This window comes from Lepidochelys kempii, chromosome 12, assembly GCF_965140285.1.
Source record: "Lepidochelys kempii isolate rLepKem1 chromosome 12, rLepKem1.hap1, whole genome shotgun sequence".
NCBI classification, from domain to species: domain Eukaryota; kingdom Metazoa; phylum Chordata; order Testudines; family Cheloniidae; genus Lepidochelys; species Lepidochelys kempii.
In genome coordinates this window covers 39,461,409-39,739,591 of record NC_136391.1, presented here as the reverse complement: position 1 = coordinate 39,739,591, position 278,183 = coordinate 39,461,409, and the positions used below count along the sequence as shown (strand labels likewise).

Here is a 278,183-nt window from a genome sequence, read left to right as displayed (position 1 = left end):
ATTCTGTCACATACACCTGTTCAGATTTAGCGTAAGCAAGGTCACGATAGGTGCGATTGTGCATATTCTGTACAAGGGTTCGGGTCTGTGTGATTTCATGAGTACGCTCCAATGAGGAACAAAGTAATTAAATGGGACATTGCATAAGATCCATCATATTCCAGGCCAGATAATGGCTTAATGCACTCACTTGTCTCAATCCATAGCCCACTACCCTCAGGAGGGGAGATGAGCTTTTCTGACAGCCTCTCCAGCTAGTTCTTCATACATACTCCAGCACTATCTGCAGAATAACTGTTAGCCACCTACATGTAAACACCCCCCTCTACATTAACACGGAGGTGTATATTTTTATTTCTATAACTAACTTGGCTGCTGCTTCTCTCCTCTTGCATAGCAGAGTCATGAGCCTGCTGTCTCCCTGTGTTCTAGAGAGTCCAGATTTATTCTGAACGTGCTGGCAACGTGCTCGGTGCTATGGGACACCCATAAAGTTGGTCTCTGCCCTGGATAACCTGCAAGTGAAGGCCCTAGTCCTGCACCGGAAACGTGTGGGTGGAATTCACTGCTTATGCAGATCCCCACTGACTTCAGTGAGGCTCTGTGCAGGCCCAGCAGTCCAGCCAAGTGCCATCAATTGCAGTATCAGAGCCTAAGACTGCCAGGGATTCAGAGCTATAGCATGATTTCCTTGGTCACTGAAGCTGGAGAATTTTCCTTGATTCAAAATCCCCTGGGAAGCTTAGCTCCAGGTGCTTTTCCTAGCTCTAACCATGTTATAAACTTCTGCTGCAGGCCCAGTCCCCGTCGCAATCTGGACTCAATAGCATCTGTTTAGTGAGAGCTGCACTTAAATGCTAGGTGTGAGCTCGGTTTCAGATTGGTGCAGGGGGCTGTATGCTGCCTAGGCGGGTTGTCTAGAGCATGGCTCACCAGGTGGTGAGAGAGATCCCAGCCCAGGGAAAGCGCGCTGGCAACCGTCGTGCTGTAAACATTGTTTAATGGTTGATTGCACCTCCTGAATAATTTGAACCGATGGCGATAGGTATGGCTACTGTGCCAGCCGTGATGCAGCAGGGTCTCGTGTGGTCTGCTACCCTCCATTCTCTCAGTGCTGTCTGGAGAGGTGCCTAGTCAGTTATCTGAAGGAAAAGCCTTTAGAGTGGCAGGACAGACTCCCCATGTTGAGCAGCAGACTGTGACGTTACCTGGCCACCTGCGGGGGCTACTGTGTTGTGACTTCCCCAAGCAGATGCTGCAGTGCAAAGGAGACACTGTCTTCCTTTCCCTTTCCAGGTATGCTTACATTGAGTTTGAAGACAAGAGCTCTGTGAAGACAGCGGTGGAGCTGGACGAGAGCATGTTCAGAGGCCGGGTCATCAAGGTAAAGACACCGGGTCCAACAGGTGCGAGGCAGGAGTGACTAGTGCCAGGAACCTAGGGAGGGATTCGCCTTCCTGCCAAATGCACTTTGCTTCCCGGGGGTCTGCACCCGGACCACAGACTGGGCAAGAGATGTATCATTGGGCTACAGCTGTTTGTACTTTGTTCAGGTGACTCTGGGCGCTGAAAAGGAGGCCTTCCAGTGCTGAGTCATGACTCCAGGTCTCCCAGGATGCAGGCCTGAGTCAGGGTCTGAGCTGCTCCTGCCTGGCTCCAGCTTCTTTGCTATTTGTTTCATTGGTTTTGCCTCTTGCCTCCCTCCTTGGAGACGTTGCCCCATCTGGTGATAGGTCTTGCCCTCTGGGGACCAGGGGCCAGCTCCACTCGGGGAGGGCCATTCAGTGCAGGGAGGGCCTGGGAAATGTAGCACTCATGGCCACCTTCAAACCCTGCTCCCTGCCATACCAGACTGGGAAGCTGTTGCTATTGGCTCACCGAGACCCCAGGATACGCTGTCTCTGATTCGAGTGGGAGACGCGCAGTTTGCGAGGGAAGTGACAGGGAGTTTGCGAGGGAAGACAAAGCCCTGCCTGGGATGATTTAGTTGGGGATTGGCCCTGCTTTGAGCAGGGGGTTGGACTAGATGACCTCCTGAGGTCCTTTCCAACCCTGATATTCTATGATTCTAAGTGTTGGGGCAGGGAGGGTCCTAGCCACTCCTTGATCTTTGACTTGTCTCAGGTCCTGCCCAAGAGGACCAACATGCCAGGTATCAGCACAACTGACCGTGGGGGCTCCAGGGGCCGTTTTCCAAGCAGGGGGGGCCTGTCTCAAAGGGCAAACGTCTATGGAGTGCTGAGATCAAGACCCCGAGGGAGAGTGTACAGGTGAGCGGTGACGTTCTCTGCTGACAGGAGGTCGGCAGTAGAATGGAGAATCCCATGTGCTCTCCTGCCCGGCAGGGGTTTGGTGTGGGATGTCTCCAGGCCTGTCGCTGTGGTAGCAAAATCAGCTCTGCAATTGGCATGAGGAGGGCATTTTCCCTGGTCACTAGGTGTCTCAAGCATAGGCTGTCCCTATCAGACCAGCTGCTGGGTGGTCAGCACTCCAGAAGCTCTGGGAGGCTGGGAATATCACAAAGCACTCACCTAGCCCTTTCCATGGCTAAGGCCTGGGACAAACACCAGCAGAGTCCCTACACCTGCCAGGGAGTGGGGGATAGAAGGTGGGAGTATTTATCCCTGTTTTCCAAAAGGAGGAAACCCACGTGGCGACACCTGCCCCAAAGCTGCACACTCCCTGTATCTGCACTAGACTCTTCTCTGAGCTTTCCTCCATGGCTACCTGCAGTGCCATGAACAGTGTGAGTGCTACCGTAGACTGGCTGCGGGCACTTCAGTCTCCAGGTGGCCTGCCTGGCCCTGCTTGGAACAGATCTAGGTGATGTAGGAGTGAAAACGAGGCCCAGGTAACTGCCAGCTATGCAAGTGCTCCCCTCGCTCTGTGGGAAAACTTGGGAGAGAAAGGTCTAGCAGAACCAAGGCCATTGAATCAGCCTGCAGGCCATGCTTACTCCCTTAGCCCACATTGCCTCTCTATTGTAATGCGCTCTTTGTTTTAATGGCTGGCTGCTGCCGTGTTTGTTCTGCAGTAATCCCTTTCCTTGGTTCAGGGTGGGTTTCCACTCTGATTTCGAAGTCGCTCCAATTGTCAGTCCATGTAAGCTGTCCCATTTAGAAGAGGAGGCAGGGGTATGCAAGGGATAGAGTGCAAGAATACAGACAGGACTTGCTAAGGGCAAGCGGAGCAGGGGGTTAATCAACACAAGCCTTGATACTTCTGGCTCCCCCCAGTAAAACCAGAGTAGTGTTCCCCATGGGGTGAGAGATGGGGTCAGGGGTGGGAGGGGGAGGGGGCGTGTTCCTGCCGGAATCTTCTCCTAAGGGCTTGAGGATGTTACTTCAGAGAGAAGCCTGCACTAGAAGCATATTCCTCTCCTGGTCCCACGGGCAGTCACATGCTGTTAACATCACCCATGTGTCCACATAGCAAGCGGGAGGCCTGGAGCCGCACACAGATGTGAACATGGGCACCCTGGCAGGGCCTGCGGGCTGCAGCTCTCCTGCAATTGAAAGGGACAGAAATGAGCAGTGACTCTTGTGGGAGACGGCTGCCCAGGGCGTGCAGTACCTGTGGATGTCCTTCCACCTCGGTGACCCAAGAATGGCTGGCTTCAAGGCACACTGAGATGAGCGCTGGGACCGATTCTCCAGCATGAAAGTGCTCCCATTGCTAGATACGGCTTGCTCGGCTTTATAGCCTCACTGTGGATAGTCGGGTTTATTCCCGTGGCATAGGGAATTCCTCTTGGCCCTGCCATGCTGTCAGTGAAAGCAGGCAGCGTGATCTAGTTGAGCGCAGCCCTAGGAATTGGCTACTCCTGGGTTCTGCTCCCAGCTCTGCCACTGACCTGGCAGGTCACCTCCCCGTCTGTGCCTCAGTCTCCTGGTGGGGTTGTGCTAACGAAATGCTTGCACAGCACTTTGAAGACCCAGGGTGCTAGATAATGGTTCTGTGGGCAGGCCTGCGCCCTGCGGCTTGAACTTTTAGTACATTCCGCTCACTCCAGCATCCTTCCAGCCCAGGAATGCACAGGGGCTCCCTTCAGAGCCACTCGCCGCTGCCTCGAAAATGGATGGTGAGCCTATCAAGGCCCATGTGCCCCGCTGATGAGAAACCAGCAATCGACCGAGCCAGTCTCATGCGGTGCCATCACCGGGCGGACCAGGCTATAACACTGTGAGTTGACGCAGCTTGGGAGCAAGGAGACAAGAGCTCTCTCTGGGCTATATTGAGGACCAGGAATGCTGCTCGTTCGTCTGTGTGAGGCCTAGGGCAGCCGGGCCATCTCGAACGGCAGGTCTCTCCCACGCTGAAGAGCAGACACAGTTTTGATTCGGTAACTGACTAAATCGCTGACCTAAGACCGTTGCCTGAGCCGCCCTGTGCTTTCTGATACTGCTTTTGTTCTTGTCTAGGGGTCGTGGCAGGTTATCGCCGTGGTACTCTCCCTACTAGGCCGAAGGATGGGATGACGCTGGAGACTCCAACAGGGCTGGATTTAAAAGCGGGGGATGGGAGAGGGGTTTAAAGAGAACCTACCCGAGCAAAGAGAAGTGTGGACGATTTTACTATTTTTGCCTGGATGGAACGGTGCACTTCCATGTTGTGCAGTTAAAGGGGTGAGTTGTTAGGAGGGAGAATGGAGCCAGGCTCCCCCTAGCACAGCTGGGTGCCCGCCCCACTCAATGCCAGAGCCACACTGGTACTTTCCAGGAGCCAGAGGCTTGCCCCGAGTTTGGTTACAATGTCAAATCCTTCTTGTTGTACCCAATATTCTCCAAGCTAGAAAGAACTGCTCTCCGGGCATACATTGATCGCTCTTCACAGTGAATAGGAACAGAGTTCACCAGATCAGCTTTGTCCTCATCCTATAGAAACTGGAGGACAGGGCTGCATTTTAGGACTCATATAAGCCAGATTTGGCGCTCTGGCACTTTTGCTGTAGACGCTGCTCTAGCAGGGATGTGGGTGGGAGCTTCTGGAGGACTGTGCAGAGCATTCAGACAGGGCTATGTTGGAGCAATGGGGATAGAGGGGAGCATGGGAAAACAATCCCTCTAGGAGAAGTGAGCTGCAGGATGTTCTGTTTCCAAAACAGTCAGCTGTGGACCAGCTTGAAGTACAGCTGTCAGGAGCATGTCTCTGCTCCACCCACTGCTGCCACCGTGTGAGAAGGTCTAAACCCCTCCTGCTGCCAGACTAGAGAAACAGATGCCTCCACTTTGTTCTCTGTGACTCACTTCTTCAGCCTGTCCTATGGATCATGCATGCTGACATCTCTTTAGTATAGGCAGGTCCTCAAGACGCTCCAAGGAAAGTGGGATCTCTTCTACCCTCTAGAAGAGCGGGGTTAAGATTCTGGGACACCACTTAGATTCAGATCCGGCCTTATTTTTTTTTAACTTAACTGTAAAAACCTCATTAGGGTCTTAGATAAATTTTGCAGGGGAAATACAAACCTTTTCCGTTGAATTAAAATAACTCATTAGGACTTTGTCCCCCTAAGTGTGGTCCCGATTCTGCTCCTGGGTAGAGGAGTGAGCATAACTCTGTGTTTTGGCTCTCTCAATGTGCTCCTACTCTTCTGTATCTAAGAGCAGGATTCAGCCCTGTAAATCTCCTGGAAGAAAAGGGATCCCTAACTTGGGTTCTCTTTAAACATTAGTGTGTTTTCTTTAATGTCTGGGGTTACACAAGACCTGCAAACTCTTTCTCTCCCCCGATCTTGTTCTGTAGCTGTGATGCAAGTCCAGGCACTCACTGTTTCACTTCTGATGGGCAGAGTTTGAATCCAGTCTCTAGTGACAAGTGTGAGTTTTGTGGGCCTAAGCTTAGGCTCTATTTCTTCCTCTCCCAGTGACCACAGTTTGGAGGTCAGTGCTTGAAGGCCTAGGCTGAAATAGCAGGGGTTGTTGCCAGTCAGGGTGGAAGTGCATGGAGGGGGTTTTGTGTGGGAATTCCTACACAGCACCTGTCTGCATTGTACAGTCCAAGCCACTGCAATTCGTCTCACTTTCATGAGCGCTAAACTTGCTCCTATTTTTAAAGGAAAATGTTTTTGGTTAAAAAAGAAAGCATGGTTAAAAAACTCTGTGAACACTGTTACTGTATAAAGTTATACATTTAAATACATTTTATTAGAATTCCAGCACTAACTGGTCAGGACCTTTAGTCAGGATTCCCTTTTTTCCAGCTACAACTGATGCAATTACTAACCCTTAAAGCAGCTTTCTGAACAGTTGAAGAGACGCTGTCAGGATAAGAAACCTATTTTAGAAACAGATTTTCCTCCCTGTTAACACCTTGGATCATTGAATTTCAAAAATCTAACTCCTCTCACGTGTTTACTATTTGCACTTTATCTAGAATGGAGCATAGAGAGACTGGGCTGGTTCAGGAGAACCAGAAAGTGAAGCAACAAAGTTTGGGTTGCAAATTTTAAAAGGGCAATCCAAACCTTTCCCATTGGGTTAAAAAAGAAGTCATTTCTGTTGGTAGATCTTGTAAACCCTAAACTCTTTTACAAAACCTATTTTTTGGATCTAAAGTACCTGGCAGTGACCTTTTAATGACCGTTGTTGAAAAGGAAACACTGAGTGCTGGTCTTGGCAAGTGGAAAGATTGAACTCACCTTTTTATGTGTAAAAGTTTATCAAAATAGTCACATACAGGTGTGACTTGTTTGGGTGGGAGGGGAGCTGGAGAATGGGAGAGTGAAGTGTTTGACACTTAAGTTATTACTGATGAAATGCATTGATTGAGCTGAGCAGACTTCTCTGATCAAGTTCTGTTTGTGAGAAGGTACTCTTTAATTGTCATATCTTTTTTTTTAAAAAATAAATGATCCTGCTGTCTAAAACAGTTTCTTCCAAAATGAAAGTGCAGAAAAAGCAGCAGACCTGTCTTTGCATTCAGCTGGTTGCCTTTAGAAGGCTCTTAGACCACAGAAAAAAATCACACCTACTGCAACAAGAAGATGTTTATTAGAGAACACCATAATATAGGTCCATATTCACTGACATGGTGAATTTGGCCCAGAGTCAGGAGCCAAGTGAATTTCCAGTGGTTGGAGTAAGCGAGGTCTTCCAGGTTAGCATGTGTTAGGAGAAGGTGAAAGGGCTCACTCTTTATTTGCTGCAGCTCTGTCCTGGAAAGCTAATTGTTACTTGTAGTTAAACCATTGTTGGACCTTTCTCAAACAAGGGACCTGCAGGTTTTCTTGGCTTTCCAAGCAGAGCTGTTCTCTCTGATTGGCAGAGACATAGTCATGATGCCTCAGATTCAGTAAGACCACAAGAATGGCATGCAAGCCAGCACTTGAAACCCTTCCGAATGTCATTTATCATTCTCTGCTATTTTGCAGTGATTTAACTAGAGTGTTTGTTTTTGAACAGTTTGTCCCTTCTCAGATATGCAGGCCCACATGCACCCTGGTGTTCAGTAGACTTATACCGGGGACAAGTGTGGCACATAACATCATACATCTGTGCTTCCTGTCTCCCTTCTACCTCTCTTCAGTGAGGATTGGCTCCTCTGAAGTCAGAGAAGGAAAACCTCTATTAGCTCACATCTTCCCCATCCCCTGAGGATCAATGCAGGATTGTCCCTGCAGCATGTGTAATGATTTTATGGCAGATACAGAGCTGGATGCCTTAGGAAGTGCTTGGAGTATGGAAAAGATAGAGAAACCCAGAAATTTCTCCACTTTCCAAGGAACGAGAGTTAGAAGATTTGGAAAACCAGCCAGGTGTTGATGCAGAGTTTTCAGGAGAAGTTTAGACTATACACCCAGTGCAGCTCTGGTGTTCACTCTGTGTTTCCTTGGGTCACTGCCTTCTGGACTCTCGAGATTTGAATTTCTCTTGCTGTGACCAAAGAAGCACTCTGTGTTGCCAGACAGCTTGGAGAGCAGTCAGCAAATGGCTAGGAGCAGCCAGAGCCTCTTTCCTTCCAAGAAGCCAAGAGAAGAAATACTGGAGTAGAACGGAAGAGGCTCCTGCCTTCTCCCAGCATTCAGAAAGGGGAAGGGAGAGGAGGATCCAGCAGCCCTAGCGAGGACGGGGTTAGAAAGGAGGACTTGTTCTTGAAGGAGTTGCAGCACCATGTCCTGACATCTTGGCAGCATTTGCCGTGAGGGATGATCAGTACGTGATGCTGCTGTAATGTCGCTACACAACACATCAGAAAAATGGATGTTGATAGGTTGGAGGGGGTTTGTAGAAGAGCCACAAAAATGATTAAAGGATTAGAAAACATGCCTTATAGTGACAGACTAGAGGAGCTCCATCTATTTAGCTTAACAAAGAGATGGTGAAGGGGTGACTTGATTACAGTCTATAGTTACCTACAGAGGGAACAAATATTTGTTATTTAATAATGGGTTCTTTAATCTATCAGAGAAAGGTGTAATGCCATCCCATGGCTGGAAGTTGAAGCTAGACAACTTCAGACTGGAAATAAGGTGTAAATTTTTAACAGTGAGTAATTAACCATTGGAACAACATACCAAGGGTCGTGATGGATTCTCCATAACTGACTGTTCTTAAATCAAGATGGGGTTTTTCTAAAAGATTTGCTCTAGGCATTATTTTGAGGGAAGTCCTATGGCCTGGGGTGTACAGGAGGTCAGATTGGATGATCACAATGGTCCCTTCTGGCCTTGGAATCTTTGACTCTAGAATCCTTTATAACAAGGGCAACCTATCCATGTTGTATTCTAAGGGTTGTTACATTGGCATGGTATGAGCACTTGTGCTAGATCCCCTGAGTTTACTACTATCATCCAGCCTCAGGAGTGGTCTCCTATCTAGTGTACCTGTACCGGTAAGCCTGTTCTATTAATGGCTTGCAAAACCTTGCATCCTATAGGTAGGATATGCCTCATTGAGATGGGTACAGTCCTTTGTTTTGGTGCATATACCTGCTTCTGATATGATTTCCATTTAAGAATTCACCTTAATTTGTTCAAATGCCTACTGCCTTTGGCAGGTCTGTATTTTTACTTCAACCTTTCACCTATTCTGAGGGAAGAAAACAGGAGACTAATGGATGTTAGACAGGTATTAGTGGGGTTAGTGTGCAATCCTCAATGTAGTCCAGAAAATGAACAGAGAATTCACTATTTCTCTTCTGGCCAAAACAGGATAGTCATGTTAGGGTCCCCTCTGCCAGCCACTTAAGTATCTGTATGTTCATGCACAGTGCAATGAGATTCTTACATGGGATCAATACAATGGGCTTAGACTGATACAATGACAAGTTGGAACTGGAAATACAATGCACACTATTATCTCTGCCCTCGGGGTGGCTATTTTTCTGCTACCACAGGACTGCAACCCCACCTTCTTGGGCTTTGATCTTAAAGTGGAATTAGTTATATCTAGATTAAATTGATTAAGGCAGCATGCATGTCTCTGGGGCTGTTGAAATGCAGATGGGTGAGCAAAGAACACAGACTAGGTATCTGCATAGGCTGTTCGAATGCCCCAGTCTAGCATGAAGGAATGCCAAGCTGCTGGAGATAAGTGACTGAGACAGAACAAGAAAAAGTGGAGGGTCAGTAACCCCCTTTGTAACATCAAACACGAAACACTTCAGTTTAATGTGGCTAAAAAACCTCATCCTCCATAGCTGCTGTAGAACCACAAACTGGTTGTTTGTAACTACAGGTCAAATTTCAGGCAGGTTTGCAAGCGCTAAAGAAAATCCCAACGTACGGTTTGAGTAGACTCTTGTGCACTACCCATAATTCATGCCCTGTGGCTTGCCTAGCACTCTCCCCCATGAAGGAGGGGATTAGCTGAAGGCACTGGATGGGGTTGCTGGAGATTGGGGTCCAATTACTGGCTCTGCCCCAGCCATCTCATGTGACCATGGCAATCTGCCTTGGGTAAAATGAAGCCAGGTGTGCTGCAAAGGGTGCAGCTACTTATGGTGCTTGGGGTTTGAGCATCCAGTGATGGGCCCTGTTGCACTAAGCTGCTGTTGTCTCTTTCCAAGTAATAGTTTTTTTGCTTTGATAGTTATGGGCTTCAGTATGTGCCCACCTCACTGATCTGGACGCTCCTACCACACTGAGGAAACACGGCTAGGGGGCCAGATTTGGTTTAGTTTAAAACATTGTCAGGAAAGAACAGCATGCTCTGGCTGCAGCACTGGGAACCCAGTGTTGTGAGTGGCAATGAGCAGAAAAGGCTCGTCCAGATTCTGCCTGGACTGGATCTATTAAAGCCAGGGAGTCCTCTTATGACAACTGCGTCCAGCAGCAGTACTGCACACTGCTCTAGGAAGAAGAGGTGGTCCCGCTCAGAGCAGTAAACCAGTTCATTTTAACTCTCCCAAGAGTGAGGTCAACCTAAATTTGCCATTCACAGTCTGCATTCGAGGTCTGTTTTGCTCAACAGTGGAGCAGGCTGCTGTTCTCTCATCATACTGCACTAGGCACAGCTATTTCAAGCATAAGGTAGGGGTAGCCTAGCACACAGCTGCATCCACGTACACTCTCAACTCTGCATGCAATTTGGGCAATCGTGTGTGCAATTTAACATGCAGCCCTGGGCTTTACTAAGATCAGACATGGACAGCGATCAATAGCTCACTACCTTTGTCTCTATTTAGGAGCAAGAGACCCTTCCATACTAGCTAAAAGCAAAGCCCTATATTCTGCTAAGCAAGTTGTGCCACTCTCCACAGCGTGACTGGCCACAAGAACACAAGCAGACATAGATCCAAACAGTAATAGGTTTATTTTACACAGAATAAGTTCGAAGACTATATATACACACAGCTTCACAGACATACTTCTGTACAATAGAGAATGTCCTCAGATATGAAGAGAATGGCTGGAGCTTCAGCACACCTGCATCATCATGGAGGTCACCATATTCTCAAAGGCCCTAGAGAAGGAAGAGTATGAAATATTAAAGAAAGAGAAGACAGTCCACCACACTGAGATCTCTCATACAAAGAAGCTCTTCAGTTAGTAGGTAAGATATACCATTAAAAATGCTTAAATAGAAGTTAACTTCCCACAGGCTTGACTATAAATATTTCATTCCTTACCACTGGTGCACTGCATTTCACAAACCATTACTTTTCTTCTAATAAAGCTGAAGTAACCATGGTTCTTGCCCTGTCAGTAGACCACAGTCATTTTAATGGCAGGAATATAGAATCTGCTTTTGCATATGCATCCATGGGGGGAAAGGGGAGAAACACTGGTCCCACAAAAAGCTTTGAATATAAAAAGATGGACAGTACCCTGTCAACTGTTTTGAGAATTATGCATTTCGGAAACAGTCTCCTCATCCTTACTCCTCTACAGAGGCTGAATTGTGGAAAGCTACAGCCTGCCTATTTAGAGGTGTCCAGTGGACAAGGCTGTTGACAAAGTATTATCCACCATGTTTCAATAAAAAGAATATTTAAGTGAGATCCATTGGTAACTTTTTTAAAGTAACCTCAGGTTCCTGAGTCAGCATTTCTAATATCTGTTCATAGAGCTACTAATGAGTGTGAAGTGTGTGGGAGACAGTTAAATGTAGCCTCTAAGGAGGACGGTACAATGGTAAATTTTCTATTCTGTAGAAGTAGTCCAAAGAGAGTACAGCTGCATGTTTTTGGAAAGGAGTTTGCAGCTCCCAGCTTTAAACTGATCACCCACAGAAATTACAATCTTAAAAGCTAAATCCTAATAGCTCTGCATGTCCCAGAAAGGCAACAAAATCAAAAGGATTAGTGGAAGCAGCTCACTCACCTGGAATGAATGCAGTCCCCAGGGTTATAAAAGGGGTTGCACATTACATCTGTGTATGAATTATGCAGCTTTCGGAACATCTGAAAAAAGATCATGGTTTGTTTTTAATTAAAACCTAGAAAATAACTGGGGGGGGAGGGTTGTTTGTTTCTTGGCTTCTCAGCATTTTATGAATAAGTGGAAGGAGCAAAAATACTGATCTGGCAAGTTGCATTCTGATTTCCTGCACTTACGCTGCGGATCTCATTGTCTCGAAGTGCTGTGTTTGAAGAATCTACCACCATAACAAACTTCACCTTGGAATTTGTCACGTAGCCATATCTGTGCAGCTGATTAAGGAACATATTTTTGACACACAAGTGCCTGGAAAAGCAACTAAAATAAGACTTAAGTACAGTCAAAAGTTTACAAGTGGCTGTCACTCTCAAGATGGTCACAATATAATCCATGTCTAGATGAGATAAGCAAGGGATTGGGTTCTAGAAATTGGACTTATTTTCTACCTTAGTGTTACCATTTCTGAAAGGATGATAATAGTGACCTAGCCTCACGAGCATAGAGAGGGTTGTTTGTATAAAGATTTGTAACTAGAAAGAGTTATGACAGGCTGTGTTTTTAGACAGCAGCTACCTTGCCTGCCTCCCAAGGCATGTATTACTGTTCAGTAATTGCATAAATGGCCTTCAATCATCAGCCACTTTGATGATAATTTCTTTGGCTCTCAAGAAACCCACTTCATCAAAGAATTCTGATTATTCTTTGCAGCCATGCCCATTTGGGTAGCTAATATCACAGACTTAGTGATCACTCAACATCAATGTTATAATACAGAATCTTTGAAGTTAGCAGCAGGATTATGAAGACATGGATATCCTCTGTCAGTTACATTAGTCAGAAAGTGAGGACATTTCAATCCATGTGATTAAAAGGGAAGCAGAAGGCCAGCCACAGAAATGTTAAAAGATCAACTAGTCTCATAACTATGAGGTATAGCTGCAGTCCTGAAATATCAACTTTGTATCTGAGAAAGCTTCTACAGTCTTACCACCTTCAGCTGCATTACCAGAGGGGGTCCAATGCCTCTGCCTCAGTCACAGACAAGTTGTCACAATTTTAGCTAAGTGAAGAACTAGATACTGTATGAAGTGAGCTGTAGCTCACGAAAGCTCATGCTCAAATAAATTGGTTAGTCTCTAAGGTGCCACAAGTACTCCTTTTCTTTTTGCGAATACAGACTAACACGGCTGTTCCTCTGAAACCTGTATTTATAAATTGTGAAATCTGACCAAACCATAGCTAGCTTCAGATGCACCAAACTTCCTCATTGCAGACAGGAAGGGCAGGTCACTACTGCTTAAGTCAATCTAACGTGTGCTGTTCAGGTGTGTGAAAAAAGACACCCTCCCTGAGTGATGCAAGTTAGATTGACCTACGTACTGTCTACGCTGGCGCTATGCTCTCCCGCCAACACAGCTTCCGCCTCTTGCGGAGGTGGAGTAATTATGCCGACGGGGGAGAGCTCTCCCATTGGCATACAGCGTCTTCACCAAACGTACTACAGCAGGTACACTGATGTAGCGCTTCTAGTGTAGACCTGCCCTAAGAGACAGGGCCAAGAATAAACAGAACCGATATTATTCAGACAACACCACATCTAAACAACCCTTAGGACTAGGACTTCTATTTGACACTGCAGCAGCAAATCTTGTGTTGTGAAATAACTGCTCTGTGTGAATAGACCAATGCATGTTGCCACAATGCCTCCAATAAGCCACAGTGGTTGCCTGTGCAGAGCGGCTTGCAGGACTGGGGCCAAGCTAAGAATATATAAACCCATGCTGTTTGGATGCTGAATATCAGATGCCAATACCCACTTAATGATCACAGATACTGCGGCACAAAATCAATATTTGAAGTGAAGGGTTTCTAAAAAATAAATTTAAAAATACAGGACCAGATGCTCAACTGCTGTATATCAGCATAGTTCCACTGACATCAGTAGAATTACTGATTCACACCAGCCAAGGCTCTGACCTCTTTTAATCTTCACCTTTTGCAACAGTCATTGCTATTTACATTCCTTGTATCAACCTAGTTTTACAACAGCCAGCAAAAGGGATGGTTGTCCATTTAAAGGTTTCATTTCTAGGTTTTTTCTTGCTGCAGTGTTTGTGTTTCAAACAGTTTAAAAAGCAACCATTTTCTTTTTTTTTTTTTTTTAAATAGAGGAAACATTTCTACTGGTCTTAAGTTTCCAAAACACTGGTTTTCACAAAATGTCAATTGACAGTGTCCCTTTAAGCACTCTCTCAGACATTGTTTTGGTCAAATGAAAGTACCAAAATCTATGAGACATATGCATACTAATCCACAGCACACTTGCCCATCAAAAATCAAGCTGCACAGTGGTTATTTCACAATACAGGATTTACAGCTGCAATGTCAAATGAAAACAATGGTAAATTCTAGAACTGGAAGACAGATACTTTTAAAACCTAACCCTGCATTCCTTGCTTTTAGAGAACTCAGTGGGAGTTCTGGCTGAATAAGGACAGATTGTAGAAACAGGCCTTATAGAGCACACCTGTCAGGCATTAAAGATACACTTTGTAGTCTTCAGTTGGGTACAGAAGTCCCAGATAGAGCTCTCTCTGATCCACAAGGGCCTTCCCCATGGCAGAGATCTTTTCATCCACAACATCCAGGGAAGTGTGCACTGTATAATGGAACTTCAGTTCATTTTCTGTTGGGATGCTTCGGATGTACAGGGGATAATTCTAGAAAGGATGATAACAAATTGTGCTAACCGGGGCTACCTATTCTGTGCTCAAATAGATTAGCAAATGTAAGTGTAGTGCTCTGAGGATGCAAACTGCTATTATTTAAAAACTAGCTATTTTTAACCACAAATTCTATTTAAAGATATCATAGAATGCCACTGGTCTACACCTGTATATCGCAACATGTATTTATACAGCAGATCTAGCTTTATCCTCACCTATTAACAGTCTTTAGAGGAGGACTACTGCCAGGTTTACATTTTCTCATAACACAAAGGTAGCGAGTGATCCATCCATCCCCCTAGGTGAGACTGCCCCCAGCCCATCTAGTCATCTCATTGGAATCATCCTTCCTGGAAGAAAGTCCATAAAGGGCTCCCACAGAGTGAAGAAAACCTGGGGCTTCCCAGCCACTGCTCCAGCAACCTCTAGGCCAGCCTCTAAACAAGCCCCCCCCATCTCCCAACCCAGCCCCCTCCCCCCTAGGGCTCCCGCTCCCCCCCCCATCTCCCAACCCAGCCCCCTCCCCCCTAGGGCTCCCGCCCCCCCCATCTCCCAACCCAGCCCCCTCCCCCCCATCTCCCGCCCCCCCCATCTCCCAACCCAGCCCCCTCCCCCCTAGGGCTCCCGCCCCCCCCATCTCCCAACCCAGCCCCCTCCCCCCTAGGGCTCCCGTCCCCCCCATCTCCCAACCCAGCCCCCTCCCCCCTAAGGCTCCCTACGGCTCCTGCCCCCAAGACCCACCCCCTATTACTCCTGAGTCCTGCCCCCATGACCCACCCCCTACTGCTCCTGCCCCCTCTCCCAGCCAAACCCCTCCTGCTCCCCCCCCCCAGCCCAGCGCCCGCTTCCTGCCCTGGCCGCAGCGCGCCCCGCCCCCACCTCCTTGGCGATCACGGCGATGCACACCGCCATCTTGGACGCCGGCGCCCCGCCCCGCCCCGCCCCTATCACGTGATCAGGCGGACGCTTCCTCCTCCTGCTCCCCTCGGCGCGCGGGCCTTAGGTCATGTGACTGTCTGGTGAAACGGGCTCACGTGACCCGGTCCCGCTCCCAGCGGGCAGGAGGGGGGCGCCGGTTGCCATGGAGAAGCGCCTGCTGCTGCCCCTGTGCCTGTGCTGGGCCCTGAGCGCGGGGGGCGCCGAGCGCAGCGGGCTCCCCAACCTCCTCATCCTGCTCATGGACGATGTGAGTGAGCAGGGGAGGGGCACTTTGTCATGGGGGGGAAGCTGAGGGGTTGTCGCTGGGCGGGGGGGTTCACTGGGAGTTGTAGGTGGGGGGCTGGTCAGCAGGGGGGGTTCACTGGAGGTGTAGGTGGGGGGCTGGTCACTGGGGGAGTGGAGACTGGGGGGGTTCACTGGGGGTGTAGGTGGGGGGCTGGTCACTGGGCGGGGGTGGAGGCAGGGGGGTTCACTGGGGGTGTAGGTGGGGGGTTGGTCACCAGGGGGGTGGAGCCTGGGGGGGTTCACTGGGGTATAGGTGGGGGGTGGAGGCTGGGGGGGTTCACTGGAGGTGTAGGTGGGGGGTTGGTCAGCGGGGGGGTAGAGGCTGGGGGTGTAGGTGGGAGGTTGGTGACCGGGGGGGTGGAGGCTGGGGGGGTTCACTGGGGGTGGAGGTGGGGGGTTGGTCAGCGGGGAGGGGGGTAGAGGCTGGGGGTGTAGGTGGGAGGTTGGTGACCAGGGCTGTGGAGGCTGGGGGGGGTTCACTGGAGGTGTAGGTGGGGGGTTGGTCAGCGGGGGGGTAGAGGCTGGGGGTGTAGGTGGGAGGTTGGTGACCGGGGGGGTGGAGGCTGGGGGGGTTCACTGGGGGTGGAGGTGGGGGGTTGGTCAGCGGGGAGGGGGGTAGAGGCTGGGGGTGTAGGTGGGAGGTTGGTGACCAGGGCTGTGGAGGCTGGGGGGGGTTCACTGGGGGTGTAGGTGGGGGGTTGGTCAGCGGGGGGGTAGAGGCTGGGGGTGTAGGTGGGAGGTTGGTGACCGGGGGGGTGGAGGCTGGGGGGGTTCACTGGGGGTGGAGGTGGGGGGTTGGTCAGCGGGGAGGGGGGTAGAGGCTGGGGGTGTAGGTGGGAGGTTGGTGACCAGGGCTGTGGAGGCTGGTGGGGGTTCACTGGGGGTGTAGGTGGGGGGTTGGTCAGCAGGGGGGTAGAGGCTGGGGGTGTAGGTGGGGAGCTGGTCACCGGGGGGGGTGGAGGATGGGGGCGTTTCACTGGGGGTGGTGGAGGCTGGGGAGGGGGTTGTCACCTGGCTGCTTGGATGTGCGATGATTGTAGGAAGGAGCGGTTTAGATTTATTAGGAACTGGGGAAACTTTTGGGAAAGGGGGAGCCTAAACAGGGAGAATGGGCTCCACCTTAACCAAAATGGAACCAGAATCCTGGTATGTAAAATTAAAAAGGTTGTAGAACAGCTTTTAAACTAAGAGCTGGGGGAAAGCCGACAGGTGCTGAGGAGCATGTGGTTCGGATAGAGACATCCCTCAGGGGAGGATCTACTAATGGAGATTCTCTATGTCCTAATAAGGAGGAGAGTATGGAAGATAAAATACAGGTAGGATCTGATGAGAAACAGTCAAATGAAAAAAAGTCTCGTGCAATTGCTAGCAATGCCCTTCTACTATTTACATTGGCCAAACTAGACAGTCTCTTCACAAAAGATTAAATAGACACAAATCAGACATCAAGAACTGTAACATTCAAAAACCAGTAGGAGAGCACTTTAATCTCCCTGGACACTCAATAACAGACTTAAAAGTGGCCATTCTTCGACAAAAAAAACTTCAAAAACAGACTTCAACAAGAAACTGCAGAACTGGAATTAATTTGCAAACTTGACACTGTCAAATTAGGCCTGAATAAAGACTGGGAATGTCTGGGTCACTACAAAAAATAATCTTCCCTCTGTTGATACTCATCCCTTCTTGTCTACTGTTGGGAATGGGCCACTTCCACCCTGATTGAATTGGCCTCGTTAGCACTGACCCCCCACTTGGGCAACTCCCATCTTTTCATGTGCTGTATTTTTATACCTGCCTATTGTATTTTCCACGTGGTGCATCTGATGAAGTGGGTTATAGCCCACAAAAACTTATGCCCAAATAAATTTGTTATTCTCTAAGGGTGCCACAAAGATTTCTTGTTGTTTTTGCTGATACAGACAGGCTACGTAGCCCTCTGAAACCTGTCATCATGTAATGGGTGACAGCTAAAAAGTGACAAGTTTTTAAAATGCTTATATACCAATGCTAGAAGTCTAAATAATAAGAGGAGTGAACTAGAGTGCCTTGTATTAAATTAGGATATTGATATAATAGGCGTCACAGAAACTTGGTGGAATGAGGATAATCAGTGGGACATAGTAATATGTACGAAGGCCAGAATTGGGGGGGGAAGGGCGCTTAAGGATTGGGTTTGCAAGGCCTCAGTCTTGCAAACTACTCCATGTGGCTGCACCGCTGAACCAACACCAATGAAGTCAACAGGGCTCCGTGCGAGCACAGGGGTCTGCCCACATGGAATAACATTTATAATCGGGTCATTATTCACTCTTAGAACAACTTACGCATGATAAATATTAAAAATCGTTTACAATTATATTTGTTGAGTGGCAGCGTTTTGGGAGTGTTCTTGGAATTTGGGTTAACTATTTGAATAAAATTATCTGATACCAGTCATTGTTTCTTTATCAGATTAAAAATCTTCATTTGTATTCTGAAAATTGGAATGCTCTGATGTGCCCCTTCAAGCCCTGTCCAGATTTTATGTAAAAGTTGTAAAGAGGTGGAGAGGCGTACCTGGACCCTGAATACTTTAACAGCTGCGTTTGGATTAGCGCGTTATTGCCCCAGTCTGTGCTGGGTACGTCTACACTGCAGTTCGACACCTGTGGGGTCGGTACGTGCCAGCTGTCTCCGGCACGCAGGGTTTGGGTCACAGGGCTGTTTAACTGTGATGTAGAGGTTCAAGTGCTTGCACTCTGGGACCCTCCCATCTCGCACGATCCTAGAACCCAGGCTTCAGCCTGAGCCCAAACATCTACATCACAGTTAAACAGCCCCTTGGCTCAAGCCCCACAAGTTTGAGTCAGCTGGCATGGGCCAGCCGGAGGTTTCTAATTGCAGGGTAAACATACTCACTAAGGCGCCTATCTTGCAAAAAAACATATGCATGCCTTTAACTTCACACCCATTGGTAGTCTTACTGAAGACAAATGGGACTACTCAGATGCATAGAGTTAAGCATGCATGTAAGTCTTTGTGGGATCAGGAGCTAAGCACCTATGTGTTTTTTCTAGTAGTCTAGTCATAGACAGCCCTAGTTATTGTGATTCAGCTACTGCCTTTGGAAAATTATTCCATTGACTAACTGATCACACTGTTGGAAAATGTTTCTGAATTTTTAACTTGAATTTTTCAGGGTATTACTACTTCTTGTTCCACCCTTAATCTCCTAAAATAGTTGGCTTCCCCTTTTGAAGTCATTGTTACCAAAGCCATGTCTATGCTACAAAAATATCCATTTGTGTCAGCAGTGGGTGTGGTTGAACCAGTGCAGAACAGAGTACAGCTCAAGTGTGGACAAGGACAAACCATGTTCAGCACATTTTCAGAAACTGGTTAAAATTAGGGCTGTCAAGTGATTAAAAAAATTAATCGTGATTAATCGAGTGATTTAAAAAATTTATTGCGCGATTAATCACACTGTTGAACAATAATAGAATACTATTTATTTAAATATTTTTGGATGTTTTCTACATTTTCAAATATATTTATTTCAGTTACAACAGAATACAAAGTGTACGGTGCTCATTTTATATTTATTTTTATTACAAGTATTTGCAATGAAAAAAAACAAAAGAAATAGTATTTTTCAAAGCACCTAATACAAGGACTGTAGTGCAATCTCTTTATCATGAAAGTTGAATTTAAAAATGTAGAATTATGTATTTTTTAAAAATGCATTCAAAAATAAAACAATGTAAAATTTTGGAGCCTGCAAGTCCACTCAGTCCTACTTCTTGTTCAGACAATCACTCAGACAAACAAGTTTGTTTACATTTGTAGGAGATAATGCTGCCTGCTTGTTGTTTACAATATCATCTGAAAGTGAGAACAGGTGTTCTCATGGCACTGTTGCAGCCAGTGTTGCAAGATGTTTACGTGCAAGATGCGCTAAAGATTCATATGTCCCTTCATGCTTCAACCACTATTCCAGGGTACATGTGTCCATGTTGATGATGGGTTCTGCTCGATAACAATCCAAAGCAGTGTGGACCCATGCATGTTCATGTTCATTATCTGAGTCAGATGCCACCAGCAGAAGATGGATTTTCTTTTTTGGAGGTTCAGGTTTTGTAGGTTCCGCATCAGAGTGTTGCTCTTTTACGACTTCTGAAAGCATGCTCCGTGCCTCGTCTCTCTCAGATTTTGTAAGGCATTTTAAATTCTTAAACCTTGAGTTGAGTGCTGTAGCTATCTTTAGAAAGTTCACATTGGTATCTTCTTTGCATTTTGTCAAACTTGCAGTGAAAGTGTTCTTAAAATGAACAACATGTGCTGGGTCATCATCCAAGACTGCTATAACATGAAATATATGGCAGAATGCAGGTAAAACAGAGCAGGGGACATACAATTTCCCCCAAGGAGTTCAGTCACAAATTTAATTAATGCATTATTTTTTTAACAAGCGTCATCAGCATGGAAGCACATCCTCTGGAATGGTGGTCGAAGCAGGAAGGGGCATATGAACGTTTGGCATATCTGGCATATAAATGCCTTGCAATGCCGGCTACAAAAGTGCCATGCAAATTCCTGTTCTCACTTTCTGGTGATATTGTAAGTAAGAAGAGGGCTGAACAGAGCCTAGAAGTCCACTCAGTTCTACTTCTTGAAGTTTTACATTTTGTTTTTGAGTGCAGTTATGTAACAAAAAAAAATATCTACGTTTGTAAGTTGCACTTTCACAACAAAGAGATTGCACTACAGTACTTGTGTGAGGTAAATTGAAAAATACTATTTTTTTATCCATTTTACAGTGTAAATATTTGTAATAAAAAAGAATATACACTTTGATTTCAATTACAACACAGAATACAATATGTATGAAAATGTAGAAAAACACCCAAAATACAGTATTTAATAAATTTCAAAACTGATTAATCATGATTAACTCAAAAAAGTTAATCGGGTGAGTTAACTGCGATTAATCAACAGCCCTAGTTAAATCCAAACGTTGCACCACTAAGAGCTTCAGAATGAAACAAACGATAAGAAGGAAGCTGACTTCATTAATTTTCAGTGTCCATACTGAGAAAAATGCAAAGAAAAACAAATTAAATAAAGAGCAAAAATCTCAGATGAATTAGTTTTAAAATTCTTTGCCTTTAACCGTCTATGATGGTGTTAGTAACATAGTTAAATAAATGTATTTGTTTACAAGATAGGATTTTTAAGTTGGCAGTGTCCCCTCAAGTTGCTTCTCTTTGAAGATCTGCATTTATTTCTTTGGATCCTTTCTTGGCAGGAATGTGTTGCATGTAGTTTTGAGCTTCTCAGAAAGCTAGTGAAGGGTGCGTATGGGACAGAGGTGGTGTGCCAACTTACAGCTGTCACCTACCTGGCCACCTTGTGATGACTTGATGTAGCTGCCCGCCTACATTTCCCATTTCGTATTTAGGATTATTTTCTCCCAAGTGAACTTTAATTTTTGGGACAGGGATAATCTCTCCATATATCTTTGTATAGCACCAAGCATAATGTGGCGCAGGCCCTGACTGGAGCTTCTGGCTGCTACAGTAATAAAAATAAACCTTCCTTTGGGCTTTTGCCTGTTTCTCTGATCTTTTGGAAGTATCTGTGCCTCCTCCATTGTGTCAATGAATTTGATCACTATACTTTTCTTTTCTCCTTCCTTATTGCTGGTAAAGATATCGAACAATACAGAGCTCAACACTGACCCCTTTGGAACTCTTCTTAATTCCATGTCTTGGATTTATGTTGTACCATTTCATTGCTCTCTGCTCACGATCCATCAGACAGCTTTGTGTCTTTTCTGCAGTATTCTTTGTTCTGATGTCTCTGTTAGACTCTCAAATGGGGCTTCATTGAAAGCTTTCCCAAGATCTAGATGTATTACGTTCTCTGCATTTCTTTTGCCCACCTGATACGTGACTGTAGTAAAGAAAGCTTTTGAATATTTAAGGCAGAGTATAATCTTTATGCAGGCATAGTGCCTAATTGCTCATTAAATTGCTCCCTTTTTGCTTCAGTATTGTTTTTCAGGATTGAAATTAGCCAAATGGGTTGGTAATTTTCTAGAGCTCCGTTTTTTTGCCCAAAAGAGGCTCCTGAGCAGGAGCTGTATGGTCACATTGGCTTAGGGCAAAGATGTGTGGCTACACTATGGTAAGACCATCATCTGGCAAACTGGCATAGAGAAATGATGTGATAATGGCACACTTCTCTCCTGAGCTTCGCTTTTAAAGGATACTCCTCAATGCCCTCAGTTATTATGTAACCCTACTTTTTTACTTAGATCTTCACTGTGCATTTCTGATTACATATATCCAGTATTTGGAAATGTAGGCCTGCAGTGTATAATTTTATAATTAAGATGCTGGACTGAGACTGAAGAGATCTGGGTTCTGTTCCCAGTTTTGCAATAGATTTCTTTTGTCACCTTGGGCAAGTCACTTAATTTCTCTCTGTCCGTCAGTTCTGATCTATAAATGGTGGCAGTAATACTTCACAGAAGGGTTGTGAGGATAAATTCACATAGTGTATGTGATATTATAGTGATGAGCACTATAGAAGAGCTTATAAAAATAAAAATTCTACTCTGGTCCAGAAGGTAGTACAGTAGTTTACAGAAAGCTAAAATTACTTCTGTGTCTTTTTGGTATGGTCTTTCTGCAGATGGGTTGGGGTGATCTGGGAGTGTTTGGAGAGCCCTCTAAAGAAACCCCTAACTTGGACCAGATGGCTTCAGAAGGGATGCTCTTCCCAAATTTCTACACTGCTAACCCTCTGTGCTCTCCGTGTAAGTAAACTTCAGTTTATACTACCATGTAAAATTGCCACCTTCTGAGAAGATTGGGATGTTTGCCAGCATCTTACATAAACTAGCAACCAAACCAGTGATTACCCTTAAGGCAGTGTTAGGATTTGGAGCTTTCATCTTGCATTTTGCTTCCTTTTAATTTTTTTCTTGAGGAAAAACTACAATCTTCTGTTAATACAAAACAGTATTTTAGTCATCAAAACATTTCATTTAAAGGATTTTTTTTTATTCTGTTTTAGCCTTCAGGCCTCTGCTGCTGAATTATTTCATCTCTTCCCTCTTCGGGGCAATCAGACAAAACAGTATCTAAATCTTTGTTGGACAAATCCAACAGGAAGGAAGCACACAATGGGCTTGATTCTTTTCTGTAGGCAGAACTTCCATTGACTTTGGGACTTTCATGCATGGAGCAACTATACGTTCCTGCCCATTGCCGTCATTGTTAGCCACTAAGAGATTTAGAGAGGGGGAAAAGGGACAAACCCATTTGAGTCCCATGTAGATTTTACATCTTTGTCACTGTGTCTGGTTCTTCAAGTCTGATTGCCAGCTGACAGCTAAAATATAAAGGAGAAAAGAGGACTTTCTGGGGCCTCCATTCAGGAAAATGTTTAACCATATGTTTAAGTCCAAACCCATTCAGGAAAGCACTAAAACACCTGCTTAAGTCCCATTTACTTCAGTAGGATTTAAGCAGATGCTTAAAGTTAAACATCTGCTTAACTACTTTCCTGAATCAGAGCCTTGACCTTTATCATGCTACAGATGGATACCTTGCCTTTGTTCATTGTAGAAGTAGATAAAATGGCTTTGCCAAGGCAAGATAATGAATGTAAATTTAGCAAATAACTGATTTATCTTAGCTAGATTAAGATGTCTCCCATATACTCACCCCAGAAATACTGTTTAAAGTTACTTGGACAGAATGGCAGCTGCATTTCCTATCTGGAGGTGGTCACGTTTCAGTAGTGGGTAAACTGCTTTCTGCACACAAGGGCCAGATTCCAATCTCAGTGGAACTGGAGTAACTCCATTAACATCAGTGGTGTCACTTTGGATTTATGCTAGTGTGGCTGTTATCAGAATCTGGCCAAGTACGTACATCACTTTAGGATCCTTTGGGTTGATGATTACTCTTATCAGCTAAACAGTAATATATAGCAGAAATTCCCTACAATCTCCAGTCGTTATGCGGTCATCAGCCAAAACATGACCTCTAAAGCAGATAATTTGTATAAAGAAAATAGGACACCCTATTCATGCTTTCTTTGTTTTGATTGTTTTATCTGCAGCACGGGCAGCGCTGTTGACGGGACGTCTCCCCATCAGGAATGGGTTCTACACCACGAATGCACATGCCAGAAATGGTGCGAACATCCGTGCTGCTTCTCCTGGAAATGCTTTTTCTTCCTTTATTCTTTGCCTTTTCGCTTAGCAGCAGGCATGGCTGAATATTGGCATTTGGCTCTGTGTTCTCCCTTCATGGGTTTTCCAGGAGGTACATTTTCAGAGTGACAACAAGGGATTGGCATGTAGCTCCACTGCACTTAATAAGAACAGGTGTGAAGTCTATTGCTTCTTACACATGATGCTGGAAAGGACGGACATCGCCAAATGTTCGCATTAAGCAAAAAGACCTAAGTTAAAATGTTAATCTGTTTGCTTCTGCTGGCTGAGATGTTGTTTCCTTGGGTGGGCTAATAAACATTGAGTGAAAGAAGAAAAGTGACATGGGATATGGTGTTAACGTCCTAGGTTAAGAACAAGCTGTTTAAAATCCAGTCTGTCATGGGGTTTACTAATCACTACTGGGACACCTCCTTGTAGTTCATCTGGGGATTAGCTCTTGACCAGTGTAATGCCCCCTCCTTCAGTTGCTCATCCCACAGTCTCTCTCTCTCTGGACTCGGGTTGCTCCCTCTTTTGATCCGCTAGCCAGTCAGTGCCACTTTTCCAGTGGCCAGTAGGGGAATCCAGGCCTGCCCACTACTCGGGGTTCCAGTCCAGGGACACTATGCCCAGCAACCACAGTCTGCTCCAGCTCTAACCTTGTTGCCAATTCCATGGGCTTTTTCCTGCCTTTCTTCCCTATCTTCTGGCCCCCCTCTTCTCCCTGTGGCTATGTCACCCTCCCCTTGGGTTCTTGCCAGAGTCTGTATTCTAAGGCAGGATCCCAGGTCTTACCCCCTCTCAGGCCACCTCCTCATCTCTGATCAATTGCCTTCCTCACTAGGGAGTGACTGCAGAGCTCCTCCCTGCAGCCCTTCTCCTCCCACCAACTTCCTCTCTTTAGAAGCCTATCCCAACTCCTCCTCCAGCAGGGCTTCATCAGCTGTTAGGCCTTAGTAGTCCCTGCCTTGCTTCCTGATGCAGCCTGTCCTGTAAGGTTAATTGGCCATTTTTAACAGGTTCAAGTCTTGTGTGGGGCGAACACCGTATCATACAGTCTTACAGAAGTAAACCTTTCCCAGCCAGTTAAACAAGGACAGTTACATAACACGATGCTGCCTGCCAGGAGAGCTCTCCTCCAGAACTCATGAAGGAATGTACCTGCTCAGAATGTCTTTGGGTTGATCTAGTTGGTGTCTAGTTCTAAAATTAGAGGTGCTTTATGAGACCATGCATTCTGGGCACACACAGCTACCTATTGGTTCACACTGTCCATCAGTAGGAGAACTTGGGTATCTCCTAACTCACTGACGGTTGTGCCCTGTGTTCTCAACTACAAAATATTGGAGGCATGCTATTTTGGATCAGCCAGTGCATTTTGAGCAAGTCCATTTGTCCTTTATTTAATTAATCCTTTGACTTATAAAAATGCACTAATTGTAGATAACTTCAAGCAGTTTGTCAAAAGTATAAACCAAACGGCCCCAATTTGCTCTCCTTACGGCCACCCCTACCTGCATCTACACTGTCCCTCCAGCCATCAAAGGCTGCATGTGTGAAGGGCTCTCTTACCTGGGTCAGTGAGTTTGCTGAGTCAGCTTGTTTCCAGACCTGGTGGGCTGGAGAATTTGAATCCTATACTATAGTATTGTTGGACCCTTGAACTAGCCCAATTTTTGGTCCAAATAAGCTTATAGGGATGTGTCCATAAGTTTTCATGACCTGCTCGCTAGCCTTAGTGATGAGTTAAAAAACATGTTCTTGTTTTATACAGCCTATACGCCACAAGAGATAGTAGGGGGAATCCCAGATTCTGAGCTGCTGCTTCCAGAATTGCTGAAGAAGGCGGGATATGTCAGTAAGATCATTGGCAAATGGTAAACTTGTCTTGAGATTCCTTGTTTGTATGTGTGTGTGATTTAGTAATGCGGAGAGATTGGGAGAACCAGAGTCTGAAAAAAACTTTTCAAGCTCAAACAGCTGTCTTTTCAAATCTGGGCAGGATCTTCCCACCTGCTGTGATTAATTTCTGAATAGAGTGCTACTGATTTATAGATAGATATAGCAAAAAAAGGCCCTCAACCCTTTGTGCTTTCATTCAGCACCACATTGTGTTCATTTTCATCAGAAATCACAGCGATGATCTGTTGGAGCATGTCCCTTGCCCTCTACAATTTTTTGTCTTTGGCCCCTGCTGTATATCATTGATCCTCTGCAGATAAGTCTGACTTGTAAACTGTCGGCTTTTTCTTTTTTTAAGCAGCGGAATGTTAGGATAGAAATGAAGATACAGTCACATGAAGGAAACATGCTTGATATTAGACAGAGCTACAGAGAAGAGTGATGGCCTAATCTAGCAGAGAAAAGGGTAAATAAATAGACAGCGAAAGAGTATTGACCAAAGATCTGAGTGAACTACATCCCAAGAATTTTAAAAGAACTAAGGGCTTGATCCTGTTCTCATTGAAGTCACTGACAAAACTCCATTGACTCTTATGGGTGCAGGCCCATATCTTAGCAAAGGAAACATAAGAACTTGTGAACCTAATCTTCAATAAATCATGGCAGTCAGGAGAGATACCTGGCAACTAAATGCAACTGTGGTTCCTGTGCAGGGTAGGAGGGAAAAGCTGGAGAGCTGCCAAACAAATACAATAGGCTTCTTTGATGGGATTACTATTGTAAAAGTTGAAGAGAAGCCAGCGGGCATAGAACATATGAATTTCAATAAAGAACTTCTGTGATGTGATTGAGTCCCATTGGGTTTCTAGGTCTCCATGCTGGTAATTCACAATTCATAGTAGTACTATGTAATAAATAAATGCATAAATAATAAACTTCAAAACTGCATAGATACCAACTTGATATAACATGTTTAACAAACAGAGTGATTGTTAATAATTCAACCTTCAAGTGGGGACCAGTATTAAGGTAGTCAGTTATGGAATCCATATTATTTAACAATATTAACAATATAAAGAAAGGTATAGATTCAACTGTGATCAAATTTTCCAGCAGCACAGAAATTGGAAGGGAAGTAAATGAATCTAAGACGGTGAATTATTTATTAGCCCAAATCCAAACAACAAAGTGGCCAGGAAAAATCGGATCAGTGGGCTGAGTGCATTGAGATGCATTCAGTGCTAATAAATGTAAATTCATACAGCTAGGGAAAGGAAATAAGCAGCACAAATACATATTGGTTCCAGACAGTTATCTGGAAAGCAGCGAGTCTGGAAAACCTTCTAGTGATAATAAAAAGCAAAGTAAACATGAACTCACAATGCAGTGCCGTTGTGAACCTAAGAATTGCAGTACATCAGCTGCTTCAGAGAAGGGTGCTGGCAGATGTGAGATAATCTGACCCCATTAAAGTTTCATCATAACCCCTATTGGTTAGCAACTGGTTTAAGCCTTAAGCATGAGGTTTTATGTCTCTCTTAACCTTCTCTTTTAAGTATTTGCTATTACAACTCTGAATATTATTTGCAGCTTTGTTATAGCCATGTTGGTCCCAGGATATTAGAGAGACAGATGGGTGAGTGGTGGGACCTTCTACCACCTGTGGAGGGTGAGGAACCCCAGTGGGCTAGCCTGTACACCACCCTGGACCCATGGCCTGCCGGGGATATCAGTTGGTGGCTCCTTCATAGAGCCGTGAACATGAGTGTGTACCTAGCACAGTTCACCCCCATCCCCGACGCCCGTCCCTTTTGCTGCTTGAGGTGCATGCCTATCTAGAATGTGCCAGGTTGCAGCCTCTAATCCAACTCCTCCAGAACCTGTTGAGGTTCTGGCTGCACTTTTCCCCACATCTATTCATATATGCCCACCCAGTCCGTGGCCCCACAAGGTAGTGAGACCTCCTCGTCAATCTCCTTCTGGCACTGGTCAAAATAGCCATCTTCAGCACCAGGAGGAGGATGCTGGATGGGGAGGTGCTTTGCGACTGTGGGGCCTATTTCTGTTCCTCCCTTGGCTCACTCATCCAGGCAGAGTTCCTCTGGGTGGCGTCCACTGGCTCCTTGGACAGCTTTGAGTAGCAGGTGGGTGCTGTCTGGGGTTCTCTGCTTGGTGTCCCCTTCTGGATCCCTAGTTTTGAATCTGTGACCTCTACTGCCTGCCCTGTTGTTTCTTCGTTGTCCCCCATATTCAGTTGAGTCCCAGGTCCAGTGACTCCTCCCCAAAGGTTGGGAGGCGCCTTTAGATGCGGACGGGCTTGCTCCCCTCTGCCTCCCAGAATTTCAATAGGGCCTTTTATTGGGCCAACTTCTGTTGGTGAGAGACACAAGCTTTTGAATTTACGCAGAACTCTTCAATTCTGGGAAAGATGCTCAGAGTGTCTCAGTTAAATAAAAGGTGAAAAAGATAAGGAGTTAACACATGTCGCAAGAGGCCACTCAAAGTGAAGTTAACAATTGAAGGAGAAAAGAGGGTTTATGGGTTCCAGATTGTTGTAAATGAGACATAAATCCAGTGTCTTTATGAAGCCCATGATTTTTGCTGTCTAGCAGAGTTATGAATTTAAAAGCTTCCAGGCTCATCTTTTGAAGGTGTTTGTGCAGAGGACTGAGAGGTCAGACATGGAGTGATTGTTCTGTAAATAGTGTTTGCCCATAGATGATAGGGTGTTTTTGTCTTTTATCATTTTTCTGTGTGAGTTCATTTGACAGCATAGTGACAGTCTGGTTTCAACCACACCGTTGCTATTGGGACATTTAGTGCACTGGATGAGGAAACCATATGTTGTGATCGGCATGTGTAGGAACCATAGATCTTGAAAGGTGTGTTGTGGGGGTGTTGATCATCGCAACAGGTGGACATATGCCTGCAGGTTTTGCATCTGTTGTTCTGGAAGGGTCTAGCGGTGTGTCCTGGTCTGTAGGGAGCTTGCCTCTGATGATGAGTTTGGCAGGGTTGGGGGCATTGTTTGAAGGCCAGAAGAGGGAGTTCAGGAAAGATTTCTTTCAACATGTGGTCCACATCAAGTATGGGTTGTAGTTGTTTGATGATACCCTGTATGGGTTCCAGTGTGGGGTGGTAAATGACAACTAGGAGTGTACAGTTGTGGGGGCGGAGGGGGAGTGTTTGCTGTATTGAAGAAGGTTCTTTTGGCGTATTTGGGTGGCCCATTCCATGATGTGATCTACTTCTCCTGCGGAGTGTCCTTGTGCGGTAAAGGTAGTTTTAAGTGTGCTGAGGTATGTATCCTGGACTTTCTCGATGGGGCATACTCTGTGGTATCTGAATTCCTGACTATGGGTAACAGATGTCTTGGTGTGTTTGGGTTGGTTACTGGATTGGTGAAGGTAGGTGTGGTGATCTGGGGATTTCTTATATATGTAGTTGTCTGTAGGGCTCCATTGTTGAAGTTGATCATGGTGTCCAGGAAGCTGGTGCTGGTGTGGGAATGTTTTAGGGAAAGTTTGATGGATGGGTGCTGGTTGTTGAAGTTGTAGTGGTAATCTTTGAGGGAGTTTAAGTCCTCTGTCCAGAGGATGAAAATATCATCATTGTATCTCAGATATATCATTGGTTTTGTGGTGCATTTGTCCAGAAATTCTTCCTCAAACTGACCCATGAAGAGGCTGGGCAAACACAAAGAAAACCTGCACAACACCTTCAAAAGACGAGCCTGGGAGCTTAAATTCATAACTCTGATAGACCCCAAAAATCATGGACTTAATAAAAAGAAAAGGAGTACTTTTGGCACCTTAGAGACTAACAAATTTATTTGAGCATAAGCTTTCGTGAGCTACAGCTCACTTCATCGGATGCATGCAGTGGAAAATACAGTGGGGAGATTTATATACATAGAGAACATGAAACAATGGGTGTTACCATACACACTGTAACAAGAGTGATCACTTAAGGTGAGCTATTACCAGCAGGAGAGCAGGGGGGAAAAAATCCTTTTCTAGTGATAATCAAGGTGGGCCATTTCCAGCAGTTGACAAGAACGTCTGAGGAACAGTGAGGGGTTGGGGGAGGGGATAAACATGGGGAAATAGTTTTACTTTGTGTAATGACCCATCCACTCCCAGTCTCTATTCAAGCCTAAGTTAATTGTATCCAGTTTTCAAATTAATTCCAATTCAGCAGTCTCTCCTTGGAGTCTGTTTTTGAAGTTTTTTTGTTGAAATATTGCCACTTTTAGGTCTGTAATCGAGTGACCAAAGAGATTGAAGTGTTCTTCGACTGGTTTTTGAATGTTATAATTTTTGACATCTGATTTGTGTCCGTTTATTCTTTTACGTAGAGACTGTCCAGTTTGACCAATGTACATGACAGAGGGGCATTGCTGGCACGTGATGGCATAGATCACATTGGTAGATGTGCAGGTGAACGAGCCTCTGATAGTGTGGCTGATGTGATTAGGCCCTATGATGGTGTCCCTTGAATAGATCTGTGGACACAGTTGGCAACGGGCTTTGTTGCAAGGATAGGTTCCTGGGTTAGTGGTTCTGTTGTGTGATGTGTGGTTGCTGGTGAGTATTTGCTTCAGGTTGGGGGGCTGTCTGTAAGCAACGACTGGCCTGTCTCCTAAGATCTGTGAGAGTGATGGGTCGTCCTTCAGAATAGGTTGTAGATCCTTGATGATGCGTTGGAGAGGTTTTAGTTGGGGACTGAAGGTGATGGCTAGTGGCATTCTGTTATTTTCTTTGTTGGGCCTGTCCTGTAGTAGGTGACTTCTGGGTATTCTTCTGGCTCTGTCAATCTGTTTCTTCACTTCAGCAGGTGGGTATTGTAGTTGTAAGAATGCTTGATAGATAAAGATACTGGATTTATGGCTCACTATAAAAATCTGGAACGCACAAACCCTCGTTTTGTCCTTCAGTTGTGGAGGTGTTTACCACCCACTTCACCTTGAATGATCTCTTGCAACATATGTTAACTCCTTATCTGTTCTACGCTGTAGTTACACTCTGAGCACTTTTCTCAGAGCTTCTCTCTCTCACCAACAGAAGTTGGTCCTATAAAAGATATTATCTCACTCCCCTTGTCTCTTTGAATTTTATGTTATCCTTGTAAATCTTCAGTCCCTCTGAATCTTGCCAAGTTCTTGGCCTCAGTGACATCCCAGGGCAGTGAGTTCTACAGTCATATTATGCTCAGTGTTGTTAAATGCAAAGTAATGCACATTGGAAAACATAATCCTAATTATACATATAAAATGATGGGGTCTAATTTAGCTGTTACCACTCAAGAAAGAGATTTTGGAGTCATTGTGGCTATTTCTCTGAAAACATCCAATTAATGTGCAGCAGCCATCAAAAAAGCTAACAGAATGTTGGAAATCATTAATAAAGGGATTGATAATAAGACAGAAAATATCATATTGCCTCTATATAAATCCATGGTACACCCACATCTTGAATACTGCATACAGATGTGGTCACCCCATCTCAAAAAAAAGATAGGTTTGAAATGAAAAAGGTTCAGAAAAGGGCAACAAAAATGATTAGGGACAGCTGGAACAGCTTCCATATGAGGAGAAATTAATAAGACTTGGACTTTTCATCTTGGAAAAGAGACAAATAATGGGGGAATATGATCGAGGTCTATAAAATCATGACTGGTGTTGAGAAAGTAAATAAGGAAATGTTATTTACTCCTTCTCATAACACAAGAACGAGGGGTCACCCAATGAAATTAATAGGCATTTGTTTAAAACAAACAAAAGGAAATATTTCTTCACACAACGCAGAGTCAACCTGTGGAACTCCTTGCCAGCGGATGTTGTTAAGGCAAAAATCATAACAGGGTTCAAAAAAGAACAAGATAAATTCATGGAGGATATATCCATTGATGGACCTTAGCTAAAATGAGCAGGAAAGCTGGGAATGAGCGACGGGATGAATCACTTGATGATGACCTGTTCTGTTCATTCCCTCTGGGGCACCTGGCATTGACCACTGTTGGAAGACAGGGTATTGGGCTAAATGGACCTTTGGTCTGACCCAGTATGGCCATTCTTATTATGTGTTGGGTGGTAAAAGTATTCCCCTTGCTCAGTTTTGAATTTACTGACTTTGAGTTTCATTGACTTCCCTCATTCTTGTGTTATGAGAGAGGGAGAACAGGAGCATCTAATCTACCTTCTCTAACTCATTTATTTATTTTATTTTGTATGCTTTCCTCATATTCCTTCTTATTTGCCTCCTTTGTAAACTATCCCACTTTTTAAAATCTCTCTGCATATCAGATTTTCCGTTCCCCTAGTCACTGTGAAGATAGCGAGGGGTATTTTTGTTGTGGTGTGTGTGCGTATGTATGTGGGGATTCCACATGTAAAACGAGGGATATTTGTGGTTCTAATTTACACAGCCAGCATGTGACTGGATCAGGAATCGTGAGGCTAAATTAGTGTCTGGTGTAATACCATTGATCTCATTGGGTTTACGCCAGGGACTAATTTAATCCAATGAGTGCACTTCCGGTCCCCAAATTTTAGAGACGATACAAAAGAGGGCAACAGAACCGATCCATGAGTTAAAGACAAAGACGTATGAGGAAAGACTGAAGTGACACATGCATGTTCAGCTAGAAATTTCTCCAGTTGAGACAGTGAGAGAATGACCATCTATAAATACTTTCACAAATGAAGGAAGTGAGTTATTCACAGTCCCAGAAGATGTGGAAGGAAAGGAGCAGTAGCCTGAAGCTAAAGAAAGAAAGTTTAAATTGCATATCCAGGACAATGCTGTTAACAGAAGCTTGCTTGTGTGTGGTGGGGGGGGGGCTGGCTTTCATATGTACATTCTAAGGGTCTCATTGCCATTTACACTAAAGCCCCATTACACCACTCTGGCAGCATAAAGGGCCTTAAAGTAAATGTAATTGTAAATTACACACACTTTGTGGCCCCTTTACACAATTTACTGGTGTAGAAGAGCTTTGGTGTAAATGAGACTTAAGCCCTAAATTAATTATTATATGTATTTTTGCTCTGTTCTGGGCAGCTCTACCTAAGGCACCATCATCACAAATAATCAACATGTTTAGAGAGAAGAGAAGTTGGACATTGACTTAATGAAGCTACTGGAACAGTGGCAGGGATTTCTGTAATCTCCTTGAATGCACGTTTTTGTCTAGTCATTATTTATTTGGCTACCTAGAGTACTGTAACTAATCACCTGAAGTTTTCCTTTAGCATCATTGAAAGATATTTCTTTCTACACAGTTCTGATAAGATTACTATTTACTCCTTTGCAATGGACTCCTGAACTCTTTGTGGCTTTTGTTCCTAGGCATCTGGGTCACAGACCCCAATTCCACCCCTTGAAGCATGGATTTGATGAATGGTTTGGATCTCCTAATTGCCATTTTGGACCTTACGATAACAAAGCCACCCCAAACATCCCTGTTTACAGGGACAGGGAAATGATTGGCAGGTAATTCAGCTGTTTGTTCCAGGGCTCATTTAAAAAAAATATTTTGGAAGTTGTCAACGGCTTGTTTTCTTTGCTTTCCCTGTGGTCTTACTCAGCTGTCCTGTGGTCTACTGAAAGATGAGCATTCAATCAGTAAGCTATCTTCAGTTAGGAGAGGCTGGATCAGACACAGCAGTAACACCATGGCTTGGTTGGATGGGCAGCAATCTCCAGAAACCTCACACCATGACAAGAGTTATTGGACATGAGCGAAGGAAATGTCAGTCATCAGGGATGAACTGGTTCAAATCCAGTAACTCCCCACTTAACGTCCTCTCTCTTAACGTTGTTTCAATCTTATGTCCCTGCTCCATTACAGAACATGCTTGTTTAAAGTTGTTCAATGCTCCCCTATAATGTCGTTTGGCCACCTGCTTTGTCCACAGCTGGCAGCCCCCCTATGCACCCTCCCCCCAGCACTTCCCGCTCGCCGGTGGACCCTGCAGATCAGCGCCTTCCCCCTGCTCCCCCCACCTCCTGCTCGCGGCAACCAGCTGTCTTGCGGCTTTCAGAAGGCTGGGGGGAGAAGCGGAGATGCGGTGGGCAGCCTTCCCACTCCTTCCCCTGCCTCCTGAATGCTGGGTTAGGGTTAGAGCATTTGTCACTTGGAGTAGGAGATTTTTGCAGCTGAGAGGGCAAGTCAAGATGGGACACTTGGAGGAGTACGGTGTTGAATGAAGAAGGATCTTGGCAGCCAGAGGGACTCAGAGCGTTTGTGTCTGGGCAACACCTGCTAGATCTTCCAGCTTCCTTTCTCACTCCCAGATTTACCTTCTTATTGAGAGAGATCCACGATCCAGTGGTTAAAGCACAGGGATAAGAAACAAATTCCTGAGTTCTAAGCCTGTCTCTCATATTGTGTCTCAGTTTTCCCATCTGTAAAATGGGAACGTTAATAGTGCCCTACTTTTATGGGGTTGTTCATGGTTTTTAAAGCACCTTGAAGATTATAAGCACTAGATCTGTGCTAAATTTTAGTCTGAACTCCTCAGCTGTTCCCTGCTGGGATCCTGGCATCCTCATCCCAACCTCAAAAGACGAACTTAAAGCCCAGCTGCTTTAGTGCTGGGCTTTTATCTGACATCTTGCTTTTTAATGATGGAATGCTCTGGTGCTCAAGTGTGAAAGGCTTCAAAGGCCAGTGCACTTAAGGAAGGGAAAGGGAGTGCCCAAAATTCCCTTACATGCCAGAGTGTTCATATATTCAAACCAGGTATTGCACCAGGCATTTCTCACAAGCGATGCAGCTAACTTCAAGGGTGAATGTTGGCTGCCAGGGGTTGTGGCAGGCTAGAGAGCCAAGAACAAAGTGCATGTTGCTAAAATGTGCTCATGGACCACAAATAGGCCATTGCCGCTCTAACCCATCTCCCACAGGTGCTCATCCAACTATGCCTCTTTTGGAACATGATTCCATTCCCTTACTGAAGGCGTTTTTATATCTCCCCTCCCTGTTTGTGGTAATCCTTTCTATGTTTTCATCGTGACATCCCACCATTGCCTCTGACCTTGCAATTTCACTATTCTCTCCTAACCTTAAAAAAAACATAATGAACTTCTTTTCAGTTTCTGAAGAGAAATGGCTGGTTACATACCTTGTGAGTCTCTGCCCTTTTGTTGAGTAACAACAATGACCTGCCCATACAAGTAATAGGGAAGAACAGCCCTTTTGTTCTGTGTTACATGGGTATTAATTTTTTTCCCTGGTTCTGCTTTATTTTAAGATATTATGAAGATTTCAAAATTGATCTGAAGACAGGGGAAGCAAACTTAACTCAGATCTACTTACAGGTATTATACATTTTCTTTCAACTTTATAACCCACAGCGCTTTTTTGTTACTTTTGGTTGAGAGTTTTAGGTGGCAGAGGATGATCCTGTTAACATTAATTTCTGTTGTCATTTACAGGAAGCTCTTGACTTTATTAGCAGGCAGCAATCCAGTCAACAGCCGTTCTTTCTCTATTGGGCTATTGATGCCACTCATGCTCCTGTTTATGCGTCCAAACATTTCTTGGGCACTAGCCAGAGAGGGTTGTAAGTCTCCTTTTATTTGATTTATGCTGCCTAATGTGATAGTGGAAAACCACAGCAATATTTATTGGACTGAAGTAACATAGATCACTTGTTAAAAGTGTGTGTGCGTGCATGCATGTGTAAATACACATACTAGGTAGCATGGAATTTCCTTTAGTATTTTTTTTTCCCAAAAAGACCGTGTCTAGTTTGATCTTTAATATATTTGTTGTAAGCCAAAGTAAAGATCATGTGACCCAAATGTAGGCGAAATCTAAGCTCCCTGGCCCACTGTGTGAGTGATGAAATGCTGTTCCGTGGAATGGGTGCTTTTGTTAGTCTCTTGACATAGTTTGATTAGAGCCTGGTTTAAAAGCCTATAAATCAGAACAGCAAACAGGCTCCACATCATGGAAAATGCAATTTACAGTGGGGGAAGGATAGCTCTGTGGATATAATGGACCTTGCTTTTAAGATCACAATTTCAAACTAGCGTCTATAAACAAAATTATTAGCCTCAGCTCATGGCAAAAGTGGCCTCTCGTTATACCTGGCTTCATTTATCTCAAATATCTCAAATATCTGGTCTTTGTCCAAAAATGCTCAGATCTGAGCAAATTGGAGAGTCTGAATATCCAAGAGAGGCTGGTTTCTGCAGATTAAAAAGACATAAGTTACGAAGTGACACTGGTAAACTTCTATTATGGTACCTGATGTGTAGGTGAATTATTTCCCTCTTCAGCACAATTAATTCAGTATTCTTGTGGGCTGTAATGGAGTGCTTTATGTTCTGTAAGACTACCTGGTTTAAACTGTTTCTCCTCCTTTACTGGCTTGCATATTTGTAATCTCTACTGTCTCAGATATGGTGATGCAGTGCGAGAAATTGATGACAGCATTGGGAAAATCCTAAAGTCCCTTCAAAACCTGAGCATCAGTGAGAACACTTTTGTGTTTTTCACATCTGATAATGGAGCTGCTCTTATTTCAGCACCTAAACAAGGTAAGTGTCTAATGAACAGAGCTGGACCTCAAGCTCGGAAGTCCAGATCCAAACAGTCTCAGAGTTTGAAGACAAAGATATCTGAGGTTTTGGTTTGGTCCCTTGTATATAAGAGAAGCTTTGAAGTTCAGGAGTGTTCAGCATTAGAATTCTGCCTCCAGTCCGTGCTTGTGTTAGTTGCTCACCTGGGCACACTCCTATTTAGACAAGCACATGTGCCTTCTGTACTGTGCCCCGGTGCTGATGGGTATTTTTTTTTTTTTTTTACTCTTAAAAGCAGTACATTAGCTGCCTACCAACTGTATTTTTGCTCCCACCTTCTCTCTTAATCTGTTATTGGTAGTGTGTGTGCGGAAAGTGACATATACAGGGAAGTGCTAAGTCTCCTGTACTAGTTAATTAGAAAGACAAGTTAGAGGGCCATTATCAAATGCATATCTGAGTTTTCTGGATCATTATAAAAGATCCAGGAGTCCCAGTGTGTTTAGCTCTATGAAACGATATCAAGGAGAGTAAACGTTCCCTGCCATGGACAGCTTTGCTGCACTTCTCAGTTTTTCTCTTGTTTTCAAGCTAGTATCCTTGAGCAAACTGATTTTATTTCCCCCCCCCCCCTTTTTTTTTTTCCCATTTGGAGGTCAGGTAGTCTAGTGATGATCAGGCCACGAGATGGGAGGCTCCTAAGTTCTAACCTTAGCTGGGCCACTGAATCTGTGTGGCCTTGGGCAAAACACGTGACTCTCCGGGCTGTTCCTTGGTCAGTGCAGTTGTAAGGCTGCATAAAATGTGGGGACCTTCCCTGCCAACCAGCTGCTGTCTCTGAGCAGAGCTTTCCTGGGGAAATAAAATGTAATCTCGCTTTTGTCGTCATCATGTCTATCTCTAGTGAAACTCCTCTCTTAAAAGGGCACTAGAAAATCACTCGTCAGTCTGAAAATGTTCATCAAATCATAGAAATGTAGGACCGGAAGGGACCTCGAGAGCTCATTTAGCCCACCCACCTGTGCAGAGGCAGCACCAAGTTTCCCTAGATCAATGGTCACCAACCAATCGATTTCAATCGACTGGTCAATCCTGGAGACTCTCCCAGTCGATTGCGATCTCCAGTGGTGCAGCGGGGCTGCTGCTAAGGCAGGCTTCTGGCCAGCCCCAGCTCCAGGCCACTCTCAGAAGCAATAGCACGCCCCTGCAGCTCCGGGGGGAGGAGAGAGGGCAGGCATCTCCGTGCGCTGCTTCTGACTGCAAGCACCACCCCTACAGCTCCCATTGGAACTGTAGTCAATGGGAGCTGCCGGGACAGTGCCTGCAGAGTTGGGCAGTGCGCGGAGCCACATGCCCCCCACCAGGGGCCACAGGGGCGTGTTTGCCCCTTCCGGGAGTGGCATGGGCCTGGGGCAGGTAAGGATCCTGCCTTAGCCCCGCTGCACCACCAACCAGGAGCTGCCCAAGGTAAGTGCCGCCCAACTGGAGCTCACACCCTGAACCCCCTCCAGGAGACAGCACCCCATACCCCCTCTTGCACCCTTGACCCATCCCTAACCCCCTGCCGAGAGCCAGCACCCTGCACCCAACACTCTGCCCCAGCCTGGAGTCCCCTCCTGAACCCGGAGTCCCTCCCAGACCCTGCACCCCTCTTGCACCCCAACACTCTGCCCCAGCCTGGAGCCCCCTCCTGCATCCAAACTCCCTCCCAGAGCTTGCACCCCCTCACTGCCTCCTGCACCCCAACCCCTGGCCCCAGGCTCAGCCCGGAGCCCCCTCCAGCCCTGCAAAGCCCTCGGCCCCAACCCCCTGCCCCAGCCCTGTGAAAGTGAGTGAGGGTGGGGGAGAGTGAGTGATGGAGGAGGGCGGGGAATGAAGGGAGCAGGGCAGGGCTTCGGGGAAGGGGCGGGGCCTTGGGGAAGGGATGGGGTGGATCCTGGTTTGCCTTTAAATTCAAAAAGTGATCTTGGATGTAAGAAGGTTGGAGACCATCCCTGACAGGTGGTTGTCTAACCTGTTCTTAAAACCCTCCAGTGATGCGGTTTCCACAGTCTGCCTTGGTCACCTGTTCCAGTGCTTAACTATTCTTACAGTTAGAAAGTTTTTCCTAATATCTAACCTAAATCTCCCTTGCTGCAGATAAAGTTCATTCTTGTCCTGCCTCCAGTGGACATGGAGAACAGTTGATCATTGTCCTCTTTGTAAGAGCCCATAACGTATCTGAAGACTTATCAGGTCTCCGCTCAGTCTTTTCCCAAGACTAAACATACCCAGTTTTTTTAACCTTTCCTCACAGGTCAGGTTTTCTAAATCTTTTATCATTTTTGTAGCTCTCATTTGGACTCTCTCGTTTGTCCAGGTCTTTCTAAAAGTGTGTCATCCAGAACTAGAGACAGTACTCCAAGTGAGGCCTCACCAGTGCCAAGTAGAACAAGACAGTTACTGCCCATATCTTAGATCCGACACTCCTGTTAATACACGCCAGAATGATACTGGCCTTTTTTGCACCTCTATCCCATTGTTGACTCATATTAAATGTGTGATCAATTTTTACCTCTTTCACTCACAAGAAACATTTAAGATTCCTATAAATGAAAGAAGTTAGCAAAAAAATCTTTTTGGTTTGTTTCCTTTGTGCATTTGATAGCATTCCCTATCTAGTCTACTAATCTGTCAGTTTCTCCCCTGCTGAAAAGACCTTCACAAGCATCCACAGGAAAAACATGATCATGTTTATCAATTTTCTTTCCTGTAGGAGGTAGCAATGGTCGCTTTCTGTGTGGTAAACAAACCACTTTTGAAGGTGGGATGAGGGAGCCAGCTATTGCTTGGTGGCCAGGCCAGATACCTGCAGGACACGTAAGTAAGACACGTAAGGACACTTAACAATTTTAGGCCCAATCCAATGACAGCTGAAGTCAATGGAAGGAGTCCCATTGGCTTCAATGGTCTTTGGTTCAGGGCTCTTAGCACATTCTCAATGGAATCACTGTGTCAAAACCTGGGATCTAATTAAGTAAAGAATTGGTTGATGTATATCATAAGATCAGTTAATTACATTATTGCAATCTTATACCATGAATGTACATGACTGGATTTTTTATGAACACCAAAGGCTTTGACTTTAGCTAGCAGGTACCTTTTTGTTTTCCTGGTCTGTTTAACCCCTTCACTTTTGTTGGATCAGACCTCTGAATGTTTAGTGGCGTATTGATGCGATCAAATGGAATGCAAGGACATTCCGGTTAATGTGTGTCCTGCTGCAGTGGAGGAACATGCTTTCTGGACATATTCTGTGTCTCCTGCAGCATCAAGTGATTTTAAACCTGACACTTCTGTTTTCTGTGGCTAGATAGCAGTTTCACTCCGGGAGGTAGAACACCACTTCTTTAGATGCATCTGAAGAAGTGGTGGTTTACCCATGAAAGCTTATGCCCAAATAAATCTGTTAGTCTTTAAAGTGCCACCAGACTCCTTGTGTTTTTGTGGATACAGACTAACATGGCTACCCCCTGATATCAGGGAGGTAGGTCTGTGTACCAGAATGTTTCTATTTCCTGCCTGCACAAAGATTAAAATGATACTCATTCTAAAATAATCCTCAGGTGGTAATACCAGCATGTGCAGGAAATTGTCCCAGTACTCATTAAAGAAAGATCTAATCAACTCTCCATGCAGCAGGATTCCTGTTAAATAATATGCATTCCCTCCCCTTTGTAGATGTCTTTTATTCAGAAAGAAGTGATACTTCCTCAACTCGACACTGTGCCCAAGATCGCAAAATATTTATAATATTTATTTTTCTAATTTACATTCCTTTTCAATGTTGTAAATCCGTTACATCGGATAAAGATCATTTATAGAGCATATTTAGAGGCCACTGTCAATTTGGCTTAAAATTTGGAGCACAAGAGTGATTTGAGTTTGTCATTTTTAAAGGTTTTACAAAACCTAATAGGAATGTTTTTATGATTCTTTAAAATTTGAAATGAAAACAGTTTGTTTGAATTTAAACATTCCCATGAAGTCCTTGCAAGCCAAGCATAAGTAACCTTGGACTAGTGCATGAGTACACGAAATTGAAACTGACTATTTTGTTTTGTATGTACAAACTGAGTAAAGTGCCAAAAGTAAACAACCATCATAAATGGGGACAGGTACATTAGATATGAAAAAATAACTCTAAGATATAATTAGGAACAAAGGCAAGGAAATTTTTTTTTTGCAATAACTTAACAACAGTAATCTTGTACATGCAGTATAGCTAGCTATTTTATGTGATGGTAAGAAGTGTTTGCCACAGATTGGAGCTCAGTGTGGTAGTTTGTGGTGAATTGCTTGTTGTTTTAGAAACAGCTGAAAGTTTAACCTAAATTTGTATGATCAACCATTTATGTATGGTTAACACATTGGCACCGAATGAGGTGCCATACTACCATGGGTGCACACACAAAGGCCCCGGTTTGGGAAGCTACCTCTATTTAGAAAAGCTCTTATGTATATGATTAACTTTAAGCGCATGCTTAAGTTGTCTTATAAGACAGATTCTCAGCTGGTGTAAATCGTCGAGCTCCATTGATGTATCTGCCTTACTTGATTTTAATAACACTTGAGTAAATGCTTAACTTTAGGCATACACTTAATTCCTTGCTTGATTTGGCCCCATTTCAGGAAACTGGCCACCAAATGGTTACATGTATAGCGGTCTGATCCTGAGAGAGGTTATGATCCCACAATTCCCACTGGGCTCAGACTGCTTTTCAAACCCATGGTCCATAATGTGCTGCTTCATTCTGTGTTGTGGATGTGCTAGCATGAGTGATATCTTTAAATAAATACATAATAACAGATATTGATAGGTCTTCTATGCTTGTATTCTTGCAATCAAGGCTCCTGCAGTCTGATGCCCACAGCAGAACTGTCCTCAGGTGAGAAGTACAGCATTGCTTCAGGTTTTTGGGTAGTGCAACTCTGCCGTTGCCTTCTAGTATTACAGTCGCATGTATAGTTTTTATCATGCTATTTCTCAACAATTGCCTTTTCTAGACATAGTAGGTGGAGAGCTCCCTTCTACAGTTTTGTGCCTATTTTACCTATCGTATGTTGAAGTTACAGACTTTATATGGTTTATTGTAAATCCAAACTAATTAGCCCATGTTCCACTTATTCTGAGTGGCTGCAAGAAATGTCACGTTACTCGTAAGCCTCAAAGGTGATAGAGAAAGAAGCTGAGGTCTTCTCTGCACCTACAGAGCAACGACTGCTGGACAATGTCAGTGGAAGCTTTTACCTTCCCAACCTGACCAGGAGGGAGGAGTCAGAGGTTAATTCAGAGTTAGTGCCCATGTAATCATCGAATTCTCTGGTAAATCAGTCCGGAGCTTTGCCTTCCAGGATTAGTGCTGGTGGTTTTTATATGGACACAAGTCCACCAGGAATTGGAGTGAACCACAAACTGTTTCATAGAAATGACCAAACATCTATCAGATGATGACAACTTTTGGTTACTGTTGGCTGAGGCCACGTTCAAAGCCTTAACCTGCTGTTGAAAGTTTCCCTATCCTGTTGCCTGTGCCATTCAGTTGCTCAGTCCCGCCAAACTACTGGAGTTAGTCCTTCTCTGGAAGGGTCATGTCTCCTTGTTGGTAGTCAATTTGATAAATGCAGACTAATGCACATTGGAAAACATAATCCTGACTATACATACAAAATGATGGTATATAAATTAGCTGTTACCACTCAAGAAAAGATCTTGGAGTCATTGCTGATAGTTCTCTGAAAACATGCGCTAAAAGTGTAGCAGTAGTCAAAAAAGTGAACAATATTAGGATCCGTTAAGAAAGGGATAGATAATAAGACAGAAAACATCATAATGCCACTATATAAATCCATGGTACGCCCACACCTTCAGTACTGCATGCAGTTTTGGTCACCCCATATCAAAAATACTATATTAGAATTTGAAAAAGTACCGAGAAGGGCAACAAAAATGATGAGGGGTATGGAACAGCTTCTGTATGAGGAGAGATTAAAAGACTTGGACTTTTCAGCTTGGAAAAGAGACGACTAAGGGGGGATGTGACAGAGGTCTATAAAATCATGACTGCTGTGGAGAAAGTTAATAGGGAAGTATTATTTACTCCTTTACATAATATAAGAGGGGACCACCCAATGAAATTAATGGGCAGCAGGTTTAAGAGAAACATAGGGAAGTATTTCTTCACGCAGCGCACAGTCAACCTGTGGAACTCTTTGCCATGGGATATTGTGAAGGCCAGAACTATAACAGAGTTCAAAAAAGAATTTGGTAAGTTAATGGAGGATACATCCATTGATAGCTATTAGCCAACATGGTCAGGGATGCAAACTCATTTTCTGAGTGTCCCTAGCCTCTGATTGACAGAAGCTGGGAGTGGACAATATTGGATGGATCAGTGATTGCCTGTTCTGTTCATTCCCTCTGGGGCACCTGGCATTGGCTACTGTCAGAAGACAGGATACTGGGCTAGATGAGCCATTGGTCTGACCCAGTGTGGCCATTATGTTCTTATGCTGACAATCTTACTGACTTGTAGTTTGTTTTTTTTTAGTGGGTGTATTTCTTTATTTCAAATAAAAGGAATATTGAGTAGAAATTATAAAGTGGACGGTTCTAATAAGAACATCAGTAGTGCTATAGGTAACCAGTTTGGGGCGGGGTGGGGGTCATGCCACAGGAGGCTGCTGCTGGTGTTGGCATCAAAATTCAGTTCCTTTTGGCTCCACGTTTTGGCATGTTTATTCATACACAAATCCCCTTTCTGTAGCTTCCTCCCCCGCTCCATTTTCCAGGTGAATTCATAACAAATCAACATTTTAAACATTCCCTGCATCACATCTGCCTTCTGGAAGGATCCAGCTGAAAGAAATTCATATTCTGCTGGTATTTGAATCCTTCTCCTTCTCTCTTTCTGCATGCCTCCTCCCCTTCTCTCCCCAGTTCCTGCTCCCTGAAGGAGAAAAGAACATATCAACCCAAAGACAGCATTGCAACCTTTTCTTCACTATCTCCCATGGGGCGCAAATTGAAATTGAATTAGACAGGGATATCAGGTCTGCTCGCTGTGATAACTGTAAAAGGATTTTATTTAAAAACACCCTGACATTTGTTCACCCAGTTTCAAATATTTAGCTTTTCTCCTTTCCTTTCCTGGCGGGGGCGACTTTATTAATTGTCGCCTTTGATTCACAGTTAAAGCTTGAAAGTGCTGATAACAGCAGTGGTGACTATTTCTTCCCGCAACGTGGCCCACAGCAAAAGGATTTCATTTTCTTAAAGACGTTATGTGTTCACCGAGAGTTTATTTTTTTTAAAAAAAGGGGGGGGAGAGCCCTTCTTACGTGCGTAATGCCAGCTGTTCCTCACTGATAGGAGGAATATCTGATCTCTCTCTTCTTTTATATGTTATTTATTTTCTCTGGGCTGTTACTCTCTCTGGATTTTTATTTTTCTTTTCATAAGAAAAAATGGAAGAGGCAACTAGAACGAGAGTGCTGTTGAGAGGAGAAAATGGTAATTTTAAAAAAAATTCTCTGAAAATGCTTCACAGTTTTTATAAATATTAACCTTTTTTATTTTTTTCCCTCTCTTTGTGGTGCTGCAGAGCACAGATAAATCCAACTGGCTGTGGCACTGGTGTTTAATTTCCTTAAGAAGTTTTCTCTGCTTCACGGAAGAACGTTGTCTGAGACCAGAAACGTAACTGGATGATTAAAGGGAGTCATCTACATCAGGTTATGTTTAATAAAGGCCGGTACAAGAAGTCAGTGGTGGCCTAATAGGACTGTCACAGTGTATAAATTTAGGTAGTACTAGAGGCCTACGTCTCAGCTTGGCTATTGCTTCTTGCTGTCTGTTAGCCAAAAGATTTAGGTGACAGGATTGAGTGGCAACATGAAAAGTGATTTTTTTTTTATTTGCCTTATAAACTGTGAAAGGCCTAATTACAAAGTCTTACATGCTAGCTGTCCTGTTCATTCCTGCTGCAGCAGGAGTACATGGAGAGCAGGCACGTTAATAACTATATCATGTGCCAAATATCCCCTTTATTCATCTCTCAAATCCTTCACGTGGCATTTCTCCAACCTCACAATGCCTGCCACGTGCAAAGGGTAAATAGCAGGGGGCGAACATACGAGACACTCAGCACCTCCTGGTGTGTGAAGTTGTCCACCTTTGTCAGGAACGGCTGTGATAGCTTCTTTGAAGGAGGATAACCTTGTTGTTGTTTAGTGTCAGGACCGGCTCGAGGCACCAGCAAAGCAAGGACGTGCTGGGGTGGCACAATTCCAGGGGCGGCGTTCCGGCTCTCCCCCCCACCCCCTTTTTTTGTTGTTGCTTGGGCAGTTGCTCTCTCGGAGCTTGGGGTGGCAAATTTTTTTGCTAGGGCCAGCAAAAAACCGAGAGCCGGCCCTGTTTAATGTCTGCACTCTTAACATGTGCACAGCCCTTTACAAAACACCCACACACACGGCAAGATCCTTGCTCTAAGGAGCTGACAATCTAGAGGGTATGTCTACACTGCAGCTCGGGGTGAGCCTCCTAGCCCTAGTTGACAGACTCATGCTAGCTCGGTGAAGGGGATGGGTCTTAGAGCCCGGACTCCAACCCAAGCAGGAATGTCTGCACTGCTATTTTTAGCCCTGTAGCATGAGCCTAAGTCAGTTGCTTTGAGACACACTGCTGTGGGTCTTTTTTTTATTGTCTGTTTGGTTTTTGCAGAGTAGATGTACCCAAAGGGAGCAGTGTGGAGACAGTAGAGCGTAAGGAGCAACAGCAGCAGCATACTAGCACCCATCAGAATGGGGTCAGTGGGGCCTGACCTCTCCCCAGATCTCTGTATCTGAGAGCTACACAAGAGCATTTTTGTTGATGTTTGAATCAGCAATAAAAACGCATGCCTGTCATTCGGGGGAGGGATAGCTTGGTGGTTTGAGCATTGGCCTGCTAAACCCAGGGTTGTGAGTTCAATCCTTGAGGGGCCCATTTAAGGATCTGGGGCAAAAATTGGGGATTGGTCCTGCTTTGAGCAGGGGGTTGGACTAGATGACTTCCTGAGGTCCCTTCCAACCCTGATATTCTATGATTCTATGATTCTTGCAAAGGATCAGGGAGTATGTGTGTAACCATTATGTATGTGCAATGAGCCGCAGTCCCATTGGAGTCTGACTTGGGGTGGAAGGCAATGGGAGGTTTGCCTGAGTAAGGACTGCAGGATTTGGTGCAGTGTATGTAGGTTTTCTTTGCTTTGGTCTGAAGGGAGAAAATATGGAACTCCCAGTACCAGTGCACATTATAAAACTAAAACAGTACGTCCAGATTCACTGTAAAATGGAACTGTTCCAGTTCCTTCTCCGAGGTTGTGTAGCAGAGAAAGTTGCAAGCAGCTTCCCTCCATCCTCTCTTCCAAATGAGGACATGAACCTTTAGAAGAGTTTGTGTACATACCTGCCTCTTGTGCTCCTCATGTGGAGGACCGTTTAATATCTCAGGTCCTGTGATTTAACCCCTTCCCATCCCTTACTGCCCACAAAAACAGGCTGACCCTAGCCTCTTCCAGAGTACCTCAGTGCACCAAAAGCTCTGAATCAAACTACGGGCCTGATCCTACACAATCTTTCCCATGCCAGTAATCCCACGAATTTCAGTCAGATTACCCTACTGATTATAGGCTACTTTCATAAATAAGGGTTTCCAGGATCAAGCCGTCTCTATGCTTGCTGCTTTGCGTTCTGTTTCTCCTGCATGGGAACAGGGGAAGCATTGCCCATATCCTACCTCAGTATTAAATGCTCCTGTCAGTGTTCTGTGATGAATTCAAACGGTTAAGAATTGAAATTACTGTAATCCAGCAGAGTGATATTGCAATGTTAAACGCTTAATCCGTCCCACTAGTGCAAGCACAGCATGCAGCCTGTTGTTTTTGGAAAGAGGAAAATACTGTAATTTTCAGAAATATCTTTTAATTCCCTGCTTAAATCCTTAGATGTTCACTTTTTCAACCTATTGGCCATCTAGCGACTTAGAGCAAGAGGTTTAGTATTTCAGAAAAAGGTTTGTTTCCCTTAATAGGGCTGAAGAACAACTGAGCTGATATGTTGCAGAGTTCCTCTTTTATCATAATTTGCTCCAGTATTTAAATCAGGGGTCTCAAACAGGTGGGCCGCATGCGGCCCGCAGAGTTATTTGCTGCAGCCTGCCAAGCTCCCCCCCACCCCGGAGTTATTTCCTGTGGCCGCCAAGCTCCCCCCACCCCCCAGTGCGGCGCATCCCTGCTCCTCTTCCTATTTCCAGGTGTTTCCCACCGCCAAACAGCTGTTTGGTGGTGCTTAGCACTTTCCAGGAGGGTGGTGGGAGGAATAGGGAGCGCACGCTTAGGGAAGGAGGCAGAGAAGAGGTGGGGCAGGGGGGGATTTGGGGAAGGGGTGGAATAGGGGCAGGGAGGGGGCAGAGTTGGGGTGGGGGCTTTGGAGAAGGGGTTGGAATGGGGAGGGGGAAGGGGTGGGGCCTCATGGAAGGGGTGGAGTGGGGGCAGGGTCGGGGGCAGAGGAGGGGGGTTTTGTATCTTTGTATGAAAAGGTGTCAGCGATGCGGCCCTCAGGCCAATGTACTCGTCCTCATGTGGCCCTCATAGTGATTTGAGTTTGAGATCGCTGCTTTAAATACACTTTTAGTGTCAGCTTAGTAAATGGAGATCATTACTTATTAGCAGGAAGATTCATGGATAAGGCAGGCTTTGATGGTCATCATGTTATGACAGATATTGGTATCCTTGGTATATTGGTAGAACATGCGAATCTGCCTTGGATGGAAAAGAAATAAAATGTTTTTTTTCCACTGTACAAGTATATTGAATTGTGTCACATGGCTCCTTGTTTCCGAGTTTGCAGTATGCCTGGGAAGGTTCTGTTGTGTCACATCTGGTACTGATGCATCTTAGCGCAGAGCGCTCATACTCTCTCACTTGACTGAAGATATCTCCCTCAACTTTGTGTAATGTCGGTTAATTCCCCATCCCAAGGCAGATGATAGTCTCCTAACATAGTAGCATAGCACAGAAAGATAGAAGGGGTGTGCGTGTGTGTGTGAGAAAATCAGTCAGAAGGTAATTGGTGGAAACAAATACTGTGTGTGATGCTTGTTTTTAAAACTGGGATAATTAAGACAGAAGGAATTATAAATATGGCTACCAGTTAAAATTAAAAATCTCTTTTAAAAAAAAAAAAAAACCCACTAAAGCGAAAAAATGGTGGTTTTTCCTTCCTGATAAAAAATACTTTAAAATATTCCAGATTCACCATTCTAGAATTGTTGAAAACTATTTGCAGATGAGGTCATTGGGCCCTGAAGATCACTCCACATCCACCCACTTCTGTACTTGCTGGGAGCTCACTCCTGGCAGTGCAGGGCTCCGGAGGGGGCCAATGGATGGAATAAATCAAGGGGGACTTCATACGGAATACTGATTTTTCAATCTCAAAATGAGTAATAATTTGCCTGTGCACACCAGGGGGGCTCTAAGCGCCACAAAGTATGAATGAATGAATGGAAAGTGGGTGAAATAAAGGGAAAGGTTTTAAAAAAAAATTCCATAAAAAACAACATGAAAGGAGGAAGGGCCTGATTCAGCCCTCTAGAAACTAATGGGGACTTTGCATATGACTCTTACGTGAGCAGGATCAAGCCCCAAGTGGGAAATTTTGAGAGATGCAAAAAAGGAATGGGACTGAGAAAGCAGCTCTTTTGTAGCGGAGAGGCAGGCAGCCTCGTCTGCTTGAATTTGTATGGAAGGTCTGTGCAAACGCTCTTCGTTGTCTTGTCGATTTCAGGTGAGTCATCAGATGGGTAACGTGATGGATCTCTTCACCACCAGCCTCTCCCTAGCTGGATTGCAGCCTCCCAGTGACCGACACATTGACGGTATTGACCTTTCTCCTGCCATCCTGCAGGGCAAGCTAATTGACAGGTTAGTTTTGAGCATGGAGCTCACAGCTCCTCCCTTGTGGTTATTGGAGGGGGGCAGAATTCATTTGTTTATTTTAAAAATCCCTTCTTTAAAATTATTATTACTTTAGAAACAGGCCTGGTGTACTTTATGTTCCTGATGGCTGAATTGGGGTGAGAACCAGTGATTTACTTTCTGTGCTAATTATGTGCTGGAGCTAGCGAGGTGGGATTTCTTGAAACTCAGCATACTGCCATGAAATGGATTCCAATGGATTCAGTTGTCCAGGGATTAGCACATATCCCTGGAACAGCATAAGGTCACAGTGAGGTTAAATTCCGTGAACTCTAACCTGGTTAGGGAAAGGAGGTTTAATTATTTATTACTGTGGAGCAACCAAGAGTGTCTGGGTCCTTCACAAAACACAGCCACTGCCTGAAAGAGCATATGGTCAAAGGCCTTGATCCTGGAAAGGGACTTCACTGAAACCCCATTTGTTCCTCTGGCTCTGCTTGTGTGGATCCTTTTTCACGGTTGGGCCCAAATTTTAGACTTGACTTGAAGAGCTGGGATAATGAGCAGCAGGGAGTAAGGGTGGGCTGGGTGTTAAAACGAGACAAGATTAGACAGGGAACATGCTTGACTTCCTGTCCTGGGCAATGTAGAACTGGTGAGTATTTCCAGGAATGGTTTAATTGAGCAGAGGGAAGCAGCCTGACAAATCAAATTAGTGAGGATGTTCCATAAATAGGGGAGAGCATGAAAAAAGGCACAGGGATGCTTGCAGGATTCATCTGTGTTCTCTTCTGTGTTGACCTTGAACCTTAGGTCGGTAAAGCTATTTTTGTGCCCATTAGGGCAGAAAGCACCTGCGTAGCTCTGCAGGTGATTCACCTAGTGTCTAATTTAGGGCGTTACTGGATCTGCGAGTGCTGTGAAATGTTTGCAGTTAGCATTACTTTGTTTCTTTAAGGTTGAAGAGGTTCTTTACTGACATAAATGAGTTTTTTCATTGGAGAGGCGAACATTTTATTACTCTGCCACTTGCACTACAATAATTGTCACTTCAGTGCACAAGGTGAACCAGGTCAGGTCTTCCAAAGCCAAAAACTCCATTAATGTTTCTTTTCCAGTGGGTTAGATTTTAACATTCTTTTTGGCTAAGAAAGCAGGAACAGTAAAGATGATTTGGGGATGGAAAAGATTGTTTTTTAAAACAGAAGACCTTATACAAACACGCTCAACTAAAGAAAGTTCCTCGAGGAATGAGTATTATGGGTGAGCGAGAACCGGATGAGTGAGTCCTTTTCTTTCACTAGTGTGAACATTTTGGACCCCGTTCTGCATTCTTGCAACCCCCCTCACTCCCATTTTCCGTTAGGAGTTTTTGGTGCATACAGAGTGGACCAAAAGGAATGGGGCCTGTGTGATAAGCTGGGTTTTTCCCCTTTGTTCACAAGCTCCTCATAAATACAAAGAGTAGAAGACACTCATTGTGCAGGGAGTGATGGAGACTGTAGTTCATACTCAAAACAGAAGGGATCTAAGACCATTCCTGTGCTTCAGTCAGGGAGATTTTTAACCTTCTCTTACCGTAAACATATGGTCTTCAAGGTGGCACCATAGAACCGGACAGTTCTTCCAAAATAGGAATTCTGAGTCCAAACCAAAGCTGCAGATTCAGAACTGATGATGACCAACTTTCTGGCTTCATGTAGCAGCCTATAACTACCGGAAAAAGCTGACCAAGCTGGATGTCCTTGTATGAGGAACTCTACCAACAGAGTCTGCCCTTGAAAGATGCTTCAGTTCTGCAGAAATTGAGTGGTCCAGTTTCACCTTCCATTCCAAGAGCAACAGTGTGCTTTGTCAGTGAAACCAAAGGGAAGAGGGGGGACAGTGCTGAGCTCACCACAACATTTTTTGAAAGGGGGAGCAGGTCATTAACTGTTCTGAATGGAATATGTTTTCCAATATATCCCCAGTGTGCTCCCTAAATTGAGACCCCTTGGCATTTGAGAAAAGGCAGCATCCAGAATTACATTAGGCCAAGTTAAAGGGAAGGCTTTTTGAGAAATTGATGGGGGTGGAATATAAAGCGTGTTGGAGTGCTATGATCTGTGATTTGGGTGCATTCTGAGATGGCAGTGGAAAGCAGAATGCGTCTTTAATGCCGTTTTCCCCCTTTTCTGGCTAATCAGCCTGTATGACAGTAACAGCTGGTAGTCTGGTGCTCTCTAGCTGTCCCCAGCCATAAACAGGAGACCAAGCATCACATGTTCTGTGAATTCCCATCACACACCCCACTCTTCTGAGACATTTGGTGTTTAAATCGTCACGCTCGATAGAAAATTACAGGGGCTGATAGTTCAAGGATTAACAATCACTGGCAGCCCGGTTGTATAATGCTTCATTCTTGCGCAATGTGAGCTCTCAACTTGATGAACACTTTAAAAAATGTTAATTGAAACCCTTGCAGTGGAGACTATTAGAAGGCAGCCTGTTCCTGACTGATAGCTGAATCGGAAGTCAGACTCCATTAAAGTGTTTGTCTCCCTTATCAGTGTGCCTGCCCAAGCACTTGTTTAGGCACATTGCATTTCTCATGCAGCTGCACTTCCCCTCCCCCTTCTGCTTCCCTGTCAGGCCGATATTCTATTACCGTGGCAACGAGATGATGGCAGTAAGACTTGGGCTTTACAAGGCTCACTACTGGACCTGGAGCAACTCCTGGGAGCAGTTCAGTCAGGTAACAGAAAACAAACCCCCCTCGTTTAGTTTATTTTCCCCATTCCCAACTTGCATCAAGTGACATTTTCGTCATGGGGGCAAAAAACCCATTAAAGGGGAATTTGAAATTATTGGCATGTCCCTGCGCTCCATTTTAAACCAGCCATTTATTGGAGACATTGATGTGTAATTACTGCTGGATCTGTACTAAAAAGTGAAAGGAGGAAGGAGACTAGTATTTCAGCACCTTCATATTGAAGTCAATGTCATTCCAGGGCAATAACAGAAAATTGTCCTCTTGGGTTGTTTTGGATGTTGGGGTGGTTGGTTTTTTTTAGCATCTAATATACTGTGATGTTCAGCATCTTTTCATGACCAGTTCTTACCAAGCTTATATGTCACACCATTTGGAGTGTTACATTAAGTTGTTGGTATGGATCCAGTGTCTGATATGAGGAATTCAATGCCCCTCACTATTTAAACGAATATAAGGCTGTTTTGCTAAGCAATGCATGGAGAGGGAAGGAAGCCCAGCTGTCAGCAGCTGTACTGTGCAGAGAACAACAGTTGCTGAAAACAGAGCACATGTGTTTCATCTCTTACAAAAGTATGCTCAGACCTAAATCATTCTAAGACTTAGCACATTTTTGAGCTCTCTCAGTTGATCGTCCCTTTGTTATAAGTTATAAGCTCTTGCTGTTTTTCTGATTTTGTATCTTTCTTGTTCCAAACTTGGGTAATAAACTCTGGGGCATTTCACAAATGGCAGCTTGCAATTGTGCCATGCTGATTATGCCCTTAAAGTGAAGTAAATATGCTATGGCACAGCTCTCAGCAATTTCAACAGCAGGCTGGTGGTACAGGGGGTTGTTTGTAAAATTATTACTATTTGTTATGTATGGTAGGCCCTCAGGGCTTCACAGGTGCAGAACAAAGTGCTACTGGCATTTGTGGATGTGAAAACAAGCATGTAGTTTGTATACTCAGGGCGACGGGGATGGGGTAGAGGCAGCATCAAGGAAGTAATTTACATTCATGGCTGTAAACTTTGTATCTAGAAAGACTGTAAGGCTCAAAGAGTCAAAGTTGCAATTTTACATGGCACCAAAGAGACTTACCAACTGGGAGGGAAAGTTGGCCCCCAAAATGCATCGCATACTTTATGCCATTGTTAACCCTTTGTGAAGGGGATGATGCAATCTATTGTTGACACTTGTATGTGAATAAAGCTTGGATCTTTCAAGTGACATGGAAAGAGTGTGGAAGATTTTCGCTGTGAGTGGGAACACTGGGAAAGAAGACTATGTCAGATGTGAATAACTGCTGTCCATTGTAATATAAGCACATACACACACTTACACACCTAGTTCAGAAAAAAATAAATACCTACACTGATCTAAGCCTGTTTGTACATGTCTGAATATGTGTGTAGCTGTGATAATGGAGACCAGTTACTCATTTCAAAGACTCTCCTACTGTGAGCAGTGGCAGTTGTGTAATTAAGGAATATTTCTTTCTTTCTAAGTCTTTGTTTAACTATGGCTGATTAAAGTCAGTAATTATGCTGTACATCAGAGAGATGATTAAAAATTCGCTTGTATCACATGTGGTTGATGTGGGTAAAATTGGAGCACATTAGTGGACAGAATAGCCATTAACAACATGCAGAGGAAGCTGGGGCTGAAATTTGTTCCGATTCCTCTCATGTCCTCCAGACGTTAATTACAACCCTCACGAGTTTTAAATAAATAAATTAATAAATCCGAATGCAGAATGTTTTTACTGTTCTGATTTTTGTTTTCTTTTTTGCAAGCTTGTCATACATGACCGCTACACAGTTCCTCCTTGCTGTTACTGCTTTGTTATCAGTAATATTTATATTGTGGTTGGAGTTATCTTGGCAGAGTAGGAGGGGCCAGTTTTGCTTGCTGGCTTCATTGCAAATGGACTTTTTAATGTACACTTTTGTGACATTAGAAATCCTGATAGTCGACAGAACAGATGAGTTTGCCTTGCCAAGCCACTGGGGCTTTTGGCTAATAAGGCAAGTTTTTACCTTGTCTAATGGTGGGGTCTCCTGACTGGCTCATTACCTGATTATCTGAGTCCGATGTGGAGATGTATTAGACTCCCTTTGAACTTGGAAGCCTTTCACTCATAAAGATGATGGGGCCAAAGTCAGATCTGGTGAAAGCTGGTACAGTTTCATCATCTTTATTGGAGTTGCAACCATTTAAACAGGCCTGGGGTTGTCCAGATATATCAAAACAACTCTGTTTATTTTCAAGAGGTTTACTTTACAGATAATTTAGTATTTTGTTATTTTTGTAGAGTTGCTTCATTGTTTCATGTTTCAGCCAAACCTTCATTTGCTCTTGAAAGCCCCTTGTTAATTGGCAGAGTGGAAAATTACTAAATATAGATAGTCTTGTCAGAATTCAATTTTTTTCTTTAATTTTAATTATTAATATCAATTTTTATTTTTAAATTTTCACTGTTGCTTGATATTAAGTGGTGGGTAGGGTTGGGGCAGGGCTGTAGAGGGCTCCCTGTGCCACTGAGGGGCCCAAAACATGGGTGCAAGGTGCGAGGGAGGTTGCAGTCCTGACCTGGAGCAGAGAGCACCTGGCCAGGACTACACAGAGGAGGATGAGTCCCTGGCTGCAGGGGAGGCTACCCCACTGCTGAACAGTTCCTGCCTGCGAACAGCTCCCACACACCTGGCTGGTGGGTGAGTGAGTGGGGCCATGAGAATGGAGCTGCAGAGGACTCCCCGCGTGGTCACAGTCCGGTGACACCCGATCCCTGCACGTGCAAGATGTGGAGTAGGCTGCAATCGTGGGAGGGCAGAGCAGAAACCCTTGGCCAGGATGGCACGGGACGCTTTGGTCAGAACGGCCCGGAGGAAGGAAAGCCCCCAGCCACAGCGGAGGCCACCCCGCTACTGAATGGTTTTGTCCCTGGGCAGGAGCCTTTCAGCAGCAGGGTGACCTCCCCCACAGATGGGGACACACTCCGCACAAGCCTGGCTGGGAGTCTCCGCTCTGCCATGCGGTGGTGCTGGAACAATTTGTACAGGGGGGGTGCTGAGAGCCATTGAACCAAACTATAAACCCTGCGTATAATGGAAAACCACTTCAAGCCAGAGAGTGCAGCAAGCCCTCCCAGCACCTCTAATTCCAGCACCTATGCTCTCCTGCTAGGACTGTAGCCTCCCCCTGACCTTGCTCCTGCAGGGATCCAATGTCACTGTGCAGGAAGCAATCTGCTGTCATGGCCCTGCTCGTTCACTCCCATGACTGCGCTGCCAAAAGGCCAGTGACATTGGATCCCTGTAGGTACAACGTGTGGGGGGAGGAGCAGGCTGTACTCATGCCGTTACTGATGGATGCTTTTTTGTGTTGATTTCCGTGTCAGCTGAAATTGACATTTACCAGCATCTATCAATTTAAAACGAATCCTGCCAAACCGAAATACAGACAACTTACACTATTTTTAATTCATGCTTGGTATGCCTTTGTTTTAAGATTTTTAAACCTGGAAATGCCACTGAGCAAACCAGAATCCAATTGATGTTAGGATTGGAAAACATCACATTGTTATCCTTCTGGCCCCAAGTGTGTCTTCTGAACACCTCCATGCTTTTCACCGTCAGGCTTGGTTAAGAAGAATTTGTGCAAGTTTAGGAATTTTAGCCTCTAACCTGGAAAGCTACTTGCTTGATTGCAGCATTAGGCAGCTAAGTAATAAAGTATGTGTAAAATGGAGCACAGAGGAGACGCTTACAGACAGCTAACCCCGGGAGATAACTCGGTTGTGCATGCTTCTCCCCATATGGCACTTGGAATATTTACACTGCAAAGATCCCAGCAGTCCACTGGTTTATAGTGTCTTTGCCTTATTAAACTCTCATGCCATTAACATGCTTTAACTGGTACCCATCATCTGCATTCTAGTTTGGGATTCAAATTTATGTCATCCGTCACAAAGATGAAATGTGTTGGTTTTTTGTTTTCTGGGTTTTTTTATCCTCCAGAGGCAGTATTTTCTAATCCAATTCCTCCCATAAATCGTTGTAATCTATTTATTAGCACTGTAGGACTATTTGGTGTTATCTTCCCTGCTATTTCTACTTGATTATTTAGATAACTTATATTCATGAACGGCTACTCCCTTGAATAGCATAAGGGAAAGAAATATAAACCCACTCAGTAGAAATAAGTGAGACTAAGGACTTGATGGCACACACCACTCCTGCCTGTAAATTACATGGGACACTCACATGAGGAATATTTACCTAGCTGCCATCTTCGTACAATAAAAAGCCTTTGTGATTTACAAGTGGTTCATGTTTATGCAGTTTGAATTGTCTAACATCCAGGAGCTGATGAATAGGACAGAGAAAAGTGAATTTACTGAGAGAATATATTTATATTTGTAAATAATTTGAGAAGTAATATGTATTCTATTCCAGAATTAGATTTGGTTTTGGACTGAAAAAAGGAGACAAGGAGAAGTTTAAGAATTCTGTAGTCTCAGACTTCATTGGCGAGTCAGTAAATAAATGATTTCACAGGAAAAATACTTTCTTATCGACCCCTGGAGTTTAAAAAGAAGCTGTGAGAGCACCGGAAGTACAGTCTGCAGTGGTGTGGCAGAACCTGTACTGGATTCACCTGGAAGGCATCGGGCCAGATTTTCAGCTGCGGTAAGTCGAAATAGCTCCATTGAAATCAGTGCAGCTATGCTGCTTTAGACCTGCTGAGGATCTGGCCCGTACTGTCCTTTGCTTTGGTGCTTATGGTTATCCGAGCGTAGGCTCTTCCATGGCCCTATCATCGTTGGCAACCTTGCTCTTCCAGCCAAATCTCATAGTGATGAACACAGCAGTGTACATTACACATCCGGTCCAAATTGGTCAGAGGATCTATGTTACCAGTCAGGTAGGGTAGTTGGCTGGAAATTGAAGCTAGACAAATTTAGACTAGAAGTAAGGCACAAATATTTACCAGTGAGGGTAATTAACCATTGGAACAACTTACCAAGGACTGTGGTGGACTCTCCACCATCAAGATTTGGATGTTTTTCTAAAATACATGCTGTAGTTCAAACAAGAATGAATTCAGGGAAGTCTTATGGCCTGTGTTATGCAGGAGATCTGCCTAGATGATCACAGTGGCCCCTTCTGGCTTTGGAATCCAGGAATCGCACCCAACTGGCATTCAAATGTAATTTATAGGGAAAGGGAGATGTAGCCAGGAAACCAATTCAAGTGTAAGTTAGCCCCCTCACGCACCCCACCACTTTGCCTTACAGCCTTCTTTTAGTTGCTTTTCCTGCTGCATTCCCTTGCCATCCCTGTGGCATTTAATTTGCATATGTTTGGCACAACCATGGAATGCCAAACGGATACAAGATATGCACACAAGTGGTAGTGTATCACATACCACTGTTAGTCACCACTGAATTTAGCCTAGAAGAGGTCAGTGAAAAGAGGCAGATCCTGGAGCACAGGCAGATTTACTCTACCCACTCTGAAATACATATGCCTCATGCTCTTCACTGCTCTCCTGCTGCCCTGCCCACCTGATCAGGAGTAATGCTGAAGGGCTTAGAGGGAGGGAGGAAGCTGCATTTAGCCCTCCTTCCTTGGGAGGACAGGTCAGCTTTATGCAGGGCTGGGGGGAGGGGAATAAAGGGGGAAATTGTGGATTCTTGAAGGAATCTACTTGCCTCTTTTTTTTTGAGGGGTAATTAGATTCCTTCCAAAATCCCAATTTTAGTGCTTCATTAGAGGTGGCAAGAACGTGAGCCACCAGGAGGTTAAAGTTCTCGTCTCTGCTTAGTCCTGAGATCACTCCAACAGAGCGTAGCTCTTCAGTAGCACTGGTGAGTTGACCTTAACTGGATCTTTGCAAAAATATTTTTTTAAAAGCCCTTTGGTTTAGTGGATTGTGGCTGATAAACTTCAGCCTCTCTGCTGTCAGCTTAGTATCTTTAGTAGTTTTCAGTGGTTTTTCGTAAAGGGTGTGTGTGTGTGTGTGTGTACATACACACACCTATTGTTTCACTGTAAAATGCCAAAGGGGTTATTTGTGCTGCGATCTGTTCTGATTGCCCTTCTCATCAACATGAAGGAATCGATAAAGCCTTTTCTGTGAGGGAGGATGTGAAGTCAAGTAGAACCTCACAAATAATGACATTTGATTGTGGTCCTCTGAGCATCTGAGCTAGCTATTGATCGCTTCTGCTTGAGAGCCGATGGAGACTTTTCGATTTGCCCCTTTTCTCCGCTCCCTTCCAGACAGTTAACACATTAGAAGCGATTTTTGTTCAACAGGGCTGAAGCAGCTGCCATGAGAAACCAACACCCGCATTTTCAGGTGTTCGGTCACTCTGAGTTCCAGTGCTGGAGGCTTTTGCTGAGAACTGCCACGAGTGAGAATCACTGCTTTCCAGTGCTGTGGCAAGGACAAGAAGAAACAGCAGATTGCTGCAGTTTTGGGGATACCTGCCTCAAACAAGCTGGGTTTTTCCTAATACTAATATTCATTTTGTTGTTCTGTGTTTTGAGCATTGGAATGAGGAAACATTGACAAGGAGACAGTCTAGTGTTTGCTGTGCCACTATCATAATCCACAGTTGCTTGTAAATTCAGAACACTCTGGGATAGTGCCAGGCAGATGAATCGCCAGAGGGCTTACATTAACACAAGTGCTGATTCCATCGCTTGGCTAGGAGCCCAAAATGGCGAACTGTTGTATTTGTCTCATGTCATTATTGACATAGCATCTGTGGGCCATTTGCTCTGGAAATTGAGTCACAAGCCGTATAATCAACAGTCAGTAATTCTTGCTGAGGGGCTTGCAGTGGGGCTGGAGCGGCAGACACTCCTGTCCCCTTAAAAGTCCACTTGTCCCGTCTGGAGGAAAGGTTTATTTTTATTTTTTATATGAGGAACTCTGTGTAATTTCTCTTCATTGTGCAATGGTACAAAACATCATCCCTGTCCAGGAGATCTGGTCCACTAGCAGACATGCTTCTGGTTGCTATTTGCAAGTAATCTGATGCTGTTTTAGTTGGCTGTTTCTAACAAGGCACAGAACTGTGACTAGCTATAGACATGTCCCTCGTGTTTTTATAAGTGTGCGGAAAAAGATCAGAGAATTTGTCTAAATACACCAGACTCTCGCTAGAACATGGGATTCGGTGACTGCATTATAGCGGGGACCGCGTTAAAATGAATTGCAATTAAAGTAATTAAATTTGGGATACGTGGCCGCAACTGCATAATATGCGAACTCGCGCTATATAGACGTGCGTTCTAGCAAGGGTCCAGTGTACAAGCAATTACCTTCCTTCTTTGTGAGGTCACTGTTTATTGTAAATGAACATCTTACCTCAGGTAAGGTGCAGAGTAAACTGTATTAGAATTGTGCAGGGAATCAATGGCCAGTTAAAAACGCATTGTTAGTAACAGGCTCTCATAACGAAAATTATTTAAGGAAACAATATAATAAGTCTAATGATGGTTTTGGTTTTGTTGTGGGGAGGGCAGGAATTAGATCAACCCACTTCCCTAAAAGGGATTCTTCATTCTTTTCCTATATGAATTTCATTTTTAAGTGAAGCTGGCCATCTGGAACTTGGCAAAAACACTGATATGCATATGGTGTAGATCAAAGCTCCTCTGATTTCAGTGGATGGATGTTGATTTACACCAGCTGAGGATCAGGTATCTAACATTAAAACTGTATCTAACATTAAAACCTGCAAAGCTCTTAGTTTCTAAGGCCTGTGCGGTTAGCTTTTCCTTTTAAAAAGAAATATCTAATTTGCCGAAGAGTGGGAAATCATTTTGAAACAGTGACATGATTTCAAATTCCCTACCAGTCTTCACCAGTACAAATATCTAGAAAGAACAGTCATGTCTGCTTCATCAGCTCTCACTCCAGCTTGTGCAGAGAAGGCAGAAGGACCTTCTGTGAGGCAGGAATGAAAAGTAGTAATTCCTTTCATCCTGATATAGGAAGATCTAGACACAGTCGGCATCTCACTTCCCCCTCCCAAGCATCATACACAACCCTAATCTGCATGTTTCCCAAGACACCAGAGGCACTGTCCAGATGTGCAAATGTGTGGATTGTCTGTTCCTGAAAATTCTTCCCAAGTCTCAAGCAGAATTGATTAAAAATTCTTTGCTCTGGAAAAGGGAAGCAATGCAGACGGAGCATCCTAGACTTTCAGTTTATTCATAGAGGATATTGTGTAGTTTCCTTCTCAAGAACTGGAAACAGCATTGAATTTACAAAGTGTTGGGAGAGGCAGAATTACTGTTATGATATTTAAATAGTAAAGTGATTTTCCAGAATATAAGCCGTTTTACTGCCTCTTCAACTGGGTATTGATACTGTTGGTGTCTCAGATAATGCCATTTTCAGCAATAGTATTCCATCAAGAGGAGGCTCAGAAATGTCCATTTTAATGGGAAATTGGGGTTTGATGCACTGTATGTAACCAACATTTTTTTCCCCATCAGCACATCTTAATTGCTCTGGCAAAATCTTTATGATGCCATCAGACCTCCTCACTTGCCTTGTACAATGGCAATGGATGTGTCCTCAGTCATCCTGCTGTGTATTGTACTCTGACACATGGTATAGTGTATATATAGTATTCAGATTATCAACAGGTTATTTATAATGTTTTTTATAGCCTCAGTCCTGCAGTCAGGTTAATGTGAGTGAACCCTTGAAGTGGATGGGCCACACAAGCATTCAGGATCTGCCTGTGCAGTTTCTATTGCAATACTGGTTTTTTGAGTTGCAAACAGGGCTCTGGTTAACTTGACTCATGAACCAGGTGGAAGTGTGCACGCTACGCATGCCTGCGTTCTTTATATTGGCCACCAGTAAAGTAGAGGCTTGAATTTTTAAATTGACAGTCATTGGTTTTGAAAGCTCTTCATGGCATAGGATCTTGGAGCATTGAGACCAGGAACCTTGTCCTGATGGATAGCAGCCTTTGTTCATCACCTGCCATTAGGGATCCCAGCACCCTAACGTCCTGTCTGGCACTCAGATGTATGCCAATGGACCTTTGGGACCAAACAGCTCTGACTGCAGAATCAGGGCTTTCCTCAGTAACCACCCTGATGTTCCGGGTCAGTCTGACCTGGAACCTGCTTCCCCCTGCTGTCCAGCTCAGTCCATCCCTCCCTATCTTTAGAAGGCAGCTGACTACTGTTTTTCCCCAAAAAGGTGGTGGTGGTTTGTTTTCTTTTTTTAGAGTGATCACTGTTGGTTCCTGTTTATCATCATCCCTCTGGTTTGTACTGGATCCTCTCATTTGCTGTTACCTCTTCCTCTCTCTTTCACTTACCTAGATATTTATTATGCCAGGCTTATTCCCATTGGATCTCAGGGTCTTGACTTCTAAGAGGATCATTTTTAACTGTTGATGTTGTATTTTGATTTAGTGGTTGTTATGCTGGACAGTGTCTTCAGTGGAGATGGAGGGGGAATATTATTTTATTTAGCAGTTGATCTGCAAGTAGGAAAGTTTTGAGGCCCTCTCTGGGCCACAGCTGGATTTTGATGTCACACAGAACATCATAAAAATGATTCGTATTTCACTTCTTATTTGTGGAGATAAAGTTGAAAGGCCTTAGAATGTAAATGGTAGTTTCAGCCACATTTTCGGGGTATTATTTATCAATGTCACAGAGTGTTATGTTTGAGGGATTTTCTTTTTCCCTCTAGTAAATTAGATTTGAAGAGGGAATTGGCTTTTGAAGCTAGAGAGACAGGTAGCTTTTTGTTAGTTCTGAGACACCTTTGTGGAAGCCTTATTTCTCAGGAATCTGGGGGATATAATCGGGAACGTGTTCTGGAGCACCTCATTATGAGAATTACATTTCACCATTTGCTTCTCATATAAGCAGAGCAATGTAGAAGCAAATGCCCAAGAGAATAAATTCTTCCCTCAAACTAAAACATTTGCAGTGGAGGAGCAGTGCATCAATTAGCAGGCTGTTAATTAAATACCTTGTTTGATTTGCATCCAAATTATAATTTGTATGTTATATCTGGGCTTTGATACCTTTCCACTAACTGTTCCATGTATCTTTTTTAAGTTAAATTCTATTTTCCACTATTAAAACCTCATTCAGTCTCCAAAGTCTATGGTACGAGAAGATTAAAAGGTCAATCATTTTTGTATCCATTTAAAGTCCATTATTAGTTGCCCGCTACAACCTATCAAGCAACTCTCTTATTTTTTCCAGCCACTGATTCAGGAATCTATAGCTCTGTGCAGATAAATGGGATTTCATGGGCTTCTAACCTTCTTGCTTTATTGAAAAGCAGAATATTAACTGCTCCGCTGACCAGCTGTCCGTTAAAAACATACAGGCTATTTTTAGAAAATTGTTTGCCAATCAAATCCTAACATCTGTGGAGAGCCTTTCAGTTTGTTTGTTGTTTTATAAGCAAATGGTACAACTGCTTTCCCCCCTCCATTTAAATATTACCACTTACCTTCTCTCTGGGTCTCTGTGCATGTCTCAGGGCGTTATGAAGTACTGTAAATAGCGCAGCATGTTAGCTGGAATTGTAAACCTGTGAGGTTTAACAAGTCCATTAGGTGCTAGTTCTTGCTAGTCTATGGGGCCCCCTGCTTTATTTTCTCTTTAGTGAAATTAGCACTTAAAATTTTTTGCTAGACCCAGAGCTAAAAGTGTTCTGTTAGCCGGTAGGACTGTAGGCCAAGCTCTAAGTTATTAGGGAGTTGACATCTGGCTAATAATTGGCTGGAGTTCAGGAGAGACACAACCTGGCAAAGCATACAAATGCACAGATGCAGAGAGCTAACTGCTCTGGATTTCTGAAGAGACAGCTCTGGGTGTCTCTGGGCTGGCTATTGAGGACTTAACCCATTGATGTTAGCAACTGAAATGTCCAGATACTTATCGTCATCATACCAACCGCTACTGCTGGGGAAATCCTGATTTTTCCTTCCACAGAGTTTGATGGGCACTGGAGTTTTTTTCAGACCTAGTGCAAATCTTCCAGCCCACCTAGCATTACCAGGTTAATAACCTAATACCAGGACTTCGAGAAGCTGTAAATCAGAAAGACAAACATCTTTTTTTTTTTTTTTTTTTTAATTAAAATGTACCGCTTTCTTCAGTGAAATATGGCTTTGGGTCAGATTCAGAGAGACTCTGAGCATTCGCATCTCCTATAGAAGTTAGCAGGAGTTGTGGGTGCTCATTGTCTCTTGGGATTATGCCCTTTAATTTTATTAGATTTTTTCCCCTTTATATCATTGTCACCAGCCAATCAGAACCCATCTATGCAGCTCTGTACTGCATTAATCAAAGAGAGGAGATGCTTTTTATGTGCAGAGTTGTTATGATTAAATTACCTCCCCTTTTGTCTTTCATTTGCCATTTCATTTTAATGAATATTTTATAGAGATGATTTCTGCTTTTTAATAGTACAGAAATGTGAGTCCTGCTTCAGCTCTCACTCCTGCTTTATACCAGTAGAGTTACCTTTTCCACCCCAGCATAAATAACAGCAGAATCCAGTTTGCAGACACAGAATCAACTTTCGGTTAAAACTTCTTTTAAAAAAAAAAACCTGTCACAGTTAATAACGGGAGAGTGGGAAAGTGGTCTCAGCCAAAGTCTTGAGAGCTGAGGAGTTCATATTTACATCTGTTATTAAATAATAAACTCAAACCCATTATTTCATCCCACATTCCCAGTGACCCACTTCGTTCTCTCCAATGCAGGGTATTGATTTCTGTCCTGGGCAGAACATTTCTGGAGTAACAACCCATACTCAGGAGGAACACACCAAACTGCCTCTGCTCTTCCACTTGGGAAAGGACCCTGGGGAAAAATATCCAATAAGGTGAGCAAGAAAGACACTAATGGAAATGTTCATTGTTGGAAATGTTCTGGTCCAGAAGGATCTGGGAAGTGAGGTGACAGGAAAGTCTTCAGAGAGCACAGTGTGACTTTAACACAAGGCTTAGTTCATCTGGCATTTACTCTCCTGTTACAGATGCATTTGGTCCCATTATTTCACTGACCTGACTCTTTTGATTACTGGAAAAGGTGGGTGAGGTAATGTTTTTTATTGTACCAACTTCTGTTGGTGAGAGAGACAAGCTTTGAAGCTTACACAAAGCTCCTCTTCCAGCTATTCAGGTTCTGTTTCCTATGGGTAAAATCAGCTGTATTAAATGGTCAGCATGTCACTGTGAGCATTATATTGTTTTCATGTCTTGCTGTCCATCTTATTAATTCATTATTAATGGTATGTATTTTGTTAATTGATTATTATTTTGTCCCAAGAGGGATGTGAACAGGCAAATGCATCGAATGAAACTGATATGGCGATTGTGCCAATCTAGCAGTTAAAGCAGAATCCACAATCATATAGCTGTGTGTGGAAGGGAGACACATTTCTTAGGGAACAAGTGGTGGTGTAGTACATTAGCATAAATATCACCTTGGGTATATGGCAGTACCTAAGGGGTGTCTGTTTTATATATTTCTCAATAGACTTGCTAGCTGTATCTTAAAATCTGTATGAAGATCAGGCGTTACTCCCCAGAAAGCTTAGACAGGTGACCACAATTCCAAACTAACAAATAGAGAACAGAACAAAATATAGTTTTTCAAATGGTTTGGCCAGACACTGGGTTGGCACCTGTCCCAGCTTGGCTTAGACTGTCTAAAGAAAAGGAGGACTTGTGGCACCTTAGAGACTAACACATTTATTAGAGCATCAGCTTTCATGAGCTACAGCTCACTTCATTGGTTGCATGCAGTGGACAATACAGTGGGGAGATTTATATACATAGAGAACATGAAACAATGGGTGTTACCATACACACTGTAAGGAGAGTGATCAGGTAAGGTGATGTATCCGATGAAGTGAGCTGTAGCTCATGAAAGCTTATGCTCTAATAAATTTGTTAGTCTCTAAGGTGCCACAAGTACTCCTTTTCTTTTTGCGGATACAGACTAACACGGCTGCTACTCTGAAACCTGTCATTAGACTGTCTAGTAGCTCTTGTCCCATGTCCAACACCCCTTACCTTTTGTGTCCCATGGACAGGACTGACTCTAGGGCAGCTGCAGAATAGCAAATCAGTGAACATGCACACCCAAGCTAGTCTGCTGTCTGCGCTTGTTCTCCAGGGCCACGCCTCCCCTTTCCCATCTCAGCACATTCTGAGAGGTTTTGTCACCAGTACCTTCCCCCTGCATTCTGTCATGGCAAGTGGGAAGCTTTCAAGCCTGTGGGAGCTTCCTCAGAGAGTAATTGAGTTGGTGGATTCCCTGCCTACTCTTTGGAGTGGGCTGGCCTCTTAATCTCCCATAACTGTGTCACTGCAACCTGCACCTCTAGCAGACTTCCTGCCTCAAATGATTTGTGCAAAGGTTTAAGCAGGCATCAGCTAACCCAGCCAGAAAGTGAATCAGGCCCTGTAAGTTTAATTACAACCACCCTACGAAAAGTCTGGCTGGGCTCCGCCCTTCTCCATTGATTAGGAAGAATGATATGGGAGTTTTAGCACAGTCAGATGGCGGACTGGGATATGCTATCATTTCCATTCCCGTTGGCTCTGATTTATAGAATGTATAAGTAAATAAGGAGGAAACTGGAGCCACCAGGACCACCTGCACAGAAATGGTTTTGCGCAGTGGCTTCGACAGAGATGTTTTCTGAACTGACAGGACTGCAATTACTCAACCATTTTAAATAATTGAGTGGATGCACTCATTCCATTATTTTCAACAGCACTGAGCCTGTACTGTCCACTAAGTGTTCTCACTAGACAGAGAGAAGGGGAGAAAAAATATTTTCACTTCTCTCTCTCATAACAGATGAGCACCCTAGAGGTACATTACAGAGTGTATAAAACTCTCCAGAATCCCATTGCATTTGCTCTCTTTCTATTGCATTTCAGCACTAATGAACAAACCAAATCATATCACATCTTATTCTTTGCAGTTGCTGCTGTGTTTTAAATTCAGCTCAGTAAAATTACATTACTGGATTGGGATTCCAGATGAGACTATATCCGGCTTGGGTTAATGGCTGTGTTTTTTGCGGAAGGTGGAAATCACCCCATTCCAAAAATTAGATAATCAGAAATCTTATCTTGGCTATGTTGGTCTGTGTTTTGGAGAGGCTTATCTGGGAGGTGTCTGTCTGCAGGGCACCTGCTGCCTGATAGTTTAAGCATTCCTTTCAACATCCATGTTTTGAGGATTGAACTAAATTCCAGTGATACGTCTGTAGTCATTTCTCATATGGTTCCATTGCTTTCTGGATACACACAAGCTGTTGCCTTGATTGAATTTTATGGTAAGATTATGACATGATTATGGAAAGCAGTGATGTTATTTAGTCTGCGGAAGAGAAGAATGAGAGGGGATTTGATAGCTGCTTTCAACTACCTGAAAGGCGGTTCCAAAGAGGATGGATCTAGACTGTTCTCAGTGGTAGCAGATGACCGAACGAGGAGAAATGGTCTCAAGTTGCAGTGGGGGAGGTTTAGGTTGGATATTAGGAAAAACTGTTTCACTAGGAGGGTGGTGAAACACTGGAATTTGTTACCTAGGGAGGTGGTAGAATCTCCTTCCTTCAAAGTTTTTAAGGTCAGGCTTGACCAAGCCCTAGCTGGGATGATTTAGTTGGGGATTGGTCCTGCTTTGAGCAGGGGGTTGGACTAGATGACCTCCTGAGGTCCCTTCCAACCCTGATATTCTGTGATTCTGTGATATGCAAACCATAATGGACAGGCTGTTTTTAGTAAATGAATATTTCTTTCTGCAACATGTAATGTTACTCTTCTCTTGTCTCTGGTCACATTGGAAACATCATGGAAAGTAGGTCTTCTATGTAATACTTAAATTATCCTCATTTATGGGGATGTTACTGGTGTGTATTTTTATTTAGTTTAATTATCCCCTTTGGCAGCTTGCCCATTGGGAGTCCCTACATTAATGTTCCTCAGAGGGAAAACCAGCATTCTGTTGCCAAAAGGGTAATTTAAGTCCGTACTGGTCCCAGTAAGAACCTTGATTACCTGCATCTTCTTCACTTTTGTGTGGTAAGGATTGAACCAGTTTTGTGTCTTTGTCATCTGAGATGTTAATGATCATGTCTAAGAAGGCTGAGGGACAGACACTAATTTATGTCTTACGTTGTTTTTTGTAGCTCTGAGGGGTTATTTTTTGAAACATAAGATCATACATTAACACTGACATCGTCGGGGAGAAGCATTTCTCTAAGTCCAAGCAATATTCATTCTCCTCTCAGGACACAATTCCTCGTCCTTCAGATTAATTTAAATCCACTGGAACTGTAGAAGGCCTTTGTTACAGAATATATTAGAGACTGGACTAGGTGATTTAATAAGTCTTTTCCTTTTATTAAATTCTTTGATTCTCTGAGTATTGCACATCCCACAAGTACCATACAGGGAACAGTTCTTCCAAGAATATCATGCATCCAAGCAACATTTTAGAGAGATTAAAATAATCTGTTGCTAGCACCTTCAGAACCAATTGTGGGGAAAAATACTTCAGCTTTATTCACACGTGTCTATATTAAGATGCTTTACAATACTCACTAAGAACACAAGCAAACAGTATATAAAACTAAATTTAGCACAGCATAAAATACAATAAACCCAATACAAACTGCAATAAAGAAGGTGTTTGGAGTCAAACTCTGAAGGTGCAGAAGGAATTGTCAGAATAAATCTCCAGAGGTGCAACATCTTAACAAACCAGCACAGAAAGCTAAAGCCATTGCTTGTCATTAATGGCAGTCAGTACTGCCATCCGACCTGAGTGATTAATCCTCATCCAAACTAGGAGTCCACTAAAACTCTGGGCCTAGAGAAGTAGTGACCTCTGATTTAAGACAATATAGTTGGCTAAAATGGAGGAAACAGTTGGAATCCACAAAATTGGCTATTTACTAATGATTTCCGAATCCAACAGGAATGTTTTTAAAACAGGGTTTACAAGAGCATGATGAAAAATCCTAGAAACCATCAAAGAATTAACAATGCTAGTTATAGCGCCAGAAAAGAGAGGAAGAAGCGCCTGACAGAACTGATAGGAGAAAGGATCTGACAGAAGAGCAGCCAATCTGACCTCACAGGTCAGGGCAGAAACGTCAGAATGAGCAAAACCGGTGTATAATTTCACCCAGGGGACAATCAGAGGGAAAGTTATGCTAGGTCCTCACCATCTAACCAGAGGGAAACAGCAGCGGCCGCATTGAGGGAGAGCACCTGCAAATTACCTGCAGCCCAAGGAGAAGTGCCGAGGAAAGCATTAAAACTATGAAAAAGTTGCTGAGAAGTATGGTTAGATGCCTCGGTCAAGACAACAGAAGCCTAGTGTCAACCAAGCAGGTGTTAGACAATGAAAGATTGCTAGGAAGCACTCACGTCAGGCACATGCCTGGAGTTCTTCCAGCAACACCTCTTGCAACAAACAAGTCATCCCACAGCCTGGAGGGGTCTGAAGAGAAATATGACTGTGGAGGACAGCTTGTCTAAGTACATCTGTGGGCTTTTGCCCTCTGTAATCCAGACATTGGTACCTCTGTGTTGCAGTGAACCATTAAATCAACCTCTGCTTATATAAACACCTGCAAATATTTTGATGATTAACCCTCTTAGCTGAGAGTGACGCTTCACAAAAAGGAATATTAAAAGAAACTCATGAATTCAAGTGAAAAATTATCTGAAAAGGGCAAAGTCAGCTAATAAAAAGGTCCAGACAATGTCTAGACAAGTGAGTGGCCACAAGAAATGGCTGCCTCAAATCAAGACTCACAAATCAGCATTGAAACAAATACAGAAATATCAGGTGAATAATCGCCATCATTTTTGTTTAAGTGGCCCATAATTAAGCAGTGGACAGTACAAGGCTGAAAAGTCAGCAAACCGCTCACAAATTCTATTGGTGAACTAGGTTGTACAGCGCCTCGCACAACGGGGTCCAGGTCCATGATGAGGGGTACCTCCTATGTAGTATGTTAATATTGCTACTACTGCTCATAATAATAGGTAGGAAATAAACTACTTCTGCCCTGGAAACTGCCACATGGCACCTAGATGAGGTTACAGGGCAGGTACTAACTTATAATAAGGCTCTACCACTAGAAACCCCATTAGTGCAACACCTCCAGCCTAAGCAGCCGTTGCAGAAGAGTGTGGAGAACAGTGCCACCCTAATCTGTGACGCTACGGGAGTGATAAGAGTCTCAGAGACGAGTAGATCTCTGTCACTGCCAGAAGGTCAATCTTCCTGATGATGGACCATATCAGATCTGTTAACCACAGACTGCATTCTGGAGTAAAACCATCCATGCTCAGATGACTGAGGAAGGGAAATACAGTCAACAGGAGTTATGGAAATGAAATTAGCCAAACAGAGAGCAGAGGAAGAAAAGTCCAACTGGCAGATGACACAGGAGGACCCCCCCAGCAGTGACCTGCTACCCCCAATGATGAGTCCTGGGAGCAAAAACAAAACTTAGCACCACCAAGTAATTAATAAGACACAAACATAACTGTAAAAGCAGCAGCACAACCTATCCTCCCAGTTAAACAACGTACTTAGCTAAATAGCAGCAATAAGGGCTCCGATGGAAAAAAGAGACAATGCAGCATGGAATACAGGAACGCTCCACTCCGAGGCAACGTCTGGTTTTCAGTGAGGGTCTAGCTCTACCCTGTTTCACAGCTGTTTTGACCGAGGTGCAAGCGGCCGTGCCTTGTCTGAGGTCATGCAGTGATCCTGGGGACTCTGCAACCAAGGAATCTCTTGTTTTCCAGGCCTCGGATAAAACTGCTAAACCACACTCCCACATCCCCCCCCATGCCTCTTCCCCCCACATTTTCTTTCTAGGATTGTGGTGTTCCCTGTTTAACATGTGCTTGTTGAGCTCTTCTGAAGACAGAAAATTGATGTAGGAGGTGTGGGGGAGGGGACTACCCTTCTCATCTTCTGAAAGATCTAGAGCTCATCTGGTGTTTCCATGCTTGGTAACACCTAATCAGTACAAAAGTTACTTCCCTTTCCCACGTGGGAAGGAAGGTGATGGTATGTCTGGGCTATCTCTGCTTTCCACTGGGAGGAAGGGCTAACTCCAGACTCTCACCCTGAATCAGCCGGGACTGTAGCTCAGTTATACATGCCTACACTTGCCACAGTCCAGCCCTCCCTATGGTTTCCTTTTGTCCAGTGTTATTGCAACAGCATTTCTTACTGCACTCTATTCCGACTTTAGGAGTAGTAGCCCTGTCTAAATGGACACGGGCTGCTGTCACCCACGTTGTAGATCGATAAAAGATGTCCATCTCCAGAGCTGCCACTGACGCTTTGTACAAGGCCTTCTCTCTCTCCCTCCCTCCCCCACTCTCCACCACCACCATGGCAAAGATTTGAATAACAATAGTGCTTTAAAATCTGCATTTGATCATTGTGTGCAGCTTTCATGGCGCCAGCACACACTTCAGGGACACCTTAAATTCTAAAGTTAGCATTTAAACAAAAGTGGTGTAAATGGGTCCAGTACTGAGAGCTGAGACCCAAGAAAACACAATTGTTGGAATTAATGCTAATACGGGAGACCATCAAACACTCATTTAACCACACATTCCTTTATTAAGTCCAAAGGCCAAATGGTAGTTTATACAATTGCTCTAAACATGTCCAACAGCCTAAAGAATAAGCAATTACAACACCCAATACAGTAACAAAAAGTATTTCACAAGCATGTGATCAGCATACTTATAAACAGGCCAGACCTAGGGAAAACTGTCTATTCCTGGCATGCTCCAGCATGACAAAGAACCCTCACAGTTCATAACTTTTTAAATCCCCTTCAACAAACAAACAATGTCCTAGGTAATTAATACTCTCACTAACAACCAGTTTGAGACAGTTTGCCCTTATTTCCAGTCTTAATCCAGATAAGATTTACAATCTCCCTTTTCCCCAAGGTGTCTCCTGTTTCTCTCTTCCCACCCTTCCCGCTGACCAATAGATTTTTTTGTTGCAGCGGGGTTCCCATCGGTCTTCCTTTCTAAGGTAACACTGGTATCCATGTTGGCTCCTTCTAAGACAGACTTTTTTGCTTTATTTAAAACCATCAGCAGCACCCCTATTGGTCAGAGGCCCTCTTTTTGGAAACTTCCCCTTATCTCATTAGTTATTTTTTTTGAACCAGACATCCTCCCTATTTCATTTCTTTTACCTTATAACTTGTTTCTTTCAAGGCCTTCCTTTTACTTGCCAGCCAGGGCCTTTCTTTACAACGCACCTATTTCCTTAAGCAAACTTAAGCTAACTCTGATTCCCTAATTTTGTATTTACTCTACAACAATGGTCAAAAAAAACAAACAAACTCAACACCAGAAAAAGAAGAGCAGTTAAAAATAGGCTGAGATTAAATGGACCAGAGGGACAATCCTTTTGCTGATTGCTAGAGACAGACAGCCACCAAGAGGAACCTGATTGACATACTCAGGAAGGGTGCTCCCTAGATGAGCCTCTGAATTCAGAAGGCCTTGCTTCTACATAGAGCCAGCTAGAATCTCAGACAAAAATCAAGGACAACGTGGTTGATTTGTAAATGCCTTGGAGAGAAAAGGTGTGAGGCAGTCACTCAGGCCTAGCTCATTGTAGGCTTTCTATGTTGTCAGCAGGAGAATTGTAGGAGGAGTGTGATAATTTTGCACAGCAAGAGCCAAAAGGATTTAAGAGCAATTGTATTAAAATTCCCCCAAAAGCTACCAGAATAAAAGATGATTAAAATATGGGTCTCAGGACTGTTTTTTTTATTCTAACCCTCTTCCCATTTCCCTTTATGTCATGCCTCCTTCCAGTCAGTGCAACTTGCTGCATCTGAAAAGCAGAGCCCAGACCAGTTGTCTCCATCTCATCTAATACAGATTTTACATTGAGAATAAACTTGACAATGGAAAACAGCAACAAAGGAAGACTGAATAATAGCAGAAGATTAAGTCTTAGATACTACAGTGGTGGACGCTGTAGGAAACCCAGAAGGTACCTGAAGTAGATAAGATTAGCTCATCAGGGTCTGGATGTGATTATTTAATAATTAGAAACAAAAAGGGATTTTTGTTAGACCAATTCCTATAGAGAAAGAAGTAAAATACAGAAGCCACTTTATTAACCAGATATTATGTTCTTCCACTACCTTCACATACGTCTGGTAAAATACACTGTAAATCTGAGCACTAGTATTAAATAGCTTGGTGTCAGACTTCTGTGAAGCTTGTTATATTATCACGAGGAGTCCGGTGGCACCTGAAAGACCAACAGATTTATTGGGCATAAGCTTTCGTGGGTAAAAAACCTACTTCTTCAGATGTATCTGAAGAAGTGGGTTTTTGACCCATGAAATCTTTAAGGTGCCGCCAGACTCCTCGTTGTTTTTGTGGATACAGACTTAACACAGCTACCCCACTGATACTTGTTATAGTATGACCATTTGGGACCATTTCTCTCAATAATAAGGTAATCCTATGGTCCCCAGGATAGAGGTATTGGAGTCTGCTTGTATATTAATCACATGGAAAAGGTATAATTTAAAAACCAAGATCTAGCTCAAAAACTAAGCTAGCTAGAAATGTTTCAGAGTAACAGCCGTGTTAGTCTGTATTCGCAAAAAGAAAAGGAGTACTTGTGGCACCTTAGAGACTAACCAATTTATTTGAGCATAAGCTTTCGTGAGCTACAGCTGTACTCCTTTTCTTCTAGCTAGAAATGTTCTCCCTGATTTGGGTATACTGTGTATTACGGGTTTATGTGTGATGAGAAAGATAAAGAAATTGTCTCATAACTTCTAATAGAATTCAAAATTAGTAGCAAACCTGAAGGTGAAGGACTGTGAGGATTCTAAGATTAAAATGATACTCTGTTAATCAAAGTACTACATTAAAGACCTCTCCATCCCTTCCTACAAATGTTAATTTCACAGTAGGGCATGGAAGAGGGGGGTTAACAGCAGAGCAGTTTATGTGTGGATTTGTTTGGAGAGGGAGGAGACCAGAACAGATTGCCAAAGCACAATTACTCTAAATGAACTAAGCACAGACCACACCTGTGTCTGGGACCTAGTGCTTGCAATCCAGCCCTGATTGGCTCTCCAGAGACTTCCCAGAGGTAAAGTGTCAATTAGTGTAATGACCCTGGACTTTGTCCACTCTGTTCTTTCATTCTGAGCATGGAATAACTTCATGTACACAGGGGGATCTCTTTTAGCAAACTCCTCTCAACAACACCTGCTCAACCCTTGCTCACGTTCTCTCTTCTTTCACTGCTATTCCTAGCTCTTTCCTTCAGCAGGATTGTTGAGCTAGAATACAAATCCAGTGTGCCCTGGAGGCAGAGAGGTCTGAACCTTCACTCAGATGGTAACATTCAAACACCTGGCTTGAAAATATCATTTTTATAGAAAATGCTGCAGACTCTGCACTTGGGGCCTGATCCTGCATTCCCATTGAAGACAGTGGGGTGACTCGTAAGAGTAAGAGGTACATAGCTAGGAACCTCTCTTACAATTACGAGTCACCCATTGTCTTCAGTGGGAATGCAGGATCAAGCCCCTAATCAAACTCGCACTAATCAAACTCACACTCCTATTACAAACGCCTTCTCCAAACATGCTTCTGCCATGAGGCTGTGGGCAATGAAAACCCACTAAATACAGTCACCAAATACTGCTCTGTGAAAGCACGGCACGTGAGCGTGGGATCCTCAGCCAGCATATTGTAGATATGAGCAGATCAGCCTGCGGGTCTGAGTAAGTTGTGAACTCCGTGGGGCAGAGACTCCATCTTCCTCTGTTTTTTGGGCCAGCCACACTGGCACTCAAATAACAACCACAAAGGAGCGAATGATGATTTCACGGCATGACTCCAATTTAAAGTGAACAGTAGTCACATGGCCAGTGCACTGCCCCGGTATACCCCCACACACTTGGAACGGGACTAGATGAGAAACAGGGGTTGTGTTTTAAAAACATGTTATAGCTAACACATTTTAGGGCCAGACTGAGAGAACCTTACATTGACTAGTACTCTGGCCTGTACACCCTGAGGAGTCCCACTGAAGTCAGACTTAGAGTACTTCAGGTGAGTAAGGCTGTCACAATTCAGCATGTTTTAAAACACTTGTGTAGGCTCAGTGTAACTTTTAAGAATATGTCTATACAGTACTTAGCTTGTATTCACTAATTTAATTAACTAATTCACTTTTAGGTCATATGTTTTCAAACACAGCCTAGACATGGCCCTGAAGTTTTAGACTGCACTTGCTTTACAGATGTGAAACTATTTTCTGAGCTAGGCTGCTTCAAACAGACCATGCTTCTGGAAATTGTTCAGTCTGTGCCAAATACTGAAAGGATCTAACTGTTGAGGTACTACAGTGATGGATGGTTTGAATACCCCAAGATAGGTAGATAAAAGGATCGGGGTGTTTCTGTTCAGATCAGTCGAGGAAACTGGAATGGGTTCACAGGAACTGATGTTGGGCCTAGATTTCCTCTGGTAACTGAACTAGTGAGGAACACACAAACAATGTCCTGCATGTGCAGATTAGAGCAAGGAGATGCTGTAAATGACACTAGCCTTCTCGATTCTATTCGGCACCATGCACACGGATAACAGATGGCTGGTGAGACGTAGAGCTGTGGGCAAACCCAGTGGCTGTGATTATGATGAAAAGGAGGGTTTCACCATCTACCGCCTTGACATGTATGGAGCAAAAAGCAGCAAAATCACAGCAACACATTGTTACCTGTCAGCCAGGCCACATCTCGGTTTTCCAGCTAATTTTGAACCCTGTGTACCAAAAGCACTTTTGGTGGGTGAAGCATATAACCCTTAGGTATTTTACAAAGAAGATGTGAAGCTTAAAGTTCCATTTATAAATTGTTTATAAAAGGTTAATAAATGCTGAATAGGGGTTAAATGTGTTACAGACATAAGTAGTATGTGTGTTTAGATCATTATAACCACATCAGTAAAAAGTCTGGTGGTTTTGAGCAACCTATTGATCCATTGGACTCTAACAATTAATTAACCATTTATTAACCCTTTTATAAATGGCACCTTACTACAAAGTGTGATCAAATAAGGTTTTCAAAGCGCTTTGAGGTCAATAGATGAAAGGTGCAATAGAAGGACAAAGCACTATTGCTATTCGAATGTATTTTCATGTGAAGTACACAAGCTATCTTGGTTTCTGATCTGCCAATCACAGTAGCATTTAGGCTTGAGATGCGTTCTCTCTTTTCAATTTTGCAGCATAGTTTCATTTCCTCCTTTAAAGAACTATCCAATTTCAATAGGCTCCAGTGCCCAATTTATTGGGTAAGTCATTGTACATCTCCTCTCTTACTACATCCACAGCCTTTGTGAGCTTCCCTTTGTGTTGTCTCCTGCCAGCGCACCGGCTCTTCTTTGTGGTCTCTTCCTGTATGTCAACATAGATTAGCTTTTAAGGCCTAACAACCTCCGCTGAATAACTTTTTTTAACAAATGGTCATCCTGGAAGTCCTGTGTGTTGAATGTGACCAGAGAACCTCCAGATACAATGTGGCCATTGTGCCATTCGGGTGCAATGCTGTCTCAACTCACTGGCCATGTGGCTGCTGCTTTGAATGCTCCTATCAAGAGTGGTAGCCAGAGATGGTCTTTGGGACTGGCAAAACGTTTGGTCGACCCCCAGTTTTCAGAATAGCCTCAGGTGTAAGACAGAACTGTAGAATCTTCTGCAATTGGAGAAAAAAGGAGATAGAGTGTGATGGAATGGGAACTTCACAAGAATAATCTCTCCTGGTGGTCCAACCAAATCATACAGCTGGACCTGGTGATAGTCTCTACATTTGTTCTCTAATCCAGGATACAGCTAGCTAGGTGTGAGAGAGACAGATTAGCTTGCTTGAGCTTGTCATTCCCAATTCCCTTTCGTTCCCTATCAGCATAGCTCAGACCCATCCCCACACTCAGCTTCTCTCTGGAAGGCTGCCGAGGAGATGTGATATTTATAGGGTTTACTGGAAACAGTTGGCACATTGCTGGGCTTCAAAATACGATTGTTTTTCAGAGAAGGAAATTAGCTGGAGTGTGGGGCTGGTGGCCAGCTCCGGCTGTTAGCAAAGAGAGCCGGGGGTCAGGGCCACGTTGCATTGTTTCCCTTTTATCTCCAGAAGCAATTTGCCGTTCTCTGTTTCTTAAGTGACTCTTAATATGGGCAAAATAAGATCATTGGGTATTATCCTCCATTTTAGAAGTATTTGAAGTATTACCACAGTGAAATAGAGTGTAAACCACTTAAACAATACCTACTGAAGTAATCATTCTGATTAACAGGAGATAGGTTCACAGTTCTTTGCATGGGGGCTTTAGGCGGCCAACTCCCCATTAAGGTCAATGGGAGAAGCTCGACTAGTGTCCTGTGTATGAATGTGACTGGTTGGTGCCAGCCAGCAACAATAACGTTGCTGAGAACATTCTTGTGGTTTAAACATGGGCTGGGGAGTTGGGAACTCTGGGTTCTGTCTCTGGCTCTGTTCCGTGAGTTCTCTCTTGGGTTTCCCCATTTGTGGAGTGGGGTTCATGATATTTGCCCACCTCACTGGGGATTGTGAGACTGAATTAGTCAATGTTGGTAAATAAAATACAAAATCCTTGGGTCGGAGCGCAACAAAGTCGCAAAGTACTGCAAAGGAAAAGTGGGTGGGGTGTTCCAAACCACCAAGGCCCCCAATTCCGATTTGAAATTCAATGAAATTCAATCCTGCGCCCTCCAATGCTTCTGGAAATCCTACCCAACTTACTCATTTACTTATTTCAATGTGTTACCAGTGTTCGTATAGTGCTCTAGGCACCGTCCCAGAGCATCCGTACCAGGCATCAGTTTCCCAATGGATTTTAGCAATTGCCCTAAGTCCCATGCGCTGTACAAACTCATGTCCCCTAAACATACCATACATCAAACCAGACACCAGGGTAGTGTCTAACTAATAACTCCTGTTGCTTTTCATATTGTTCTAGTTTTTCCAGCTCTGAGTATCAGGAAGTTATGGAACAAATATTCCCCCAAGTTCAGCTGCACAAGAAGACCATGGTGCCAGGGGAGCCACAGCTAAACATGTGTGACAAGGCCGTCATGGTAAGGGATTAAAACATAAATCAATTTGAGCATCCTTGTCTTATAATGTATTTTGTAAAGCTTAAAAGTCTCAGCTAACACTGAGGCGGGCTAGAGAAGAAAAGTCATTCAGGCCTTTCGAAGGGCTATCTGGCTACTGCATTGAAGATACAGCCATTGGTTATCTGTGGAATGCCGTAGTACAAAGTGAGCGGCCTTAGGCCTGGATAGTCAACCAGCACACTGTGATAAACTCTGTGACTTCCTTCCTTATAGATAGCACAGTATCCACTGCTCTGGCGCCTTCGCCTCCGTCCTAATCCCCTGTACACATCGCAGAAATCCAGCTGCATTGTGAGCAATGGTATCGGCACCTGGGCTCTCGTAGTTCTCCGTGGGTTTGGGTATCTTGGGTCCACCTCCCCAAGCCCTCCCACAACTGTTTTTCCAAAGTCTTCATGATCTTAAACACAGCAAATGGAGAGGAGTGCTGATTTTCTGTTCAGGTGGTATTTGAAACTGCATGTTTGATAGCTGTGCTTTGGCATTTCAGTCGAAAAGTCCCTGATGTCTACTGAGCTCCTTCTGAACTTGGTGATTTGGGACATTGAGAAGGGCACAGAGCAGTGTGCAAGATCTGAAGCCTGTAAACCCCAAAGAGGGAGAAGTATTTAGTGTAGTCCAAGATGTGTGTCTAGGATACTGGGATGAAACTGAAAAAACGGAAAACGTTGTAGGTTGAATAGCAGGAAAAATCCTCCTGACCATGAAATAATCTTTCAGGGCAAATTCCAACGGCTACAGTATATAACATAGGGAACAGTCTTGCATTAGTAGAGAGATGGATAGTGTCCCCTTGTAAGTTTTTACCATCTCTAATTTCTAGGGTTTTTATTTCTTGGATGTTGTGCAGGGGGAAGCAATTGAATCAGTCCTCCTGTGCTGCGTTTGTTCACGTTTGCTTTAATAACTGTCATCACTCAACAATGGTATTATATTGCCTGCTTTGATAAATGGATTGAAAGGTTCTCTTAATTTCTGCATGTATCTACTGGTGGGTCCCCATATCTGTTCTTAGTGCCAAGCCCATTTACTTGGGTTGTGCACTGAAGAGCCCTTGGGGGACTGGGAAGAGGAATCTTTCCTGTTTGGCTATGGAATAAAGCTGGTCAACCACTTCGTAGCTGTTACTCCAGTCTCAGGACAGGAATAGGCACTGCAACTTCAGCACCTCTGCACCACTGATGTGGCAAATCCTCCACTCTCTTGTGCTCCCCGTCACTAGTGCTCAGGGAACCCCTGTCGCGCTGCTCTCTCAATGTGCTGGTTTGGAGAAACTGCCCCTATGCCTGGACTCACTCCAGGTTTGTTGGAGGTGGGACTTGGCACATGAAGGGATCTCAGGACGTGGTGTTTAAAGAATGGATCTATGAAAGCTGAATGGATTTAAATCTTTGAGTCTAAAGCAGATGTAATCCAGGTTTTCAAAAGGATGAAAATTCCCTTTGTTTGTTTGGATCTTTATTGCTTCAGCAGAATGTTTAGCCTGTGACATTTCCAGTGGGTTTCCCGTGTTCTTATGTATTTTGAAAGTGAGAAACATATTTAGAAAACAGAATTAATTGTTCTTAAATTGTCTGGAGCCCTTCGTTTCAGGAGACGGGCTGGTATGAAATCTCTCTGCCTTCCCGTTCGCAGCCTGCAGAGGTTGCTGGCACGTCACTGCCATCTGCTGTTAGTTACATGGAATGTAAACCTGCTCCAGCGTTTTTTGTAGCATTAATCTTTTCCCTGAAGGAATCTGATACTAAACAAATGCAAATGACTAGATTAAATAAATTATATATATATATCTATCTATATGACAGTAGGTCAGAGCAGACTTGACCTTTAATAACTGACAAGAAGAGTTTCCCATGGATGTATGGGTACTGAGAGAGAGGAAAGAGAGATCAGCATTTACAAGGCTACTGTTTCATAAGAGGGAAAGCAGAGGATTTCTGGAGACAGAACAGGAATTGTAACTTTTCATTCATTTTACTGCAATCCCACATTTCATTTTGTTTTTCATCATTTAAATACTCACACACACTCCCACTCGCCCATGGGTCTGCTGGGTTTCCTCACTGACCATGTTTATCCTCTGCCGCCTGCACACTGGGACAAGATCATTCAAGAAGCAAGAAAACAAGGGAGGCAAATAGCCTTGGTTCACATGCTTTGGCGTGGTCATTATCTAAGCGTCTCCTAATCCATCAATTCATAGGCTAATCCCCCAAAATGCTCATTAAAATGCAAATATTCTTCTCTCTTTCACCCTCAGCCTTCAGAGGCTGCTGTCTTGTACTTGGTTCCTTAAGAAATTTTACAAAATACCTTACTGCTAATAATTACAGCCTCTTTCGGGATCAGGGGCAATTTGAGGGGTTTCACCAAACATGTAGATTTGCTCCCTCATCATGTTACTGGAGAGAGGGGTCACCACAACAGACTGCAGATCTCAGAGGGGAGGCTAATGCAGGTGTCTGTTACTGAAAATGTGGAAGGCAGTTTCATAACCATCTGCTCAAAAGGGATTTGTGGGCTTGCCTGAGGACTGTAGGGATGAAATTCCAAAGGTGTAGATAGACAGACCCTGCTAGCTTCAGTCACGTGTGAAGGTTCCTTTTTCAATGAGAATATCAGAGTGGTCTGTATACTAAAAATGTAAATGGGTCTGTTGTGGCTCAGGGCTCATTGTCCAGCTCCTCTTCCAGATCTTGACAGTTTAATTCCACAAGGCTGATTTTATATGTTTGTTTGTTTCTTTCTTTTTTAACAGAATTGGGCTCCTCCAGGCTGTGAGAAGCTAGGAAAGTGTTTGGAACCTCCCAAGTCCAATCCAAAGAAATGCTTTTGGCCGCACTAATATTCCAACACGCAGGGTCTGCTCGAAAGCCGTAAACAGCTGAGGTCATGGTTCACAATGCACATGGACACTTGTGTTTACGTCATGGAAGGGAGTGATGTAAGATAACATCACATACTCTTCAGAAAGGACCATGGTTACAGCATTACTCCTCAGGGTTATAGCAATTAGCTTTTGTTTAATTCAGTGTTTCTCTTAATGGGTCAAATGAGATGTTGCTGCAATACAGGGTAAATTTTCAGTAATGAATATAATTTTTAAAAGATATAACTAGAGAAGATTTTCAGCCAATCACAACTCTCTCATTCCCTCAGGAATGACATGGCTGTCCAGTCAACTTGCTCCTTTCCCACTCAGGCTGTTCTCGTGGATAACTCTTCATTTAAGTGGCCAAAAGTGGCCTCAAGGGAAGGTCCAAGAAGAAGGTTGCCAAGAACTTTCATACCCTCCAGATAGAATATGCCAGATTTGCTTTGTTTTACTTTCTAGTCACATAGGAATAATGTTTGTAGCTAGCTGCAGTAATTTTCAGTAACTGTTTTTTAAAATTATACTTATATTGTAAGCTCTTTGAGGCATGGCTTTATTTCCCTTTTATCTTTTTAGTGTGTGTACGCAGCACCTAGCACATTGGTCCCTGATCCTTGGTTGGGCAACTTACGTGCTATCACACGACAAACAACACCAACGGGCTCTGTGTCTCCCTGCTGTAAACATTCCCTTCAATAGCCCAATATTAACCAGCAGCTTCCAGGCGGGAGAATGCCCTGTATTTCTCAAGCATGAATCTGCAAACACAGCTGTGGTGAGCATGAGCTAGGTAATGTTTGTAATGCACTTCAAAGATGAAAAGTGTGATGTAAGTGCTAAATTTTCCTACAGTATTACAGGGAGTTCCTTTGGGACCCAGGGATGGCCCTCCGGGGCTTAGTTCATGATCCATTCACTTCAGAAAATCTGGGTTCAGATATGGATTTGGTCATACTTCCAGCCTGCCAAAGGAAGTCACTTTTCAGTCATATGGGCACAGCCAGCTGGAGGCTCAGAAAGGCCCATTTGCATCAGGATCTTTAGTTTTGGCACTGTTCCCAGTTTATGCTCTATGGGGAATTCTTCTCCCGGTGCAAACTGTCCAAGCACTGCACTCAGCATCCTGGGGCCAGCATTCCTGTAAGTGTAGTTCTCAGGAAATGTGAATCCCCAGCAGAATTGCACATGGAAGGCTCTTCCCCTGGCTCTGTATCTGGTACTCATGCGCCTCGCTAGTGCTAGCGGCTTTCTGCTGCACAAAGAAAAGTCCTGTGCAGCTTGTCTGGGCCACTGAAGACCCCACCTCTGTCGCTCCAGAGCACCCATTTGTCTTGATGCAGCGGTGAGTTGCTTCAGGAAGGAAACAATCAAGATACCCCACGCTGCTGCACAGCTCTTCCACTCCTCCCCCCACCAAACCCCACAACTCCAGATAAACGGAGACAACCAGCTTCAGTGCCAACCATTATGCCACCCTTTGCGACCCTGGCTCTACACCTTTTGCCCACACAAGCTCTTCCCCTGCCTCCAAGCCTAAATAACCCAATCCGTCTGTTCCCCAAAGTACTTACCTCCTCTAAACCCCTTCACAGAGGCTGGACAGACCCACAGATATAGGATTGTCAAGAAGGGACACTGGAGTTGGCCTTGGCGCCCTTGGTGTCAGGAATTATAACCAGGAATTATCACCCTCTAGCAGAGCCCTCTTAGTATCTCTCAGATCTGCTCGTCTGTCGGCGTGATTTTTCTGCTGTTCTTCGTCGTATTTACCTTGTGGGTTAGAGTGTTCCTTGCTATCCATCAAAGATCTCAAGGCATCTCTGGTTGAGTCCTAACATATTTTATGTATGTCATCACAGTATGGCTGGTCCAAATGGCCCATTTTGAGTGATACGCTGGATGACCAGAGATGATGGATTGGATCCTGAGTGTAGCCAAAGGAATCATTACAAAACCGGCACCCCCGTTTCAGATCTCTCTCCTCTCTGAGCTTGACTGCCGCTGGGGCCTGTCACCCAGAAATGCTCAGAGCTTTACTATCCACGTTTAATACTCTACACTATCAACAGGCATGGAGATCAGAAGATGTTGGATTCCTTCATTATGATGCTCTGAAAATCACTGTCAACCTAAAATGTAATCATTATGAATGTAACGCTATGAGATCTGTGGACGAAAGGCACCATATAAACAGGGGTCAATGCTTGTTCTTTGAGCTCCAGCCCAAACACACTAAGTTATTGCTCATTCTAAGCATTTATACCATGCTTGTCACAGTAGGATCTGGGTGCCTCTTATCCCATGTATTCCTTACCTTCCTCCCCCTTTTTCTTTCTTTCCCAGCTTATCATCTGTCTCGAAGAACTGCTTTTTCACTCTCTATACTCTCTTTTTCCCTGCTGATACAGGCCCATCAACTTCCTCAGTATTTGATCAGTTACATGTAGCCCTGATTTTCATCACTCTGACAAGTCAGTTGCTTGAGATAACACTCCCACACTCCTGATCTCTGTGATCAGAAACAAAGGAACAGTCAGACACCACAAGCCATCATCCTTAGTATATCTGACTGTTCCTTTACTAACTTTAGACTTTGCTAACTCCAGGTGGGTTGCATCAACTGAAACATTCCAGAGGAGCAGATAATATTGACATTTTCCCTCCTGTCTTTCTGGTTCTCTAAGCATCATAGTGTTGTATTATTGTCTGGAAAAAAAAGGGCGGGGGGGAGGGGAGAGAAACCAACTTAGAGAATGTGCAAAAATAAATAAAACTGATGCACAAGCTTGTAAAGCAAAATGGCAGTGCACCCAGCCAGGGCCCCTTAATGGGGGCACAGTAAGAGAAATGTAACAACCTGGGGATCCCATGATGCCTTGTTATGATTACACAGATATCAAGAGTACTGAACTGATTAGGTTTTACAAACAGCCTTAAGTGTTCATTATAATATTTCTAAGATATTGAATTTATAACATATCTCTGGGGTCTGTGATGTGATTTGGAAACAATCATGCCAAAGTGATAAATGCTGAGAAGTGCAGCATTTCGAGCCAGTTTTTTCAAAAGGGTGTGTGGAAAATGTCTGCATGTGCACATTTATTTGCAGTAGTTGTGCACAAAAATAGCCGTTTAGATGTCTAATTGATCTAATTAATCACTTGCATGTGCTGTTATGACGAGTGAATACACAGATTTTGCACACATCTGCATGCAGAATTCTGGATGCTGTAAGTGAATTGACAGTGATATTTGTTTAATTCTCTGCTCTGCCCTTGTTTCTTTATAAGAGACAGAAATTTCATATGAAGGAGCTATTGCTTTAAATTAAAATGAGAATAATTGTAGCAAATGGAAATAGCTGTATTGTTAAGAAGTATTTTTAATCAATGCCTCTTCCAAAAGTGGACAGTTTTTAAACTTGTGGGCCCAGGGGAATTGAAGAACAAAATAAAAGGGTATTTGATCAGCATGTGCAGCGTGTATTTTCTGAGGCTGACAAACTGAGAACACAGCAACCGAGATGCCAGCACTAGGATTAGAAACAACTAGAAACCGGCCTCTCTTCACCCTAGCAGAGTGAGAGCAAGTTGGGGTGAATGGCAGGATTCTAGCCAGGTGCTGATACAGCTCTAAGAGATGGAGCACAGTCTAGGATGGGACTGGGAATCAGGAGAGTTCTTATCCCAGCTCAGCCAGTGATCTGCTGCATGACCCTGGGTAAGTCACTTCCCCTTTCTGTGCCTTTCTTCTTCTCCCACCCTTAATCTTGCCTATTTAGACTGCGAGCTCTTTGGGGCAGTGCCTGTCTCTTACTGTGTTTGGGGAGTGGAGTTGGCGGGGAGAAGGGTTCCAGTATAATGGGGCCCTTTACACACTACTGTCATACAAATAAATACCTCACATTGGGACAAATTCACTAATGAGCTCCAACTTTTGCACCACTCTGGTCACACAGAGCAGCTGTAAATTTGGCTTACCTGGATGGGTAAGGTGAGTTTATGGTTGGCTTCTGTCACTGTAGCAGCACAAAGCAGCCAGAACATATTGGTATATCCTGCCCTTAATATTTATATAGGACCTTTGATGCAACTTTGATCCAGTCTCCAGCTGCCCAGTGACCTCACAGTGACCTCTCTGGTTTGGGAACTGCCCACGCTGAGGCAGGAGTTGGTTTTCTTGTGGCTGTTGGCAGCTCAATCTTCTTTCAAAGGCAGGCAGGCTAGCAGGTGGGTCTGGCTGGTCTGTTATTGGCAGTGATGGTTTCTTGGTGTTTTGCTCTTTTAAGAGGTGTAGTTTGGAGCAGCACATAACATGAACTGAGAGAGGACTTTTGTCTTGAGATTATTCATGGTTATGTGATGTTCCCTTCTTTATATTTAAATATGCCTCCTAAATGGCATAAGCTTAAAAGCTGCCTAGGCTGAGAGACCAGGGAATTCCTTCCTTGACTTTAATTTCCAATTAGCTGATCCAGGAGACTCCAGAGATGGCCCGTTCCTCACCCCTTGAGGCTATGTTATCATCAGCCCCTCAATGCAAAGAAGCTTCTGAAATTGATGTAACTAATAATCATGGGAAAAGTCCTACGATATTCACAGTCTATGGCTCCAAAATTGGAGGCTTGATTTGAAAACCTGCAGCAACAAATGGATTATCTCGGTAGCAAATTAGTCTCTGTGGACCAACAATTTGGGAATCTGCACACTGGAATTGGAAACCAGCAGATCAATTCCAAACACTTACAACCAAGGTTGATGCCCTGCACACTGTGGTGAATATGGTGATGAAAGATAACATGCCTCTGCATTTTAAATGTGACTCCTTGGAAAGCAGTATTAAAAGTGAAAATGCAAAGGTTCTGAACTGACCTGCCAGAATGGAAGGGAATGAGACCTGTACATTTGCTAATCAAATGTTGAGCCAGGCCTTGGAACGGAGTCCTCAGGTGGGTATTGAGTTGACAGAGGCTAGTGGGTTTTTACTAATGGACCTAGAACTAATACTAATGCGGAGGAGATGACTGTTGGACTTTATGGGGATATTCATTTTAGCACCTGATCCTGCAAGGTTCTGAGCTTTTTCAGATCCTGTTAACATCAACAGGAGCTAGCAGTTCTCAGCACCCTGCACATTTAAGCCTTTTACTGAGGTATCAGATATGCTCCCAGGGTCACTATCTTTAGTAACGACTTCCCAAAGCCATGTCACTCTTTGTAAAGTGAAGCTGATAAGGTGAGTAACTTTTGGAAGGCTGAGTACCTTGTTTTCTAGGGATGACAACCTCTCCTCAGAACACTAATGATTCTGAACAAAGAAACACTAATGAAGAACTCATGAGGATAGGGAGCTACTGTTTTCACCTCTTTTTTTTCAAGAATATTCTGATTCAAATCGGGGAGATAAAAATTGAGTGGGATAAGGCAAACTGTTCTGCAGCATGGATGGTGGCTGTTTCACCAGGCCTGGAAGAGGAATCTCACACCAGTGATCTTGCCGCTTTACTGTGCACTGGAAACTTTACAAACTGCCACGCAGAATAATTTTCCTTTTTTACCAGGTTTTATACCAGCTACTCCCAGAACTTCAAAACCCTGTGAACTCTATTGGATTTCGATTGGTGTCAGGATGGTGGTCTTCTTAATGAGTGGCTTGATTTCTCTTTCTTGAGACTTATTTGGAAATGTATGGTTTTGCTTGAATGTTTTTGGCAGTATCAATGTTTGGTCCAAATTTCCCATGCATTACTGGAAGAGGTAGTACAGAGTAAGGTAATGTTACGGTTTATGTTTCGTCTAGACTAAACTGTTGTGTTTTGTTGTTTTTTTTTTTTAAAGCATGTGAAGAATAACAAAAAAATATTTACTTCTCATTTGGGTGGCTTCCTCTTCTCTTAGGGTTATTTTTGACCCTTGAGCATTGTTTGCTGGATTTCATGGCATATCCTCTGCTGTGGTTTATATTTATTCCTTCTTCAAGATCTAGTTAAAATCCTATAAATATTTTTTTTAAATAATTCCATAAGAAGGTAGATTTCCAGGCAGGAATCTGTCACCTTTTAGGAGAGAAGAAATGTGAAATCAGTCACACTCCCTGAGAGAGAGCCAAGTCAGCAGGTGGCTTTTGGCTTTCAGTGCATTTTATCTCCCTGGAATCAGTTAATACCCTTCTGGGTGATATCTAGGTTGGATGGGAATGAGAGTCCTCCATTGAAAGGGATACAGGCTATAAGCACAGGGAGATGTGATTTGAGGCATTTGTGCCAAATCCGCCAGTTCTGGATCACTCTCAAAAACCCATTTTCAATGACTAGGCCAGCTAGGGAGCATAAGGAAGCCAGTAGGAGGCTCTGGATTGGACCCTATGTCATGAAAAGTCTAAGCAGTCATGGATTTATGGCTAACAGTAAACTTTCAGCATTAGACTATGGTGCATTTGACTTTATTACAGAAACCTTCCTAATTATCCAATACCAAAGCAGATTCCAGCAGAATATGTGTTTCCATCAAAATCTAAACCTTTGGCGAAGTCTGGTGGATTTCACTGGAATTTCTTTTCAGAAGAAAACCAGGGAAAAGTTTTGACAATGTTGAATCAGTTTCCAACATATTTGGAAGGAAACATTTCAGTTTTTTGTTCTGAAAGGACATTTTCAAAACTTTATTTTGTGTTATAATTCTAAATTTCAAAAAATTGAAATGAAATATTTTGATTATGAAGGAGGGGTTTGTGGAATGAAGCCAGATTTCCAAAGCTTGAAATCCTTAGTGAAATGAAACGTTTTCCTTCTACCAATGAGTAGTTAATCAGATTAAAGTTAGATATCAATGTCTTATAGACATGTGTGTATATAATACTTCTCACATCAGGATCTCAAAGCACTTTTTACAGGCTTAACTAATTCAACTTCCCAGAACCCCTGTGAGTGAGGTGTAGCCTGGTTAATTTGGTATGTTTGGGTTGGTAGTACTAATGGGGATCTTAAACCACAGTGACTTGTGCTAAGGGTTCGGCCTCCAGAACACCTACAGTATCTGGATCAGTAGAGTGAGAATCACCTTTAGGAATTCCATTACGTGTAGAGACTCTAGGAGTCCATGAGGAACTGTGAGTGTATGACATGTGGTCACAGGTTATCAAACATCCTCTTATTGACCATTTAATTAAGCAGATGAACAATGCCCCAACTACTGAAACATATACAGAGATAGAGAGAAACAAGGAGATGTCCAGCATCAATGATTTCATACTCTCATCCCCTAGGGAAACATCGAGATGGGTAAAAAGATCGTCAGATGGCCTTCCTTTTGGGTGTCCCCGATGTGCTTCCCTCCACACTCGGGCTGGACTACACGTTTTATCTTGTTACTCTTACGCCCGCTATGCTTGTGAATCAGAGTATCACCCCTTTTTCTTCCACACTTTATTAACTTAGGCATGGACTGTTTCTCATAGGTTATCCCCTTCACTTAAAATCATAGGGATGGAAGGGACCTCGAGAGGTCATCTAGTCCAGACCCCTGCACTCATGGCAGGACTAAGTATTATCTAGACCGTTCCTGGCAGGTGTTTGTCCAACCTCTTAAAAATCTCCATTGATGGAGATTCCACAACCTTCCTAGGCAATTTGTTCCAGTGTTTAACCACCCTGACAGGAAGTTTTTCCTAATGTCCAATCTAAACCACCCTTGTTGCAATTTAAGCCCATTGCTTCTTTTCCTATCCTCAGAGGTTAAGGAGAATCATTTGTCTCCCTTCTCCTTGTAACAACCTTTTATGTACTTGAAAACTGTTATGTCCCCTCTCAGTCTTCTCTTCCCTCTTCAGCTTTCCTTATTCTCATTAACATACACGAGTTACTATGGTAAATTGAGGTTATTACAGAATTCTTTGAAAAGTTACTACAGGGCATCTTGCGGTATTAACTGGTACATTGAGGCCTGTTTCCCAGGACATCAGAAACTCATACATCTATTACTGTATTTCAGAATCTTACTGGCCCAGGGTTATCCCTCAGCCAACTTGTCATGTCAACCTCTTCCAGGCCTGAGACCTTCAATGGCCAAGCTAAATCTCTTACTGACCTAAAGCATGTAGGCCTTAGGTTGATGCTTTACCTTACTTATCCTACGACTTAAACTTATTAACCACACATTGATTGTATTATGTATTCATATATTCATCTATCCTTGCAGTTAATTTAGATATAATCAATCACACAACTATATAATTATATCAAATGATTAACTACAGAGGTTAGTAGTGATTGCAGTCACATGGAACATAGTCTTTCCAGGGTTAGCCATATAACATCCCAAGTATTTCTTGACTTAAGGAGGAGACACAGTCCATCTCAGTCTCCCTAGCTTGTCTAGTCAGACTAGGTGGTCCAGATCTCACTAGTGATAGTCCAGAACTAGAAGCAGTTTGGCATGAATGCCTCACCCGTGGAGAGGTCTCTGCCTGGCTCACACTGGCAGGAGAAAATTTGTCTTAGGCAAATTCTTTTCAGATGAGACTCTCACTGCCCATCCCCCCTCATTCTTCCTTAAAAGTTATTAACTAGTTGCAAGGGTGGGGGGAAGCATTAGATACCAAAACCCAATCTATTGGCTGCTAGAGCAGTGTTCATCTTGTCTCCTTTGAAATGGAGGAATAGAGGGGGGAAGAGCTTGTAGGGGTTGGGGCACTTTGATTTTTAAGGTATCTGACATGGTGCGATCTGGGGCATGGCAAAGGGCAGAAACATTGTTTTTCAAAAGTATGTTTATCAGCTCTCTGGCAGGGCTGATCTAGCATTATCCGGGGAGGGACCTGAGTCTCTCTGAGGCATGAAAATCCTCCTCCCTTCGGATTGCGGGTAGAATCCTAACAAAGGGCTCCTAAGAGGCCCCTGCAGCACAGGGCGTGTGAGACTTCTGCTTCTCTAGGAGAAAATGGCAGAGCGTCATGGGGATGCCCACTTGGCAAAGTGGCATGGTGCCTCGTGTTATCAATGCTAGCAGAGCTTTTGCAGATAACATGAGAGGGTTTCAAAGAAAAAAGGAGAGGTAGCCTAAATAGGAGAGGATGGTGAAAAGTAAAACTTGTGCTCTGGGGTCACAGATCCATCAATGATGAATGGAGGACGACGGAGATGATTTAACCTTGGATTGATGGTACATTGCAATGTGGAGCTCCCACTTCCTAGCCAGTTGGCTATCCCTGGTGGGCAGGAAAATTACCTGAATAATTTCTTTCTGCTGAGAAAGCAGCCAAGATGCTGGAATAGCTGACTGCACTGTACTTCAGTTGATAAAGCAGCAAAACAAACTCTTCTGATCCACCTAGAGGAATTAACAAGAGAGCCGAAAAGACTCTGTTCCAATGTAAAGTTATGTGCTTGATCTGTGTTTGTTTCTTCAGTTGTTGAAGGGCTCGTTGACTTGGGCCAGCTGTTGCATAAAGGATTTGCTGGTGGCAGATAAGCTAATTTGACTTGGGGAAAGTCCTATTCCTAATGGGAACTGCTATGAAAATAACCCACACTGACCTTCTCCTGCTGTTGTCTGTCTCTCTCTCTCTCCATAGAGTGCTTTCTACGAAACATAAATCCCTGAGAAGTGACAACCTTTGCACTGACCTTCAACTTCCTCCAGGCTTACACTTAATGCCAGGCGCTCATTAAAACAGGTGTCTTTTTGTCACTTTGCCAAAGCGGGTCCATATCCCTCCGTGTATGGAATAGGTAGGAAATACAGCCATGTAGCCTGCAGTATGTGGTACACATCTCCTGGGGGATTGCACCAAGAACATCTGACTTCTCTTTGAGCAGTCATCTACCCATATTGAGGGTGAAGTCGTATAGGAGCAGGATGAAGACAAACCAAAGCCAGGTGCAGGCTATGCGCTGTGTGTCTGAATTCATCGTGGCCCTAGTCATGAATCACCATGCCATTCTTTCCTGTAGGCTGCACTTCCTGAGTAGGCACACCCTGATTTCCACTTCCCTGCAAAATGGGACTACTGCCCATGGGATATGAAAGCAGCAAGGGCTGTGAAAAACAAACACCCTTTTCTTTAGAGATACATACCAGAAGGCAATTGGGCCATAGCAAACTGCAGAGTCTAGATAGCAAGTCACATGACTCTTGGGTTAATTGACAACCACTGATATTGCTACAGCTGTGAATGAAGTCCATGCAACCCCCGCATTTCTACAGCAGGTCTACTCCAGCCTGCTTTCATTTGATTGGTCATAAATAGCCAGCTTGGGCCAGGGCTGACTCGCTCCTAACCTACTGGCTAGCCCACAAACGGCATGGAGACCTTCCAGTAAAACCCCTTGTGCGATTTATTTATACCCTCCGCCCCCTTTGCAGACTAAGCATCCCAACAGTAACGTGGAATCAAGCCCTCCGTTCCTGACCAAGGAGCGGTCTCTTACTCATGGCACACCCCCCAGCTGCTTCTCAGTCCTTTTACACTTCCTTCTTGTGCCAGCTGGGCTAATGAGATAATTAGCCTTCTCCAGCCCATCTCTGTCTATCAGTCGAGCACAGGTCCCATAGTCAGGTGCACTCTGGGAAACTAACTGGAGTTGCAGTGATCAGCGCTCTGGTCCAATTGCCGTTACCCAGTGTCATAACCCCGCCCGGACAGGATCCTCTTCCTGCCTCACTGGCTGCTGCCTGGGAGCCCTGCTGCTGTTGCTGACATCGCGGAGGAGGAAGATAGAGCTGCTGCTGCTGGACTGAGTGACTATACCATCTTGGTTACCTCCTGGGCCTGTGGTGGTCGTTGCTTTCGTTGTGGGAAGAAGGGGGAGCAGTGCAGAGCTGGGTTCTCTGCTCAGTGTCTCCCTCTGGCTCCCTGCTTTTGACCCTGTGACCCTCACATCCTGGCAGAGTCCCTGCTATACAACCCCCAACTTGGTGTGTAGGTGGTGGAGTCCTCCTTGGTGTGCCAGAGGTTGGTCCTGGCAGGTACCACCCAGATTGGAGACCTCTTGGTCTATGACTGAGGGGGGTCCCCTGGGGCTTGGCCGACACATGAGGCTTTCCACCCTTCATGTTCCCTGGCACATATTCCAGGAGGAGAGGGCAGCCTTACCACCCACCCCTCGGGCTTTCCTTGGGTGGGTCTTGTGGGAGGAAGTTCCCTGCCTGTCCTTCACGCCTGGCCCTCTGGATCTTGTCATCGGGCCTCTGCCCCATGAGTCCTCCTTCCCCTGGCCGCTCCCCCTGCATGACCTGCAGCCAGTTTGTTTCTGAACCACACGTAGAACACAGCTGTACGTTCTCATGCTCCATGCCTTTCACTTTCTCACCCTCATGACCCACCCCGACACCAAGGGGCGGGACCTCCCGCCATCTGTGCAGGGTGAGCAGCCCCAGTAGGCCAGTCTGTATTCTGCCCTGGTCCTGCAGCCTGCCGGGGATACCGGTTGGCGGCTCCTTCACGGAGCTGCGAGCACGGGCGTGTACATGGGGCGGTTCAGCCTCCTCCCCGACACCTGCCCCTTTTGTGGCATGGGGGAGACCCTGGCACACGTCGACCTCGAGTGCGCCAGGCTGCAGCCCCTTTTCTGGCTCCTACAGAACTTTCTCCTGAGGTTCTGGCTGCACTTCTCCCCACACCACCTACTCTATGCGCACCCCATCCATGGCCCCACAGAGTCACGGGACCTCCTCCTCATCCCCTTCCTGGCACTGGCCAAGATGGCCCTGTCCTGGGTGCTCTGTTTGGTGTCCCCCTCTGGCTCCCTGCTTTTGACCCTGTGACCTTCATTCCTGTCCCTGTTTAATTATTTGTTGTTCCCCACCTTTACTTGAACCCTGGGTTTAGGGGCTCCTCCCTTTAGGCTGAGTGAGGGGCCTTCTAATGTTGCAGGCGGCTTGCACCCACCTGCTCCTGGGAATTCAATAGGATTGCTGTTGCTCAGCTCTCTGTTGTACAGCTGCACACTTGTAGTATTTTCTGTTACATGGACAACATACGCCATAGATATTGTGTGTTTTTTAAAGTGTGGGACTTGCCTAAGGCTGCAAAGATGATGGCAAGTTAGGATCAGCAAGGGAGCCATGCCTACTAGGACCCGTCATTGCTCTAGGCTGCCCAGGGACCATCTTTTGGCCATTCAATAGGTTTGTTGTCCGTACAATAGGAAATCTCTAAACACTTCAGCTGTAAGTCTCTTGCCTAATATGTTCTTTGTATTAGTTAACTGATGTTTGAAGGTGCTGCAGAAGAAACAGGAGTTAAAAGTCTGTCAAGATGCTCTGCCCTGTGATGGGCTGATAACAGTTGCTGTGCTGAATCATGTCAAGCTATTTGGAGTGGCTCACTACAGTGAGTACCAATCTCAGGGCAGACTGCCAAGAGGCAGGGCAAAAATTCCAAACTGTTGGTGACAAATGTGAACTTCTGGATCCCTGTAACAGTCTTACCATGGAGTCACAGACGGTCCCCTTAGATTCTCCAGTCTAGCTTGCCAGCCAGGCAAGCTAGACTTAGTGATAAATGATAAATGGTCACTTACACCAAAAATCACAAAATATTCAGGTTGCTCCCAGGCCCAAGAGGCCAGTCACTTACCCCAGATCATTTTGTATCTTAGATCTCACACCAAAGACCACACCTCTAGCCAATCCTGTAATAAACTAACATAAAAGATTTATTAACTAGGAAAAAGAAATGAGAATTATTTACAGGTTAAAGCATGCAAACGTGTACACAGAGGAGTTGCAATCTAAATCTGAAGAGTGCCAGAGTTGTAGTGATCTGTCTTTCAGGGCAGACCAGGGGTAACCCACGGAGATCTCTCGCTGCAGTTTAGTGTCTCTAGCCCTGTTCAACAACAAAGATATGGAAAATTTTCCTGTGTGTCTGTTTTATTTCCTTCATTCAGCCTCCAAGTCCATAGGATGAACTTCCTTGCGTGTAGCATTTCCAAGGTGTGATAGGGCCATTCACCAATCCTTTGTATTGCGATGCTCCTTGATGGCCCCTCTGATTTTGGTAGTTCTTCTGGCAGGGGGAAACACTCTTCCCATCTGAGTTCACACATTTAGAACAAACATTTTCAAAGTTATCAAGCAAAACTTATATATTTCCTTATAGCCTGGTAAAATACAGACATTACAAATAAGATTAATGCATGCTGCAACTTACAAACATTCTATACAGTCTAAACACTAAATATGTTCTTATAAAACTAATACCTATTTCGAGCAACACTAATGCATGAAGAACAGGACTTGTGGCACCTAGAGACTAACCAATTTATTTGAGCATAAGCTTTCGTGAGCTACAGCTCACTTCAGCGGATGCATTCAGTGACCTGATCTGGGCACCAGCTATGAGTTTGTCAGTTCTTAGCTAATGCCTGCAACCTTTACAAGAGCTGGCATCTGGCCTGCCAGCATCACAAGCCATTAGTCCAGAATAGAATCATAGAATATCAGTGTTGGAAGGGACCTCAGGAGGTCATCTAGTCCAACCCCCTGCTCAAAGCAGGACCAATCCCCAATTAAATCATCCCAGCCAGGGCTTCGTCAAGCCTGATCTTAAAAACTTCGAAGGAAGGAGATTCCACCACCTCCCTAGGTAACGCATTCCACTGTTTCACCACCCTCCTAATGAAAAAGTTTTTCCTAATATCCAACTTAAATCTCCCTCACTGCAACTTGAGACCATTACTCCTTGTTCTGTCATCTGCTGCCACTGAGAACAGTCTAAAGCCATCCTCTTTGGAACCCCCTTTCAGGTAGTTGAAAGCAGCTATCAAATCCCCCCTCATCCTTCTCTTCCATAGACTAAACATCCCCAGTTCCCTCAGCCTCTCCTCATAAGTCATGTGTTCCAATCCCCTAATCATTTTTGTTGCCGTCCGCTGGACTCTTTCCAATTTTTCCACATCCTTCTTGTAGTGTGGGGCCTAAAACTGGACACAGTACTCCAGATGAGGCTTCACCAATGTCGAATAGAGGGGAACGATCACGTCCCTCGATCTGCTGGCAATGCCCCTACTTATACATCCCAAAATGCCTTTGGCAACAAGGGCACACTGTTGACTCATATCTAGCTTCTCATCCACTGTAACCCCTAGGTCCTTTTCTGCAGAACTGCTGCCTAGACAGTTGGTCCCTAGTCTGTAGCGGTGCATTGGATTCTTCCATCCTAAGTGCAGAACTCTGCACTTGTCCTTGTTGAACCTCATCAGATTTCTTTTGGCCCAATCCTCCAATTTGTCTAGGTCCCTCTGTATCCTATCCCTGCCCTCCAGCGTATCTACCACTCCTCCTAGTTTAGTGTCATCTGCAAATTTGCTGAGAGCGCAATCCACACCATCCTCCAGACCATTTATGAAAATATTGAACAAAAACCGGCCCCATGACCGACCCTTGGGTCACTCCACTTGATACCGGCTGCCAACTAGACATGGAGCCATTGATCACTACCCTTTGAGCCCAACAATCTAGCCAGCTTTCTATCCACCTTATAGTCCATTCATCCAGCCCATACTTCTTTAACTTGCTGGCAAGAATGCTGTGGGAGACCGTGTCAAAAGCTTTGCTAAAGTCAAGGAACAACACGTCCACCGCTTTCCCTTCATCCACAGAGCCAGTTATCTCGTCATAGAAGGCAATTAGATTAGTCAAGCATGACTTGCCCTTGGTGAATCCATGCTGGCTGTTCCTGATCACTTTCCTCTCCTCTAAGTGCTTCAGAATTGATTCCTTGAGGACCTGCTCCATGATTTTTCCAGGGACTGAGGTGAGCCTGACTGGCCTGTAGTTCCCAGGATCCTCCTCCTTCCCTTTTTTAAAGAACTGAGCATCCTCACACTTTCTACTTGATTTTTTCCCCCCAGTTTACGCAAATGAAGCACCAGGTTTTAACTGATACAAAATACATACTCCAGGATGTACTAGTCTGTGCTTAATGTTCAGGTCGTGCTGTGACAGTCACCTATTTTATCAAGCATTGGAGAGGGTGAGCGATGTAGCGGGGGTGAGCCTCTGGCAGAACAGGGAATGGGTTTGCTTGGTACTGAATAACTACAGCTGGCTTTTGCCAGAGGGCGAAAGTGACGTGTCATCCTGAGCTTGATAACTGGTAACTTTTTTTCTTTTTTCTGATTTTTTTTTTTTTTTCAGGCAGACCTATAAACCAAATTCCGACTCCTCTCGGAGACTCTGCGTCTCGGCAGGGGCGGGCAGCAGCGTGGCCTCACGGGGGACAGCGCCTCGTGGCAGGCCGGTGACGTGGCACGGGATCAGTGTCATGAGGTCACTGCGTGTGACATCACCAGAATGCTAGCCTAGTGCTGGTATCATGGCGGTGCAGGGAGGGGCTGGGCGTGACGTCCTAGTGCGGCCGCGATGACCTCACAGCTGCTGTGACCGCATGATGACGTCAGGTGTCAGCCCGGCTGCTGTGGGTGGCCATGGTGGAAGGTGACACCCCGGGGACGTTGTCATGGGGCACCCGCGGATGTGAACCCATGATGCCACGGGGAGGGCAGGTGCTGATGGCATGGGGCATACCACCAGTAACAGCCCCCTAGCTTCCTCTCGACCCCTTTCCAGCTGCCCTGGCTCCCCCCCTCCCCACACATACACGCTTCCCCCCTTTCCAGCTGCCATGGTTTCCCCCGCATTCCCCCCCCCTCCGCCTCCAGCCATGGTTTCCCCCGCACCCTTCCGCCTCCTCCCCCAGAGCAGCGCGAGGCGCTAGGCCGGCCGAGGGGCGCCTGCGCAGTGCTGGCGGTGCGCGCGGCGGCATGAGCGGGGAGCTGGGCGCGCGGCGGCGCCTGCTGGAGGAGCGGGTCCGGCCCTTCCCGGACTTCCCCTGCCCCGGGGTGCTCTTCCGGTGAGGGGGCTTGGGGGGCGGGTCAGGGAGCGAAGGGGGGCGGGGGGGGCTGAGGAGGGAGGGGGCGGGTCAGGGAGCGAAGGGGGGCTGGGGGGTGAGGAGGGAGGGGGCGGGTCAGGGAGCGAAGGGGGGCTGGGGGGGTGAGGAGGGGGGGCGGGGGGTGAGGAGGGAGGGGGGGTCAGGGAGCGAAGGGGGGCGGAGGGTGAGGAGGGAGGGGGGGTCAGAGAGCGAAGGGGGGCGGGGGGTGAGGAGGGAGGGGGCGGGTCAGGGAGCGAAGGAGGGCTGGGGGGGTGAGGAGGGAGGGGGCGGGTCAGGGAGCGAAGGAGGGCTGGGGGGGCTGAGGAGAGAGGGAGGGGGGGTCAGGAGGGAAGGGGGGCTGGGGCGGTGAGGAGGGAGGGGGCGGGTCAGGGAGCGAAGGGGGGCTGGGGCGGTGAGGAGGGAGGGGGCGGGTCAGGGAGCGAAGGGGGGCTGGGGCGGTGAGGAGGGAGGGGGCGGGTCAGGGAGCGAAGGAGGGCTGGGGGGGCTGAGGAGGGAGGGGGCGGGTCAGGGAGCGAAGGGGGGCTGGGGGGGTGAGGAGGGAGGGGGCGGGTCAGGGAGCGAAGGGGGGCTGGGGGGGTGAGGAGGGAGGGGGCGGGTCAGGGAGCGAAGGGGGGCTGGGGGGTGAGGAGGGAGGGGGGATCGGGGAGCGAAGGGGGGCTGGGGGGGCTGAGGAGGGAGGGGGCGGGTCAGGGAGCCAAGCAGGGCTGGGGGGGAGGGAGGAGGGGGCGGGTCAGGGAGCGAAGCGGGGCTGGGAGGGGAGGGAGGAGGGGGCGGGTCAGGAGGAAAGGGGGGCTGGGGGGTGAGGAGGGAGGGAGGGGGGGTCAGGGAGCGAAGGGGGGCTGGGGGGTGAGGAGGGAGGGGGCGGGTCAGGGAGCGAAGGGGGGCTGGGGGGTGAGGAGGGAGGGAGGGAGGGAGGGAGGGAGGGGGGGTCAGGGAGCGAAGGGGGGCGGGGGGGTGAGGAGAGAGGGAGGGGGGGTCAGGAGGGAAGGGGGGCTGGGGCGGTGAGGAGGGAGGGGGCGGGTCAGGGAGCGAAGGGGGGCTGGGGCGGTGAGGAGGGAGGGGGCGGGTCAGGGAGCGAAGGAGGGCTGGGGGGGCTGAGGAGGGAGGGGGCGGGTCAGGGAGCGAAGGGGGGCTGGGGGGGTGAGGAGGGAGGGGGCAGGTCAGGGAGCGAAGGGGGGCTGGGGGGGTGAGGAGGGAGGGGGCGGGTCAGGGAGCGAAGGGGGGCTGGGGGGTGAGGAGGGAGGGGGGATCGGGGAGCGAAGGGGGGCTGGGGGGGCTGAGGAGGGAGGGGGCGGGTCAGGGAGCCAAGCGGGGCTGGGGGGGAGGGAGGAGGGGGCGGGTCAGGGAGCGAAGCGGGGCTGGGAGGGGAGGGAGGAGGGGGCGGGTCAGGAGGGAAGGGGGGCTGGGGGGTGAGAAGGGAGGGGGGGTCAGGGAGCGAAGGGGGGCTGGGGCGGTGAGGAGGGAGGGGGCGGGTCAGGGAGCGAAGGGGGGCTGGGGGGTGAGGAGGGAGGGAGGGGGGGTCAGGGAGCGAAGGGGGGTGGGGGGTGAGGAGGGAGGGAGGGGGGGTCAGGGAGCGAAGGGGGGCTGGGGGGTGAGAAGGTAGGGAGGGAGGGGGGGTCGGGGGGCTGGGGGGCTAGGGAGGGAGGGGGGGTCAGGGAGCGAAGGGGGGCTGGGGGGTGAGGAGGGAGGGGGCGGGTCAGGGAGCGAAGGGGGGCTGGGGGGTGAGAAGGGAGGGAGGGGGGGGTCAGGGAGCGAAGGGGGGTTGGGGGGGCTGAGGAGGGAGGGAGGGGGGGGTCAGGGAGCGAAGGGGGGTTGGGGGGGCTGAGGAGGGAGGGAGGGGGGTCAGGGAGCGAAGGGGGGCTGGGGGGGCTGAGGAGGGAGGGGCGGGTCAGGGAGCGAAGGGGGCCTGGGGGGGTGAGGAGGGAGGGGGCGGGTCAGGGAGCGAAGGGGGCCTGGGGGGGTGAGGAGGGAGGGGGGATTAGGGAGCGAAGGGGGGCTGGGGGGGCTGAGGAGGGAGGGGGCGGGTCAGGGAGTGAAGGGGGGCTGGGGCGGTGAGGAGGGAGGGGGCGGGTCAGGGAGAGAAGGGGGCTGGGGGGGCTGAGGAGGGAGGGGGCGGGTCAGGGAGCGAAGGGGGGCTGGGGGGGTGAGGAGGGAGGGAGGGGGGGTCAGGGAGCGAAGGGGGGCTGGGGGGGTGAGGAGGGAGGGAGGGGGGGTCAGGGAGCGATGGGGGGCTGAGGGGTGAGGAGGGAGGGAGGGGGGGTCAGGGAGCGAAGGGGGGCTGGGGGGGCTGAGGAGGGAGGGGGCGGGTCAGGGAGCGAAGGGGGGCTGGGGGGGTGATAGAGAGACATGGGGGCAGGACAGGTTGCGGGGGGGGGGGAGCGCTGTGCAATTACACTCATGCAGCATGCGCACTAGGGCACAGCGTGAAGTTTGGCCCTGGCACACGGATGGCGCAGCTGCAGAGTCCTACTGCCCTGGCGCTGGGGATAGACCTGCTTGGCCTGCCTAGGTTTGTCCTTCGTCTGCGCTGGCCTTTGCCCTGCACGCTCTGAAGCAGGCAGCCTCTGCCCGGTACGCTGAAGCTGAGCTCAGGGGTACGGCCCATGACCCGCAGGCTGCTGCAGTCACTTGGTCAGTGAGCAGCCAAGTTAAGCCTTAGTCCTGCCAGCAGTTACATATGGGAGTAAAGTCACATTCTATGAAACTGAACTGGTGTGTAGCTTTGTAGTCGGGCCAAACTCTCTCCCAGCATGTTCTTACCTGAGCACCTTATCAGCTGTAGCTGAGATAGGTCAGGTTTATATCTGGGTTATATCAGTGGGTTATATCTCGGCAAGTAAAAAACACTTTGCAGATGCCCAAACAAAGGCATTTCTTAAGGAGGGCTGTTTCAGCTTTTTTTCTGTAGCGGTGTCATGCTTATTAAAAAAGTATGAATTTCATTATAAGAAGTTATTTTTCCATCACACGTATTTTCAAAAAATCTGAATTGTTTTGCCTCAGAAATAGTCACCATCTGGAAATTCTCAGCCTGGAGTGTGAACACTTTGGAAAGGTCTGAGCATCTGAAAAAAGGGTTAGAATACAAATGCTTAGGGAATCGTAGCAGCAGTTGCTAGTTGTCTAGCTATAGGACATGTTTCTTCACTCAGTGCTGAGTCCAACCACTGTTTCAAGAGATCTTGTAGGTAGCCTCTTTTGCAGCTATTATGAACCCCTGGAAATGGAGTGATGACTCAAATCCACTTGTAGAAACCAAGCTTCTTAAACATGGAGCGGGTAAACTGTGGGCTCTGATCTGTGTAATGTAGCTTTCAGGTTCCAGGGATAACTCATTTTGTTCTTCTGTTTTTAGTGATATCACCCCTTTGCTAAAGGATCCTATAGCCTTCAGAACTGTGGTTGATCTTTTGGAAGCTCATTTGAAGGCACGCTACCCACAGATCGACTTCATTGCGGGTGGGTATCATGATAAATGCTAGGGAAACTTCTATAAAATACAGTACAGAACATTACTGTCCATCCATACAGAGATTGCATGGTAAGCAAAGGTCAGAAACAACCACTTTAACGAGGCAGGAAAGATGGTAGAACATCATGGCATTGCAACATTATGACTGTTTATCATAACGTTTTATTCTGTACCAAACTACGTAACACTTGTGTGATGGTGGTTTTATTTTTGTGCTGTAGTTTTCTGACATGCTGTTTTGAGTGTTGAAAACACCGTCTCGATGAACATTTGGCAATGATTTCCTTTATTTAAAAAGATTTAATAACAGTAAGCAGTGAATTAGCCAATATAAGTTAATTACTACTCTCAGGTTTCAGAGTAACAGCCGTGTTAGTCTGTATTCGCAAAAAGAAAAGGAGTACTTGTGGCACCTTAGAGACTAACCAATTTATTTGAGCATGCATCCGATGAAGTGAGCTGTAGCTCACGAAAGCTCATGCTCAAATAAATTGGTTAGTCTCTAAGGTGCCACAAGTACTCCTTTTTCTAATTACTACTCTGTCTTCCTTAGTCTATAACTTGCCTTTAAGCCAGGTCTAGTGTTATATAAATAGCAAAAAGACAAGCTGTGTTTCCATTTTTCCACTTGTCTCAGAGTGACTGGTTACAGACCAATTGTAGCTGTGCCTTATGGAGATAACTGTTCCATTCCAACGAACACGTTGTTTAAGGATATTGAGAATAATAAGTACTGAATGGAAGAGGGGTGATTTGACAATAATCCAATGTCAGTGAGTCTAGTGGACTCTATTCAGTTCTTAGTGGCTGTGATATAAACCCATCCTGATGTGATACTGAGTTTCTGGCCCTACAGTTGAATTGATATTGAGACTTAATTTCTTATCAGTACAGACAAGAACCAGTTCACAAACTAATAGAGGGAGCTCCTAACATAGATACTGTGGTGATATATGTGGAACTCCCGGTTCCGGGCTGCATTTCATAGTAATTCTGTGTGAATACAAACATACAATGCAAAGTAGGTGTGATTGCAAATCAGTACAAATAGCTGCTAGGCTCCCTGAGTACAGGAAGATAACAGAAACATTGAAGATTTGCTGAGAGAGTGAAAACTGAACCGTTTCCCTTTAACAGTATTTTTGCTGCTCTGCTTCCCATAGGCCTGGATTCTCGTGGTTTCCTCTTTGGCCCAGTTCTGGCACAGAGACTAGGGATTGGCTGTGTGTTAATACGAAAAAAGGGAAAGCTTCCGGGTCCCACAGAATCTGTCTCATACGCGCTTGAATATGGCCAGGTAATAGCGAGAAGAGAACCTGGTGGACACTGCTGTAATTGCTAATGTCTTGTTTGTTGAAATCACTGAGCTACTTTGGGGATGAGGATGGTGGTGAGGTGAAGCCCATCTAATAATATTTGGTGCTAGAGATTTTCCCAACCACTGTAGCCCTTCTGGGGCTGGTGATGAGAACACAGCAGTGGGAGTCAGGCATTCCAAGTTCCATTCTGGTTGTGCCCAGTGACTAATACCTACCTCATAGGGGTGGTGTGAGGCTTAACAGAGAGTTAATTTTGCAAACTATTCTGAGATCTTTGGAGAAAAGGTACTTTGTTCAGACAGCTATTAGATGGGGCTTGAATCTGAGTGTACGTATTATTAATAGTACTGAACATAAAAACTAATGGCTGCTGATTTTTAGAGGAACCTAGTTAAAGGACTGACAGCAAGTCCTGTGCTTCTGGAGAAAGGCCAGCGGAACAGGGAAGAGGAAAGAAGGGGGCGTTGCACAAAGATATCCATTACTTTTTCCCACTCTTGCTTGTTTGAGTAAATGTTCTAGTAAAATGCTCTTTTTTTAATGGTTTTAAATTAGGAAACACTTATTGCACAGCAGCTGGTTCATGCCTGGCCCTAATTGTAAGAGAGAGAGAGCATAGGCTTAATAATTCTGCCTTAGCTAGCTAGCTAATGCTGCTGGAGTATCTGGCAGGTGAATACTGTTGAGGCAAGCCTTCCCTTGCATAGTACAAAGTTCTGTGGTAGTCATAAGCATTGCATGGGTCAGTCCTTATGTAGAATGGGTTCATCTCTCTTGGAGGACAGAGAAAAGATGCTTCCATGGCTGGCTGCCTATCTGTAGACACCATAGGGCTGAAACCTGGGACTGTTTGCACCAAAACCATAGGAGTCTTGATCATGCACGCTTAGGCCAGTGTATTACATACAGGAGTTCCAGTCCCATCTGGGGTGCTGTTCTGGGAGAGCTTATCTAACAAAAGGAATAGAATACACTGTGTTAGCATGCATGATTGGGACTCTAAAGATCTCCTTTAGCTCAAGGCCTGTATATGTAGATGCTGAAAGTCAGGATTTTATTCTTGCTGATGAATGTAATGTCTGCATTTTGCTACACACTAACATTTTTGAAAGCAGTGCTCCATAAAGTGAGACTAGAACAAAGTTGCCTTTTCAATCCTGCAGGCTGAACTTGAAATCCAGAGTGATGCCGTGGAACCGGGAGAGAAAGTGGTCCTCATTGATGACCTGCTTGCAACTGGAGGTAAGAGCAGTCGCTTAGTTAAGTCTGCTCCATGTGCAGCTGTGCTGTAACTGGTATTGCTCATTCTATCTCAGGGTGCTCTCTGCTGAAGCTGCTTTGAAGAGGACAGAACCTCTTTGTTAAAGTGTCCTTGTGACTTTATGGGGAGAGGGATGCAGCAGTTAACCAACTGGGGTTTATACTGTGTCTGAATTACTGTACTATAGTACCTGAAATCCCTGCCCTAAGGCCCACTAGAGTTCAGCTTGGCTTAAAAAAATAAAAGCCATGTTGGAATCATAGAATCATGGAATACCAGGGTTGGAAGGGACCTCAGGAGGTCATCTAGTCCAACCCCCTGCTCAAAGCAGGACCAATCCCCAATTTTTGCCCCAGATCCCAAATGGCCCCCTCAAGGATTGAACTCACAACCCTGGGTTTAGCAGGCCAATGCTCAAACCACTGAGCTATCCCTCCCCCCATTGTCTTGTTCTTGGCTTTGCAATGCGCTGTGTGATGCTTTCTGAAAATCGGACGTTACCTGTTTGCATGCTTCTAACCATGTAGTTAACGATAGCTTAAAGTTGGAACTAAGACTGTGTGCCTTATCTGCTTGTAATACTTGGAGTGATTGTCTGTCTCTCTGCTTAACATCCCTGTTGTGCAGGTACCATGTGTGCAGCCTGTGAGCTGATGAAGAAACTGAAGGCTGAAGTCCTAGAGTGTGCGGTGGTCATAGAGTTAAAATCTCTGAAAGGGGCAGAAAAACTGAAACCGTTCCCTGTCTACTCTCTGCTGCAATATGACTAATGAGCTTCAGATCAGAGAAGATTGCTATGGTCTGATTGCAGTTGCCTTCTTGGTGAAGATCTTCTGCTGTTTCTTATCTTGATCAATTGTTTGAAGACAACAAGCAGTCCCCTCCTCTGTCTTCTAAAAAAGGAGGAAGCTGCTCCCCATTACAGCAAGGGCAGTTAGGCCTCTCTTGTTCCAGCTCAATTCTGCTAAACTTGCTGCACTGTTTATGCCTCCTTATTCTGGGGAAACTGACAGAGCCAAAGGTAGTGTGTTTTTTTGGGGGGTGGGGTGGGGGGGAGTTGTCCTTCGATCTAAAATATCATTTAGAAGCCTTTATATCATTCCAATTTCATGTTAGATTTTGCTGAGGGTTTGGTGAGAAATGAGGAAGGGCTTTGAGATTTACTTGTGATCAGGGGAGGAATCAGTTTCTCTAGATCCTGAAAACTAACATGGTATTGGACATCTGTATGATGGCCCCTTTTACTGTATCCACATGCTTGGGTTACAGCTGTTCTGTCAACCCTGGGAGCTGTACACATTGGAATTCTTCAATTTGCAATGCTAATGGAGCGGTGGTGACTTGTTCAATATAAGAAATGGGTGCAAGTCCCCAGCATGTCTCACTCATCCTATCTCATGTAAAACATACAACTTTTTACATGCCCCCTTCTTATATATACAGTAAAGTTCCCTGAATTCTGCCTTTATCCTCAGGTTCCAGCATACTGAAAGGTTACTGAGCTTGGGTTGATATTGTTGTCTCCCCTCCCCCCAGCCCCTTCCAATCAACTTCCTTGTTCCAAAATACCCTCCAATATTGGCACAACCTAAAAAGGAAAGGGAAAGGGGAACTTTGCTCACTTTGCGTGCTTTAGCATGAGGTCTAATATTAAAAGCATTCTAGTTACTAGGGTGGAGAAAGTTTGATAGGCAGATTTTTAGAAAAAAGACTCCTAATTGCAGTGTGTGATCTAGCTGTAACATCCAACTCTGTCACAAACACTTAAAAATCAGAGCCAGGGTACCCAAATCTCCCTATGGATGAGAGAGGATGCTTTGGATTGTAACTAATATTTGTAATGGCTGTCTTCAATGGAATCTGTAGCTGATTAGTAAATAAATATTGACCTTTTAATTCTCAAAACTATTGTGGTAGCAGGATGAAGGGGGTGTGTATTTCTATGACCATTTCTCTTCAAGAAACCAACGTTCAGTGAAATACAAAAGGGTTGGAAGTTAGGCCAGCCCAATTGCTTTACATGCTGAGCTGAACCATTAAGATATGTTCCTCATATCTGGTCTTACTGAATTCCTCCCCAACCCTTGCTCTTTGAGCTCTCACTGGAAGATGCTAGAGAAGCCAACTTTGGGACTTGCTCCTCCTAGAACTGTAATACTTAATATCTGATTCTGCAAGGTAAAGAAAGGTAGTTAGTTATTCAGTGCCTTGAGCGCACGGAAACCTTTGCTTCCCCGCAGGTGTGTGAAAGTGCACCATATACATGGAGAACAGCCCAGGTACAACATTAAATCAAATAGGCATGCAGTTAAAGAGTAGGAACCGTAGAGAGGGTTTGGGCATTTGTTTCATTGTAGGCTGCTTTTGTTACTGTATACTCCCCCTCCACTGGATAGAACCACCCGTGGGGCGACACTGCTGAAACTATACAACTTGTCTACAGCCTGAGTTGTGTTTAGCTCTGAAGGGTGAGTGTTGAGTGGTATGGGCCTCCCTCTAGTTACAGACCAAGTGTCCTTTACAGTGCCCCCGGCCTGCTTGCTTACCAGATGTGTAGCCAAGCACTTGTAGTTAACCTTAAACATCAGATGTTCAGTTTCTTAGGTCTATAGGAGTACTGGGGTTAATTTGCTCCTAGCTTCAGAACCAGGTAGTATTAAGAGTCCCCAGATAGGACATTACAATTCTTTGGGAAGCCTCCAGAAGATGTTTAACTTTTACACCCAGCCTGTGTAAGAATCAGTACCCCTCCTGCACACTTGGCAGTGAAGGCAGGAGAGTTGTTGTGAAGTGAAGAAATAAAGCTCCACCCAAAAAACCCACGGAAAGCAGCTGCAGCACTGTCACATTTATGTTCTTCGACTGCCAAAGCACAGCGCTGGGCCCCATGCAGTGCCAGAAACTGTGATGTCAGGCAAGGCTCGGACTGTACCCTCTCTCTGGCTTCAGGGCCTGAGATAGCTAACTTGATTGTAAAATCCTAATGGTACATAGCCCTGTAGCTTTTGCCTTAGTGGAGCTACTTATGGCCAGCCCTGTCTCTTCCCCCTTGACCCACTACATCAAGGTAAAAACTAGTGCCTTCTCTTCATTAGGATTTTACAGAAATAGGTACCTAAGAGGAGTTGTCTCACTATAAAGAAAACTTTTTGCAGTGAAACCAATCCAGTCTTTCATTAGGAGTGGTGAAAGTAGCTCCTGGTTTCAGGTTCTTAGCATAGAGCACTGGACATCAGTCTTATCCTGGAGGAGAGTTTGAGTATCTCCATTTTGATAGAAGTAACATTGCTAATAGCCAGGTAGTCCAAAAGCATGATCTTTATTTGCCTTTGAAAGTCGTCAGCTTTTTTTTTTTTTCCCCTGCACCTGGGAGCGATCGACTTGTAAAAACTGAGATTTTCATCTGATCCTGTGACTTAAAGAGTTAGGATGTTGGTTTTCCTTAAAACTCCAACAGGGGGCAGTGGTGAACAAGGGATATGCTCAAGACCCCCAGAGAGGTGTGCACTAACGTTCAGACTAGATGTGATCAGGTTTACCTGCCACACTTCACTGCTGTTTCCTACTCAAAAAGCAACAGGGAGGTGGCTTTGTTCTGTTGCGTCATCATCTAGTGCTAGCTCTGCACATGTGCAACCGCTTTGTCTACTGCCGTCCTTCTGGGGGAAACGGGCACCTTCTGAACCTGCTCCCTAAATGAGACAGGCCAGCCTGGCTGCACTTTACCCAGGGGAAAGTGGTAAAGAACAGAGCTGCTCCCTGTTTGGACTTCTGATATAACCAAGCAGTAACTCACATTCATGTCCTAGTACTTGAGACAAGGAAGACTTGTTCCTTAACTCCCCCACGCAGCATTTGTATATCCTGAAGCCTCTTTAGCTGAGAAAGCCCTTGCTAGCACAGACCTGGATGGCACCTCTGATTTGTAAGCTCAGGGGTTTAGGGTCCACCCTCAGACTTACAGCATGGACCATCTAGAGCAGGGTTCCATCAACAGGGGCTTGATGTCCTACCAATTCACAATACATTTTTAAAGTGGTACATGAACCAATAGTTAAGAATGCTCTGTACCCCTCCATTTGTGCTAATTAGATTATGCTGCAGTTGCCAAAAGCTGTCAGCAGTTCCCAAAAGCTGTCAGCAGTTCCCTTTCCTTGAAGGCCTAACCTTTGATTAGGTACCAACCCTCAGATGCTAAACTCTGCTCTCAGCCATGCCTGTACGTACAAAAGTTGCAGTCATTTCTCTACAAATCCCTGCTCATTTTTCTCAAGAAGTCTCTGCATAAATTGGCCGACAACTCAACCCTTCCCCTACTGGTAATTCACAATGTTCTGCCGCCGCTGAGAAGCCTCAGCACCTACAGCTGGAGTTAAGGGTGCCTCAAGCAGCCCACTGTTTAAGGCAAGAACTCTTTCTTTAAAGCAGGGAGCATTGCTACTGCCAATCATTTAAAAGTTTAATACCAACACATTTCAACAATGTCAGAGCTGGAGTGGTCTGAGATGCACTCTCTCTCTCTCTGTAAAACAGAACAGATTAAAAGAGCCCCTGGGATTTTTCCTTTCCAAAGGAAATTCCATTTTTCTTATTTCTCACTTTCTAGAAATGGCGTATGATCCCATCCACCCCCACAACACCTTCAGCTAATGGAAGAAATGGATGCAAGTTGTCATACTGGAAACTTGTTCAAGGGAATTAAACATTACAACATTGCTCAGAGAGGGGGGTCTGGCTTATGTAACTAAGGCCATGCCAGCCAGAGATGCTCAAACACCCCTGGCTCCCACTGTGGCCCGAGGAGTTTTATTTGTTGTATGAAGTTGCCCATAGTAACTAAGCAGTCAGAGCTAAAAAAAGGGAGCAATTTAGGTAGGAAAGCCAAATGCAACCTCCTACTGAAGGAAGGCATGCAGTAGTGAACATAACCTATTAGCCCTCATATTTGAGGGCCAGGGGAGTTGCCCAGAACTGTGCCAAAGGAACAACTTCAGATCCAAGAGGCTTGTCTACCTTCTTGGTTTCTTGTGCATAGGTAGGAACGAGAGAGGTCACAAGCAGCCCAAAGGGGAGTTCTCTGCAAGACCTTAAGAGGGACACATCTCTGCTACATTCAGAGGCACATCTAATTAAGATCAGGATCTCACCCCCAGCCACTCCCTCCCCCCGGAATCAGAGCTTCTCCTCCTCCTTAATTATCCTCCTCAGTCTCTCCATAATGACATTGAGGTCCATGCTCTTGTCCAGCTTGATGTAGGTGTCTTTCCTGATCCGATGGATGATGACCCAGTCAGGCAACAACTCCGAGAACAGGTGTAGGTGTTTCTCCATTTCACCTGCAGAGAACCAGAAGTGATCAGCAAGTTAGTTTCAAACAGCTTCTCCCAGCTGTCAGCCAGTGTGTTACACAATGGGCAGCAGTTCTGGCTTCTGCTCCCTACCCAAATCACAGAACCACGCAGGTGAAATTCCTCCCAGCCATTGCTTCCAGGCTTTGAGCTTAGCCATCAATTACACAGCTGTGCTTGGCACTGCTGGTACACAGGAACGGAAGCAATACAGGGCAGGGAAGCCCTATAAAAATATTCCCACTCCTCTCTCCATCAGATTACAGCCGTTATTTGAGGAGTTCAGACTACCCCAGGGTTTCCCATGTCTGGGGGAGAGGCTACAGAACTCACAATACCAAGCCGATGAAGCAGTGTCAGCTTCTACATTGGCAGGCAAACTAGTCTCTGGGGGAGGGGTGCAGCAGCTAGGCATTCTGGGGGAGCATAGAGATGCCGGATAAAGACTAGACCCTTAGCTTCCACCAAGGTAGGGTCTTAGGGAGACCACTGAGGGAAAATGAATTATTTACTATTGTTCCATTGACAGGATAAGCACTGTTCCAGGATTCCATCAAGACCAGCACGAGGAGCATGAGTTAGAAGTGAGGCTAGAAAGTAAAGGTTCTGTCCATAGGGATCCTCCAACTACAGCTAACTCCAGGATAGCGTTGCAGCTCCCAAAAATGTATTGTTTAACATGGTAGCCATAGCAACCTCTAGAGGTAAGTAGGTATTACGGTACCCATTCAGTGCTTCCTAGCATTCAGCTCTACCTTCGCTCCGCGGTGGCAGGAGATGTTGGATTTTGTGACTCAGAACCTCACATGCCAGAGGCAAAAACCCCTTTCCAATCCCCCTCTATTACCAGCAGTCATTGTGGTACAGTAGCTGTCGAGCATCCGCGCACATGCCACCTCTGCAGTCAGCGCCTGCTTCTTTTCAGCCACGAACACATTGCGCAGGAAGCGTGCCATCTCTGGCAGCCGTGAGATCATGACGAGCCGCTCCTCCTGTTGTGGGTTCCGGGTCATCAGAGCCTGCAGTTTCTGAGCCTCCTTTGCTCTGATCTAAGGGAACAGAAGTTAGTGGGGGTTGGGTCAGACACTCTCCAGACCCCCCTTGTCGGGGACACTCCCTCTGCAGTCACAACCAGGTTACTCACCCTTTCTAGCAGGGCCTGGGACACTCCTTTCAGGGCACTGGAGGTGTTGGCCGTGCATGTTGCTTTGGGGGCCTCATGCTCTCCTGGGCTGGTTTCAGCTGTTCTTAGAGCCAGGTTGGCAAGAGCCTTTTCCATCTGTTCACACAAAGGAGAGTCAGAAGTCTCATGCGGGAGCTGCAAGGTGTACCCAGGGAGCCTATGCTTGAAGCTAGGGGCACGGTTCCCAACTGCAGGTTAACAGTTCAGGGTCTTTGATCAATAGCAGGGAAGAGTCTAAGATGGAGTTTCCTCCCCAGGGAGGAGTGGGTGCTTGAGTATTACTGCAATTGGGTCACAGGAGTACCAGTGATCCCACAGATGTGAGAGGGGGTAACAAGTTCTTCACAACCATCCAGTATTGGTGCTGTGTACTCCATCCTAAGCATCTCTGTCCCTTACCTTTGGGGTCATCATGCTCTGGGCCTTGGTCAACACCTCCTGTGCCGTGGTCAGCTTGTCCACCTGAGGGGGCCGGGGCAGCTCAGCTGGTATGATGTCTGGCACCTCGTCTACATTGAAGCGAGGGTGCCATCTAGTCAGCTTGTCATCTGGTATGACCATTGTGGGGTTGAGGGAAGCCATGAACATCTGGAGTGAAAAGAGTTGTGTGTCAGCCACTGCAAGTCAGATACCCAATAAGAGTTTGGTTTTGTTACCCTTGAGCTAGATCCATTACCTCACCGCAGTGTTGTGCTTTTAGCAGAGTTTAGTGTCATGTATCTATGAGAAACCAGAGCCAGGAGAGTCCAGGACAAGTCTCTCTCCCTAGGAGAATCCTGATCCTTGTCTCAATGTTTCAGATTTTCTCCCCTCCCTGCCTAGGATTCCACAGACATGAATGGTTTGGTGGTCCAACTATGTACTTTTATTTTGGATCCCAGGCCCCTCAGTTAAGTGGATTCTTATCTCTGCCTCTAGATATCAAAAAAGTGTCTTGGGGAATCCCAGATCCCTGAAGGTGAAAGACAGCAAGTGACCTAAGAAAGAGCAGGTCTCATCATTGCATGATGGGGAGTTTCTGAATTGGAGAGATTGTTAAGGAGGCGATGGCTTAGCTTCACGAAGTACAGGAGAACGCAGCACCCCCGAACGGTAGTAAGGTTCCAGCTGGCTGCATGCACAGATGGCAGATTCACTCAGTCGGCATGGCCCCTGGTCTATACCAGTCTCCCCAGGATACCAAAAACACCGAGCCATTCACCTTGTGGTGCTGTTTGACAACGTTCAACAAGTTCCTGCCGAATACCCTCCTGCGTTCCAGCAAGCGCGACGCTGACAGGTGCGGGCAGCCATCTACCTTCTCCTCTGGAGACAAGAGAGGTTCCCTCATTATCCCCAGGTCCTGAAACTGGGGAAGCTACAGGGGGAAGAACTGGCTGCAGTACCCCAGGGCTGACACATGCCATCACACTGCGGCAGCTGTAAGTACAGGAGCGTGAAGCAACACAGCCTCAAGGACACCAGACTTGATTGTCAGCTTCAGAGCCAGCCCTCCGCCCCCGCCTGCTGCATCACAGGGAAACAAACAGAACAGCACCTGGATGAGTGCAGAGCACCAGCGTAGCCAGAACTGGGAATGCCATCAACAGGTTATGTTCTGAGCCGAGTTTCAAAGGAACCCCTGGGAAAGACGACAGGCTTCGAGATCCATTGCCAGGCCAATAGTTTTACATGTCTGGCCCACTGCTGGAAGAGGTCAGAGCTGCTCCCCACTCTGCCCACGTTCAGGGAACCAGCTAGTCAGATGGTCTCAGTTCCGTCAGACACAGTGAACTCGTTTGGGGGGAAAAGGTTTCCAGAGACCCAAACATCCTTTCCCAGCAAGCACCATTAGGGATCAGGTCAGAGAGAGAGCTTAGAGCCCAGCCTGCCAGCAAGGTCTCCTCCACAAGGGCTCGGTCAGACAGTATGCTGCAGCACGTACCTTCCCCCAGCACTGGCTCTATGGTGAGCTGGTAGCTGGATTTCTTCCAGAAATTGCTGAAGGTTGGGATGTTCCTCTCCTGGCGGAACTTGTACGAAGTGGGGTACACGGCTTTGATCTGACCCACATTCCTCTCTTCAAACTGCCTGTGGCATTGCAGGAAGAGTCGGAAATTAGGTAGCAGCACGGACACAAATGAGCATCAGCAACAAGTGCTTAAACCCAGCAGCCCCGATGGAACCCAGAGCAAAGGGGGGCCCCGGGAATCAGACTCCCACGCGACACGCAGGGTACTAGCAGTCAGAGTCCCTGCCTGCAATACGTATGGGAGTGAACAGCAAAGGACAGAGGAGCTGCAAGTTAAAGAGCAAATCCTGTCCTGGGAAGTGGTCTGAGTACAGGTCCAGGAGCCAAGGGCTCTCCTGGTCCAATCCCAGTCTTGACATAAGCTTCTTCTGTGGCTTTAGGCAAGTCATTTAATGCCTGTGCCTCTGGTCTGCTCTCTGTGACGTGGAGACAGTCAGGGTTTTCCCCTGTGACGGGAAATAGATTTGTAAGAGGTGCTGCAGGTACCGCAGCAAGGAGTGAGTCACTCCACACGCTCCAGCCAAGTCTCCCTTGTGCCAGCATCAAAGACTCCTCCCCCACCCACATGGGCACATCCAGCAATGCCAGTCCTCAGCTATGCTGAGCCCTTCCTCATTTAGAGGAAAACGTTACAACCAGAATTTATCACAGGCAGCCAGAACAGGTGGAAGCCCCCTCCCCCTCAACCCTTCCATGTATGCTTCTATAGGTCCCTCTTTGCAGGTTTGGGAAGTCTGCATGAGAAAGCCCTTCCAGTGCACTTGAATCCTGACCTTCTTAGATGCTGCTCATTGTGCATCTGCTTTGTACTAGGCACAAAACTGGGAAAGTTCACAGCTGTTATGCTGCTGGCACAATTACAGGGAATGCCGAATGCGGAGTCCTACAGCGCTATAGCAATTCCTCGTACATAGAGCTACCCACCATCAGGAGGAGGAACTTACTTGTGCATTATATCTTGGACACCCTGTTTGACTTTGGCAAAGGTTACCGTCTCGGAGCGATTGAAGAGCATCCCCACAATGGTGTCCATGCTGCGGAACATCTCTGCCAGTACTTTGTATTTATAGGGCAGCGCGAGACCGGGGGGAATATCCTGAGCAAGGGTGTGGAATCGCTGATAGGCAGGTGCCCTCTCACTGATAGAAGGGAAAAGTGACCAGGAATTAGACCCACAACAAGTAGCTTCAACATGAGATTAACACCAGGTGTCTGTGAGCACGTGTGTGAACAGACTGGCTCTTGGTTTGCTACTCAGAAAGGAGGTCAGTAGGAAAGCCTGCTAGTTTCAGGTGTGGTAGAAATCTCTGTTGAGTCCATGCTGACATGGCGATTTGATGTTCATACAATCCCCAACCTCTGCAATCTTTTGCCTCTATGTTCTCCAAGGGCCAATCCTGTGCTGGCAGGATGGGGATGGATTAGAGGAGCTGAAAAGGTCCAGCTCAGATTCTGAGGCTGTGCTACACATTCCAGAGGCAGAGAGTTTCTTTTCCTAGCCGTCAGAATAGAAAGAAGATACGTGCGAGTTGCATCCCAAGTTCACGACAGCATCTGTGTAGTGCTTTCTTCAAGTGACCCTGCTGAAGTCTTCCCCCACCCTGACTCTGCTTCAATGGAGAAGCCCGCTCACTTTTGCTGTCCAGAGCATAGGCAGCCGCAGGTCACCCCTCAGGGATCACTCGCGCAATGCCATGTCAGTGCCCAAGAGTGGACATGCTCAGAAGTAGCCTCTCGGTTTAAACCATTTAGTGCTGGCGCACATATTTGTGTGAACGAGGCAAGCAGGCTCTCACTTCTGGAGCGGAGATGTTTGGTCTCCGAGTAGAAAGATCCCATCTATGCTGAACCCCAACTACTGGGTATTAAACATCAGAAACAGATGTTTGAGAGACCACTGGAGAGCTGCAGCATTTTGCTACCCAAGTGCCTTGGGCTACATTCTACCTCTGCCTCGTAGGTGGTAATTAGCCCTTCAGGAAACCCAGAGCAGCCTTAGTTTTACCATCGCTGACTACGCCAATTAACTGGAACCCCAGGTCTATTGTCCCAGACTTTGTTTCAGCACCAGGTTAAACACACACTGAAGGTGAAGTTCCTATTCCAGCTATCCCCAAAGTTGGCTTCTCACCTGGCTTCCACGGTTGGCTCACAGGTCTCTTTGGATGGTTGCAGTCCAGATCCCTTCCCCTCCTCTGCCTTCCTGTTGCGGATTTTGGATTCTAGCTCCTGCACTTGTTTCAAGCGGCTCTTCAAGTCACTGCAGGTCTCAGAGGGGCAAGCTGGCAGTTTGGCTTTCCGAGTCAGCTCCTGGAGTCTCTGCAGGCGGTGTTTCAGCTCCTTGGATGAGACCTGAGATGGGGAGTGGGAAGGGAACAGATACAGGACTCTCAGAATGGGAAGATTGTTTACAAGTAATGCTCAGTTGTTATTCTGGACGGGGCTGGAGGGTTAGCATAGCTCCAATGGTCACTTATACTCCTACAGAATCATGTATTTAGCATGCAGGGGGCCAATCTAGGTACAGCACACTTGCTGAACATACCAGGCACGTGCTGGTATCTCAAGGACGCCAGAGGTGGGTTAGTGAGAAGAGAATTCATAAGGGATTCGGCAGGAATTCTACCCCGACCCAGCTTGTGAGCAGAGGGAGCTGTTACATCCCCCCTTGGTGTTAACATGCATTTAGATGCCGCTGCAGAGCTAAGAGTGATGGGGTTTGTATCCCCATCAAGCCACTTTGAGGGAGAGCGTGCAGAAGAGCGCGGAGTTATTAGCAGAGCTCACTCAGTGGAGCCCCTTCCCAGTCTCAGGGAGAGAAAACTCACAAACTTTCCATACCTGCTTAAAGCTTATGTTTCCCCCTAGCGTAGCCAGGCCAGACTGCAGCCCACTTTCTGGACCTGGTGAGAGGGTCCCATTCACCAGGTTCTTCACATTCTTGTCAAGGGATGACGGGGTTGGGGGTCTGAGGGCAGCACTGGAGCAGGGGCTGGAAACCTGCAACCGGAATTTGTTGTTAGAATGTTTTGCCTTCACTGCCTGGCTGTTACTCACCAAGGAGTCTCCCTGCATCAGTGGAAGATAAACCTTCCTATGGCTCCGAGTCAGCATGTCCGCTAGAGCTCGAGTCAAAGTCAGATTTTCTAATACCCAGTGAATCCAGGTCCGAGCAGTGCGGTGCAACTAACAGACAGCATTCGTTCTTTGACTCCCCCACTCCCCAAACACACACACGCTGTCTCAGCAGCCCTGCACCAGCGATTACAGACTGGGATTAGGAATTCCATCCCTGGCCCAAAACGTTTTCTACACTAGTTCTACTCCACCAAGTTTTGCAACATCCGAAACCCTAGCAGAGATGGGCCACCAGCTGCTGCAGGCTGTTAATACTGAGTCACTGCCCTTATCAAAGCAGATCTAATCTCCAGAGTGCACAAAATACCAGCAGCCTGTCTACACTAGAGCTCCCAGCGTGCTTAACACCAGGATGAGCAACAAGGGACGAGTCCTTCCTTCCTTCCCTCCTGTAAGCAGGACCCCGGAGAGCCCAGCAATTTGAGTTTATTACAAACGCTATTGCTCAGGTTTGTTGCCCGCAGGGATGTGCCCTGTCTGCTTCAATGGGGTGTGAAGTAGGAAGCACAACGGCAAGGTGAAAAGACACGCTGTTAATGGTTTCCCTGCTGATATTTTGGGCACTGGATCTTCAGCGCAGGCCGGAGGGGGCCAGGGGAGCAGCTAGGGGCCTGTCCTACTTCTTGCCAGCACAAGCGGTACGGAAGGTCCCAACAGGCCTCAGACCCCGCGCTGCCCAGAGGCCCCCAGGACAAAGGGAACCCACCCAGATCTGCGGGGCCAAAACTGCCCCCGTCCAGGGGTCTCGCGTGGGTCTGGGCTGGCCAAGGGCCTTCAGGGGGTACCTACCGTGACTGCCGCCTCCTGCTCTGTACCCTGGTGATCTGCATCTGCGGGCAGTACGAGCTTCTTCCTGGCCCCTCTCTTGCGGGTCTCCCGGGGCTGGAGGCCGGCTGGCGGGTCGGCGTTTCGCTCCGCTTCCGCTCCAGGATCCAGTTCCTGTCTACACCGCTTTCTGCCCGTGGGTGTCCGTGCCGGGGGTTGTGGGCAGCCGGGATCGGGGCGCCCCGGGGTGCGGGGCGAGGCCAGCAGCTGCTGCTGCTGGGGGCTCAGCGGAGGCAGCCCGGCTGCGGCGCTCACCGCCGCCCGATCGTCATTTCCCAACCCGCCCAGCGTGGCTCCGGGGCTGGCTTCCCGGAGGCTCCCTGCCGGGATCGCTAGCGGGGCCGCGTTGGGCCGGCTTCTGGAGCCGGCGGCCCGGCGCTTCTCGCCGGCCGCGCCGCCCACGGGCTGGGTTTTCCGCCGCTTGCTGCCCAGCGGCCCGTCCCGGGCGGGGTTTTTGCTGTGCGGGAAGAAATCGGTCACCCTGCGCTGAGCCATCCCGGCGGGGCCGGTTCCGGGGGGAGGCCGGCGCGGGTGGGCGCTCGGACGGACCTGGCCCGGCTCGGCTCGGCTCGGCCCGGCTCGCTGGGAGGTCCGCGCGGTCGGACGGTGCTGGCCGGGCCCGGCTCGCTGGAACGTTGGCGCGGCCCCGCGTTCCACCGCGCGCCGAATGTAGCCACTTTCCGCGGGAGCCCCGCCCCCCCCTGGCGGCGGGCAGCTGCGCACAGGGTGCCGCGCGGGAAATTTGGCGCCAGTTTTCTCGGGAAGGCGCCGCCCGCCGCCCCTCTGCGCCCGCGGGGGCCCTTGCGGGCGGCCCGGGCAGAGGCGGGGCGCGCGGGGGTCCTCCGCCCGCGCGGACACCGCCGCCCTTTGGGGCGGAAGGATGGTGCCGTGGTCCGGCGCCCGGCTGGGGCGAGGGGAGGTCTGGAGTGGAGTCTTTGCTCTGGCACCGAGTTCCCCTGGCACCTTGGGCAGGTCACTTAGCCCCGCTGGGGGTAATGACATGAGGAGCGTTAGAGATTGTGAAGAGATCAGGCATTCCTGCCACAGAGGCCACCCAGCCTCCAGCCCCTTCCCCAGCTCCCCACACCCTGTGGAGGGGCAGGCCGCCGTGGGTTCTAGAGGAGATGGTGCTGGGCTTCGGTGTCTGAGACCTCTTCCCTCTGGGCATGGTACGCTGGGGGAACAGACCAGGGACCGTGTATCCAGTCCCTGTCCTACTTAAAAAGCCGGGTGTCTTCTGCTGCCAGGTGCCAGGGAGATTCAGGCTCTTTCAAAGGCTAATATCTTCAGTGGCCTCCAGGGCGTGGGTTTGTACCTTGCACCAGTGGGATGCTGGCACATGGCCAGGGTTTCTGGGGCTACTAGAATACAAGTAAAAATAATCATAATTAGTAATAGAGATCAATTAATGAATTGTATAATTAAGCATAAAAGGCTGTTTGTCGATGGGCCCGTTAGGAGTTCATCATAAGGTTGGGGGTGACCCTGAGGCTGCGAGACCTTCAGGCACTGGGGAAAGAATGCCCAGAGAGGCTGCTGACACACGCCGCTTCGGCTTCTTCCCCCTCCACCAGCATATATCCCTCCAGCCCAGTGCTTCCCTCCAAGCTTATCAGAGTTTCCAGCATGTCTGTTAGCAAACAGATGTGGGTTTCCAGTCAACACACGGATACACTTTAGACTTGGCTTTTTAATGGCTTGTCAGCATTACTAGTTCTTTTTGCTTCATACTCCAACCCTGAGTTAAAGTTGTTGACTTAAAACTTGATTCCCCTCCATGATTTGACATGTCATAACAGCTCTGACCTACTCACATTTTGCTGTTTTGCCCAAACATCCCATAGCAATTTAACAATATCCATTAATAAACCTCACAATATCCTTGTGATATTTTGTTTTCTTTTTTACAGATTGGGAAACAGGCACAGAGGCATTAAAGGCCAACATTTTCTGTCTAAAGTTAGGTTTCAGAGTAGCAGCCGTGTTAATCTGTATCCGCAAAAAGAAAAGGAGGACTTGTGGCACCTTAGAGACTAACCAATTTATTTGAGCATAAGCTTTCGTGAGCTACAGCTCACTTCATTGGATGCATTCAGTGGAAAATGCAGTGGGGAGATTTATATACACAGAGAACATGAAACAATGGGTGTTACCATACACACTGTAAGGAGAGTGATCAGGTAAGGTGAGCTATTACCAGCAGGAGAGTGGGGAGGGTGGGGACAGATGGCGGGGCGGGGGGCCTGGGGGAACACGACCTTTTGTAGTGATAATCAAGGAGGGCCATTTTCAGCAGTTGATAAGGAACAGTGGTGGGGGGAGGAAGGGGGGGAATAAACATGGGGAAATAGTTTTACTTTGTGTAATGACCCATCCACTCCCAGTCTCTATTCAAGCCTAATTTAAGTTTGCAAATTAATTCCAATTCAGCAGTCTCTCACTGGAGTCTGGTTTTGAAGTTTTTTTGTTGAAGAACCTAAATTCATATTTATGCACCTAAATAATTTATGCAACCTGGTTTTCAAAAGCAATGAGCTCTCACAACTCCATTAACTTCAATTAACAAGAAGGCCACGTTTATGTCATGGAAGTCACAGGATGTGTGTGACTTCCAGAGACCTCTGTGACATTCTCTCCATCAGCCCCAAGAGCTGCAGGACTCTGGAGCTGGCAGCCAGCAGGGCCCTGGCAGGGTTCCAACGACAGGCGACAGCAGAGACAGGAGGCCCCCTGCAAGGTTCCAGCAACGGGCGACAGCCTCACTTGGGGGGGGCACCTCGGGTGAGCACCTGGGGGTGTCCCATTTTCTCCTGCAGATCCCAGCCACGGGGGGCAGAGGGGGAACCCCGCAGCTCAGAAACCATGGAGCCACAATGGCAAAAGTCACACACAGGTCACGGCTTCTGTGAATTTTTGTTTATTGCCTGTGACCTGTGTGTGACTTTTACTAAAAATAACCGTGACAAAATCTTAGCCTTAATTAACAATCCTCCAAGGGGTCCTCGAGTAAATAACAGAAGTCAAGTCCTGTGATTTCTAATGCAAAACAACAAAATCCAAGAACAAATCCCTATATTAACAACAAAACTCTTTTGTTTTGATTTATAATCATGCAGAACACAAAAAAGATACTGGCACGTTTTCCTTTGTCAATCATCTTTAAGGTTAATTAATCCATTCAAATTCCCTAGCTAGAGCAATGTCCATCAAATCTCTGGTGAAGGTCTGACTACCTGTTGGACCTAACTATGAGTCCAAAGATGCAAGGGCCAAGATGGCTAAAGACCTTACTATGGTTTCAGAATCTAATAAATTTATTTGAGCATAAGCTTTCGTGAGCTACAGCTCACTAGTCTCTAAGGTGCCACAAGTCCTCCTTTTCTTTTTGCGGATACAGACTAACACGGCTGCTACTCTGAAACCTGTCAGAATTTAATGTAACTATTAACGCCCCTCGGAGAGCTCATGGGCAGTTACCTTACAGTTCAGCCCAGAATTCTGCACGGACAACTGGCAACCAGCGCAAGGGGCTGAGAGCCCTGTGTGTGGGTAACACCTTGCAGACTTCAGAGACAGAAGATGGACACATCTGGGGCACAGTTGTTTCCACATCCACATAGCTTTGATCTGCTTCCAGGTTTGTGTCAAGGTGAAGCCAAATCTGGGACGCAGCTGCTTCCACGTCCAGCTGAGCTTGAGCCTTTAGGAAAGTCCTGCTGTGAGCAGGGGGTTGGACTAGATGACCTCCTGAGGTCCCTTCCAACCCTGATATTCTATGATTCTATGAAAGAAGCCCCTGATGCAGCTGGCAGTTTAGTGTTCTGCAAACACATACAAGTCACGGCAACCCTTTGGAGAACACCCTTCCTCCCAAGGGATCCCAAAGCACTTCACAAACATGGAAATATAAACGCCTCTGGGATATAAGATGGCAACCAGCCAGCTCACTGCACAGCCGCAGGGGAAGGGAAAGTTTGAGGTTGACGACACTGAGGCAGAGTTTATGGGTTCTTAGTCCAGGACTAGGAGCCAGCAGCTCCTGGGGCACCTGGTCCTAATCCTGGCTCTGAAATCATCTCTTACTGCAGCCATGGGCAGTCACTGCTCATCTGGCAAATGGGAATAATGTTACTGACCCACCACCCAGGGGATTAGTTTGATTGCGCTAGTGCCCTAATTTAGCTAGGTGGTGTACAATCCCTGTCCTGAAGAGCTTATGTTCTAAAGGTTATTGTCAATCAAAATACTATAGCCCCAGCTAATAATGGATATGCTGTGTATCTGTGTGGAGGATATGCCCCTTAAACGAATGCAAGCCAGGAAAGGCTGAGTTAAGGTTGTATGGATCTGATCTCACTTTCAATTACTTCAGTTGGCTTTGGATCAGGCCCCAAATGAACTTGGCATGCGGGTATATTCTCTAGGGGTCAGGACTCCTGGGTTCTATTCCTGATCCTTCCACTTACTCCTTGTATTATTCTCTGATTCCCTCGCTGTAAAATGGAGACGATGCTTTCCGAGTTCTCCAGGAGGATGGGAAGTTGAAATGTGTGAAAAGCACATTTGGATGGAAGGTGCTAAAAACAAAGGGAGTACCACCTTTTCCTGGAACACCTGCATCGGCTCAATACACAGTGTGTCAGGCTGGACTCATTTGCTGCTGAAGTCCTGCCGTGTCTGGTTTTTGTGGGTTTGTTTCAGGCTCTGGACATTTAGTTAATGCAGAGCTCTGTGGCTGAATGCTGAAGAATGCTTTACCTTCAGTGAATACGTCTGGAGACCAGCCTTACCAGAATCAATAGCAAACCTGCAGTGCCCAGGCTGTAAGTGAAATGAGCTTTGATGTGTGACTAGAATTGGAATCTTTGTTCCGCTCTAATGACATCTGACAGCATTTAGGCCAACTGAAGCCATCTCCGGATTCTCTAGGAACACTCTGACGGGGGGCTGGGTTTGTTTGATTAGATCCGTGCACAGCACAGGTATTTCAAGCCTGTGTGGCTAGTAAGTTAGGCTCCCTTACCTTCCCTTAGGGCACAATCCTGCTGCTATTGCATTCACTGGCAAAACTCCAGTTCACTCTCATGGGTGTATGATTGGGCCCTAGTAGAGCAGCATTTGCTCCTCCCTCCCCCATCATAAGTTATGCATGTTCTAATTTGCAGTGGAGCTGGGATGTTCCAAACCACATTATTTCAATAGCAGCTAGAGCCTCACTGCAGGTTAGAGTTTACCACAATTGAATTGGAGGATCTGGCTGAGACAGCCAAGGTCAAGGCAAGGTTGCCCCCAGAATTGAGTAAGTGGCAGCTTTGGATTTTTGTTGGGAGGTTTTTGTGTTCTTTTTTTCTCTCTTATCTACTCCTGTCCATGCCCTCAACTGAAACATCAGACACTGGGGCTCAGTAGAGTTTGGTTAATTAATTGCTTGGTGCAGAGTTGGAAGTTAGCTAGAGAAACCATGCAAAAAGCTAGTTACAACCCAGGTACCTTTAAAAATAAAATTTAAAAGAGTGTAATCAACTTGCAGGAAACCGTGGGAAACAAGCTATCTGGGATGACAATTGGATGCCATTTTATTTAACATGGACAAATGTACTGCGAACCAAGTAATGTAAAGAATTTCATGCCTGTTATTTCCTGTTACAGTGTCTGGAACACCATTTATCATTACTGTAATTTGAAATTAATAAAACAAATCCGTTCTGTCCCATCTGGAAGGGGGACAGGAAAGTGTATTCTACTTTAAACTGGAGCATTTATTTGCATGTATACATCAATGTGGACTTGTCTCAGCACGCAAATGTTAAGCATCATATACTGGCCGCAGTCTGCATGCTCAAGTCCCAGGGAGGTTAGTGGGAGCTCTGCATGTCAGCTGAGGACAGTATATTATAATTGGTTTCAGAGTAGCAGCCGTGTTAGTCTGTATTCGCAAAAAGAAAAGGAGTACTTGTGGCACCTTAGAGACTAACCAATGCATCCGATGAAGTGAGCTGTAGCTCACGAAAGCTCATGCTCAAATAAATTGGTTAGTCTCTAAGGTGCCACTAGTACTCCTTTTCTTTTTATATTATAATAATACTTAACATTTATACACAGCTTTTCGTCATCAAAGCTGTTTACAGACATGGCTAACTACATGGCACTAAATGAAGCACTCAACCTCAATTGGATTTACTATCTTAGTTATGATAGGCAAACAGAAACCACATTATCATTTTGACCACAAATGTCCTTACCCTCTACCTGCCTGCTGTAAAATGAGAAGTTGGCATCTGAGCACTTCAGTTCAGCCCTGATCCTGCAATGGGATGCATGCAGGTGGACCCAGGCAGAGATGCATCAAAGCCAGGGCAGCTGGGCCTCCTTCAACAGTTAGATGCTCAAGAAAGGGCAGGGCTGTGTCCTCAGGGTGGGGTAGGGAAGTCATTTCAGGGGGAAGGTCTGCAAAGGCTAGTATTATACTCGGCCTAAACATCCTATACACCAGGGTGAAATCCTGGCCGACTGGGGAGTTTTGCTATTGATTCCAATAGGGCCAAAATTTCACTGCAGGCTTTGTGTACTGGCTGGGTTATTTGATGGCTGTCCCAAACAGCTGAGGATGGCCTGAGAGCTCAGGCCCACCGCCCACTAAATACATGGTCTCCATGCTGAGACTGACAACCAGGGTCTGGTGTGACAGAGTGGGAATTTTCTGTAATATTATGAGTCTTGTTTGTGCCTCAGTTCCACCGCCCCCAATGTGCTGCATTGTTGCCCAGCGGTGGAAGGGGAATTGTTTGCTCTCAGGGAAGGCTGAGACACATAGGTGTGGGTGTCACCTACCTAGTTGTCTGGGCCTCAGTTCCCATATGAATGGAGGATCTCAGAAAACAATGGCAAATCCAATCATCAGGACATTGACACCTGGCAACCAATGACCCAGAGGGATCTGGACTTCCCTGCCTCTCCTGGGGGAAGCTGAACAGTCTCTAGCTCCAGATCAAAGGACTGGAGAGGTGTGAGAGTTGGCTGCTGGAAGGAAAAGAAGGAGGCGGTGAGAGGGAGAGACAAAGCTTGAACCAAGGGGTTCACTACAGGTTGGCTGGGCTCTGGGCTAACCAGAATGGACTATGCTTTAACCTTCATTTGTGTATGCTACCCTAAGGACTTCCTATGCTGTCTACCAGTTAATGAGTAACCCTACTGTTTTGACCGCTATCACCAGTTGTCACGGGGACTCTGGAGCTGCTCCCTACGAAACCAGGCAGGACTCTGGGGAAGTCTCCTCTCTGGGAGCAGACTGTCTGCAGGGCAAGAAGCTCACATGGCTTTCACCTTCCTGGGTCTGACCTCGGAGCAGTCAGCATCCTCTCTGCCCCTCCGTGCGCTTCCCACAGCGAGTCTGCCCAGGCGGGGTCCTGGGGAAGCCAGAGGGTCCTGCCCTCCAACTTTGCAGTCAGACATGACTGTCAGCCAGCCAGTAAAACTGAAGGTTTATTAGACAACAGGAACATGGTCTAAAACAGAGCTTGTAGGTGCAGAAAACAGGACCCCTCAGCTGGGTCCACTTTGGGGGGCAATGAGCCAGACAACAACGTCTGCACTTCACTCCATGTCCCCAGCCAGTCCCAAACTGAAACTCTCTCCAGCCCCTCCTCCTCTGGGCTTTGTCCCTTTCCTAGCCAGGAGGTCACCTGATTTATTTGTTCTCCAACCCTTTAGCTCTCACCTTGCAGGGGGGAAGGGCCCAGGCCATCAGTTGCCAGGAAACAGGGTGTCGGCCATTCTCTGTGTCCAGACCCCTGCACACACCTGCCCTCTAGGGCTCTGCAACGATCATACACCCTTATCCCACCCCCTAGATACTTAAGAACTGCACTGGGGAAACTGAGGCACCCCCACACTATTCAGAGGAAACATTAAGAACAGTCCCACTTCGAGACCGAACTGAGCGGGGTCACTTTAGCTGGTGACCTGGGGAAGTTTGAACCCACCAACATTCGCTGTGTGAGTGTCACTGCAAATGTGCACGGAGCTCACAATGTGAAGCAGGCATGCTGAAGGCTCAGAGGTCCAGTCTAAGGAGCTGGTGAAGATGTTCGTCTTTCCTCAGAGGAAGAGTGAGACACCCAGGGGGTCTGGCACACTGAAGAGTTTCCTCCTAGAGGGTGTTCCAAAGCTGGAGCCGTAGCACCGATACTGTGAACATAAGAACGACCATACTGGGTCAGAGCAAAGGTCCATCCAGCCCAGTATCCTGTCTACCCACAGTGGCCAATGCCAGAGGGAGTGAACCTAACAGGCAATGATCTAGTGATCTCTCCCCTGCCATCCATCTCCACTCTCCGACAAACAGAGGCGAGGGACACCATACCTTACCCATCCTGGCTAATGGACTTAACCTCCATGAACTTATCCAGTTCTCTTTAAAACCCTTTTATAGTCCTAGCTTTCACAACCTCCTCAGGCAAGGAGTTCCACAGGTTGACTGTGCGCTGAGTGAAGAAGAACTTCCTTTTTGTGGATCCAGGACGGTTGGTGCCACGATATTAGAGAGACAAGGTGGGTGAGGTAATATTTTTTATTGGACCAACTTCTGTTGGTGAGAGAGACAAGCTTTCAAGCTTACCCAGAACTCTTCTTCAGCTCTGCCAAAGGTTCTCAGAGCATCACAGCTAAATACAAGGTGGAACAGATTGGTTAACGACATATTTAAAGGGACCATTCAAGGTGAAATGGCTCATTAATACCCCTGCAGTCACAGGAGAAATTAAAAAAAGGGGGGGGGGGTTAGTGGGTTACAGATTGTTGTAATAAGCCATAAATCCAGTGTCTTTATTAAGACCATGGCTTTTGCTATCTAGCAGAGTTATTAATTTAAAAGCTTCCAGGCTCATCTTTTGAAGGTGTTTGCGCAGGTTTCCTTTGAGGATGAGAACTGAGAGGTCAGATATGGAGTGATCATTCTGTAAAAAGGGTTTGCCCATAGGGTGTTTTTGTCTTTTATCATTTTCCCATGTGAGTTCATGACAGTGTAGTGACTGTCTGGTTTCACCCACCTAGTTGCTATTGGGGCACTTAGTGCACTGGATGAGGTACAGCACATTTTGTGATCGGCATGGGTAGGACCCATGCATTTTGAAAGGTGTGTTGTGGGGGGTTTGATCACTGCAGCGGAGGAGATATGTCTGCAGGTTTTGCATCTGTTGTAAGTTGGATACAATACTGGGATTGGTCCCCTAGCCTTATCCCTGCTTCTTACCAGGTCCTGAAAACCCTGTCCACAGAAAAGTTTTCAACTAGCAATAATCACACCTTAGTCTGAACTTCATCTACGATACTGCCCTGTTCGTCTGGCAGTGCACTGAGTTGGTGTGTCCTGGTCTGTATGGCTCTTGCTTTTGAGGATGAGCTTAGTGTGGTTAGGGGTTGTTCAAAGGCCAGAAGAGGGGGTATGGGAAAGATTTCTTTCAGGATGTGGTCTCCATTGAGTTATGGGTTATAATTGTTTAATAATACCCCAGATGGGTTCCAGTGTGGTGTGGTAGGTGACAGCTAGGGATATGCAGCCAAAGGTGGTTGTTCCCCCTGTCCCCCCCATTGAAGGTTCTTTTGGAGTATTTGGGTGGCCCATTCCATGCTGCAATCTACATCTCTGGGGAAGTGTCTCTGTTTGGTGAAGGTGGTTTTTAAGCATTGTAAGTTGTGTATCTCGGACTTTCTCCTGGGAGCATATTCTGTGGTATCTGAGGGTTGGCTGGAGATAACCGATTTCTTGGTGTGTTTGGGGTGGCTACTGGATCTGCAAAGGTTTGTGTGGTGACCGGTTGTCTCTAGGGTTCCAACACTGGAGCTGACCAGGGTGCCCTGGAAGTTGGTGGGGGTGCGGGAGGGGGAGTTTGATGGATGGGTGCTGATTGTTGAAGTTGTGGTGGAAAGGGTGGAAGGCAGGTGAGCTCTGGCTAAGGCTTCTGGCTCCTGGCATATGGCTCTGGTTCCTCTGGCAGGGGGAGAGGTGATTTGCTGTTAATTTGCACAAGGCACCTCTCAGGTTGGTTTCTCCTTTTCTAAAGGGCAGCAGAGACCGAGGCTGTGATCCGCTCGCACTTCAACAATAAGAGGAGTCTCCCAGAGCTTCCCCTCCACTAACTGCACAGCCCCAACCCCCCTGAGCCCCCCAGCCCGCAGTCTCCTCCTTGCGCAAGGCAGCCCCAAATACAGCAGCGGGCGCGCACTCTCCTGGCAGAGCCCCGCCAGCCCTGTCTCTTTTCCGACCGGGCAGGGGCCACCCCAGGCAGGAAGGACGCCACAGGGTGGGTGCTGGGTGCCCCCCAGCGCTGCGGAGTGTCGCGGGCTGCCCGGCGCTAAGAGGAGCAAGCGTGGTACCGGCGCTAGGTGGTGCTGGCTCCCCGGCTGAGCGCGGCGGCTGCCCGGGGACGGGCAGGGAGTGGGACCCGCTGGCGCAGGCCGGGGAGGCCACAGCAAAGCGCAAGTTGGACGCAAAGCGCCTTGTGGCCGCAGCTTGCACACGTGCTGCGGGGATGGGGTCGGGATCCGAGGCCAGCCAGGACCCCCGGAGCCAGGCCCGCGGCAAGGAGGGCTGCGCCTCGGGAGGGCGAGAGCGAGCAGCCTGCCCCTGCCCCGCCCCGGGCGGCAGAGCTGCCAGCGGGCCGGACCCACACGTGGGGGGAGCCCCTTGCTCCGGGCTCGTGGGCACTACGAGCAGAAGCCGGGCCCGGGGGGCAGCTGTCGCTTCCCCATGAGCCCTCCGCGCCAGGACAGCGGGGCCTCCCGCCCGCGCAGCGCCTCCCCCGGGCAGGCTGTGAGCCCGGCCGGCCCGGCCCAGCCCAGCCCAGCCCATGGGGGCTGAAGGGAAGCGGCCCGGGGCTGGGCAGGGAGGAGACCGCGCCTATAAAGACCCGTGGGAGAGCAGCCGGGCCCAGCCCGCCGAGCTCGGCCCCCGGATAAATCCACCTTCTTCCTTCCCCCGCATCAGACTTTCCACTGGAGCGCCGGGGCCAGGCTGCTCGGGTTACACACGAGCCTGCGCGGGGCAGCGCGGGAAGGGGGCTCCGCGATGCCGCGCTGTTCCGCCCCCCGCAGCTGGGAGCGGGCTCGGAGCGGGCCCCGCTGATCTGCCCGGAGCGGAGTTCCCGCAGGAGCGGGGCCAGCCCGCCGCGCCCGGGCCCGAGACTTTCCCCGCGGGAGCTGCCCGGCACCAAGGGACGATTGCGCGCGGAGCCCGCCGGGGCTTGCCCAGCGCCATGCGCTGCGGGCGGCCCCTGGGCTCAGCCTGACCGCGGGGCTGGCTGCGGGCACCCACGGGGAGTCTGGGCTCTTTCTGCCCCCCACCCCCGCCGAAGTCGCGGGGCGGGATGGAGCCGCGGGCGCTGTGTGGGGCGCTGTACTGGCTGCTGCTGCCTCTCTCGCTCCTGGCCGGTGAGTAAGGAACTGCCCCCCTCCCTCCCGGTTTGTCAGAGCCCGCTGGGGGGGCCCGCTGGGGGTCCAGGCGAGGCCGGGTGGGTCGGGAGTTCCCTCGGGAGGCTCGCGTAGTGGAGAGCCTAGGGAAAGTCCGAGCCCCCTGCTGCCAGGAGAGGGCTGCTTGCCGCGCGCGGAGGCTGGATTTGGGGGGGTTGGATGTGTGATGGTGCGGTGCGGTTGTTTGTTTTTTAAGACGTGGCTGGCGACCCTTCCAGCCCCCGTGTATGTCGCGCTGGGACGGGAGGAATCGCCAGCGTAGCGTGGAGAAACTTTGTGTCCGCTCCGGGCTCTTGGGCTTCCCCCGTCCCTTTGCAGAGCGGAGAGCTACGCGTTCCGCGCGGCCGGCGGGCGATCCCGCGTGGGAAGCGCGCTGCGACTCACCAGCACGCGTGGGGGAGCGAGCTCGAGAAGGAGACCGGACTGGGGCAGAGCCCCCTGGGCACTCGACCTGTAGGATGAACTGGCCAGTCACTGCACGCAGCACGTGTTCTGCCAGGGCTGGGTCCGCTCTCTGAGCAGCGCGGGCATGTCCATGGGGGGAACGGAGGAGCAGGAGAGAAACAGGGGGCAAGGCCGACCCATGGGGGGAAGGAGGGGGGGTGTCACTCTATATAAAAACCACAGATCAGTCTCAGCTTTTCTTTTCCCCACCCACCAGTCCCTGAATTGCTTAATTTTGACGCTAAGTACATCCCCAGCAGCAAGAAGAAAAGGAGGACTCGTGGCACCTTAGAGACTAACCAATTTATTTGAGCATGAGCTTTCCTGAGCTACAGCTCACTTCATGGGATGCATAAAGTGGAAAGTACAGTGGGGAGATTTTATATATACATACAGACCATGAAAAAATATCATTTGGCAAGGAAGATGATGTCTGTCTGTATCTGTACAAGTTCTTTCATGAAGTGGATCGATTTCCACTCCATACAGCTAAATGCAGTGCCTTGCATAAGGACAGGTTTAATGTCCCTGCCCATAGGGGCACCACCTACCCATATGGGGCACCACCTCTCCAGCTTTCCTCTTCATTTCAACCATCTTTCTTCCTGCCAGATGAGACCTTAAGAAAAGATCCCCCCCGCCCCATCCCCACCCTTCTGGCTGCACCCCCACCCTTCTAGTTGGAAGGCACTGGGCAGGAACCCAGTCATGTTCCTGTCTTAGCCTGAAGGGCCCTTGTTTAGTGACCCGAGGTGCTCCCAGGGGTGAGAGGTTAGCATAGATCAGTGGTTCTCAGCCAAGGGTCCGTGTACCCACCCGGGGGTATGCAGAGAGTCTTCCAGCAGATTCATTGACTCATCGAGATATTTGCCTGGTTTTACAACAGTCTACATAAAATGCACTAGTGGAGTCAGTACTAACTAAAATTTCATGCAGTGACTTGTATACACTGCTCTAGATGCTATACGCTGAAATGTGAGTACGTTTATATTCCAATTGATTTAGCTTCTAATTATGTGGTAAAAGTCAGCAATTTTTCAGTAACCGTGTTCTATGACCTTTTTGTATTTTTGTGTCTGATTCTGCAAGCAAGCAGTTTTTAAGTGAGGTGAAAGTTGGGGTGCACAAGACAACTCTGATTCCTGAAAGGGGTACAGTAGTCTGGAAAAGTTGAGAGCCACTGGCATAGAGGATGGAACATGGGTGTCCACATGGCAGTGCTGGCTAGGTTGTGTGTATTTATATTCCTATGTATGGTCTCTCTAAAGCTGCCTACCGGGCACCTATGTACTATGGCAATCAGTGGCATGCAAACACTCACAATAGTATATCATCTTTTGAAGAGTAACTGGCTTGTCTATCACCACTGGTGTGCATGGCACATTCAAGACATGTAAGAAACCATGGTCCCTACCCTGAACAGCATGTCTGAAGAACAAATTTGTATCAAAGCCCTGAATGCTTAGTGTGGGATGAAATCAGGTGTCATACTTTCCAAGATGCTTTGTGTTCATGGCCCGGGTGAACCTGGCTTTCTGCTCTTAGGCACCTGTGGAACTCATTGCCAGGGGATGTTGTGGAGGCCAAAAATGTAACTGGGTTCAGAAAAGAATCCGATAAGTTCATGGAGGACAGGTCCAGCAGTGGCCATTAACCAAGATGATCAGGGACACAACCTCATGCTCTGGGTGTCCCCAAAGCTCTGACTGCCAGATGCTGGGACTGGATGACAGGGGATGGATCACTTGATAATTGACCTGTTCACTCCCTCTGATGCATCTGGTTCTGGCCAGTGCTGGAAGACAGGATACTGGGCTAGATGAACCATTGGTCTGATCCACTGTGGCCGTTCTTATGTTCTGTTGTCCCAAGACACAGGGTTAGGGGGTAGAAAAACAAGCAACTTCTGCCTAGTGCTGCTGGGGGAGTAGCTCTTTTAAATTTTCCCCAGGCAGTAGGGAAATGCATCAAATCAGTGCAGGCCAGCTATTACTAAACATTCGCTTTGCTTGGTTTGCCTTTAGCTAGGTGAATGGGACCACACGTGTTAACAGGACCTTGTCAAGAGGGTTAGGTTTGTAAAAGGAGTCTGCTGTGGTCCCATGGATGGAGTACAGGACTGGGAGTCAGACCTGGCTCCTGAGTCCGTCCTGGAACCACTGTGAGAACTCAGCCTCTGGGCCTCCGATTCCTTAACTATTGAGTGGGGACAGTGATGCTTGTCTGTGAAGTGTTCTGAGAGCGGCGGGGGTAAAGACTAGTGTTTTATTGGAGTTTTATTAGACTAGTGTTTTATTCGTTACCCATCAGATAGCACTGTGCAAGAGGAGTGGAAATGTCTCAGAACAAACAAGCAGCGTATGTGGTAGAATGTCCGCTTCACAAAGCAGTAGTGGTGCAAGAGCCAGGGCCACGCTGTCCTCAGATGAGGGCAACCCAGCTGGGGAAGGAACTTCCGGAGATTAGAATCAAGCAACTGAGCACTCTTGAAAATGCTGCAAATCCTTCCTCTTTGATAAAGCTTTTCTTTAGTAGAATGATCTATTCCACATCAGCCACCCCTCAGCGTAACCTCCCTCTTCTCCTCCCAGCATAACTCGGAAACAGAGAATATCCAGAGATAATAAAGTCCCTAATGTTCTTCATGTGTCATCAATCTATCGTAAGGGGAAGGCACTCGGCTACTATGCTGGTGAGTGGCAGTACAAAACCCTAAGACAGGTGGTTTTAATCATATCAGGTGGTAGTAACAGGTGTTTGTTGGTTTTTTTGAAGTGAGTGTCATTTTTGCAGGAGTTGTTATTCAGAATGATAAAACAGTGAGTGCTACCAAGGCGTGAGTATGTGAAGTAGGAAAAAGTTGTGATGTTGGAGTCTAACTTCTTACTCTTCCTCCCCGGCCTCTGTCTGAAGTCTCTGCATGCATCAAGTCAGCGAGTATTTCAGAAATATTTAAAAAGCAAACTTCTGGTCATCCCTGAGCTGTTTCTGTTAATCCAGAGTTTACTTTTGCAATCTAATTTCCAGAAACTTGTGAGAGAGGGACTGACTGGCGTATAGTGACGCAGGTGGCTGTTAGAAAATCTCGGCAGCGTTTCCAGGAGCTGTGCTAATAGCCTTCAGGGTGCAGTTTTGACTAATTTTGGCTTTTCCCCCTAATCCATTCACTCAGCCCAGAGAAAGTCTCAATCTGTTAATAAGACATTCTGGGTAATTTGTATGCTTGGGGAAAACCCACCTAGGCTGTAGCAACTGGTTTTCAGAGAGGTCAAATCAATGATAAAAGGCTGCTCTCAGACTGTTTTAAGCAATGCACCACCAGCCTGAGCAGTCATTTGGCTAGTAGTCTGGAAAATATCAGTGTCCTGAGACTTAAAAAACAGAATAAACCTTTTCGATCTGTACTACTCTGTGAAGTACGTTAGTTGACAGTGGACTGTCCGTTTCCCTTTAAACAGACACTAATGAAAAGCCCTGTTGGGTCATCCAGCCCATTGCTCTGCAAATGAAGGATTGCACTCAACAGCTTCCTTGTGTTTTGTCTGGCCAAGTTTAGAGAGAGGCCCAAGCTATGGTGCTTCCACCATTTCCCCAGGGAGATGAGCCACAGCCAAAGACCTCCTCAGATTCTAGTTAGAAACTGGGGGGAGAGGGAAGGGGAGGGAAGGCGGCGTGTGGCTTTCCAACCCAAATTCTGTGGCAAACTGCTGCTTGGAGGGGAAAAGAGAGCGGTTGAGGGGGAAATCTGCCGCTGTGAAAAGCTATAGTGTGACTCTTCTCCAGTAGGTCAAAATTGCTTGACTGCTTCTGCCATCAGCAATGCCACCTCCTCCGATTAATAAACTGAAACTGTTTTGCCATGAGCTGTCAGGCTGCATTTGGGATCACAGCAGGTCAGGATGTGATTTACAGGGATTCGGGTGGCAAAGTGGGCTTTCTTGGCGGTTAGAGAAAATCTGACTAGCTCTTTAGCTGCCCTTTTTACTTTGGGTGGCAGAGGCGTTTTAAAAAGTTGCTGACTTCCTATTTGTTCTAGTCTGTGTGTGTCTCTCAAGCAGTGACTCACAGTGACAGAGTGTGCAGGATGTGAGAAGATAATTATAACTCTGCCTGCAAACACCACTACGACAGTGTGCCCATCTGTCTGTTACAAACCCACTTTTCTGGGTGTTAACCACAGCCGCAGGAAGTTGATGTGGAGCATTTCAGGCTGGGAGCAAGGATTTGTTTCCCAAATTTGCTTCATGTTGGTTTGGGCATCTTGGAGACACACATGGTTATAAAATATACAGGGGCATATCCTCACCTGGTGTAAATTGGTGTGGCACTGTTGACTTCTGGTGAGGCCTACTGTCATTTACACCAGTTGAGGTTTTGGCTGGTTAAGTGTGTGTTCACAATGGATATAATCTCTTTCTAAAAGAGACTTCCTCTGCGTGTCCCTGTAGTAGAACAGCAGCTGAGATTTGGACTGAAAGTACATTTTTTGCTGTTCGGTGAGTTTTGACAGCGCCGCGAACCTTGTCAGTTTCACTTTCTGCCTTGGCCTACTGCTGGCAGCATTTACATTCACAGCACTACAGGCAAATGTTTAAAGCCGCAAACCCGGTGTTCTTCGAAATCCTGTAAAATTGCATGACTTCCCCCTGCACGTTAGGTTCTGTAGTTGTTTCTTTGTACTGTACTAGGAACTGAGTTAAGTAGCCACTGTCCCTTTTAGTTAGAAGACTCCTGGGTGTGCTCAAAACTATTTTTCCGAAGTGGAACGTTCAGGTGACCAGCTCCCAGTATGATGTGGGGAAGAATATTGTGAAACACCTGCCGAGTTATTTCCTTCTGAAAAGGGCTATTGCGCACTTCTGTGGTCCTGCGCCCCACTGTGCCTGAGCACTTCGCAAACGTCACTCTGTGAGCTTGGGCAGAACTGTGCATTCTATGGATGGGGAAACTGAGGCACAGAGCAGGGACATCACTTATCCAAATTCACACAGTGAGTCAGTGAAAGAACCATCAATAAAACCAGATGGCCTTACTCCCTTCCTTCCAAAATCCAGAACATAACCCAAGTCCTGCAGCTTCTTTCTGTACAACATCTCTAAAACATAACCCACTCTTCCTCCCCATCCCAGCTGCTTCTCCCTGCCCTAGTCTTCGCCTGTCTTGACCCCGTAATCATCACCTCTCAGGTCTTCGATATTCCTCTCTCCAGTCCATCCATCCGTGGCTGAATCCTCTCCCCTGCCTGTAGTGTCACTTTGCTGCCTCCCTTTTGGGGTGCATGTGAAATGAAAGCCCCATGTTGTCTTTCCAGGCTCCCCATGACACTGCTCATGTTTCTACCCTGGTTTTATTAGGGGTCTCATCCCCATCTCTGTCGTTGCTGCCAGCCTCCGTTCCCCTTCAGTCTCTTCTCACTATTGTCTCTGCTGCCAACAACCTTCCCAAATCTTGTCCTCTTCCTCCCCCACCTCACTTCAGCTACTCCTGAAGCCCCTCTCTGGAAGCACCACATGCGAAAAGAAGCAGGCATCTTCACTGCCAGCCCAGAGTACGTGGCTTAGCTCCAGGCACTGGTCCAGGGCCATAACCTCAGTACTGCTCCTCAAGAACTCCGTGCGCATGTAGCCTGCCCAGACCTTGCCTCGCCTCCTAGTCCCTTTGCTCGGATGCCTCAGTCCCTTCCTCCTCCTGCCCTTTGCCTGTAGACTGTTCCTCTTCTCAGCAGCTTTGGGCAGGGAACTTGTGTATGTGGGAAACACCTGGCCCATTTACAGTGCTACCAGGCTACCCCCTCGGGGGCTGCTTCCTCAGAGCTATTTCCCTCCCTGGTCCCACCCAGCTGTCTCCATTGTGCCAGAGGTTCTCCGGTTGGTCATAGGCAGTAATTGTGAATGGAAGCTCCTAGGCGCACACCCCGCTCCCAGGGCAAGGCTTGGCATGGCTGGGGCCTGTGGCCGGGGCAGGCGTGTGCATTCGGACCTGATCTCATGCCCGCAACAGGGAAGACGGACGTGTGGGGATCAGTGTGCCGTGGGTTAAAGCTCTTTGTAGACCAGGCCGTGTGTAGCGTTAGCGGGTGTTCGCTGGTGGAGGTTCCTTGTCTGTACTAGAGTTCTGTTTAACATCATAACTTTAAAGTGATGGAAATAGAACTGCACAGCCCGGAGTACCGGGACCCGAGCAGGCTCCTGACCGTGAGGAACTGGCGCGGAAACTGCCCTCTGTCCACACCAGGATGGCACTAAGACTGGGATAAGGACCCCGCGCCGATGTGACCTGCTCTTGAGAGGCCTCATTTCCCTGGGTTTCAGCCTCTCTCAAGTGTTCTGTGTAATAAGGAGTCCCCCTAACCCCACCTGTTTAATACTGTAACGATAGGGAGTATGTTGAGGGGTTTCTCTCCTGGACAAGCCCAGGCGTTGGGTGCTGGCTGCTGTTCCCCAGCCTCCCTATTTTAGCTTTTATGTTTTTTCCTCCTGAAATAAAGGCTCCACGAAGTCGGCTCCAGCCGATGACTCCGCTGCCGCTTGTCTGGGAGAGTGGGCTGCACGGCCGTCCCTCCTGTGGCTGGGCCCTGGGTTAAATAGAAGAGAAGTAAACCAGCATCAGTGGCTGCGTCTTACGGGCAGGGCCTCAAAAGAAAAATAACTGGTGCTTCCAGCAAAGTGCTGGTCTGCACTGTGTGTGTGTGTGTGTGTGTGTGTGCGCGGTCCCGGTCTGCACTGTGTGTGTGTGTGTGTGCGGTCCCGGTCTGCACGGTGTGTGTGCGTGGTCCCGGTCTGCACGGTGTGTGTGCGCACGGTCCCGGTCTGCACGGGGTGTGTGCGCACGGTCCCGGTCTGCACGGGGTGTGTGCGCACGGTCCCGGTCTGCACTCTGTGTGTGTGTGCGGTCCCGGTCTGCACTGTGTGTGTGTGTGTGTGCGTGGTCCCGGTCTGCACGGGGTGTGTGCGCACGGTCCCGGTCTGCACTGTGTGTGTGTGTGTGTGCGCGGTCCCGGTCTGCACGGGGAGTGTGTGTGTGTGTGTGTGCGTGTGTGTGCGGTCCCGGTCTGCACGGGGTGTGTGGGTGTGTGCGCGGTCCCGGTCTGCACGGGGTGTGTGTGTGTGTGGTCCCGGTCTGCACGGGGTGTGTGTGCGCGTGTGTGTGCGGTCCCAGTCTGCACGGTGTGTGTGTGCGTGTGTGTGTGCGGTCCCGGTCTGCACGGGGTGTGTGTGTGTGTGCGTGTGTGCGGTCCCGGTCTGCACGGGGTGTGTGTGTGTGTGCGCGGTCCCGGTCTGCACGGTGTGTGTGTGTGTGTGTGTGTTGGTGTGTGCGCGCGGTCCCGGTTTGCACTGTGTGTGTGTGTGCGTGGTCCCGGTCTGCACGGTGTGTGTGTGCGTGTGTGTGTGCGGTCCCGGTCTGCACGGGGTGTGTGTGTGTGTGTGTGTGCGGTCCCGGTCTGCACGGGGTGTGTGTGTGTGTGCGTGTGTGTGCGGTCCCAGTCTGCACGGTGTGTGTGTGTGTGTGTGTGTGCGGTCCCGGTCTGCACGGGGTGTGTGTGTGTGTGCGTGTGTGTGCGGTCCCAGTCTGCACGGTGTGTGTGTGCGTGTGTGTGTGCGGTCCCGGTCTGCACGGGGTGTGTGTGTGTGCGTGTGTGCGGTCCCGGTCTGCACGGGGTGTGTGGGTGTGTGTGTGTGTGTGTGCGGTCCCGGTCTGCACGGGGTGTGTGGGTGTGTGTGTGTGTGTGTGCGGTCCCGGTCTGCACGGGGTGTGTGTGTGTGTGCGTGTGTGTGCGGTCCCAGTCTGCACGGTGTGTGTGTGCGTGTGTGTGTGCGGTCCCGGTCTGCACGGGGTGTGTGTGTGTGCGTGTGTGTGCGGTCCCAGTCTGCACGGTGTGTGTGTGTGTGTGTGTGTGTGCGGTCCCGGTCTGCACGGGGTGTGTGGGTGTGTGTGTGTGTGTGTGCGGTCCCGGTCTGCACGGGGTGTGTGGGTGTGTGTGTGTGTGTGCGCGGTCCCGGTCTGCACGGGGTGTGTGTGTGTGTGTGTGTGCGCGGTCCCGGTCTGCACGGGGTGTGTGTGTGTGCGTGTGTGTGCGGTCCCGGTCTGCACGGGGTGTGTGTGTGTGTGTGTGTGTGCGGTCCCGGTCTGCACGGGGTGTGTGGGTGTGTGTGTGTGCCGTCCCGGTCTGCACTGTGTGTGTGTGCGCGGTCCCGGTCTGCACGGTGTGTGTGTGTGTGTGCGTGTGCCGTCCCGGTCTGCACTGTGTGTGTGTGCGCGGTCCCGGTCTGCACGGGGTGTGTGTGTGTGTGCGTGTGCGCGGTCCCAGTCTGCACTGTGTGTGTGTGTGTGTGGTCCCGGTCTGCACGGGGTGTGTGTGCGCGTGTGTGTGCGGTCCCAGTCTGCACGGTGTGTGTGTGCGTGTGTGTGTGCGGTCCCGGTCTGCACGGGGTGTGTGGGTGTGTGTGTGTGTGTGTGCGGTCCCGGTCTGCACGGGGTGTGTGGGTGTGTGTGTGTGTGTGCGCGGTCCCGGTCTGCACGGGGTGTGTGGGTGTGTGTGTGTGTGTGCGCGGTCCCGGTCTGCACTGTGTGTGTGTGTGTGTGGTCCCGGTCTGCACGGGGTGTGTGTGCGCGTGTGTGTGCGGTCCCAGTCTGCACGGTGTGTGTGTGCGTGTGTGTGTGTGCGGTCCCGGTCTGCACGGGGTGTGTGGGTGTGTGTGTGTGTGTGTGCGGTCCCGGTCTGCACGGGGTGTGTGTGTGTGTGCGTGTGTGCGGTCCCGGTCTGCACGGGGTGTGTGTGTGTGTGCGTGTGTGCGGTCCCGGTCTGCACGGGGTGTGTGTGTGCGTGGTCCCGGTCTGCACGGGGTGGTGTGTGTGTGTGCGCGGTCCCGGTCTGCACGGTGTGTGTGTGTGTGTGTGTGTTGGTGTGTGCGCGCGGTCCCGGTTTGCACTGTGTGTGTGTGTGCGTGGTCCCGGTCTGCACGGTGTGTGTGTGCGTGTGTGTGTGCGGTCCCGGTCTGCACGGGGTGTGTGTGTGCGATCCCAGTCTGCACTGTGTGTGTGTGTGTGCGTGTGTGTGCGGTCCCGGTCTGCACGGTGTGTGTGTGCGTGTGTGTGTGCGGTCCCGGTCTGCACGGGGTGTGTGTGTGCGATCCCAGTCTGCACTGTGTGTGTGTGTGTGCGCGGTCCCGGTCTGCACTGTGTGTGTGTGTGTGCGTGTGTGTGCGGTCCCGGTCTGCACGGGGTGTGTGCGTGTGTGTGCGGTCCCGGTCTGCACGGTGTGTGTGCGTGTGTGTGCGGTCCCGGTCTGCACGGGGTGTGTGTGTGTGTGTGTGTGTGCGGTCCCGGTCTGCACGGGGTGTGTGGGTGTGTGTGTGTGCGCGGTCCCGGTCTGCACGGGGTGTGTGGGTGTGTGTGTGTGTGTGTGCGCGGTCCCGGTCTGCACGGGGTGTGTGGGTGTGTGTGTGTGTGTGTGCGGTCCCGGTCTGCACGGGGTGTGTGGGTGTGTGCGGTCCCGGTCTGCACGGGGTGTGTGTGTGTGTGTGTGTGTGTGCGGTCCCGGTCTGCACGGGGTGTGTGGGTGTGTGGGTGTGTGCGGTCCCGGTCTGCACGGGGTGTGTGGGTGTGTGTGTGTGTGCGGTCCCGGTCTGCACGGGGTGTGTGGGTGTGTGTGTGTGTGCGGTCCCGGTCTGCACGGGGTGTGTGGGTGTGTGTGTGTGTGCGGTCCCGGTCTGCACGGGGTGTGTGGGTGTGTGTGTGTGTGTGTGCGCGGTCCCGGTCTGCACGGGGTGTGTGGGTGTGTGTGTGTGTGTGTGCGGTCCCGGTCTGCACGGGGTGTGTGGGTGTGTGCGGTCCCGGTCTGCACGGGGTGTGTGTGTGTGTGTGTGTGTGTGGTCCCGGTCTGCACGGGGTGTGTGTGTGTGTGTGTGTGTGTGTGCGGTCCCGGTCTGCACGGGGTGTGTGCGTGTGTGTGCGGTCCCGGTCTGCACGGGGTGTGTGCGTGTGTGTGCGGTCCCGGTCTGCACGGGGTGTGTGCGTGTGTGTGCGGTCCCGGTCTGCACGGGGTGTGTGTGTGTGTGTGTGTGTGTGTGTGCGGTCCCGGTCTGCACGGGGTGTGTGTGTGTGTGTGTGTGTGTGTGCGCGGTCCCGGTCTGCACGGGGTGTGTGTGTGTGTGTGCGCGGTCCCGGTCTGCACGGGGTGTGTGGGTGTGTGTGTGTGTGTGTGCGGTCCCGGTCTGCACGGGGTGTGTGGGTGTGTGTGTGTGTGTGTGCGCGGTCCCGGTCTGCACGGGGTGTGTGGGTGTGTGTGTGTGTGTGTGCGGTCCCGGTCTGCACGGGGTGTGTGGGGGTGTGTGCGGTCCCGGTCTGCACGGGGTGTGTGGGTGTGGGTGTGGGGTGGCCGTCTGCACAGTGGGCGGTGGGCGGTGTGGGGGGGGTGTATAGCACATGGGCATGTACAAATATGTCCTGTGTGCAGGGTCCTAAACCAGCACAAATTTCCCCGCTCTGGGCCTTGCTTAAGGGCATATGCATGAGCCCACTTGTAGGCCCTCAGCCTTGCACCCTGCACCGCCCTCTCACTAACCCTATCTCTGTGCAACATCTCCCCCCACCCCCAACCGCTTGCAACACTTGCTTCAGTCCTGCCCTGCCCCTCCAGTTTTTGGTTTCACTTTGTTCCCCTCCCACCTCTTCCCAGCCCCTGCTGTCCAGTCCATCCTCCACCCCCCACCCCCCGCCAGTCGCATTGTTTGGCAGCTGCTATACAAACCTGCCTAGGATCAGCCTTGTGAAAAAGCTGCCGTGTAAACAGATTCCAGGGTGGAATGTAAGCGCACCCTGCTGCCATGCTGTGTGGGCCAGTCTCCTCTTCCTTTGGCCTGCTTTCCTCATCGCTGCCTTGGCTTGCAATCCTGGCTGGGGTTTCGAACTGGTCCGGAGCGCTGTGGGGACTGGGAGAGCCGGAGCCGCTCTCAGCCCCGCTCTAGGACTGTACACACGCGTGCTGTTTAGCACTCTGCTCCCGTCAGACACGGCGCGATCAAACGCCGCACGCGTCCGAGGGCTGCCGTGGTAATCGCTTGTAGGGCAATGAGCCGGCTCTGCACGTGTTCGGTCCCCTGCATGGCTCTCTGACTGAGCCCTCTGCAATGTCATTAGGGTATTAGAGATCCAACTTAGACCAGGGGGCCTCTGTATACAGTCACCTGGCTGTATCCTGGCTCTCTTGGGTGGTTAAAACCACGGAAGCATTGATCTCTTTTGCGGGGGAGGGAAGGGGGCTGTTCCACTGATTAATTTACATTGTTTATTTCCAAACGGTCCATGCTGCTGACTGTGTGTCCCAGCCTGCAGGGGAAGTGTGACCCGGGGAGGGCAGCTGCACTGTGTTCAGTTTGCAAGTTTATTCTGTGGCGTGTGGTGGGGTGGGGAGGTTGTTTAAACAACGGGTGTTTAACTTCACTGCAGTGGCGTAAACTGTTGAGACCTGGACAGCGAATGGAAAATATGATGGCAGCTCAGGGAATGTAGCTGTTGGGGGTGGGGAGAACTGGGCAGTAGGTCGAAAGCAGGAATCGGGTAGCTTGTTATCTAGCGTGGGCCTTACCTCTCCACGGGCAGTGTCCAGAAAGGAGTCTAGGCTGGTGACTGCAGCCCTGCTATTCTTGGCCATTGTAAAATGCCCCTGTTGGGATCTGAAGTTTGAGTGAGACTTGCAGATAAGTAACCATTGTTTAGCACTCTGCTTTAATGACACCCCCTGGGAACTTGGCTACGGAAGCTGAAGCAGAGAGAGTGACTTGCCCCCAGGCCACAGCAGGGTTGGTGTCAGCGCTGGGATTAGAACCGAGTTCTTGGTTCCCACTCCTGTCTTCAGCCCATGCCTCTCTCTTGAGTCTTTGTATCTTTCTCCTCTCACTGAGCCCAGTGTTTTGGGTGATGATAAGCTTCTCTCAGCTCAGGAGCGGGCTAGCCTATGGTCTGGGAAGCTTATGCAAAGGGCAATGGAACTCCCATAAATCTCTGAGAATGTTGAGCCGGCCAGTGTGAGTGAATATGGTCCTGCCAGGCCGGGGCAGAAATGCCAAGGTGCAAGAGGAGAGAGATCCAACGTCTGGAACACTTTCCTTTCCAGTCCTTCCAGGGTCTCAGACCCTGAAACCCCAGGGTGCAGGTAATGCTCTGAGATGGTATGGGGCTGTGCAGGCCAGCTGGGCCCCGACACCTACACAATAGAGCTCTGCTCTGGTGGGATCAATGGGGCTGTTTTGGGATTGCAGGGGCTGTTACAAAGAGTTGCGGGTTCACACCCAGGACAGCAGCTGCTTCAGCCCTTCACTGTGAAGCTGCATTCTCAGGGTTCCTCTGCCATTCAGCCCTGCTCAGCCTGGTAGCTGGGTGGGCACAGCAGGGACTGAGATGGCAGCTGCCCTGTACCACACACAGGTCCCACTGAGTTTTCTGCCTGCCTGTGAAAATTGAAGTTTGCAGGCAGATTCCAGCCCCCCAGGTTGGCGCAGACCATGTTGCTCCCAGCACCATCTCCCCTCCGAAGGGGGATCATTTGCGCTTAGCGCAGACTGTTGCCATTCCCCGTGCCTGGCCCCGGTGAGCCCAGACTTCCCAGCCAAGCATGCTCCTTGGGCTTATCCCTGAAAAGCACCCAGCAGGCTCAACTACTGCAGAATTTATGAGCCCGTCTCTTAAGAGGGGCAAACCTCTGAGATCCCAGTGCCCATATCAGTGCTCAGCTTGCTCCTAAGTCACTTCTCCCTGCATCCCATCGCCAGGCCAGTGGGGTCCCTTCTGCTGGCTGGTTTGGGGGCAGGGGCTTGTCCAGACCCCTCGCTGTCTGGGCACCCCAGCTCCTGGACTGGCCTAGCCTCAGGAGTCTGGCTGATGGGGGAGGGGTTTGCATCCCTTTCCCAGCATGCCAGGGGCTCTGTTCTGGATCTGTGGAGCTGGGCGACTGCACGCTGTTGTATTTCAGTGATCATGAGGTGCTTGTGGGCTGCACTGGTACATAAAACACCCCGCCCCAAACTCCTCACGGGGGTCAGCCATCCACTGTGCAGAGGGGCCTCCCAATGGGCAGGGGCTGTGGGGCAGGGAGGGATGTGGTGGGGAAGCATCCCAGATGGAGGGGGAGAGGGAGACCACTGGGGAACAGCAGAGCAGCCAGGGGATGAGAATTGGGGCAGCTGGTCTGAGCGAGCCCTTGGAGCTCTTGGTTGGCTCTGGAGCGGGCTAGGGAGCCGGCGATGATACTGGAGGCTGGAGAAGGAGCCATGGTCCCGTGCAGGCTCTGGCTGCAGGAATGCCATCCTAGGGGGCTAAAGCAGAGTGTCTTCCCACATTGTTTTACTTGATTCTGCCGGTGCTGTGGCCTAAAGGTGTGTCGGACACAGACTGGCCAGGTTGTCAGGACGCTGGGATTTCTCTGTCCCCTTCCGCAGCTCTGGGCTGACACAATGTCCATGCATCCTGGCTCCACATCCCGAGGAGCTGAGGGCTAGGGCATGCTCCAGGGCGCCCCGCCCCCCGTTGCAGCTGAATGCATGGGGGCTGTGTGGCCTAGTGATTGGAGCACAGGACTTAGGAACTGCTGCTGGGGGCTTGTGACCCTTAATGTCTGCAGACAGCTTTGGGATCCTTGGGTGTCAGGGGCTGTGGAAATGCAAATGATTCCTAGGGGCGGCTGCGCCTGCCAGTACAGAGCGCCAGATGGTGCGTTGCACAGAGCCAGAAGCTGGGCTCTCTCCTGTACCCTGCCGTGCACCTGGCGCTCCCTCCCCATTTGACAGGCTCCCACCCTAACCGGAAGGGCTGGTGACGCAGGAAGGAGCCAGGGCCACGTATCCATCCATAATAGCCACGCTCCCCCTTCCTTGCTGCCTGAGCAGCGTCGGTGGCCTGCTCTCCTTCTGGGTGTCTGTCTGTGCCCGGAGCCTGCCTGTCACGCTGGTTCCTGCTGCCTAGACATCCCCTTTGTGTCACTGCTGAGCCGAGGGCGGGCACAGGCTTCCTGTGGGGATGAGAGCAGCGGAGTCCAGGCCAGGGGCTTGTCCGGCCTCCGCCGCTGGGAAATAAAACCCGGGCTGAGCCCTCTGCCCTTCCTGCTCCTCCCAGCCCAGCCTCCCTGCTGGCCTCCTGGGTTCGTGGTGTATGGTCCTGCCTGGCAGGGTCTTTCTGCCACCTCCCCGTTAAGATCTATTTTTAGCAGAGCAACGAAGCTGGCTCCCTTGTGGGGCATGCCTTGTGCTCCTGCCGGAGAGCTGGGCTGCTCCTCTAACACCTGGACCTCTCTGCACCTCCTACCCCACCCTTCACCATAGTTGGCATCCAGACCCGGGGGGCTGCCACAATAGTGCCCTGGGGTGGGAGCTGCCCCTTCAGAGCATGGCCGCAGCCTGTCATGATTTCCGTGGCCACTGGCAAGGGAGATGAGCACTGCCCAGCCGCTCTCCATACAGCCTGCTTGGGATTCCTGGGTCCAAATGGCCACCCCCTCGGAATATGGTGACCCTGACCGCAGCTCCTCCCCCAGCAAAGGCCCCGGGGATCGTTAGCGGATGTCTGCATCTCACTGTGCAGTTAGGAGTTGGGTTAATTTCCCATAGAAACAGAATGTAGTGGGTGAAATGGCATTTCTGATCGCCTCTTCCAGTAACAGGAAATCTCGACTGATTTGCTAGGAATCTTGCTGGCTGGGAGCGTGTTCAATACGTCCCTGGCAGCTCAGAGCAATCTGTCTGTCCTCTGAATTAGTGGGCAAGTGGGTTTTTCATCTGAGTGTCAAGTGCAAGGCAGCATGGGTGTGTGCATCCCAGGGAGGCTGGAGAGTGTGGTGAGGTGGGCAGCTGAGGTGGGACAGAAACGCAGTCAGGATTGATTTCCCTGTGATTCACTGCGGGGGAGCGGGAGGGCAGTTGGCTTAGGGAGTCTGTTCTGGTGCCAGAGCTAGAGGGTTTCTAAGCCTGGTCCCATTAGCATGGGGAAGGGAAGCCCTGGAGCTGGAATACGAAGGTGACTGGAACTCCTGAAGAAATAGCACTTAGAGAAGGGCAAACTCCTTTTGGCTGAGGATCTCCAAGCACTTTACATCCTCATCGCCATGGTAGCAGGGGGTTGCTAGGTGCTTTAGAAATGTCTAAGATGTTCTCGTAGCTGCCTGATAGGTCACTTCCCCCTCTGTGAAGTGGGGTAATGGAGGCGCAGAAGGGTTAAGTGACTTGCCCAAGGTCTCACAGCAAGGCAGTGGCAGAACTGGAAGCAAAGCCGCAGAGTCCTATCTCCCAGTCCCCAGCTCTAATTAACATGCCACCCCCCCTTCCCCACCAGATGGGTGTCGGACAGAGGCAGCATGCTGCCTTCTAGCCGTTTGAGTCACAGCTGCCCATTCTCATGGGCCCTGAGATTTCCAGGGCTGGGAGCGTGATGTGATCTCGTTGTTCAGTTTGCTGTGTAACGTGTAGAGACACAAATCTGTCCTGTCTTCCATGGCATGAAAATAACCCCCCAAGTGCAGGAAGAATGACGCCTCTGCAGCCTGTGGTCACACGGGTCACGGCCTTGGGTCGCTGGTCTGGCTCGACGCCTTTCTGTGGCTTGTTTGGGATGAATGCGAGGCCTGGGTGTGAAGGAACATCATGGGGACATTTGCCTGCACCTTCTAGCTGGGGAGCTGGAGTGCGGCTTCATGTCACTGCCATGCCATGGGGGAACCAGGAGAGCTGCCCACTGTCTGCGTCCGTCTCACCCAGCTTTGCTGCCCTCCTGCCAGGGGGCTGCAGCTCAGGTGTGGGAATCAGGAATGCTCTAAATGGGCACGGGGTGAGTGCTCTAAGGAACCGGGGAGCCGGGGAATGACCCTAATGGGGTTTGTAGGAGCAATTCACTGTGGATAATCTCCCTCAGCTATAACTGTGATGGGGACATTGGAGGGTTAAATGCTCAAAGCATCCCATTAATGGGGAGTCCCTAGGCTAGGTCCCTTGTTCCTGTCCTCGTAACACGCCCTCCGTCACTGCCCCCATTGTGGGCGTGTACAAATAGCGCTGCAAGCCGTGGATTAAATAGCGCTGTGTTAATTACTGCTGAGCGCCAGCGGGTCCCTGGGAGGGCAGCGGTAATTAATGAGGCCAGCTACTTAGCATAAAGAGCTCCTGAAACCTCTCCACTTGCTCTTTCCAGTGAAACAGCCACTGTGGAGATTCACAGCCGCCAAAGGCGGCAACGGGGTCAGGCCGATCATACGAGGGGGACGCTTCGTGTGTGCGATGCTGCAGTGACTGTTTCAAGCGCAGCACTGAGCAGCCGTCCCAGCACGGAGAGCCGGCTGCTTTGTCAGGGGCTCTGAGGCTGGCTGGCTACTTGAATGGGCTTGGGCCAAGAGGCCTGGAAGCTGCTTCATGTTGCATTAAGAAACCACCTGCCTCAAACCGGCAGGTGGCTTGCCCCTGTTCTGCCAAATCCCTTCCCTTCTGTTCGTGACCCAGCTAGAGAGCCTGAGTCCCAGAGCAGCACAGCTTGGTGGAGGTGTTAGCCACTGACTAGGAAGTAGATCCTAGCCCCTGTAGTTAATGCCCGACCAGCTAGTCTGGGTCGTGAGCTGGGGCTTTCACACGACCTTCTGTCCCCCACTGTTTGCTTCAGAACCTCCCTCTCTTCCAGCACTAGCTGCTGCAGCCAGCAGTTTGTGAGCCGGAGCTGGGTTTCATCCCAAGGCTAACCTGCGAGAATGTGAGCTTGGGGTAGGTTCCTTTTACGTGCCCCGGTACGAGGGCTGGGTGGACATGGGATCTGCACCGTTATTCAGAATGCAGCACTGTTTCTAACATGGAAGCTAAATGAATCAAGTCTGGCTGTGGATTTACTCTGGGACTGATGATCCAAACCAGTTGGGTCCCCTGCAGTAGCCCCCCGCATAGAAAACACAGTAACTTACTCTTGCCAGGATAGGAGGTATGTTGTTATGGAGATGGCTTGCTATCAGCTGGCAATAGTGAAATGGGAGATGGGGCACATGCTGTTCCTTGACTATCTTCAGCTCCTTGCTGGAATTCCTGCTCTAGGGGATGCACCCGCCACCCGTGCCAAGAACCTGTCCTCCTTGGGTCAGTAGTTCAGGATTTCTGCCCTCTAGGTGAGTTTCTGTACCAGCTTCCTGGCTACGCCCATGAGATCCCACTGGGTGGGAAGGGGTTGAGTGGAGAGATTACTCCTTACAAATAAAACAAATGGGGCTGAGCACCCTTTCCACAGAAATGCGATTGATTCCCAAAGAAAGGCGAGGGGATGCTTCCCAAAGCTCTGACCTGGTGAGCTGGGGCCCCTAAATCCATAGATGACCCCGCTTTGCCATCAGGGTACAGTAGCGATTCTACTGGTGATATCTCCTCTCCAGGGTCACAGGTCTTTGTTATCCTGGGTATTGAAGGTGACCAAGTTAGGGAGCTCTTCCACAGAGCTGAAGGTGTCTCTAGAGTCTGGTTCTTGACTCGCAGACTTTTCTGGGACCAGGGAAAAGCAAAGCAGCCATTGTCATCATCTTCCTTTTTTATTTTATTTTTTTTATTGTCTAGCTCCTTCTTTCTCTGCTTGTGAAATACCCTCTCCTGTCATTGGCCAATATGTCTTGCTTTGAAATTTTCTGCACCAGCTGTTATTCTGGCTCATTAAGCCAACTGGTTGGCCACTTTGGCTTCCCAGTCATGGATATTTCTGTTGCAGTAGGGACGGACGTATTTGGGTCTCTTCCTCTCTTTGCCTCGTCACCTCTTGCCCATATTAAAGTTCACTGTAGATTTTTCCTTTTGGAACCTGTCATCTTCCCTGAAGAGGGCATGTCCAGTCAAGCAAAACTAAGCTTTCATAGGCATGTCTTCAGCACTGTTTGTGCAACATCGCTGGAGAACCTCTCTAGAGTCATGACTTTATCCGGCTACCTGAAATGAATGAGACCCTTTCCACCCCCTGGATATGCCTGGGATAACGCATCTGTATTCCAGTGCTGTGGAGTAAAGTGAAAACACTACATGATGGGAAAGGGGGACTTTGTTCTCACGCATGACCCTGTGCTGTTACAGACCTGATGCTGCAATCTGCCAAGTGGTAGAACATGTCTACAGTCCCACTATGCTGCAGCGTAAGCCCTCCTTAGTGGAGAAAATCACTCCTACTTCCCTACTGAAGGTGACCTAGAGAGTGTGTCTAGTGAATCTAGTACCCCGCTTGGGTGTGGTGTAAACAGTGATAACTCTGGAAGGACTCGGTCAGTTGTTATCTTCGGGGAGCACTCCAAAGAGAGGGGACCCATCCCTTTGAGAGTACTTGCCCTCCCTTTCCTTGCCTCTCTTCGTGATTCAATAGATGATATTGATAGTTCCTTGATCTTCATATTTATTATTTGTAGTATCGTGTAGGACCCCAGTGTGCTAGGCGCTGTACAGAGACTGAACAAAACAACTGTCCCTGCCCCAAAGAGCTGACGATATACAGATGAGACAGCAGATGGAAACAGGCAGACTGATGGGGGAGCACAAGGAAATGGTGCTGCTCAACATGACAGGTTGTGCGCTCAACATGACAGGTTGTGCTCTCAGCACCCCAGCAGCCGAACTGTGGCCAAGTTTTTCTGGAGGCTTTGAAGGAGGAGGAGGTAGCTTTGGAGACTCGGATGGGGAGCTGCTCCCAAGTATAAGGGGCAGTGAGGACCTTGTGGGACTAGTCCCTCTGCCGTTTTGTCCCAAAGCAGGCGCACAGAGGGTTGGTAAATACAGTGCTGCCAGGCACACAGGCTTCCGGGGCTGTTTATGTCAGGACTTGGGGCTCTTTTGGTTTTGATCACTCTCACCACAACATGCCAGGGAGCGCTCAGCGGGCCGGATGCTGCTTCCCTTCTCACCCTGAGCATCGCTCTCCTCCCCGCGTGTCGCGGTAACCAGGGGCACAACTTGGAGAGCAAAGTGTTGCTCAGCCCGTGCTCAAGGGTGGGGAAATCTGTCCCCTGAAAAACCAGGGAGAACCCTCCTCTCTCTCCTTGTGTCACTGAAAGGGTGGCTAACCTGCAGCCTGCTTACCCATCATGGCTCGCCAGACGGCCCAGTCAGCTCTTCCTCAGGCATGAGTCACGCCAGCCCTTGGAGTGAGCTGATGGCTTCCTCCAAGTCTCTCTAGAGCTGCTGTTAGTCATGCTGCGGCCATGCACAGCACGCTGAGAGATGAACGCCTCTTCCTTTGTGCTAAGCTGTGAACTGACTTATTCCCTCTGACAAGCTCTCCAGATCCTTACTGATCACCTTCCAGGCTGTAAATCTGACACCAGCACATCTGGGCCCTTCACCTGGCTCGCCATGCCAGCGGAAGCCTGTTTCCTGAGCACACCGTCTTCTGCACAGAAGGGCATTAGGAGGTAGCGCGTCAGTTCTCTCGAAATCTGGGCTGTTTTTCGCTCTCAGCAGAGTGAATCGTTATTCTCCTGAAGTGCCCAAGATGAGAGTGTGACCCTCCCTTCTCTGTATCCGCTGGGGTGTGATGAGCTACCAGCCATGGCTTACTGCTCTGGCAGAAGGAAGTGGACAATTCACAGGGTACCCCGGCTAGCCCCTGCACTACATAGGATGAGCAGTGGGATCCTAAACAGGCCTGCCCAGCCAGCCAAGGCATCCACTCCTGCTGCTTCCAGCTCCAGTGTCCCACAGCTCACGTGCAGACTTGCAGACTGCCAGCTGCTGCTGGTTGCCCAATTGACCTGCATCTGCTCAGATTTAAAGTGAGACTTGTGTGGAGCCACTCCAGTTCTCTAGTGGGCCAGTGCCCCTGGTGAGCATGGCACAAAGCAATGGATGAGTCGGGTTCGGGTTCCCTTCCCCAAGAAGGCCAACCTACAGACATACCCACTTCATCCCACAGAAAGTCCCAAGTCGATGGAGTATGGGTGTTGGGTACATGGGCCGATGCACTGCCCCTCTGGGACCCAATACCGCTCTGAGATCCACAGTCTAATATCCTTAGGGAGCCAGTTACTGTTCTGAGAGCCAGAGGGTGGTGCAGTGGCCCTTGCTTCTACAGACTGGGCCATAGAATGGCAAAGCTAGAGAGCCCCTGGCTCTGGCTCTTGCTTGCAGCCCGGTCAGCCAGTGTGCAGCCCCTGGCGTAATGAGGGGTGCTGGGCGGGGGCGGTGGTGTGCCTGGCACAATGGAGGGCCCTGGTCTCGATCGATGTTAGTGCTGTGCCTGGCTCAATGGGGGCCCTGGTCTTGGCTGGGGCCTCTAACTCTCCCGTAATGCCGCTAGTAAATCCCGTCGTGCAAGGGGAAGAGTCACTCGCTCCGTTTTGTGGCTTTGTCTTGCTGTGCCTTCACCTCTCCCTGCTGAGTTGCGCCTGCCGTTGCGCTAGCCGTCTCCTCCCCACGCCCCGCCAGCGGTGGTTGGCGACTGCATGGGGCACTAAGCGGCTGAGCGAAGGAGTCGGTGAGGTTTCGTTTCCTTGGCAATCAGTGTGTAGCCGTGGGCAAGTCTCTTGCACTGAGCTCTTCTGACTTTGCTTCTCGGCCTCGCAGGCAGGGTTGCTCCTAACCCTAATGTACAGCACCGAGTCGTCTGGGAAGATTTCTATCACATGCTGGATCCGAGCCCCTTGCGCTGTGAATCCCTGGCTAGTTTTTGCCATGCAGCCAACCCCACCCCAGCTGTGACAGTCTCCCCTGTAAGCTAAGCAGGGTCAGACCAATTCAGCCTCTGGAGGGGAGACCGCGGAGGAGTTCTGGGGAGCTGCAGGAAGCTGATGCTTCGACAGGAGGTGCTGTTCCCTCCGCAACCACACAATGCCCCAGCCATGCAGCTGCAGCATAAACCCCCTTGTGAGTGTAAAAAGTCCCTCGGTGGCTGCCCTGCTTCTCCTGGTGCTTCAAGCTGGGAGAGCCCCCGAGGGACCCCAATGGTGACAGATGCTCTGAGATGCATCAAGCCCTGGCTGAGCTGCTGGTGAGTCCCCAGGCTCTGTGCCAGGAGCCTGCTTGCTGCCCTCCGCTGATGGATGGTGTTTGTGCAAGAGAAGCGGCTCTGCAGCCGCTTTCAGAAAGGTGCTGGCTCCGGGGTGGTTGTCTGCTTACGTCAGCACATTGGAAAGGATTTCACGGGCACATCAGTTCACTGTTTCCCAAGTAGCCCTGCCCCGGGGAGGGGAAGCAGCGTACTCCAGAGAGGCATAAAATAATCAACCCGGCTCCTTGGGAAAGTCCATAAAACCCAGCGCTTTGGTCAAATCGGGAAGATGCACGTGGCTCAGCAGGAGCAGCTGTCTGCCCAGAAAACAACCGTCCCAAAGCCCCAGTGAGGGAGGAGGAGGCGGGATTCAAGCTTGGCGAACTTTAGCCCATGCAAAAAGATTGCTGCTTCTCTCCTCTCTCCCTCACCTTCCCGGCTCTCTGGCAAGCCCCACTGGCTAGGCCTGGCTGCCCCTCAGCCCCGCTCCTCAGCTGTGTGTGTAGCGGGTGAGACTGAGTGATCTGGGCAGGTTAGTGAGACCAGCGAGGTGGGCAAGGGAGCCTTTGCAAGAAAGAGGGCCCACTCGGCAAACCCCAGTGGCTTCAACTGGGGGGCTTGGACAGCACCTCTTTACTGCCCTCCCCGCCCACCAAGGGCAAGGCCCTGCCAGCCACAGGCCAGCGGGGTGAATCCGTCAGGTTCCTTCCCCACAGAGTTTCTCTGGTCCCTACAAAAACACTGGGGAGGATTGGATCAGAGACTTTTTATTAACTCTCAACATTTTGAATAGACTCTCGACTGTCTTATAGATCCCGGTCTGAGGCCTCGGGAGAGGGCTCGGAATGAGAATCTGAAACGACTGGTGCTGTTGAGTTTTGAGAGGAGATTAATAGGAAAGGGCAATCCAGAGGCGGTCGCAGTCATGATTGGCACAGAGCGGGCAGATTGGGAGCTGCTCTTTACCCTTTCTTTTCATCCAAGCGCTGGGAGACAGTCAGTGCAAGCAGCAGGTCTAAAACTGATAAAGGGAAATGCCCCTTTTATGCCAGGCCTAATTAACCAGTGACCCGAGGTATTGTTGAGGCCAGAGCGAAGCAGGTAAAATTGAAAGAGGATTAGCCTTTATAAGGATAATCCAAGCCTGTGTGATTACATTGGATGGGATAGAAAATTAAAAAAAAAGTGTGTGTGGGGGGAATAAACCCTCATGCTTCAGAGCATAAGCAAGCCACTAAATGATGGGGGTCAGGAAAACTTCCCTAGGGGCGGACATTGCGTAACTGCAGCCCAAAGGGGCTCTTTCACCTCCTGTGAAACACCTGGTATTAGCTACTGAGAGAGACAGGGTGTGGGACTAGATGAACCTCTGGTCTGATCCAGTCTGGCAAGTCCTGTGTCCCTAAAGGAGAGTGTTCTCGCTGTCCTCTTGGCTATTGCCCCATCTTGGAGCTAACTCCGAGTCCTAAATCAACAATGTGGCAATTGTAATGGTTCTGGTACCTGGAATGGCTCCAAGGGTGAGCTGTGGGAGGGAGGATCCAGCAATCCTGGACAGTGTCCTTTGGTACCAGTTAGCATAGCAGCATGTTTGCACATAGAGGGAGTTTTGCGCCAAATTCCTCTGGCCTGTCGGCCCTCAGCTCTGAGGAGGGTCTGACTCCGCGCACAGCAGTAGCAGCTGGACGTGGAGGAGCAGAGAAACACCCCTGCTACAAAGGCAGTGTCCCAGGGAGCACCACTCGCATTGTGCCTGTGGACTGAATTTGGCACAAGTATCCCTTGGCCACTGCTGAGCTAGACAGGGCAGGGCTGGAATGTGGAGTGATTGCTTTGGATTGTCACCTGGATAATGTACTTATTTATTGAGGGCTCGGTTTGCGTCAAGATGCAGGATTGAAGGAGGAGCAGCATAGGGGGAAATTAGTATCTATCTTTCTTGTAAGTGATGTATATACATGGAAAACTCTGTTTGGTGGTGGTGGGTTTTTAACCTTTAGAAGCGTAGCAATACTGCGTTTCGTCTTCCCTCTTCCCTGTTCGTTCTGGAGGGCTAGAGAACTAGGCATCTGCTTTCCCAGAGACAGTAACTGGAACGGGTGGGTGTCACGGAGTCCTCGGGTGATGCCCTGGAACTGCTCCCTACGAAGCCAGGCAGGACTCTGGGGGAGTCTCCTCTCTGGGAGCAGACTGTCAGCAGGGCAAAAAGCTCACATGGCTTCCACCTTCCTGGGTCTGACCTCGGAGCATTCAGCATCCTCTGCCCCTCTGTGTGCTTCCCACAGCGAGTCCGCTCAGGTGGGGCTCCTGGGGAAGCCAGAGGGTCCTGCCCCCCAACTCCGCAGTCAGATGGGACTCTCAGCCAGCCAGTAAAACAGAGGTTTATTAGACGACAGGAACATGGTCTAAAACAGAGCTTGTAGGTGCAGAGAACAGGACCCCTCAGCCGGGTCCATTTTGGGGGGCAGTGAGCCAGACAACCACATCTGCCTTTCACTCCATGTCCCCAGCCAGCCCCAAACTGAAACTCTCTCCAGCCCCTCCTCCTCTGGGCTTTGTCCCTTTCCCCGGGCCAGGAGGGCTGTTCTCCAGCCCTTTAGCTCTCACCTTGCAGGGGGGAAGGGCCCAGGCCATCAGTTGCCAGGAGACAGAGTGTCAGCCATTTATGTACACTGGCCCCTTGCTCTGCAACAATCTCACTCCCTTATCCCGCCACCTAGAGACTTAAGAAATGCCTTGGGGAAACTGAGGCACCCCTACAGTATTCAGAGGAGACATTAACAGTCTCACTTTGTCACAGTGGGCCAAGAGAGATTTTCTCCCAAGTGTTTCACAGATGTTCACAACAATCAAAGTTTTAAGTTTTAAGGTCTCACATGTCAGATCTCAGTCTTTTGTGACGTCCGATCCCACTGCCCACCCATGCATTTGCTCGAGGGCTCTTTGAAGGCAAGACTGAGATTTTTAACTTTAAAAAAACACGGGCTATACCCAGGGCTGGATTAAGACCTTTAGAGGCCCTAAGCCTCTAAAGATTATGGTGCCCCCCCATGTAATTCAAAATAAAAACAATATTATACCGTAAAATAAAATTTTATTTTTCAAAATGACACAAAATTTACGTGTATGCTGAAATTAAAATAGTTTCTTTCTAGATTTTCTGATTGCAAAATTCTGGATAAGTTCATCGAAGCTGACTCGACGAAGCATGTTTGCTTCCATACACAATAGGGAAAGTGAATCAAGACTGTCCTGACATGTTGTTGTTCTCTGAGGGTTTTTTATTCTTTTCAGCTGAGAAAAAGAGCATTCTGTGGAGCAGTTAGTAATCATCACTGTTAGAAAAATCCATCGTGCGATTTATGTACACTGGCCCTTTGGAAATACACATTTGGAAATGCACATTGTATTCTGCCTTTCAGTATTGTGTCCTGAAGATCAATGTGACTGAATTTCATTTTCCCTGTTTCATTAAACGTTGCGCACATGTAACGGTGAAACTGCCGGACTTCTCCACAGAGATTCATGTTCAAGTCAACAGGGTCTGAGTCAACTAGCTTTTGGGAACCTTGTGAATATTGTTAGTCAGATAAGTCCATATTGTTTAGGGGAAAAAAATCTACTTGATACTACTTTGTACACTTCACCTCTCCTCTTCATATGAGCTTCAAGTTTATCAATTATAGCGTAGTAAGTAGATATGGAAATTTGTCTTTAGAGTTCAATGCTGTTTCTGTTGCTCTGCTATCATTTGCTTGTTTTTTCCTGATTTGACTGCGGGACTGGCCTTCTTTATAGTTAGTATCAGGCAAGATATCTTGATAGGTCTTCAGATCTTTCAAAATCATTCCTCAAAGTGTGTAAGTGGTCTGCTGATGATTGGCAGAGGTCTGCACATATTTTCAAATCCAATTCTTTTTCTTGGAGAGCTTGACTTGTGTGGTAAAACTGCTGTAAAATTTCATTCCACATGGTCAACATGAATACAAACTCTAGTTCTTGCATCTTGTCTGCAATGTTTGCTGCCTCTCGTCTAGTTTCTCCCTTTTGTGATTGGTCTTCAGCTGTACTTTCTAATGCATCCACAATCTTTGAGTAGGACTCCAGAATGGCACTTGTTGCCGCTTCCTGAGCCTGCCAGCAAGTATTAGAAAGAGATTTCAACACAGTCATTGCCCAAATATGTTTTAAGAACTGCCCATCGGTATGTTGAGGCAGAGAAAAATGTGTAAAGTAACTGGACTGTTGAGAAGAACCTTACTGCCACCGGACAACAATCAACAGCTCTGCGGCCAGCAAGATTGAGAGAGTGCGCAGCACATGGTGTGAATATGGAGCATTTGTTCTGTTCTAAAAGCTTCTTCTGCATTCTTTGATAACGCCCTGACATCTTGGCAGTGTTGTCGTAAGATTGACCTCTGCACTTTGAGAAATCTATTTTACAAACTTGGCACAGATAATGCAGTACTTGATTTGCCATTTCTTCACCAGGGTGGCTTTTCTAATTGAGGAATGTTATAAATCGTTTGACTGGTTTTCCATCTGTGGGAGACACGTATCTTAGTACAATACTCAATTGATCAATATGTGAAGGATCAGGTGTAGAGTCAACGGATAAACTGAAGTACCCAGCCGTACTTATTTCATCCACAATAGCTGGACGAACTTTGTCACTCATTAGACCAATGAGTTCGTCACATATTTTCTTGGATAAGTATGATGGATTACCTTTGCCGGCATTCCCATATTTTGAAATATGTGTCATCTGATCCCCGGAAAGGCAGACCGTGTTCAGCTAATGTTTGAATAACAGCTATAACGTGCTGCAAGACATGTTGCCAGTATTCACGCTCCCTTTAATTTGTTCTTCCAATTTTTGTGTTAATCCAAAATCCTGTCTTCGATTTAAATATGTCAACATTGAATCTTTGTGAGTAATGCTATTTTCATGTTGTTTAATTAAAACAGTATTCCACCAGTCACTAAATCCATCTGTAGCAAACCGGGGTGTTGAAGGTTTATGTGCAAAAAGTTTGCAAACAAAACAGTACACAGACCCTGTTGATGGTGAATACAGTAGCCATTCTCGAGTGTATTTCTCACCATTCGCTTTCATGCCGAAAAATATTTTTTGTGGACAATATTTTGTTTGCTTGCCACTGGTAAAAGTCTGACGTGATTTCTCAAATGGCCCAGTGTGGTGCTGACAGTCATTTGGTCATGATCTATCCAGTAAGCTACATCATCGGTACTGAAATCAACCCACATACCAGGATCTTTTCTCCTATTATTTACAGCATGAGCAGGTTCAGTCTCTGACGCATCCACACCTTCTAGAACAATGTCTGTTTTACCACCAGGAGTAGGATGATCGGTTACAGTCTCTGACACATCCACATGTTCTGGAATGGTGTTTGTTTCACCAATAGAAGAAGGGTTAGTCTCTGAAACACTTACAGGTTTTGAAACGATGTCTGTGCTACTGAGAGAAGATGTTGCTTCTGATGGATTTGCTTTGAAAAATGTCAGCTTTTTGGAAGATTTTAGAAAATTTCACTAGTTTTTTGTTCTGCCAGTTTACGTTTCTGTGCTCCAATCAGTTGGTTACGTTTCATCCTGCCCCTTCTCTCAGTTATCTGAACTTAAAAAAATTACACAACTTACACTATTTTTATGTATATATTGTGACAGGGTCGGGCCAGATGGCTACAGGAGAGTAATAGAAGGTAGATATATTAGCCCCAGGCTAAGTAGGTCCCTTTTCCCTGGGTAAGGTAACAGGGAAGGTTTCAGAACAATCAGGAACCTTCTGGAGACAATTAAGACAGACAGACTGATTAGAACACCTGCAGCCAATCAAGAAGCTGCTAGAATCAATTAAGGCAGGCTAATCAGGGCACCTGGGTTTTAAAAAGGAGCTCACTTCAGTTTGTGGTGTGCGTGTGAGGAGCTGGGAGCGAGAACGCGGACTATTGGAGGACAAAGGTGTACAAGCATTATCAGACACCAGGAGGAAGGTCCTGTGGTGAGGATAAAGAAGGTGTTGGGAGGAGGCCATGGGGAAGTAGCCCAGGGAGTTGTAGCCATCGCACAGCTGTTCCTGGAGGCACTCTAGACAGCTGCATTCCACAGGGCCCTGGGCTGGAACCCGCATTGGATGGCGGGCCCGGGTTCCCCCCAAATCCTCCCAACTCCTGGTCAGACACAGGAGGAGTCGACCTGGACTGTGGGTTCAGAAAAACGGCCAAGCTGAGGGCTGCCATGAAGCTCCAAGGCGAGCAAATGCGCCAATAAGCGCAAGACCCACCGAGGTAGAGGAAGAACTTTCTCTCTCTCTCTCTATATATATATATAGAGAGAGAGAGAGAAACTGAATCAAGTACATATAACTCAAGAAAATATCAATAATAAAACATAAATTTATTGCAGTACATGACAGGATCTGATTTCCTCGCATTATTTCGATCTACGTTAGTAGGATGTCCCCCTGGTTTAGGTGGGGATAAGTAATAAAAAGAGAACAGAAAAATGGAGGAAGTGTGTGTAGTGGAGTGTAAGGAAGTCTAACAAAGTTCTGATTTTTACCATGATGACTACTTCGATGCTTTTTTGAAATATCAAATATCAAATTTTTTCCAAAAAAATCTTTTTTTTTTTGGTGCCCCCTGCTTTGCTGGTGCCCCAACCGCGTGCTTAGTCTGCCTATTGGGTAATCCAGCGCTGGCTATACCTGAGCCAGGGAAAAGCTTTTCAGGTTTTCTTTATACGTATAAAAACTTGAAGGCTGGCAACCCCTCATGCTCTTTAGCAGAAACCCTCCATGCATTTGCACCTTCTGGCTAGATTGGCTCAAGTGAATGAGTCAGAAATACCAAGAGGGAAAATAACTAATGACCATTGGCACCCCCGAGCTTGCTGAACGGAGTGAACTGGAAAAATTGGGCCCTGCCCTTTGTAGCCATGCCAGGAGCCAGCAAGGCTGAAGGATATTTGTGAGCCTGAAGCTGTTGCCCGTTAATGCTAACGAAGAGGTGAAAAGGGTGAAATCAATGGAAATTAAGAGCCTAAGTAAAGTACCTCAGTGGATCTGGCTAAACTGGCTCCGTACCAGAGGGAGCTTCCAACGCTGCCCTGCTGGGATAACTTCAAGTCAGCTTGATGAGAACATTTACCTAATAATCCACAGTGCTGGGGACATGGCCATATAGTAACACCCCATATTCCCTGTCTCTGACTCCAGCACCGATTTGCTCCATTGGCAAGTTCCGAGGTGATGCCCGCCCCCTCCCGCACACCGCTCGCCACCTGCCTTGCGAGGGGCCAGGGATCTGGCCGCATCGCTGGGCTTTTTCTGCCTCCTGCAGCATCAGTGCTCCATGGCCTGGTAGGATGATTTCGCTGAGGAGGCATGTGGCAGGATGGACACTGACGGGGCTGACGAGGCCAGACTCACTGTCCGCAGGTCAGCAGGGGAGCCTGGCAGGGGCTGCGATGGAGACGGAGCGGAAAGTGACGCCGCATAGTCACTGCGATGGCTTCAGGTGCTGTAAGCAGGGCAGGGGTGGTGGTGTTGGGATGGGCCTTAGTCTGATTAGTAACCAGCCCATTCCGCAGGCTTTAGTTGGAGTGAGGCTGGGATCTTCCTCATTCTGGGTCAGGATCTCCCCAGCTTGGCTAATCCAACGTCCCTTGGGCTGGGCCGGCCCCTTAAGTACTCTCAAGTGGCAGGTTTGCCTTGCTTCAGACAGCTGGATCTTTGACCCGCTTGTAGGCCAGCTGGCTAGGAGAGGCAGTGGGTTCTGTGATTCTTCTGGCTCTTGCTTAAAGCCTGTTCTCGTTTTTCCAACACTCTCTTAATCACATATGACTCTGAACTCCAGTGGGTTAAAGTGGATGTTACCAGTCTAACCTGCTCAGAGGTTTCCTCCTAATCCCCACAGCTGGCTTCTGAATGGTGGGAGGGTGGCTGCTAAGTGAGGAAAGGGCATAAATCAAAGGAGTGGAACAGCTGACCGGGGCGTAGTTGGGTAATGGTGATTCTCCCTTGCGAGCAGCAATCCAGATCTGTGCGCTCCATAGGCCTGAGACTAAGTTAGGATGTAAAAATAGTTCCTTCTCACTGCTGTGTGCACGCTCGCAGCTCGGCTGGGACAGGCAGGTTTTCACTCCTGTTGGCCCTGGCGAGCCGGCTCTGCTGGAGGCTGGGAGAGCTGCGCTCTGACCTCTTGGGGATGCATGAGCCAGAAGTGCGAGTGAGGCTCTGAGAGCAAGGCCAGATCCTGCTTCTGGGGCCTCCTGTGCAGCCCTGCTGGAGACCACCAGGAGACTGCAGCTGCCCGGGCATCAGTCTGTATCACTGCTGTGGAGAGGAGCAGAAAGAACCGAGCTTGACTCTCAGATCCCAGGCTGAGTCATAAAACTTATTGTGCAAACCTCCATCCTCCTCCTTGTAAACTGGAGCAGGCTGGATCTGGAGCCAGCGAGAGGCAGCAAACAGGAAATTATGTGGTGAGCTGTATTTTAATTTAGTCCCTTTTCTGAGGAGCAGGAGGCTTTCAGGCTTCCATAACTTGCTCAGCCGGTTCTTAACTACGGTTTTGACAATGTCTGCAGAATCCTCCTGTCCCCGCCCAACCCCTGTGATTGCACAGGACTGTGTTAAATTGCAGGCGTGTGAAAACTCGGGGACCAAATCCCTGTGCTGCTTGTTCTAATGCTCTCTCTGGGGCAGCGCCGCTGTGTCTGTGCTGAGTGGCAAGGCACGGTCTGGGAGGTAGAAGCTGAATGTGGATTTCTCTTCCTCTCTCCCCCAGTAGGTTTTCTGATCCTCTCCGGTTTATTGGAGGTGGGGCGGGGAGGTTGAGCAGATATCCTGAATGCCTCTGTACACCAAAGCTTTCCTCTTCCTGGCGCCTGGCTGGCCCCGTGATAACAGCCAGGAGCACGTGATGGGGGAGATGAGACTGAGATAAGCCTGTGGCTTCATCCCATGAGCCCCATGACAGCAGGAGGCCTGCGGGATGCCACGGGTGCCAGCAGGCTCTGCTCTTGCTGCTACTTCCTCTCTGCCTGGCCTTGTGGCGGGAGCTAGAAACTGAGGGCCTTGTGGGTAGGGGCAGGGCTCTCCCCATTCCTGGCAGTGTCTGACCGCGGCACCGCTCCAGGGAACGCTGGGTGAGTGGCCTGGGATTCCGCCCCACCAAGGTCTCGTACCTCGGGCCTGTGCAGAGCAGCTGCGGTTGACTAAAGTGAAGGAATTCCTTTGGGATTGAAATCGCTTTCTAATGCATCAGAATAACCCCCTGGCTCCTTAATGCCACCCCCCGTAAAGTGCCATTGCTCTCAGGTGCGCAGTTATAGCTTACCCCTAACGGGCAGGGCCTTCCCTGTCTGGTGCACTCTGCCCGTGCAGGCCAAAGATGCTTTGGGCATCCCCCTCTGCCCAGGAGCTGGAGAAGGATTGGGGTCCCCTCACTCATCCATGGGAGGGCTGGGAATAGAACCCAGGTGTCCTGGCTCCCAGCCCCTTCCTCCCTTGTGCCCAAGGACCGGTGTGCTGCATGCATCAGGTTAAACGTGGACAGAGGCTGCCTGCATGTGCGACTTGCCCTTAGTTGGGAGAAGCTGGGCACAGAGGACAGGGCTGTGCTGAATGCCTGGAACAGCACAGCACACTGGCAGCAGCTTCTGAAGGTGTGCCCCACACCGCTGGGCACACACCCAGCAAGGGTCACTACAACCCCCTTGAACAGGATGCAATGTGCGCTCCTCACTTCGCTAGCTCATCTCTGCAGACTGGTACAGAGCGGGGTGAGGCCATGGCCCCTCTGGGGTCCCAGCCACTCTAGACTCTCCAGCGCCATGGCTTGGGCAGAACCAGGGCTGGCTTCAGGGCTGGCCCATGTGTAGGGACATAAGGGTATCTGGGAGTGCAAGAGATACCCTGGGGCCCCTTCCCCTGGGGCGCCTGCGGGAGACGAGCTACAGAGTGGCCCTTAGGACTTGTCTACGCTTGGAAACGTACCAAAGTAGCTACTCCGGAGCAGTTTCTTGCGAAAAACCCCCATGCGGCCAGAGAGCTCCTAGAGCGCAATCGCCTTTGGGCAGGGGACTGTGTTTTCTCTCTAAGGCACAGTGACATGGGTTTAACCGTGCTGCGGTGGGATGGCGTGGCAAGGGAATTGCAATAGCTCTAATCACGCTACAGCAAACGGGCTTGGTGGTGGCATGGCTGTCCCCGTGGAGACAGTTTGCCCCCGTTGTGCGCTCTGGGGATGGGGAACGTGCCTGGCAGAAGGTGCAGTCAGTGGTGCGAGCGTGAAGGGCTGTCTGCCCAGGCATGCGTGTGGAATGGGGGTAAATGGTCCGGGAGCGATCTGGGGCCCTGGAATGTGCCGCTTGCTAGCGGAGAGTTCATGGCACTTTGCGGCTGACTGGCAGAGAGCGGGAGAGAGCCCTCGGCGCGTATCTTCCCCACTGCCACTTGAGCAGCGTTCCCAGCCAAGCAGAGGACCCAGCAAACCCCGGGATCAGACACCCAGTCCTGCTGCTCCGCAGCTCCTGTTCTCTCTTGGCTGGATCCCTGTGCGGCCTGCAGGGCGCTACCGGGCCTCCACATATGAGCATCGCTGGGGCCATTCACGGCCTAGCCGTCTACCAGCCTTTGCGGCGGTGGGGTCAGACTGTGTGAACCTGGCTGGCTCTGCTCGCTGTGCTGGATTTACCACGTCTGAATGGTCCTAGAGGGCAGCTGGCTGGGAATGCAAACCTCCTCACTGGGCCTGGAGGAGCTGCTGCAGCTGCAGGGGAGGCGGGATAGGCTGGGAAGGGGTCGCAGAGCCTAGGTCACTGGTGTAAATGCAAAGTGAGGCTGCAGTGGGCCGCCGGCTCAGGTCAATAGTTCTCAAGGTCTGTCAGAGGCTCCCGCCTTCCCTGCAGCAGCGGGAGCACCGGGCCACGCGAGTGCCTCCTTGGGATGGATCGAAATGGAAGTTGCGCTAACGGGATGGCCGTGGCTGCCCAGTTCCATTTCCCCACCCTGGCGGCAGGGTTTAACCTGTCTTAGCTCTGAGTCACCTCCGTTGCCTGCTGTCCCTGCAGCTCTGCATCCCCCCCCGGCTCTGCGGCTCGGTTCTCCTCTCTTGGGTGGCAGCTGCTTCCCCGCCAGTTCTGGGGCTGGTTGCAGAGGGGAGGGCTGAGTCCGCCCCAGAGAAGCAAGGCGAGGGGTGAAGCAGCTGCCCACGGCACAGGGATGGGGTTCGCTGGACTTAGTTCAGCTAGTTGCTGAAAGCCATGGGACGCCTCCGAGCGCCCAGGCCTGGGCCTCAACAGGCGGGAAGCGCTGCAGCTTGGCTGGTGCTTCCCCCACGCCTTGAGGACAGAAACAGCCCCTGGCTCCGGAAAGTAGCTTAACAGGGCCAGGCCCTCTCCAGTGCCTTCAGCGCTCAGGCCCCGGTGGCTCAGGTCTGAGGCCCTGTGAGGCAGAGCGGGGTGTGAGCACTCCCCCTGCTCAGTCCGCTAGCTCTGTGGCTAGACGGTTTTGTCTCCAAGACCCTCAAGGCAGCTCCTCTCACCCACCCTGTTCCTCTTTTTCACTGAGTTTTCGGTACAGAATTTCCCACCCCGCCCAGTGCCACCCAGACACTAGGCTTAGGGGCTGCTGAGCTTATTCTCCGCAGCGAAGAGCAGTTCTGAAAACCAGCTGCTGCACAGGGAATGCTCAGCATGTTAGTGTGTGTGTAAGGCTCTCTCCCTCATCCCTGAAGTGCAGCTGCCTCTGGGGTGGGACGTGGCGTATGCTCTGGCTCAGTATTGCTGCAGAGCAGTGTTTGAGGAGGGGGAGGAGATGAACACTGGGCTGTCGTGCGTGCGTGTATGCATGCACAGTGCTTAACACAGTGGGGCTGGGCCGTCCAGGTGCTCCTGTACCAGGCAGGTAGGTTGCTACAGCCCACCAACCATTGCACTGAGTCCTGGCCAGAGGCAGGAAGGGAAGTGTGGGACTCTGCTCACATGCCCTGTTGCCTTGAGGAGCTGGGATCCCATCCCACACATGGAGCTGCTTCCAGTCCCACACCCTGGCCTGAGTTGCATTTAGCTGCTAGTCAGTTCTGGTGGCTGGGTCTGTGCCGACTCCTCCCGAGATCAGCCCTTCTGAGTGGCTAGAGCCCAGCAGCCGTGGAGACTGCTCTGATGGGGAGAAGAGAGGACTCTCACTGCTTGCTTCGTCACATAACCCTGGGGGAATTCTGTGCCTTTGCACATGTGCAGAATTTATGTCCCCCCCACATTTCTTTGCTTCCCTGCAGAAAAATGACTCTGACGGGGAAGCAAAGGGAAGCCAGAAGAGTGGTCATATGACCTTCCCCAGCAGTATGTTTCAGGTGCTCAGGGCAGCTGGCAGAGAGGTAAATCACTATGGGGAAGGGGGCAGACTGGGGAAGACCCAGCTGGTGGTTCCTACCCTGTGCGGGGCTCAGCGGCTAGTCCCGGCTGGGCTGGGCTGGGCGGGACTTCCTTTTTCCCTGCACGGCATCCAGGGCTGTGTCAGACCCACCCCCAGATTTCTCCCCCAGGAGCAGAAAGTTCTGCAAACTCCCCCACCCCCCTGTACAGGGAGTTGCTCCCCCATCTGCCCAACCCCTGTGCATCCGGACCCCCTTATAGCCAGACCCTCCCACCAAGCCTCATCCCCCCGCACTCAGAACAACCCTAATGAGCCCCACTCCCTTTGCACCTAAGACCACCCCGACGAGCCAACTGCACCTGCATCCCAGCCCCACCGAGCGCCAATCAGCTGCACTTGGATCCCCACCCCGCTGAGCCCCACTCCCCCAGCATCTGGACGCCCCCACTGAGCCTCCCACACCCAGAGCTCCCTGCTGAGCTCTATCCTCCCCACACCCAGTCAACCCCCACATTCATCTGAACCCCCCTGCAGAGTCCCATTATCGTTGCACCCAAAACTCCACAACAACCCTCTATGTACCCAAATCCCCCTGCACCCAGATCCCCCACTGAGCTGCTCACAGCCAGATTGCCCCACACAGCGCCCTCTCAACCCACACCGAGCCCCTCTTGCATTGCTGAGCCTGCCTTCCCACGCCTGGTGCACCTGGCATGGAGGGGCAGGGCCCTGGGGTGTTTCTGGGGCCGGCCCGGTCCTTGCGGTGTGTCAGGGTTGGGTGCAGCCTCACCACTGAGTCCGTGTCCCAGGGGGAGTTGCACAGTGAGCTCCCACTTCTGTGCAGCCAGTGGCCTGTGCTCCCCACTGCCATGCTGGAGTCTCCACATTTATCTGACATAAAATTTGCAGAATTTTAAAACATGCACAGAATTTTTAATTTTTTGGCACAGAATTTCCTCAGGAGTAGTCACAGCTGGATCTGGGGTGTGGTAGGTCTTGGTGCTGAAGGGGTTAACTGCCTGGCGATTTAACCTAGAGGCTCTAATGCCCCTGGGCTCAAGGGGCCAAGGTCCCTGGCAGGGAAGCTGGGAGTGGTCCTGAGCCTCCTGGGGAAGAGGAGGTGAAAACGGGGTTGCCCTCCTGAGTCAGCCACAGCAGCTCCAGCGGTCTCTCGCTCTCAAGAAAGGGCGCTCTCTGCCTCATTGTTGCTGGCACCGGAAGAGGCATATTTGCTCCATGAGATCATGCAGTCTGCTAACTACAAAACGTACAATCGTTGGCACTTGTGAAGCCAGGGAGCGCAAGTCGCTGCAGGCAAAGGTCCCTGGCTGGACTGCTCCCCTCCCAGGGCAGCACCGAGGGATGCGCCGCGACCAGTGTTGTATGGGACTGGAGTCGGGGATGCCGCTGATCAGCGCTTGCCCCGTCACCCACACCTGTCGCCTCCAGGCTGCAGCGGGCAGGGCCTGCCAGTGCTGGCCGAGCTGGGAAGCACCCAGGGTGCACACAGAGGAGGCCAGACCTGCGCTCTAGGGTGGACCCTGTGGCTCGTAGGCACTGCACTCTGGGAGCCAGACCCCTTTTGGGGCCACGTGACTTACAAGCTTTTGGCTCCAGCTTTCCAGCCTCGACTGCCCTGTGACACTCGCACTCGAACCCTCTCTAGCGCTGGTTTCCTGAGCGGACAGCCGGGAAGCGAAACTTGGGGGGTGGCTGTGCGGAGAGAGAGAGCAGCACCATTGCTAAAGGGCAGATCCCCACTCCTCGGGGCCACACCCTAACGCGTGCTAAGAAGGGAGGCTGGGAAGAGGGAGGCACGCTGAGGGGGCATCTCACTCCTGAGCCCTGTATGCCCCAGCCTGTCTCTCCCCTGGGCTTAGTCTGACCCTTACCGCAATGGGCCGTGTTCACCCCTGGCTGGCATGGGTGGGCTTCTTGTCGTGGAGAGCCAGTGTCTCCCTGGGGCAGTGCAAGATCTGCCTTTTTGGGAGGGGGCGCGTTTTAGGAGACCTGGGAACGTCCAGCAACTGCCTCTGCCCCCCATCCTCAATGACTGGCTGCTCCTTCCTTGTAAGCGGTCACATCTCTGGGTGTGGGAGGTGCCCCGAATGTTGTGCATGGAGCCACTGGGGAGGAGGAAGCGAGAGGGAAGGGGGTGGGTGATCCTTGCCTGCCTGGGCACAGCTTGCTCTTCCTTTGCACAGGAGAGGTTGCTGGGCCGTACCCGTTCCCCAGGTGGCGGATGGCGCCTGCTGGTACTTTCCCTGGAGACCATGGGCTGTTTTGCCTTCCCACATGCTCTGTTTCAAACTGGGCTCCGGGCCCCCGGGCTGCCCTCGTCTCCTGCCGATAGGGGGGTCTGGTGGGGCAGGCTCCTTAGCAGGGACGGAGGGGGCTGAGTGGGACATGGAGCCTAGGGGCAAGAGGCGGTGGTCGTCCCCGTCCCCCCACCGTCCTGTGTTGCAGGATGGGGGGCACTTGTTCTCTTGCCACCGTTAAGATTCCTGAGAAAGCGGCTGAGCTGGCTTTGATCTCTGAAACGCTCTGCAGGGCTTTCGCCTTTTGCCACGTGTCCCGCTCCATCAGCGCCTCGTTCGGATGCATGGAGCGGGACCGGGGACTGGCAGTATCACGGGTACCTCACTCCCAACATAGGGAGCAGCCAGTGGGTCACCCCAGCTCTCTGCATTCTGATTCTCCGCGGTGGACCCCCACCGTGTGCCCCACACCAAGCACTCTGGGTGCAGCACCAACCTGCCCATTGGTGGGGCTCAAGGGAGACTGGTTTGCTGGGCTGCAGGGATGACAGGCTCCAGCCCAGCCTGCCCCCAGCAGGGCTCTGGATGGTGTGCTCACTCCTGGGCGTGTGTGTCGGGCAGCACGGAGAGGCCCTCTGTCCAGGCAGTAATTTTATATCCTTGGCATCCCAGTCCTGGGCTTTCCGCCTGGGTGCATTTGAGCTCCTGATGGGAGCATGACGGGGCAGTGGCTGGGGTCATGTTTGTTCCCGCGGTGTCCGGCTACTCGGCCTTTCTGTGCATGTGCGGCTTCCTATCCCCAGGGAGCGAGATCCCACGGAACCCTGCTGGTAAACACAGGAAGAGCCGTGCCCCCTTCCTGCCAGAGCACACCGCCCAGCACCACCAGCCCCCTTGTATGGAAAGGATTTATACTGTGCTGCTGCCTGGCTGGGGCCTGTTCCGCTTGTTTCCAAATTGCCGTTGGCAGCTGGGGCCTTCTCCGTCCCCCCCCTTGAGAAACGAGGCCCTGGCGCTCCGTGTAAGCAGGACAGGCCTTGCTTATTGCCCCCCCACCCCCGCTGCGTTTCGTTAACTCAGATAAAGGCCGGGGGAAGCTGGGACCTGGGAGTCCTCAGCCTCTGCTTCTGGCTGGGCCTGTGGGTGTGAGCCGCTCTGGCACAGGGAGTCAGGCTAAGAGAGGCCACGGGCCTGGAGCGAGCTGGGGAGGGCAAGGGAGGAGGTGATGACTCCGGGCGAGTGCTCAGCAATCAGACACTGAGGGGTGCATGTCAGGGCGGGAGAGGCCAGCCAGTTATACCCCTCCCCACCCTACCCCACCCCATTTCTGCACCTGGCCCCTTCCTAGCCTCCCCAATTGCTGCTTTAGCTGCCTCCTAGGGCCGTGGTTCTCAAACTTTTTTTTTTCACAGACCACTTGAAAATTGCTGGGGGTCTCAGCGGACCACTTACTGATCTTTCCAAATGTTGTTTGTACCCTTAGCTAACTATTGCAGCGCGCTTTGGATAAAAGCGCTATATAAAAAAACCTTAATAATAACGAACTTTTTTTGTTCTACAAATAAAAGCACAGGGTTCAGAGTAGCAGCCATGTTAGGGTATGTCTACACTACGGAATAAGGTCGAATTTATAGAAGTCGGTTTTTTAGAAATCGGTTTTATATATGCGAGTGCGTGTGTCCCCACAGAAAATGCTCTAAGTGCATTAAGTGCATTAACTCGGCGGAGTGCTTCCACAGTACCGAGGCTAGAGTCGACTTCCGGAGCGTTGCACTGTGGGTGGCTATCCCACAGTTCCCGCAGTCTCCGCTGCCCATTGGAATTCTGGGTTGAAATCCCAATGCCTGATGGGGCTAAAACATTGTCGCGGGTGGTTCTGGGTACATATCGTCAGGCCCCCGTTCCCTCCCTCCCTCCGGGAAAGCAAGGGCAGACAATCGTTTCGCGCCTTTTTTCCTGAGTTACCTGTGCAGACGCCATACCACGGCAAGCATGGAGCCCGCTCAGGTAACCGTCACCCTATGTCTCTTGGGTGCTGGCAGACGCGGTACGGCATTGCTACACAGTAGCAGCAACCCCTTGCCTTGTGGCAGCAGACGGTACAGTACGACTGGTAGCCGTCATCGTCATGTCCGAGGTGCTCCTGGTCGCCTCTGTGAGGTCGATCAGGAGCGCCTGGGCAGACATGGGCGCAGGGACTAAATTTGGAGTGACTTGACCAGGTCATTCTCTTTAGTCCTGCAGTCAGTCCTATTGAACCGTCTTATGGTGAGCGGGCAGGCGATACGGACTGCTAGCAGTCCTATTGCACCATCTTCTGCCAAGCAGCCATGAGATGTGGATGGCATGCAGTCCTTCTGCACCGTCTGCTGCCAGCCAAAGATGTAAAAGATAGATGGAGTGGATCAAAACAAGAAATAGACCAGATTTGTTTTGTACTCATTTGCTTCCCCCCCTCCCCTGTCTAGGGGACTCATTCTTCTAGGTCACACTGCAGTCACTCACAGAGAAGGTGCAGAGAGGTAAATCTAGCCATGTATCAATCAGAGGCCAGGCTAACCTTCTTGTTCCAATAAGAACGATAACTTAGGTGCACCATTTCTTATTGGAATCCTCCGTGAAGTCCTGCCTGAAATACTCCTTGATGTAAAGACACCCCCTTTGTTGATTTTAGCTCCCTGAAGCCAACCCTGTAAGCCGTGTCGTCAGTCGCCCCTCCCTCCGTCAGAGCAACGGCAGACAATCGTTCCGCGCCTTTTTTCTGTGCGGACGCCATACCAAGGCAAGCATGGAGGCCGCTCAGCTCACTTTGGCAGTTAGGAGCACATTAAACACCACACGCATTATCCAGCAGTATATGCAGCACCAGAACCTGGCAAAGCGATACCGGGCGAGGAGGCAACGTCAGCGCGGTCACGTGAGTGATCAGGACATGGACACAGATTTCTCTGAAAGCATGGGCCCTGACAATGCATGCATCATGGTGCTAATGGGGCAGGTTCATGCTGTGGAACGCCGATTCTGGGCTCGGGAAACAAGCACAGACTGGTGGGACCGCCTAGTGTTGCAGGTCTGGGACGATTCCCAGTGGCTGCGAAACTTTCGCATGCGTAAGGGCACTTTCATGGAACTTTGTGACTTGCTTTCCCCTGCCCTGAGGCGCATGAATACCAAGATGAGAGCAGCCCTCACAGTTGAGAAGCGAGTGGCGATAGCCCTGTGGAAGCTTGCAACGCCAGACAGCTACCGGTCAGTTGGGAATCAATTTGGAGTGGGCAAATCTACTGTTGGGGCTTCTGTGATGCAAGTAGCTCACGCAATCAAAGATCTGCTGATATCAAGGGTAGTGACCCTGGGAAATGTGCAGGTCATAGTGGATGGCTTTGCTGCAATGGGATTCCCTAACTGTGGTGGGGCTATAGACGGAACCCATATCCCTATCTTGGCACCGGAGCACCAAGCCGCCGAGTACATAAACCGCAAGGGGTACTTTTCGATAGTGCTGCAGGCTCTGGTGGATCACAAGGGACGTTTCACCAACATCAACGTGGGATGGCCGGGAAAGGTGCATGACGCTCGCATCTTCAGGAACTCTGGTCTGTTTCAAAAGCTGCAGGAAGGGACTTTATTCCTAGATCAGAAAATAACTGTTGGGGATGTTGAAATGCCTATATGTATCCTTGGGGACCCAGCCTACCCCTTAATGCCATGGCTCATGAAGCCGTACACAGGCAGCCTGGACAGTAGTCAGGAGCTGTTCAACTACAGGCTGAGCAAGTGCAGAATGGTGGTAGAATGTGCATTTGGATGTTTAAAGGCGCGCTGGCGCAGTTTACTGACTCGCTTAGACCTCAGCGAAACCAATATTCCCACTGTTATTACTGCTTGCTGTGTGCTCCACAATATCTGTGAGAGTAAGGGGGAGACGTTTATGGCGGGGTGGGAGGTTGAGGCAAATCGCCTGGCTGCTGGTTACGCGCAGCCAGACACCAGGGCGGTTAGAAGAGCACAGGAGAGCGCGGTACGCATCAGAGAAGCTTTGAAAACCAGTTTCATGACTGGCCAGGCTACGGTGTGAAAGTTCTGTTTGTTTCTCCTTGATGAAGCCCCCCGCCCCTTGGTTCACTCTACTTCTCTGTAAGCTAACCACCCGCCCCTCCTCCTTCAATCACCGCTTGCAGAGGCAATAAAGTCATTGTTGCTTCACATTCATGCATTCTTTATTCATTCATCACACAAATAGGGGGATGACTACCAAGGTAGCCCAGGAGGGGTGGTGGAGGAGGGAAGGAAAATGCCGCACAGCACTTTAAAAGTTTACAACTTTAAAATTTATTGAATGACCGCCTTCTTTTTTTTGGGCAATCCTCTGTGGTGGAGCGGCTGGTTGGCCGGAGGCCCCCCCACCGTGTTCTTGGGCGTCTGGGTGTGGAGGCTATGGAACTTGGGGAGGAGGGCAGTTGGTTACACAGGGGCTGTAGTGGCAGTCTGTGCTCCAGCTGCCTTTGCTGCAGCTCAACCATACACTGGAGCATACTGGTTTGGTCCTGCAGCAGCCTCAGCATTGAATCCTGCCTCCTCTCATCACGCTGCCGCCACATTTGAGCTTCAGCCCTCTCTTCAGCCCCCCACCTCTCCTCCCGGTCATTTTGTGCTTTCCTGCACTCTGACATTATTTGCCTCCACGCATTCGTCTGTGCTCTGTCAGTGTGGGAGGACAGCATGAGCTCGGAGAACATTTCATCGTGAGTGCGTTTTTTTTTCTTTCTAAGCTTCACTAGCCTCTGGGAAGGAGAAGATCTTGTGATCATTGAAACACATGCAGCTGGTGGAGAAAAAAAAAGGGACAGCGGTATTTAAAAAGACACCTTTTATAAAACAATGGCTACACTCTTTCAGGGTAAACCTTGCTGTTAACATTACATACATAGCACATGTGCTTTCGTTACAAGGTCGCATTTTGCCTCCTCCCACCGCGTGACTACCCCCTCAACCTTCCCCCCTCCCTGTGGCTAACAGCGGGGAACATTTCTGTTTAGCCACAGGCAAACAGCCCACCAGGAATGGGCTCCTCTGAGTGTCCCCTGAAGAAAAGCACTCTATTTCAACTAGGTGACCATGAATTATATCTCACTCTCCTGAGGATAACACAGAGAGATAAAGAACGGATGTTGTTTGAATGCCAGCAAACATACACTGCAATGCTTTGTTCTACAATGATTCCCGAGTACGTGTTACTGGCCTGGAGTGGTAAAGTGTCCTACCATGAAGGACGCAATAAGGCTGCCCTCCCCAGAAACCTTTTGCAAAGGCTTTAGGCCTACATCTAGGAGAACCGCAAATGCCAGGGAAAAGTAATCCTTTCACATGCTTGCTTTTAAACCATGTATAGTATTTTAAAAGGTACACTCACCAGAGGTCCCTTCTCCGCCTTCTGGGTCCAGGAGGCAGCCTTGGGTGGGTTCGGGGGGTACTGGTTCCAGGTCTAGGGTGAGAAACAGTTCCTGGCTGTCGGGAAAACCGGTTTCTCCGCTTGCTTGCTGTGAGCTATCTACAACCTCCTCCTCCTCATCATCTTCTTCGTCCCCAAAACCTGCTTCCGTATTGCCTCCATCTCCATTGAAGGAGTCAAACAACACGGCTGGGGTAGTGGTGGCTGAACCCCCTAAAATGGCATGCAGCTCATCATAGAAGCGGCATGTTTGGGGCTCTGACCCAGAGCGGCTGTTCGCCTTTCTGGTTTTCTGGTAGGCTTGCCTCAGCTCCTTCAGTTTCACGTGGCACTGCTTCGGGTCCCTGTTATGGCCTCTGTCCTTCATGCCCTGGGAGATTTTCACAAAGGTTTTGGCATTTCGAAAACTGGAACGGAGTTCTGATAGCACGGATTCCTCTCCCCAAACAGCGATCAGATCCCGTACCTCCCGCTCGGTCCATGCTGGAGCTCTTTTGCGATTCTGGGACTCCATCATGGTCACCTGTGCTGATGAGCTCTGCATGGTCACCTGCAGCTTGCCACGCTGGCCAAACAGGAAATGAGATTCAAAAGTTCGTGGTTCTTTTCCTGTCTACCTGGCCAGTGCATCTGAGTTGAGAGTGCTGTCCAGAGCGGTCATAATGGAGCACTCTGGGATAGCTCCCGGAGGCCAATACCATCGAATTGTGTCCACAGTACCCCAAATTCGAGCCGGCAACGTCGATTTAAGCGCTAATCCACTTGTCAGGGGTGGAGTAAGGAAATCGATTTTAAGAGCCCTTTAAGTCGAAATAAAGGGCTTCATTGTGTGGACGGGTGCAGGTTTACATCGATTTAACGCTGCTAAATTCAACCTAAAGTCCTAGTGTAGACCAGGGCTCAGTCTGTATTCGCAAAAAGAAAAGGAGGACTTGTGGCACCTTAGAGACTAACCAATTTATTTGAGCATAAGCTTTCGTGAGCTACATCCGATGAAGTGAGCTGTAGCTCATGAAGCTTATGCTCAAATAAATTGGTTAGTCTCTAAGGTGCCACAAGTCCTCCTTTTCTTTTTGCAAATAAAAGCACGCAACTCATATTTTAATATCAGTCGTCTTACCTTTCTAATGTGATGGATGTGCCCTCTCTCCCACACCGCAGCAGTCCCCGAGCTGGGGCTGGGAAGACGGGGGGTCTCTCCCTCTCTCCCCTGCTGCGGCAGCCCCCGAGCTGGGGCTGGGAAGACGGGGGGCCTCTCCCTCTCTCCCCTGCCGCAGCAGCCCCTGAGCTGGGGCTGGGGAGGAGGGCCATCTCTCCCCAGCGGCCGCAGCCCTGGAGCTGGGGAAAGTCGCCTCTTTCTCTGCCCGCCGCAGCCCTGCACTTCCCAAATTCCCCCCACCCCCTCTTCTCACCCCACTGCCCCCTCCCACCTACCCCCTATTCCCCCCAAGGCCACCTCCTCACCTTACATGTGCGTCTTCTCCAGGGTCCAGTCATCTAATTAGTGGAGTCACGCCGGTCGGCTCCACTAATTAGGTGGGTGGCCCTTCATTCTCTCGTATGCAGGCCAGGCACGCACCTTACAGGGAACTATCCGCAGACCACCTGAATGGAGCTCGCGGACCACTGGTGGTCCATGGACCATAGTTTGAGACCCTCTGTCCTAGGGGAAGGGCCTCCCAGTGGCTATTTGCCTAGTGCCACCCCCCTCCCGCTTCGCTCCTCAGATGCCCCCTTTCCCATGAGGCCTCAGTACATGAACCTCCCCCTCCCACGGCCTCCCCAGACTGCCTGTGCCAAGTATCAAAAATCACATCAGGCCCCTGAAAATCGGGAGATCGGCTTGAAGATCATGAGATTTTAAAACCAAAATCAATGTTTGGGCCTTTATCTTGGCCTTCTGGCCTCTGGCGGGTCACACTGCCAGTTCTTCCCCGCAGCCATGTACACTAGAAAGTGAATTAAAAAAAAAAAAAAAGCAGAGATTTTCCTGTAATCGCATGACTCAGGTACTGGGGCTTTAAGAAAACCAACAGATCATCAGCTCCTGATCTTGTCGGGTCTGGCAACACCATGCAAATAATCCTTCACTTTTATTGTTGGGGGGAAGGGCGCAGCCTGCTGCACATGGTGGGTGACCCGTCCCACCCCGGTCTGGTATTCCAGTAGGAAAGTGGGGAGGGTGGCTAGAAACGTGGGGCACAAATTAATGCTGACAGCAGCTGCGGTAAGCGGTGCACCTACGGCTTTGTGGCTAGCCTCCTTCAGTGCCGGCGAGTGGTTCCGGTCGGCCTGTTGCTCATGTGGGTGTCTGCAGTTGATTGCAGCTCGTGCGTGGTGTTGCTCAGCAACCCTGTTTCTGATCAGATAGCATCTAGCCTGGTGAGTTACACCTGAAGTAGACAGACTTTCTCTGTGTATCCCCGTGAGCTGCCGTTTTTGTAACCCCACTGTATGGATTGCAACTTCTCCGTCGCTGTTGCTGTCGGCGACGTGGGGTTTCCAGCTATAGATTAAAATGAGAGGCTGGCTGGAAGCACAGTGCCCATCGTTGGATCTAAATCCCTCCAAGCTCCAGACTGGTCAGATGGTTTCACTCCTAAAACAAGCTGTAATTTGCCTAAAAATAAACCCCAGCAAAGAGGAAAGCTGATCTTGTGATTAAAGCACAGGATGGGGAGTCAGGCGATCTGTCTCCTAGCCCGGACGCTGCTGCTGACTTGCATGCGGCTTTGGGCAAGTGGCTTGGCCTCTCTGTGCCCCTCAAGTACAGGTGGGAGGATGGGCCTGAGCTTCCTTCCCAGTGCACAGCAAGGGTGAAGAGCAGGACAAGGCTAGAGTTACCCAGTTTGGACCCCAGTCTGGACTTTCCCCTAGCTCAGTGGGCTTGGAGCCCATGTTCTGGTGTGAACGAATCTCTCCATAGCTGTAATAAAGCTACAAGTGCCATGGCTTCAGGTACAGGGGCGTGGGGATGGGACTTACACTCCGCTTCCCTGGAGCAAGCCAATGAGAGCAGATTGGTGTCACTGTGCCCCCAAAGGTCCCCCACCTCCGGCCTCCCATGCGTGTCTCACAGCTGTTCTTAGAGCGGGTTGAGAGGCCGTAAAGGGTCCCACACTCTGGGGAGCCCAGAGGGAAGCCGTTGTTTAAACTGCTTGTGCTCTGAATGTGCCAAAACAAACACTGATAATCGGGATACACAAGGGCCCTCACCCAGACACCCACCCTGCTCCCGGACGCTGTGGCTACTCTGCAAGCTGTGCCAGCTTCCTGCCGAGGGCTGGGGCAAAGAGCGCCCGCCCCCTGAAGGCCTGATGGCAAATGGCTGGTTCCTTAGGGTGTTGAATTTCCCCTGCAGTGGAGCCCAGAGGGCCCACACGCAGTGGCATTTCTCCCAGTGTCTTGCCTTTGGGGTGGTCCATCAAGGTGCTTATACAGTGCACAGCACCGGTTTACGCCCTCCACCCCCGTGAGTGGGTGCAGCGGACACGTGAGACACGGGAGGTGATGGCTCTGCTGTACTCAGCACTGGGGAGCCCTCCGCCGGAGCGCCATGTTCAGCTCTGGGAAAGACAGGAATGAACTGGAGAGAGTCCAAAGGAGAGCAAGAAACGCCATCAGAAAACCTGGCCTATGAGCACAGGCTGGAAGAATTCGGCGTGTTTAGTCTAGAGGAAAGGAGGCTGAGAGGGGATCTGAGAAGCCTTCAGATATATTAAGATAAATGGACAGTGACCAACTGTTCTCTGCATCCACTGCAAGTAGGACAAGAAGTGATGGGTGTAAGCTGCAGCGAGGGGGATTTAGGTTAGGTATTAGGAAAAACTTTTGAACCATGAGGGTAGTGGCCGAATGGAATAGGCTTCCTGGGGAAGTTGTGGAATCCCCAACAGGTTGGACAAACACCTGTCTGGCATAGGGTTGCCAATTTTGGTTGGACGTATTCCTGGAGGTTTCATCACATGACATAATCTTTAATTAAAGATTGATCTTTAATTCCTGGAGACTCCAGGGCAATCCTGAGGGGTTGGCAACCCTAGTCGGGTATGGTCTTCTAGGCTAAGACTCCCCAAACCTCGGCTAATGCTCCCCACCATGGCCCCAGGGCCAGGCCGTGATGGGGCTCAGGACTCCTCCAGTGGGTGGGCTGGGAGTGGCTCAGTCGAGCCGTCTGGAGCTCCTCCAGTTGTGGTGGGGGCCTTGGAGATCCTCTGGCCCTGGTGGGTGAGAGCAGGAAGTGGGGACACGGGGCTAGCCTCCCTGAATAGGGGGTTCACACACTGTCCATGTTCAGCATGGGGGAGTTGGGCCAGGTGACCTCTTCCAGCCCTACGTTTCCATGATTCTCTAATGTGGTAACACACCCAGCCATAGGCCGGGGCAGCACTGTGCTCGGTGCTGTATAAACATCACAGAAAGAGAGTACCTGCTCTGGAGTGCTTACAATTGACGTAATTCAACCCTGGGCACAGGATGAGCTCAGTGCCCCAGCCCCGGTGGGAGTCTTGCAGAGATGGTGTAGGGTGGGGCAGATCCCCCAGGAGGCCAGGGCCAGCCCTGCTGCCTGTGACTTGTTTGGGTGTCAAAGCAGAAGGGAAGGCGTGTTCCTGGCTCTGGGTGAAGCGTGCCTGTCAGGTCCCGCTTTGCAGGGAAGGCTGGTTCTGGCGCATTCCCAGTGTGGGCTGTAGTGCGAGCTCCTTGGGGAGGGAAGATGATGGGACCCTTAGCGACACAGCGGGCTTCTTGTGGCATGTCTCTAGAGAACGCTGCCCTGATCTGAAGGGGTGCGTGTGGGTTTGTGTGTGAGATGTATTGTGGAAATGGGAGTGGGAGGTTTTCAAATAAACAGTCACATAAAAAGGTCTTGGCTGGCACCATAGTACCCGCCCCCCCCAAGCATTGGACGAGATTGAGTTTTGTTTTGTTTGGATGGACACATACAACTACAGGAACTCCTCACTTAAAGTCATCCAGGTTAATGTTGTTTCGTTGTTACGTTGCTGATCAATTAGGGAACATGCTCGTTTAAAGTTGTGCAATGCTCCCTTCTAACGTCATTTGGCAGCCGCCTGCTTTGTCCACTGCTTGCAGGAAGAGCAGCCTGTTGCAGCGAGCTTGTGGGGGCTTCGAACCAGGGTGGGCTGGCAGCCCCCAATCAGCTCCCTGCTCCCCTAAGTCCCCTGTGCAGCACCCGCCTAGGCCCAGCAGGCTATCAGTTGCTGGCAGTTCAGCTGTCCTGCTTTCCCTACCCCCCCCCCCCCCCGCCATGTGCTGCTCCTGCCCTCTGCCTTGGAGCTGCTCCCTGAGACTCCTGCTTGCTGTGGGGGGATGGTGGAGGGGAAGAAGAGGGGGGCTAATGTCAGGGTGTCCCCTTCCCCACTGCTCCTGCACCCCGCTCACCCCATCTTCTATAGAGTGGGGGGACACACAGACGGAGGGAGCTGTGGTCTGGTCTCAGCTTGCTGATCTAACAAGGCAGTGTACTTCTGACTCCACTCTTCATACTTAAAGGGGAAATGTGCATCTCCATCTCTCAAACACACACAGGGTGTGTGTCTCTGTCTCTGTCCGCCCTCCCTCCTTTCCTGCTGCCTTGTAGAGTGTGAGTGTTAACCCCTCAGGGCTCAGCCAGTCACTAATTCATCATTTAGCAGTCAGGCATTCCCTGGGAAATATCCCACCCTCTGACTCTGGCTGGGATGATTTAACTGGGAATTGGTCCTGCTTCGAGCAGGGGGTTGGACTAGATGACCTTCTGGGGTCCCTTCCAACCCTGATAGTCTATGATTCTATGACTCCTCCACCTCAACCGAGCTTCACAATCATCATCGCTGTGTACCAGTATTACACTGTTTGTTTAAAACTTATAGTGGGTGTGTGTGTATATATATATATAGTCTTTTGTCTGGTGAAAAAAATATCCCTGGAACCTTATCTCCTCATTTACATTAAGTCTTATGGGGAAATTGGATCCGCTTAACATCGTTGCGCTTAAAATCGCATTTTTCAGGAACAGAACTACAGCGTTAAGTGAGGAGTTCCTGTATTACCAGACTGCCCACTTTCTTTTAAAAAGGGGAAATCCTGGCAGCCTGAGCCTGGCGTGGGGGAATGGAGTCTGGCCTGAAACCATTTCTTGGGACAGTCTCCCAGTACGGAGCTCTGGCTCGCACGCTTGTGCTCTCGCTTTCTTGAGAGGATTTTTTTTTTAAAAAATATGTATTTGAAGTGGCTGCATCACTGGAAGGAAAGTCGCCGCCTTTTCCAGAGGGCAGTGGCTGCTAGCCATGGGGAGGGAGTGCTGGCTGGATGAATGAGTGGAGATTTATCCTGCCTGTATGGTGCGCGCCTCCTCCCAGAACATACGGGCTGATTCCACGCTGGGGTCGCCCTGTGGGTCGGAACCAATAGGGAAGGTCCGGCCGATCTAGTGGCCAAATGGGATGCTCCTCCACCATGATCTGTCCCAGCCAAAGCCCCAGCCATGGGAGGAGGGCAGCAAGTCCCAGAGCCTGCCCACGGGCTGGAAAGCCATACTGTGACGGCAAGTGGAAAAACCTGCACAGGAACCTGCTTCCGTTTGGGAGTCTCCGTGTGTCGTGTCCCCCCCCCCCCCCCCCCCCCCCCGCACAGGCTAAGGGCTAAGCCTCTGGTGTGAAGTGACAGGGAGGCAGGAGGGGCTAAGTTTTTGGGGAGGTAGGAAACCCTGGGAACTGGATCACAAAAACGCTGACTCTTGTCCAGCGGTATGGATCCTGACTCCCTCCTGCAGGACTCTCCCACGCAGGGGTTTTGCCCGACACGGGAAGCACGTCTCCCTCCCCGCTGATGATGGTCCAGCTTCAGAGCGTCCCTTTTGGGCGCATGAGCGAACAAGAGGGTTTCCCAGCGTGCCAGGTCCGATTGGAGGCTGGGTCCCCCAGGGGATGAGCAGGGAGCCCGAAGAGAAGGGGTCAAGGCTGGGAATAGGGTGTGTGTGAGTGAGGAGGGGTCCCGTAGAGATTCCGTCTTGTGGAGCAAACTAAATGGTGTGAAGAACCAGACTTGGAAACACACTGGGGGCAGGGTCTTAGAAGGGCGAAGCCACCCTTCAGCCCCCTCGCTGGCTGGGGCGGGGCTGGAGCTCTCCAGAGGGGTGGCTGTGTGAGGCCCCTGCTGCGTCTCTCTTCCCCCGCACCTTGAAATGCAGGGTCAGGTGTGCTGGGAGTTAGGCATGGTCTAGTGGCCAGACCCCTGAGCTGGGAGCCATGAACTCCTGCGTTCTACTCCCAGCCCTGATGCTGCTCTGCCTCTGGGGGAGACTTGGCCTTTGTTAAAACGTGTAAAACGCCATGTAACGGTTGAATATCGTATTAGCCCTGTGGCTGCCTGGGAGCTTCAGTCCTCTCCATGCTGCACAGCAGGGCTATGCCACAGCAGGGTGATGGTGGGGCTGGAGCTCTGCAGCTCCAGACACACCGGCCTTAGTGCTGCAGCTAAAGGGAGAAGTTCTGTAACCAATACAAAAAGAAAAGGAGGACTTTTCCTGGCACCTTAGAGACTAACCAATTTATTTGAGCATGAGCTTTCGTGAGCTACAGCTCACTTCATCGGATGCATACCGTGGAAACTGCAGAAGACATTATATACACACAGAGACCATGAAACAATACCTCCTCCCACCCCACTGTCCTGCTGGTAATAGCTTATCTAAAGTGATCATCAAGTTGGGCCATTTCCAGCACAAATCCAGGTTTTCTCACCCTCCGCCCCCAGCAGGAGAGTGAGTTTGTGTGTGTGGTTTTTGGAGGGGGGTGAGGGAGTGAGAGAACCTGGATTTGTGCTGGAAATGACCCACCTTGATTATCATACACATTGTGAAGAGAGTGGTCACTTTGGATGGGCTATTACCAGCAGGAGAGTGAGTTTGTGTGTGGGGGGGCAGAGGGTGAGAAAACCTGGATTTGTGCTGGAAATGGCCCAACTTGATGATCACTTTAGATAAGCTATTACCAGCAGGACAGGGGGGTGGGAGGGGGTATTGTTTCATGGTCTCTGTGTGTATATAATGTCTACTGCAGTTTCCACAGTATGCATCCGATGAAGTGAGCTGTAGCTCACGAAAGCTCATGCTCAAATAAATTGGTTAGTCTCTAAGGTGCCACAAGTACTCCTTTTCTTTTTGCAAAGACAGACTAACACGGCTGTTACTCTGAAACCTGTAACCAATACAGGGGATATGACACACGGCTGAACAGTTCTGAATCTGTCCAGTAGAGGGCAGTGGTGCACATTCCAAACCAGGTCATGGCTGGATTGTTTTTTGACAGGCTGCTTCTAGTCTACTTCAAAAACTTCAGTTCTTCTAGGGACCTTCCCTCAGTTTCTTCCCAAACATTCCCATATTATGAATCTGCAGACCCAAAGTTTAACAAATCCCATGTCCTGAAACCCCATGCTGGTGGGTGTCGGGAATGCCCCTGCTTTCTGGGAAGCATTTGGGGGTGAATCCCCCCTTTTGGGGTCAGAACTGGTACTTTTATATGGAGTGGGCGAGCAGCCAGAGGTGGGTTGAGGTCAGAGCCTGTCTGCCTGTGGGTCCCTCTTCCTTGGGGGGACAGGCGGTGGCTGGTAGCTTGTCGGTGCCTTGACGCTGTGTGGGTCCCCCAGGAGGAGGTGATCTGGGTTCTTGCTGCCTGAAGGCACAGGCCTTGTGCTGCAGCGAGGCCTCGGTTCCTGGACCGAGTAATGAAGAGCTCTGCCCGGGGTGGAGATGGGGGGGAATGATTCCCCACAGCCAGTGGGCTTGTTCTACAAGTCGCTCCCAGCTGCCTAGGGGACCCTGCAGCAGCGGGGGCCACGGGGCGTCCTGCCCCGGGGCGCCCCAGATCTCTAACCCGCCTCCCTTTGCCTCTCTCCCCAGCTTGCGTGTTCCGGTTCAATGCCCTCTCGCTCGTGTACCTGCTCTACCTGTTGCTGCTGCCGTGGTTCCTGGGACCCACTGAACACACCATCAAAGGTAAGGGCCGAGGGCTGCCGCGGCTCTCGCCTCCACAGGCTCTGGACACGGCACTTTTCCCTTCGCCATACGATCCCTGAAGGTTTGCCCTCTCCCCACCCTCCACGCCTGCTCTCCTCGCTCTGTCCTGGCTGATGGTGACTGAGATTGGGGGGCAGCGACCTGCCAAGTGACAGTCTCTGGAGGGAGATGCCAGCTGCAGTCACGGGGAGACTGCTGTGCTTCCAAGGGGCATTGCTCTGGGAGCTGGCGTGCTCTCTCCGGCAGGGCTCCTGGCCTAGCGCCGGAGCGAGTTCCTGTCCTGGATACAAGCCATAAAATCCTTCCTGGCCTGGGCAGCCAGAGCGCAGGCCCCACCCTGAGAAGTGTCCTGGGTTTTAACAGGAACAGTCCCATCACTCAGCTGCTGTGGTATTCTCCACCCCTGGAAAGCCAGGCTGGAGTTGGGGGAGGCAGCGTTGCTCAGCGGCTAGAGCGTGAGACTGAATATTAGCAGTCCTGGTTCCGCAGCCGTGGGCGCACCCTGTCCCAGTGCTGTGCCTCAGCCTTCGCAGCTGTCGAATGGGCGAGAAGGAAACTCCCCCTCTCTCTAATACTGTGAGATGCACCCATGAAAAACATCCTCAGTGCTGTGTATTATAGCAAGTCAGCCCACCTGGAACTGCTCACTTGTCATCGGGCTGCACTCCAGGCCCACTGAGAACTTCCTGACAGCAGGCACAGGGCACAGGAACTCCTGCATCCAAAGCTCAGGGCTCTGCCTCTTGAGCTGAAGGAGAATCTCCCTTAGCTGCTAGCAGTATTGAGCCTATGGCACACAGCTGAGCAGTTCTGATTCCGTGCAGTAGAGGGCAGTAGCACACACAGATGCTATTCATTATGACCTTATTCATCCGTATTCATGCTGCCTCTCTAACTGGGAATGGGCTAAAGGCCACAAGGCAACTCAGACATGGCTTGGAGATAATCTCCCTGTCTCCTGGACACAGCCCACATTGCTAGCTTGCCTTTTGGGGCCTGAACACAGGACTTGCCAGACTGGATCAGACCCCAGGTCCATCTGGTCCAAAGTCCTGTCTTTGACAGCAGCGCACCCCAGAGGCTGCAGAAGGAGGTGGAAGAACTCAGCCGTAGGCAGGTGTGGGATAAGCCGGCCCCACGTTATGTCTCAGTCTGGTCTCTAATAGTTAGAGGCTGGCTTAAGCACTGAAGCAGGAGGCTTAATATCCCTGCCAGAATTCTGATCCTTTGTATAATGGATATTCTAGTTCTCCATAGAAATGTCTATCCCTTTTTGAATCATGCTAAACCCTTTGCCTCAGTGACTTCCTGTGGCAGTGAGTTCCACAGTCTAGTTTTGCATGGGGTGAAGAACTATTTATCTCTGTTGGTTTTGAATTTTCCATCTTTTAATTTCTTCGGGTCCCCTGCTCTACCCATCCCATAGCCCAAAGACAAGAAGGTGCTGCTCCCCCTCCCATTCATTACTTCATGTACTGCTCTCAGGGTGGATATTTGCACTTGGCATGCAGTGGGACTGGGTCCTCACTGGAGCAGGGGCTGGTTCTAAAGGAGACCTCGGGCACAGACGCGTGTGAATCAGCAGTGGCAGGGAAAGCGAATGGAGACAGTGTGGACGAGTCAGTGAAGCGCCGAGATAATCTTGTGCTCTAGCTCGGTGCCCGGGCCCTGCCCTGTGGTGCCCCCACAGTCTGGAGGAGTGGTTGCTTTTCTTGAGTTTTGCTTCGATTGCTGATACGAACCACGCTTGAGGGTAGCTGCCATGGCGGCTCACCTCTGAGCCACAAGGTTGTGGGTTCCAGTCCCACACTAGGCCTTGAGCCTCTTGCTGGTGCTGCCGGGCAGCCCAGGGGAGGCAGCGGTGGTGCTAGAGGGGAGACATGACGGAGAACTAGTGTTCCAGTGGAAGTAAAAGATCCCAAGTTCCACTGGGGACGATTGTCCTGGCCGTTCTGCCTCTTCCTGAGAGCGCTGACGCGAGTCTGCAACTGAGAGCCGGACACCTGCCACGCCTGCCTGTGCACCAGCATCGTCCATCTCCCTGAAAGTGACTGGGACCCCTGGGGTGGGAAAGGCTCTGGAGATGGTTTGGATGCAAAATCCTTCCTGCTTCCCCTCTCGCTGCAGTGCCTGGCCTGAGCCACTGTCCTTTCTTCTGCAGGCCGACTCCTGCGTGGAGGCCAGATTGTGGCTTTGAACCACAGCCCAAGCTGGGGGAGGCAGCAGAAGGCATGTGATGACTCAGCCAGGATCCCTCCCTTATGAAGGGTGCTGCAAGCACTCCCATCCTAGGGGGCTCTGCTCCCCACGCTGGCCCCGTGTGTCGCTGCTGGCTAGCTCGAACAGCTCCTGATGGGCATTTCAGGAGAGACGGCTGCATAGCAGCCCTGACTAAATCAGCTTTTGGGGGCAGTGGCGGGCAGCCGGCTGGCTTAGGGTTTGCAGAGCCAGGGGATCGTGAGAGAATCCGCTGCCTTGTTAGCACTGTGGAGATGGGGTATCCCAGAGTCGCCAGGCGATAATCCCTCTCCACGTGGCTGCTGAGAGCGCACCTGGCATGTGGCGTCCAGCTCCGGGGCCCTCCGTGCCAGAGAGATGTCAGTGAACTGGAGCCAGCTCAGAGAAGATCCACAAGAATGCTGAAGGGACGGAGGCTCGACTGGGGAGACAAGGGTAAAAAGTCCATCCGTGCATGTCCTTCGGCTGCTCGGGGAGGGACCGGGCAGGATCCCAGAGGAGAGGAATTGGAATCGAGCTGGGAGCAATGGGATGATATGTCATCAAAGGAACAGAGAGCCTGGCTCTCTGGGACAGGACTGTGGAGTGGGGCCCAAGGGAAGAGTCGCTTATAAATAGAGGGTTCAATCACTGCAGGCTCCCTGCCAGGAAGAGCCCTGTCTTAGCCCCAGGGCCAGCCGAGGTGACGCAGCCATGGCTCTTTGTACCATCGTGACCCCAGCACCACTGGCTGCTGCCCCGGGGAATGGGGGGCACCAGCGTGTCCGTGGGGAGTCCTGGCTCTTCAAGCTGGCGAATTGCTGGAGAGGGGCGACTTGCTCACGCAGCACTCGGGGTTTAACCGGCCCCAGCACTGACCCATGGCTCCTCGTTCTCCACCTGCCGGGAGCAGGATTAGAGAAGAGGGTCTGAACCCCATCTGCACGCCCAGGATACCACTCCTGCCCGCACTGGCCTGCACCACCAGGGAATTATGGGTCCTTCTTTCTCTAGTGTCAGCCCTGGCCTGCCCTCACTGTCCTGCACCCCTCTCGTGGTCCCGCTCGGAGCCGTGACTGCAGCCGAACGGCTATCCAGATCTGCCTGTGCGAACAGCCTGGGTCCTGGTGAGGTGTGCCACGGTATAGCATTGGCACCAGTGTCTGCCAAAGACCAGTTAGCCTCTTGGCCAGCGGCTCTGGGTGGGCATGGGAGCTTTGTCTGCTCTGACGGGAGGGGTGCTGGGGCAGACTGGACTCAGGCAAGCAGCAGGGGCTCCCCTGGCGCCATTCATCCTGGGGCAGGACCCGTCCTCGGAGTTCAGAGCTCACCTCTGGGAGCCCCTGATATTAACTCTGCTGCCCCAATGCCTCCCCCACTGGGGCTCACCCTGGGGGAAGCAAGCTCACTTCCTGGGCACTGGGCAGGCCCTCAGAGCTTTATCTCCAGGCTGGCAGCACCTTGCTGTGGGCAGAAGCCTTCCCTTGCCCGACGATACCATCGGGCACTGCCCCCAGATGTTTGACATGCAGAGGAGAGGAGGGGCAGTCGAGACCCAGACTCCATGAGTGGCAGGAGTGTGGTGTCCCCCGGGGAGGGGGCTGGAGCGCCATGCCCCCGTGACTGAGCAGGGTGGGTAGCTCTGAGGCTGAGAGGCCTGGGTTTCTCAGTCTTTGGGGGTTATTTTTAGGGCGAGGGGGGCGTGAGCTGTTCTAAAGTGGGCACCTTCTCTCCTTCCTTTGTGGTTTCCCCCAGGCCGGGCAGCTTGGGGACTCTAGTCTCCTGGTGGTTCCTGGGCAGTAGCACCGCTGTTAATTATAGCCCGGCTGTGCTATGAATAGGCCTCTTGCTCTGAAATGGCTGGGTCCAAACACCAGGCTTATTAACCAGAAACCTCAGAGCCGAGCTGCATCCATCCAGGGAGGAGGGAGATGCTGCGAGTCAGCCCCCCTGCCTCGCCGTGCTCGCCGCAGGAGCAGAGGGGCATGCGGCGGGGGGGTGGGGGCTGGCTGCAGCAGGAGCCCCATGAGATCAGCTGTTCAGCATCTCCTGGGGGCCGTCCATGGCTGGGCTGGTGGGAGCTGCTGGGGGCCTCCGGCGTAGGGAGACCCACCGCAGGCGGGCAGGCAGTGCCTCCCGCAGGGGGAGAGGTTGGCAGTGCCATGGCTTTGGGGCAGCTGGCAGGGCTTTGGGGTGTGGCGAGCGGGCCGCCCCTCCTCCGAGAGCTGGCACTGGGGCCGCCCTGCTGCCGGAGCCCGTCTGGATCGGGCCCCAGGACCGCCCGCCCCCTGCAACAATTAAAAGATCCATAATCAGAACTGGCCTCCCTCGTTTGCCACCACTAAAAGCTTCTGCCCCTGAATATTTCATGGCTTTCATGCCATCCGAACCCAGCTCTCTCCGGCGAGCCGCAGAGCTGACTTACAGTAAAGGATCATCATCACTGAGTGAGACTTTGGACGGGCCAGTTCTCCCTCCCCTCCCGGGATCTCTCTTTCCAGCTGGGAGAGGAAAATGTGAGCCCCCCCAAATCTGGCATCCTTGGATTTATGAGGCGTGTGTGAGCACAAGGGGCTTAGCAGCATCTGGTGGAAGATTTGACTGGGGTTATTATCGAGGGTGTGGGGGGGTTGAAGTTATTGGCTACCTTGTGGCTCACGATTGGAAAATTCCAGGCTGGCTTGAGCCAGGGCCGCAGCCTGCAGTGAACGGGGGTGGGGAGAAGAGCCATCCCTGGCAGGCCGCAGGAGCCCAGCTGGGTTTCATTTCTGCAGGCCCCGGCAGAGGAAGGTGCGGTGGGGTGAGGAGGGGAGCCTGGATCCTTGGGCAGCTCCCCTTTGTCAGGGCCAGCTGGGCCCAGGGGTTTCATTTAAGCAAGAGGGGAGGTCCCTGAGACTGCCCACTGGGGGGCATTTGGGGTGGTATCACCCCAGGGATTTGCCCCCCCCCCACAGGGACCCACCAGCTTGTTTCCCATGGGACCCCAGCTACTGGGTCGTGACTGCTGCACCCGGCAGGGTTGGCACTGGCTTTGCAGAGCTGTGAGGCTCCGTATCCCGCTGCCCGTCACCTTTGCCAGCGGCTGTCCCGGATAGCACACCGGCCGTTTGGGGGCGTTTTCTCCTTCTTTGTGTCCTGGCTCTAACCCATGCCCCATGTCTGACCCTGTGCCTCACTTCCCCATCTGTAGGGGGGGATGATAGCTCTTCCCAGCATGACCAGTCATGCTGAGTTTAACTCATGAATGTCCATTGAGCCCTGTGAGATCCTGGTGTCAAAGCAGCGAAGCAGTGGGAGGGAGAGAGGGGATTTTTACCTAAACCTTCCTGCTCTTGGCACCCAACCTGCTGTATGGAATCAATGGGGCTGCCCCAGATGGGACAGCATGGGCGGGGCGATGTTCATCGTCCACTTCCAAAGGTCCCTTTGTGCTGAGAGTAGAGAGGAAAAACGCAGCACTGGGGACTCAATCCGTGGGCCCAGCATCTAATCCCCAGCTTCTCTCCCTGCCCCAGCACAAACATACCCCCAGCGTAAAGCCTGGGCATGGACTGCTGGATTTTTGCTTTATTTTGGTGATTCGGTGTCTAATTTATATGTGTGGGACCGCGATGGTGTGTGCAAATTGCGAAATCTCCCTCCACACGCACCTCAGCTGGCCTGGTTTGTGCACATCACTGTGGTCACGGTGCACAGATACAGAAGTGCAATTGCACATGCATTTTAAAACTGAACATATGCACACCGAGCGCTGGCCCCTCTTAGCTCCCTCTCCCGCCCCCGGAGCGCCGGTTCTGTGCTCCGCCTGGAGCTGGGATGTGCTCAGCAGCTGGCACAGTGCATCCCGGTGCATGTAGAAGAGAAGGTGGTGGCTGGCAGGAATGGGAGAATGTCCCCCCCTGTGCCCTGTTCTTTCCAGGCTGTTTGGGGCATCTGGCTCATGCCGCTGGTCTGAAGTATTTGCAGGTCCCCTCTTCAAGGGAAGTCATAGTTGCCCCATGGCTGGGAGAAGACGAGACAGTCCCCGCCGGCATTGCATTGTGACGTGGCCTCCTACAGGAGAGACCCTCGGAAGGGGTGACCCCTAGCACAAGTGTCTGACTGAGTTCCCCCAGGGGAGCCCGAGGTTCCTGCGGGAGGTACGGGGATTCTCCTTCAAGCCATCCTCTCTGCTGGCTTGATCCTGCTATGTGCAGAGCACTCTGCCCCGATCCAGCAGGGCACAACACCCCATTGACATCAAGCACATGTCTAAGCTTTGCTGGGTTGGGTCGGAGCACTCAGCCCCATGCAGGATTGAGTCCTCACGGCTGGTGCTCTGTATGAAGTGGCGTGGCTGTGAGCCACTGAAAAGGATCTGATTGAGAATTACACAATCTTGGTTTGGCTGTTGAATACCCAAAACTCGGGGCCTCGGGGTTTGGCCCCGTCTCTAAGCTGGAGCAGAACCAAAGGGAGGTCCAGTTTCATTTCAGATGTAAACTGATCACTTTGCATAGCCCACATTGCCCGGGCTGGCTGTGGCTGCTGTGCCCCGCACAGGGGTGTGCCCTTCCCAGCCTGCCCGAAAGCTGGTGCTCTCTAGTGGTGTGTGGGGCAGGAGTTGTTTCTCTGAGCTGTTTGCTTTGTGAGAGTGTGTCTGACTCCTCCAGCATTGCAGCTGGACAGGGCTGGCTGCGTGTGTGCAAATGGGACCGATCCTTACGCAGGTAGAGCTGTGCTGGGGGTGCACAAAGGCTGTGAAAGGGTGTACACAGTAAAGTCCTTCGTGGGCCGATGAAGTGGGTGTGGGAACTGTCAGCTGTGTGTGTGTGTGTGTGTGTGTGTGAGAGAGAGAGAGACTCGGCCAGTCATATGGTGTCCCATCAGTTAATGTAGGAGCCTGGGGAGGAAGTAGGGATCTGCATGACACCCCCCGAGATCCAGGGTTCATTCCCCTCTTGGTTTCCCAAGGCAGGGGATCCCATCCCCCTCTTGTGTGGATTCAGCCAGTCATAGTGATGGGGGTTGGTGTTGAGACCCTCAGCTCCAGGGGTGACCAATTAGGTCTCAGGCCTCCGGCCGTCACTTGTCTATGGGCAGGGCATGTCCCACGCCCTCCTGACCAGGGGTTAGGCTGCCCAGCTCCTGCCATGCACTGCTACCCCCAGCAAGCCCGTCTGCCTAGCAGCCAGCCTCTGCGCTTCGCTTTCTCTAGTGCCGGCAGTTACCCCCAGCTCTTTCTAAGCTTGTTAACCATAAAGGTTCCTGGACGCAGGCTCGAGGTCCCCCGTGAGCCTTCTGGAGCCCTAGCAGGCCCAAGTCTTTCCAGCCCTTCCCCCTGGGTTGGGCCCCCATGGACAGAAGGCCCAGTCTGGTCGCTGGCACAGAAAGAAGGCCCTGAGTCAGTTCAAGCTCATCTTTTTTACACCAAAAGCCCTTTCTTTGTCTCTGAGTCTTGGGAAAACCCAGCCTGACCAGTCTATGAAACCTCGCTGGGGGGTTCCTCTCCAGGGCTGGCTAGTGTCAGTGACTCACCTTAATCACCCCCCAACCCCAGCTGTTCTGAGTTTCTGGAGGAGCTGTGGTCCCCATCCCCGGGGCAGAGCATAGCCCGTCATGAGCCATTCAGAGATTTGATTCAGTGGTCCCAAAGATACTGCCTGGGGGTGCAATATCAGTGTGCACCGGGCAGACTCCGCTGGGGTTAACGGGCACGTGAGGGCACGATCCCTGCCCACCAAAGGCCTTCAGGGGACAGCATCTAGCCCCCAACTCCTGGGGGAGGCCTGGACGTTGGTGCTGCTCTTGCTGTGGTCTGGGCTACCCTGCGCCAAAGCAGAGGGCCTGGCGGGCTCTGTGACCGCCCCACCCACATCTTCCCGTGGCCTGGCAGACCGCGCCAGTCATGTTCCCCATCTTGCTAGTGAGGAGAAGGGTTAGTTCTCCCCCGTCTGCCTCGCGTGGGAATCTCTGCTCCCAAGGGAATCTCTCCCAGAAGGGACCTTTTGTTTCCCACCGCCTCCTTCAGTGGGTCTGTGTTTAAATGAGCCCCCGGGGGCCTTCCTGATTCTGGTCTAAGAGTGTGACTTTGCTAGAGTTGCCTTGGAGGAATCCTTTGCTAATAACTTGAGGCTGCTAGCACCTTTGCAGGGCTGGTGTGGACACTCTTCTGCCTGTTTGTTTCCAGGTAGAGGCACTTGGAATTTACTCTAGGCTGATCCCTATGGGACGTCATAAGCCGTCCCCACCTCCCACTCCCCAACTCCCATCCTGCTTCCAGACATCACACCAGGTCTATCTTTCGCCTCGGTCCTGATAGTCTCACGCTGTCTCTTTCAGCTGTGGGCCCCACTAAGAACAAAGTCCTCCCTGGCATATTCCCCGGATTGCCCTGTCCTGATTGGCTGCAGCTGTTCCTGGAATGGGGGACGGCTGCTTGGGCACCATGGCCCCACCGTGCCATCTGACCGGTGTGTGGATATCTCCCAGGATTGTGACAGCCTCCCTCCCTTCCTCCCACAGATCTGCACTCCTCTCTGCTCCTGGTGATGGAATGGTCCCTGCCGATCCTGCCCCTGCCATTCTGCAGGGAGAAATCCCAGGAGGCCTGGGGCGGGGAGATGCAGGCCCCTCAAGCGTGGGCGTCTGTTGGGAAGGGGGCCCCGGCCCTCTCTGGGTGGGTCCGGCTGGACTCTCCTGGGACATAGCCCTCCTGATGCCAAGGGGCGGAAGGGACGTTCCTCCGATAGCATGCAGGGTGACACATTCCTGGGTCAACCAACCTTGGAAGGTTTGGAGGCTGCTTCTCCCAACCCCTTGGGTGTGAGGACAGACACAGGGACCCAGCTTGCAGAGGACAGGGTGGGGAGTGTGCTCTGACTGTGCCCCCGGGTGGTCAGTGTGAGGAGTGCCATGTGGGTGGGGCTTGAGAGACCCCAGACCAGGTAGGGGCTCTCGATACAGAAGCTGTGTGCGTTTTGCTCCCAGTCTGTGATGCTGTGAAGGGAACGTGCGTCGGGGAGCAGTGCACCAACCGCAGCTGGGGCTGGCTAGGATGCTGGTGTCCGAGCAGGCTGCTGGAATGCAGGAATAACGTAGCCGCCTCCGGCCCAGTCCGACACAGCTAGAGCATGGCGTGCGCTGAGCCCCTCCAGCGGTTGAGCTGATGGAGTTGCTTGCCGGGGGGAGGCCTGCGTTTGCACAGCAGTGGGTCAGGTTCCCTGTACGCAGCTGGCGAAGCGTTTGTGGGAGATGCAATCATTCTCTGGCACTGGAAACATCACCCACATTGTGGGGTGTAGTGGTTAGAGCAGGGGGGACCGGGGTTCTCATCCCAACTCTGCCACTGTCTTGGTGCAGAGCCTTGGGCAAGTCACCCAGCTTCTCTCTCTCCCCGTCTGTGAAACAAGGATGCTGGCCGCAGTGTAAAAAGCATTGGGGCCTTCGGCTGGGAGGTGAGCCAGGAGGAGGATTTAATAACCGGGGGGTTATTTTTGTCTTCTAGGGCACACAGGTCGTCTCCTCCAAGCTCTCCTGGGAACCAGCATCCTCTTTCTCACTGCCCATTTGGTCTTCCAGATATGCCTGTACACTGTGCCGGATCTGGGCCAGCTGCTGGGACAGAACTGTGAGTACCGAGCCCCCATGTGGCTCTGCTGGGGGTTCTTCAGTGCAGCTCAGTGAGCTCCTCCCCTGGCCCCAGTCAGTCGTATTCAGTCCCAGCTCCGTTACTGGGCCCATTTTGCCCATCACTCCTCTCTGCTAGTCAGATCTGGGAACCAGTCTGTTCCCTCTGGGGTTTGGCTGGGGCGCTCTCAGCACCTTTCCCAGACCTGAAGAAGAGCTCGAATGCGTGTCTCTTTCACTGACAGAAGTTGGTCCAAAAGGAGATATTACCTGCCCCACCTTGTGCACTGTAGTTACTTGTGAAATATCCCAGGCAGGAGTTGATATCTGAGCAACCTAGATCACAGCTGCACTGCACAGGCATCCACTCATCATGGACTGACCAAGTGTGCATTTGGTGGGCAGGGTGACTCTTCCCCAGCCTTGGTCAGGAATTGTCAGAGGATTCCCTCTATGATTTTCCAGGACCCATCTCCCACCCCCTTTCCTCCCCATTCTGGGGGCAAATGTAAATATTTGTTGCATCTCAGTGGTAGCTACTGGATTGATTCCAGTTAGCCCCATTTTTATCCCAAGCCTCTGCTCTTCTCCAAATGCCTTGCAAAATGCCCCCGGGCTCCCTCCTGCCGCCCAATGCAAGCTTTCATGAAGAGCTGGCACTTTGTTTTCAGAGGTTTCTTACTTACTTGTCGAACAACATCCCCAGATGGGCGCAGGCTGGCCGAGGGGTGAGCGGGGAAGGTGTGTGCCTCTGCCCTCCAGCCCCTGCAGTTCTGTTTATACTGGATTCTCTCGCAGCCTATGGCAGACGGAGTCTGTTTGGTCTCTGGAGGAGCGGGGGGGGGGGGGGGGGGGTCTGGCAAGTGCCTTTCCTCTTCTCCGAGCGGAATTGGAGGCAGTAGGAAATTGTTTCCCTTATGGAAAGCCAGGCTTGGCTTCTGCCGCTTGTTCCCGCTGTCTCTCCCCCCATCCCCCGGGAACAGCCTGGCCGGTCAGGGCTGCATATAGTACACACCAGTGAACCACTCCCCGGCAAACCAGGACAACCAGTGGGAGAAATGTCCCCCTACTCCCAAATTTCCTCCTTTCCCAGCGAGGGGCTCCCTGCAGCCAGTGCCCCTGTCTTGCTCCCCGTGGGCCCTCCTTCCCCAGACCCTACAGATCTTCCTCCCCAGTGTGGCAGGGGGCAGAGGAAGGGGAGCAAGATGGGAGAGGGGGGTGTGCAGCCACCTCTGTCCCCAGAAACCACCTTCTCCTGGGCCTTGGCTCTGTGTGTCTCCTTTGGAATCCACCCAGAATATAGGTGTCCGCTGGGCGTCACCTGACAGTGCTTGGCCAATCCGATTGCTCGGCTCCCGGAACTGTCAAGGTGAAGGAGATGTACCTGTGTCACGGGGTTCCCGGGCGATGCTCTGGAACTGCTCCCTACGAAGCCAGGCAGGACTCTGGGGAAGTCTCCTCTCTGGGAGCAGCCTGTCTGCAGGACACACAGCGCACACAGCTTCCACCTTCCTGGGTCTGACCTCGGAGCATTCAGCCTCCTCTGCCCCTCCGTGCGCTTCCCCCCAGTGAGTCCACTCAGGTGGGGCTCCTGGGGAAGCCAGAGGGTCCTGCCCCCCAACTTCACAGTCAGACGTGACTCTCAGCCAGCCAGTAAAACAGAGGTTTATTAGACGACAGGAACATGGTCTAACACAGAGCTTGTAGGTGCAGAGAACAGGACCCCTCAGCCGGGTCCATTTTGGGGGGCAGTGAGCCAGACAACCACATCTGCCCTTCACTCCATGTCCCCAGCCAGCCCCAAACTGAAACTCTCTCCAGCCCCTCCTCCTCTGGGCTTTGTCCCTTTCCCGGGCCAGGAGGTCACCGGATTCCTTTGTTCTCCAACCGTTTAGCTCTCGCCTTGCAGGGGGGAAGGGCCCAGGCCACCAGTTGCCAGGAAACAGGGAGCTGGCCATTCTCTGTGTCCTGACCCCTGCACACACCTGCCCTCTAGTGCTCTGCAACGATCATACACCCTTATCCTACCACCTAGATACTTAAGAACTGCATTGGGGAAACTGAGGCACCCCCACACTATTCAGAGGAAACATTAAGAACAGTCCCGCTTCGTCACAACCTGCTCCCTGGCCTGTTCTGTTCCAGCCCCGGGTTGGGGTGGGGGACTTGGGACAGCTGAGCTGGGTGTTCCCGGCTCCTTGAGCGGTGGTCCCGGCTCATCCTGTTGTATTCATTTTGATGGATAGTATGGGCCGAAGGTGTTCCCGTAACCCCCGTGTCCTACATCAAACTGTGTCAAACAAGGGGAGGGGTCGGTGTACAGAGACCTCCGCCTGCGTCGCCCCGGGGCGGGTGCCCCATTAAACAGCCACCTGACCTTTCGCGAAAGATGCAGCAAAGCGGGAGAGACCGTTCAAGCCTTGGGAATGTGACATCAGAACTACGGCTTTCACGTTTGCCACATCCCTGGCCCTTGAGCTGGCGAGCGTCCTTAGAAGGAGAAAGCCCCTGGTGTGCCAGTCCCTTGGGGGGCGCTCTTAGAGGTCCTGCTGGGCCAGGGAGAAGTTTGCTGAGATGCGCTGGAGATGTCACTGTTGCTGCTGTCGTGGAAGTCTGGCCGGTTAGGTGGCCGGACGGTCAGAGGGCGGCGCGGGGAACGCTGGCACGGAAGGCGTGTACGCGCCGGGCGGTGCCGCACGGGGCTGCGGGGAGGAGGTGCTGTGGAGGAGGGGGGAGTGGGGCTGTAGCACACAATCTCCCCTCTGCCCCTGCCATGGAGCAGCTCCCCACACCTGCTGACCCTTTCGACGAGCTCGCTAGCCAGCTGCAGAGCGGGTGGTGTCTGAGCTCTCAGCAGCTCCACTGGCCCTTGCTCCTGTTCCTGGCACCCTGCCCTTCTCGTTCTTCCGGGCTTGACAGGGAGAAGGGCTTTGCTGGCGGCGTCCCCCCGAGCAGTACCGCATCCACGTGTGCTGGGGACGTTGCTGGAGGCAGCAGCCTGGGGCCAGGGTTGTGGGGGGCTCTTTGCCATTCAAGGAGACCCATCTGTGCCCCCCGCCCCCCCAGTGTTGTCGGATATATCGTGGCCCCATAGTCAGGTGTCCCAGCCAGCCGGGCTCTGCTCCCAGCCAGAGCGCTCTGGAAGGAAGGATGCACTCAGCAGTGCACGGCACGGCGATAGGGATACAGATTCCCTGCATGACAGGGGCACGTTGTGAATGCCTGAGGCAGGATTCAAAGGTCCACGTTAATTCTTGGTGGGTCTCCATTGCCTCTGCGCCAAGTGTGGCCGTGACCCCATGTGCCCTTCCCCATGTGCACTCTGGGGAGTCCGCTCCGGCTGCAGGGCTAAGAATGAGATGGCAATGCTACGGTCCTGACCCACCTGGGGTTACGGCAGCCCCCCCCCGACCCCCCCGAGCAGGGCTGGGAACCCCGGTGTCCGGCTCTAATTCCAACCTGGCAAATTGCATTTTGCTTCCTAAATTCCCCTGCAGTTTCAGCTAGATCGAAGATTATTCTTATCCTCCTCTGACGAAGTGGGACTGTTCTTAATGTTTCCTCTGAATACTGTAGGGGTGCCTCAGTTTCCCCAAGGCATTTCTTAAGTCTCTAGGTGGTGGGATAAGGGAGTTTAATTGTTGCAGAGCAAAGGGCCAGTGTACATAAATGGCCAACACTCTGTCTCCTGGCAACTGATGGCCTGGGCCTTTCCCCCCTGCAAGGTGAGAGCTAAAGGGTTGGAGAACAAAGGAATCCGGTGACCTCCTGGCCCGGGAAAGGGACAAAGCCCAGAGGAGGAGGGGCTGGAGAGAGTTTCAGTTTGGGGCTGGCTGGGGGCATGGAGTGAAGGGCAGACGTGGTTGTCTGGCTCACTGCCCCCCACAATGAACCCGGCTGAGGGGTTCCGTTCTCTGCACCTACAAGCTCTGTGTTATACCATGTTCCTGTCGTCTAATAAACCGTCTGTTTTACTGGCTGGCTGAGAGTCCCGTCTGACTGCGGAGTTGGGGGGCAGGACCCTCTGGCTTCCCCAGGACCCCGCCTGAGCGGACTCGCTGTGGGAAACACACGGGGGGCAGAGGATGCTGAATGCTCCGAGGTCAGACCCAGGAAGGTGGAAGCTGTGTGAGCTGTGTGTCCTACAGACAGGCTGCTCCCAGAGAGGAGACTCCTCCATAGTCCTGACTGGCTTTGTAGGGAGCAGTTCCAGAGCATCGCCCGGGGACTCTGTGACACCTCCCCTCAACGGATATTATGAGGCTGTTAGACAGCCGGCCCGTTCCACCTCGGAGGTGATCGCATTTCAGCGGTGGGCAAAGCGATCCCTGCATGGCTAGTCTGGAAAGAGCTTTCAGCTCTTTGGAAGATGTTGTATAAATGTGAGATCTAGAGGGCTGAACCTGGCATTTCTATGGGCAAAGCGGATTGTACAGTATTCGCTAAGACCGTAATTGGGTGTGCAAACAGCCGGGGGCAGAAATAGCCGTCTGACTGTTCCCTCCCACGTGCCCTTGCAGTAACTTTGCACAGATTCGGTGCGTGCCGTTTTGCACACACGGGTCTGGTGATCTAGGCCTGCACTAGTCACACTGTTCCTTTAGGTGAAACATTCTAGTTTTGAGCCATTTGGCTCGCGAGGGTCAAGCTGGTGAGTTACTGCAGGCGGCCACCTGCTGTGGTATCAGGCGCTGCTGGCCCTGTGCTGGCCCTCAGCTCCCCTGCTCAGACACTGTCCATCTGCTGCTGGGCTCAGCAATGTCTTGGTGTCTGTGTCCGTTCCCAGGGGGGTTGCCAGGCTAACTCCCTCTTTGTTTGCTTCCCTACAGGCAGCACGTGGGAAACGCTCGCCCGTCACATTGGGGTCACCAGGTAAGGGGCAGATCTCTGCATTATGCCGCGTGGAGCTTGGGTGGTGATGGCTTTCTCGCATGTGGCCCCAGGCACGCTCCTCTGGGGCGGGCCCCATATAGGGAGCCAAGCCCCTGCTGTGATTGGGCGTTGGCTGGGTGGTCACGGGGGCCATCGGGGGCTGTGCTCCAGCCCATGAACTGATCGCTGGGGGGAGGCTCAGAAGGCAGGTCCCCACCCCGGGGGAGTGTCTCACAATTGGGCCTTACGCCTACCTCAGCAGCACCGTGTGGTGGGACAGGCCAGGGCCAGAGCCCGCCTGTGTGCCCCAGCATGCCGCCGCAGCGACTCAAGGCATTTGCTGCTGTGCTGGCAGAGGGCGAAGGCAGAGCCGCAGTCTCCTTGTCCCAGCTGGGTTTGCCAGCTTCCCACCCAGCCTGGCGGAGGGACTCGCTCGCCCAAGGCAGGGCCAGAGGGAGCTGTGGGGTGGCCAGCAGGAGCACGTGGCAGGGCGCGTTGCTCCCTGATGGTCTGTTCCCACAACCGTGGCTGAGCCACGTGGGTCCCCCCCCAGCCACTCCCACTGGCCTCTGCCCGTGGGTCTCACACAGCGCGAGGGGCTGGCCTGTCGGCAGGCGAGTGTTTACCTCTCCCTCCCCCCGCCCTCCGACTCGTTCCCTCGCAGGCTGGACCTAAACGACATCCCCAACTCTGTGCGCCTGGTGGCTCCCGACCTGGGGATCCTGCTGGTCTCTGCCACCTGCCTCGGCCTGGGCCACCGCCTGGTGCCCAAGGGCAGTGCAGCGGTGCGTGTCCAGAGGCTGGAGTCGCTCGAGCCCCTCGAACAGGTGAGATGCTGCCCCGGCACTGGGTTCTCCACCAGCTGAGATGGCTGGTCTCTGACGGACAGGCGCCAGGCCCGGGTGTGGTCCCTGCTGGGATGGCCCGTGCCCAGCGGCAGGGGGAAGCTGGTGAACTGCTCTAGCTGTGGGTTAGAGCTGTCAGGCTTTTCCACCCCGGGTTTCTGTTAGCCCCTCCCGTGGGCAGGATTCTTCCCCAGGGCCTTGTCCAGACTGGCTGTCAGTGTCTCGGGTGATGGGATTTCTTCTAGACCAAACACACACACAAACAGCCCTCCACACACACTTTGGGGAGCTGTCCTGTGCAGGGCATGGACTCAGGAATGACCCCCGCACCCCCATTAGAATCTGGACCTCAACAGAACCATTCCACGGCCACAGGGATCTTCCGGGCTCCAGCCATGGCCTTGACTTGTGTCTGCAGCTTCAATCCGTGCGGTGGGGGAAGGACTTCCAGCACAGGCCAGGCCAGGCCAGACCTGCCTCAGGATAATGAGCATTGGGTCCGCAGCTGGTGTGTGTTTCCTTTCCTTGCCAGCCACGGCCCTGCTCTTTCCAGAGCCCCAGCCAAGATAACAGGCTGGATTCCTTGGATACAGGATTGTCCTTCCTGTCCGGAGCAGTTCTGCCCTGTTAAACAGGGGCACCAGAGGTGGCTGCCTGGCACTAGGGCTTGTCTACACTTGAAACGCGGAAACAGAACAGCTGCAGCGGTGCAGGGATCCCCCTCCCCAAGAGGCGGTAGCCAGGTGGATGGAAGTTTTCTTCCACTGACCTAGCACTGTGTACACCGGGGGTTAGGTCAGCTGAACGACACTGCCGTGGGGGGTGGATTTTTCACACCCCTCAGCAACGGGGCGACCTCCCTTTTCAGTGTAGGAGGAAAGTGATCCTTGTGCATACGTGAGGCTTGCTTCTGCCGTGGCTGCGTACATGAGCTCAGAGGGCCTGGCGTGTGCACTAAGATGGAGAGCCCTTGGGATGGGAGGTGTTAGAGAGCATGGAAAATGATGTACTTATTGTACCGTCCTGGCCCTCGTACACGGGGAATCCCATTAGCTGACACTGAGCTCCTGGGAAAGCGGCCCCGAGGAGGAGTTCAAGGGGCTAGGTCTGTCTGGTCCCAGGTTAATCTGCAGCACAGAAGTGTCCCAACCTGTCTGCAGCCAGCCCGCCGCTTAGCACAGGAGCTGGCCAAGCTGAACTCCCTCCTGAGCATTATTTAGCTTTTCAAATTGCTGCCGCTGGAGCCAGCTGGGAGCCTGGGAAGCTTGGCCTGGCCGAGGAAGCCCCAGAGACCACTTATGGAACAGATGTGCTAATGGGATTAGCCAGGACCAGCGAACCTGGCCCCCTGGGAACCGCATTCCCGGCTGTGGAATCTGGCACTGCTGCCTAATTTACGGGGCAGATCCTTCAGCTTCACACTGGGCCTCGCCCTGTCTCAGCCCCCGGAGCTTGCAGGTGCTCAAGGGCTGACAGCGAGAGATTGGACTGTTCCAGTTTGCACCAGATGCCTGCTGCGTGCCGGCCTTGCATTCATTGGCCTTGCAAACCCTGTCCGCATGAAGGGCTCTTCAGCTCTGGGGCCTGGGAGGGACCCATCCCTGGGACGGGGCAAGATGCAGCCTCCTAATGGGGGACACGTCTTGTACTCGCCAGCCTGCCCTGGATCTCCCCCAAGAGCCGGGGTTGTCTGCCTGCACTGACTCATTGACCCCTTCCCCTCGGGGTCCCCCCTGGTGGCTAGGGCAGGTGTGCTGGTCGCTAACCGCCGGTGCTGTTGGATGCCGTGGCCTGGCCGTGTGCTAATGAAAGGCCTGGGGAAGAGCATGACCAGCCCGTTGGGTTGCCAGAAGGGAGGCAGCCCTGTCCAGTGAACAGGGCCTGGGGCTGTGGGTCCAGAGAGCAGGGTGCTGTTTCTAGCTCCACCGCTGCCTCTGTCATCTGACCTAGGGCAAGTTGTGGTCCATTCCTGTGCCTCAGTTTCCCTCTCTGGAAGAGGAGGCTTGGGCACCCCTTGTTCCCAGTGGATTTGGGAGGGAATCCCCCCCCCCGCCATCCTGGGGCATATTTATGGGAATGGGACGTGAGCTGGGGTTAAAGCAGAGGACTAGAAACTGGGGAGCTCTTCCATTCCCAGCTCTGGCATTGCTGTACTGCCATCTTGAGCCAGGCCCTCCCCTGCCTTGTGCCTCAGTTTTCCCATTGGTTTGTAAAGTGCCTCAGGCAGACGGACAGCTCTAGAGAAGGGCAGAGGGTTCTGATTCCCTTGGCCTGACTGACCGGGGTAACCTGGGCCCTTTCCCCACGACTGACGCCCTGGAACTGCAGGGCGAGGGAGCCCCCAAACATGGGTGGGGCTCGGTTCCTCCCATCACCTGCACTCCCGGCTCAGTGCAGTCGTCCTTTGTCCTGCCTGCAAGTCACCCTAGGGCCTGTCTGTGCATGGGAACGGGCGGGCTCTTGGCCCATTCACCGGCGGCCTTTTGCGGCAAACCACATCAAGGGCCCCAGCTGACTTGCCCTTTCAAGGCACCACAAAGACTCTCCTGAGGGAGGAGACCAGCACCCGAGGCTAATCCTGGCACAATTGTCCACAAGCTGCTCCAAGCCTGACTCACCCAAGCCCCCTCAGCATGGCTCTGGGTATGAGGGGCCCCAAGGCAGGTGTGGGAGAACCCCACAGAGAGTGTGGAGCACAGGGCCAGGCCCCCCACCCATCCTGGTCCTCCCTGGCCTGTGTCCAGTGAGCCTGGGTCATGGATTCATAGCAGCCAGATGCTTCTGCCACGGACACAGAGTGCCCTGGTGTGATGGCAGAGAACCTGGCCCGTTGTGTTTCCCGGAAAAGTGGGGGGCGAATGGAAGGATGAGGCCAGTCGGTCCCATCCCGGACTGGTGCTTCCCTGCAATAGCCCCGGCTGGAGCCTTTGTTAGCTGGTCAGACAGCTCCCATGTAACAGCCACCGGCTGCAGGAGTGAGTCTGCGTCGAGCCTGGGAGGCCGCTGGGGAGAGAGCATGTGAAGTCGGGCGTCACAGCCTCCTGCACTGCTGATCTGATCCAACCCCTACTGGTCTTAGAGACGGAGGCCAGCCCTCCCCGCTGGGCCCTGCCGCCAGCCCCCAGTCCCTGAGCTAGCACCCAGCCACGAGCTGCAAGGCAAGGCTGTCCCCAGCTCCAGGCTCCCGGCATCTCGGAAACCTTGTTTCAGCAGCTGCTGGGCCCCTCTGCCGATGGAGCCAGCCCAGCGCGCCTGGCTCAGTGCTGCGTTCGCACAGCCCAAACTGCCCGCGTCCACCCCCGGGCAGATCCAAGCAATGGCATGACCGCAGTGCCGATAAACCCCTGGCCTCGAGCGACACGCGATCTCCACAGTGGGGAGAGCCAGCCAAGCGGTTTCCTCCCAGCCCTGACCCCACGCTCCCTCTGCTCCACAGAGGAAGTTTCAGGGCGTCTGCCCAGATAACCGGAGACTTAGCACTGCCAGCGCACACTGGGTTCGGTTCTACTCCAAAATCCCACGGACGCTTTGGCCTCCTGCGTCTGCACATCCTCCAGTATCCGGACCCCGCAGAGTTCTGTCCAGCCTGTCAGCTGACACGCAGCCCGAGATCGGGCTGCTGCAGCTACGAGCCCAGATATGTAGCCCTCTGGCAGCACCGTTTGCGGAGGATCTCAAAGCACTTCACAGATCTTCGCACGGCCCCTGTGAGAGAGAAATCCCTTCTTCCACTGGTGAAATGCAGCCACTTCCGAGCTGGAATGGAGACGTCGCGCAGCAGCTAAGGACAGGACGTGCAGGGAGTGCTGTGTCCCGCTGAGCACGTGTGGGGCTTTCTGGGCGGCAGAGTGGAATTACCACAGCACGAGTCTGGCCAACATGCAGGGCCAGAGCCCCCCCGTTTCTGCTCCAGGAGGGCAGGACTCTCTGACGGCCGTAACACCTTGGCGTCTCCGTTCCTTTGCAAGTCACCGGCTTCCCGGCTCCCACCCCAGGGGCTTTGGAAGGAGGTGGACGCATGGAGCCTTTTATCCCGCCGGGGGGATCCAAGCATGGAGCCAGCGTGAGGATCTAGGCACGGAGCAGGCAGGACGTCCATGGCGGGTGAAGAGGAGAGCTGCTCCAGGGCTTCTCTAGCCCCCACTGATTTGGGAACGGTTTGGATGTTGGACCCTTTGGAGGCCAAACCCCAAACTTCTGACCCGCCAGGCTCCCCACTGGAATCCCCCATCCTCAAACTCAGGGCTGTTTGTTGGGAAAATCACCAAGAAAATGGCCCATGAGCAAAATCACCAGGCCTGGCCTTGCCGGCAGCGGGACACCTCTAGTGCCCTGAGACAGGGGGCAGGAGGCCCTGCCCCAGTGCAGCATAGAGTCTAGCACACCCTTTGTGACAGCCGTGTGCATCCGCCTTTCCAGCCAGAGGAGAATGAGTCCTGCCCAGGACCCCACACGCTGGGCCGGGGTAAGGAGCTGGTTTGGCAGAGCTGGGCCTGTGTTGCCCAGAGGCTGGGGTTTGGAATCCGGGTGCGTGGGGCTGGTGCTGCCTGGCGCCGGGGGGGGCGGGGTGATGCAGGCAGTGTTCCCCCCACGCCCACCTGGAGGGAGCTCCTGCTCCTCTGCCCCCCACCCCCATCCCTTGTTCCGGGCGCCTTGTAAAACCCAAGGTGAGTCACCCAGCGAGCGGAGGAGGGACCGCGTTTGCTCCTCGGTTACCATGGGGACCCTAGGAAACAGCCCGAGTAACAGAGCCGATATTATGTGGGGCTCGCCAGAGGCCAGGCTGCAGCTGGGGCCGGGGCCAGATGGGCTGGTGGCCGAGTGTTGCTGCCTGCAGCTCCTGGAGCCTCCCGCGGCCTCCCTGTCCGGCCCCTGCTGCAGCCCCTGGGCTTCATCACTGGAGCGGTGCTCCTGGCGAGCTGCCCTCGGGGCCGGGCGCAGCTGGATCTGCAGCCCAGGCTCCGGGGCTCACAGCAAGGGGTGTCTGGGGGCAGCGGGGTGGCACGTGCAGCCTTCTCCCTGGTGTGCTGTCCTGCAGCGCTCTCTACTCCCAGCACAGAAAGCCTCTCCTGTCCCATCCCTTCAGACCCTCGCTGAATGGTGACCAGTGGAACGAATCCTCCCCCCTGAACAAACCAGCCCGGCAGGTCCATCCCCAGCCAGGGCACCCAGAGGTGCCTGTGGGGGCAGGACGCTGGCACTCCAGCTGATGAGGCCGGGAGGTCACCGCTGTGTTTGAGGAGTTGGCGTTTTAGAAGCAACCAGTCACTCGAAGCCTGAAGGGGAACCTAGGAATTGCAGCTGCGGAAATGAGCATTGGTCCGTCTAGCTGCAGGAGAGGCCAGTGCTGCGTGCTTCAGAGGAAGGTGGGAAAAGCCCACAATGCACCTGGCTAAGGCTACACCCTGGGAGGGGATGCTTTACTGCCTCAGCTGGTGATCAGGTTGTGGCCTGAAGCCTGAGGATCAGTTGCCTGAGTAACTATATCCTAGCAACTAGGACGTCTAATGCTGCAATCCATGGACATCTGGAACCCTTGTTGTTCGCCTCACTAATACCCTGCAGCAGTGAGTTCCACGGGTGAATTGTATATGGCATAGAGAATTCTCTTCTCGTCTGCGTAGTGGTGGTGCAAGGTGCTGGACCGGCAGCTCCAGAGCCTGCAGGCTAGAACTGCTAGTGCAGGTAGTAGCACTGCATTTCCCCGGCTCTGATCCGTGCCCCTGCCCTGGAAGGGGCACCCCCAATGGAGAGAGCTTCTCCGCTGAGCCCAGCAGCAAAGTGGCACCCAGTCTGGGGTTTGTTTTGTGACAGGGACACAGGACTGAGGCCATCTGGGCCGCAAGTGGCTATGGGATGGGAAAGGCCTCTGATGACTACCAGTCAGCGACCATCTCCTGACCCTCCTCTTCTCCATCTGACTTGCCCCTGGTTCCTCAGAGGAAGGGGCCTTGGGTTGGGAGCACTCGTCCTGCCAAGACGGACAATGTTTTCCTCATTAGCTGTGCCTGCGGTTCCAGGAGCTGCCTGGACCATCCCAGGAATTGTCTGAACCGGTGCCTGTGCTGTATTTGGGATTGGCGCGGCCCCTGGCCCCTGTGAACATTCCTCAAGATTCACATTCCTTAATGAGAGCTCGCCTAAGCAGCCCCGGGCCGCGGACCTGGGGAGCAGGGCCTCCTGCCTCTTCTGGATCAGACGCTGCCCAGATCCCCCCGTGTTCTGCCCCAGCTGGTACCTGGGCTCACTTGGCTCCTGCCCTCCAGCCATGTTGGCAGGAGGCCGAGCGGCCAGAGCAGTGAGCCAAGTAGGAAGGAAATTTCCCTCTGCGGTTTGGAGATGCTTGTCCGCTGCACTGGGGGTCTGGCTTGTTTGGGGACCCTTTGTGGTAGTGGGTGCTGCCGGGTGCCGTGTTCAGTGGAGATGTCCCCCTGCTGCCACAACAAGCTGTCGGGGGCCTTGGGGTGCGTGTAGGGGCAGAAAGCAAAGGCGGACCTGGGGCAGCACCGCGGGGGATGTGGGCTTTGGCCAGCCTCAGGCCCAGCCGCACCTGGGCTGGGATCGGGGGCGCGGAGCCTGGCCCTCTCCGCTCCTGCTGGGAACGTTAACTCTTCAGCTCCTCCCAGCCCAACGCCCTGCCCTGCCCTGCCCGCCTCAGAGCTCTACGGCGCCAGCGTCCCGCCCCGGGTTGCGAGGGGGATGTGTGTCGGGGTGTTCTCGTGCGCCTGCTGGCCAGAGAGGGGGCTGATTGCTGCACCCAGGAGTGGTTCGGGGCGGCTGGCTCATCCTCAGAGCTCTGCCAATGTGCCTTGGGCCCAGTCCAGCCCTTTTGTGGCTGAAGGCTGCCAGTCCTACCCAACTGGCGGATGGGTCCAGACAGGGGCCAGGTAGAGACCCAGCAAACTCGTTCCAGCTCTGGCACTCAGAGCTGAGCGCTGTAGAGCTCCCTGGTCCCTGCTTGGTGTCTGGGCTGAAGAGACTCACTGGCAGAGAGCTGAGCTTGCGTCCCATGATGGGGACCTGGTCACCAGCACCCTGCGTGGCGGGGCCTTTAGGGGGTTGCGAGTGGATTATTGTTTCTAGTCCTGTGCTGGCTGTGTGGCTGGTTGGGAGCAGGGCCTAGTGGTTAGAGCAGAGGGTCCGGGTTTGGGTTCTGGCTGTGTCCTGACTTGCTGTGCGGTGCCACGTCTCTGAGATGGGAGCAGTGCCCCCGGTGCCCTCCTTCCAGAGGTGGCACAAGGCTTCATGCCAGAAGGATTGTAAAGTAGCGTGAGATTCCTCAGCTGCTACGACCCGGCTGCTTTCCCCAGTTCCTCAGACAGCTCTGGCATGGGCCTGTCCAAAGCCAGCTGCTCGGGGATAGACCGTTCTGATTGCTTCTGGCCGTGCTAGCAGTGAAGAAACCAGGGGGCTTCTCCCCACCCTCTGTGCTCCCGGCCCACAGGAGACAGACCCCAGCCTAACTCAGGGCCGGCCAGGCCTTTTGTTTCCCATTGGCACTGGCCCGTGAGAACGTTGCCCAGTGAGGTGGCTGGCACAGCTGCGCCGGCCCCTGGGTTGCGCCAGCCGCTGCTGCCAGGAGCCCCTTGGCTCAGCTAGGGGGAAACGCCATCGTTAGCTCTTGGGTGCTGGGGGAGGAGGGTGGGGTTTGCAGAGTGCTCAGGTCGGACCAGGGTGAGCCAGGGGCGCGGAGCCTGGAAGCTGCTAAGTCTCAGCTGCCCCAGCCCCCCACGGGGAGGCAGGTGGGAAGTGTCCGCGTCCCCCAGCAAGCTGCAGCATCTGATCTCTCTTGGTTCCTAACACTGGCTGTTTGTCCCAGCCCGGCCTCGGGGATGGGGCTGCCTGGGCCAGCCACGGGGAGCGCCCAGCAGGGTGCCTGGCAGAGCTGGCCCCGCAGAGCTGATGGAGGCTGGCAGCTGTGGGGGGAAGGGGAGGGATTTTCTCTCCAGCCGTGGCACTTGGTGCAGCAGCTTCCTGCGGCCAGCGCTCTTGGCAAGCCGACCCGGGCTGGGGCCACGCGCAGGGCACTTAGCTGGGCACTGGAGACCACAGGATGCGTGGGGACGATTCCCTGCCCACCCTTCCGGCAGTGGCTCTTTAGGGGCAAGGGGGCCCAGGCTCAGACAGCGAAGGAGGGGACTCGCCTGGGGTGACCCCAGAACATGGCTCCTTCATGCCTTTGATTGGGCTCAGTGTGTGGCTGCAACCCGCTGTACCCCGGCCTGCTCTCTGGGCATGGTGCCTCAAGGGCCCTCGCTTTCTACCATTGCTGTGAATTTTAGCTCCACGTGTCCCGGGGTCTGTTCTGTGACTGGTGCTTGTGACCCATCAGCCCTGGGCCTGGCAGCCTGGCGGGCGAGACGCCCTGGTGCTGATGGACAGTGCCCAGAGCAGAGCCAAGGTCTGCCTTGGCATAGCTCTCCTGGCAGAAATGGAAATACCTGGCGAGGGCCTCAGCCCCATAATTCAGTGGGGTTCCACCTCCAAATCCCACAGCTGCAAAGCCCTGGCTCCCCTGGGTGCACAGCAGGGACCCTATCGATACATCCAGCTGTGCAGGAGGGAGCTGCCCAGTTCTCCTCGGCTGCCCATCCCCCTCCAGTTAGGATTGAAGCACTCCCTGGCCCTGGCCCTGGGCCTGGGCCCCCTCTCGCTGCAGATCCCCCATAGCAGGGGCCAGCAGCGAGTGCAGAGGTGAGGGTGGAAAAGGCTGAGTGAATGCCGGCTCCAGGAGAGGGTTCCAGCCAGCCCTCATGCCGTTTAGTTGCGGTCTGTTTCTGTGCGTGAAGTAATCTGAACTGGATCTGAACCCGGCGCCCCGAGCCCAGGCCCGGACAGTGCCAGGCTGCGGCTGGAGCCCCGTCAGCTGCAAATACCTTTGCTGCGAGAATGGATCAGTGCGGAAGGCGGCCTGGAAAATTGCTCGGTGCCGGGAACCCAGGCTGCAGCGCCAAGAAAAACAGGCTTTTTGTAATGTGTTTTCCAAGCAGCTAATGAGACAAACAAGGCCAGGTGCAGGGCTGTGGGGTGGAGAGTGGCGGCAGCTGGCTCCCACACCAGCAGGGCTGGTTCCAGAGCTGCAGAGAGCAGGGATTGCTGGAGGACTGGGCAGCATGTGAGTGAGCAGTGACCAAGCTCCTGGTGGAATGTGCTGGTCTCCAGTGACCCCCATGGGACGGGGCAGGTCCCCAGCCTGTCTCACCCTCCCACCCCCGTGTAACATGACCCAACCCAGAAATACTCCCAGGTTGTGACTCTCTGACCTGGAGGGTCAGGTTATGGCTGGGGAGGGACGGGACACCACTGTACATGGGGTGATGAGGCACCTTTGCCCGCCCAGCCCAAACAGTCTGGGTCTGAATCTGTCAGCAACGGGCTGAACCCGACCCACCAGAACCTTGGAAGAGTCTGGATCTGGATCTGGACATTGCGGCCCGGGTTCCTCGTCTGGTAGGCAGCATCACTCAGTGGACAGGACACACAGATGGGAGCCGGGACTCCTGGGTCCTCGTCCCAGCTCTGCCACTGATTCACTACCACTGTGGGGGAGTCGCTTCTCATTGCTGGGACTCAGTTTCCCCTGCTGTGGGGTGTGGGTGAGGATGCTGCAATGGACGGCTGGAAAGTGCCCTGTGAGAGCAGCAGAGCCCGGGGGGATCCCAGATCCCTTTCCCCTTCCCAAAGGTCTGGAGAAGCTCCTGCCTCTGAATCTATGGCATTGTCTTGGGCGCTCGCTGTTAGAGACAGGAGACCAGGCTGGCTGGGCCCTGCCCTGCTCCAGCGTGGCAGCTCCGTACATAGGGCTGCCCCCTTGTGCCCTCGCCAGGCAGATCATGCGTGGCATTTATATGTAGCTACAGCTGGGCTGCTGTTGTCTGAAATCTCTGAACCTCCCCGTGGCTGAAGGGTGCAGCGAAGGGAGGAAGAGGCAGGTGGCCAAGCGGCTCCCGGCACGCCTGGTACGTGGCCCGGTGGGGCTGCTCTGGCAGCAGATTCCTCGTTGCTCCGTATTTATTCTTCCCTCGCCCACCTTGCTGTGGAAATGGCAGGTGCTTTGAGAACTGAGCAGGACGGGCAGCTGGTTCCACTGCGACTCCCTGTAACACCGGTGGCTTCTCCAGCTATCCTCCCACCGAAGCCCTGGTGGGGAGCTTGCCGCCTCTGACCACAGGAGACGGCACCCTTTCCCAGCAGCCGCAGCAAACTCCTGCTGTGCCACGTCCAGTCCTCTCCAGGGCTTTGCTGGTACCTTCCACCTGGGACCCTCAAAACACCAGCCGGCTGAGTGAAAAAATCCCTGCAAAGCAGGTCTGGTTATCCCTGTTTTACTGATGGGAAACTGAGGCATGGAGCTGGGGTATGACTCACCCGGGGTCAGTGTCAGAGCCAGGCCCAGCCCCTGACTCCTGTGCTCTAGCCACTGGTCACTGAAATGACCATGGTGTGGGTGCAGAACCCTCTCGTGTGGGGCTGGTAAAAAGGCCAGGCCATTGGGCAGGTAAACCAGACCCATAGAACCTCCCCCACCCGTCGGGCCAGCGCCACAGGCTGGTCTAGAATAGGAGTCTCTGTCCCCATTTATTCCTCTCTGTGCGTCGGCGGAAACCGCAGCCTGACCATGCTGCCTGCATCTCCCGACCCATCCATTGCTGGGGGTCCATGTCTGTCCGGTGCTCTGTACAGCCAGCGTGACTGATCCCTGAGCGTGGGCTCTGCTCCTGCCCTCCCTTGCTCTGACGCCTCGCCTCCGGTGCCCTGCCCAGAGACCGATCGAGGGTCTCCTTTCCCCGGCAGGCTCCATGGTGGTGTCGTCCTTCTCTGCATTCCATGGCTCTGCTCTGCGTCGCCTGGCCGGAGCTCAGCTCATCCTGGGCTTCCGACTAGCTCAGTGCCTTTGTATTGTAGGGATAAGGAGCCCTTTGCGTAAGCCAGGCAGGTCAGGGGCACCAAAGGCATCTGGAAGATGGGGAAACTGAGGCACAACAAGGGGCAGTGACTTACCCACGGTCACACAGTGAGGGTGACGGAGCCAGGAATAGAACTCCGGAGTCCTGCTCCGTGCTAACCACCAGTCAATGGTGTCTTTACCACGTGGTGTGTGCCGCACCCTCTGAAGAGGGGAACTGTCTCCTCCTGGCCCCTGGCTCTGTACTGCCTCCTGTGGGGCCAGGGCGCGTGGAGAGTGTGTGCGTGTGTGTGAGACGCCCCAGCGTGCAGGGCTGGATCCCTGGATTTCCTACCACGTGTGCAGTAACTGCACCGACCAAAGGAATCCATCTCTGTGGCCGCTCTTGCTGCCGGGCCGGAGGGACACGGTGACAGCCTGGCTCTCGTTCCTTACTTAGGAGGAGGAGGAGGAGGAGGACCTGAAGAGGCCGGCTGGGCAAGGGACTGCAGAGGAGGTGGGCTCTGCGAAGCGAAGGGGGCTGCTGGCTGCTACGCTGCGGGTGAGGGTGCACTGGCTCCTGCTGGCGGTGGGGAAGTTTCTGGCCATCCTGCTGCTGGCTCTGGCAGGTAGGTGTTGAGGGGAGGGTCCTCTCCAGTTTCTCCTGGCCCAGGGTCGCCGGGTCACTGCAGGATCCGTGGCCTGGGCATGGGATGAGTCTGGGGCTCTCAGCCTAGCTGGCAGCAGAGGGGCTGGGGGTTCGGGGAGTGCGGGGGGGAGCACAGCCTGCACTGCCCCTGTTCACTGCAGAGGCCTCTGTCCCCAGTGCTGAAGTGGGGGGCCCCCGTGGGCCTCAGAGCAGGGCCCTGGGGGGAGCCCCAGCTGTGACCCGGCTACTGCAGCTCTCAGCAGCCCCAGTAACAGCCCCGGTGTCGGCTCGTTCCCCAGGGATCGCTCTGCCATCTGCCTTCTCCAGTGTCTATTACCTACTCTTCGTGGGCATCTGCACCTGGTGGGCCTGCCACTTCCCCATCAGCCACCTGGGCTTCAACACGCTGTGCGTCATGGTGGGCGTCTTCGCCGGCGGCCACCTGCTCTGCATCTACAGCTACCAGGCGCCGCTCATCCAGGGGCTCTTCCCCCCTGCCAGCATCTGGGCACGGTAAGGCCCCGGGCCTGGCCTCCCTCCTGTGTTCTGACGCCCCTATCCGGAGCCCTCCCACCCCCCTGCTGCCGGGCTGGCCCGCCCCTGTCCCATCGCCCCTCCAGCCGGTCTGGCCTTCCCCTGTCCCGCTGCCCTTCCATCCCCTCCAGCCGGTCTGGCCTGCCCCCGTCCCGTCGCCCCTCCAGCCGGTCTGGCCTGCCCCGTCCCATCACCCATCCATCCCCTGCAGCGGGGCTGGCCTGCCCCTGTCCCGTCGCTCGCCTGTGGCAGGCCTGCCCCTCCAACTCCAGTGACAGTGGGCATCACGGCCTCATCCTGCAGCACAGGTGGGTGCAGCCGCCTGCCCCCTTCCTGACTTGCGGGGGGAAGACCCATCTCCCACGGGTGATATTCCCACCTCCGTCCTGCCTATCAACCTGCCTCTGGCACCAGAAGGTTCCCCTGAATAAGCCCCTCCCGAGGGAGCAGGGAAGGAAGGGGGGACCTGTGGGTCGCCAAGGAGGAGCTCTCCCGTAGCCAGGGGCTGGTTTGGAGGGGGATGCCAGGGGGAGCTGATGGAACCAGCTGCCAGTGAAGGGACCCTGGATGTGCCGATCAGACCGGGATCCAGCAAGTCCTAGGGCCTAGTCCCAGCTCTGCCACTGGTTCGCTGTGTGCGGTGTGGGCACGGCACGGCACGGCCCTGCTCTCAGTGCCTCAGGGGGGCTGTGAAGCTTGGTTGGTTAGCACAGCCGTCTGTGCAGTCACCAGTCCTCGGCTGGGTTCAGCAGTAACTATGGCCTCTGCTCAGCGGACGGTGGCAGTGAGGAAAGCCGAGGACGATGGGGTGGGAGGGCTGGGCTGAGAACTGATCCTGAGCTCCCCGGTTGGGTGGATTGCTGGGCCGCTGGCCCGGCAGGTGGGTTCTGTCCGGCCCGAGGACAGAGCCGAAATGGAGGGATGACCCGCGAGGCTGGCTGGAGCCCTGGCGAGAGGAGGGGGTATGGGAAAGGCTCAGGTGGTCCCGTTTGCAGAGCGGCCGGGAGAAGTGGCAGACGGGGGGTGGGGGGCAGCGAACGGCAAAATGAGCAAAGGAAACAATGTGCTGTTGTGGAAGAAAGCATGGTCGCTTTTCCCACTGGCGTCCCGGGCAGCGAGAGGGGCTCTGGGGCATGCTCAGCACCGGGGCACCCCTTGCAAGCCTGCGAATGACCATCAGCTGCCGGCACCTCAGTACCCAGACTGGCCTGCCAGCTCCCAGCTGGCTCTGCCCCCTGGCCTTGACAGTGCTTCCATGCCCAGGGGTGTAACGCCGCCTCCTTCCTCCCTGCAGCATATTCGGCTTGAAGGCCTTCATCCTGCCGCTGAATTGCTCCAACCCCAACGCCCTCCTCCTCAACACCAGCCACCCCTGGCCGGTCTACGTGAACCCCGGTGTCCTGCTGCTACTGTATTTCACCGTGGCCTCTCTGCTGAAGCTGAGGAGGTTGGACTCCTCGGAACGGGTGAGGGGCTCGGGGGCCGGGTACAGCACAGTGCTGTGCCCATCCTGCCCCCTTGTATCCCACCCAGTGCCAGGGGAGGGGCAGCTGGGAAGCTGGTGCTCCAGAGGGCACTGGTGCCGACCTGGGGACGTGGGCAAAGAGCAATCAAGCTAGCGGCTGAAAGTGGAACTCTTCACCATGCTACACAGCAGGGAGTGGGGCCAGAGCCCCAAACCATTGGCTGCCCCACTGCAGATGGTCCTCCTCCAGCCCTGCCAAGTGTGTGCCCCATGGGTCTGCAGCACAGAACCCCACAGCTAGGGATCCCTGCCAGGCCAGGCCTCTGCCCTGCCCCGAGTTCCCCAGAGCTCGCTCTCGCCCAGCGTGTGACTCCCCGGGTGCTGGGGAGCCTTGGAGAGGGAAATGGGGCATGTGGCCAGTAGGATTTGGGGGCTTTACGTGCAAAGGCATCCAGAGCATGGAGGGGACGGTTCTGTTCCAGGCAGCTCAGTCCCAGAGGCTCCCCTCTCGGAGCAGGGAGGGCGCAGTCCTTCTCTACCTGGCTCTGGGGAGACCCCCCCCACGCCCCGGGTCCCTGCTGCAGCGCCCGTCACCGTCTGCCCCACTGTGCATGTGGGAGCGAGGCACTGAGGTTGGCTCTTTCCCCCCCACCCCGAAGGACATGGCGGAGGCATCAGCGGTGGCAGCGGACCCCCAGGATGAGCTGCTGGAGCTGGAGAGCTGGCCCAGTGCGGGAGGCCACCTAGCTGAAGAAACCGAGGTTAGGACAGGAGCCGCTGGCCCTTGGGTTTTTGGGAATGGGGCCCCTGTACTGCGCTTGCCCTTTGGAGACTCCCGGCTTTCCCTCTGGAGTTAGTGCGACAGCTGGTGCCTCAGGGCAGAGGACGGGGCTGTTGGGCACCAGCCAGACGAGGGCTCGAGGGCTTGGTGGGTTAGTGGGGCCGGAGAGAGGTGGCATGGAAGGGGGGATGCTCTTGTCCCTCATGCTGGAGAGTCCATGGGGTGGGGCTGCAGGGGGCAGCAAGAAGGGCCAAGGGACACTGGGTCGGGGGTCTTGGTGCAGGACGGGTGTGTCTGTGTGTGTGAGAGAAAGAGAGAACATCCTGGACAGATAATGGCGGGGGAGGCAGGAGGAGGGGTTGTGGGGGGAGGAGAGCACACAGACCTGCCCCTTGCACCCTCCGTGGCTGTGAAGCCGCCTAGCGTTTGCAGCCTGTATGCCCAGGCCTGACGCTCTCCAGACTGGGGCTGCCCAGGGGTTCACCCCCCTCCTATCTCTGTCCCCCAGCGGATGCTGTCCCCGGGCACCGAGGCCTCAGCTGCAGACACTGAAAACTGCACCGTGCATGTGATCGGGCCAGGTAAGTGGCCGTAACCAGCCCAGGAGAGACACACTGGGGGGCGGCTCAGCTCAGTGACTGCAGCGGCTGCCCCTTCCTGGGCACTGCCCTGCTGTGCTAGCCTCTGGTGCTCTCCTGGGCGTAGGGCTCCATCACGGCCCCACTCGCCTCGGCCCTTAGCTGGTCCCCACCCCAAGCCTGCAACCCCTGCGCCAGGAACCCCCTTTCCTTGCGCCCAGGGCGGGGCAGCCTCCAGAGGGGAGTTTCTAGGGCTTGGCTGGCACAGGCCCTCGTCCCTGCTCTGCCCCAGGCAGTGAGGTGGGCATGAGCTGCCCCCCAGCCCTGCTCATATTAAAGGGACCCCAGCAGCCAGGCTGAACCGGCTGCTCAGTTGGGTGTGAAGCAAAGCTGACTCCTAGTGGTCAGAGCTCAGCATTGCAGGGACGTGCACCTTCCAGGGGTCACATGAATGGGGGGTCTGTTCCTGTGTGATCCCCCAGGCCCCACCGCCCCCTGACCTGGTCCCGGGCACTGCGCCTGTCACTGTCTGATCCCCTCATGGCCCCACAGCTCCCTGCGCTGACCCTGGGCACCGCGCCCATCGCTGTCCAATCCCCCCACAGCCTCTGACCTGGCCTTGGGCACTGCGCCCATCACTGTCTGATCCCCCCATAGCCTCCAGCCTGGCCTCAGGTACCGTGCCCGTCACTGTCGGATCCTCACGGCCCCCGGCCTGTCGGTGCCGCTCTCGTTCTATATCGGTCCCAAAGTGCGTGGCCAGTTTTCAGCCTTGCTCTGTCTCCTCGAGGCGGGTGGGGCTGAAGGGGCTGGTGGGGGGATTTTGGGGCAGTGTCAGGTGCCTATGGGGTGAGCTGGAGCCTTCATGCCCCATGGGATGGGCTCCTCTCTGGGAGGTGATGGGTATGAGTCGTGGGGTGCTCTGGTGGTGGTGGGGGTGTATCTGGGCAGTTTTGGGGCTGCTCTAACCGTCCCTGCGATTCTCTGGGCAGTGAGTAAGAAGCCGGAGCGGCGCAGGCAAAGGCTGCCCCTGCACGCGCTGGGCCACGTGATAATGAAGCAGAGCTACGTCTGTGCCCTCATCGCCATGATGGTGAGCCTGGGGCAGGGTTCCGAGCGGCTGGGCAGGGGGAGCGCCGGAGCGGAGCGCTGAACCCAGGGGGGGCTGGGCTGACGTGGGCAGGGGGTACGGCTGCTCCGGAGCGGAGCATCGAACCCCAGGGGGGGCTGGGCTGACGTGGGCAGGGGGTACGGCTGCTCCGGAGCGGAGCATCGAACCCCAGTGGGGGCTGGGCTGACGTGGGCAGGGGGTACGGCTGCTCTGGACCGGAGCATCAAACCCCAGTGGGGGCTGGGCTGACGTGGGCAGGGGGTACGCCTGCTCCGGACCGGAGCGCTGAACCCCAGTGGGGGCTGGGCTGACGTGGGCAGGGGCCAGCTCTGTACTGGGGCTCCGAGCCCCAGTTTGGGGGCTGGACTGACATGGGGTGTGGGAGGGGGTGCACCAGCTCCGGATCAGGGCTCTGAGCCCCAGTGGGGGCTGGGCTGACATGGAACATGGGGAGCGATGCACCAGCCAGGTGCAGGGCCTGAGGGCAGAGTCTCCTCTGCCCACCAGGTGTGGAGCATCACCTACCACAGCTGGCTGACCTTCGTGCTGCTGCTCTGGGCCTGCCTCATCTGGATCGTCCGCAGCCGGCACCACTTCGCCATGCTCTGCTCCCCCTTCCTCCTGCTCTACGGGCTGGCGCTCTGCAGCCTGCAGTACGTCTGGGGCATGGACCTGGAGCCCGAGCTGCCCACCCGCGTCGGCTTCATGAGCCTGGAGCAGCTGGGGCTGGTCAGGACCAAATACCCCTGCTTGGACCTGGGGGCCAAGGTAACCCCCCCTCCGCTCCCCTCCCCTCCCCGCCTTTGGGCCGGCTGGTTCCTCTGCCCGTGGCTGATCTCCCGCTGCTCCCCACAGCTGCTCTACACCTTGCCCTTCTGGCTGCTGCTGCGGCAGTTCGTGAAGGAGAAGCTGCTGAAACGCCAGCGCCCGCCCGCCCCGCTGCTGGAGGTGACCGTCTCCGACACAGGTGAGAGCCCCTCCCCCACAGCCTGCGGGGTGACCCCGAAACACCCCCGGGTCCTGCCCGGGGCCTCGGCCTCCCCCACCTCCACGGGGAGCCCACGGCAGCCTTCGGAGGGGGAGGTGCAGCGAGTGCGCGCTGGCCGGGGAGACGCTGCTGCGCCCTCCGCCGTGCCCTGGGCTGGAGCGGGCACAGCCAGTGCCTGGCCGGGGCCGTTGTGGCACTGCAGACCTGTGTGCCGGGATGATGAGGGGCTGGTCTGCGTCCGGCTGGATATAACTGTGGCGGGACCTGGGCAGCTGTGTGCCCCCCTGCCCACAGTAGCAGGGCTCACAGGTGTTGCTCAGAGCAGCCTGGGCACGCTCACTGCTTTGCCATGGGGAGGGGAGCGGGTTGGGGAGCTGGCCCCCTCTGCCTGGGCACGGAGCAGGGCATCTCGGGCACCAGCGGGCTCTGATCCCAGGAACCATGCCTGGTGCCACCTGTGGGTGATGTCTGCGTATCTGGGGCCGGAGCCTGCCGCCCACCAGGGAAACGTACATGCTGGGTCGCCCGGAGCCGCTTCCCTGGCTCCAGGCCTGGCATGTCCCCGGCTCTCACCCGCTGTGCCCTGCAGAGCCCGGCCAGCCACGGAGCATGCTGAAGTTCTTGGGCGAGCTGCTGATGGATCTGTACGCCAAGTACTGGATCTACGTGTGCGCCGGGATGTTCATCGTGGTCAGCTTCGCCGGGCGCCTGGTGGTCTATAAGATCGTCTACATGCTCCTCTTCCTCCTCTGCCTCATCCTCTTCCAGGTGAGGCCTGCGCCCGGCAGGAGAGGCTGGCTGGCAAGCCCTGCGAGGCACCTAGTCTGGGCATGTTCCCTGCATGGGGCGCTAGCCTAGGCAGCCGCTTGCTGTCTGATTCCAGGGCTGCCTGGGCACCTGCCCCGTGATCGGCCACTGTCTGCAGCTGTGATGGGGAACCCGCCTAGGTAGGGTGGGCAGGTGCACCAGGCTGCTGGGTGGGGTGCTTCCCGGCCAGCCCTCCGTGCCGAGGCTTAAAGAAACCTCCAAGGCCCCATGGGGTGACTGAGCCACTCTGCGGGTGGCAGCCATCAGGTGGGGCAGAGCAAGGGGCATTGAATTAACTGGCACAGCCGTTGGGGGTCCAGGCCAGGCTCCGAGGGGGGTGACAGGGCTGCGCTGGGCAGGGTGATGGTGCAAGCTGATCATGGGCTCAGGAGAGGGAGCGCGGCACCCACCCTACCCTGAGGACAGAGAAGCTGGGCAGCCCTGCTGGGAGCTGGGGGTGCGGCCGGGGTCTGGGCTGCGAGGGAGGTGGGGGCCCAGGAGCTTATGGCTTCCGGTCCCTGCAGGTCTACTACAGCCTGTGGAGGAAGCTGCTGAAGGGCTTCTGGTGGCTGGTGGTGGCCTACACCATGCTGGTGCTCATCGCCGTCTACACCTTCCAGTTCGAGGACTTCCCCGTGTACTGGCGCAACCTGACCGGCCTCACCGACCAGCAGTGAGTGACGCCCCGGGGGCCGCCCAGCGGCCGCCCCCCCCTCCAGCCCTGCCACTGCCTGCACAGCGCTCCAGGCCAAGCTTTGCTCAGTGGCTGCTCCAGCTCCTAGGTGCTCAAACCCTGCCCCAGGGTCAGAGCCCCCAGGCGGGGTCGCCCCATCCCCTCGGCAGGGCAGGGTCTTCCCTGGGAGTGGGGCCGGAGTACACGGCGCTGAGCTGGCCCTTTCCAGAGCCTGGCCCAGTGACCCTCCCCCCCCGAGAGGAATGGCAGGATTGTTACCTCCCCCTGGTCTATGGAGAGGGAAACTGAGGCACAGAGAGGGGCAAGGACTTCCCGAAAGGCCGTCTGTGGCAGAGCCAGGGAGAGAACCTAGGAGTCCTGTTTCCCAGCCCTCCTCCTCTCCTAGCACAGACTCCAGCTTGCTCTGTGGCCACTCAGGTGATTCCCACAGAGGATGTTCCCGGGTCCCAGCGCTCAGCCTGCTGTCTGGAGCGTGTGCTGGGACCGGACGGGACCAGGGCGTCTCCGTGTCAGTAGCAGCCTGCATCGCCGGGCGCTCTGCCGGCATGCCCATTCTGCTCCCCCGGGGACAGGCAGCTCCGGCCGGTTCGACTAGCTGCTCTCCCACCAGGCTGGGACCGAGGCAGTGCCCCGGCTGCAGCTCTCCAGCTCTGCTCGCTGCGGCTGGGGAGCAGCGTTTGGGGTTGGATGCAGGAGTTGGGGTGGGGGCTCCGTCACCCTGGCCCTCAGCTGCTCTCCTCCCATCCAGGCTGGGCGACCTGGGCCTGGAGCAGTTCAGCGTCTCCGAGCTCTTCTCCAGCATCCTCATCCCGGGCTTCTTCCTGCTGGCCTGCATTCTGCAGCTCCACTACTTCCACCGCCCCTTCATGCGCATCACCGACCTGGAGCACGTGGCCCTCCCGGAGCCCCGGAGCCCGCCTGCCCCCAGGTATGCTCCCTTCCCGCCTGGCGCTGGATGTGCCCTGAGCAGCACGGGGGGGACACGGCTTGGGGGGTGGCTGCAAAGAGGAGGGAGCAGCAGCCTGGGCAGACCCAGGGCTGGTGACACTGGCCAGGTGATTTCCCAAGAAGGGTTAAGCCGGGCATCTGTGGGCCCTGACTGCTGAGTAGACCCAGAGTCCCATCAAGCCTACTCTCTGGCCTGCCTGGTGCCCCAGTACAGCGTGATGAGCCAGGGCTCGCAGTCTGGGCCCTTGGGTTTGGCTCGGCAGTGGGGCAAGTGGGCAAATACGCCAAGCAGGGTCTGTGGGGACAGGGAGCCGGGAAAGGGGCTGGAGCAGGCTCTAGGAGGTGTGTCTGGAAGGAGAGGGCGCAGTTCTGGGCATCCTGTCTGCTCCAGCCTGGTGCTCCTCTGGGACCCCTGGGCTGGGAGCAGGGGTCCCTTCTGCAGACAGGCCTGGATATGAGCTTGGGGTGGGGGGTGGGCTGGCATGGGACCCTGCCTCTGGCGTTCATTCCCCTTGGTCTGACACGAGGGTAGTGGGGTCCTGGTATCTCCCTGTGCAGGAGCAGTGCAGCCCCTTCCTTGATGAACCTTCCCTGCCCCTGGGCAGCCCCACGCCCTCTCCCCTGTCCATTTGCCCCACGTGTTCAGGAAGGGAGCGTGCGGTGCCTGGTTCCCAGCCGGGCAGGGAGCAGCGTTGGGCTCCTGCATGTTCGGGTAGCACCTGCTGCTGGCTGCGCTGTGGGGCTGGACCGTCCCTCCCCAACCTCCTCCCTTGCTGCCCTGAACGAGGGAGGGGCCAGCTGTGGGCGCTGGAGCCGAGCCTAGCCCTGTTCTGAGCTGCTCTTGCAGCTGGGCCTCGGGATCCAGCCCTGGGCACGCTGCCGTGCAGAGAGCTGGGGCAGGTGAGCGGACGCGGGGCTGTGCCCGGCGGGCTGTCGGAAGGCTCCAGCTGGCCAGTGCAGCGCGTGGGATAAGCAGAGGGCCCTGCCGGGGGGTCTGTCGGATACCAGGGGCTGCAGGAGCAGGGCAGGTGGCTCAGCAGGGCCGCCCGCCCCTCGGAGCGCTGACCCCGAGGCCCCGCATTGGCACTGGCGGGCGCTGAGCTACTTGGGGCACCACCTTTGGGATCTGGCTTCTGCTTCTTCAAGGGCCCCTGGCCCCTCTGCTCCCGGCATCCCGGCCCCCGGGATCCCCCTCTCAGCTCCTCCCCTCAGACCCCGTCCCTTCCCTCCCTGCTGCAGGTGCGAGGAGGCGCGGGGGAGCCACCTGCTGCCCCGTGCGGAGGAGGAGGCTGACCCCGGGGACGCCGACTCAGCCTCGGAAGGTAATCGCCGCTCAGGGCTCTGGGCAGAGCCCAGCGGGGGAGGGAAGGGTGAACTGGGGTAAGCTGGGACTGTGGGGGAGGGATGTTGGGAAGGGGGAGGGAGCCTGCGGGGTGGGGGGGCACTGGTGTGGGAGGGAGCAGGGAGTTGCAGGGCCTGTGGGGGGTGCTGGTGGGGAAGCGGATTGGGAGAGCACAAGGGCGGGAGCTACTGGGGGAGGGGGAGGGCACCGAGGGGAGGGGAGTGCTGGGCACGGGGTGGGTGCTGGTGAGGGAGGGGACATGGAGCCCAGGGTACATGGGGGGTGCTGGTGGGGGAGGGGAAGTGCCTGGCGGGGGGCGGGGCTGGGCGGGGGAGGGCACGGCACGTGGGGGACCGGTGTGGCCGTGACAAGCTGCCCTGCTTTGCAGCGGTGCCCAGTAAGTGGGGCCTGGTGCTGGAGCGCCTGGTGGTGCTGGGCTGGACCTTCTCCGACATCCTCACCCGCGGGCAGGTCTTCGTGCGGCGCCTCGTGGAGCTGCACGTCCTCAAGCTGGTGGCTCTCTACACCGTGTGGGTGGCGCTGCAGGAGGTAACGGCAATGGGCGGGCGTGCTCGGGAGACCAGAAAGGAAAATGCCCTCGAGGGCTCCCACCCTGCTGCTGGGGAATCTGCCTCTGCCAGCCATGGGGAGGGCCCCATAGGCAGGGGGGGATCCTCGGGGCAGGAGGGAGCGCTGCGTCGGGGTGGGAGAGGGGCCGCTAGCTAGCCGGGGGTTCCTTTGGCTGCCCTACGACTCAGTGGGGGGCCCCGGCCGTCCGCGGTGAGGCTGGAAGGTGCCCCTGGAGTTGGGGGCCCCCTGACCCGCGCCCCCAGCTCTTCCCTCGCTCCCGTGTGCTCTCTGCAGGTGTCGGTCATGAACTTCCTGCTGGTGGCGCTGTGGGCCTTCGCCCTGCCCTACTGCCGTTTCCGCCACATGGCCTCCTGCCTCTGCACCGTCTGGGTCTGCATCATCATCGTCTGCAAGATGCTCTACCAGCTGAAGGCCGTCGACCCGCGCGAGTACTCCAGCAACTGCACCGAGGTGCGCGGGGCAGGGGCGGGACAGGATCCAGAAGGGGATCGGGGCTCCCCCACAGCCTGCGGGCTCCCGGCACGCCTGTCCCTGCAGGGCAGCCCAACGTGCTGCCACCCTACGACGGCAGCTGCCAGGCAGTGGGAAGGATTGGCAGCCGGAGGGTCTGACGCCCCTCCTCCGATGGAGAATCGTGGGGACCCCCGGCCGGGGGGCTGGGTCCCTCCCCTGGCAGCTAACGTTTGTTTGTTGGTTGGTTCCGCAGCCTCAGCTGAATGGCACCAACCTGCTGGGGGCGGAGCTGAAGAACTCCACGCTCTACCGGGGCCCCGTGGACCCTGCCAACTGGTTCGGCATCCGCAAGGGCTTCCCCAACCTGGGCTACATCCAGGTGGGTCGTTCGGGGGCACAGCCCCTCTCCCCATGCCCCTGTTCTCTGCTGGACTCGCTGCCCGCTCTGCCGCTGGGGATGCCCACGAAGCGGGCATGGGGCGGAGACCCCCGGCTCCGCCCATGGCAGGATTTGAGCCCTTGGAGGCAGCAGGCTGCTGGCCCAGTGCAAATGGGAACCGGCTGCCCCTCTGCCAGGGTCAGCGTTGGCAGCAGAGCTGGTGAATCCATGTGGGCCGTGGGCAGTCCAGCACCTCGCCCACAGCTGGCGGGGTGACCCCTCCTGCCTCTCTGCCACCCCAAGCTGGAGGCTGGGACATGGCGGCTTAGCATCCTGCCCGCGATGCCCCGAGACCTCGCCCGGCTGGGACTCACCTTCGTCCCGGGCCGTTCCCCTGCAGAACCACCTGCTGGTGCTGATGCTGCTCGTCTTGGAGGCCATTGTGTACCGGCGCCAGGAGTATTACCGCAAGCAGTACCAGGTGGCGCCGCCCGCCACCCAGACGCTCTTCGAGGAGGCATCGCGCGAGCACCTGGACCGGGGCCTCGTCAGCTGCGCCAAATACTTCATCAACTACTTCTACTACAAGTTTGGCCTGGAGGTGAGATGGGCAGGGCTGAGGGCATCCCCTGGCGCTGAGGGGGCAGGTCTACGGGAGCGGGCGCTCCCCAGCCCTGTGAGCGGGACCCCAGCGTGGCAGGCAAACGACCCCCCAAGACCTTGGCTTTGGACACGGGCGGGCACCGGTTGTTGGGAACGAACTCCCCCTGGATGGTGATTCCCTGGCCCTGCTGCCCAGGGTGCAGTTCAGGAGGGGAGACCCTGCGGGCCCAGGGGGACCCTGGTTCTTCTTGCCCTCGGCTGGCTCCTCATGGCTCGGTGCGGGGTGGGCGGCGCCAGCCAGGGCCCCCCCGGCATGGGATTGCCGGCAGCTCAGCCCCTTGTCTCCCCCGCCCAGATCTGCTTCCTCATGACGGTGACCGTGATCGGGCAACGCATGAACTTCATGGTGATCCTGCACGGCGGCTGGCTGGTCGTCATCCTGACCCGGCGCCGCCGTGCTGCCATCGCCAGGCTCTGGCCCAAGTACTGCCTCTTCCTGGCCCTCTTCCTGCTCTACCAGTACCTGCTGTGCGTGGGCATCCCCCCCGCCCTCTGCATAGGTAAGGCCCAGGGGCCGGGACCAGGAGAGCAGGGGATGCTTGGAAGCCCTGGCCCTAAATCTCTTCCTGGGCAGGAAACCCCTTCCTTCCCCCCTCCCCAATCTCTGCACAGGCAGGGACCCCCTTCCCCCGCCACACCTCTCCACAGGCAGAGAGTTGCAGATCCCCCCACCCCCAGATCTCTGCATGGCTAAGAACCCCCTTTCTTCCCACCCTCCCAGATCTCTGCATGGGCAGGGACCCCCTTCCTCCCCCCCAACCTGTCCACAGGCAGGGACCTCCTCCCCCTGATCTCTGCATGGCTAAGAACCCCCTTTCTTCCCACCCTCCCAGATCTCTGCATGGGCAGGGACCCCCTTCCTCCCCCCCAACCTGTCCACAGGCAGGGACCTCCTCCCCCCAATCTCTGCATGGCTAAGAACCCCCTTTTTCCCACCCCCAACTCCCCAGATCTCTGCATGGGCAAGGTCTTGGGAGTAGCTGAGGGGAACATGGAGGCTTGTGTGTTATCGAACCCACATCTCTGTAGCAGGCCTGGGAGCAGACCTATGGGCATGGGGGGGGCACGTGTGCCGCCCTCCCCCAGTGACCTCTCCTCTCCTTGGCAGACTATCCCTGGAGGTGGACCCACTCCATCCCCATGAACTCGGCTCTCATCAAATGGATGTACCTGCCTGACTTCTACATGGCGCCCAACTCCACCAACCTCATCAGTGAGTACCCGTCCTCACCCCCTGGCTCCCGCGGCACCGCTGCTCCCCGCTCCCCACGGGACTGGTGCCTCCTTCTGCCCGTCTGTCTGTCCACCCACCCGCCAGCCACAAAGCAGTGGGCGGCACGTGTTCCCACCCTTGGACATGCCTCGTTCCAGGCCTTGGGAGCAGTGTCTTGGTTGCCAGCGTCCTTCCCCAGGGGAATCCCACAGGCCTGACTCTCCCCGTGCATAGCCCCCCTGCTAGACAGAGGAGCTTATCGGCCAGCCTCGCCCACTGGCCCCATGACCCGGCCAGCTGGGTATTCACCATGCGCTTCACACCTCTGGGCATGTCCCGGGGAGCAGCTTCCTTGGAGGTGAGAACTAGCTGTGCCTCCCAGGCAGGGGGAGGAGCCTGCCTGGGGTCTGCCCCCTTGGAGGAGGGGCCCAGCTGGGGTCCACCCCCTTTGGTGGAAGGAGGAGGGGCCTGGCTGGGGTCCACCCAGCTCATTCTCCAAGGTGCCCATGGTGGCGGCAAGGTGGGGTCCCTTTGTCTCTCTCTCCCTGCAGGTGACTTCCTGCTCCTGCTCTGCGCCTCCCAGCAGTGGCAGGTCTTTGCAGCCGAGCGGACGGAGGAGTGGCTGATGGCGGCCGGGGAGAACACGGACCTGCTGGAGCTGGCGAGGGGCAGACCCAACCCGGTGCCCAACTTCATCAATTGCAGGTAGGGAGCTCCCCGGGGCCGCGCTGGGAGCGGGGTCTGGCCTGGCCTGGGCGACTCCCGGCTCACCTGGGGCTGTGTGGAAGCACCCGGATGGTGCAGGGCCCGCTCCCTCGAAGGCAGGGGGGCTGGGGACCCACAGGCTGGGGGGCCCTGGCTCAGGGGAGCAGGACATTGCTCTGACTGGATTCCAGTGGAGGCCCACGGGCGGGGATGAGGCATGCAGACCATCTGGCGACCTGTGGAGCCTCTTGCTCTGCTCCTTGGGGAAGGGGTGTCCTGCTACCCAGACCCCCAGCGGCCCAGGACCGAGCTGCCCGCTGTGCCGCAGGGATGGGGTGGGAGGGCCCCGCGGGACCAGGGCTGTCAGCGCTGCTCTGAGCCGGCTGCCCCGGCTGCAGGTCGTACCTGGACATGCTGAAGGTGGTGGTGTTCCGTTACCTCTTCTGGTTCGTCCTGGTCGTGGTCTTCATCACCGGTGCCACCCGCATCAGCATCTTCGGCCTGGGCTACCTGCTGGCCTGCTTCTACCTGCTGCTCTTCGGCACGGCCATGCTGCGCAAGCCGGCCAAGGCCCGGCTGGTGCTCTGGGACTGCCTCATCCTCTACAACGTCACCGTCATCATCTCCAAGAACATGCTGTCGGTGAGCACCTGCCCCCGCCGACGCCCCGCTGGCAATGGGCACCGGGCCCGGCTGGGCGAGCCCTGGCAGGGCCTGGGGGGCAGGGGTGCTGCTGGGTTGGCCAGAGCCCGAGGGAGCACCCTCTTAGCACCCCCCATGCAGCCCCAGTTCCACTCTGTGCCTTGCCCTGACACCTTTCCTCCTGGGCGATCTGCCCATTGGCTGCTCCGCTGGCCCCGTGGAGCCAGGGCTGGGTGGGCGAGAGGGGGCTCTGCCTTTCTTGTCCGTGCAGAATTCAGACCCCCATGTGCCCCTGGGGCTGGATGGGTTGGGCATGGTTCACACGCCCCTGTGGGAGCCCCCTCCTCCGTAAGGGCCTTCTACCTGTGCTTTCGGAAGCCCTGGCAGGGGCCGGGCTGGGCATGCATTTCCTTTAGACAAAGGGTGGTGCGGAGCAGAGTGGCAGGGGCCCAGGCAGGCAGCGTGTGGGGAGGGGAATAGTCCCACGCTGTTTGCCCAGCGAGGGGGGGCTGACCACCTCCCCAACTCTGTCCCGGCAGCTCCTCTCCTGCGTCTTCGTGCAGCAGATGCAAAGTAATTTCTGCTGGGTGATCCAGCTCTTCAGCCTGGTTTGTACCGTCAAGGGCTACTATGACCGTGAGTATCCCTCTGCTGGGCAGAGCTCACCCGCGGGCAGGCCGCGCTGGCAGGGTTAGCGTGGGCACCCCGGGCACGGCCACAGACATCTCCGCCTTTGTCTTGGCTTGGACAGTATCTCTGGGGGGAGCAGAGGCCTCATACTAGCCCCACTGCTCTCTCACACCCCACTGCTGTATGCCAGGGCTTGGACCATGGGCCTATCCCAGTACGAGGGGCTGGCCATTGGGGCCTGGGGTCCCCCCAAGGTCAAGAGGATGGGAGGGGCTGAGGCTCAGGGTGTTGTGGGGTTGTAAGTGGGGGGCCCAGAACTGTGGGAAGGGAGCCTGGGGTCTCCCAGTGCCCAGAAGGTGGGGGCTGAGTCCCGGAGATTTTGATGCCTGCAGTGTGGGGGTTGAGGCCCAGGATCTCCAAGGATGTGTCTACACTGCATTGTAGACTTGGGGTTTTCAAGCCCGCCCTGGAGTGTCCACCCTGCACTGTAAACCTGGACTTACAGGTGCTGAACCTGGGTCTCTCAGCCGTGTTAGCACATCCACACTGCGCTGTGCAGCCCTTCTGAGCTGGGTCTGCGGTTTGAGCTGTGTCTACACTGCACAGCGATGGTGCTTGGCCCTCAATCACAACAGGACTCAGGCTGTGACCCTCCCCACAGCAGGATCCAAGGACCGGGTTCCTGAGTGCTTGTGACCCAAGTCAGACAGATCTGTGTGTGGACGGAAGAGGGGTGTGGGCTCAAACCTGAGTCAGGACCTGGGTTCGTGTGCTGTGTAGACATAGCCCTAGTGCCAGGGATGGAGTCCGGCCCAGCCTCGTGCTGCTGTTTGCCTTGCGGTTGCTGGGCTTTGCCTTGTGCCCTGAACGCTCCTGTCTCTCTGCTTTGCCAGCCAAGGAGATGGGCAAGGACCAGGACTGCTCGCTGCCTGTAGAGGAGGCTGGCATCATCTGGGACAGCATCTGCTTCTTCTTCCTCCTCCTCCAGCGCAGAGTCTTCCTCAGTTACTATTTCCTGCATGTCATGACGGAGCTCCAGGCCTCGGCCCTGCAGGCCTCCAGGTGGGGGCGGCACGGCCAGGGGATGCGTGCTGGTGGGGCAGGCGGGGAGCCCACTCACTGCAGGGGCATGGGGAGAGGGATCTCCCTGTGAGGCGCTTCTGCCCCCGGCCCAGCCTGTGCTCTGAGAACCAGACGGGGCATGGAGGTGGCATTTCCTGCTTTTGCCCCCTGCAGAGGCTGCAGGCTGCATTTCCCACAGCCCCCAGCTCCCATGGAGCACCGGGGACTGGAGGCCCTTGTTCCTGTGGGTCCCTGGGCCCCTGTGCTGGAGGCCCCCATCCCAGAGGCCAGCAGGGGCTGGAGAGCCTGGCTCTCTGGGGCCCCAGGGGAGGCTGGAGGTGCCTCTGGATCCCTTGTGCCCCAAGCTCTGGGCGCAGTGCCCCGGGGGTGGAGGTTGTCTCGCCGTTCTCTGGAGCAGGTGCCTGGAGTGCCCGGGCAGGGGGCAGTGTGCGGGGGGGCGTGCCCTGGCTCACTGCCCCGTGGTGTCTCTGCAGAGGTTTCGCGCTGTACAAGGCCAGCACCCTGAAGAGCATGAGTTCCCACCGGCAGACCGAGGAGAAGTCACTAGCCCAGCTCAAGCGACAGTGAGTCAGCAGAGAGGGCGGGTCCCAGGCTGGGGGTTCTCGCTGCCCACAGCCCCTCTGGAAACGGGGGCCTGGGGAGTGGAGGCTAGCCGCCCGGCTCTGTGGGGGGAGATGGACCCTCCAGCTGGGGGCAGGGGAGGAATTGGGCAAGGAGAAGGTCTCCTGTACCCGTGGCTGGGGCCGCTGCATGCTGGGGGACTCCACAGCGGGCAAGGGGGGTTCCAGGCCCAGGCTGTGATCAGACAGAAGGCCGGAGTGGGGAGACAGACAGCGACAACGCCCGCAGCTGCTCTGTGTTTGTGGCTGCAGGATGGAGAGGATCCGGGCAAAGCAGGAGAAGTACCACCTGGGGCAACACCCCAGCGACTCTGCCGAGGCCCCGGATGAGGACCAACCAGGTGAGGGGGGTGGTGGGGCGCAGCCTGGCACCATAGGAGTGGCAGAGCTAGCTTCTGCTGCCACCCCCAGGGAGTCCTGTGCACCCAGTGCCCATCACCGGGCTGGTATTCCAGTGGGAGCCTGGCTGGGTAGGACGGGCTGTAGGGCAGGAGGGAACTGGCAGTGGCTTTTGGGGATCCGGGGTGCATGCGGTGGGGCTGTGCGCCCCACGCCCGGTACCCTGGAGAGCCTTAGCCCAGGTGGCCCCTAATCCCCCACGTTGAGCAGAAACCTCTGTCTGTCCCTCCCTCCCATGTGTGTCTGTCATTCCCCTGCCCCGGGAAGCCTCGCATCCGTCCCCGTTCTCCCCCAGACCCTCCCTTATCAGTGCAGCGAGGTTGTTTGCCCTCAGATGGTGCCACCCCTGGGGTACGGCTCGTTTCAGGCCCCCACAGCAGCACTAGTTCCTTTGCCGGCCGGGGAGCTGCTGGGGCCACGGCTTGTGCTGTGAAGAGTGTGAGCAAGCTAGGGATCCTCCCTCCCTGCCTCACTCGCCCCCAAGTAGCCTCAGGGGCTGGCTTGGGCATACTGGGCGTGTTCATTTCCACCCAGTGCTTTGGGTGTGGCCCGTCACCTCGCCTCATGTGCCCTGCCCTAGGCCGAGATCTTTGAGGTGGTCTTGGCTGCCGTGGGGCAGGGTGGCTGGATGCAAGCTGGTGCAGCCAACAGGCGTCCTGCCCCGGCTGACGGGGTCCTCACCCTCCGATGTGCCCGTTCCGCAGAGCCAAGTGGCGAGAAGGACCCTTCCCGGCAGAGGAAGAGTTGGTGGCGGCCCTGGTTAGACCATGCCGCAGGTACTCCCCCCGCCCCAGCATGGAGCACTAACACGGGCGACTGCCCTCGGCTCTAACCCTTCTGGTGGCGAGTCACTGACGCCTGTGGGGGGCTGCAGCAGGGGCAGGGCCGATCCCCAGCTGGCTGCCCGTCCCCTCTGCAGCCCTGGGGCAGCAGCTCCAGAGCTGCCTTCCTCGTGGCTGGCACCGGTGCTGACGGTCTGTCCTGTCCTGCATGGCCCTGAGCCCGGCTCCCTTCCCCTCTGCGTCCCACCCCACCCTGGGGCGCTAACCTGGTGTTTCTGTGCTTGTCGGTACTAATCCAGTGAGGGGCGCAGGGACAAATCCTCGGTGCCCATTGGAGCCCGTTTGTAGGCAAGTCCCGGGACAAACTCCAGGCTCCAGGCTTAAACCGAGGCAAGGCTCAGTTCCGTGAGCAGAATGGCTTCCCCGGAGCACTCACATGGGCCCTGCCTACAGGGGCGTGTGCCATTCAGCTGCTCGTGCGCACCAGTTCCTCCTGGGGCGAGTCACTGGTGCAAGCTGGCACATGGCCCCAGAAAATCCCCGAGTGCCTGGCCGTAGAGGTGCCAGGGTGCTCTGTGAGCACTGCGCCCCAGGGTGCTCCCCGCGGGCTCCAGGGCTGATTGGGATGCAGCTGTTTGAGCGCTCGGCGGCTCTTCGGGGACTCCACTCTTGGTGCGTGGGTGCGTGAGATCAGATTCTTTGGCCGTCAGTGTGTACAGGGCCTGTGCCTGTGCCCTAGGTGTCCACCCACAACCCTCCGCCCAAGGGCATAAAGTGCACGGAGCCGACCCAACCGCCCCTCGGTTCCTTCTGACCCCCCGGGGCCGCAGGACAGACCAGTGCAGTGTCCACCGTCCCTCTGCGCACCATGCCGGTGCTGTGTAGGCCATTAGTTGATTGCCTCTCGGCAGAGTAGCTGTGTGTATATTTATGTCTTTGCCAAGGTTCGGGTAGGCTCGGAACATGGCACTAGCCACATGGCACAAGCGAAATCTCGGGGGTTTGAGGCTGCTGCCCTGTGGCACACTCCCAAGCCTGTTCGTGCTGGCCCCGCACAGTGCCTGGCCCACGTACGAGAGGGACGCGGCCCAGAGGGACGTGCCGCCCATTGCTCTTTCTCCAAGTGCTCATGGTGCGAGGGACGCCTGCCTGGAGCTGTCCATCCTCGAGAGATTGGATCCAGCCTCCCCCAGCTCCAGGAGGGGCTCACCCAGAGCACCGTCTCTCGGTCAGTGCCCCGGAGTCCACGCCCAGCTCCCAGGCCGCATTTGCTCAAAGCCCTGTTTGCCCGCCACCACCCCAGCGTCGACATCGTGTGACCGGGGCTGGAAGCAGCGTTGCTCCAGGGCACAGCCAATGCACGGGTGCCATCTCCAGGGCCAGCAGGTCGAGCCGCAAGATGACAGACCTGTGACTCGTCTCAGGCTCTGCGTGTAAAGGGCCAGAGGCTGGAAACCCTGCGCCTGGTGCCTAGGACTGACCTCCAAGAGCACAGCAGTCCCTGTCACTCTTGCTACCAGCCCCCGGCCCCACGGGCATCAGTACTCAGACCACCGTGCCATCCAGCCCTGTCTTGATTGCCTGGGAACCGTCTCTGGGACCTGGCACCATGGCACCAGCTCTCCTGGCACCTAGCTGGTGTTGAGTGCTTTATCTGTGGGCCAAGTAGCCATCACCTCTCCCTCCAAAGCTGCCTATCCAAACTGTCAGTGTCAGAGATGTCGGTACGCCAGGGTAAGGGAGGTGTCCCTTGTACTGTCCTCTCCTCCACCAGGGCCTGATAGACGGGTCCCTCCCTAGGAGGAAGTAAAGTCCTCTTCCTCCTCCTGTGCTGGGCAGAGCAGGGCTCAGCTCCCACCCTCCCCCTCCCCTCCCTCGGTGGCACGGTGGAAGAGGAGTCCATGAGAGGTAGCAGGAAGAGACCTCACAGGGAGCTTGGCGCGTCATGCCAGCAGAACAGAATGATTCCGGGATACCCCCATGCTGAACTTGGCCTTTGCTGATAGAGACCAGGGGCCATGGACACCTCCCAGCCGTTCTCCACCGGTAAAGACATGGTAGGAGCTAGCCATGTTGGATCCAAAACGCCACGGTAGCGCTCGTTCCTCTGGAACTGAGGCAGCCTCTGGGGCCTGCCTGAAGAATGTCCCCATTTCTCAAAGGCAGGGCAGCCCTGCAGACCTCAGGCTTCCCCCTCCAAGACACTGCTCGTTAGCAGAGGTGTCCAGATGGGAGGCCCATTTTGGCAGGGCCGTCCTGCTGGTGAATTCCTACCCACCTCCATGCTTGGGAGCCATCAGGAGCAGGAGCCGGCTGGCCAGCAACCCAGAGAGGACGGTTCCTGACCTTGCAGCAAGGGTGGTTCCTCGAGCTGGGTTGTCCATGTGGCTTCCTCGCCCTGCCCGCTTTCCCCACTGCTCCTCTGGGGTCCCGGGGAAGGAACTGGGGGATTGGGCTCCCTAAGTGCCCTCGGGTGGGGGTGTGAGGACGTGTAGGGCACAGGCAGGGCCCCACGGCCAGGCGCAGGTCTCACGCGCAGCGAGAGTGGAGTCCTTGGGGAGCCCGCCGGGAGGAGCACCGTGACTGGAGGGTAAGCGACTGCTCGCTGGGTTGAACTAATGAAGCCCTGAGATTCACTGCACTCAGGGCAGCCTCCAGGTTGGCTCTGCCCCCGGGGCTGTAGGCCTGACTTCACCTTATCCTGAACTGTGCTGGTCAAACCCCACAGACCCGTCAGTGCGGTGGGGCCTAGCCTGAGTGCCATTCCCCTCCGCCAGGAGTCAGGGGGGTGGGGGCAGGAACCTTCCCTCCTGGGCTGCGTCCTCTGCGGGTCCCTCCATGACACCGGCTGTTGTGTGTTGTCTCCCCCCGGCTCCCCGCAGTCCTGCACTCAGGTGAGTATTTCCTTTTCGAGTCGGACAGCGAGGAGGAGGAGGAGGCCAGCTTGGAGGAGCAGAAGCCAGCCAAGCAGAGTGCATTCCAGGTAAGGGCAGCCCCCAGCCGGCCTGCTGGAGCCGGGCAGCTACGTGTCCGTCTGTCTGCTCTGCCCATCTGTCCGTCCATCCATCCGCATTCTGGCCACCTATCCCTGTACTTAGCCATCTGTCTCTCCCCTGCCCCTGCCCCCAGCTCTCCCCACCGTGCCGGCCGTCTCCATCCCACATCCTCTTTCGCCCTCCTCGGCCAGGCTGCACTGATGGCCCCTGGGCTCCCTTGGTGCCATCCCCGGGGATAGACGGGACCAGACTCCAGTGCCAGGAGGGCACCCTGGATAGCTTGTGGAGCCCGGCGATACTTTGGCACAAACCTCTGGGCAGGAACCACCCCCCAGCTGCCCGCCTGCCCTCTGCTCACCAGGAGGGGCAGCGGGGCAGGTTGGTCCTGGGCAGGGCTGGCGCGGTGGGGCTGGCGGCTGCCGGACACTGAGCTCTGCACCTTGTCTCTCGGCTCCAGCTGGCGTATCAGGCCTGGGTGACCAATGCCAAGTCTGTGCTGAAGGAGCAGCAGCAGCAGGACCGGGAGGACGCTGAGTTGCCAGCAGGTGGGACTGGCTTGCCCTCCTCTGCCCCTTGCCCGGCTCGCCCTGGCTGAGATAGATGGGGGCAGGGAGCCCCCTGGGCTCGCAGCGTGTCCCTGCCCAAGCTGGGAGGAGCCCTGGCTGGGCGCGTCCTGTCCCTTGGAGGGGAGAGCGTGACAGAGGCGACGTCACAGCTGGGGAGGCCAGCAGCATCCCAGCCCCATGTGGAGAAGGGGTGTCCTTCCCCCTGATCCCAATGGCTCCATTCCCCTCCCTGTCCTTTTCCCCTCCTCTCTGTGGCCCCATTCCCCGCCCCAGGAGGGATGTGGCGATCCTTGCTGGAGAGGGGCCCAGCTCCCCGCCCAGTGCCCACAGGTCCCATAGGAGCCTTGTCGCGGGCCAGCCCGAGGGGGCGATGACGACCAGCCCCACGGAGGCTGTGCGTGAGCGTCTGGAGACGGCAGGCTGGGCGGGCGGCTGGTTTCGGGGGCGTAACCCACCCTGCCGTGCAGGGGACGGCGGAGACGGAGACGTCTGTGAGGCCGACGCACCTGAAGAGCCTGAGGACCAAGAGGAGGAAGAGGACACAGGTGGGAGATGGGGAGATCTAGGGGTTTGCGTCCCCCATGGCACGGGCCCCCCATAGCCCTGATTGCCTCCCGCCCTGTGCCAGGCCCCACTCCCTCCCCCGCACACCGAGCGTGGGATCTGCCGGAGATCGCTCCCCCTGGGGATGACCTGCCCTGCTCCCCGCAGGGCCCGGGGAGGGGTCGTGCCCACAGCCAGCAGGGCAGCGTAGCCACGCCCCAAGGGGGTTGACAGGAGGCGGGGGGGGAAGGGGCTGCCAGACTGGACCCTGCTCTGGCCTGGGCGCGGGGGGCTCAGTCAGGCACCAGGTGCTGCCAGGCCCTTGTGAGAGCAGCCAGGCGCTGCGTGAGCCATGGGGGAGACCAGCCCGGACCCTCCCTGACCTCTGGGTGGACAGGGGCCCCTCCCCGAGCTGGGTGCCGCGGTTCCAGAAAGCAGCTTCCCCCTCCCCGTCCCCGCAGAGAGGAGCAACACGATGCAGCGGGCGCTGAACATGGTGCGTTTCCTATGGGTGCTGTGCCAGGCCACGATGGACGGGCTCACCCAGTGGCTCCACACCTTCACCAGGGAGCACAGGGACATGTCCACCGTCCTGTGGGTGGAGAGATACGTCCTCACCCAGAAGCTGTGCCAGGTAGGTGTGGGTGGGGGGGAGGAGCGCTGCAGGTGCCAGGCCGAGGGGCGCTGGGTGACGCTGCGGTTCCCCTGGCAGGGAGACGAGGTGCACAGCGGGGTCCTGGACGACCTGTACCAGCCGGCGTTGGGCGACGAGATGGGCCTGCAGGCGGCCGTCGCCGTGGGCTCTCGCAACAGCATGGCTTCAAGGCAGGTGCATAGATGGCCTAGGGGGCCTGGGCAGGGGCAGCTCAGCCCGGAGCCAGGTTACTCTGCTTCCTTCTCTGCAGTCTGGTGCCCTCTTCTGCCACCTCTCTGCCCCCCAAGTGATCCCTCCCTGTGGCAGCCGGGACTGCTGCTCCTCCCCTCCTGCCACCTGTGCTCTCCCCTCAGCCACACCACGCCAACCCTGCCATGCCCACCTCTGAACCCCAGCATCGCCCAGGCCGGGGGGCAGCGGTGCTTCCCCCGATGCAAGCCCTGGCTGCTCGGGGAGAACCTGACCCTGTGCTTGTTGCCCTCCCAGTGGGTGCGAAGGAGGAGACCTTCTCAGCAGTGGGGCTGAGGTCACTAACGACACCACCTCCCCCGTGACAACCGGCTACCACAGCGAGGAGCAGATGGGCTCCCAGGAGGATGTGGAGCGGATCCAGGGGTCTCAGGAGCTCCTGGTGTATCCCAGAAACCGGACCCGGACAGCCAGTGAGCTGCTCTCCAACAGGTAGTGGACGGCTCAGAGTGAGAGGCAAAGCATTGTGGGAAAGCCATGCAAATTAGCATGGCCCTGGCTAGGAAGGACATGACCTCGGAAGCCTGCAGCAGCCACTGGGATGTTCTCGTTAGTTTCACGGTGTGCATGGTGGCCTCTAGTCGCAGATGTGTGTCTGTGTCACTGCTCCATGGCTGCTCAGCCAGCCCCCACGGGCAGCAGCTCCGGGCAGTAGCCCTGGGGCTCGGTGCTCCGCACATGGAGGTGAGAGACCCGGTTCAATCTGTGCGTTGATCTCCCAGTGACTCAGCCAGGCCACGGGCGAGTGGCTGTGTGTGCAGCCCCGGGAGAAGGGGAGCCCTTGGACTGCTCTGGCTTCCTGGAGTCCCATGCAGCTTGCCTGAGCCAAAAGACGGGCAGAGAAAGGGTGGCAGGTGCTGGGGAGTGGGGGGATCCCTGGGGAAGGCGTTGCTAGGCTCCCAGCCTGTCTTTTCCCTCGGCAGGACAGAGCAGGCCTGTGGACGTAGAAGACCCAGCTCCTGTGTAAATGACACTCCCTCCAGGGAGGCAGGACACAAACCGGGGAGCGCAGCACCCCAAACACAGGCCTCTGCCAGTGGAGCTAGAGAGGGTTTCCCTTAGCTGGTAGCAGAGCAGGTCCCTTATCTGTCCCAGGGCTCAGCCACTAGAGGGCGACACTGGGCGTACCAAGCGTATCCCCTGATCCCGCAGGCAGGAGGATCAGCCCACGTTTGGCTCTGTGCTTCCCAGGCAGGTGATCTTCCAGGAGCTGGAGGAGTCGGAGCAGTTCTACCTGTCCCAGAACCGCTTCCTCAAGCTGCTGCTGGCCCTGTACCACTTCGTGGCTGCCCATTCCGAGCTACTCTGCTACTTCATCATCATCCTCAACAACATGGTGACGGCTTCCGTCATCTCCCTCTTCCTGCCCATCCTGGTCTTCCTGTGGGCCATGCTCTCCATCCCACGGCCCAGCAAGCGCTTCTGGATGACGGCCATCATCTTCACCGAGGTGGGTGCCCTCTCCAGGCTGGCTCCTTTGCGACAGAAACGCAGGCGCTGCCATGTGCCAGCAAGGAAGCCAGCCTTCACTCTGCCCCCCGGCGGGCTGGGGTGGGGCATGCTGGGCCCCGCGTCCTGCCTGGTTGCACGGGGGTCGGAGCACTCCCACCTGGGCTCCCCGCTGACCCCCTCTCCCCTCCGCAGGTGGTAGTGGTGGTGAAATACCTCTTCCAGTTCGGGTTCTTCCCTTGGAACAGCTACTCCTCACTGGTGCGGAACGAGGCCAAGCCCTTCTTCCCGCCGCGCATCCTGGGCCTGGAGAAGACCGACCGCTACCTCAAGTTTGACCTTGTCCAGCTCATGGCTCTGTTTTTCCACCGCTCCCTCCTGCTGGTAAGACGTTGCAGCCGGTGTATGCGACTTGTGACTGAGATGCCGTGGGGCGACCTGCCTGAATTCTTGGGAGCCAGGCCTTGAGGCTCACTGCCCCAGGCAGGGGGATGGCCCAAGCCCTGGGTCCACCATGTGCCAGCAGTGCTGTTACCTTGGAAGCTCCAGGAAGTATGGTAGCAGAGGTGGGGTGCTGGAATTTGGGGTGGCAGCCTTTCCCAAAGCTAGGGGTACACCCCTGGGGGCATAGGACCAGCTGGGGGCACAGAGAGCCTCTGAATGGCTCCCCGGCGTCTCGGCACGGAAATCAGTCACTCGTGGTTCCGGCCGTCTTCGGGCGGTGAGGCCAATGTAACCTGTACAGCAAGTCTGCCTGAAGTCAGGGCGCTGGAGACAGTTGCTTGGATGCGGGTGTCACCCCCCTGGGTTTCAGTAGGTGCCAACGGTGGTACCTTAAGTTGTTAGTGATTTGGGAAGGAAAGGGGAGGGTCAGGCTCTGCAGAATGATAGGGGCAAGTGGGGGCCCAGCGCTAGCTGGGAAAGGTGTTTACATCCTGGTGCCCGGGCCTCTGACAACACACAGGGGTTGCAGCGGGTCTTGTTTCACGGGAGTGGGGCTCAGCTTTCAAAGCCTGGGAGGCGCTGTGGTGCGGGATAGCACAGCCGAACATGCCGTGCCACGCTTCAGGCTGGACACCGCAGTGCCCTGATCCCGACCCCCAGTCACCCATTCTCAGACAGCTGGCACTGATCCTGGGTGCCCCTCTCCCCGGCAGTGTTATGGCCTGTGGGATCACAAGGAGGATGCCTTCGCCAAGTGGAAGCGCGAGGCCGAGCGGGCGGCGGAGGAGAAGCGCGAGGCCGAGCGGGCGGCGGAGGAGAAGCGCGAGGCCGAGCGGGCGGCGGAGGAGAAGCGCGAGGCCGAGCGGGCGGCGGAGGAGAAGCGCGAGGCCGAGCGGGCGGCGGAGGAGAAGCGCGAGGCCGAGCGGGCGGCGGAGGAGAAGCGCGAGGCCGAGCGGGCGGCGGAGGAGAAGCGCGAGGCCGAGCGGGCGGCGGAGGAGAAGCGCGAGGCCGAGCGGGCGGCGGAGGAGAAGCAGTGCGAGCTGGACTCGGGAGACGGTGCAGAGGCAGAGGTGGTGTCAGCAGAGCTGGAGCCCCAGCTCCAGGAAAAGGGGGCTGGGGAGGGGGAGAAGGGGAGCCACCTGCGCTTCCGGAAGAAGAAGGAGAAGAGGAGGTGGACCAAGAAGTGGAAGGCAACGGCAGCAGTGTCAGGTACATGGGCGGGGGATTCCTGGTGGTGTGAACACATTCCCCACTGGGCGGGCGCTAAGGACCCTGGCAGGGTTGCTGGGCCATTCTGCTGGGATCTCCCTTAGAAACCCTGGCACTGTGGGGACCCGCTGCCAGAGAAGGCTGGGGGGTGCCTGTCTGTGCCACTCTGGGGCTGTGCAGAGCAGGGTGCTGTCCTACCCCACCCATCCGACGGGCAGAAGCCCACGTGCTCGCTGCCCCCAGCCCACTCGGGCTGGGCATGCTGGGGGCTAACTCTTGATTTTTGAATGGCAGAGGAGGAAGAAGAGAAGGAAAAGGGAGAGAAGAAGCAGAGCCCAGCCTGGGAGAAGCTGAAGGCTGCTGGGCTCAGAGTCAAGCTCTTCTTCCTAGCTGTGTAAGTGACCCCAACCCTCAGCCTGGAGGGTCAGCGAGGTCAGGCCAGCCTCTGAGCCCACCACCACCGCACACCCTGGCCCCCCACCCCTGCTACCCCCCATCCCCATCAGATTTGTCAGGTGCGGGAGGGGAAGAGATGCCCATTTCTATCAACCAAACATTTGATTTGCTTGATGGTGGCTGGTGGGCCCTGGGGGGGGCCCTGCCCCTTGGCTGCCCGGGGGTGCCCTGGCCTGAGTTCCTCGCCTACTTTCAGGGCACAGAACATGTATCGGCCACTGAGGGGCTTTTTCTGCGCCATCCTGAACACCAAGTATCAGGCTGCTACTGATGTCTACGCCCTCATGTTCCTGGCAGACGTGGTCGACTTCATCATCATCATCTTCGGCTTCTGGGCCTTTGGGGTAAGCCGGGCCCCAGGGCTGGGCTGCTGGGCTGGCTGCTCCCCTAGGGACCTGCAGTGCCCACTGCTCCGGGCCAGACACCCGCCCTGCTAACCTGCTCCAGCCTCCTTGCAGGGCTGGAGCCCGGGCTACCTAGCTGGGCCCAGGGCCAGGCGTTGTGCCCCGTAATGGCCTGTCTCTCTGGCTTCTCCCAGAAACACTCGGCTGCTGCCGACATCACCTCCTCGCTGTCGGACGACCAGGTGCCGGAGGCCTTCCTGGTCATGCTGCTCATCCAGTTCTCCACCATGGTCATCGACCGCGCCCTCTACCTCCGCAAGACCGTGCTGGGCAAGCTCATCTTCCAGGTCATCCTGGTCTTCGGCATCCACCTCTGGATGTTCTTCATCCTGCCCGCAGTCACCGAAAGGTACTGTGGCCGCGTGGAGCTGGGGCCGCCGTCGGGCACCTCATTCACTCCAGCCCAGGTCTGGCGGAATGGAAGACGAGGGCACTGCGCAGCGCTCTGCTCCCAGAGTATCCCAGCCCGGCCCCTCGTCGTTCCAGATGGAAGGGTGGCCCTATGGTCCAAGGGAGGTTCTAGGGAGTCAGGACACCTGGGTTCTGTTCCCATCTTGCCATTGGTTTTTGTGGGCAGGTCATTTCCTGCAGGGATAACCCTGCGCTTCCCCTGGGGGTGCAGATAGATCGGTGAGCGTCTGCAGACAGGAAGTGCACACTCGGTACGAATTGTTAATTACACAGCCCCTTCATGCGCAGGCTGCGTGGGGTCTGGCCCAGCCAGGTGGGAGCCGAGAACTGTAGTGATGCACAAATTGCCCAGACGCCTGCCGGCCTCCCCATCTCTTTGACTTCTCTCCCCCCGTCTCTGCCCCTGCAGGATGTTCAGTCTGAACACAGTAGCCCAGCTGTGGTACTTCGTGAAGTGCATCTATTTCGCTCTGTCGGCCTATCAGATCCGCTGTGGTTACCCGACTCGCATCCTGGGCAACTTCCTGACCAAGAAATACAACCACCTCAACCTCTTCCTCTTCCAAGGGTAACGGATCTGCCCTCTGATCTTCACGGGGGTGAGCTCCACCCTGGCCCCCTTGTCTCTGAGCCTCGCTCCCCAGGAGTGTGTGCAGGGACTGTATAGCACCAATGCCAGGGACAGGACTAAAGAAGGGTCCTGAATCCAAGTGGTGCTTCCCAGGACCCTGGGGGAGGCAGAATGGGAGGGCTCAGTCTGGCATGTGCCCAGGGCCCCAGGGCTGCCCCTGAGCAGAGGATCCTGGGGGAGGGGGACACTCAGGGTGGACAGAGGACAGCTGGCTCCCCCCAGGGTGCAGCCAGTGACTGCTCGCTCTCCCCTCGCCCGTGGCAGATTTCGCCTGGTGCCCTTCCTGGTGGAGCTGCGGGCCGTGATGGACTGGGTCTGGACTGACACCACCCTGTCCCTCTCCAACTGGATGTGCGTAGAGGACATCTATGCCAACATCTTCATCATCAAGTGCAGCCGGGAGACTGAGAAGGTAGGGCTCCCCATCCCTGCTGCCCCCCACTGTCCACAGTATGGTGCTAGCACCCAGCCCCGTGCCATGCCGCGCTGGAAATGGAGACCTGGCTTGCTCACCCCCCAGCCTTTTGGGAAGGGAGGAACCTAGGCAGGAAGGATGGGCTCCCGCTAAACCCAGGTGGAGCCAAACTGCTGGCGTGTGTAGCTACAAAGGTCAGAGAGGGTTTTCTAAACGAAGCCAGGTGGAGGAACGCACAGTTCAGGCAGACGCATCCCGTAGGGGTGAAATCATTGAAGGGAGAACTCTATATCCTGGAAAAGAGGACAGGAAAGAAATGGGTAAAGTCCAGGGAGGAGCTAGTGAGGAACAGTCAAACATACAAGAGTCTCATGTAAATCTAACACAGGCAGGCAAGCAGCTGAATATTGACAAAATGTACAAGTGCTTCTCTAGAAATACAGGCCGTTGAACTATGAAGACGGGTGACCTAGAACAGCTGGCATGAAATGAGGATAGGAATGCCGGAAACTTGGTGGAACGGTGCTAATCAATGGGGCACAGCAATAGTGGAATGACTGACTAGGTCGCCCTCGTGGGGGAGTGGTGCTGTGTGCGAAAGCAGAGTCCATACAGTAAACATCTGTAATGAATGAAAGCGCCCCTTAGACTCTCCGAGGAAAGGAATTCCATGCCTGCATGATAAGATCATGGCCGTGGGAAGGTGCTGCCGACGCCTGGCCAGGATGGCCATGGTGATTGTGACATGCTCAGGGGGATTGGAGAGGCCACGAAAACAGTGATCATGGGGGATTTCAACTACCCCTGTATTGATTGGGACCGTGTTGCCACATGTTATGGACAAAGTCATGCTCACTGGGCAAATAATCCCAAATGTATATAAATGAGCTGTTGCCACTCAAGGAAGGGATCTTGGAGTCACTGTGGCTAGTTCCCCGAAAACATCTGCTCAATGTGCTGCAGCCATCAAACAAGCTATGTTAGAACCGGAAGAGGTGCAGAGAAGGGCAACGAAAATGATGAAGGGGATGGAACGGCTTCCGTGCGAGGAGAGATTAGTAAAACTGGGGCTGTTCAGCTTGGAAAAGAGACAACTGAGGGGGGATATGACAGAGGTCTGTAAAATCATGACGGGTGTGGAGAAAGTCCGTCAGGAAGTGTTGTTTACTCCTTCTCATAACACAAGAACCAGGGGTCACCCAATGAAATTAACAGGCAGCAGGTTTAAAACAAACAAAAGGAAGTATTTCTTCACTCAATGCACAGTCAACCTGTGGAACTCCTTGCCAGGGGATGGTGTGAAGGCCAGGACTATAACAGGGTTAAAAAAAAAAAAAAGCTCATGGAAGATAGTCTATGGCTATTAGCCAAGATGGTCAGAGATACAATCCCACACTCTGGGTGTTCTTGGGCCTCTCCCTCTGGGACATCTGCCATTGGCCAATGTCAGAAGACAGGATACTGGGCTAGGTGGACCTTTGTTCTGACCCAGTGTCGCTGTTCTTATGCCCAGGCCTGGGGACTTGAAGCTGAAAGGGCATTAGGGACAGGGCGAGGTGGGGAGTGCGAGGGGGCAGGGCGGGGTGGGTGAGCTGGGTAGGGAGGGGGGCTGGGTGGTGTAGCAGGCACTTTCTGCAGAGCTGAGTTTCAGGACAAGTGAAACGAGTTTGAGGATCTCAGCTAGGTGCCTGGCATTTCTTCAGCCACAGAATGTGGCGACGTCTGATTCAGCTGGCGGACCCTGCTCAGGGGAGCCCGGGACTGGCAGAGCAGGAGGCCGTGGGTTGGGGCTCAGGGGCATCAGCTGAGCTGCGTTGCAAGGAGCCCAGGGTAGAATAACACAGGGGCTGGGATTGAGGGGTATCCGCAGGGGTGTGTGGGGAGACCATGTGCTCCAAGTCACTCAGGTTTTAACTTAGTGTGATCCTCGTCCCCCCATATTCCTCCTCTGCCCCCTGTAGGGTGGGAAAGGCCTTGAGATGAGCCTTGGGAGCCATTAGCACAGCTGTCTCGCCAGGGCGGGGGTCTGTCCTTTCCCAGGCTGGGCCAGTGCCTGCAGGGAGCCCCGCTGGCCCCAAGCTGAGCCCACCCTGTCCCCACAGAAATACCCCCAGCCCAAGGGCCAGAAGAAGAAGAAGATTGTCAAGTACGGCATGGGGGGCCTTATCATCCTCTTCCTCATCTGCATCATCTGGTTCCCGCTGCTCTTCATGTCGCTGGTGCGCTCCGTGGTGGGCGTGGTCAACCACCCCATTGACGTCACCGTCACCCTCCAGCTGGGGGGCTACGAGGTAATGGCCAGGCCAGGCCCCGGGCATCCCACTGCGGGGGGGCTCAGACCCCCATGGCTCTGATCACCACCAGGGCAGCTCCGGGGCTCTGCTCAGCGGGGCTCTGCTCAGCCACGCTCAGCTCTGGCTGCCCAATGGCCCGGCTGCTGGCTGGGGAGAGGAAGGGGACCTTCCTGGCTTTGGGCTCAGACTCCCCCTTGGTGGGATAGGGAATCAGGCCACTGGCTGGGGATGCCTGGCCTGCGCTTGGCTGCAGAGAGGCAGGCAGGCTGGTCTAGAAGCAGGGTAAGGGCCCGGACTCTTGGGTTCCCTGGCTGTGCCTGCCTCCTCACGTGACCCTGGGCACGCAGGGTCCGCAGGATGCTGAGACCCTCGGCCGGATGGGGCTGCGGCTCCTGTTGCCCCGACCTCCCACTCAGCCTTGCCCCAGGGCTTCCCAGCGGGTGCCACGTGGCAGGAGGAGGTTGGCGCTGCTGCCCGGGGGGGCATTGCTGAGGCTGTCCCCACCCGCTCCCTGGCCCTAACACCTGCTCCCCTTCCCCGCTGCCTCGCAGCCGCTCTTCACCATGAGTGCCCAGCAGCAGTCCATCCAGCCCTTCACGCCCCAGGACTACGAGGTGCTCACCAACCAGTTTGAAAGGCAGCCGGTAAGGGGCCCACCCCCCAGCAGTGGGGGGCATGGCCGGGCGGAGCCACGGTGTGCGGGTGAGGGGTGCAGGAGGAGGGGCAGATCCTGGCTCCCAGGGGATGTGCTGGGGGGGACTGGGAAAGGGGGGGTCAGCGTGGGGGGCTGTGGAGGGGCTGGTGGTGCTCACACTCACCCATCCACTCCCACAGAGGGGCTATGCTGGGAGGCACCCATGGGCGTGGGCTGGACTGAGCGTCCCCCTCTCCTCCCAGTCGGGAGCGGGACTGCTGCCAGTGCTGGCTGCCCATGCTCTGCTCCTGCTGCCAGGCCGAAGCCTGCCGCCTTTGCACCCAGCGGGAGTCGCACCCACTCCTGCCTGTCCCTAATGTGTGCAAAGGCAGCGACTGCTCCAGCCCAGGGGCCTGTTCACTTGGGTCGGGGGCCCTGTCTGGAGTGGGGGGTCCCTGCCCCACACTCCCGCCCTGACGGTCTCTCCCTGCCCCTGGTGTCAGTGATGGGTGGGGGCCGTGGCAGCCATCTGGGGCGGGGCTGACGGGCAGGGTCCACGCCCCTCATTCCTGCCCTGAGGGTCTCTCCCCACCCCCGGTGTCAGTGATGGGTGGGGGCTGTGGCTGGGGTGGCAGCCATCTCGGGGGGGGCTGACTGGCAGGGTCTCTGCCCCGCACTCCTGTCCTGATGGTCTCTCCCCACCACCCCCATGTTGGTGATGGGTGGGGGCCGTGGCTGAAGGCATCTGGGGCGGGGTCCCTGCCCCTCACTCCTGCCCTGAGGGTCTCTCCCCGCCCCCCCGTGTCAGTGATGGGTGGGGGCCGTGGCTGGAGCCGTCTGGGGCGGGGTCCCTGCCCCTCACTCCTGCCCTGATGGTCTCTCCCCGCCCCTGGTGTCAGTGATGGGCGGGGGCCGTGGCTGGGGCGGGGCTGTCAGATGGGGTCCCTGCCCAACACTCCCGCCTTGACGTCTCCCGCGCTGGCAGGTGGCCATGCAGTTCATCACGCTGTACGGCTACGAGGACATCGTGACAGCGCGCATCGAGGGCAGCTCGGGCTCGCTCTGGAGCATCAGCCCCCCCAGCCGCGAGCAGATGCGGAGGGAGCTGCTGAACGGCTCGTCGGACATCACGCTGCGGCTCACCTGGACCTTCCAGAGGTAGCGGCTGGGACCGGGCGGGGGGCTCTGCCGCCCCCAGGGCCTGTGCCCTGCTCCACACTCACCCTGCCTCCCCTCTCTCTCCCGGCAGGGACCTGGGCAAGGGGGGCACCGTGGAGCACACCTTCGATAAGCACACCACCGACCTGCAGCCGGGCACCCCCGTCCGCACCGAGCTCGCCAACCTGCTGCAGGGAACCAGGGACGCCCCCGTGTGAGTGCGGGCACCGCACTGCCCCAGGGACGGAGCCGGGGGAGTGGAGGAGGGGCTGGAAGCCTCCAGTTAAACCCCTCCCCTCCTGCAATGAAGCATCGGCTGCCCAGTGGCAGGGGGGACAGGCTCCCAGGGCGTCACACGGCCTCCCAGCGGGGGCGTTGGGGCCCCGTGGCATGGGGGTCGGGGGAGAACTAGCTTCTCCCTGCAGGGCGCTGGGGAGAGCACAACAGGAAGTGGGGAGTTGGCCCTGGGAGGAGGGGATAATGGGGGGCAGGTCAGAGTCAGCTACAGCAGGCAGGGCAGGGTGGGTGGGTAGATGGCCGTGGGTCAGGGCTACGAGTGGAGTGACTAGGGGTGGAGTGGAGCCACGGGTGACTCAAGGGTGACTACCATGGGGCGGGGGGTTCTGCCTGGGTCCAGCACGCTGGTGAACCGCGAGGCCTGGGGGCCCGTCCCCACAGCGTGGCCGGGAGGAAACCAGCCTGCGCCGTGCTGAGGGGCTGGCGTGTCAGGGAGCGGGGAACAGCGCGGTGCAAGCAGTCTGACAGCCCCCCAGCCGTCACCCTGTGCCCAGCTCCCCACGGAGCCTGGCCGCCCCAGGAGGAGCAGGAGGGCTTGGCCTGGCTCCCCTCACCCCCCTTTGTGTTGCAGGCAAGTCCCCCACCTCTTCCCCACGTACATCCGCGCGCCCAACAGCCCAGAGGCCAACCCCGTCAAGCAGCTGCTGCCAGGTGAGCCGGCCGGCCAGGGTCTGCCCCCGGCATGCTGAGCTGGGGGGCTGGGGCTGCCTGGTGTGGGGAGAAACTTGCCCCCGGGGTGCCAGGGAGGAGGGGCTCAGTCCCTGGTTTCTAGGGTGACGGGTGTCCCCAGTCTCCATGCTGCTGGCAGCGTCAGGGCCTTGCTTCCTTGGAGGGGGGGCAGCTGAGGGGAAGATGGCCCCCTTTGCCTCTCCAGCGGGCAGGCCACGGGAGCGCTGCTGCAGGGCTGGGCCTTGCAGTGGTTGGCAGAGGAACTGTGGGAGGGGGTTGCCCGGGGGCATGGCCCAGCAGGAGCCGCTTTGGGGGGTGGCTGGGCTGTGCCTGGGAAGCCAGCCACGGGGGTGCTGGGGGAGGCGTCCCGCCTGGCTGGAGGGGGGCGAGCCCCCAGCCCTGACCCCGTCTCTCCCCATCCCCGCAGAGGAGGAGGAGAGCTACCTGGGCGTGGAGGTGCAGCTGAAGCGGGAGCCCGTGGGTGCAGGGGGCGGCACCGCCAGCTTCCTGGAGTGGTGGGTGGTGCGGCTGACCGAGTGCCAGCAGCGGGACTGCGACATCCTGCCCATGGTGATCTTCAACGACAAGGTCAGCCCGCCCAGCCTGGGCTTCCTGGCCGGCTACGGGTGAGTGCCCGGGCCCCTTCCACAACCACCCCCCATTGGCCATTGCTGGAGGAAGGGCACCAGGCTGGGGCAGCCCAGGGCTCTAGTGTGGGGAGGGGAGGGATAGCAGCCTTGGGGTGCTGCACTGTGGGGGGAGTTGGCCATTCAGGGGTATGGAGAGATATCAGCCAGGGCGGCCCAGTGGCTATTTAGTACAAGGGGGTGGAAGGATGCCAGCCCAGGGCTCTGGTGTACCAGGGGGGCAGGGGAAGAGATGGGCAGGGTGCCCCCCATTGCAGTGAGGGCACCCCTGGGCTCGCTGGTACAAGGCAGGGAGGGTGCCCCCCTGCAGTGTCAGGGGACATCTGGCCTGAGGAAGCCCCTAGGCTCAGTGGGGCATTACTCCCTATGGCCTGGAGGCCTTTCTGGGGGGACTCCCTGGCCTGTCCCCAGTACTGTGGTACAAACCCTGAGCCCATCCAAACAACCATACCAACAGCAGAGCTCAGGGCCTCCTGCTCCCGGCGCCCCCCATTCCTCACCCCAAGGAGCACACGAGTGCGCTCGGGGCAGCCTCCTGTCCCTTGCTAGCTTCCCAAAGGGAGTCCCAGCCGGTCCCATTGCTTGGAGCCAGGCCGGAGGCAGCAGGACCTGACCCTGCTCTCAGTGCAGGACCCAGCGGTTGTAGGGAAGGGCGCTGCTGGGGGGCAGGGAGAAGGGCTGACCCTGTTGCCCTCGCCCCATTGCAGGATCATGGGCCTCTATGTATCTATCGTGCTGGTGATCGGCAAGTTCGTGCGGGGCTTCTTCAGCGAGATCTCGCACTCCATCATGTTCGAGGAGCTGCCGTGCGTGGACCGCATCCTCAAGCTGTGCCAGGACATCTTCCTGGTGCGCGAGACGGGCGAGCTGGAGCTGGAGGAGGAGCTTTACGCCAAGCTCATCTTCCTCTACCGCTCGCCCGAGACCATGATCAAGTGGACACGGGAGAAGGAGTAGCAGGGAGCCACCGGTGACCAGCGCTGCGGCTGCGGGCCCCCTCTGACCCCTGGAATGTCACAACTGAGGCCTTAAACCAGCCCAGCTGGAGAGCCCCGTCGGGGGGGGGAGCTGGGCCGAGCGCACCCTGAGCGCTCCAGGCCAGCCCCAGTGACTGCAGGGGGTCCCACCCTACCTGGGGGTCTGAGCTGTGCCCAGCACCACCCATGAGGGAGAGGGGGCACCTTGGGAAGGCTGGACTTGTGCTTTTTAAAAGGAAGTTTAACTGCTTTACTAGTGAGTCCTTCAAAAGGTAGCTGGGTGAAGACCCCCCCTCCCCAGGAGCCATGGTCCCTCCACATCAGCTGGGTGGGGACACGCTCCTGCCCCAGCCCCACCTCAGTGCCTTCCAGCCCTGCTGCTGCCAGGCTGTTAGCACCCCAGAGAGAAGGGGGGGTGCACTCTGGAGCCCATTCAGCAGCTGTGCCTGCCTGTGAGGGAGATGGCCTCCCCCTCCTGCAGCGGGAGAATCCAAGCCAGCCGGCCGCAGTTGCTCCCAACCCCGCTGCAGGCAAAGCCTGGCCCAGTCACCCCCTTGGCCTGCACTAACTCTCCAAAGCAATACCTTACTCCCTCAGCACAGCACTGGCCAGCACCCATGGGTGCAAGCAGAGGGTCCCACTGGCCTGACACCCCCGCAGGCGGTGCTGGGCTTGCCGCCCCTCTTGCCCTGCCTGCAGAGGGTGTGGGACATGCTACTGCAGCCACTGCTCCCCATGCTAGCCCCATGCAGGCAGCTCAGCGGAGCTCCGCTTGCCCCAGGACTGGTTTGGCCCCCCGCACCCCCCCAGCCACTCCCAGGGGCGAGGGCTGGGCTCCCTCCAGCTGGACTGTAGATTTTTTTTTAAAAATTCAAATGGTTTATTTATAAAGATCTCTAATAAAAGCCAAGCCAAGGCCTGCTAGTGTGACTGACTGACTCCATCTTCCTGCCCAGGCGAGGCGTGAAGCTGCCTCCTCCTGGCTGGGTGCTCCACTGGGGACTGGCACAGTCCGAGGGCCTGACTCAGCCTGGCCTCACCCGCTCAAGAGTGGGGAGTTGGCCCAGGGCCTCGATCCAGCTGTGCGGCCAGGGGTGCAAAATAACGTATTCTTCTTCAAAACAGTCATTAAAAGGAGGGCGGTGTCTTCTCTCCTCTCCCCCGCAGCAGGTAGCAGGTGCCTCCCAGGGGCAGGCAGTGAACAAGAGCTGGGCCCTGCACCTTGGAAACAAAGGCAGGCCCAATGCCCTGCAGCAGGGCCCCGGTGATCTCAAGCCCAGGCTGGAGGGGGCTGGGCCCAGGCCCCATTTGCTCTCTGGCAGGTGTGCTTCTCCTGGGGCCCCAACAGCCAGGACAGTGTAGAGCTCTTTGGGAGTGTGGTCCAGAGAAGGGAGCCCTGCCCACCTGTCAGCTCTCACCCGGATTCACAGCTTCATCTTCCAGCAAGAACTCCTGGATTTCCAGCTTCATCAAGGCCCTGGAAGACAACCAACATCTCAGACCCCCAGCACGCTGGGTTGTGAGCTCCCGGCGCGGGCCTGGTCCCACTGGCTCAGGTCACGTTCTGGATGTTACGGTAAAGGAGGAGATTCTGCCTCTGATTTACTTATAACTTGGCCCCTGGGTCAGCGGCTCCTCCCCGGCCTAGAGCCACGTCTGCCGACGAAGGGGTTGGGATCCGTGCAAGAGCCAAGTCCCGGCCCTCCCAGGGCTCAAGCTGTGATGCAGGAGTGCGGTGACTGATGGCGCCGACCTGCCCGCCCTCCCCATACCTGCGTTTCCTGCGCTCTGCCTCCGAGCGGACGTAGAGCGGGAGGCTCTCCAGGCAGGTCTGTAACAGAACAGAGCGGTGGTGACGGGCTGCCCCCAGCACCCCCCATTCCTGAGCTGCTGGTGTCCCTGCAGGCACAGCACATGCAGCGCCAGGGTGTGTCCTCCACCCGCCCCGGCCCCTGGCACTGTGCCTCAGCCCTTGGCTGGGGGCAGGGGAGGATGCAGGGAGCTGATGGGCAAAGCTGGGATCCTAAGGAGACTCCACCGGGACCACAGTCCTGCAAACAAAGGAGACCCACCCCTCTAGACAGCCAGGTCTGCCGGGGGCATAAAGCAGGGCTGAGACTGGTCCCGCCAGCCCGGCCTGGGCTGCAGCAGAGCCCCGGAGGGGCAGAGGGGCTCACCATGTCCTTGATGGTCAGTCTGCAGCCGTAGCAGAGCAGGGGCAGGAAGTCAGCCCGGGCGTCGGCCCTGAGGGGAGAAGGCAGAAGTGAGGTGAGGGCTGGGGGCCGGTTCTCTCCAGGGATACCCTGCGAGGAGCTGGCTGGGGGCAGCTCAAGGAGGATGGTGGTGGGGAGGTGCCGCGGCTGCTAGGGGAGTGTCGGCCCAGACGGGAAGCGCACGCAGGGCCACAAGGCCAGTGCTGATCCAAGCAGAGCACCTACCCCGCAATGGATCCTGGGCTGGGGGTGCCTTACCCTGGAGCGGTCGTGTTCGTGCAGCACCCTCTCTGCTCCTCTGCCCCCTGGCAGCACCCTTGCCCGGCAGGCGATGCAGCTGGCAGCCTCTGCTGGGAGAGCTGCTCCGAGACCAGGATTGCTTGCAAAGCAGAGCCGTCCTCTGCACCAAAGAGAGATGGTAGTCAGAGCCCCTCGGGCTTCCGTTCCCCGTCCAGCAGGCCAGGCATCTGCCTCTCCCTGGCGGAGCAGACAGGGCCAGCCAGTGACCCGAGCCAGGATGGCAAACCCCACAGCCCTGGCCTTCAGACGGCCCCTTCCAGGCCAGGCACAGCCAGAGGCAGGTTCCCCTGCACGAGGCGCCCTGGGAATATCCAGGCCCCTAGTTCAGCTGGGCAGATAGGAAAAGGGGCTAGTTAAATCCTCACCCTGGCCTGCCCTTAGCCAGGCTGCATCTCTAGGCCCCTGGTACCCCACCATGGCAAGGTTCCCCTGCTTTGCTCCTGTAGGGGTGGTGAGGGGCCAGACCCCGATGGGCTCTGACCTGGGAGGGTAGCTGTTGATGCCCTGCCCTAGATCTGGGGGGATCCTGTGGGTGGGAGAGGCTGCCCCCCAGGGAAAGGGGCCGAGCGAACAGAGCCTGCACTGGCTGGGCTCAGCCGGGAGAGGCGGGTGGGCGGCGTTTGCACTTACCCACATTAGTGTCCAGGGCGCACGAACAGAGGAGGCAGCGCTCGGGCTCAGTGGCACCAGGGGCAAGGCCGGCATCTCCAGGGGTCGCACTCAGCTTCTCGCCCGTCCTGCAGCCCAGAGGGGGACGCACAGAGGTTAGTGCCAGGCGATGCCAGCATCTGCCAGTGCCCCTCAGTCCTGACCCGCAGGTCCCATTACTCCCGTCCCAGGCTCCCCCACGCAGTTCAATCAGTGCCTTGTAGCCCCACCCATGCCATTGCAGTCCTGGGCGCCCTGCGCAGCAGGAGGTGCTGTGAGTCAGGGTTCCGGGGCGCTGCAGAGTTCTGACCCTCCCATAAGCAGAAGCTTCCAGCCATTCCCACCAGGGCTCTGGTCTGATGAGGGCAAATGGCCTCCAAGGTGAAGCCAACCCCACATTTCCCAGCTGAGCAGAGCCAAGGTCTGCAGAGGTGTCGCAGGGACGGGACTGATCTCAGTCCCATCCCCGCACAGGGGCCAGCCCTTACCGGTACACGGTGCTGACGGTCGAGGGGAACTCTGCCTGCAGCCCGTAGAGGAAGCGCTCGATCACCCGGTGGATGCTGGCCTTCTCCAGGGCCTGCGGGGAGAAAGCCACAGGGCGTCTCGTAGCCTAGCTGGCTCCAACCCCCACGCCCACTCCAGGACTCCCCTGTGATGATAGCAAAGCAGCTGGGTCATCCCCACAGACATTCAGGGGCCCTGGGGTGATGGATTCGGCACCATGCCCAGGGGCGGGGGCGTTAGCCTAATCTGCCAGAGCCTTCCCCCAGTCACATCGGCCGGGCCTCTGGGCTTGCGGCCCTGGCCTCGCTGCCCACCCCTATCTGGGATCACTGCAGGCAGGCACTTTGGAAAGTGCTCCTTGGTGCCAGGGGCACCGGAGTCCCTGCATGGCACAGCCACCCTGTGGCACTGACCGCTGGGAAGGGCTGCAGATCCCGTGGGCTGGGCTGGGATGTGAGAGACGGGGGGGCCCAAGAGGGGGTGCCACCGCCCTGCCGGAAGAGCCCAGTGCCCGGCAGGCTCAGACCCGCGCACCCCCTACCTTGGTGTCCAAGGCAGGAGTGAAGACCGTGGGAACGCCAAACAGGTGGTTGTAGAAGGCAATTTCCTTGGCCATGTACTCCCTCATGGGCCGCACCACCACCACGTCGCCATGGCGATCGTCCGAGAAGCCCTGCGCGGAGAGAGACTGGGTGAAGGACCAGGCGGGCCCTGAGGGCCCAACACCAGCGCAGAGCCGGGATGGCCCCAGTCCAGCCCCCTGGGGCCATGGATGCACCCAGCCGTCCTGCGCGTCTGCCCGGAGCGCTCGGGCCTGAGCGCGGCTGGGTGAGCACCGGCCCCATGCCAGGAGCACACCAGGGGCAGCGCCAAGCGCTGGGGGTGAACTGCCAGGCAGGAGCATGCCCCCTGCCCTCCAGACTAGCTTCCCCATGGAGCTGGACTGCAGCATGCTCAGAGCTGTGCTGCTCTCCGAGGGCAGTCGTAGGAATGATTCTGGGGCAGGCAGCGCCCACGTCAGGGTTCTCTACAAACCCCTCCGCCCAGCCGCTACCCCCATCTCACAGGGGGGCCCGAGGCACTAAGGGGAAGGGACATGCCTGAGGCCACACAGGGGGTCTGTGCCGGAGCAGGGTCTAGAACCCAGGAGTCCCAATTTCCAGCCCCTCGCTCAAACCACTGGGCAATGTGCCTTGCCAGCTGCTGCCCATAAGGGAGTGTGGGGAGTTCTCAGGCTGGACATGCAGCCTAGTCCAAGAGGCAGATCCCAGCGGGGCGAGGGTGTGTCCTGCTCCCTGGTAACCTAGCGGCCTCCAGCAAAGGGACAGAGGTTCTCTCACTGAGTTGGCATTCACAGGCCTCTTGCGGGGCTCCACAGAGGGCGGCACAGGTCGCTGCTGAGGGGGCTCTGTGTTCAAAGCAGCTGTGAGGCAGGACCCAGGGCTAACCCCGGCACAGCTGCTGTCTGCAGAGTATGTGCAAAGGAGCACCTGGGATCCCCCTTGAAGGGCAAGCAGAGGCTGGGAAAATAGGGATCGCCACCCTGGATCAGATCTACCATCTGTCAAGGCCAGTAGCTGATCTTCAGCATGGGCTTCGGTGGGAGGGAGAAACCCCAATGCACCTAGCCTGCTCTGTGCAATGGGGAATGCCGTCCTCTGATCTCCAGTTGCCAGACAAGCAGTGTCAGCAGATGTAACGTTATTGGTCCCTTGCGAGGAAAAAAATCAGGCCCCAGTTCTCTCTGGCCGACCTCCCAGTGCTGGGAGCAGCTGCCTACACTACAGGAGGTGGGGCTGCTTTTTACGGGAGCTACCTTTGCTTCCCCCTGAATTTCACTAAACCCCTCCGCTGCGCACGCACGGGAACCCCGGCCAGCCCACTCCCCTTGCTCTCTGCTGCTGGGAAGGGATTCAAGAGCAATTTCCTCAGGACGCACAGTGCCTACGGCTGCTGTCCTTCTTAAAATGGGGACTAAAGAATATAGATCAGACCATTCCCTGGGGCTAGGAGTTTCCCTAACTCCAACTCCCCCCTTTAGATTTTCAGGGTGGGAGAATCAGACATTAGTTTTTATTGTAGCTTTAACTTTTTCTTCCTTGGCCTCCCATCAGTAACTAATAACTCAGTGGTTGGTCTCCTGCTCTGAGCACGGACAGGGGAGCCAAGAACTCTTGGGTTCTCTGGTCTTGGAGCAGTCACTTCCTGTCGGTCCTGGCACCTGCCCCACGGGGAGGCGTGGGTGAAGATGTACAGTCCCAAGTATCTCTCTGTTAAATCAGTCCCCAAGTGCCTGGGAGCTGCAGTCTAAGGGTTAACGCAACCCGGCAGGATCCAGGGCTGCAAGGCGTTCACTCCAGCTTGTGAAGGGAAGCAGAAGGACGTGGCTCGGCTTGCCTGACCGAAAGCCCTGGCTCGAGCTGTCAGTGCAGTGACATCTGTCCCAGCTCCAGTGTTCGCTACTGCAGCTGAGAAATGTCAATTTCAGGGGCAGGAAAACTTCCCCTTCCTGGAGCGCAGAGAGCAGAAACTGATTGGATCAGAATCCCCATGCTGATGCGTACAGCAGCTTGCACGCTGCTCTGCTCCGATGCCCATGTACTGGCGGGGAGCCTGGTAGAGGCACTAAGGCAGCTGGAGAAGATCAGGGAAATAGCAACTCGTTGTTCCAGACCCCCACGAGGGCTACACGTTCACCCAGCATGAAGCCGTGGGCCCCGGGTGCGTTCAGCGACGAAGACAATGGAGACAACGGCACTGCCAGCTTCTCCCCAAGGTCCCACTGAACGACAGCGCATTACTGCCGCCACGGCCCGGGCAGTGCAGGTAAGGCTGGGCCTGGGGCCTTCCCCCAGCCACCCTTCCCCCTAGCACAGCAGCCTGGCAGCGCTAGGACCAAGGGGCTAACGGTGCAGTCTGGGTAACCAGTGACTCCGACCCAACTGCGGCCAGCACTTACCGTGTCCATGGCAAGGGAGGCTCCCCGCCCCAGAGAGAGGTTGGTCAACAGTTTGACAGCCAGGCGGGTGCAGCTGTCTCCCATCATGACCTTGGAGTACCCTTGGGCCCTGGCCGTGTGCAGGATCAGGTGGTTGCTGAAGAAGAAGCCAGAAGGGAGTGAGGGCTGCAGCCCGGACCCAGGCAGAGACGCTGAGCCCATCAGCCCTGGGCAGCTCCTCACGAACACCAGCTCACACAGCAAGCCTCCCACCCATTGCTGTACCCAGGGCGAGGCACAGGGGCCATGTGGGACAGCAGAGCCCACTCCTTCATGGGGGCTTCACAGGAGGGAGACGAGATCTCAAGGGAGCTGGGGGGAGATGAGCAGGGCTGGGCTTTCCCAAGGCCCTGAAGGGAGATTGGAATTCAGTGGGGATTGGAGGCCAAAGGCAGCTGGGTGCCTTGCAAAACCCAGCGCACGCGGGGTAGCGGCCTAGGCAGCTCATCCTGAGATCCCCAGAGCTCGCTGGGGGGCCTGGCCCGAGGGCGATGGGACAGACAGACACTCCTGTGGACGGGAGCTGCAGCATCATGGCTGGGAAGCAGTGCATGCTGGGATGGACTGGAGGACAGGAAAGGCAGAGGAAAAAGGTCCTCAGCCCCTCCCCACCTGGGCAGTCCCCCCCCCCCCGTGGCAGGGTCAGAGAGGGCAAAGCATGCAGCCCTGTTCACAGAGAAGGGGGAGGCCCTGTCCATCCCCCACAGCACTCTGGAGGGGGCTCACCGCAGGGTCTGCAGCAGCTCTTCTTTAGCCGTCAACGTCTTCACAGACCCAAAGAGCTGGATCAGCTGCTCTGTCTGGACTGTGGCCAGCCCCTCCGTTCTGGGGACATCTTGCATGCAGAACTCGGCAAGCTTCTCCTGGATATGCCTCTCAGGCAGAGAGGGGCCTCCGCCCTCCTCCTGCCTCTGCTGGCGGATGAAGCCCTCCACTGCCTCCTTGTAGCTGTTCTTGGGGCCTGCGGGATTGTGGGGCACATGCTGCAGGATGGAGCTGGGCAAGTCAAATACCTGCACAGAGCAAGCAGATGGATCCTGTTAGCCACAGCAAGCACCTGCATGGTGCTTCTGAGTCCCACACCTGCTGGCAGTGAGATCGGTGCCTCGGGAGCTGGCAAAACCCAGACATTGGAGGAGCCCCAGGGAGCTTGTGCCAGAGACAGGATTAGAGGTCAGGTCCCAGCTCCAGCTCCTCACTCACACCAGGCTGCCTCTCTAATACACTTGTCTCATTCAGGCCCTATCATTGCTAAGGACACCTGGCCATAGGCCTCCTCCATCCCAGCCTCATCGGCTCCTATTGGATGGATCTGTTTCCCTCATTCCTAGGGCACTGGGTGGCTACCCTGAGCAGGGGCCTCGGACATCTCATCCAGAGGCTCTTCTCCCAGCACCTGGAATTGCAGCGAAGGTCTGATCTCTCGCCCAGTGACTGCCCCAGTGTGGGAGCCCCCAGTTCCCTGCAATGTGACTCCGCCCCAGCGCTCCCCAGGGCTGTGATCCCACCCTACCTCTTCTAGGTGGGCCAGGTGATATGGGAACCCTGAGGCTTGCAGGATGGTCTCCATCTGGAGCAGCGTCTCCGCTCTCTCAGCCAGGCTTTGTCCGCACACAGCTCCCTCTGAGTAGCAAACGAGATGCCAGATGAGGTGAGTTAGCTGCCTTGCAGGAGAGACTTCTCTGTCTGCGGGGAGGGGGTGACCTAGGACACTCCAGCCAACCCAGAAGGCACGCGGCCACATCTATCCTCCTCACCAACTAATAAGGCAGGAAGCAGGGGCTCTCCAAGGCTTGGGCAGGGGGGATATTGGCTTGCAGGCCTTGAGGGCTGCATGCAATGGAGCAAACTGCAGCCACCCTTCTCTTTAAGACAGGAGTGCAGCCTGGGGAGCAGTCCCCAGCAATGCTCCATCTTCCTAAAAGTAGCCAGACCCGACCATCTCCAGGTGGGACCTGGATTCTCCATGGGCAGCCTGGAGCCATGCTGCAGAACTTCAGATGCGTACGCCCTCCCTTCCTCATCTCCATATACACTATTCGCCAATACACGTTAGGTGTAGTACACCGCATACGAGTAGGTATTCTGTGCATGGGTTTATAGATCTAGGTGTTGGGAAGTTATGTTAACTGAATGAATTATGCCCTTCCCAAAATTCTGTTCATCCACATCAAATATCCCATAATGCTCTGCAAAGCTGAAGTCAGCTTTGGCATTAGAAAATAAGAAACTTGTCAAAGGCAAAATCCATGAATGTTCTGCCCCAGCACAGTGGGGAGGTACCTTCATATCCCTGGAGTGCTAGTAACCAAACAAAGATAAGGAACAAACAGGCCAACAAGTGAAGGAACCGGTACACACGGAGGGATTGGACTTCAGTGACGTATAAAGAGCTTTGTAACTTGTAAAATCATCCTATAAATGCCGCTAGTTGAAATGCGGATCTTTGAAACACCCCTTCCATGCGTGGCGAACCCACCGCGCAAGTTTGCTTCCCGGCCGGAGGGTGCGCGTCTCTCTGCGTGTTGTGCTGGTTTCTCTTTAGACGATGCATTTGGATAAGTTCAGCTGGCTGGTCTCCAATGTTTTTAAGACTGAAGTGTGAGTGTCATCAAACAGGCTACGCCACTGAGTCAGCAGCAGCACCCAGCAAAAGAACCCAGAAGAAACACACTGATCCTCCAGCCAGGCCCCACTCCCTTTCAGCACCCCGCAGGGACGGCGGGAGGGGTAGGAGGATGCCCCCCTCCATCCTGAAACAAGCAGAGCAGCTCCACCCATCCTATTTAGAGTCTCTCTACTCCTACGCAGCTTGCTGGCATGACCATGTGGAGAGCGCCCAGCTGGTCGGGCAACAAAGTGCTGGGTTCAGCAGGGCATGGCCAGTCCATGCACCTGCTGGGGTCTGGGAAGAGACCCGCTAACTCGTGCTCTGGTAGGGTCCAGACTGGGATTGCTCTGCAGTCTCTGGAGATGGAAGCACAATTGGTACACTAACCCCCTGGTCCATCCCACTCCATAATGGGGGCTAGTGTAGCTACCTAGCCTCTTGTCTCTTAGGATTTAAAGAGAGCAGCTAGCAGCTGCCGATAAGCCTAAGCCTATCTGCGATGGAGCCACACATCCCCTGCCCAGCTGAGGGTGGGGTAAGGGTTAATAGTCTGTCAGGGCAATGACAGAGGAAACTTCCCCTCCTCCCCCCCAACTCATGAGGGCAAGGAAAGTAGATGGGGCAGTGGGAGGCTCTGAGTCCCCCACAGGGGAAGGGATCTCCCCCTGCTTCCTGCCCAGGGGGACCAGAGAACCAGGTCAGGTGGGGAAGCTGCTGCCTGCGGAGGGGATACTGTGAGTGGTGGATCAGGCTAAGAGCCCTACTCCTGAGCCCATGCCTTGGCCTGCCTTGCCAGGAGCTCTGGCTGGAGGGGTGTGGGAGCGTTTGAGTGGTCGGACCCTTCCTGGGAAGGGGACACCATCCACCTGCATGCCCTGTGTGTCTGAAGCGTGCCTCCCCTGGGTTCCAGTCAGTGAACCAGACTAGCTTAACCCCCCATTTCCAATGTGTTTACTCTGTCCACTGGCCATCTCACTGCTCTCTTGGGGATCCTGCCTCTCCAGGCCTGAAGGGACGCTACCAGCAACAGGAGAGCAGAGAAACCAGACAGGCCTTAACAGTGAGAGGGGCACTATCCGAAACCAGGCTCTCCTAATGCTGGACAGCGTCAGCCTGTAGGCTGGCCCAAAACCACGTGCACAGAATGGGCTGGGAGCAGGACAGGTTGCTGGGTTACCGTCGATATAGATGATGCCTGGTATAAAGCGCAGTTTCTTGGCTGTCTCCCGACTCAGCCCCTGAGAAGAGAAATGGGAATGAGCCGCTCGCCCCAAGCGCTGGGAAAGGTAATGAATGGTTGCGTGTCTTAGCAACATCCCTTGGATCTAGCAGAGAGGGCAGGTCTGACTCTTCTGACCCTGGCTGTTAGTGAGGCATTCCCATAGCCCCAGGAGAGATAGCGAATGTTTCTAGTTAACAACACGCCTAGATCTTGTGGGCTGAAGGCCCCAGCCTAGACCAAGTGATTGTAATCGCCACCTGATTAGGCTCAAACGTTGACCTGGCCACTTACACGCACAGTCGCAGTAACTGTTGGCGCAGCTTAGATGCCCCCCTCGCTCGGACTTCCCTGGGGGGCTGTGAGCTTCCCACCTTTTGGGAAAAGAGAGTTGCAGGTGCACTGGACAGGAATTGTGAGAACTTCTAAGGAGCCACATTCAGTGATTGCACTACTATGGGTTTAGACATGGGGGCATACAGAAGCAGACAGCCCTCTGGGAGATCCAGTCCATCACCCCACAAAGCAATGCTTTCCTCTCTGCTAGTTCATCAGTCTCCTCTTAACCATTTCTAATACCCCAGCTATGGTCCAGGTGGCTGTTCCTTCCTCTGGCTAACTGCTCTCACTGTTCCTAACATCTAACAAGTTTCCACGCTGCGCTGCAGAGCGGATACCTCTTGGACTTGTCGAAGCATTGAGCTGGAGGCAGGTCCACCTGATAACGCAAGAAGAACCTGTAAGGGAGATATGAGAGACACTTAACCATCCATCTCTGCTTCCTCCTCGCCTTCCCACATCCGTCCCTCCCTTACACAAAAAGCGACTCTACCTTCTCTCCTGGGTAAATGGCACGATTCTTCCCAAGCATCGCACGGAACTTGTGAACAAAATACTCCCTAAAACAGGCCCTTGGAAACAAACACGCATGTAAGTAATTAGAAATGACAATCCCAACCCTACGCGAGATCCCAGCCTTGGCAGACAGCACCTCAAGCACCCGCATCTCACTGCTAATAAAGCTTTGATTCCAGCACAGGCCAATTGGGAGGCACAGTGAACTGCCTGCTACCCTGCCCGACAGCAAAGTCAGTCAATGAGTCCCCCTTAAGATTTCATCAATTAGCTTCTGTCTGACAGCAAGACAGCTCCAGTTTGGGGACCCAGAAATCTGTGGAGATCCATTTTAAAGCTAGCCTGAGAAACCAGGCTTGCTGGACTGGATCCCTCTCTAGCCCTCTGAGCCAAAACACTTAAACAAAATAAAAAGCCCAAGAGGAAAAAGTTCCGTTGTACAATGACAGATATCAATTTTAAAGGGTTTGCTGCTTTTTTAAATGGTCAAGTTAAGCCAGACACAAGGAGAGGTCATTTAGTTCCCCAGCCTCAGTTCAGAGCTGTCAGGGTAAAAAGCACAAGGCGAAAGAAGGCCACGTTTGCAAAGAACGTAGGCATGCAGGTAGGTGCATGCATGCTGGTAACTGCAACTACAGCTCTGATCAGTCGCGTGCGTGCCGTTGCTTGGGTTGTATCTCAGTCACAGCAGCCCCTGTACAAACTGCTTACGCAACTGCAATCCCAGGCTTTCAAAAATCTGGCCTGCAGAGCTCAAACCAATCAACTTCCGAGATTCATATAAAAACAAAATGGGGCAGATTAGATCTGTTTGTTTTCCAAATTTAAAAAAAAGGGTGACCCACCCCCGCTTTTCCCTATGCTCATACCCCATTTCTCTATAACTAGGGCCATGCATCACAGTATCTCTTGCATGCAATGGTAGTGATTGAGTCTTTGCAAAAACAAAAAGATGCAAATCCAAAGCAAGGGCCTTACAGGGCAACTACCCACATTCCTGAATTAGTTCAATCTGCTGTACACAACTGTACACAATAAAGCGGCTCTTTATTATCTAGTTGGTTTGAATCTCTCTTGCAACCCTCATCATAAACAGCCCTATTTCAAACAGATTTATAAAGATCAGTAAATGAGGTTCTAAAGATGGGAACGTTCTGGCCTTCTGAACAGGGTTTCCTCTTGCAAATCACTATGACTGTTTCTTTCTTACTTGCAAAAGGCATCTCCAACACGAATGACTAACACGGGAGACGCCTCCTTGCACTTCATGCACTTCTGTGCACAGCTGGGGAAAGAGACAATCAAAGCGAACCGATTACCATCCTAGGGACCACCTTCAAGCAAAGAGCATTGCAAACCACCATCAGCTTGTTTAAACACTTGGAAGATACCAGGTGCTTTGTAAGTTCAGAGTTGAAAGATGGGTGTAGTACAATTGTGAAATGAATCTGGGGTTGATGTGGGAACTATAGAGCTTGAAATGCTGTGGTTATGTATGCATGGGAGGTGATAGCACAACCCGTGCTCTAGCAGTAAAAGGCTATATTATACTATTAGTCCCTGAGCTGACCAGTTACCACCTCCAACTATACAAATCTCTGTCCACATCTCAGTTATGTCAGGCCCAGTTTTCAAAGCACAAATCCGGAGGAATGCCTTCAAGCTGCCACACAGCTGCAGTTGTGCCATGCACAATTGCGGCCACGTGCAAATCTGGCCAGATGCAGGTCCAGGGGCACCCTGCAACTTCTCTCGCCTCTGAAGGGCCAAAGCACCAAGGAGTGGGTGGAATACTCCCAGTACAAGGCAGCGGTCACCTTTGTGGCTCTTTACCGATGTGCTGTGCCACCCAAAGGCCCAATTGGGCGGGGCACTGCAAGCCCCCCCCCCGCCCACCGATCGACGCCCCAGGCCCGGCCTGTCCCCAGGATGTCGGCGGGCACGGCTGCCTCGCTCAGGGAGGCGAGAACTCCGCATCGCTGAGCTCCGGGGCGAGAGGCCGGCGAGCCCCCAGGGCAGACGCAGCAACGGCCCCCCCGCGGCTCAAGCGAGCCGGGCAGGCCGCGGGCGCTGAGGCCAGAGCTGGCCTGGCCCAGGCTCCAGCCGGCCGCCCGCCCGCCCCCGCTGTCTCTGTGGCCGATCCCCAGGGGACCCTGGTCGCTCCCCGCGCGGCGGGCCGGGCTCTCACCCGACGCGGGGCCGCCCCTGAGGCCAGCCGCAGCCCCCGTACTGCTCCTGCGCCTGGCACATGGCGGCGGCGGCAGCGCTCCCCTCCCCTGCGCTTCCGGCGCGCCCCTGCTGCGTCACCGCCGCGCGACGCGCAGCCCCGACCACAGCGCTTCCGGCGCGCCCCTGCTGCGTCACTGCCCCGCGCCGCGCGGGGAGGAGGTGCCCCGCGCCGCCCTCACGCGCGCATGCGCGGCCCCCCCCCCCCCGCGCGCTCATGGCGGCCGCGATGTTCCGGAGCCTGTTGGTCTCCGCGGCCCAGCAGCGGCCTCAGGCCCCGGGCCCCGGCGGGGCCCCCCGGGAGCAGCCGCCGCCCGGCGCCCCCGCCCCCGACACGCTGGAGGCGCAGTTCAGCTGCCCCATCTGCCTGGAGGTGTATCACCGGGCCGTGTGCATCGGGGGCTGCGGCCACACGTGAGCGCGGGGGGGCTCCGGGGGGCGCCTTGGGGCCGGACGTGCGCATCCGGGTAGCGGGCCGGGGGGGCGGGGGGTAGGGAAGAAACCCCCCTGGAGCCCGTAACCCGCCCCCCCCCCACGGCTCAGCGCCTGCCCCGCCCCCCCCCGTCTCTGGGGTACCCCGGGACCCCTCAGGCCCCCGGGCTGCACCGCAGGCCTGTGGCTACATCCCCTCCCTGCCCCCCAAGCCGGGGCCTGGAGCCCCGCCCCCACCGGCCCCGCCCCGCGCGGCTTCCAGTCGGCGGGTCCTGGCCGTGGATGGGGGTGTGAACCACACGCCCCGGCCCTGCCCGGGCGGGACTCTCCCGGGGGCCGGGTTTCGCCCCAGGGGCTCGCGCGCCATGGGGCGCTTTGTCTGGAGCGGAGCCACTGAATTCTCAGCTTTGCCTGGAGTCTGTTTGGGCGCGGGGTGATTGGCAGCTCCTAGTGTTGCGGTATCCGATCATCTAACGGCTGAGTCACCCGGTTCCCTAAAACCGCCTTTCGGTGCACATGTCTTATGACTAGATTCTCCCCGGAGCCAGAGGCAGTTGTAAATGTCAGAACATGCACTACTTGTTTTGATTAATTTTATCTCCGGAGCAAACAATACGTATACCGACGACGGTGGTGGCTTGCTTGTGTGGTATCGGCAGCATGCAAAGTGCTTTGCCGAAGAGCTCTGCCCTGACAAGCTTACAGTCTAATTGGGCAAGAGGTGAAGGAGGTGGGATGGGAAGTGACAGGAGGCAGCTTGAGGGGCAGGTGTCCCTAGCCTCTGTTTGCCAGAAGCTGGGAATAGGTGATAGGGAAAGGATCACTTGATGATGACCTGTTCTGTTCATTCCCTTTGAAGCACCTGGCATTGGCCACTGTCGGAAGACAGGATACTGGGCTAGATGGACCTCTGGTCTGACCCAGTATGATTGGTCTTATGTTCAGTGCTAGCAAATGTCCTATTCCATGGGTTTTGTTTTGATTTAGGGTACAGGTGGAGCAGCAAGGTTTAAAGGGTGCCTGGAAGGAAGCATTTCGTAGACCGTCCCTTGATTTTCCCTTCTCTTTACAACCAGAAGTAGTTTCCAGGATATCTTGAAGATCTCCAATTTAAATACTGGCAATACTGAATGAAACAGCGAAACTTACTGCCTCCTTCACCATCTTGGACTTTACCTCAATCTCCCCATATCACCTCCTCAATGTAAATAGCTACGCCAGGGAGTGGGGCCCACCCTGATGGTATGGGTGTTCCATAATCTGCCACCCAGGTGTGACACTGATGGGCACTTCAGCAATGTGTGTGAGGGCAGAACAGAGCGCTGCATAGTAAAATGGCAGCTGGAGTGAAAGGAATGTCTGCTAATGACAACACCAGCAGAAACTATGGAGTCTTATTGTGCCCTGTGCTTGCATCCGTCACGAAAGCTCATGCTCAAATAAATTTGTTAGTCTCTAAGGTGCCACAAGTACTCCTTTTATTTTTGTGGATACAGACGAACACGGCTGCTACTCTGAAACCTGTGCTTGTATAGTTATCTGTGGATCTGCTAAGAGGCTAATAGGGAAACCCCACAACGGACAGGTCCCTCCTTGGCAAAACAAGATAAGAGAGAGCCTCACTTGTTGATCAAGAACTTTACACTCATCGGGAAAGGGAGGACTGCTGGAGGAGATGGGGTACAAACCCCCGGTTACAGGGTCACTCAGAGTAGCAGACAGATGACTAGGTGGTTCTGGTCATGTAAAATACACTCCTGCTGGTAGACGAATGTAGCTTGGTGGTTTGAGTTCACCAGCAGTGGAAAAACTTGCAGCTGATGAGCTTTGCCCTGGAGTTTCAGGGAGTGTCGTGTCTGGTGCTGCATTTTCAGACTGAGCATCCCTTGAGGGTGGATGGAAGGCTAACTGTTTGGGGGACTGCAAATGGCATGGCCAGACCAGCTGACAACTCACACCATAGGAGAGAGAATTCTGTGTAGTGGTGGTGTGTGAAAGACTGTTAAATCAAACAGGGAAGACAGGCACCTTTGACTATTTCCAAATTCTTAATTCTAAGCCATGTTCCCCTTGGGTAGTAAACAGCAAGAGTCGGGGTCAGGGCTGCGTGTCCCATGGGGGAGGGGAGCGCTGCCGCCAAGTGCCAGACTCCTCAGCAGGCTGATGGGGCCCAAAGCTCTTCTTGAACTTCCTTCAGAGCCTGAAAAATGTCCAGTTTCTCCAAATCACGGACTGCAGTTTAAAATCGCCCCTTCTCTGTTGGACCAATGACAAACGTGGCAGGTTCTGGGTTGGTCTGCAGGCCTCAGCCTCCAGCCATTGTTCACTTTGCTGTTGATGAGCCAGACAGGATCAGCAATTCCAAGAATCAGTTCAGAACATTACTTTCTCAACAGAGCAGAGTGGAGGGACCGTGCAGTTCATGCTCCTACATCAAAACAAGCTGGCCGGTCCAATTTTAGGCCTCCCTCTGTCCCAGTAGCATTCCTTTTATTGATTGAGCTTCAGTGTTCAGCACTGTGCCAATGGATAAGTAGACAACACCGGACCCAACAAGCTTGCAGTCTACTGGAAACAAACAAAGCTGTTCTGGTACCTAGCCTTGCAATGGTGACTCCCGCTGGAGTCCTGCTCCTTTTGTTCTGGTCATTTTGGGTCACTGGGGTGGATTTGGCCTGCCTGCAGTACTGTCTCGGTAATGATTGAGCGTGATGTGGAGGGCAGCCATGTCTATCACTGTGCCTATCCCTCCTGTAGACACAGTGGTGTATGCACCAACTACAGGTAGGAATCTTGCAGGGGACAATGTTGGAAAGCTTTGCTGTGAAGAGGAGAGGGCTGTCATCCCTGCATCGGGGTCAAAATGGAAGGAAGGAATGGGTGGGGGCTAGGTCCCCATGAAGGAGTAGGCGGGAATGAGGCTGCGAGTGAGCAGAGCTTTGAAGGTCCTATGCTTACACTTGGTGGGGAATGGTAGAGGAAAGGTGGTAGAGAGTCTGCACAGGTGGTTGGAGACATGATGAAGATTGCTAGCAGCATCTGGAGGGAGAAGCAGGGAGACCTGAGAGCAGATTACAGGAGTTAAGGAGAGGTGACCAATGTGCACATGAGGGCTTTAGATCTTGTCTTCACTAGGAAAAAGTTGTGGGAGCTAAAACTTGAGCCTGAGAGACAGAGCTGTCAGTAGTGATGGCAAAGGCAGCGTTGGGGAGGGATGTGGAGAAGCTGTGGGTTTATTTGACCAAAGTGCTTTTGAGTCGGTGACCAAACTGTTTAACCTGATACCTCACCCTGCCTGTCCAATAGGCTGGACTCTTGGTGAGCTGCCTGTGCTAACAGACCCTAAGAGGATCCTGTGGTCCTTCCCTCTGTGCAATATGCTGCATTGGAAGCTGCTGAGGAGAGGAGTCTGGGTGGAAGGCAGGTTCGCTGGTGGCTCCCTGCTTTTGTTCAGGAGCAGGGTAGTGACCATGTGAACTCTGCCTCCCAGCAGGAGCTGCTTGTACATATCTATTACCCTGTTCTCATGCCACTGATCCAGAGAGACTGTCAGGAAGTGCAGCTTTTGCGGACACCGGCTGCCTTTAATGTGTGAGAGAGTCCATCTTTGCACCAAGCTGGGGGGTGTCGTTGAGGACTCTCATGCCAGTGACAGGAAACTAAGCAAGTGGCATGAGGTGGGTGTGGGAACTGGCATGTACCACAGTGCTCTGCATTATCATTTGCTTGTGTTACCATCATGCTTGCAGGCCTCAACTGAGACAAGGCCTTAGTGTGCTGTGTAAACACATAGTGAGAGACAGTCCCTACCATGAAGAGCTTAGCGAAGTAGTCAAGACAGGCAAAGGCTAGGAGAATGCAAAATGGGGCCGATAGTATTCCTTAATAGGGAACTGCGACAAGGAGATGAAGCAACTTGCCTGGAGTTGCGCAGGGAACACATGATGGAGCCACATCTTGTTTTGACATTTTCAAAATGAAAAATTCTGGTTGTCTGGTTCAATATGACATTTTGATTTGAAATTTCAACTAATTAAAGTGGGACAGGGTAGAGAAGAAAGGTAAAGTCAAAACAAGATGTTCTGATTGACCTGAAACGACAACAAAATCCATGTTTTAGTGCAGAAGTTTGAGATTTGGGCGGGGGGGGAGGGGCGGATTTCCAACTCTCAGGTATTCATGGGACCAATAAAACATTTCCCACCTAGCTCTAAATTGAAACATCCAACCCCACTCCAAGAGTTAGTCGTGGGCGGCAAGACGGTGTTGGGTAAACTCCACTTTGTGTTGTTGGGGAGCAGACAATGAACCAATTGCATGTTGACCTTAAAGAATTATGGATTAATTGCAGATTCTGTTTGTCTATTTCAGAGCTGTTGAGCATGTCTTGGGTGAGCGAGGGAGGGAGCGGGTTCTTAATATAGCTGTCTGGAAACTTTCCATGCTGAAACTATAGCTTCCAGTTTATTTTCAGCAGGGATCCCAGCTCATCTTTACAGATGTCTACACTTTTCCCTTTGCTCAAGATAAAAAGTTACGGCCAACTAGCTGTTCCACTCTGGACAAATCAGTTCACGGTGGAAAGACTGGTGCACTACCAAGAGAGATTTGCCGTTTGCCCTTTTTGTCTTCCCCACTCACCCATAGCCCTGTTTCCAGTAGAAAAGTTTATTTCCTAGAATTTCCTCTCCAGCACTTGATTTAAGGTCCCTGTTTCTGCAGCCATAAGAACTTTGAACGGTGATCCCCAGCCTAATCTCAACGTGTCCTGGCCTATTACTTCCCTCCCATGAAGCCCTAAATGGCTTGTTTTTGAAAATCATTGCATGAGCATCTACAGTGAAAGCACATTACTTGGTCTTGCTGCCTCGCTGTGGGTCTCTGGATCACTGGTCTAATGCTTCCTGCCCTTCATCTGGGGTTCATAGCAGAGCACTTTTTCCCAGCTCGCATTTTGTGCATGGGTGCGCATGGAGATCAATTAGATCTTATTCATGTGACGTTGTGTAGTGCAGCATGGAGTCTGCAAAGGGCAACAGGCTCCTGTCTGCTTTCTGGCACGTACCCCCCAAACGCTCTTCCTCATCCCTAGATGTCTACAGACAGGCCTGACATTAGAGGTGGTGCAACCATCGTTCACTCTCACTGAAGAAATGTTGTTGGGGATATTCCCAACATCCCTTCAGCCTGTCCCAGGCTGGCTGCCCTGCCAGCAAGGTGTGGCTGGCTGCGATAGGTTCTAATAGTGTTGTTCAGCCTCAGAGAGTGGTCACTCTTCTCCAGCGTTTGAAGTCTGGACATTTCTAAATTGGTATGTGGAGATTTAACCCTGCAGCTACCATGGAAAGGCAGTCACATTGGTAGGTCCTCACTTGCACTTGTAAGTGTAACCCTGGGGCACAGGTGAATTCCTGGATGGATGGTATCATGAGCAGAAGCAGACCTAACTTTGGCCTCTGTTAGTGTCCAGGTACTCTGTTGGTTTAAAGGAGCAGTGTGGCAAGAATGTTACTTACACGCCTTCTGTTGTCTGGTTAGCTGAACACCTCTGTTTACCTCTATGGCTCCTATCACCACAGTATGTCAGCTGGCAGCTCAGCTGTGCAAACAGCCTGGAACAAACCAACCTCACTCACTGTGTCAATGAAGGAGATGTTTTCCTTAATGAAGGACCAGACGGTAGAAGGGTGTCCCCTTCCCCGAGGGCCAAGTCCGTTGACTGTCACACTCCTAATTCCTGCAGGCTTGGGAACCAAGGATCAGGAGCTGACTTTGCCCCAGACAACATCACTAGCTCTCGGCACCAGCCTGTGCATGGGATCTGAAACCTCGTTAATTCTCAGCGATGCTTCCCAGTGAGGCTGTAGCCGGAGAGCTAGCATAAGATATCTTTCTGTGAGAGGCCATTGGGGGTAAATGCAAAGCCAGACCTTGTTGCACAGCCTGAAATTCTTACCTACAGGGGCCAACCCAATGTGGTTGCTACATTGGCTGCAGCCTGACACGTGATCGCTGGCTACTGGGGAGGAAACCTGAGCGTGTTTGTTCTGTTGTGGTCATGCATGCAATGGGCACGTTCCGCTCTGTATAAGTCCCTCACTTAGAAGCCCTGCCCGCAAGCTATCTGTTCTGGACACATCCAGATCCTTCTCTTTGGACCCTTAGCCATTGCAGCCTGGCTGGGTGCTCTGGTAGCCCTGTCTCTGGAGGTACTCGTAGAAGTCTCTGTATGTATAGAGCATCCATTTTCAGATGGTAGGGAGAAGCTGCTGGAGAAGGCAAATTGGTCAGTAGGTTCAGTAGCCCTGTGACTAGTCTGGGGAATTCAGGAAAGTGTCTAGACTATGCAGGAGGGAGGTGGCAAACTAGAACAGGAGAGTAGTGGCCAGGAGGAACAAGTAGGTGAAAGTCTCAAGTCCCTGCTCCAGCTGGCCTATGAGCCCCCCACATGCCCCCATAAAGCAGAGTGGGGTGGCTACATGAGGCCTGCAACTCAGATGCACAGTGTGTTACTTTTGAAACAGGAGTCCGGAGTTGCTGATTTCTGTGTATTAGTAGTGCATTGATGTGCACGGGAGAAGTTCAGCCTGTTGGACCTATGTGCTGGATCTACGTGGAGGAACCGTTTCCATGCCCTTAGATCTCATAGATGTTACTAGATCCTTGGTGGCTAACAAAAAGCTCCTACCAGCTTCCTAAAGTCTGAGGAGAAACCAGTTCTGTTGATCTGTGTGGGATCAATTCCTGCGTTACTATACTGAGGGACCCCCAAGAAGGCAGTAGGCAGGGCTTCTTCCTATGAGTAGGTGTGTCAGGGGGCATGTGGGGGGAAACCAAAATGCCACGGGGCCCTTTCATAGAGTCATAGACTTTAAGGTCAGAAGGGACCATTATGATCGTCCAGTCTGACCTCCTGCACAATGCAGGCCACAGAATCTCACCCACCCACTCCTATAACAAACCTCTAACCTATATCTGAGCTATTGAAGTCCTCAATCGTGGTTTAAAGACTTCTAGGTGCAGAGAATCCTTCAGCAAGTGACCCATGCCCCACGCTGCAGAGGAAGGTGAAAAATCCCCAGGGCTTCTGCCAATCTGCCCTGGAGGAAAATTGCTTCCTGACCCCAAATATGGTGATCAGCTAAACTATGCGCATGTGGGCAAGACTCACCAGCCAGACACCCAGGAAAGAATTCTCTGTAGTAACTCGGGTCCCACCCCATCTAACATCCCATCACAGGCTATTGGGCATATCTACCGCTAATAGTTGAAGATCAATTAATTGCCAAAATTAGGCTATCCCATCATATCATCCCTTCCATAAACTTATCAAGCTTAGTCTTGAAGCCAAATATGTCTTTTGCCCCCACTGCTTCCCTTGGAAGGTTGTTCCAGAACTTCACTCCTCTGATGGTTTGAAACCTTCATCTAATTTCAGGTCTAAACTTCCTGATGGCCAGTTTATATCCATTTGTTCTTGTATCAACATTGGTACTGAGCTTAAATAATTCTTCTCCCTCTGTGGTATTTATCCCTCTGATATATTTATAGAGAGCAATCATATCTCCCCTTAGCCTTCTTATGGTTAGGCTAAACAAGCCAAGCTCCTTGAGTCTCCTTTCATGAGACAGGTTTTCCATTCCTCAGATCATCCTAGTAACCCTTCTCTGTACTTGTTCCAGTTTGAATTCATCTTTCTTAAACATGGGAGACCAGAACTGCAAACAATATTCCAGATGAGGTCTCACTAGTGCCTTGTATAACGGAACTAACACCTCCTTATCTCTACTGGAAATACCTCGCCTGATACATCCCAAGACCGCATTAGCTTTTTTCACAGCCATATCACATTGGCAGCTCATAGTCATCCTGTGATCAACCAATACTCCAAGGTCCTTGTCCGCCTCTGTTACTTCCAAATGATGCGTTCCCAGTTTATAATAAAAATTCTTATTAATCCTTAAATGCATGACCTCACACTTTTCACTATTAAATTTCATCCTATTACTATTACTCCAGTTTACAAGGTCATCCAGATCTTCCTGTATGATAGCCCGGTCGTCTCTGTATTGGCAATACCTCCCAACTTCGTGTCATCCGCAGACTTTATTAGCATATTCCCACTTTTTGTGCCAAGGTCATTAATAAAAAGATTAAATAAGATTGGTCCCAAAACTGATCCCTGGGGAACTCCACTAGTAACCTCCTTCCAGCCTGACAGTTCACCTTTCAGTGTGACCTGCTATAGTCTCCCCTTTAACCAGTTCCTTATCCACCTTTCAATTTTCACATTGATCCCCATCTTTTCCAATTTAGCTAAGAATTCCGCATGTGGAACCGTATCAAATACCTTACTGAAATCGAGGTAAATTAGATCCACTGCATTTCCTTTGTTTAAAAAATCTCCTTCTTTGAGAAGGTAACAGATCAGGTTGGTTTGACACGATCAACCTTTTGTAAAACCATGTTGTATTTTGTCCCAATTACCATTGACCTCAATGTCCTTAATTACTTTCTCCTTAAAAATTTTTTCCAAGACCTTGCATGCTACAGATGTCAAACTAACAGGCCTGTAATTACCCGGATCACTTTTTTATCCTTTCTTAAGAATAGGAACTATGTTAGCAATTCTCCAGTCATATGGTACAACCCCTGAGATTCATTAAAATGTTTTGCTAATGGGCTTGCAATTTCGTCTGCCAGTTCCTTTAATGTTCTTGGATGAAGATTATCTGGGCCCCCCGATTTAGTCCCATTAAGATGTTCAAGTTTGGCTTCTACCTCGGATGTGGTAATATCTACCTCCATATCCTCCTTCCCATTTGTCGTCCTACCATTATCCCTAAGCTCCTCATTAGCCTCATTAAAGACTGAGGCAAAGTATTTGTTTAGATATTGGGCCATGCCTAGATTATCCTTAACCTCCACTCCATCCTCGGTGTTTAGCGGTCCCACTTCTTCTCTCTTTGTTTTCTTCTTATTTATATGGCTATAGAACCTTTTACTACTGGTTTTAATTCCCTTTGCAAGGTCCAACACTACATGGCTTTTGGCCTTTCTCACTTTATTCCTACATGTTCTGTCCTCAGTAAGGTAGCTTTCCTTGCTGATCCCTCCCATCTTCCACTCCTTGTAGGCTTTCTGCTTTATCACCTCTCTAAGGTGCTTGCTCATCCAGCTTGGTCTACAACTCCTGCTTATGAATTTTTTCCCCTTTCTTGGGATGCAGGCTTCTGATAGTTTCTGCAACTTTGACTTGAAGTAATTCCAGGCCTCCTCTGCCTTTAGATCCACAAGTTCTTCAGTCCAATCCACTTCTAATTTCTAACTAATTTCTTTCATTTTTTAAAGTTAGCTCTTTGAAAATCAAAAACCCTAGTCACAGATCTATTTTTGTTTATCCTTCCATTTAATTTGAACTGAATTAGCTCATGATTGCTTGAACCAAGGTTGTCCCCTACAACCATTTCTTCTATAAGGTCCTCACTACTCATCAAAACCAAATCTAAAATGGCATCCCCTCTTGTTGGTTCAGCAACTACTTGATGAAGGAATCCATCAGCTATCGCATCCAGGAAAATCTGAGCCCTATTATTATTACTAGCACTTGTCCTCTAGTCTATATCTGGGAACTTAAAGTCTCCCATGATCACACAATTCCCATTAGTATTTACTTCATTAAAAACATTAAAGAGGTCTCTATCCATATCCAGATTGGACCCCGGCGGTCTATAGAAAACCCCAAGCACTATCCCAGGGCAGGCTCTAGTAGCTTTCTTCCCCAATGTGATTTTTTGCCCAGACGGACTCTGTCTTATCCATTCCATCGCTTCTTATTTCTTTACAATCTACCTCATCCTTGATATACAGTGCTACTCCACCACCTTTGCCTTTATTTCTGTCTTTCCTAAACAGCACATACCCTTCAATCCCTGTAGTCCAGTCATGACGACTATTCCACCATGTTTCTGTTCTCCCTAGAATATCTGATTTCACTTCCTGCACCAGTAGCTCTAGTTCCTCCATTTTGTTACCTAGTCTCCTCGCATTGGTGTACAAACATCTTAAATTTTTGCTGTTTGGCCTCGCTCACATTCTGTACCCGATTAGGCACGGACATTCTACCACCAGTATCACCTATTAGACTGGTATGAACACTACGCCTTCCTCCTGATGTCCATTCTCCTACCCACGACCGTATCCTTTCTTACTTCGTTTTCTTCCCTCTCGATGTTAAAATCCGGTGTGGAGATAACCTGGACATCTCCCAACCATCTCCCCTAGATTCCTAGTTTAAAGCTCACTTGATCAGTTGTGCCATCCTAGAAGTCTGTTTCCCTTCTTACTCAGGTGAAGTCTGTCCCAGGAGAACAGTCTTCTGTCCATGAATGCCTCCCAGAGGCCATACTTCCCAAAGCACTCCTTGTAGCACCACTGCCTGAGCCATCTGTTGAGCATCATAATCTTGTCACATCTTTGTTGCCCTTCTCTAGGAACAGGCAGAATCCAACTGAAGATCACCTGAGCTTCGATTTCCTTAAGCGTCTTCCCAAGCCTGGCATAGTCTCCCTTGATACGTTCCAGTGAGAATCTAGCCATATCATTTGTTCTCACATGAAGGACAGTCAGTGGATTCTTTCCTGCTCCCGTTAGGATCCTCTTCAGCCTCAGGTCCACATCCCGTATCTTAGCACCCGGCAGACAGCACACCCTTCTGTTCTCTGGATCAGCTCTGGTTACAGGCCTGCCTATCCTTCTCAGTAAGGAGTCCCCAATCACATAGACCTGCCTTTTCCTGGCGATGGTGCGATTCTCCAGTCTATCCCCTGTTCCCTCTGGCTGCAAGTCCTCTCTATTCCTATTGTCCCTTGCAATCCTCTGCAACCCATCCCAAATCCTCCTGGGGCTCATATTTGGTGGTGTTATCGCCATTGACTCTTGCCCTCTTCCTATAGGACTAGCTGCTCTTCTCTTCTTCATTGCCCTCTCACCTTCAATGACCATCTACTGTGACCCTTCTTCATTTTCTAACTCCGCAAACCTGTTGTTGAGCTCTGTTTCTCCTTCACTAGTCTCTTTTCCTCTGCCTGGTTCTCTTAGTCACATGCTTCCACTGTCCACTTTCCTCACCCAGCAATATCCCCTCAGAGTTCTTTGGTCTTGCTTCCACCTGCAAGTCTGAGCTTTTCTCTTCAGCCTCCTCATGTCTTTGCTTCATCATCTGCTCGAACCCCCTTCTAAACTCGACCAGAGTTTCCACCTGCATCTCCAATCCTCGGTTCTTTTCTTCCATCAGCTCTATCAGGTGGCACTTCACGCAGACAAAACTCTTTTCAGGTACCCCCTCCAGGATCATGTGCATACCACAGCTTCCACATCCAGTCATCTTCATTGTGCCTTCCACTGCCTGGGTCACTACCACTGCTGCCTCTGTGTCTGTCATCGCCTTCCCACCTAAGTCCTGTTAGTCTTCTCCTCCAACAAAATACCTTTTCCTCCAACAGAACTCCCTCTCAAACTCCCCTGTTTACATCTCGGTTTGCTGGCTCCTGTGCTGATGCAGCTGTCTGGACTGTGATAAATAACGGTTCTCCTCTGAACAACTTAATGGTTTTGTTTCTCCTCCAGATTTTGCGGGGAATGTTTGCAACCATGTCTCCAAGTGCCGTCTCCTCTGTGTCCACTCTGCCGCATGCCCTTTGACCCCAAAAAGGTGGAGAAGGCCTCCAATGTGGAAAAGCAGTTGTCCTCCTACAAGGCTCCCTGCAGAGGGTGCAGTAAGAAGGTAATCCATCAGAGCGGGTCCAGTTGTGACTGCCCCATAACTGGTATTTTGGGGGCAGGACAGGTATGGATGACACCCCGTGTGGCCCATTGTGCTAGTCAAGGTTTTGTCTGTGCTCAGATGAATGTTGGTTTATGTCTGAGCACAGTGTCTCTTTCGGGAGTTACTTCCTGCGTCCCCAAAGATTGTGAATGGGAGGCAAGTGGGATGCTCCACTGCCAGACATGTGGCTTGGAACCTCAGGGCAGCACGACAAACAGGGTACCCCACCGCTATAAGAAAACCTGACCTTTGCTCCAGTTGGGGAGGCGGTCAAATAGCAGGAAGGGCGGCCTTGTACTCTAAGCACCAGAGTGGGAGTCAGAAGAGCTGGGTTCTGTTCCTAGCTCTGTTACAGAGTCATGGTGTCTCCTTGAGTCAGTCACTTACCCTCTCTCTGCCTCGGTTTCCTATCTGGACAATGGGGATAATGCTTCCTACATCAGAGGTGCTGAGGCTTAACTTGGGAATGTTTATGAAGTATTAGCAATGCTCTCTTGCAGGCCAAAGTCAATATTTTATTACGTGGATGCATCTTTTAAAAAGGGAACCTGGGCCCTTTTCTCCCTCTGTTACTTAACCCTTTCTACAAGACAAAAGTTGTCCGTTTTCTACTAAAATGCATCCTTTCCCTGTAATGATCATCTCCCCACTCCCTGTATTTGGAATCAGCACTGCTCCATGCCTAGTTCTTGTTAGGGAGTTTACTGCTGGCTGAGCAATGGTGCAGACCTGACGTGGGAGTGTTAATTCCTCAGCACCAGTGCATATTACAGTGGTAAGGTTGCACCGCTGTAGTTAAGGTTGTGTCAAGACTTCTGTTTAAAGGTTGAACTTCCTAAGTCCTCTGAAATGGACATGCTCAGTTGGACGCCTTTGAAATTTGCTGTGCCTCAGGAGAGTGCAGGGTGTGGCGAATGACCCCAATGTTTCCTTCTTGTTCTTTGATGGTGTTCGATGGAAACCTGTGGGGGAGAGTGAATGGGTTGTAGAAGGAGGTGAAGAGCTTGTACATTTCAATAACACTGGGGTTGGCAGAGTAATGGGGCCATTGTGTGTACTGGGCCATTGCTGAAAGAGGGCAAAGTTAAGATTGCGTGGACCACCTTGACTGTGGATTTCCTGCTTTTCTAAATTTGAGATTTGCTCAACACAATGTTCTGCAAGGGGACGGCATACCACCAAGCAACCTTAACTCTGTGTTACCATAGTTTTTTTGCCACTGAATTTAACATAGATGTTTAGACTCTAGAGAACACTCCTCACGAACCAGATCAAATTCTGGAACCCAAAATACTTGCTACCATGCTTGGTAAAGCTCCAGCTGGTGGTTACACCCGAGGGATCTCCTGGTGGGCTGGCTGAGTTTCACATGCAGTGCTGCTCAACTTGAGAGCTTAGGTACATGGCCTTTTGCAAAATCCTACGCTGTTGGTGCTTATGAACCCACAGGGCCCCTGCAGGAAGGGCTGTGAGATATCTGAGCTATGCTGACGTGGCTGCCTTGTGCGAGGTGGTGCTGTGCTCAGATGAAACATCTCTGTGTCCTAACACCCTTTGGCAGAAGACTAGTGCCATTATTAAAACAGTGGAGCCTTCCAGAGAGACTTGGGATGACATAAGAACAGAGGGGGACAGACCTCAAGTGGTACAGCTGGTGTTTCATCTCTTGTGTATTAGCAGCCTTACAGAGTGGGATGTTCTTCCCTTTAGAGCTGGTGAAAGAAGTTGGATTGACCGCCCTCAAGATCACAGCAGAGAGTAGGTCTGACTAGGGCATTGTCCTGCCATCATGCCTCAGCCCTGCCTTGAAGGGACCACCTGTGGGGTAATCTAGACCTGGGTGCCTCTGAGACTGGCAGTAAAGTTGTTCATTTGTGGTGGCTTTGTGATGTGGATACCTGTCACCTAGGGGACAGAGACCCTTTCCCTCTGCTGCTCCAACACCTCACTTGCTGTCAAGTGAATAATTCCATAACTCTCTGTGTACCTTTGAGCCTGGCATTTCTGTTCCTTGTTGAGAACTTGACTCTAAGGTTTGGGTTGCCTTGAAGGGCAAGAGCTCTACCATGACTTGCTTTGGTCTTATGAAAAGGAAATGGGCTTTCTTAGCAGTATCTGGGATCAGCTAGACTAACCCACCCCACTCCCCCAAAATCCTGCATCTCCTCACTGTAGCTGGTTGGTTGATTGTTTTAGTTGGCTATAATGAGACATGCTTTGGCCCAGCAATTCCACATTGGTGCAGATTGATGTGCAATAATCCTAGTTCAAAGATTTTCCTGGTTCTCCAATAATCTTTTTTTTTCTTTTTCCCTCCCTCGGTTTGTCTTTCTAGGTAACCCTAGCGAAGATGAGATCCCACGTTTCATCCTGCGCTAAGGTTCAAGAGCAGATGGCCAACTGCCCAAAGTTCGTTCCAGTGGTTCCAACTTCTCAGCCCATTCCAAGGTATTAAAATACCAAATTCAACTACTTCACATGAGAATCCTCCCATTTCGTTTTTGTAACAAATTGCTATTTAAACAGTGCACAAGATGAACCAGAAACTGTCAGGTCAAATCTGGCCTTGAATTTTAGAGGGATTTCTAAATAGGCTTTTCCAAAACCTGATCCAACACAAATGTCTATGTGATTTAAAAAAAAAATCCAGTGGAAAAGCTTTTCCTTAAACAAAACTTATTCTATGTATAATTATTAGGAAACACATATCATATGCCTCAACACATCCTAATTTCATAGGAATTAATACTGATAAAATATAAGAATGAAATGGATTAATTCAGAAAGAGAAACATATTATTTGATACGGGTGGCTGAATTAGTAGGATATAATAGCTAGCAAAATAATCCTGTGGGTACACTGACTGTGATGTAAATATGGAGTAAGTCCACTGAAGCCACTGGAGGTGCATCAGCATGTGATCAAAATCTTTGCCTTCAGTCTAAGGTGGTGTTTGGTGCCAGTGGTGAGGAAGTGACTCATGGTGCATCAGATCCTTTGGAGTCTGCTGCGGTCAGCTTGTCTCTGTGAAGCTAGTTCTGTTTTCACCTTTCCTCTTCCCTGTTGGTCTCTGTTGTGTTGAATTCTTGACTGCTGTTTCTTTTTAGCAATATTCCAAACCGTTCCACTTTTGTCTGCCCTTATTGTGGAGCCCGGAACCTGGACCAGCAAGAGCTGGTCAAGCACTGCATGGAGAACCACCGCAATGACCCCAACAAAGTGGTGAGCTTTCCTCTGGCAGACTGGCGAGTATTTGGCACCGTGGCTCTGATTTCCATGTCTGGCTCTTTGCTCATGAACTTCTTACTGGGCAGAGAATGGGAGCGGGGTAACCTCCAGTGAATTGGAAGTCTCTGCGTATTTTAATTAATCCCTTGTTCAAAGTCAACAGGCGCACACATCTGCTTCTGGGCATAAAGTACTATCCGCATTTCTAACTCATTTAATCTTTGTTAAATCTCTTTGACAGGCAGACACAGAGCTGGATCTATTAGCTTTGCTCGAGGTGCATTGCAGAGCAAGAACTGGGTTAAGCCTAGATTTCAGTGCTGTCTCCCTAACTCTAATGGTTTTGCTTTGCCACTCACTTTCCACTACAATAGGCTGTGACTTTTAAGACCTCTTTTGTGCTTCTGAGACGGGAGCTTCTTCTGTGTCCCTAAATGCATTGTGCCTTTAAGCTCACAGAGGGATCACAGCTTTTTGGCAGGGAACCCTCTGCATTTAATTGATTATATTTCCTGTGTCCCATTCTGGTCCTGAGCCTATTGCGCTCAACACCCATCAATGCTAAAAGGGACCATCTCCAGATTGAAAATACCTCTTTAACCCACTAGAGCATCCCCAAGGGTGCTCAGCATTCTGTCTGTCGCTTTCATGCACCATTCCCACAGTTGCGGGAAATGTGTGAGCATGCATAATGTCTAAGCAGTCTCAAAAATCTGCCCTTTGAGTCTGGAGGCTTCCAGCACTAACCGACATGCCCTAGCTCTCCAGCTTGTGTAGATGCACGGTGTCTCTTGAAGAGGGTGTTTGCAGAAATTGCTCTGACTGATAGAAGTTAAAAGGGAAAAGTAGTCCTGCTTGTGTTTGGGCTTTGGGTGGCAGGCAGCAGTTTCAAGAACTGCACCACATTGCTGGTCTCATGACTTCCCTTTCCTCCCCTGTATGTTCTAGGTGTGCCCAGTCTGTTCAGCGATGCCCTGGGGGGATCCCAGCTACAAGAGTGCCAACTTCCTGCAGCATCTCCTACACAGGCACAAGTTCTCCTATGACACCTTTGTGGTGGGTACTGCTGCAAATCAAAGTTCAAGTTGCTTAGGGCCCTGGCCTGTTCCCACTGACGACATTCCAGCCCTTAATCAGCTGGCATTGCCTTCACATGTGGCTGGCGCATATGAGAAATGAGAACGCCACTTTTGTGTGCAATTATTGCACAGTTTTCATGCTGAGCTATCAGTTACTAACATCTTTTAGTGGGGGAACAGAAGGGGAAAGGTTTTCTTCTGTATTGCAGGTATTTGTCCCAACCAGCTAAGTGGCCTTGAAATAACTTCTGCCTTTTTAGATAAAATCACATCTATACTGAGACAAAATAGCATGTTGGAATGGTGAAGCAAGACTCTGCAATAGGCTGTGGCAAGAACCTGTGTTGAATAGTAGGAAGTTCCCCTCCTAGCAGGACACAGGAGGGTTGGGGGGGAGGGGTCCTGTCTGAAGGCTGAGCTTTGTTCCTGTGGCCTGCACTTCTGGGAGACAGCTGTATGTTGCTTGTCCTGCCATCTCCGGGTCATCCACTTTAGTATTATCGTCATTGCGGTAGTACCTTGAGGCCATTGGGAGGGATCTGGGGCCACGGAGCTAGGACCTGGAGATGCATGCTGTGAAACAGATCCCTTCCCCCAAGGTCTGACAGTCTGAGTGATGAACTTCGCCAGTTTGTGATCAGTGAGGCCAGCCAGGGGAGTTGGGAAAGGAAGAGTATTTAAGCTTTCTATCATCTCCTGTGTCCCATTTAAACACACTGGGAAATGAGCAAGAGAAGTGTCACTGAAAACCTGCTAGGGCTACAAAGTTCCAGCCAAATGTGCTGTCAAGTTCATATCAGCCTCTACGTGCAGGCTGAATCTCACCTGAGCTTGACACATTTTAACGAAGAAGGTTTTTGAGAGAGGTAAAGCCACTAATTCAGGAGCTGGGCTGCATTTGGCAGGCTCCACGCTGCCTTTTGGCATGCAGCACGAGCTCCCTTCACAATCTGCACTGGGGACTTGAGAGAAGTGAGCCGGTGGTAATTCTGTAGGAGTAGTCATCGTTCCAGACAGCCTCAGGAAGATCTCCATCCGTGAGAGGCTGGCCAGGCTGTACTGGCATCTCGCCAGAAGCAAAGGTCCAGGATGTGGCCATAAGCAAATACCTGTGTTGTACAAACAGCTATGGGGCCTGTGGCCAAAAGGGGCGTGGTACAACACTGGACTGGCTGAGTCCAGCCCCTCACTCTGAGACCGGCTCTTGCACAGCGGCGTTGGAATCTGAGCTCCAGAGACCATTCAGAAATACAGAACATGCACAGCGTGCGTGCTATGTCCTTCTCTGGTGTGGTGCGCAAATGAGAACTCTGGCAGGTCTCCCTCACTGTTAATCTTTTGTGTGGGTGTGGGGTGGTACTCTCCCCTCGAAGGCTGCAGCCAGGGCAGTTCTGCTCCAGGGACCTTGTAGATAAACTCCTGTTTGTATCTGCCATTATCGTTTGGTAGATTAGATTCCAGAGTGACTGTTAACCTCAGAGGACAGATACTAAGCTTTGAAATATTTGCACGTCTCATCTTTCAAAGGATCCTCATGGTCATGTAGCTTGTGCCCAAATTTGGGTATTGAAAAAAAAAAATGGTGGTGGTGATGGAAACCTTTTTTGACTTTGTAAATGAAACCTTTTCAAGTGGCTGCATCTTCCTGCTGCGTGTAGGCAAAACAGAGCGTGAAACTGAGGGTAGAACTGACCAGTTTATCTTCACTGTCCTTTTAAAATGCAAGAAATAAGCTTAGAAAAGTAAATTAATCTCCTGTTCTTCCCAGCCTGGCCTGTCTGAGGTGGCAGTAATTGCACAGGAGAGGTTTCTTGTAATCATGTGGCTGTTTTGACAGTGTCCATGATCCGAAAGGAAGGTCAATGTGAAGATTCTTTCCGCTTGGCATTCTGGTCCTTTCTTGGGAATGTCACAGGAGGTACGAACACCCGGGCAGACAGCTCACTGATGCAGGGAGAGACGCGTTGACTCTTCCTCAGCCCATCTGACCTGTTCACTCTTCTTGTTTCCAGGACTATAATATTGATGAAGAAGCTGCATTGCAGGCTGCATTGGCGCTCTCCCTCTCGGAGAACTGACGGCGACTGCTGAGCAGCGGTGTGGATCCTTTGCACAGGTCGCCTTTCCACTAGGAGAGGTGTGACACTTGTTCATCCCGCTGCATCCCCTAGAGATTAGGCCGCCCATCTCTGTTTAAATCACACCTTGTTTAATAAGGTGGAATCTTTTGTTGCACAATGAAATGGTGAGCGAGCATGATCTGGTGAGAGTGACCCCTGCTGGATGGGAAGAGGCAAAGGTGACCTTACCAAATGTTTGTTTTTTCCAATTGGGCATTTCATATCCATATACGGAGTATATATCTATATCTATATTTATTATTAGATGCTTTTTGGCACCGTTGCTCCTCATATTTGTTGCAGTTAATGGGTACGTAAAAAAATGATGCATTTTATGTAAAATGCCCTAGTTTTCAATTCTTCTCAACAATAGGGTTTTGTTTTTGTTTTTTTTAAAGCATTGAGTGTTTTTTAACCTCGTAAGAGTATTTATGGAGATGTTGGCCCTCCACCCTCCCGAGGGCATGAGCACTCTGTTGCTCAGCTCTGTTGCCACTGCTCAGGGAAGGCCAGAGGCAACGAAGCGCATTGGGCTAAATCTGGGCACGAACCTGCTGCGCTCAGAGACCGTGATGACAGGTCTATTAAAAACAGCTAGGTAGAAATGGGAAGGAATCCTGAACTGTCCTGCCACTGGCATTCTTTCCCCTTGCTCATTTTGTACTAGCTTTTGTGATACTAGAGTTCTTGCATTTTTTCTACATTAATCGGTGTGAGACCTTTTCACGTTTTATAGAGCAAAAATCAAAACAGTTACTCTTCATATTGCAATATTTGTGTTTGACTAGGAACAATAGTATTTTTATGGAACCTTATTAAGAAAAATATTATATTTTTTAAACACATGCTGTGGATTCAAGAACTGGGGGGTAGGGTGGGGAACTGCTGGAACCTGGAATTGAGAGGGGGCTCTTTTCCATTCGCGCCCGAGCAACAGAAAGGTTGGATTGTTTTGTATTTATTTTTTGTGTTTACAGTTTTTTTGCTTTTGCTTCTTTTACCCCCTCTTTCCCCACCCCCATGATGCTGATGTGCAGCCATGCTGGATCAGCCATGTGACCCAAGCATGGGAGGGCAGTACTCGGAGTTACTCACCAGGCATTAACCGGGGTATTGGTCAATGGATCAAATCCACTTCTGAAAAAAAATAAAAACTGTGAATTAGCTACAAGCTGTGCGTGTCTCCAAGATGCAAAGCCCTGTGAGTGGTTCAGCAGAGGCGGTGTTCTCTGGGGCAACAGTCCCATTAGCATTATCAAGGTGCAGGCCAGTTAGTGTCTCGACTCCAGGCTGTTCGTTCGCTTCTGTTGGCATGGATGGGCTGTTTGGCTAGGATTGTGAGGGGGCTGATCTGGTCCTAGCTTGGCAGAGCTCAGTTCAGCAGTGGTCTGGTGTTTAAAAGTGCATGTACAGCATGACAAGCAGGCTGCCTTCCACTATTACTACTAACTTCAGGTCTCTTAAAGCTTTTGATTAATCTATGAGTTCTAATGTGTGTGAATATGGCACTTATAGTGTGCAAATCCAGCCTTGGGCTGTGGCATGTAAACTGTAGTTAGGGACTCACTTAGATTCTAGTCACCTATAGAGAGGGAAACCGATGCTCTTCAGCAGCCATCCAGAGATTGATTGAGTCTCCGTGATCCCGAGGCAAAGATTCAGGAGCTCACCGGGAGTGATACCAGTAGGATAATTTATAATAAATGTCATGCCCAGATTATTTTTTCTGTTACAACTGTAATTTTACAGCATTAAACTTTATAAGGAGGTGACTGCAAAACTCTCCATTGGTGTGGAGTTAAACCCAGCATTTGGTGCTGGCCCTGTCTGAGACAGGACACATGACTCAACAGGCCCTTGGTCTGAGGGCATGGCAGGTCCTGAAATCAGGTAGAGCGAGATCTGTTTGTAACCGACCATTACGTACTGTGGGGTGGCTGAAACTTAGGCCTAGCTGCATGCATTCTTCCTGGGGGCCAGGAGGCTGTCTGGGCGTGCTCAGGTCCATGCTCTTGCTGTAGTGTAGAGTCAGACCTGCTTAGTCCTCCAGCACTGTGAAGATCACTTCCTCGTTTGCTCCTCGGAGGGTGCAGGCGCCTCTCTGGGAATAGGGAGGATCTGACCAAAGGTTTGGGCTGATCCTGTTTTTAAGGGAGTTGAAATTCATTTTGGAATAGTATGGCTAGCAATGCTGGGAAACGGAATGGCTGGAACAGGGTGCCCTCTCCATGGCAAGGAGACGTGTGTGTTCAGTTAACTTGTCCAGCCAGCGCGGTTCGGAAGGAAGTGCTGGGAGTTTTGACAGTGCATTCCCTGTCTAGTTTCTGCTCAGGTCTGTGACTTAAAGGTCATTGGTGATGTTGCGTTGACTGTCGTTCAATGGGCCTGTGTAACACTGGTTTAATCCTTGTACTGACTTGAGGCCTGATGTTCCCCACCTTAGATGCCAAGCCTCAGACCAATGCTGCACACAGCCCCTTTCTTCCCAGCCAAGGAGAACTGGCCGCTTGTCACTGGGCGGTTCCCATCCTTAACTGGCCTCTGGGATCCCCATTGCTGGGTCCTCCTTTCTATAGTGACTGGACATCCTACTCTGCAGCACAAAACAAAACAAAACAAAAGTTCCTGGTTGGTATTCACAAGCCCCTCTGTTGATGAGTTCTGGGGAAGAGCCCTGTGGGAGGCAGGGCAAAGTCCATCTAGAACCATTTCATTTCCCATCTGCTAAGAGACATCCTGTAGCCTCCCTAGCTATAAACACAAAACGGGTAAATCACGTACAGTCCTGCTTAGCGAGCTGGAACCCAGCACCTGCCACTTCCAGGGACCTGGGAGCTTTTCTCCTCCAGTGCCCCCGGAGGGGAAGTCACGGATAGGAACACAACCCAGCAATAGATACCTTGTCCACTCACAACCTGCTGTGAAATGTGAAGGGGCAGGATTCATCAGGTTCTGTGATTCTCTCATCCCATGGGTGTTTGGGTGACGCTGTACTTTCACATTCAGGGTGTTTAAAGCCAGAAGAGGCCATTAGAACCTCTAGTCTGATCTATGTAACATAGGCCATTAAAGTTGTCCAAGCATGAGGTGGTGTGTGGCTAGTGGCCATGTGTTGGCCTCTTGGAAGGGGACCTTTCCTCCATCCATCTGTTCCTGCTTTAGCTGTTTTGTTTTCTGGCTCTGTGCCTGGTTCCTGTCCCTTCCCATCACAGTTAAAATCAGCCTCATCACTGGATCACTTTTTTGTTCTCTATTTGCTCTTTTATCCTGTGACCTTTGTTATTTGTCACCTGACCTACCGTGAATCCTTCTATCTGCAGCAGTGCAGGAGGCTATCCTATAAACCCACCCCAGGGAAGGAGCATTGCAGCTTGCTAACCTTCCTGCTCTTGGTCTCCCAATATGGACACATTGTGCTACTAAAGTTCTTGGCTTATGGCGGTCTAATCTCAAGCACGCTGGCTGAAGGCCACCTGGTGCTGTGGGACCTTGTGGAGGGATCTTCTCGTTTTCTTAGGTGGGATCTCCAGCTCCAAACCCTTATTTATCATCCTTGGACCTTTGCTCTAGCACGCACAGTTAACCCTTTCTCCAGAATAGCTATGGGTCTCTGCTTGCCTCTGGTTTGCCCACTGTCGCCTTTTCCCTTTGTTGCAAAGCAGCTGCCACCTTCCCAACATGCTAGAACACCACCTACTTTGCATCGCACTTTGATAGTCTGGGACCAATTGGCAGGCAGTAGCATTGGTACATTCCCTCTGAGGGATGGAGTGCTCTGCTGAGTGAAAGCACGACTTCGCACTGACGCCTGTGGACTCTCAGGGTGTGCATGGCAGCTAGCTAATCTCCTGGCGTTTGGGAGCTGGCTTGTGCAGGCCTTCCTTTCAGCATTGCTCTGGCTGCGTGATACTCGCCATCTGGCACCACACCGTCGCTGCGAGCAGTTCCACGGTCGTGCCAAATTGTCTTGGGGGTGATAGTTTAAACATCTCAGTAGCCACTTCATTCCAGGCTGGAAGCTTAGTTTGTAAGTGAGTTACCTACCAACCATAGCTGAATGCAACTGCCTACTGCAAACCCAGGGACTGATGGAAACTGCCCCCAAATCTCTGCCTTTGAATGTAAGATGAGATCGGACTGGGAAACTCTCTAGTACGGTGCTGTTAACCTTGCTTGTTTTGCTTCACTTAGTTGGGATGGGTTAGGGAAGGAGGTTTTGTCAATCTAGCCTTAAAACCCAGCCATCTGCCAGCAGGCTGTTTGTCCTGGGTTTGGATCTGTACTGCTGCAGGGGCAACGTAAAGAGGGCAGCGGAAATATAATCCAGAGGGCTTTTCTTCTCAAATGAGCGCCTTCTACCTTTCGCAAACGTCAGATCTCATCTGTTCCCATTTCTCTTCCAGCAGCATTAAGCTGCAGAGCTTATGTACCTTTAAAGTATGTAAGCTTTAATAAACCTACCTAACTTTTCTACTCTTAATGTACTATATAGAATGGGGTCCAGTTTTGCACTGGCTTTCAAGGCATGGGGAGTGGGGAGGGTGTCTGAGTCTTGTCTTAATGTAAATTGTGTCTAACAGAAAATGGGAGTTTTGGCAGGAGAATTTTTTACTTATGGCTTGAGGCTGGATGTGCTTGATCTCTCTTCAAAGTGGTGGCGTAGGACTGTGAAACGCAAACCTCGTGCTGGGAACAGGAATGGCAATGAGTTGGCCAGTGTGATGAGGAAGAATCAGAACCCATAAACCTTGTTAACTTTCTCTAGCCCTGTCTCACCCCAACCTGCCAGCTGACAAATTGCCTTAACTTTTGTTCCTAGCATGGAGTTTGTTCCTATCTTTGTATTGTTCGCTGTCTTGTTATAACAAGCAGAATCCTCTAGAGGGAGCAACAATTACACACTTGCTAGGGGAAGCCTGTCTAGTGTATATCTCAAGTGCTGCATTTTGTCATTACCCTTGAGATGCCGTTGGAAAAAGCCCTGTGCTTTGCTGAAGCCATGCGCATCTTACAATGCAGTGTGTAAATGTCTCTGGAATGTGTGCTGTCATGCAAGAAATATTCATGTGCTACCGTAGAAGTCTTGTTTGCCATAGGTTCAATTGCACTTGTGAGGCAGCAAGGATTAGTGGTTAGAGCAGGGAGCTGAAAGCCAAGACACTCGAGTCTGTCTCTACTACTCCACTCACTAGCTGGGTGACCTCGGGCAAGTCACTTAATCTTTGTGCCTCAGTTTCCCTACCTGAGCAATACCCACCTTAGGGATTATTTGGGGGTGATGCCCTCCTCTGTAAAGTGCTAGGGGATCCTCGTATGAACGGTGCTATAGAAATGGGAAATGTCACCTTTCAAAATCAGTTGAGTGTCAGTAAGCACAGTTCATTTTTCAGCTGTATAATTGTTCAGATCTCTTTACCTAAGAAATTTGGTGATGTTTGTAAATCATTCACTCTGTGCTCAAAATGGCTGTTCATTTCCAGCGGGCTAATCTGGACTTGCTAAATGAGTGAACTGTGCTGGAGCAAGGCTGACTTTCAGTGCATGCTGGTATATTGCTGGTTTGCAATATACTCTATCTATATTTTCAGTGCAAATACACAGAGATGCTATCGAGTACATGAACGTCAATGGCATATCGCTCTCAGACCTGCAATGTACCGCGGCCTGCAAGAGAGAAGAGTTTTTTCATACGATACAGTTCTAGCAGCATCTCCATGGGTGACTTTGGGTTTATGTGGCACCTTCATACTCCAGGTGTCCTGAAGCTCTTTCCACTGGAGTGAGTGAAACATCGGCAGGTGCAGCAGCTGTTCTGCCCTCTGCAGTTGCCCAAATGTGGAGGGTGAATGCTGACCAGGGTTCTGGTGTTGTGGAAAAACTCTTTGAAGCAGATGGGGAGCAGCCGTCAGATATGGGCAGAAAGGCCCTTGATGGAATGTCTCAGCCAAAGGTTGCTAACGGGGCACATCAAGTCGCCATGTGGTGTTCACCTGAAAGAGCAGCTGCCGCTTGGGAGACTATCCAGGGTGGGTGACTGTGAGGAACTCCCTGTGCAAGGACAGCGTGTTTCAGCTCGTACTCGGTGGATCAGCACAACGCTCAGGAGCCCAGCCCTTAAAAGGCCTATGTTTAAGTTCACTCATTCCCATTCTGGGTCCATCTTAACCTTTATACACTGTTCCGTACTGATCAGTTTGTTGTGAATGTCTTCACTTCTCACCCTGCTCACCCAAAATCCAGGCAGGGGAGGGAGTGGGTTAGCGTTCATCAACCACACTGAGATGTAGAAGGTGGCTGCCTTCTAGTCCAGAAGCCATCCTCTCCCAGGATTGCTTCGTGTCCGACTGGGGCCTGAGAGAACTTTCAGTAGTGCCATTGGCTTTTGATGGGACTCAGGCTCTCTTGAAAATTTTGCTCTACATTCCTAGGTTGAAGAGCGCAATTTTGGGGCTTAACCAAGGTACTTCCCTGCACCCTGTTATCCGAGTTTTAGGCTCACACTCTTGTAATACAGGTTTTTTTCCACCTCAGTCTAAATAGTAACAGAAAATATTGCAATGCATGTTTGCTCCCGAGTGGCTAGCTGTCCCTCCCCCACCCTCTCACCCGGAGGAACCTGCAGTCATCTGTACAACACATGAGCAAAGGGCAAACACTTAGCAGAGGCTGCTCTGAGGAATTTCCTAAGTTGGGAGTTAGCCATGTGGGGCTGCTTGGGAGACATGAATAAAACCATAGGCCCCCTGGCTCACTGCGGATTTCTTCCTAGCCTGCGTCTGCACTTTTCCCCTGGGGACAGCTAACTGGATTTCCTGAAGATTATGGTACCTCCTTGCAATATATGCTCTCTCCAGGAAGAAAGGAGTTGATATACAACCTGGGAAGCGTCTGGGTTTCCTGTTTATGCCCGTCCAGTACCCGGGTCACTGCCCCTGGCCTGTACTGTTGGGTCCCATGTATAAAGAGCTCATGCTGCTTTGTGGGCAAGTCTGTGCCACTTCTTAGCTCCTTCTGAAGGGGACTTTGCCCGGAAGGGGGGCAAGTGGTGGCACCCTGAGCGGGTTGCTGGCGAGGACCCCTTTCTGTGGTATAAATTATGAATGGCAGCATTTATTGGCCCAAGATTTGCACTGGAGGTGGGGAAGGGGAAAGTGCAACAGATGCTAGCAAGGCAGCATGGCTCTGTGGATAGACTTGTGGGGCTGGGAGTCGAGGCTTGAGTTCCATCCCTGGCTCCTCCTGTATGATCTTCAACAAGCCACTTCTCTGTGCCTCAGTTTCCCCAGCTCTGTAGCAGGGGCAATGATACCTGCTTTTGTAAAGCACTTTAAGGCCTATGGATGAAAAGCCCCATATATGTATGTGCTAAGTGGATATTTACTATGCTCCCTTTGCATCAGTTATGTGTAATAACGTAAACTAAAGGGGTTTACACTCAGAATTCCACGTGTCACAGCGAATCATCAGACTTCTTCCCCTTGAACTCCTGATTCTACTCGAGGTTTGGGAATGTCGGGCCCACGGTTCTGGGTGTAGGCAGAGTCCCCCGTGTTGCGTGTTCTCTGTCAGGTTTGGCATTGGTGACGGTCATGCTGTTCAGTGTGGTGTTGTGACTATTTTGCATATGAATAGAACTTTTAACGAGACATACTGTTTTTTGAAGAAAAAATCAATGATGTATTTGTAGCAAACCATTTTTCTCAATAAACGCAGTTTCATCCATTGGTGTCGGGCTGAAATCTCTTGGGAGCTTGGGACAAGTTGGGGTAACAGTGTCAGCTCAAGAGAACAGAAACACCTTCCCCCGTCCCACTCAGTAGACCTTTGATGGGTCTGTTTCTCCTCCCACACTCCTCATCCTCCCACTTACCGTGTTTGAATCTCTTATTAACACGGTTATGTGCATGTCAAAGGGAGATGAGCACCCTCCAGTCTAAATCTCAAGGTATGTAAATGCTTCGCTCTGATACCTTGCTGCTAACTCTCCAGTTCGGTCCTTTAGGGATATTCTTGGCTCTTCCTTTCTGCCCGGTGATGGGACTCCTGACTAGCAGTTAGCAGCTAGGAGGAGGGGAGTAGAGTGCTGAATGAATTTTAGTAGCATATTAACTTGTCTTTTTTTTTTATGGCCATTCCAGACGCTTTGAGCCTGCCCGTTGCATTGGACAAGCGTTGCTGATCCCCTCCAAGACATAACTACAGGTGTCTAACCTGTCTCTGCTCGGAAGCACCCTGAGCCTAGAGCAGAAGCAGGTATACCGAGGCAAAGCCCACTGAGATAGGGCAACAAGTGCTGAATGTAATCAGCCTCTTTGTTTGGAAAGGGAGACGCTGAGCTGATCTTTATGACCTCGTCCACTGACTCATTAACTACTGCTGAGCACTGTGGTGCCTGTCAAGTATCTGGCAGACTAGGTTTCATCATCCTCAATCTTGTATTTCCAGTGCCCTCTGCTAGATAGACGGTTGTATCAAGTCTCCAACAATGCACTGACTGCTGCTTATCTGGCTGACGCAGAGTAGTTAAAACCTTATCTCTGTCTCACCTCTGTCAAC

The 278,183-nt window shown here is 52.2% G+C and overlaps 9 protein-coding genes across 29 annotated transcripts in view; 5 read left to right on the top strand and 4 right to left on the bottom strand.

Annotated features, from left to right (window-relative positions):
• PABPN1L (PABPN1 like, cytoplasmic) overlaps positions 1-4,113 on the top strand; it is an 11,990-nt gene extending 7,877 nt beyond the window's left edge. The window contains exons 6-9 of the mRNA XM_073308490.1: positions 1,297-1,384; positions 2,125-2,270; positions 2,616-2,626; positions 4,013-4,113. Coding sequence (XP_073164591.1) covers positions 1,297-1,384; positions 2,125-2,270; positions 2,616-2,626; positions 4,013-4,113 — 346 coding nt within the window. The remainder of the gene's footprint in view (positions 1-1,296; positions 1,385-2,124; positions 2,271-2,615; positions 2,627-4,012) is intronic.
• Positions 4,114-10,732: 6,619 nt separating this feature from the next.
• On the bottom strand, positions 10,733-15,537 carry TRAPPC2L (trafficking protein particle complex subunit 2L). The gene is made up of 5 exons (XM_073308214.2): positions 15,424-15,537; positions 14,366-14,538; positions 11,995-12,082; positions 11,762-11,841; positions 10,733-10,901 (listed from the first exon to the last, which is right to left on the bottom strand). The coding sequence occupies exons 1-5, from the start codon at positions 15,454-15,456 to the stop codon at positions 10,856-10,858; spliced, it is 420 nt and encodes a 139-aa protein (XP_073164315.1). The 5' UTR covers positions 15,457-15,537; the 3' UTR covers positions 10,733-10,855.
• GALNS (galactosamine (N-acetyl)-6-sulfatase) lies at positions 15,516-94,748 on the top strand. Of its 11 annotated transcripts, none has more exons than XM_078848139.1 (17): positions 15,520-15,730; positions 22,447-22,570; positions 23,884-23,958; positions 25,755-25,857; positions 33,232-33,375; positions 35,139-35,205; positions 35,323-35,450; positions 36,293-36,432; positions 39,170-39,273; positions 48,283-48,419; positions 51,045-51,147; positions 55,705-55,836; positions 62,928-63,049; positions 76,275-76,392; positions 79,193-79,378; positions 79,886-80,084; positions 94,450-94,748. In XM_078848139.1, exons 1-15 carry the CDS (start codon positions 15,626-15,628, stop codon positions 79,277-79,279), a joined length of 1,689 nt encoding a protein of 562 aa, XP_078704265.1. In that variant the 5' UTR covers positions 15,520-15,625; the 3' UTR covers positions 79,280-79,378; positions 79,886-80,084; positions 94,450-94,748. The 11 variants fall into 11 exon arrangements, with proteins under 11 accessions (XP_073164305.1, XP_078704265.1, XP_073164298.1 ...); XM_073308197.2 differs by lacking the exon at positions 94,450-94,748 and adding an exon at positions 88,880-94,444; XM_073308194.2 differs by lacking the exon at positions 94,450-94,748 and adding an exon at positions 88,880-94,444 and having other exon boundaries at positions 79,886-80,099.
• A 282-nt stretch (positions 94,749-95,030) lies between these two features.
• APRT (adenine phosphoribosyltransferase) lies at positions 95,031-103,160 on the top strand. Its single transcript, XM_073308211.1, has 5 exons — positions 95,031-95,164; positions 98,559-98,662; positions 99,839-99,972; positions 101,158-101,236; positions 101,883-103,160. Exons 1-5 carry the CDS (start codon positions 95,076-95,078, stop codon positions 102,023-102,025), a joined length of 549 nt encoding a protein of 182 aa, XP_073164312.1. The 5' UTR covers positions 95,031-95,075; the 3' UTR covers positions 102,026-103,160.
• A 2,540-nt stretch (positions 103,161-105,700) lies between these two features.
• CDT1 (chromatin licensing and DNA replication factor 1) lies at positions 105,701-114,777 on the bottom strand. The gene is made up of 10 exons (XM_073308193.1): positions 113,725-114,777; positions 112,639-112,797; positions 111,929-112,149; positions 110,742-110,936; positions 109,711-109,856; positions 108,988-109,091; positions 108,186-108,374; positions 107,748-107,882; positions 107,451-107,652; positions 105,701-106,591 (listed from the first exon to the last, which is right to left on the bottom strand). The coding sequence occupies exons 1-10, from the start codon at positions 114,760-114,762 to the stop codon at positions 106,428-106,430; spliced, it is 2,553 nt and encodes an 850-aa protein (XP_073164294.1). The 5' UTR covers positions 114,763-114,777; the 3' UTR covers positions 105,701-106,427.
• A 9,239-nt stretch (positions 114,778-124,016) lies between these two features.
• Positions 124,017-238,293, top strand: PIEZO1 (piezo type mechanosensitive ion channel component 1 (Er blood group)). 6 transcript variants are annotated; one of them, XM_073308188.2, is made up of 51 exons: positions 124,019-125,187; positions 175,659-175,754; positions 185,479-185,601; positions 190,430-190,472; positions 191,137-191,299; positions 202,663-202,831; positions 203,151-203,364; positions 204,680-204,851; positions 205,510-205,611; positions 206,140-206,212; positions 207,202-207,302; positions 207,828-208,088; positions 208,176-208,287; positions 208,898-209,076; positions 209,640-209,788; positions 210,558-210,737; positions 211,997-212,079; positions 212,488-212,648; positions 212,964-213,140; positions 213,397-213,522; positions 213,923-214,123; positions 214,481-214,685; positions 215,294-215,398; positions 215,950-216,103; positions 216,502-216,745; positions 217,285-217,381; positions 218,269-218,437; positions 218,932-219,021; positions 219,331-219,419; positions 220,182-220,253; positions 223,142-223,242; positions 223,713-223,800; positions 224,289-224,366; positions 224,826-224,998; positions 225,077-225,189; positions 225,506-225,700; positions 226,460-226,718; positions 226,913-227,101; positions 227,875-228,370; positions 228,665-228,764; positions 229,023-229,170; positions 229,365-229,579; positions 230,051-230,209; positions 230,537-230,684; positions 232,790-232,978; positions 233,533-233,625; positions 234,601-234,773; positions 234,865-234,987; positions 235,642-235,721; positions 236,167-236,327; positions 237,094-238,293. In XM_073308188.2, the coding sequence occupies exons 1-51, from the start codon at positions 125,124-125,126 to the stop codon at positions 237,358-237,360; spliced, it is 7,722 nt and encodes a 2,573-aa protein (XP_073164289.2). In that variant the 5' UTR covers positions 124,019-125,123; the 3' UTR covers positions 237,361-238,293. The 6 variants fall into 6 exon arrangements, with proteins under 6 accessions (XP_073164292.2, XP_073164289.2, XP_073164288.2 ...); XM_073308187.2 differs by having other exon boundaries at positions 124,020-125,187; positions 202,666-202,831; positions 236,167-236,365; XM_073308186.2 differs by having other exon boundaries at positions 124,020-125,187; positions 236,167-236,365.
• Positions 165,509-167,570, bottom strand: LOC140896562 (uncharacterized). Its single transcript, XM_073308489.2, has 2 exons — positions 166,715-167,570; positions 165,509-166,126 (listed from the first exon to the last, which is right to left on the bottom strand). The coding sequence occupies exons 1-2, from the start codon at positions 167,295-167,297 to the stop codon at positions 165,627-165,629; spliced, it is 1,083 nt and encodes a 360-aa protein (XP_073164590.2). The 5' UTR covers positions 167,298-167,570; the 3' UTR covers positions 165,509-165,626.
• CTU2 (cytosolic thiouridylase subunit 2) lies at positions 238,220-251,026 on the bottom strand. 4 transcript variants are annotated; one of them, XM_073308207.2, is made up of 15 exons: positions 250,903-251,025; positions 249,925-249,999; positions 248,692-248,770; positions 248,537-248,596; positions 247,818-247,878; positions 245,543-245,652; positions 244,756-245,042; positions 243,991-244,126; positions 241,573-241,704; positions 241,013-241,104; positions 240,507-240,613; positions 239,835-239,976; positions 239,541-239,607; positions 239,136-239,194; positions 238,220-238,840 (listed from the first exon to the last, which is right to left on the bottom strand). In XM_073308207.2, exons 1-15 carry the CDS (start codon positions 250,962-250,964, stop codon positions 238,771-238,773), a joined length of 1,539 nt encoding a protein of 512 aa, XP_073164308.1. In that variant the 5' UTR covers positions 250,965-251,025; the 3' UTR covers positions 238,220-238,770. The 4 variants fall into 4 exon arrangements, with proteins under 4 accessions (XP_073164308.1, XP_073164307.1, XP_073164310.1 ...); XM_073308206.1 differs by having other exon boundaries at positions 238,220-239,194; positions 250,903-251,026; XM_073308209.2 differs by lacking the exon at positions 239,136-239,194.
• Positions 251,027-251,147: 121 nt separating this feature from the next.
• On the top strand, positions 251,148-277,964 carry RNF166 (ring finger protein 166). 3 transcript variants are annotated; one of them, XR_012154546.2, is made up of 7 exons: positions 251,148-251,354; positions 263,001-263,157; positions 265,535-265,647; positions 266,308-266,422; positions 267,377-267,484; positions 269,520-269,644; positions 277,766-277,964. XR_012154546.2 is itself a non-coding variant. In XM_073308185.2 (6 exons), exons 1-6 carry the CDS (start codon positions 251,158-251,160, stop codon positions 269,583-269,585), a joined length of 756 nt encoding a protein of 251 aa, XP_073164286.1. In that variant the 5' UTR covers positions 251,148-251,157; the 3' UTR covers positions 269,586-277,349. The 3 variants fall into 3 exon arrangements, 1 of the variants encoding a protein (XP_073164286.1); XR_012154547.2 differs by lacking the exon at positions 277,766-277,964 and adding an exon at positions 275,216-277,349; XM_073308185.2 differs by lacking the exon at positions 277,766-277,964 and having other exon boundaries at positions 269,520-277,349.
• Positions 277,965-278,183: the final 219 nt, after the last annotated feature.

Bases quoted from the DNA above. Each gene is read 5' to 3' on its own strand.
- TRAPPC2L (XM_073308214.2), bottom strand. From the start codon at position 15,456: ATGGCGGTGTGCATCGCCGTGATCGCCAAGGAG. The intron at 11,842-11,994 runs GTAAGTGCAGGA...ATCTTTTTTCAG, and splicing joins GAGACAATGAGATCCGCAGC to ATGTTCCGAAAGCTGCATAA. The intron at 10,902-11,761 runs GTGAGTGAGCTG...TTCCTTCTCTAG, and splicing joins GGGGACTGCATTCATTCCAG to GGCCTTTGAGAATATGGTGA.
- GALNS (XM_078848139.1), top strand. From the start codon at position 15,626: ATGGAGAAGCGCCTGCTGCTGCCCCTGTGCCTGTGCTGGGCCCTGAGC. The intron at 36,433-39,169 runs GTAAGTGTCTAA...TCTTTCCTGTAG, and splicing joins TATTTCAGCACCTAAACAAG to GAGGTAGCAATGGTCGCTTT. The intron at 51,148-55,704 runs GTAACAGAAAAC...ATGATTTCACAG, and splicing joins CCTGGGAGCAGTTCAGTCAG to GAAAAATACTTTCTTATCGA.
- APRT (XM_073308211.1), top strand. From the start codon at position 95,076: ATGAGCGGGGAGCTGGGCGCGCGGCGGCGCCTGCTGGAGGAGCGGGTC. The intron at 98,663-99,838 runs GTGGGTATCATG...TGCTTCCCATAG, and splicing joins ACAGATCGACTTCATTGCGG to GCCTGGATTCTCGTGGTTTC. The intron at 101,237-101,882 runs GTAAGAGCAGTC...CCTGTTGTGCAG, and splicing joins TGACCTGCTTGCAACTGGAG to GTACCATGTGTGCAGCCTGT.
- CDT1 (XM_073308193.1), bottom strand. From the start codon at position 114,762: ATGTCATTACCCCCAGCGGGGCTAAGTGACCTGCCCAAGGTGCCAGGG. The intron at 112,798-113,724 runs GTAGGTACCCCC...TTCCGGTTGCAG, and splicing joins AGCAGGAGGCGGCAGTCACG to GTTTCCAGCCCCTGCTCCAG. The intron at 108,375-108,987 runs GTGAATGGCTCG...TTTTCACTCCAG, and splicing joins TTGTCAAACAGCACCACAAG to ATGTTCATGGCTTCCCTCAA.
- PIEZO1 (XM_073308186.2), top strand. From the start codon at position 125,124: ATGGAGCCGCGGGCGCTGTGTGGGGCGCTGTACTGGCTGCTGCTGCCT. The intron at 209,789-210,557 runs GTGAGTGACGCC...CCTCCCATCCAG, and splicing joins ACCGGCCTCACCGACCAGCA to GCTGGGCGACCTGGGCCTGG. The intron at 212,649-212,963 runs GTAACGGCAATG...TGCTCTCTGCAG, and splicing joins TGTGGGTGGCGCTGCAGGAG to GTGTCGGTCATGAACTTCCT.
- LOC140896562 (XM_073308489.2), bottom strand. From the start codon at position 167,297: ATGCAGAGCTCATCAGCACAGGTGACCATGATGGAGTCCCAGAATCGC. The intron at 166,127-166,714 runs GTGAGTGTACCT...TTTCTCCACCAG, and splicing joins AGGCGGAGAAGGGACCTCTG to CTGCATGTGTTTCAATGATC.
- CTU2 (XM_073308206.1), bottom strand. From the start codon at position 250,964: ATGTGCCAGGCGCAGGAGCAGTACGGGGGCTGCGGCTGGCCTCAGGGG. The intron at 248,771-249,924 runs GTAAGAAAGAAA...TTTGTTTCCAAG, and splicing joins GTTGGAGATGCCTTTTGCAA to GGCCTGTTTTAGGGAGTATT. The intron at 248,597-248,691 runs GTAGAGTCGCTT...TCTCCCTTACAG, and splicing joins CCATTTACCCAGGAGAGAAG to GTTCTTCTTGCGTTATCAGG.
- RNF166 (XM_073308185.2), top strand. From the start codon at position 251,158: ATGGCGGCCGCGATGTTCCGGAGCCTGTTGGTCTCCGCGGCCCAGCAG. The intron at 251,355-263,000 runs GTGAGCGCGGGG...TTTCTCCTCCAG, and splicing joins ATCGGGGGCTGCGGCCACAC to ATTTTGCGGGGAATGTTTGC. The intron at 267,485-269,519 runs GTGGGTACTGCT...TCTTGTTTCCAG, and splicing joins TCTCCTATGACACCTTTGTG to GACTATAATATTGATGAAGA.